At 50.0% G+C, this 262,235-nt stretch overlaps 8 protein-coding genes and 2 non-coding genes across 12 annotated transcripts; 3 read left to right on the top strand and 7 right to left on the bottom strand.

Annotated features, from left to right (window-relative positions):
* Positions 1-55,273: 55,273 nt before the first annotated feature.
* LOC119937323 lies at positions 55,274-55,411 on the bottom strand. The gene has a single exon (XR_005454000.1). It is a non-coding gene; the product is annotated as a small nucleolar RNA SNORA7 (small nucleolar RNA).
* Positions 55,412-70,096: 14,685 nt separating this feature from the next.
* SOX10 (SRY-box transcription factor 10) lies at positions 70,097-79,279 on the top strand. The gene is made up of 3 exons (XM_038756382.1): positions 70,097-70,580; positions 76,236-76,501; positions 77,287-79,279. The coding sequence occupies exons 1-3, from the start codon at positions 70,114-70,116 to the stop codon at positions 77,988-77,990; spliced, it is 1,437 nt and encodes a 478-aa protein (XP_038612310.1). The 5' UTR covers positions 70,097-70,113; the 3' UTR covers positions 77,991-79,279.
* A 2,275-nt stretch (positions 79,280-81,554) lies between these two features.
* On the bottom strand, positions 81,555-94,296 carry POLR2F (RNA polymerase II, I and III subunit F). Of its 3 annotated transcripts, XM_038756487.1 has the most exons (6): positions 94,190-94,296; positions 91,728-91,797; positions 89,647-89,777; positions 84,712-84,783; positions 84,158-84,265; positions 81,555-81,738 (listed from the first exon to the last, which is right to left on the bottom strand). In XM_038756487.1, the coding sequence occupies exons 1-6, from the start codon at positions 94,207-94,209 to the stop codon at positions 81,648-81,650; spliced, it is 492 nt and encodes a 163-aa protein (XP_038612415.1). In that variant the 5' UTR covers positions 94,210-94,296; the 3' UTR covers positions 81,555-81,647. The 3 variants fall into 3 exon arrangements, with proteins under 3 accessions (XP_038612415.1, XP_038612416.1, XP_038612417.1); XM_038756488.1 differs by lacking the exon at positions 84,158-84,265 and having other exon boundaries at positions 94,190-94,294; XM_038756489.1 differs by lacking the exons at positions 81,555-81,738; positions 84,158-84,265 and adding an exon at positions 82,112-82,727 and having other exon boundaries at positions 94,190-94,295.
* Positions 94,297-94,392: 96 nt separating this feature from the next.
* On the top strand, positions 94,393-116,085 carry C14H22orf23 (chromosome 14 C22orf23 homolog). Its single transcript, XM_038756869.1, has 7 exons — positions 94,393-94,467; positions 101,162-101,270; positions 103,452-103,514; positions 109,655-109,843; positions 112,729-112,860; positions 115,462-115,562; positions 115,783-116,085. The coding sequence occupies exons 2-7, from the start codon at positions 101,171-101,173 to the stop codon at positions 116,026-116,028; spliced, it is 831 nt and encodes a 276-aa protein (XP_038612797.1). The 5' UTR covers positions 94,393-94,467; positions 101,162-101,170; the 3' UTR covers positions 116,029-116,085.
* Positions 116,086-117,660: 1,575 nt separating this feature from the next.
* MICALL1 (MICAL like 1) lies at positions 117,661-161,136 on the bottom strand. Its single transcript, XM_038756783.1, has 16 exons — positions 160,976-161,136; positions 151,705-151,753; positions 149,797-149,938; positions 148,274-148,371; positions 147,511-147,659; positions 144,240-144,718; positions 141,367-141,433; positions 139,949-140,307; positions 135,336-135,754; positions 132,030-132,164; positions 126,273-126,399; positions 125,955-126,045; positions 124,755-124,828; positions 121,662-121,776; positions 119,957-120,003; positions 117,661-119,058 (listed from the first exon to the last, which is right to left on the bottom strand). Exons 1-16 carry the CDS (start codon positions 161,119-161,121, stop codon positions 118,937-118,939), a joined length of 2,619 nt encoding a protein of 872 aa, XP_038612711.1. The 5' UTR covers positions 161,122-161,136; the 3' UTR covers positions 117,661-118,936.
* Positions 161,137-175,768: 14,632 nt separating this feature from the next.
* EIF3L (eukaryotic translation initiation factor 3 subunit L) lies at positions 175,769-191,169 on the bottom strand. Its single transcript, XM_038756770.1, has 13 exons — positions 191,100-191,169; positions 186,414-186,462; positions 185,320-185,530; positions 184,466-184,545; positions 183,358-183,419; positions 182,788-182,857; positions 182,200-182,273; positions 181,388-181,559; positions 179,792-179,946; positions 178,269-178,439; positions 177,659-178,156; positions 176,861-176,941; positions 175,769-175,961 (listed from the first exon to the last, which is right to left on the bottom strand). The coding sequence occupies exons 1-13, from the start codon at positions 191,130-191,132 to the stop codon at positions 175,923-175,925; spliced, it is 1,695 nt and encodes a 564-aa protein (XP_038612698.1). The 5' UTR covers positions 191,133-191,169; the 3' UTR covers positions 175,769-175,922.
* On the bottom strand, positions 181,061-181,198 carry LOC119937404. The gene has a single exon (XR_005454073.1). It is a non-coding gene; the product is annotated as a small nucleolar RNA SNORA14 (small nucleolar RNA).
* Positions 191,170-191,174: 5 nt separating the features above from the next.
* Positions 191,175-225,406, top strand: ANKRD54 (ankyrin repeat domain 54). Its single transcript, XM_038756080.1, has 9 exons — positions 191,175-191,256; positions 196,587-197,201; positions 201,333-201,380; positions 217,261-217,359; positions 220,781-220,852; positions 221,354-221,401; positions 221,483-221,607; positions 221,978-222,085; positions 224,819-225,406. Exons 1-9 carry the CDS (start codon positions 191,175-191,177, stop codon positions 224,891-224,893), a joined length of 1,272 nt encoding a protein of 423 aa, XP_038612008.1. The 3' UTR covers positions 224,894-225,406.
* A 10,732-nt stretch (positions 225,407-236,138) lies between these two features.
* GCAT (glycine C-acetyltransferase) lies at positions 236,139-254,120 on the bottom strand. The gene is made up of 9 exons (XM_038756325.1): positions 253,791-254,120; positions 247,982-248,112; positions 243,580-243,681; positions 243,198-243,344; positions 242,456-242,610; positions 241,223-241,305; positions 238,286-238,457; positions 236,931-237,052; positions 236,139-236,476 (listed from the first exon to the last, which is right to left on the bottom strand). The coding sequence occupies exons 1-9, from the start codon at positions 253,993-253,995 to the stop codon at positions 236,325-236,327; spliced, it is 1,269 nt and encodes a 422-aa protein (XP_038612253.1). The 5' UTR covers positions 253,996-254,120; the 3' UTR covers positions 236,139-236,324.
* An 892-nt stretch (positions 254,121-255,012) lies between these two features.
* Positions 255,013-257,904, bottom strand: LOC119936620 (putative uncharacterized protein DDB_G0290521; the record flags this gene model as incomplete). Its single annotated transcript, XM_038756079.1, has 1 exon — positions 255,013-257,904. A coding segment is annotated over one exon (1,470 nt), but the record flags the coding sequence as incomplete, so codon positions are not given.
* Positions 257,905-262,235: the final 4,331 nt, after the last annotated feature.

Below are 262,235 nucleotides of genomic sequence, written 5' to 3'. Positions count from 1 at the left end.
GCCCCCTGCGCCGCCACCCAATCGGTGAAGCGCCCGCCGGCCGGGCCCCAGACGAGGAGGAGGGGTGCGCGGGGGGACGAGCCGATTGGACGGGGGAGGCTCCGCCCCCTCCTCCGCTGCCCAATCGGTGAAGCGCCCGCCGGCCGGGCCCCAGACGAGCCGATTGGACGGAAGAGGCTCCGCCCCCTCCCCCACCGCCCAATCGGTGAAGCGCCCGCCAGCAGGGCCCCAGACGAGCGGGCGGGGTGCCCGGGGGGAAAGCTGATTGGACGGGGAGGCCCCGCCCCCTCGCCGCCGTCCAATCGGTGAAGCGCCGCCCTCGGCTCGTCTTGTACATAGTTAATGATAGCATTTATCATCATTATCATCAATAATCATATTTATTGAGCGCTTACTGTGTGCAGAGCACTGTTCTAAGCGCTTGGGAAGTACAAGTTGGCAACATATAGAGACGGTCCCTACCCAACAGTGGGCTCACAGTCTAGAAGGGGAAGACAGAGAATCAATCAATCAATCAATCGTATTTATTGAGCGCTTACTATGTGCAGAGCACTGTACTAAGCGCTTGGGAAGTACAAATTGGCAACACATAGAGACAGTCCCTACCCAACCGTGGGCTCACAGTCTAAAAGGGGGAGACAGAGAACAGAACCAAACATACCAACAAAATAAAATAAATAGGATAGAAATGTACAAGTAAAAGAAATAGATAAATAAATAGAGTAATAAATATGTACAACCCTATATACATATATACAGGTGCTGTGGGGAAGGGAAGGAGGTAAGATGGGGGGGGATGGAGAGGGGGACGAGGGGGAGAGGAAGGAAGGGGCTCAGTGTGGGAAGGCCTCCTGGAGGAGGTGAGCTCTCAGCAGGGCCTTGAAGGGAGGAAGAGAGCTAGCTTGGCGGAGGGGCAGAGGGATTGGGGGCATTCCAGGCCCGGGGGATGACGTGGGCCGGGGAACAAAACCGGGGAACAGAGAACAAAACCAAACATACTAACAAAATAAAATAAATAGAATGGATATGTACAAGTAAAATAAATAAATAAATAGAGTAACAAATATGTACAAACATATATCCATATATACAGGTGCTGTAGGGAAGGGAAGGAGGTAAAGTGGAGGGGGTGGAGAGGGGGACGAGGGGGAGAGGAAGGAAGGGGCTCAGTCTGGGAAGGCCTCCTGGAGGAGGTGAGCTCTCAGGAGGGCCTTGAATAATAATAATAATGATGATGGTATTTGCTAAGCGCTTGCTACGTGCCAAGCACTGTTCTTAGCGCTGGAGTAGATACAAGGTGATCAGATTGTCCCACGTGGGGCTCACAGGCTTCATCCCCATTTTACAGATGAGGGAACTGAGGCCCAGAGAAGTCAAGTGACTTGCCTAAAGTCACACAGCCGATAAGTGGCAGAGCCGGGATTAGAACCCACGACCTCTGATTCCCAAGCCCGGGCTCTTTCCACTAAGCCACGCTGTTTATAATAATAATAATAATAATAATGATGGCATTTATTAAGCACGCTTACTATGTGCAAAGCACTGTTCTAAGCGCTGGGGAGGTTACAAGGTGATCAGGTTGTCCCACGGGGGGCTCATAGTCTTAATCCCCATTCTACAGGTGAGGCAACTGAGGCACAGAGAAGTGAAGTGACTTCATTCATTCATTCATTCATTCAATCGTATTTATTGAGCGCTTACTGTGTGCAGAGCACTGTGGCAACATATAGAGACGGTCCCTACCCAACACTGGGCTCACAGTCTAGAAGGGGGAGACAGAGAACAAAACCAAACATATTAACAAAATAAAATAAACAGAATAAATATGTACAAATACAATAAATAAATAGAGTAATAAATACGTACAAACATATATACATGTGCTGTGGGGACGGGAAGGAGGTAAGGCGGGACATGCCCAAAGTCATCCAGCTGACAAGTGGTGGAGCGGGGATTTGAACCCATGACCTCTGACTCCAAAGCCCGGGCTCTTTCCACTGAGCCACGCGATTTATTGAGCGCTCACTATGTGCAAAGCACTGTTCTTTTTCATTGTAGTTCTATTTCTTCTTAGTAATGATGTGCTTCTACCTACAATTCTTTTCATTTATAATAATAATAATAATGGTATTTTATTCATTCAATCGTATTTATTGAGCGCTTTCTGTGTGGAGAGCACGACTAAGTGCTTGGGAAGTCGGCAACATTATTTGTTAAGTGCTTACTATGTGCCAAGCGCTGGGGTTGATACAAGGTCATCAAGGTGTCCCATGGGGTCCTCACTTAATTATTCTTATTAAAGATGTGTCTCTATCCATAATTCTTTTTGTTTATAATAATAATAATAATGGTATTTGTTAAGAGCTTACTATGTGCCAAGCGCTGGGGGAGATACAAGGTCATCAGGGTGCCCACGGGGGGCTCACTTAATTATTCTTATTAAAGATGTGTCTCTATCCATAATTCTTTTTATTTATAATAATAATAATAATGGTATTTGTTAAGAGCTTACTATGTGCCAAGCGCTGGGGTAGATACAAGGTCATCAGGGTGCCCACGGGGGGCTCACTTAATTATTCTTATTAAAGATGTGTCTCTATCCATAATTCTTTTTATTTATAATAATAATAATAATGGTATTTGTTAAGAGCTTACTATGTGCCAAGCGCTGGGGTAGATACAAGGTCATCAGGGTGCCCACGGGGGGCTCACTTAATTATTCTTATTAAAGATGTGTCTCTATCCATAATTCTTTTTGTTTATAATAATAATAATAATGGTATTTGTTAAGAGCTTACTATGTGCCAAGCGCTGGGGGAGATACAAGGTCATCAGGGTGCCCACGGGGGGCTCACTTAATTATTCTTATTAAAGATGTGTCTCTATCCATAATTCTTTTTATTTATAATAATAATAATAATGGTATTTGTTAAGAGCTTACTATGTGCCAAGCGCTGGGGTAGATACAAGGTCATCAGGGTGTCCCACGGGGGGCTCACTTAATTATTCTTATTAAAGATGTGTCTCTATCCATAATTCTTTTTTATTTATAATAATAATAATAGTATTTGTTAAGCGCTTACTATGCGACAAACGCTGGGGGAGATACAAGGTCATCAGGTTGTTCCACGGGGGGCTCACGTAATTAATTATTCTTAATAAAGATGTGTCTCTATCTATAATTTTTTAATTTATAATAATAATAATAATGGTATTTGCTAAGCACTTACTATGTGCCAAGCACTGTTCTAAGCGCTGGGGTAATAATAATGTTGGTATTTGTTGCGCGCTTACTATGTGCCTACCACTGTTCTAAGCGCTGGGGGGATACAAGGTAATCAAGGTTGTCGCATGCAGGGCTCAGTCTTCATCCCCATTTAACAGATGAGGGAACTGAGACGCAGAGAAGTGAAGTGACTTGCCCAAAGTCACACAGCTGACAAGAGGCGGAGCCGGGATTAGAACCCATGACCTCTGACTCCCAAACCCGGGCTCTTTCCACTGAGCCACACTGCTTCTCATGAAGCAGTAGATAGGGTAGATACAAGGTGATCAGCTTGTCCCAGTGGGAGCTCGCTTAATTTATTCTTATTAATGATGTGTGTCTATCCATAATTCTTTTTATTTATAATAATAATAATAATGGTATTAAGCACTTACTATGTGCCAAGCACTGTGCTAAACGCTGGGGGAGATACAAGGTGATCAGGTTGTCCCACAGGGTGCTCACTTAATTAATTATTCTTATTAATGATGTGTCTCTATCCATAATTCTTTTTATTTATAATAATAATAATGGTATTTGTTAAGCACTTCCTATGTGCCCAGCACTGTGCTAAGCGCTGGGGGAGATACAAGGTGATCAAGTTGTCCCACAGGGGGCTCACTTAATTATTCTTACTAATGATGTGTCTCTATCCATAATTCCTTCTATTTATAATAATAATAATAATAATAATAATGGTATTTGTTAAGCGCTTACTATGTACCAAGCACTGTTCTAAGCGCTGGGGGGATACAAAGCAATTGGGTTGTCCCACATGGGGCTCACAGTCTTCATCCCCCTTTTACAGACAAGGGAACTGAGGCACAGAATCCCGGCTCCCCCATTTGTCAGCTGTGTGACCTTGGGCCAGTCACTTCACTTCTCTGGGCCTCAGTTCCCTCATCTGTAAAATGGGGATTGAGACTGTGAGCCCCACGTGGGATAACCTGATCACCCTGTAAGCTCCCCAGCGCTTAGAACAGTGCTTTGCACATAGTAAGCGCTTAATAAATGCCATTATCATTATTATCATTATTATTATTATCATTATTATTATTATTATTATTATTATTACTACTAATACGCTCTTTCTCCTTTCCATTGCTGGGGAGAAAGCGCCACCTGCTGGACCCCGAGAGGAACGTCTCTGTTACCCTCCATCACTGCTCATTCATTCAGTCCTATTTATTGAGCGCTTACTGCGTGCAAAGCACTGTACTAAGCGCTTGGGAGAGGACACTATAAACAACAAACAGACACTGGGGAAGCTGTCTCCGTCAGGGCTGGGTTTGGTGATGGCCGGGAGCTATTGAGGATGAGATGTCATGGGTTTGTACAGATTTATCACTCTATTTCTTTTACTTGTACATGTTTACTCTTCTATTTATTGTGTTAATGATGTGCATTTAGCCTTAATTCTATTTGTTCTGACGACTTGTCCTCATGTTTTGTTTTGTTGTCCGTCTCCCCCTTCTAGACTGTAGGCCCGTTGTTGGGTAGGGACCGTCTCTATATGTTGCCAACTTGTACTTCCCAAGCGCTTAGTACAGTGCTCTGCACACAGGAAGCGCTCAATAAATACGATTGAATAAATGAATGAATGTATGAATGATGGGCAACTACTGAGATTTTTGAGTAATGGGATATGTCAACTGCATGTTTTTTAGAAAAATGCTCCATAAAGCAGAGTGAATTCTGGACTGGAGTAAGGAGAGACTGGAGGCAGGGAGGTCAACGAGGCGGTTGATTCAATCGTATTCAATAAATACGATTGAATGAATGAATGAATGGGTTTTAATCCCATGTGGGACAGGGACTTTGTCCAATCCGATTCACTTGTATCCACCCCAGCGTTTAGTACAGTGCCTGGCACGTAGTTATGCGCTTAACAAATACTATTATTATTATTAATATTATTAATTCCGGCTCAGCCAGATGTCTGCTCTGAGAAGCAGCGTGGTTCAGTGGAAAAATACCGGGTTTAGGAGGCAGAGGTCGTGGGTTCTAATCCCAGCTCCGCCACTTGTCAGCTGTATGACTTTGGGCAAGGCATTTTACTCCTCTGGGCCTCGGTTCCCTCATCTGGAAAATGGGGATGAAGACTGTGAGCCCCACGTGGGACAACCTGATTACCGTCTTGGGAGTCAGAAGTCATGGGTTCTAATCTCTGCTTTGCCACTTATCAGCTGTGTGACTTTGGCCGGGCCACTTAACTCCTCTGTGCCTCAGTTCCCCCATCTGTAAAATGGGGATTAAGACTGTGAGCCCCATGTGGGATAACCTGATTACCTTGTTCCCCCCTCTATGTTGCCAACTTGTACAGTGCTCTGCATCATCATCATCATCAATCGTATTTATTGAGCGCTTACTGTGTGCAGGGCACTGTACTAAGCGCTTGGGAAGTACAAATTGGCAACATATAGAGACAGTCCCTACCCAACAGTGGGCTCACAGTCTAAAAGGGGGAGACAGAGAACAAAACCAAACATACTAACAAAATAAAATAAATACAATAGATATGTACAAGTAAAATAAATAAATAGAGTAATAAATCTGTACAAACATATATACATATATACAGGTGCTGTGGGGAAGGGAAGGAGGTAAGATGGGGGGATGGAGAGGGGGACGGGCACATAGTAAGCGCTCAATAAATACGATTGAATGAATGAATGAACAGTGCATTTAGCTTTAATTCTTTAATTCTATTTGTGCTGACGCCGTCACACCTGTCCACATGTTTTGTTGTGTTGTCTGTCTCCCCCTTCTAGACTGTGAGCCCGTTGTTGGGTAGGGACCGTCTCTATATGTTGCCAGCTTGTACTTCCCAACTTAGTACAGTGCTCTGCACACAGTAAGCGCTCAATAAACGCGATTGAATGAATGAATGAACAGTGCTTGGCACATAGTAAGAGTTTAACAAATACCGTCATTATTATTATTATTACTCCAGCGCTTAGAACAGTGCTTGGCACCTAGTAAGAGTTTAACAAATACCATCATTATTATTATTATTACCCCAGTGCTTAGAACAGTGCTTGGCACATAGTGTGAGCTTAACAAATACCATTATTAGTAGTAGTAGTAGTAACCCGGCAGAGGAGAGATTTGGATTTCTAGAGTAAAGATGTCTTGGGGGAGATGATAGTGGAAACCAATGACAAGTCTTGGGAGCGGCAGTTGGGGAGAGGGGAAGGGTCTTCTCCCTCTACCTTATTTGATCCCTGGAGTGACAGAGCAGACTTGACTGATGCCTAGTTTCCTTCCCCCTCCAAATTTCTGGTGTCTTTGGTCCTTATCCAGTGGCCGCCAGCTGGGTTCATTCATTCAGTCGTATTTATTGGGCGCTTACTGTGTGCAGAGCACTGTACTAAGTGCTTGGAAAGTACAAAGGACTCTGCAGACGTGACACTGTAAAGGAGGGGGACACATTCATTCATTCATTCAATCGTATTTATTGAGGCTTACTGTGTGCAGAGCACTGTACAAAGCGCTTGGGAAGTACAAGTTGGCAACATATAGAGACGGTCCCTACCCAACAACGGGCTCACAGTCTAGAAGCAGCGTGGCTCAGTGGAAAGAGCCCGGGCTTTGGAGTCAGAGGTCATGGGTTCAAATCCCAGCTCTACCAGTTGTCAGCTGGGTGACATTGGGCATGTCACTTCACTTCTCTGCGCCTCAGTTCCCTCATCTGTAAAATGGGGATGGACTGTGAGCCCCCTGTGAGGCAACCTGATCACCTTGTAACCTCCCCAGCGCTTAGAACAGTGCTTTGCACATAGTAAGGGCTTAATAAATGCCATTATTATTATTGTTATTATTAGAAGGGGGAGACAAACAGCAAAACAAAACAAGTAGACAGGTGTCAATATCATCCGAATAAATGGAATTATAGCTATATATACATCATTAGTAAAATAAATAGAATAGTAAATATGGACAAGTAAAATAGAGTAGTAAATCTGTACAAACATATATACAGGTGCTGTGGGGAGGGGAAGGAGGTAGGGCAGGGAGATGGGGATGAGGAGAGGAAAAAACATCGCTCCCTTCTGGGTTCTAGGGGGAAACTGAGGCACCAAATAGGGAGATGAATTTCTCAGAGAAAAGAGTCGAGCTTTTTTTAAAAAAAGAGGTGCCACTATCTTCCTGGGAATCTTGGGGCTCGTGAATTCTCCCAACTGCTCTTGGCCTTTTACTCCCTAATAACAATTAAAATAATGTCCTGCAATCAGTCATATTTATTGAGCGCTTACTGTGTGCATGACACTGGACTAAGCTCTTGGGAGACTACAACACAACAATATAACAGAAACAGTCTCAGCCGACAACAAGATTACAGTCTAGAGATGAGTTTACTGCAGACTGTAAGCATCTTGTGGGCAAGGATCATATCCACCAATTATATTGAATTGTACTTTCCCAAGCATTTAGTACAGTGCTCTGTGCACGGAAAGTGCTCAATAAATACCATTGATTTGTGTTTGTACAGTTCTTAATATATGCCAAGCTCTGTATTAAGTGCTGGGATAGATACAATATAAGCAGACCAGACAGTCTTTTTCCCACCTGAGGAAGAGGGAGAGCTGATATCAGAGGAAACTGAGTCACGGAGAAGTTAATTGATCTGCCAAAAGTTACACAGCAGACAATTGGAGGAGCTGGGATTAGAACCCAGATTCTGATTCCTTTATTTATTAATGGTATTCGTGCGTTCATTTGTTTTTATTTAGTGCTTACTGTGTGCAGAGCACTGTACGAAGCGCTTGGGAAGTACAAGTCAGCAACATATAGAAATGGTCCCTACCCAACAGCGGGCTTACAGTCTAGAAGGGGGTGACAGACAACAAAACAAAACATGTTAACAAAATAAAATAAATATAATAAATATGGACAAATAAAATAAATGAATAAATAGAGTAAATAGAATAATAAATACGTACAAACATATATACAGGACATATATAATATGATTCATATGATTCATATATTCATTCATTCAATCAATCGTATTTATTGAGCGCTTACTGTGTGTTAAGCACTTACATGTTCCAGGCACTGTACTAAGCGCTGGGGGAGATTCAAGCTAGCTAGTTTGGACACAGTCCATGTCCTCCATGGGGCTCACAGTCTTAATCCCCATTTTACAAGTGAGAGAATTGAGGCACAGAGAAGTTAAGTGATTTGGCAACATATAGAGACGGTCCCTACCCAACAACGGGCTCACAGTCTAGAAGCGGGAGACAGACAACAAAACAAAACATGTAGACGGGTGTCAAAATAGTCAGAACAAATAGAATTAAATCTATATGCACATCATTAACAAAATAAATAGAATAGTAACTATGTACAAGTAAAATAAATAGAGTAATAAATCTGTACAAATACACACAAGTGCTGTGGGGAGGGGAAGGAGGTAGGGTGGGGGGGATGAGGAGGAGGAGAGGAAAAGGGGGCTCAGGCTGGGAAGGCCTCCTGGAAGAGGTGAGCTCTCAGTAGGGTTTTGAAGGGAGGAATAATAATAATAATGATGATGGCATTTATTAAGCACTTACTATGTGCAAAGCACTGTTCTAAGTGCTGGGGAGGTTACAAGGTGATCAGGTTGTCCCATGGGGGGCTCACAGTCTTAATCCTCATTTTACAGATGAGGGAACTGAAGCACAGAGAAGTGAATTGACTTGCCCAAAGTCACACAGCTGACAGTTGGCGGAGCCGGGATTTGAACCCATGAACTCTGACTCTAAAGCCCGGGCTCCTTCCATTGAGCCATGCTGCTTCTCCAGCCAGGAAGAGAGCTGGCTTGACGAATATGTGGAGGGAGGGCATTCCAGGCCAGGGGAAGGACATGGGCTGAGGGTTGATGGCGGGACAGATGCCTAGCCCTGCTTGGCGGTGGAAAAGTCTTGCAAGGTGGGGTAGACCTGGGAGTAGGAATCTGCCCCTTGCCTGGCTTCGTGAAGGCCTCTCTCCCCGACTCCTCGGATAAAACCTTGTCCGGGGGCCCTTTTTCTCAGCCATCCCTGGAGTTCCCCTCCAGACCCAGGCTGGAATGTTGGAATCAGATCCATCTCCCCCATCTGAAATCCCAGCCCCGTCCCTGCCCAGCCTGCCCCTACCCCGCCTCTATTTCTGGCCGACTTTGGCATGTCTTTGGGCTGACCCCGTGACCCCTGCCCCCCCCCAGCCCTCCACCCCGAGGGTCAGTGATGAAAGAGGATGGAGGGGCTCCCAGCCCTGCTGGGTCTCTGGTGTGCAGCCCTGGGCCCGGGGGGAGCAGCCGGGCCCGGCGGGGGGACAGTGTTCAATTGTTCAGGGGCCGCGGGCTCCCCGCCATCCCCTCCCTTCCCTGCCCCGGCCCCTCCTGGCCTAGGCGGGCTGAGCGGAGGGAAAAGCGGGGATGATGATGATGATGGCATTTATTAAGCGCTTACTATGTGCAAAGCACTGTTCTAAGCGCTGATGAGGATGAAGCGGGGATGAGGAGAGAAGAAGGGGCAGCGTGGCTCAGTGGAAAGAGCCCGGGCTTTGGAGTCAGAGGTCATGGGTTCGAATCCCAGCTCCACCTTGGGCAAGTCACTTAACTTCTCTGAGCCTCAGTTACCTCATCTGTAAAATGAGGATTAAAACTGTGAGCCCCACGTGGGACAACCCGATCACCTTGTACCCCCCCCAATCAATCAATCAATCAATCAATCGTATTTATTGAGCGCTTACTATGTGCAGAGCACTGTACTAAGCGCTTGGGAAGTACAAATTGGCAACATATAGAGACAGTCCCTACCCAACAGTGGGCTCACAGTCTAAAAGGGGGAGACAGAGAACAGAACCAAACATACCAACAAAATAAAATAAATAGGATAGAAATGTACAAGTAAAATAAATAAATAAATAGAGTAATAAATATGTACAACCATAGCGCTTGGAACAGTGCTTGGCACATAGTAAGTGCTTAACAAATGCCATCATTATTATTATTATTAGACAGGTCCTCTTTCCTCCTACTCCTCTCCGGCCTGGTCAGGGCCTCAGGTGGATTGGGGGAGCTTGGAGGAAGCTCCCAGTCCCGGCCCAGTTTTGGGGAGCGGGCATGGGCAGCATGGAAGGACCCTACAGGGTGGGAACCCAGGGTGGGTACAAGCGGGCGGTGGGAGGGGTGCGGGTTAGCTGTCCCGTGCCAGGCCCGGGTTGGGCGCATCCGTGCCTCGGTCCCTCCCTCCCTCTGGGCTGCTCCTTCCTGCCCTTTGCAGCGTGGTTACAACTGGAGGTTTGCAGGGCCTCCTGCCTCCATTCTCTCTCTCTCCGGCCCTCCACCCCAAGTGGAGGAAGTGGATAAAAAGAGCCCGGGGTCAAGGGTTAATTATCCCATTGTGCATGGAGCTGAGGGATGGACAGGGACTGTCAGTGGGGCGGCTAATAGCAGCAGCAGCAGTCACGGCAGCCTCCCTGGGGCCGATGAGGGGGAAGGTGGCTACCGGGCATCATCGATCCCCTTTGCCTTTGGGGGAGTTGAGTGGGCACAGGAACCTTTGAGAGCTGCAGCTCTCAAAGACAACCCCTCTAGCCCCTGATGGGATCACGGTGGGTTTGAGCCATTGGGCCCCCACCACTGCGGGGAGGCCAACAGAACTGATGGACCAGTGGCCCCCTGCAATTAGTGCCCCGTCTACTTCTCCGAGAAGGCTTCAACAGTGATCCTGAGTCCCTGGGTAGCATGGTTCTCCTCAGGCAAGAGAAGGCCCCATATTCTTGTGGGTGTCCTTGAAGCCTGGCAAATACTCATGCCACCACACAGGGACGGGTGAAAGACTGGGATGGGGCCCAAGGAGTTGAGGGGCTTTCTAATAATAATAATAATAATGATGATGATGGCATTTATTAAGCGCTTACTATGTGCCAAGCACTGTTCTAAGAGCTGGGGGGATACAAGGTGATCAGGTTGTCTCACGAGGGGCTCACAGTCAATCCCCATTTTACAGGTCAGGTAACTGAGGCCCAGAGAAGTTAAGTGACTTGCCCAAAGTCACACAGCTGACAATTGGCAGAGCTGGGATTTGAACGCATGACCACTGACTCCTTGTATCTAGCCCAGTGCTTAGAACAGTGCTTGGCACATAGTAAGTGCTTAACAAATATTATTACTGTTATTGTTATTATTCTGGACCCGACCTCCTCTCCCTGGCTCTGCTCAAGTAATAATAGCAATAATAATTATGGTATTTGTTAAGAGCTCACTATGTGCCAAGCACTATTCTAAGTACTGGGGTAGATACAAGCTAATCAGGTTGGACACAGTCTCTGCCCCACGCGGGGCTCCCACTCTTAATCCCCTTTTTCCAGATGTAAGCGAGGCCCAGAGAATAATAATAATAATAATAATAATGATAACTGTGGAAACTGTGGAGCACTTACTATGTACCAAGCACTGTATTAAGCACTGAGGCAGATACAAGCTAATCGTGTTGGACACAGTCTCTGTCCCACATGGGGCTCACACTCTTAATCCCCTTTTTCCAGATGTAAGCGAGGCCCAGAGAATAATAATAATAATAATGATAACTGTGGAATCTGTTGAGCACTTACTATGTGCTGAGCACTGTATAAGCACTGAGGTAGATACAAGCTAATCATGTTGGACACAGTCTCTGTCCCACGTGGGGCTCATGCTCTTAATCCCCTTTTTCCAGATGTAAGCGAGGCCCAGAGAATAATAATAATAATAATGATAACTGTGGAATCTGTTGAGCACTTACTATGTGCCGAGCACTGTATTAAGCACTGAGGTAGATACAAGCTAACTGTGTTGTACACAGTCTCTGTCCCACATGGGGCTCATGCTCTTAATCCCCTTTTTCCAGATGTAAGCGAGGCCCAGAGAATAATAATAATAATAATGATAACTGTGGAATCTGTTGAGCATTTACTATGTGCCGAGTACTGTATTAAGCACTGAGGTAGATATAAACTAATCGCGTTGAACACAGTCCCTGTTCCACTTGGGGCTCACACACTAAATCCCCTTTTTACAGATGTAAGTGAGGCCCAGAGAATAATAATAATAATAATAATAATAATAATAATAATAATAATAATAATAATAGCTGTGGTATTTGTTGAGCACTTACTATGTGCCAAGCACTGTATTAAGCACTGAGGTAGATACAAGCTAATCGTGTTGGACACGGTCCCTGTTCCACAGGGGGCTCACAGTCTTAATCCTCATTTTACAGATGAGGGAACTGAGGCCCAGAGAAGTGAAGTGACTTGCCCAAGGTCACACTGCAGACATGTGGAGGAACTGGGATTTAGAACCCAGGTCCTTTTGACTTCTAGGTCTGTGCTCCGTCCACTGAGTACTGTTGGAGTGGTCACGCACTCCAACCCTTACCTCCCTACACAGTAGTCCCAGGGGGCTTAGTACAGTGTTTAGTACAGTGCTCTGCACACAGCAAGCACTCAATAAATATAATTGAATGAATTTCCCTGTCCACATGAGTTTACAGTCTATACCGAGACAGGGTATGGGACAGGAATAATAATAATGGCATTTATTAAGCACTCACTATGTGCAAAGCACTGTTCTAAGCGCTGGGGAGGTTACAAGGTGATCAGGTTGTCCCACGTGGGGCTCACAGTCTTAATCCCCATTTTACAGATGAGGTAACTGAGGCCTAGAGAAGTTAAGTGACTTGCCCAAAGTCACATGGCTGACAAGTGGTGGAGCCGGGATTTGAACCCATGACCTCTGACTCCAAAGCTCTTTCCACTGAGCCCCGCTGCTTCTCAGGAAGCCCAACCTTGAGTGGCAGACCTCCCCTTCAAGTAGACAAAATGGATTCCAGTCTCAAGTCCATCCCAGACCCCTGGGCCCCTCCCCATCCTCAGGAGGCCCAATCAATCAATTGTATTTATTGAGCGCTTACTGTGTGCAGAGTGCGGTGCTAAGCGCTTGAGAGAGTACCATAAAATAAAGTTGGTAGACACATTCTAGCCTGTGAGCCCGTTGTTGGGTAGGGACCGTCTCTAGATGTTGCCGACTTGTACTTCCCCAGTGCTTAGTACAGTGCTCTGCACACAGCAAGAGCTCAATAAATATAATTGAATGAATTCCCTGTCCACATGAGTTTACAGTCTATATCGAGACAGTTGTTCCCAGTGGGATTACCTGGATCTGGGGAAGCAGCGTGGCTCAGTGGAAAGAGCCCGGGCTTTGGAGTCAGAGGCCGTGGGTTCAAATCCCGCCTCTGCCACTTGTCAGCTGTGTGACTTTGGGCAAGTCACTTCACTTCTCTGGGCCTCAGTTCCCTCATCTGTGAAATGGGGATGAAGACTGTGAGCCCCTCGTGGGACAACCTGATTACCTTGTTTCTACCCCAGCGCTTAGAACAGTGCTTTGCACATAGTAAGCGCTTAACAAATACCAACATTATTATTATTATTATCTGCTCTCTCTCTTCACCCATTCCCTCACCCCACCCTTTTCCTCTCTTCTTTGCTCCTTCCTCACTGATTCTTATCCCTGCTCCCTCCCGCTCCCCTCCTCCCACCTCTGACTCTCCTGCTAGAACTGTTCCTTTCAATTCATTTATTAATTCAGTCATATTTATTGAGCACTTACTGTGTGCAGAACAGTGTAGTAAGCCCTTGGAAGAGTATGATACAACAATAAACAGTCGCATTCCCTGCCCACAATGAGCTTACAGTCTCTCCATCCCCCCCGCCTTACCTCCTTCCCTTCCCCACAGCACCTGTATATATGTATATATGTTTGTACATATTTATTACTCTATTTATTTTACTTGTACATATCTATTCTATTTATTTTATTTTGTTAATATGTTTGGTTTTGTTCTCTGTCTCCCCCTTCTAGACTGTGAGCCCGCTGTTGGGAAGGGACCGTCTCTATATGTTGCCAACTTGGACTTCCCAAGCGCTTAGTACAGTGCTCTGCATACAGTAAGCGCTCAATAAATATGATTGATTGATGGATTGGCGGGATGGAGACAGACATTAATACAATTAAATAAAATAACAGATATGTTCATCTGTGCTGTGGGACTGGGGGTAGGGGGGGAGAGAAAAGGGAGCAACTCAGGGGGACACAGAGGGAGTGGGAGATTAGAAAAAGTGGGATTTAGTCCGGGAAGGCCTCCTGGAGAAGATGTGCTTTCAATAAGGCTTTAAAGGGGGGAAGAGTACGCGTCTGTCAGATTTGAGAAGGGAGGACAGAGGCAGGATGTGGGCTCGGGGTTGGTGGTGAGACAGGTGAGACCGAGGCAGAGTGAGAAGGTTAGCACCAGAGGAGGGAACTGCATGGGCTGGACTGGAGAAGGAGAGATCCCTTACACACCTGCCATTCCTCCAGGCCCAGTCCTCTTTCCCCGTCCTTCCCTTTCCCTCCCTCCACTCCCCTCACTTCCTCCATCTTTGACATCCTAACACCTTTCCACCCCAGGTCCTTGAAGGGGAAGAGGGGGCTGTGTGGAGGGTCAGGGCCCGCCTGAAAAATCTGGAATGAACTAGCTCTGCCCAACTCCCCAGCCAGAGCGTGGGTGGGGAGAGAGGCCCGGTGACCCAGCGTTGGGGCCCGGGCCGAGAACCAGGGCACGTGGGCGTCGGGAAAGCAAAGGGATCTGGGAGGGGAGGAGCCGGGAAAGGAGGGAGAGGTCTCCTCCGGGCTAGCTGGAGTGGGAAGGAGCAGAAAGGGAGGGAGGGAGGGAGGGAAAGTAGAGAGGTAGGTGGGGGCGGACAGTCTGATAGGGAGAGAGAAGGGGGGAGGACAGCCCTGTCCTGGGGCAGAGGGGTCCAGGGTGGAGGGGTGGGAAGGTGGGGCCTGAGAGGAGGGTTCTGGGAATGGAAATCAGGAAGGAAAATGAGGAACTGGAAACTGACTCTGGAAGTGAAAGCGTTTTGGGAAAAGGAAAGGGTGAAAATGGGAGAAGAGGGGAAGAAAGGCAAAGAGAAGAGGATGGCGAGGAGAGGGGGCCGCTTGGGCCAGAGGATACTTCTTCACTCAAACATTTCCGCCCTTCCTCCGGTCCCTCGCTGGGGCACCCGGCCCCCTTCAGGGTCCCACATCCACTCTCCCAGCCTCCCTTCATTTTTCCCTGGGTCCCATCCTCTGCTCTCCCTCTATCTCCCTCCTGCCGGGCACTCCCATGCCCCAAATCCTCTCCTTCCCACCCTGCTCCGGGCACCTCTCCCTCCTCCCCGCCGGGCCCCCGAGTCAGTGGAGAACCATGAGATCACTGTTTTTTCGGTCTCCCTCCCTCAGTGGGAACATCATGGCAAGCAGCATGGAGCAATGGCCGGGGGGCATCGCAGTGACCATGACACCCCTCCATCCCCGCCCCACTCCTCTTCGCCCCCTCCCCTCTCCCCCCTCCAGCTCCATCCCGCCTCCTCCCCATTCGCATCAATGGAGGCCTTGTTATCTGAAAAGGGAACAAGAAGAGCAAAGGAGAAAGACGGAACATGTGATCTCACAGCTTTATTTAGCCGCTCTCTGGCTCTCTCTCCCCGTTGGCCAACTCAATGGGACTCAGCAGAAACGGGTCCAGTGGTGGGATCTGGGGTCCAGCCCACCGCCCAGGGAAGGAGATGCCACTGACCCTGGTCCCACCCTTCCCTTGTGGACAGGAGGCAGAGCCAAGTGACCTTTGGTGACCTTGTTTATGCTTCCACGGTAGGAGAGAGGGAAAAAGTAGCCCCTGGTCTGCCCTGTCATCATCGAATTCTTAGTGGAGGGATCCTCAGAAGATTGTGGTATGGGACCATTGAAAGCGTTCACTGAAGTTTTATCCCACACCTTCCCAGGGGACGGTGTCACCTGAGGCCTCTTGGGAATATCCCTCTGCCTGGGTTAGCCTGAGGGATTATCCCTGGCTGAGTTGGAAGGAACTTGGCTTGGCCGGGTCAAAGAAGAGGAAACTGTTCCTAGATTTCAGTTGGAGATCCCCTTCCTCGCTGAGCACCTAAGTTTGAGCCCGCGGACACCCAACCTCCTGTCTCGTGAGCCCAGGCTTGGATGTATTATCCCTCCCCTTGAGGAGAACTGAGGAATACTGTTGAAGGAATTGGAAGGATATGCCTCAATAATTCACCTCAGAGGCTCTGCTGGGGATGGGGTGCTCAGATGGTTGTTTGGGAGTGAGGTTGGGCTTTAATGACGTTCTGGGCAACACGCTGGGTGCCGGGGGAGGGGAGATTAAGGGGAAGTGGGGGAAATCCTGAAATGACAGTTTTTAAAAGCTTCAACTTATTTTTAACCAAAATGGTGCAGAATCACAATCAATCAATCACTTAACTGAGCGCTTTCTGGATGCAGAGCACTGTACTAAGTGCTTGGGAGTGTATCTATGAAGAGGGATGTAAATGAGGAGTTGAGGAAGGAGTATTGATGGCATTGACACCTCTCTACTTGTTTTGTTTTGTTGTCTGTCTCCCCCTTCTAGACTGTGAGCCTGTTGTTGTGTAGGGACCGTCTCGATGTGTTGCCGACTTGGATTTCCCAAGCGCTTAGTCCGGTGCTCTGCACACAGTAAGCGCTCAATAAATACGATTGAATGAATGAATGAATGAGTAGTTTGTAAATGGGGGTTCACCTGAGGCATCATGCGAGTCAGTCCCGGGGCAGGGGATGGAAAAAGATGTAGGGGCTCTTTCCTGAGGGAGGTAGTGGCCTGCTGGAGGCCTCTCACGGCCGAGGGAGTGAATGTGGTGGGAAGCGGAGGGATACCACTGGGAATTCATAGAGCGCTTTCTAAGGGACTCGTTGAGATTCCGTCCATGGTGAAAGCCAAGGGACACCTGCTGGGAATTCAGACAGACCTTTCCCAGAGATTCACTGAGATTCTCTCCGTGAAGAAGGTGGAGGGCCACCTGTAGGGAATCCAGAGGGACCTTTCTCAGGGACCTGCTGGGATCTGCTCTGTGGAAAAAGCGGAGGGATACGTCTGGGGGGACTGACGGAGGCGTGATGGCCACCAGGCATTGCCCAGAGACATTTCAGTCCAGAGCTGGAGTGAAAGTGAGCCCTTTCACTGGAGCACCTGCAGCTCCGGCCCCAGGCAGCTGAGAGCTTCCCACTCCAGAGGGAAGAAAGACGCTGTCTCTGGGTTTCCAACGTTGGAATCGCTGTCACCATTCTCCTCGGGATCTGGTCCCCGCTGGGCTCCTGCCAGAGGCCGGGTCCGGCCCCCAGCCCGGTGGCCACAGTGCCGCCTGTGTGTGTCACCGCCGGGGACCGGGTGGCAGAGCAGGGTGGCGGGAGGGAGGGGGTGACTCAACATGTCCGCCGGCGAGCCTGGGCCCTTGGCTCACCCTCTCCCCGCCCTCCCTGCCCCCACTACGGCGACAACCTTCCCTGCGGCCTCCATCCCGTCGGGGCCGGAGAGGGATGAGCCATGACCACGCCGTGGTCTATTCTCGCCAGTCCCCGGTCACTTGACAACCGAGGGGCAGTCGGGAGGAGGAGGGGGTGCTGGGAGGGCGGGAGTTGGGGTGGGAGGGAATTGAGGGGTGGATGGTTGGGGGTGGGGGGAGCAGAGAGAGCAAGGGAGAGACGCAGGGAAAGGAACAAAAGGTTTCTTTGTGGGATGGGGAGAGAAAAGGGAAAGCATTACCAAATGCCCAGAAGCCATGTTGGTAACAAGAGAACTATTCTCTTAGTCCCTTGGAAAACAACTCGAAGCAAAAAAAGGGACCCGGGTGAATTAACCCCATCGTGAGCGGGTGTTGGGACCGGAACTGGGCCCCGGGGAGGAGTTGGGGGTTGGATGTGCCCTCGATGGGAATCCCTCTTCCCAACTGGGATGGAATTGGTCATCCAAGATGGAGGCTGAATGCATGACAGGCCTTTCCCATTGGCTGTTTGGGTAGTGCCAGTCCAGGGTCTGCCATGGTCCGCGCACCTCTGGAGGCTCCAGAATGACCTGTGGTGTGGAACTGAGTTCCCTGCAGCTCTTGTTTCCCTCACCCCGAGTTCCTTGCCACAGGACTGCCCAGGCCCTTCCACTTGGTCCTGACCTCTGGGGGCTGTGCAGTTGAGAAGAAGGAGGCGTCTCTCACCTGGAGCTGCAAGGCAGAGGGGATGCCCAACTGCGGCCCGTGCTAGCTCTCGGGGTTGCGTTGGCCCCGGGGGTCCTGTGGAACCACCATTTCTGCCAGGATTCCCCACCTCTTCCCTCAGTCCTTCCCCAGCCTCGAGCTCTGGGTGGAGGAGTGTGCCGTGTGTCCGTCTCTGAGAGCCCAGCCTGGGGATCATCATCATCATCAATCGTATTTATTGAGCGCTTACTATGTGCAGAGCACTGTACTAAGCGCTTGGGAAGTACAAATTGGCAACATATGGAGACAGTCCCTACCCAACAGTGGGCTCACAGTCTAAAAGGGACATGAATCTTCCTGAAGTTAGTTTCAAGATATATTCTATATTCATTCAATTGTATTTATTGAGTGCTTACTGTGTGCAGAGCACTGTACTAAGCGCTTGGGAAGTACAAGTTGGCAAAATATATGCAACAATCATTGTCACAAGAACTAGATATATATAGTATATATAGTATATATAGTAGTATATATATAGTATATATATATATATATATATATATATATATACTAGATAGATAGATAGATAGATAGAACATATATAACTAGAACCTAACAAGGTGCTAATCTTGAATTTTTAGAGGCATATTTCTGAAACTCAAATCATTTAAATTACTAGAGATTTGAGCCATCGAGGGGAGAGAAAGATTGCTCTGGAAGCTAAATAAGACTGTAATCCCACACTGCACAAGCTCAGTGAAATTAAAGAGAGAGAGAGAGAGAGAGATCCTTGGCCATTTTGAAGGAATAGCTGAAGGTAACCAAGATTCCGGTTGGTTCCACACACTCCAGCGCTGGCCGCCACGCTTTCTAAACTGGTCCTGATCTAGAGCTTCAAAGGCTGACCGGAGGCCGGGATGGTCCCTGGAAGAGAGCACCCCGCTAACGGCGGGCCCCTTATGCAGCTCTGGGCCCAGGCCCAAGATTCATTCATTCATTCAATCGTATTTACTGAGCGCTTACTGTGTGCAGAGCACTGTACTAAGCGCTTGGGAAGTACAAGTTGGCAACATAGAGAGACGGTCCCTACCCAACAGCGGGCTCACAGTCTAGAAATGGCCTCACTAAGATGGCCTCACTAAGTAGACAGAGCTTAGAAGAGGATCCAGGGAGCTCTGAGTTCAAATTCCAGCTCCACTGCTGATTGGCTTAGGCCTGCTCACCTGCCCTCTCTGTGCCTCTGTTCGCTTCGATCTGGGTGGGTGGGAGAACAGAATTTCCAGCCCACAGACAAGTCCCTCTCAAACCATCACGCAATGGTATTTATTGAACGCTTACTAGGCACAGAGCGCCATAATACGCACTTGGGAGAGTACAGTCCAACAGAATCAGCGATCACGTTCCCTGCCCATAATGAGCTTCCAGTCTAGAGGGACAAGGGTAGTTTTCATCATTCCCAGAGGAGGGGGAAACTGAGGACCAGAGAGGGGAAGGGATTTCCCAGAGCCAACCAGTGGGCAGTTTGGAGCCAACTCCAGCCATGCTGGTAGCCATGGCCGAGCTCTGCCGGCTGCCCCGGCTGCTGATGCTTCGGGGTAGCCAAGGGCCCGCGATCCAGGCCCCGGCCCTCTCCTGACCAGAGTCTCCCGGGTTCTCACGGTGCCAACGCGGTGCCCGGCCGGGAGGCACGGGGGAGGGTACCGGCCCAGGGCAGGCTTCCCACAACCTCTTGCGCCGTTGCGTTCGTAAATGGGCAGTCACATGGGGCAGGCTACGTGTTCTCGAAGTTTTTCTTTTTTTTCCTCCCTTGGAAAACAAGCGAGGAAATCATGTGGAAACATAAATCCGCTGTCCCTCTCCTCTCCCCCTTCCTCCCTCCACCCACCCCCCTCGTCCACGACCTTCCTTAACTTCCCCCCTCCCGTCCCCCCCCCACCCCCGCCTTCCCCCAGCCCCGCGCTCCGGGTGTGTGTGACTCCAACCGCAAACGCCCAGGTTGGTGTTCCGCTGTCTCTCTGCCCCGGGCCCTGGGGCGTTTATGCTGGCACCCGGTCCCCCTGGCACCACCTTACCTGGGCCATTCGGGCTAGCTAGGCCGCTGGCAACTTCCCAGGGGCAGAGCCCAGGCACACCCGCCCCCTCGGCTCCAGCTTGGATCCCCAGGCCTGCGTCCACCCCCCACCGCAAGCCCCACAGTCTTTCTCTTATTGTCCGGGTCTCCACTGGCCCTCCCCAAGCCCCACATCCCACCCCACATCTCCAAAGCAGCATCCCCCCTTCCCTGCCCATTCCTAGCTGCCTGGGTGGGAGCTGCCATTGGAGACACCCCCTCCCGCCTTAACATTCCTGCCTCCCATCCCACTTTGTCCAGTGGCCACCAGGTTCCGTTTCCTCCACTCAGGTCCCGTGAATCGGCAGCCCCTTGGCCAGAATTGGGAGTCCTAGGAGCCCTAAGATTGTTCAGAACCTGCTTCTTGCTCTCTGTGCCTCAGTTCCCTCATCTGTAAAACGGGGATTAAGACTGTGAGCCCCTCGTGGGACAACCTGATAATAATGATGGCATTTATTAAGCACTTACTACGTGCAAAGCACTGTTCTAAGCACTGGGGAGGTTACAAGGTGATCAGGTTGTCCCACGGGGGGCTCGCAGTCTTCATCCCCATTTTCCAGATGAGGGAACTGAGGCACAGAGAAGTAAAGTGACTTGCCCAAAGTCACACGGCTTATAATTGGTGGAGCGGGGATTTGAACCCATGACCTCTGACTCCAAAGCCCGTGCTCTTATCCACTGAGCCATGCTGCTTCCCCAGCTGCTTCCACACTGCTGATCACCTTGTATCCTCCCCAGTGCTTAGAACAGTGCTTTGCACATAGTGAGCGCTCAACAAATAGTAAGCACTTAGTACAGTAAGTATAGTAAAGTAAGGTAAAGCGCTTAGTACAGTGCTCTGCACACAGTAAGCGCTCAATAAATACGATTGAATGAATGAATGAACAAATACCAACATTATTATTACTATTATTATTACCAGAGAAGATATTGTGAAGTGGATAGAACACGGGCCTGGAAGTCCGAAGGTCATGGGTTCTAATCCTGACTCCACCACATGTCTGCTGTGTGACCTTGGGCAAGTCACTTCACTTCTCTGTGCCTCAGTTACCTCACCTGTCACATGGGGATCGAGACTGTGAGCCCCACGTGGGATAGGGACCGTGTCCAACCCGATTTGCTCGCCTCTACCCCAGCAATTAGTACAGTGCCTGGCACATAGTAAGCGCTTAATAAATACCATCATTATTATTACGTTCTCACCTGTCCTGCCGTCGACCCCCAGCCCACGTCCTCCCCCTGTCCTGGAATGGCCTCCCTCTGCCCATCCGCCGAGCTAGCTCTCTTCCTCCCTTCAAGGCCCTACTGAGAGCTCACCTCCTCCGGGAGGCCTTCCCACACTGAGCCCCCTTTTTCCTCTCCTTCTCCCCATCCCCCCCCGCCCTACCTCCTTCCCCTCCCCACAGCACTTGCATATATTTGTACAAATTTATTACTCTATTTATTTTACTTGTACATAGTTACTATTCCATTTATTTTGGTAATGATGTGCATATAGCTATAATTCTAATTGTTCTGACGATTTTGACACCTGTCTACATGCTTCGTTTTGTTGTCCGTCTCCCCCTTCTAGACTGTGAGCCCGTTGTTGGGTGGGGACCATCTCTGTTGCCGACTTGCACTTCCCAAGCGCTTAGTACAGTACTCTGCACACCTTAAGCACTCAATAAATACGATTGAATGAGTGACTGAATGAATTATTATTATTCACAACTCTCTTTTCCTGATTCTTTTTCTTTTGCAGTTTTCATTCCCTTCCCTAAAGCACTTGCATATATGTTTGTACAGATTTGTTACTCTATTTATTTTGCTTGTACATATTTACTATTTTATTTATTTTGTTAATGATATGCATCTACCTTTATTTCTATTTATTCTGATGACTTGACACCTGTCCACATGTTTTGTTTTGTTGTCTGTCTCCCCCCCTTCTAGACTGTGAGCCTGTTGTTGGATAGGGACTGTCTCTATATGTTGCCAACTTGTACTTCCCAAGCGTTTAGTACAGTGCTCTGCACACAGTAAGCGCTCAATAAATATGATTGAATGAATGGATGAATTCAGCGAGTCATTGAGTCACTGGACTGGGCTCTCCCTGCTCAGGGCCACTGGGCTTCAGGAGTCCCAGCTTCTGCCTGCCCGAAGAAGCAGGGTGGTCTAGTAAATAGAGCAGGGCCCTGGGAGTCAGAAGGACCCCGGTTCTAATTCCGGCTCCACCACTTGTCTGCTGTGTGACCTCGGGGAAGTCATTTCACTTCCCTGTGCCTCAGTTACCTCATCTGTAAAATGGGGATTAAGATCGCAAGCCCTATTTGGGACGGGGATGGTGTCCAGCTACATTAGCTCGTATCTACCCTGGTGCTTAGAACAGTGCCTGACACATAGTAAGCGCTTAGCAAATACCACAGAAGCATGTCCGGCCCCCAGGGAGGTTGGAGGACTTGGAGCGGTGGAGGCCCTGGTAGATGGGGAGACTTCTAGACTGTGAGCCCGTTTCTAGACTGTGAGCCCATTGTTGGGTAGGGACCGTCTCTATATGTTGCCAACTTGGACTTCCCAAGCGCTTAGTAGAGTGCTCTGCACACAGTAGGTGCTCAATAAATACGATTGAATGAATGAATGAATGAATGAATGGGGAGAACTCCAGAAAGAGTCCACCTGCAGATGGAGATTCTTCCCTCTCCCACTCTCCAGTGTCCCAGGGCAAGAAGGGGCTGCTGACTTGGTACACACACACGCATGTGCGTACACATGCATACCCACCCATATTCACACACACTCATACTACACCCTATTCATTCATTCATTCAATCATATTTATTGAGCACTTACTGTGTGCAGAACACTGTACTAAGCGCTTGGGAAGTACAAGTGGGCAACATAATTTTGCAGCTTTCTACAATAGCCTTCTTCCCAGTTTCCCATCAGAGGGCTCTCTGACAGGAGGGGCTTGCCATAAGAAGCAGGGAGTCAGACAAGAGTAGCCAGGGATTCTGGAAAGGCTGGAGACGCTGGGAGGAGGGAGGGAGGGAGACTCGTTAGGGCTAGAGCAGGACAGAGGCTGGCTGGGGTGCTTGCATGGTGAGATCTAAGCCATCTGCTCAGCACATTCCCCCCATAAGAGACCAGGAGAAATTCCCCAACAGGCCTTTCAAGCCCCTGGCCATCTCAGTTTTCCCTCTTTCTCCATCCTTCCTTGGCTGTCTCTCACAGGCAACGGCTTCGACAAGTCCTTCAGACACTTCAGCTCAACTCTGGTGCACTGGGGGCTGGGCAGGTGGGAGAGAATGAGGCAGGCCAGGGCTGGTAGAGGGACCACCTAGTCCATTCCCCTGCCCCCGGCCAGGCTTACCCTCACAGCAACCCAGACGTTGACCCTTTTCTTAAAGATCTCTCCAGAGAGAGAAGCCACATTCTCTTTTTTAAAGTGGTATTTGTTAAGTGCTTACTGTAAGATTGTGGCATTTGTTAGGCACGTCTTATGAGCCGGACACTGTACTAAAAACTGGGGTTGATACAAGATAATCAGGTGGGAGGGAGCCAGGGGAAGGGAGCTCATCCTCTAGGCTGTAAGCTCATTGTGGGCAGGGAATATGTCTGTTACTGTTACACTGTACTCTCCCAAGTGCTTAGTACAGTGCTCTGGTAGCAGTTTGGATGGAGAGGAAAGGGCGGATTTTAGCGATGTTGTGAATGTGGGACTGACAGGATTTAGTGCTGGCTTGAATATATGGGTTGAATGAGAGAGAGGAGTCAAGGATAATGCCAAAGTTATGGAATTGGGAGACAGGAAGGATGGGGGTGCCATCTACAGTGATGGCAAAGTCAAGGGGAGGACAGGGTTTGTGTGGGAAGATAGGAACTCTGTTTCGGACATATTAAGTTTGAGTTGATGGGAGGACATCCAAGTAGGGATATCTTGAAGGTAGGAGGAGATGAGAGGCTGGAGAGAAGGAGAGAGATCAGGGTTGGAGATGTAGATTTGGGTATCATCCGCACAGAGATAGCAAATGAGTTCTCCGAGGGAGCGGGTGTAGATGGAGAACAGAAGGGGACCCAGAACTGAACCTTGAGGGACCCCCACAGTTAGGGGGTGGGAGGCAGAGGAGGAGCCATGAAGGAGACTGAGAATGAACGGTCAGAGAGGTAAGAGGAGAACCAGGAGAGGATGGAGCCAGTGAAGCCAAGGTTGATTAACATTACCAGGAGATGGTCCACAGTGTCGAAGGCAGCTGAGGGGTCGAGCCCACTGTTGGGTAGGGACTGTCTCTATATGTTGCCAACTTGTACTTCCCAAGCGCTTAGAACAGTGTTCTGCACACAGTAAGCGCTCAATAAATACGATTGATGAGGAGGAGGAGGAGGAAGAGGAGGTTTAGGATGGAGTAGGGGCCGTTGGATTTGGCGAGAAGGACGTCAGTGGTGATCTTGGAGAGGGTGGTTTCTGTGGAGTGAAGGGGATGGAAGCCAGATTGGTCGGGGTCAAGGAGAGAATTGGAAGAGAGGAATTGGAGAGAAAGGGTGTGGACAACTCACTCAAGGAATTTGGAGAGGAATGGTAGGAGGGAGATGGGGCGATAATGCCTGGCACATAGTAAGTGTTTATCAACACCGCAATTATTATCATTATCATTATTGTTGTTATTATTAAGGTACAAACAGAATAAGAATATACACATATATGCATGTATATATATATATATATATATATATATATATATATATATATATATATATATATAAGGATATATACATATGTGGGGGTGGCAGAAGGGGTGAATATCTAAGTTCTTAGGAGGCATGGACTCAAGGGCAAATTTCCCTGAATCCCACTGTGTGCTGCTTTATTCCCATACCCACCATACCCACCCACACTCCTGGGGGCTGGGGGAGTTTTCTCCCCAGCACATGATGATGATGATGATAATGGCATTTGTTAAATGCTTACTATGTGCAAAACACTGTTCTAAGCGCTGGGGGGATACAAGGTGATCAGATTGTCCCACGTGGGGCTCTCAGTCTTAATCCCCATTTTACAGATGAGGGAACTGAGGCTCAGAGAGGTTAAGTGACTTGCCCAATGTCACACAGCCGACATGTGGCAGAGCCGGGATTTGAACCCATGACCTCTGACTCCAAAGCCCGGGCTCTTTCCACTGAGCCACGCTGCTTCTCTAAAGCTAGAGCTCGCTCTAGAGCTCCACTAGAGCTCGCTGTGAGGGAATGCGTCTGTTTATTTTTATATCGTACTCTCATCATCATCATCATCATCAATCATATTTATTGAGTGCTTACTATGTGCAGAGCACTGTACTAAGCACTTGGGAAGTACAAATTGGCAACATATAGAGACAGTCCCTGCCCAACAGTGGGCTCACAGTCTAAATGGGGGAGACGGAGAACAAAACCAAACATACTAACAAAATAAAATAAATAGAATAGATATGTACAAATAAAATAAATAAATAAATAAATAGAGTAATAAATATGTACAAACATATATACATATGCAGAGCACTGTACTAAGCGCTTGGGAAGTACAAGTTTGCAACATATAGAGACAGTCCCTACCCAACAGTGGGCTCACAGTCTAAAAATATCGTACTCTCCCAAGTGCTTAGTACAGCGCTCTGCACGCAGTAAGCGCTCAATAAATACGATTGAATGAATGGCCCAACCAGGCCCATGAAACCAGACCCACTAACCTAGGGCTTGGAAGAAATCAGGCTGCAGGCAAGGAAGGATCATAATAAACCATGAAAATACCTGCCCTTCCTGCTCCTCCACTACCACCGTCCTGGCATTTCTTCAAGGTGTTGTTACCTGCCACTGGTCGCTTCACCATTCCGACATCAGGAAAGGAAGGGGAGCCGGAACTGTTCCTACTACTACTAATAAAAATGTGTGGTCTCTGTTTTAATGGTTGTATGGTTGTACATATTTATCACTCTATTTATTTATTTATTTATTTATTTATTTATTTATTTATTTATTTTACTTGTACATTTCTATCCTATTTATTTTATTTTGTTGGTATGTTTGGTTCTGTTCTCTGTCTCCCCCTTTTAGACTGTGAGCCCACTGTTGGGTAGGGACTGTCTCTATGTGTTGCCGATTCGTACTTCCCAAGCGCTTAGTACAGTGCTCTGCACATAGTAAGTGCTCAATAAATACGATTGATTGATTGATTAAACTCTCACTGTGTGCCCAGCACTGTGCTAAGCCCTGAGGTAGATACGAGACCATCAGGCCGGACACGGTCCCTGTTCCACTGGAGCTTACGGTTTAAGTAGAGAAGCAGCGTGGCTCAGGAGTCAGAGGTCATGGGTTCTAATCCCGACTCCGCCTCTTGTCAGCTGTGTGACTTTGGGAAAGTCACTTCACTTCTCTGGGCCTCAGTTACCTCATCTGGAAAATGGGGATTAAGACTGTGAGCCCCATATGGGACAACCTGATTACCTTGTATCTCCCCCAGCGCTTAGAACAGTGCTTGGCACATAGTAAGCGCTTAACAAGCCCCTCCCCATCCCGGGGAACCAACTCGGGGGGCAGGGAGGGGGCTTTCAGTGGTGAGGGGTGGAGAATGTGTCTGTTCATTGTTATATTGTCCTCTCCCAAGCACATAGTAAGCGCTCAATAAATACAGTTGAGTGAGTGAATTCATTCATTCAGCGTGGCTCAGTGGAAAGAGCCTGGGCTTTGGAGTCAGAGGTCATGGGTTCGAATCCCGGCTCCTCCACATGTCTGCTGTGTGACCTTGGGCAAGTCACTTCACTTCTCTGGGCCTCAGTGACCTCATCTGGAAAATGGGGATTAAAACTGTGAGCCCCCCCACCCCGGGACAACCTGATCACCTTGTAACCTCCCCAGCGCTTAGAACAGTGCTTTGCACATAGTAAGCGCTTAACAAATACCATTATTATTATTATTAACAAATACCAAAATTATTATTATTACTAAGTAAGAGGGAGAAGAGGTATTGTAATCCCCATTTAACAGAAGAAGAAAACTGAGGCCCAGAGAAGTGAAGTAGTGTGGCTGAGTGGATAGAACACAGGCCTGAGAGTCAAAAGGACCCGGGTTCAAATGCTGGTTATCTGCCTGCCGTGTGAACTTGGACAAGTCACTTCGCTTCTCTGTGCCTCAGTTCCCTCATCTGTAAAATGGCAATTACAGGCTGCGAGCCCCATGTGAGGCATAGATTGTGTCCAACCTGATTAGTTTCTATCTACCCCAGCACTTAAACCAATGTTTGACACCTAGTAAGTCCTTAACAAATACCGTAAAAAAAAGTGAAGTGACTTGTCCAAGGTCACATAGCAGGAAGTGGCAGAGCCGGGATTAGAACCCAGATACCCACGTGAATGTCCACAACCCACACATCCCCCCCACCAAGACCTACCCACCCCACGGAGGATCCTCAACCCCAGAGGGACATTCATAGAAAAGCAGTGCTGTCTGCCTGGGAGCCAACTCAGGGGGACGTAATAATGATGATGGCATTTATTAAGCGCTTACTATGTGCAAAGCACTGTTCTAAGCGCTAGGGAGGTTACAAGGTGATCAGGTTGTCCCACGGGGGGCTCACAGTCTTAATCCCCATTTTACAGATGAGGTAACTGAGGCTCAGAGAAGTGAAGTGATTTACCCACAGTCACACAGCTGAAAATTGGTGGAGTTGGGATTTGAACCCATGACCTCTGACTCCAATGCCCGGGCTCTTTCCACTGAGCCACGCTGCTTCACATCAGAAGGCATTGCCCTCCCTGGGTTTATAGCCGCCTTTACCCCCATTGACAGCTGACTGGGCTGTGACCTCCCAGCTCACTTATTCCATCTATCAAATCTCTCCTCTGCCACTTGTCAGTTCTGTGACTTTGGGCAAGCCACTTAACTTCTCTGGGCCTCAGTTACCTCATCTGTAAAATGGGGATGAAGACTGAGAGCCCCCTATGAGACAACCTGATCACCTTGTAACCTCCCCAGCGCTTAGAACAGTGCTTTGTACATAGTAAGCGCTTAATAAATGCCATCATTATTATTATTATTCGACGCTCACTCATTCATTCAATCGTATTTATTGAGCGCTTACTGTGTGCACAGCACTGTACTAAGCGTTTGGGAAGTACAAGTCAGTAACATATAGAGATGGTCCCGACCCAATAACGGGCTCACAGTCTAGAAGGGAGAGATGGACGGCAAAACAAAACAGACCTGGGCGCTTCTGAGTGGGGCTAAACAGATCCCAAATCAACCAATAGATAAATAGCATTTATTGAGCCCCTGCAAAAGTTCTGCTGTGGGACCTTGGGCAAGTCGCTGCACTTCTCTGGGCCTCAGTTACCTCATCTGTAAAATGGGGATTAAGATTATGAGCCCCAGAGGGGACAGGGATCGTGTCTAACTTGTTTATCTTGTTTCTACCCCAGCACTGTGCTAAGTGCTTAACAAATGCCATAAATAATAATATAAAAGAGGAGAAGATTAATAGGTGAGGGGCCTTCTGGAGGAGATGTGATTTCAGGAGGCCTTTGGAGATGGGAAGAGTTCTGATCTGAGGATGTGAAGCAGCAGATGGCTCAGTGGAAACGATGTGAAGCAGCGTGGCTCAGTGGAAAGAGCACGGGCTTTGGAGTCAGGGGACATGGGTTCGAATCCCGGATCTGCCAACTGTCAACTGTGCGACTTTGGGCAAGTCACTTCACTTCTCTGTGCCTCAGTTCCCTCATCTGTAAAATGGGGATTGAGATTGTGAGCCCCCTGTGGGACAACCTGATCTCCTTGTAACCTGAACAGTGCTTTGAACATAGTAAGTGCTTAATAAATGCCATTATTATTATTATTATTATTATGTGAAGCAGGAGAGAGTTCCAGGTACGGGGAGGGAAGCCGTGAGCAAGCAGACAACCTGATCTCCTTGTAACCTGAACAGTGCTTTGCACATAGTAAGTGCTTAATAAATGCCATTATTATTATTATTATTATTATTATTATTATTATTATTATTATTATCATGTGAAGCAGGAGAGAGTTCCAGGTATGGGGAGGGAAGCCGTGAGCAAGCAGTCGGCAACAGGATAGACAAGAACAAGGCATAGAGAGCCGGTGAATAGGCTACTGCGACCGTCCTGTGTTAGACTCCCTCAGAGTCTGCCCACCCTTCACTGCAGTAGAGGAGCGATGACCAGAATGATGATGATGATGATGATGGTATTTATTAAGCACTTACTATGTGCAAAGCACTGTTCTAAGCGCTGGGGGGATACAAGGTGATCAGATTGTCCCACATGGGGCTCACAGTCTTAATTCCCGTTTCACAGATGAGGGAACTGAGGCACAGAGAAGTTAAGTGACTTGCCCAAAGTCACACAGCTGACAATTGGTGGAGTCGGGATTTGAACCCCTGACCTCTGACTCCAAAGCCTGGGCTCTTTCCACTGAGCCACGCTGCTTCTCTAAGAAGCAGCGTTTACCTCCTGAGGCCATCAGCGCTGAATGACTGTGACCCAAGAACCACCTAGAGTGTCTGGAGTCGGGGACAGATCTAGCAGGAATCCTAAGGTAGGCGGGAAAGTCAGTCAGTCCGTCATATTTATTGAGCCCTTACTGTTTGCAGAGCACTATACTAAGCGTTTGGGAGAGTACGGTATAACAATATAACAGACATATTCCCTGCCCTCAGCGAACTTACAGTCTAGAGGGGGAGACAGGCATTAATATAAATAAATGCCTCCTTCCCCTCCCCACAACACCTTTATATATGTTTGTACAGATTTATTACTCTATTTATTTTACTTGTACATATTTACTATTCTATTTATTTTGTTAATGATGTGCCTCTAGCTTCACTTCTATTTATTCTGATGACTTGACACCTGTCCACATGTTTTGTTTTGTTGTCCATCTCCCCCTTCTAGGCTGTGAGCCCGTTGTTGGGTAGGGACCGTCTATATGTTGCCGACTTGTACTTCCCAAGTGTTTAGTACAGTGCTGTGCACACAGTAAGCGCTCAATAAATATGATTGAATGAATGAAACAGTACTCTGCACACAGTAAGTGCTCAATAAATATGATTGAATGAAAAGTGCTCTGCACACAGTAATAATAATAATAATAATAGTATTTCTTAAGCGCTTACTATGTGCAAAGCACTGTTCTAAGCGCTGGGGGATTCAAGGCGATCAGGTTGTCCCGTGTCGGGCTCACAGTCTTAATCCCCATTTTCCAGATGAGGTAACTGAGGCACAGAGAAGTTAAGTGACTTGCCCAAAGTCACACAGCTGACAATTGGTGGAGCCGGGATTTGAACCCATGACCTCTGACTCCAAAGCCCGGGCTCTTTCCACTGAGCCACGCTGCTTCTCTAAGCGCTCAATAAATACAATTGAATGAATGGATGAATAAATAAATTATAGATATGTACGTAAGTGCTGTGGATCTCGGAGGGGGATGAATAAAGGGAGTAAGTCAGGATGACGCAGAATCAATCATTCAATCAATCGTATTTATTGAGCGCTTACTGTGTGCAGAGCACTGTACTAAGCATTTGGGAAGTACAAGTTGGCAACATATAGAGACGGTCCCTACCCAACAGTTGGCTCACAGTCTAGAAGAAGCAGCGTGGATTAGCGGAAAGAGCACGGGCTTGGGAGTCAGAGGGGATGGGTTCTAATCCCGGCTCTGCCACTTGTCCGCTGCTTGACCTTGGGCAAGCCACTTAACTTCTCTGGGCCTCCGTTACCTCATCTGTAAAATGGGGATTAAGACTGTGAGCCCCACGTGGGACAACCTGATTACGTTGTATCCATCCCAAGGGTTAGAACAGTGCTTGGCAGATAGTAAGTGCTTAACAAATACCATTATTATTATTATTGTGATTGAATGATGAGAGGATGTAATAACAATAATAATAATAATTGTGGCATTTGTTAAGCACTTACTATGTACCAAGCACTGTACTAAGCGCTGGGGTAGATACAAGATAATCAGGTCCCATAAGGGGCTCACAGTCTGAGTAGGAGGGAGAATGGATACTGAATCCCCACTTTGCGGATGAGGAAACTGAGGCACAGAGAAGTAATAAGTGACCTGCCCAAGGTCACACAGCAAGTACGTGGTGGAATTGGGATTAGAACCCAGGTTCTCTGACTCTTAGGCCCACGCTCTTTCCGCTAGTTCAGGCTGCTTCTCCAAAATGTAAAAGCATAGAAATCAATCAATCAATCAGTGGTACTTATTGAGCACTTACTATGTGCACAGCACTGTACTAAGCGCTTGGGAGAATACACTAAAGCAATATAAAAGAGTTGGTAGACACATTCCCTGCCGACAGCAAGTTTAAATCAATCAATTGGTGGTATTTATCTAGCATCTACTGTGTATAGAGAATTAGTACTTGAGTAAAAACCCAGCCCCTGTCTTCCAGGAGATTAGCATTCATTCATGCGATCATATTTATTGAGCGCTTACTGTGTGCAGAGCACTGTACTAAGTGCTTAGGAGGGTATAACAATGAACAGATACATTCCCTGCCCACAGTGAGCTTACAGTCTGGGAAGGGGAGGGCGGGGGGCAAAACTGTACAGAAATTGTTGACGAGTAGCAGGAGTTGAAAGAAAAATAGAAACTTGTCCTAAAACCCTGCCCTCCTAGTCCCACCCTCAAAGCCCTCCCTCCCCCCAAATGCCCAGCCCCTTTTCCTCTCTCAAATTCAGAATGGAAAGGTGGCACCTAAAGTCATGGGGTCCAGCAGAACAGGAGTCAGGCAACCCGGGTTCCAGTCTGAGTTCAGACCCTGATGTCAGAGCACGTCCCAACCCCACTCAGTGCCTCAGTTTCCCCCGGAGGTACTCATTCCCTCCCTAACCAAGGGTTGTGGGGTGACTACGATGCAGTTTGTTCAGAACTGGGAGCTCCTGAACTGTTCTGACTAGCCTACCAACCAACCAACCAACCAACCAGGAAAATAGGAACATTAATTTTAAAAAACCCCAATCACTCCATTCCCCTTCCCTCACTGCCCAGGGTCTGGACTTCTCCAGGTCAAAGATGCCCCCGGCTTCGCGTGTTCCCCCTGGCAGTGAGTGTGTGTGCGTGGGAAGGATTGGGAGATTTTTGAATCAATGGGCAAAGTTGCCCTCATACCCTGACCCACACATGCTAATATCTGCTCATCGTGTGACTGACACGCCTTGACACATGACTGATGAATCCCACGTGGGATGGTTACACCCACTGGAGGTACCCCCATCCCTGCCTGAGACCTCTCCCCACCCCACTGCACCCCAAGAGATAACACCACCACCCCCAACCCTCTCCAAGATCCCACTCCTAACTGTAACGACGATCCCTCTCCCACCCGGCCTCATGCCCACTCTCACCCTTGTCTTGAAGGAACAACCAGAAAGCCCAGGGTGGAAGGGTTGGCGGGGGCCGACTGAGGTGGGGGGTGGGGGAGGTTGGGAGACAGAGCGGGGGCTCCAGGCCCCATCGCTTTCCCAGGCCTCCAGCGAGAGGAGCAGGGCAGCGCTGAGGAGTCCAGCGCCGTCCAGCTGCGGGCCCCTCTCCCCAGCGGGCCGGCCGGGCGGAGAATGCGCTCTTTGTTCCCGGCCTTTAAAGGGTAAGAGAAACACTTATGCATGGCAAATTAGCCCAAAAATGTATTTCTCTAAAACACCCAATTGTCTCCCCAGCCCTGCAGCTGCAGGGAAGTTCCAAGGGGAAAGGGGGAGGGGGTGGCTTTGGGGTGGTGGGGGTGGCAGTGGGGGGAGGCTGGGAAGGGGCTGTTTGAAGTGGGGACATCTTTCCGCCTCCATTCATCCTGGGAGAGGAGAGAGGGCCCGGGGGACTCACTGGGCCCTGGGGGTCTCGGTTCTTTCAGAAGGGGATGTGACGGGGGGCGGTCGGCAGAGCAGACGGGAGGGCGTCCCCCTCCCCTGCCCATCTCCCCATTAAAGAGGCAGGGTGAGGGGCTGGATGGGAGGTGGGCACCCATGGGCCCTTCTTAGAAGGGCAGATCTCCAGAGCAGGTGCTGGTGGTATTTGGGGGACAGGGCTGAGGATGGGGTCCCCAGGGGCCCAGTCGGATCGGCCCCCACTGAGCCCCCTCACAGAGCCCAAACGGCTCTGGAGGCTTAGGCGGGCCAGCTAGGGCTAGGGAGTGGGCCCAGCTGGGGTTTGGGGAGATCAGCTGGGCCCCAGCACCCCTAAGGAGGGGGACTTCAGGCAGTCCCTTCCGGTGGCACTAGAGTGGAAGGAAGCTTCTTTTGGAACTGACCCCCTCAAAAGAGCCACTGTGGGGGTGGTGACCCCTGGCTTAATCCATGGGCAAGGAGAGGATCCTTCCCTGACAAGTTCACCAGAGGCCCCAGAGTAGTGGATAGACAGCGGGCCTGGGACGCAGAAGGTCGTGGGTTCTAATTCCGGCTCCTCTACTTGTCTGCCGTGTGACCTTGGGGAAGTCGCTTCACTTCTCTGGGCCTCAATTACCTCATCTGTAAAATGGAGGTTGAGACTGTGAGCCCCACATGGGATAGGGACTGAGTTCTACTCAATTTGCTTGTATCCACCCCAATGCTTAGTACATAGTAAGCGCTTGAGAAATACCATCATTATTATTATTATTCATTCTCTTTCTCTTGGCTCCCCCAACCCAGTTCTGATTTACCAGTTGCCATGGGACCTGCCATTCACAGTGGTCTGTGCCATTGCCATATGCAACAGAGGGTCCCAGGGCCACTCTCATCCATGATCAGATGGATTTACGGCCACGACCGACGTCTCCTACATTACTGGGGCTCATTCCATAGTTCTCCCCAACATACTGTTCCATTTTATCTCATGACAACCATGGATGGATCCACTTATCCTGGGGCAAAGTAGGGGGAAATGATTTTTCTGCCCTATCCCCCACACCACACAGAATTAGACAACTGTAATAGTTTCCTTGGTGATGGGTTTTTTCAACTCCACTGTCTCCCAGGGAGGATTGTGGGGAAATGTTATACTTACCCAGGAGAGACTTGCCTAGTAGAGAGGGTCAAATATCACCCAAAATTCAAACTCAGTTCCACTGGCAGTAGCAGTACTGATAATTTACTGAGCGCCCACTAATGCAACACATTGTATGAAGTATTTGGGAAGGTACAACAGAAAGAAGAAGCACTTCCCCTGCCCATAAGGAGCTTACAGTTTATTTGGAAAGAGACAGACGTACAACTATTTACAAATTGAGTCAATAAAGTAAATGATTGGATGTGCAACTGAACAAACGCACAAATGAGGATGGGAACAAATAAGTAAATGACGGGAGAGATAATAAGATTGGGGATGCTGGGAATTAATCGGAGAAGGTTTTTTGGAGGAGGTGGGATTTGGAAACCAGGAAGGGAACACTACCTCAGACAGCACACCTAGGGGGGTGGCCCCAGGGGTGGGGACTTGCCCTGTGGGGAGGAGTGCTTCTGTAGCAGGCCGTGGGTGGGCTTCCAGAGGAAAGTTGGGCTTCTTCTTGCAATCTGAAGGAGAGGCTGGATTGTGAGGTGATTGAGGTGAGATGGAGTAGGAGGGTCTCCCTGAGGACTGCATTTTTTTATGGTATTTGTTAAGCACTTACTATGTGCCAGGCACTGAGAAGCAGCATGGCATAGTGGATAGAGCATGGGCCTAGGAGTTAGAAGGTCATAGGCTTAATCCCGGCTCCTCCACTTGTTCATTTTTTCCATCATATTTATTGAGCGCTTACTGTGTGCAGAGCACTGTACTAAGTACTTGGAAATTACAATTCAGCAATAAAGAGAGACAATCCCTGCCCACACTGGGTTTACAGTCTAGAAATGGAGACGGACATCAAAACAAGTAAACAGGCATCAATATAAATAAATAGAATTATAGAGCTATATATGTCAAAACAAGTAAACAGGGATTAATATAAATAAATAGAATTATAGATATGTACCTATTACACAAGTGCTGTGGCGGGGGAGACAGGGAACAAGTCAGGGCAATGTGGAGTGGGGGGAGCTGAGAAAAAGGGGGCTTAGTCTGGGAAGGCCTCTTGGAGGAGGTGAGCCTTCAGGAGGGCTTTGAAGGGGGAAGTGTGATTGTTTGTGGATTTGAGGAAGGAGGGCATTCCAGGCCAGAGGTAGGACGTGGGCCGGGGTCTGTTGTGTGATCTCGGGCAGGTCACTTAACTTCTCCATGCCTCAGTTACCTCATCTGTAAAATGGCGTTTGAGACTGGGAGCCCCGCATGGGACAGGGAGGGTGTCCAACCCGATTTGTTTGTATCTACCCCAGTGCTTAGTAGAGTGCCTGGTACATAAGTGCATAACAAATATTATTATTATTACTAAGCTGTGGGGTAGATACAAGATAATCAGGTTGGACACAGTCTCTGTCCTACACAGAACTCATGATATTAATCCCCATTTTACAGATGAGGGAACTGAAGCACAGAGAAGTTAAGAGACTTACCCAAGGTCACCCAGCAGAGAAATGGTGGGAGCCAAAATTAGAACTCAGGTTCTCTGACTCCCAGGACCAGGCTCTTCCCACTAGTCTATGCTGTTTCTCTAAACTGCTTGAGGGCAACCCTAACTCTACTGAACTCCCACAAGGAAGTTCGTTGTGGGCAGGGAATGTACCTCTTTATTGTTATATTGTACTCCTCCATGTGCTTAGTACAGTGCTTTGCTGACAGTAAGCACTCAATAAATAGGAAGGAAGGAAGGAGGGAGGGAGGAAGGAAGAAAGGAAGGAAGGAAGGAAGGAAGGAAGGAAGGAAGGAAGGAAGGAAGGAAGGAAGGAAGGAAGGAAGGAAGGAAGGAAGGGAGGAAGGGAGGAAAGAAGGAAGGAGGGAAGGTGGGAAGGAAGGAAGGTAGGAAAGAAGGAAGGAAGGAAGGAAGGAAGGAAGGAAGGAAGGAAGGAAGGAAGGAAGGAAGGAAGGAAGGAAGGAAGGAAGGGAGGAAGGTAGGAAAGAAGGAAGGAAGGAAGGTGGGAAGGAAGGAAGGTAGGAAAGAAGGAAGGAAGGAAGGAAGGAAGGAAGGAAGGAAGGAAGGAAGAAAGGAAGGAAGGAAGGAAGGAAGGAAGGAAGGAAGGAAGGAAGGAAGGAAGGAAGGAAGGAAGGAAGGAAGGAAAGAAGGGAGGGAGGGAGGGAGGGAGGGAGGAAGGAAGGAAGGAAGGAAGGAAGGAAGGAAGGAAGGGAGGGAGGGAGGGAGGGAGGGAGGGAGGGAGGAAGGAAGGGAGGGAGGGAGGGAGGGAGGGAGGGAGGGAGGGAGGGAGGAAGGAAGGAAGGAAGGAAGGAAGGAAGGAAGGAAGGAAGGAAGGAATAAAGGAAGAAAGAGCGCTCCTGTGTCATCGAGTCTTGTTCTGACCCCCAGCCCTTAAAGCCCCGATGGACAGCATCAGCTCTGCAAATTCACAAGGCCTGCAAAACCCGGGGTCGGGAGGCTGGGATCCATTCATATTAATGTCTGTCTTTGCTTCTAGACTGCAAGCTCATTATGGGCAGGGAACATATCTGCTAAATCTGTTGTATTGTACTCTCCCAAGCACTTAGTACAGTGCTGTGCACATAATAAATACTTAATAAATACTACTGATTGATGGATTGATTTATCTGGTTGCAGGAACCACTCTCAAACAGAAAAGCAGGAGGAGGAACCTGAAGTCTTGAGAGCTCATATTCTCCCAAGACCCCCGCCCCTCCCCATCAACTCCCCACCACCCCCCCAATCCCAGCCCAGCCAAGAGCCTCTTCCTGGGGAAATTCCCGTCCTCCGAGCAGGGGCCCAGAGGAGGATGGCAGGGCTGCACAGATGCATGAGGGTTGAGACTGTGAACCCCTTGTGGTACAGAGATGGTGTCCAACTGGATTTCCTTGAGTTCACCCCCGCGTTTAGTACAGTGCCTGGCACATAGTAAGTGCTTAACAAATACCACGATTATTATTATTGTTATTCCAGCATCTCCATTGCTGGAGGAGGTGGAAAACACCCAATGGGGGCTCCACAAACCACCAACAGAAAGGAGCAGGAGAGCCAACCCCTAGGCTAGGAAAAGATAAAGGGAAGGAGGGAGGGAGGCGGTTTTGACAGAGCCGCCCCGCCCCACCACCACCAAACAGCTGTTTTGGAGCCCCCAAGCTCCGGGCTCGGAACCAACGTTATTGAAGCATCTTACCCTCTCCCCGCTTCCCGCCCTCCCTCAACACACAAAGCCCTTCCCTCAGGCTGGGACCTAGAAGTTACCAGTTCCGGGACCTTTTTTTTGCTGCAAAAGGGCTCTTGGGATCATAATCCCTGCTCCTCCCTACCTCAGAGGGGATGTGGAAAGGGCACTGTGAGCCCTTCAGGAGTAAGCAGCTTCAGAAAGTCTCTTGAGAATCACCATTGCTGTGGCCATGAGCCAATGAACCCCTTCTTTGTGGACACCCTTAGGCCTTGTGGGATGGGGCCCCCAATGGCCTGTGGTTTCTCCCACCAGCGATGCGCCATGTTGTCTGCCTGAGCCAGAGTGGTCCCCATGGCCACTTAGCCTTTCTTGCCTGCCTCCACCGGTCCTGCCGGGAGAGGGTCTGGTTTTGGAGACCACCTCCCCAGCTAACGGGGTGACCGAGAGAAGATACCCGAGCTCCTCAGTCCTCCCCGGGCCTGCCGAGCTGCCTCAAACCCAACCTGGTCTCCTTCATCCTCCCCATCCCGCCTCTCTCTGCTCTCCAGGCTCCGGAGACAAGGCCCTCACCTCGATCCTTCCCCACCTAGACATTCTCACCAGACCAGATCGACTTTCACGGCCCAAATGGTGCGTTCTGAGCTCCACCTCCTCTCCCTGCCCCTGGCCACCGTCTGGCAAGGGAAGGGAGGAGGGAAGCCAAGGGGCTGGATAAGGGGCAGCCTAGATCATCAGCCTCTGAGTCACTCAGAGTTGGCTGGATTCTGACTCAGTGCCTACTGGGCACCATCGCGCAGAACACGGTGCCCCGCCCAGCTGGAGTCCCTGCCTCCTGGGTCCGGGAGGGCTGCCATGCGGACGGAGAGCCCGGACCCCGAAGGAACGGCCTCCTGGGGGCATCTCCGGCCACTCGACGGAGAAGACCCTCGAGTCACCTGGCACGGGACCCAAGGCCAACCCCAGCCTCAGCAGGAGGGTGTTTGGAGGGCAGCGGGAGGACGAGCAGGGCGGGAGGCCGACGGTCCCCGGGCGCCCGCAGCTGGGCCTCGGCTCCGGAGGCCCCGTCGTGAGGCCGGCCTGCGCTCTCCTGCTACGGCCCCGTCCAGGCTCGGCCCACCCAGCTGCGGACGCATCCGCTTCGGGCCCAGACGACAATCCTCCCCGAGTCCCCCGCGCATTTTCTCTTTCTCTTCTAATCCCCTTTTTCGAACATATCATTACAGTAGAAACAAAAAGGGACAGGACAATAAAGGCATTGATGATAGGTTGCCCCCCCACACACCCTTCGCCCTCCCGCCCCCCCGCCCCCATCCTCTGGCTCCCCCTCCCCCCTCGGTGCGTGCCAGCACTCTTTTCCACTCGCCCAGGGCTGGAACCGCTGCCAACCAACCTCTGCTAATAAACAAGAGGAACCAGATAAACCGGGAACACAATAGAGGGATTTGTTGCACTTAGAGATGGTGGGAACAATGTCAACGTCGCGCGCAGCTGCCTTCGACCCCCCTCCCACCAACTCAGTCCCCCCATTCCCAAATCCTGGCCAATGTCTCCCCTCTCCCAGAAAGTCCCCCCACCCTCCCCTCAACGCAGCCACTGTGATTTATGAAAGGTCAGAGGGCACCATGTTTTAAAGGGCCTCTTCCTTGCATCACTTATTAACCCATTGTGGACAATGGGCCCTTCTTTGGGAGGTGACAGGGGTGGGGGAGGGATTGGCCCATGCAGTGCTTCCTAGAGGATCATGGAATTGCCTTTTGGTGCGACCATGTGATTTGAGACCCCACACAGAGCATATTCTAAGGGGGAGCTTGGCCCCTTCACTCTCACCAAGAAGGTTCGCCCTAACGTAAGAAGTCGCTCCCACCGATCTCTGTGGGCATGAGCTAAGGGGCCCCAGCCAGAATCCATAGTGATGATGATCAACTAACAGCTGACCAGGTCCATGAGGCTGGTGGAGATGGTATTTGTTAAGCGCTTACCAAGTGCCAAGCACTGCTCTAAGCTCTGAGATAGATATAGGTTAATTAATCAGGTTGGACACAGTCCCCATCCCTTATGAGGCTCACACTCTTAATCAGAGGCTGGGCAGTGCCCATAGTGATGGCTGCAATGCCAAGCAGGGGCTAGACAGCGCCAGCTTTAGCTCTCCATCACCTCGTCCCCTCCTACCTCTCCTCCCTTCTCTCCTTCTCCAGCCCAGCCCGCCCCCTCCGCTTCTCTGCCTCAAAATGGAGCCTCAAAATGCCGCTAACCTTCTCTCCGTGCCTCGTTCTCATCTGTCCCACCGTCGACCCCCGGCCCACGTCCTTCCCCTGGCCTGGAATGCCCTCCCTCCACACATCTGCCAAGCTAGCTCTCTTCCTCTCTTCAAAGCTCTACTGAGAGCTTGCCTCCTCCAGGAGCCCTTCCCAAACTGAGCCCCCTTTTTCCTCTCCTCCTCCCCAAACCCCCCGCCCTACCTCCTTCGCCTCCCCACAGCACCTGTATATATCTGTACAGATTTATTACTCTGTTCATTTTACTTGCACATATTTACTATTCTACTTATTTTGTTAACAATGTGCATATAGCTGTAATTCTATTTGTTCTGACGATTTTGACACCCGTCTACATGTTTTGGTTTGTTGTCTGCCTCCCCCTTCTAGACTGTGAGCCCGTTGTTGGGTAGGGACCGTCTCTATATGTTGCCGACTTGTATTTCCCAAGCACTCAGTAAAATGCTCTGCACACAGTAAATGCTCAATAAATACGATTGAATGAATGAATGAGGAGGAGGAGAGACGAAGCCTCAGAAACCCCTTGGCACATGCAGCCGGTGGTGGCCCTAGCCTGGCAGATTAACCAGCCTGGCAAAGAGGCCAAGTGTTGCCAAACTTTCCTGCTAGCTCTGGGCCTCAACCAATATTCACTAATGATTCCACATTGACCGGCTGTCTTTGACCCTCATCCTGGATTCTCTCACACAGGGTCAAGGTCATGGAGCCTCAAAATGCTAACAGATGGGTTTGTTATGGCTTCTACCTCCTAGAAAACAGAGCAAATCGTGGAAAAGGCACAGAGGACCTGGGTTCTAATCCTGGCTCCACCACCTGCCTGCTGGGCGACCTAAGGCAAGTCACTTCACTTCCCTGGACCTCAGTTTCCTCCGAAGTAAAATGGGCGTTCAATACCTGTCCTCCCTCCCGCTTAGATGGTGAACCCCGTATGGGAAAGGGACTGAGTCTAACCTGGTATCCCTCCCAGGGCTTAATACAGTGCCTGGAATCTAGTAAGCGCTTAACAAACATCACTGTAGCAGTGTCTCTTTTGACAGGCAAGTATCCATAAAACCATTTGAACCCCTGGTCCCTTGGGCATTAGAATTGTGGATCATTTTAATGTTCCAGAGTGATCTCTCCCTGGTGATTTGAATGAGAAAATCTGGGGGCCTTAGGCCCCAATTCTGTCATCCTTAGGCTCTCCCTGTCCTGACCACTCCCAAGCCCCAGCCCCAGGCCCCTGATAATTTCTCAGTTTCCTTCAGGCTGACTTTATGGCAGCTAACCCTCCAGCCCCTTACTGGGCAGGGGAGCCCCAGGCAGCAGCATATACAGGAAGTCTAGGGGGAATGAACCAGATTCTTTCAAGGGCTCATGTGAGTTCTGAGCCCTGGGGTCTCTGAAGGATGGGGGAGGAGGAGTTTATGGGTCTAAAGAATAAAAAGAGCTCCATGAAGGATGGGGGAGGAGGAATTTATGGGTCTGAAGAATAACAACAGCCCCATCCTCATGTGAAGAAGAGGAGTGGGGTCTGCCTCACTAGACCTATTGATCTATCTAGCGATCTCTACTGGTATATACCTACCAAACCATCTACCTACCTACCTATCTATTTATCAATCAATTTATCTATCTGAATCTAAATACCTATCCATCCATCTATCAATCCATCATCAGTCCATCTATCTACTTAATTATCCATCCAAACATTTATTTATCCATCTTTCAATCTATCTCTTTTTCCCGTTATCTCTCTAGCTATATATCCACCCAACCATCCATCTATTCATCTACCCATCCATCCACCCTCCCATTCATCACCCCTTCCTCCCTCCCTCCCTCCACCCACTCCCCTGTCCATCCCTCCACCAATCATCCACCCATCCAACCCTCCATCCATCCACCCAGCCATGCATTCATCCATATAGCTATCCCTACTCATTACTCTATCTAGCCAGCCGTCTATCTGTTCTATTGTCTGATAGCCATTTCTATTTCTCTCTCAGTGCCCATTGGTCTATTTAGCCAGCTATCTGTCTAGTTAACTATCCTCTCTGCCTGACCATCTCAAAGTCTGCATCGTATATGCACTAGCATCTGTGACCTTTGGACATTTGATATTCACCGCACCCCCACTCCCATAGCCCTTATGTACATATCTTTAAATTATATATTATAAATTATTTATTCGTAATAATGCCCGTCTCCCCCTCTAGGTTGTAAGCTCGTTATGGGCAGGGAACACGTCTGCTAATTCTGTTGTATCATAGTCTCCCAAGCCCTTATAAAAGTGCTCTGCACATAGCTAAGTGCTCAAAAAATACCGATTGATGGATCTTTAATCTGGCTAGCTTGTTTGTGGTTAACTCTCCTCTCTTTCTGCCTGTTGCCTCTATGCCTAGGTAGCCACAGGTCTCTAGTGTATCTCAGCAGTATGATGTAGGAGCTGTTAGACTTCAAAAGCTAGAAGGGATGAACAGAGGTCATCTATTCCATCCTCCTGTTTCCAGGCAGGGTGGCATTTAACTCATTACAGATACTAATAATAATAATAACGGTATTTGTTCAGTCTTTACTATGTGCCAGGCATTATATTAAGCGCTGGGGTGGATACAAGGAAATCATACTGGAGAAAGTTCCTGTCCCGCCCAAGGCTCACAGTCTTGATCCCCATTTTACAGATGAGGTAACTGAGGCACAGAGAAGGGAAGTGACTTGCCCAAGGCTACACAGCAGACAAGTGCCCTCCCTCCACACATTCGCCAAGCTAGCTCTCTTCCTCCCTTCAAAGCCCTACTGAGAGCTCACCTCCTCCAAGAGGCCTTCCCAGACTGAGCCCCCTTTTTCCTCTCCTCCTCCCCATCCCCCCCATCTCCTTCCCCTCCCCACAGCACCTGTATATATGTTTGTACAGATTTATTACTCGATTTAACTTGTACATATTTACTATTCTGTTTATTTTGTTAATGATGCGCATTTAGCCTTAATTCTATTTGTTCTGATGATTTTGACACCCATCTACATGTTTTGTTTTATTGTCTGTCTCCCCCTTCTAGACTGTGAGCCCGTTGTTGGGTAGGGACCGTCTCTATATGTTGCCGACTTGTACTTCCCAAGCGCTTAGTACAGTGCTCTGCACACAGTAAGGCTCTCAATAAATAGTAATAATAATGGCATTTATGAAGCGCTTACTATGTGCAAAGCACTGTTCTAAGTGCTGGGGGTCACAAGGTGATCAGGTTGTCCCACGTGGGGCTCACAGTCTTAATCCCATTTTACAGATGAGGTACCTGAGGCACAGAGAAGTTAAGTGGCTTGCCCAAGGCCCCTCAGCTGACAAGTGGCGGAGGCGGGATTCGAATCCATGACCTCTGACTCCAAAGCCCGTGCTCTTTCCACTGAGCCGCGCTGCTTCAATAAATACAATACAATACAATACAATAAATACGATTGAATGAATGAACGAATGAAAGTGACAGTTCCCCCTCTCCTGATCTTAACTCCCCAGCCCCCAGCAGCCCAGGCGGGAATACAGGGAGCCCGGAAGGCCTCTTCCCCGGCTTCTCGTATTCCAGGGATCGGGTCAGCACGAGGACACCCCGAGGACCCAGGACAGGGGTCCGGCACCTCCCAAATATCTTTGCATCTGGGCACAGCCTGGAGACTGGAGGTTAGACATTCCTGGGCTCTTATCCAGCTCCAACCAGGCTCCACGTGGGAGGAGGAGCGGCAGCATGCTTATGCGGTGGTTGGAGGCCTGGCGATTCCCAGGCCGGGCCCCCGTTCCCCAGACCCTCCTCAACCTGGACCTTGATGGTGGGTGGAAGGAGTAATAGGTATTTAAGGGAACCAGGGAAGGGGAGAAACAGGCACATGATAATAATAATCATAATAATAATAATAGTAGTGGTATTTGTTAAGTGCTTACTATGTGCCAAGCACTGTTCTAAGCACAGGAGTAGATACAAGGTAATAATAATAATAATGGTATTTGTTAAGTGCTTACTATGTGCCAAGCACTGTTCTAAGCACAGGAGTAGATACAAGGTAATAATAATAATAATGAAATTTGTTAAGTGCTTACTATGTGCCGGACGCTGTACTAAGCGCTGGGATGGTTATAAGAAAATTGGGTTGGACCCAGTCCCTGTCCCACACGGGGCTCACAGTCTTCATCTTCAGGAGAAGCAGCGTGGCTCAGAGGAAAGAGCCCGGGCTTGGGAGACAGTGGTCATGGGTTCAAATCCCAGCTCCACCACTTGTCAGCTGTGGGACTTTGGGCCAGTCGCTTCACTTCTCTGGGCCTCAGTTACCTCATCTGTAAAATAGGGATGAAGGCTGTGAGCCCCACGGGGGACAATCTGATCACCTTGCATCATCTCCAGTGCTTAGAACAGTGCCTTGTACATAGTAAGCGCTTAACAAATGCCATCATTATTATTATTTTTATTATCCCCAATTTTTACGGATGAGAAGCAGCTTGGCTCAGTGGAAAGAGCACGGGCTTTGAACTCAGTGGTCAGGGGTTCAAATCCCAGCTCCACCAATTGTCAGCTGTGTGACTTCGGGCTAGTCACTTCACTTCTCTGGGCCTCGGGTCCCTCATCTGTAAAATGGGGATGAAGACTGTGAGCCCCACGTGGGACAACCTGATCACCTTGTAACCTCCCCAGCGCTTAGAACAGTGCTTTGCACATAGTAGGCACTTAATCAATGCCATTATTATTATTATTATTATTATTAGATGAGGTAACTGAGGCACAGAGAAGCGAACCGACTTGCCCAAGGTCACACAGTAGATTCGTAATGGAGCCGGGATTAGAACCATTGTCCTCCGATTCCCAGACGTGGGCTCTTTCCGCTGGGTCACGTTGCTTCCCCAAGCAGTGGGGTGTGACGCTTCTCCCCTTAATCTGAAGCCACTGCAGCCCCCAAGGAACCCAGGCGCTCCCCGCTCCTTCACTGGACAAGCCCAGTGGCTCCCCACTGCCCGAGATGCCAGAGGCAACTTCTTCTTCCCACAGAGTTTGGGGAGTTGGGCCCTCTCCGTCCCCCGGGAGGGCTGGGGGCTTCTAAGAATGGAAAGAAGAAGGAGGGTCCCATGGCCCCACCACCCCGGGGAAGAACTGTGGTGGCCAGAGAGACTCTCTCTGCCCCTGCTGTGGCATCTCAGCCTCAGGCCTCTCTCTGACATTCCTCCGGGAGCTGATCGGGGCTTGAATGACTCTTGGCTATTAATTCTTGCAGACAGAATGGGCTCCTTGTTCTCCTGCTCCTACTCTCCACCAGGGATGGCAGGGCCAAGGCAGTCGTCTGAAGAGCTCCCAACTTAACCCTTCCCCCGACTTCCCGGGAGCCTTGGCAGAGCCGGGATGAGGGTGGGAGGTGGGGTGGGGGTGGCGGAGAACCCCCCCCAGCCCGGGAGAGAGAGGAGTTGCCTCCATTTGGAAAAATCCAAGAACCGTGGGTGTTCCCCATTGCTCTTGACACCTTCTCCGGTTGTCCTTTCTGCTCTTGGTCGCCCCAGACTCAGCCCCCCATATTCCCTTCCCTCCAGTCTTTCGCCATGGCTGGCCAGACCTCCAGTATCCCAGAGTCCCACATTCATTCATTCATTCAATGGCATTTATTGAGCGCTTACTGTGTGCAGAGCACTGTACTAAGCACTTGGGAAGGACAACAGTCTGGACCCCTTCTTCTTCTTCCCACCACCCCCACCTCCCCGGATACTCAATGGGAGCAGCAGTCCTATGGGCTGGTCCTCCTCTGTCACCCTCTCTCCCAGGAGCGGGTTAAGCGGTGGGGAGAGAGGACGGCAGGATGTCAACTGTCAAGACGGGTAATGGTGAGGAGAGACACTGGGCTCGGTGGCCCCTTTGATCCTCCAACGCTCCAAAAATGAAGGAAAATTGCTCAGTTTAGTAAATCCCCCTCCTCCCTCGCCCCCGCCTCACGGATGGGGAAATCGCTACAACAATAGAGAGGTGGGAGGCCGATTCCCCCTCCCCACATTCTTCCCTAGGGGTCAAGCCTATCTATGCGCTGGGTAGAGTATGAGCCTGAAAGTCAGAGGGACCTAGGTTCAAATCCCGGCTCCCCCACTTGTCTGCTGCGTGACCATGGGTGAGTCCCTTAACGTCTCTGGGTCTCAGTACCCTCATCTGTAAAATGGGGATTAAGACTGCGAGCCCCACGTGGGACACGGACCGTGTCCAACCTGATTATCCTGTATCTACCCCAGAACTTAGTACAGTGCCTGGCACGTAGTAAGAGCTTAACAAATACCATGTGAAAAAAAAAAGCCTCTCGGGGGGCCTCAGCTCTCCGAGAACTCCCTCTCCTCATCCTTAGAAAAGAGAATGACCGTGAACTTCATGTGGCAAAGAAACTCTGACCTGATTATCTTGTATCTACCCCAGTGCTCTGCACACAATAAGTCCTCAGTAATGTCACAATTATTACTGGTGGGCTCAGCATGGTCGGGGGTCTCCCTGTCCCCAAGCTTGTCCCCTCCAGCGCAATTTTGAAGGACAGGGAGTTGGGGTGAGGGTTTTGCCAACCCATGAGCCCACTATTGGGTAGGAACTGTCTCTGTCTGTTGCCAACTTGTACTTCCCAAGCGCTTAGTACAGTGCTCTGCACACGGTAAGCGCTCAATAAATACGATTGATGATGATTCAGGTGTCAGGGGCTACCTCTTAAGCCCCCCTGAAACTGACCCTGCTCCAAAGAAGGAGAGCCAACCTCAAGGCATCCTCCCCTTTGACCCGGCTGACTGACCCCGGCTTGAGAAGTTGAGCGACCTAGTGGAAAGAACCCAGGGCCTAGGAATCAGAAGACCTGCGTTCTAATCCCGACTCCGTCGCTTGTCTGTTGTGTGACCTTGGGTAAATCACCTCACTTCTCTGTGCATCTGTTACAGATTAAATGAGGATTAAGACTGTGAACCCCAGGTGGGACATGATTATCTTATATCTACCCCGGAGTTTAGTACAGGGTCTGGCACATAGTAAGCACTTAACAAATAGCATTCAAAAACCCAAAACAAACAAAAAAACCACCTTCTTTGGGGAGCTGCCAGGCCCTGGAAAGCCCCTCTCTTGGGCTACAGGGAAACAGACCACCTCCTCCCTCCTCCCTCGCCCTTTCCTCCGAGACAGGATGGAGCCCCAATCTTCAGTGGACCTCCAGAACCTGTCTGAAGGGGCTTATGGGGATTTGTGTAAAAAGTAAAATGACATCGGCTTTTGAATTTGAATTTGTACGTTGTTTGCATAAACAATTGGTCCCTCCAGGGTGACATTTCTACATTTTTCTTTTCTACTTCTTGCCCATTAGTCCAGTAAATATTTCTCTTGGCTCTCGGCCCCCCAAGGGATATCCACAGAGGAAGGGAGAGGGGAGTCCAGGCGGGAAGGGAAGGGATCCCAAGCACAAGGTATCCCAGCTAGGAAGAGAGGTAAGAGCAGGGACGGCAAGCCTGAGGGAGTTGCTAGAGTAAGTAGACCGAAAATGGCTCCATGTGACAAGTGTAATAATAACAATGGCATTTGCTAAGCGCTCACTATATAATAATAATAATGGCATTTATTATGCACTTACTATTTGCAATGCACTGTTCTAAGCATTGGGGTGAATACAAGCAAATCAGGTTGGACACAGTCCCTGTCCCATGTGGGGCTCACAGTCTCAATCCCCATGTGAGACTCAATCCCCATGTACTCAATCTTGTACATATTTACTATTCTATTTATTTTATTTTGTTAATATGTTTTGTTTTGTTCTCTGTCTCCCCCTTATAGACTGTGAGCCCGCTGTTGGGTAGGGACCGTCTGTATATGTTGCCAATTTGTACTTCCCAAGCTCCTAGTCCAGTGCTCTGCACACAGTAAGCGCTCAATAAATACGATTGAATGAATGAATGAAAGGTTGTCCCACGGGGGGCTCACAGTCTTAATCCCCATTTTACAGATGAGGGAACTGAGGCGCAGAGAAGTGAAGTGACTTACCCAAAGTCACACAGCTGACAATTGGTGGAGCCGGGATTTGAACCCATGACCTCTGACTCCCAAGCCCGGGCTCTTTCCACTGCGCCACGCTGCTTCTGCTATGTGTCAAGCACTGCTCTAAGCGCCGGGGTAGATACAAAGTAATCAGGTTGTCTCACGTGGGGCTCACAGTCTTCATGCCCATTTTACAAATGAGGTAACTGAGGCACAGAGAAGTGGCTTGCCCAAGATCAAACAGCAGACAAGTGCTGGAGCGGGATTAGAACTCACGTCCTCTGACTTCCAGTCCCACAATCTTTCCATTTAGCCATGTTATTTCTCTTGGACTACGCGGAAACAGGTTCACGCTTCTATCCACTAATGACTCTCCATCCCAGAATGGCTCTGGGGTCTCTTAGAGGTGTGGCGGAGGTCTCTGCACCAGAGAGAAAAGCCCGCTGTTTCTCCCTGCTGTCTTTTGCCAACTTGTACTTCCCAAGCGCTTAGTACAGTGCTCTGCACACAGTAAGCGCTCAATAAGTATGATTGATTGATTGATTGATTGATTCTGCCCACTCTTACCCCCCGCCCCCTCCCACCTGGCAGTGATTTGGGTCCCTGAACTCAAGGATCATCATCCTCACCAGTGACATTCAAGCAGCATGGCTCAGTGGAAAGAGCCCGGGCTTTGGAGTCAGAGGTCATGGGTTCAAATTCCGCCTCCACCACTTGTCAGCTGTGTGACTTTGGGCAAGTCACTTCACTTTCCCCCCAGTGCTTAGAACAGTGCTTTTCACCTAATAATCGCTTAACAAATATCATTATTATTATTATTATTATTATTATTACTATTATTATTATTATTATTCTCTGGGCCTCAGTGACCTCATCTGTCAAATGGGGATTAAAACTGTAAGCCCTCCGTGGGACAACCTGATCACCTGGTAACCTCCCCAGCTCTTAGAACAGTGTTTTGCACATAGTAAGCGCTTAATAAATGCTATTATTATTATTATTATTATTATTATTATTATTATTATTATCTGGGCCTCAGTTACCTCATCTGAAAAATGGGGATTAAGACTGTGAGCCCCCCCGGGGGACAACCTGATCACCTTGGAACCTCTCCAGTGCTTAGAACAGTGCTTTGCACATAGCGCTTAATAAGTGCCATCATCACCAGTGGCATTCAAGCAGCATGGCTCAGTGGAAAGAGCCCGGGCTTTGGATTCAGAGGTCATGGGTTCAAATCCCGGCTCCACCACTTGTCAGCTGTGTGACTTTGGGCAAGTCACTTCACTCCTCTGTGCCCCAGTAACCTCATCTGTATAATGGGGGTGAAGACTGTGAGCCCCACATGGGACACCCTGATCACCTTCATTCATTCAATCGTATTTATTGAGCGCTTAGTGTGTGCAGAGCACTGTACTAAGTGCTTGGGAAGTACAAGTTGGCAACATATATGTTGCCATACATATATGGCATGTATATACATATACAAGGTAACACCTTGTAACTTCTCCAGTGCTTAGAACAGTGCTTCACACATAGTAAGTGCTTAATAAATGCCATTATTATTATTATTAAGTGCCTACTGTGAGCTGAGCACTGTACTAAGCGCTTGGGAGAATACACTACAACAGAGCTTAACACCGGAGCTTGTACCTACCCCAGCACTTCGTACAATGCCCGGAACCTAGTAAGCACTTAACAGAAACCATAAGAAACAAACAAACACGAAAAGAGTTGGTAGGCCCGATTCCGATCCACAACGACTTTACAGTCTAGAGGATGTGAAAGACAAGCTAACTGGGGCCATTTTTTTCAGAGCCAATGGGCCACGCCAGGAGGTTCCCTCAGCCTGAACCCCTGGAAGTCAGGACTCCCTGGGTCTCCAGCACACCTGGATGGGACAGTGACACAATGTTCAATGTCTCCCTCCTCCCCGTCTCTGTTAAGAAGAAGCCAACCCCTGGGGCTGCTATCTCTCAGGCAGCGGGAGGAGGCGGAGGGACGAGTCACTTCCTGCCTGCTGCTCCATCTCAGGGCTCAAGCCCGGCCCTGTCCTTCGCCCTCCCCCGCTCCCACCCCTCACCCCCTCTTGCGGGCCCTGTCCCCTGGCCACGATTCTCCAAAGCGTAGTCAGGTCTGCCAGCCTCCTCACCAAGGGGGAAACCTGAAGGAAGGCTGGGATGACTGGAGATTGAGATGGCCGCAGACGGCGTTCGGAATCACCGGACGCGGGGGCACTAGTGGCGCGGCTTAGACTATGTGCCCCATGTGGTGTCCCACATGGACTGAATCCAACCCGATTAATAATAATAATAATGATGGCATTTGTTAAGCACTTACTATGTGTAAAGCACTGTTCTAAGCACTGGAGAGGTTACAAGGTGTTACCTTGTATACATGCCATATATGTATGGCAACATATATGTTGCCAACTTGTACTTCCCAAGCACTTAGTACAGTGCTCTGCACACAGTAAGCGCTCAATAAAAAGCGCTAGGGAGGTTACAAGGTGACCAAGTTGTCCCACGTGGGGCTCACAGTCTTAATCCCCATTTTCCAGATGAGGGAACTGAGGCCCAGGGAAGTGAAGTGACTTGCCCAAAGTCACACAGCTGACAAGTGGCGGAGCCGGGATTTGAACCCATGACCTCTGACTCCAAAGCCTGGGCTCTTTCCACTGAGCCACGCTGCTTCTCCAAACTTCTATCTACCCCAGCAATCAGAACCCAAGACCGACGATGCTGGGAATGGGCCCTCCACGCCGGCCCAGGGCTAACAACGCTGGATATGGCCAGGCGAACGGGCCCAGGGCTACCAATTTGTGTCTGCTTATTGTTATATTGTACCCTCCCAAGCGCTTAGTACAGTGCTCTGCATACCGTAAGCGCTCAATAAGTACGATTGAGTGAATGAAAAAATGAATGAACATTGCTTGATATATAGTAAGTGCTTAATGAATACAATAGTAATAATTATAATAATGATGGTACTTGTTAAGCATTTACTATGTGCCAAGCACTGTTCTAAGCCCTGGGGTAGATACAAGATAATCAAGTTGGACACAGCCCCTGTTCCACATGGGGCTCCCACTCTTAATCCCCATTTTACAGATGAGATACTGGAAGCCCAGAGAAATTAAGTGACTCGTCCAAAGTCACAGAGGCAGACATGTGGCGGAGCCGGGATTAGAATCCAGGTCCCTCTGAATCCCAGGCCTATGCTCTATTCATTCATTCAATCATATTTATTGAGCGCTTACTGTGTGCAGAGCACTGTATTGAGCGCTTACTGTGTGCAGAGCACTGTACTAAGCACTTGTCGGCAACATATAGAGATGGTCCTACCCAACAACGGGCTCACGGTCTAGAAGGGGGAGACAGACAACAAAACAAAACATGTAGACAGGTGTCAAATTGTCAGAACAAATAGAATTAAGGCTCTATGCACATCATTAACAAAATAAATAGAATAGTAAATATGTACAAGTAAAATAAATAGAGTAATAAATCTGTACAAATATATACAAGTACTGTCGGGAGGGGAAGGAGATAGGGTCTGGGGGATGGGAAGGAGGAGAGGAAAAAGGGGGCTCAGTCTGGGAAGGCCTCCTGGAGGAGGTGAGCTTTCAGCAGGGCTTTGAAGGGAGGAAGAGAGCTAGCTTGGCAGATGTGTGGAGGGAGGGCATTTCAGGCCAGGGGAAGGATGTGGGCCGGGGGTCGACAGCGGGATAGGCGAGAACAAGGCACGGTGAGGAGATTAGCGGCAGAGGAGCGGAGGGTGCGGGCTGGGCTGGAAAAAGGAGAGAAGGAAGGTGAGGTAAGAGGGGGCGAGGGGATGGATGGACAGCCTTGAAGCTGAGAGTGAGGAGTTTTTGCTTGATTTGTAGGTTGACAGGCAGCCACTGGAGATTTTTGAGGAGGGAAGTACCATGCCCAGAGTGGTTCTGCACAAAGATAATCCAGGCAGCAGAGTGAAGTATAGACTGAAGTGGGGAGAGACAGGAGGATGGGAGATCAGAGAGGAGGCTGATGTGGTAATCCAGTCGGGATAGGATGAGAGATTGAACCAGCAAGGTAGCGGTTTGGATGGAGAGGAAAGGGCGGATCTTGGCGATCTTGCGGAGGTGAGACCGGCAGGTTTTGGTGACGGATTGGATGTGTGGGGTGAATGAGTCTTCTAGGCTGTGGGGTGGGGTGGCAGTCTTCTAGACTGTGAGCCCACTGTTGAGTAGGGACCGTCTCTATATGTTGCCAACTTGTACTTCCCAAGTGCTTAGTACAGTGCTCTGCACACAGTAAGTGCTCAATAAATGCGATTGAATGAATGAATGAATGAACGAGAGAGCGGAGTCAAGGATGACACCGAGGTTGCGCACTTGTGAGACGGGAAGGATGGTAGTGTCGCCTACAGTGATGGGAAAGTCAGGGAGAGGGTAGAGTTTGGGAGGGAAGATAAGGAGTTTGGTCTTGGACGTATTGAGTTTTAGATGGTGGGCTCTATCCACTAAGCCACACTGCGCATCATTTTGCAAAACTACGCCAAGGTTTACCCAAATCTAGAGTATTTCTCTGAGTGGGGGGATTCTCTGAGCACTCACCACTTGCTCCAAAGCCTTCGCATCCCCCTGCCAGGTACCTCTGACCATGGGCGCTGCTCCCAAGCCACAGACCTCAGAGGGAGGGGTCACAACAGAGGGAGGCTGGCCGTTTTAGAATGAAGATAGCAGCAATGAAGGTATCCGGACAGGGAATAGTGTGAAGCAGTGTGGCCTAAGGGATAGAGCACGGGCTTGGGAGTCAGAAGGACCTGGGTTCTAATCCGTGCTCCACCACTTGTCTGCTGTGAGATCTTGGGGGCTTGTCTCTATTTGTTGCCGAAATGTACTTTCCAAGTGCTCAGTCCAGTGCTCTGCACACAGTAAGTGCTCAATAAATACGATTGAATGAATGAATGAATCTTGGGCAAGTCAGTTAACTTCTCTGGGCCTCAGTTACCTCATTTATAAAATGAAGATTAAGACTGTGAGCCCCATGTGGGCTCACAGTATTACCCTCTCCCAAGTGCTTAATACGGTGATCTGCATGCAGTAAGGGCTCAATAAATATGATTGAATGAGTGAATGAACATGGACCGTGTCCAGTCTGATTAGCTTATACCTACTCTGGCACATAGTACAATGCCTGGCACCTAGTGAATGCTTAACAAATACCATCTTAAAAAAAAGACGGGGACAAGCCACCCGAAAACAAGACAACTGACCGTGACCAGTGACACCGGGCCCTCCCAGTGACAGCATGAGATGGGGATTGGCAGGAGTCTGTGGCTCAGATCCCAGCCCCAGACCCACTGCAGACTGTAACTCTGCTACTATCAAATGCGGAGTGGCTCAGACGGGGTTGAAACCTTCAGCTTTCCAATAGTAATAATAATAATGATTGTATTTGTTAAGCACTTACTATGTGCAAAGCACTGTTCTAAGCACTGGGGAGGTTCCAAGGTGATCAGGTTGTCCCACGTGGGGCTCACAATCTTAATCCCCATTTGACAGATGAGGTAACTGAGGCCCAGAGAAGTGAAGTGACTTGCCCAAAGTCACACAGCTGACAATTGGTGGAGCCGGGATTTGAACCCATGGCCTCTGACTCCAAAGCCCGGGCTCTTTCCACTGAGCCACGCTGCTTCCCTAGCTGCTGGGGGCAAATCCTCTGGGTGAATGGCAAGGGGAAAAGAATGCTGAAGGCGTCATCTTACTCCCTGGGTGGTGGTGGTGATAGTAGTGATGGTCATAATTAGTAGTAGTAGTGGTAGTAATATGCACAGAGTAATGGATAGGGCATGAGCCTGCGATTCAGAAGGACCTGGGTTCTAATTCCAGCTCCAGCACTCGTCTGCTGGGTGACCTTGGACAAGTCATTTAACTCTTCTGTGCCTCAGCTATCTCATCTGTAAATAATAATAATAATAATGATGGTATTTATTAAGCACTTACTATGTGCCAAACACTGTTCTAAGCACTGAGGTAGAGGGTAATCAGGTTGTCCCACTTGGGGCTCACAATTTTAATCCCCATTTTACAGATGAGGTAATTGAGGCACAGAGAAGTTAGATAGCTTGCCCAAAGTCACACAGTGGACAAGTAGCGGAGCCAGGATTAGAACCCATGACCTCTGACTCCCAAGCCCGGGCTCAATGGGGATTAAGAGTGTGAGCCCTGTGTGGGACTGTGGTGGTGTCCAACTGGATTAGCTCGGTGCTTAGTACATAGTAAGTGCTTAAAACGTACCACAATTATAATTATTATTAATTGTTCAATAAATACATTGATTGATTGGTAGTAGTCAAGCGTCCCCTCTCAGGATCGCACCTGAAGAGTTTCCAGTACTTGGATAAAGGAGGGAGAGTCAAGCAAACGCATACCCATTCCATTCTTAACTCAGGCAGTGGCTAGCGAGTGGAAGGCAATCTGCTACAACTCAAAACTCACCTGTGCTGGGCAGCAGCGCAGTGGGACAAAGTCGAGGGCAGAGACTCGTTCACTGCGTGGAAGGAGGCAATGGTAAACCACTTCTGTAGTTCTACCATGAAAATTCTACGGCTACACTACCAGAACGATTGCAGATGGAGGTGAGGTATTCCGGGATGGATGTGTCCGTAGAGTCACTGTGGGACGGAAATGACTCGACAGCATAAGAGAAAGACCAAATCAAGGGAGGATTTAAAGTAGGAGCTCCTTGTGGGCAGGGAATGTGTCTACCAACTCGGTTGCATTGTACTCTCCCAAGCACAGTAAGTGTTCAATAAATACCATTGACTGATAGGGAAGAGAATGAATATGCCAAAATGAAATAGAGGGCTAGATAATTGAATGTAAAATGAACATATAGGTGTGTGTGTGCATATATATATATATATATATAGATATAGATCTACCTATCTACCTATCTATCTATATCTATCTATATAGATAGATAAATATAGATAGATCTATACTATATATATGCACACACATATAGATATGGATGGATAGATAGATAGATAGAAACAATTTGATGGCGTAAAACGAGACAAGATATATATAGATATAGATATTTCCATATAGACAGATATAGATATAGATCTATATAGAGATAGATAGATAGGGATATCTATCTCTATATAGATCTATCTATCTATCTATATCTATATCTTTATCTTGTCTCATCTTACACCATCGAATTGTTTCCGACCTATAGGAATACCACGGAAGCATCTCTCCCAGAATGCCCCGTTCTCCATCTGCAATCGCTCTGTTAGCATATCCATAGAATTTTCTTGGGAAAAAAATGGAGGTGGTTTACCATTGCCGCCTTCCACGCAGTAAACTTGAGTCTCCACCCTTGACTCTCTCCCATGTTGCTGCTGCCCAGCACAGGTGATTTTTGACTTGTAGCAGATTGCCTTCCACTCACTAGCCACTGCCCAAGCTAGGAATGGAATGGACAGGCCTCTGCTTGACTCTCCCTCTCGGAGCCGAGACTGGTGGAGGACTGGAAACTCTCCAAGTGCGACCCTGAGAAGGGGCATACATATGTACATACATATATATATGTATATGTACCCCCCCACACACACACATGCATGCGCATGCATATAACCACATGCTGAGGCACAAGAACAAATATATAAGTCCTAGGGTTGGGTGTCAGAAGGAACTAGGTTCTAATTCCAGCTCTGCCACCTGTCTGCTGTGTGACCTTGGGCAAGTCACTTCACTTCTCTGTGCCTCAGTTACCTCATCTGTAAAATGGGGATTGAAGCTGTGAACCTCACGTGGGACATGGACTATTTATTTTACTTTGTTAATATGTCTTGTTTTGTTCTCTGTCTCCCCCTTTTAGACTGTGAGCCCACTGTTGGGTAGGGACCATCTTTATATGTTGCCAACTTGTACTTCCCAAGTGCTTAGTACAGTGCTCTGCACACAGTAAGCACTCAATAAATACGATTGAATGAATGAATGAATGAGCGTCTAACCTGATTAGGTTGTATTTACCCCAGCGCTTACTTCAGTTCCTGGCACACAGTCAAAGCTTAACAAATACCATAAAAAATTAGGTTGAGGGTAGAGATGATAGAACATGGTGAGTGGGGGAAATTCACCAGCTCCCAGGTTATCTGCCATCCTCCCCAAGGTGGATTTAGGTTCATTGAGCGAATTCAGATGACCGTCAATCAATCAATCGTATTTATTGAGCGCTTACTGTGTGCAGAGCACTGTACTAAGCGCTTACCGTCCACCTTTCCCACTCCAAGGACCACAGTGGTTCTCTCCAGCCTAGGTGAGGAATGAGGGGGTCGGATCAGGCCGACCAGGGGATTCCCTGGCCCAGCTCCAAGGCTTCCACACTTGGAGGAACCCTGGAAAACCGGCTGGGTTCTGAGACCGAATCAGGATGGATTCCCAGAGCTGGAGGCTCAGAGGCCCAGTTCAGTTCAGAGTAGTAATAATAGTATTTAAGAAGCGCTCGCTGGGTGCAAAGCGCTATGCTAAGCACTGGGAAAGAATACACGGATGAGAAGTAGACAGGGTCTCTAGGCCTACGTGATTTAAGAATCTGCCTTAAAGCCAATTAATCTTTGTGGGAGTCCTGGAGCTTTCTCCAGCTCCTTAGTTCCAACGCTTAGAACAGTGCTTTGCACATAGTAAGCGCTTAACAAATACCATCATTATTATTCTGCCCGCGCCATCAGCCCAACCCATATTCCAAGCGTGGCCTAGTGGCTAGAGCCCGGTCTGGGGGTCTAGACTGTGAGCCCGCTGTTGGGTAGGGACCGTCTCTATATGTTGCCAACTTGTACTTCCCAAGCGCTTAGTACAGTGCTCTGCACACAGTAAGCGCTCAATAAATTCATTCATTCATTCAATCATTCAATCGTATTTATTGAGCGCTTACTGTGTGCAGAGCACTGTACTAAGCGTTTGGGAAGTACAAGTTGGCAACATATAGAGACGGTCCCTACCCAACAGCAGGCTCACAGTCTAGAAGGGGGAGACAGAGAACAAAACAAAACATATTATCAAACTAAAATAATTAGAATAAATATGTACAAATAAAATAGAGTAATAAATCCATACAAACATATATACAATAAATACGATTGAATGAATGAATGAATGAGTCAGAAGCTCCTGGGTTCTAATCCCTGCTCTGCCATTTGTCTGCTGTGTGACCTTGGGCAGGTCACAACTTTTCTGTACCTCAATTACCTCATCTGTAAAATGGGGATTAAGACTGGGACATGGACTGAGTCCAACCTGATTAGCACGTATCTATCCCAGGGCTTAGAACAGTGCCTGGCACATAGTAAGTGCCTAACAAATAACCGCATAAAAAAACAACCTAGACAGCCTGAACCTTGAGCCTGGGCAGGACCCCTGGACTGATTAAGGCCGTTGTATTGTACTCACCCAAGCACTTTGGATAGTGCTCTGCAAACAGGAAGTGCTCAATAAATATCACTGATGGATTGATTGATTGATCTGCACCTTGAGGCTGGTCAGGACCCCCAGACAGCCCCCCCCAATTTGGGCAAGACCCCCAGACTGGCCTGCACCCCAAAATGGAGCCAGACCAGGGCAGGGCCTCACTGCTATCCTGTGACCCTGCCATCTCTATCCTGGGAGGGACTCACAATGAGACAGAGGAGCCTTTCTGAACCCTTCTCCATGCAAAACTCTGCTCTGCAACCCAGCCAGGGTTCAGTTCTCAGAGAATGTCGTTGTTTATGGCATTTGTTAAGCACTTACTATGTGCCAGGCACTGTACTAAGCACTGGGGTAGGTACAAGCTAACCAGGTTGGACACAGTCCATATCCCCCACGAGGTCCACAGTCTTAATCCCCGTTTTACAGACGAGGTAACTGAGGCACAGAGAAGCAAAGTGACTTGTCCTAGGTCACTGGAAGAGCCAGGATTAGAAGAGCCCAGGCCCATGCTGTATCCACTAGGTCACGCTGAGGACTGACTCCCCAAGAAAAGGGGCCAAGGACCCTTCTCCTCTTCCTGCCTTGGGCCACACTCTGAGACCTCCCAGTAATCAATCAATCGATCGTATTTATTGAGCGCTTCCTCAGTTCAGAGCACTATTCTAAGCACTTGGGAGAGTACAGTTCTAAGGAGTTGGAAATCATGATCCCCTCTATCAAGGAGCTCACAATTTAGCGGGGGTGGGGGGGGTGGGCCCCAAAATGAATTACAGGGAGGGGAAGCAATAGAGTTTAAAGAGATATACAAAAGTGCTTTCTGTCCCCTCAACTCATATAGCCATCTCTCTCATGTCCATATAAATCAATCAGTCAATAATACTAAGCACTTGGGAGAGTGCACCCTAACAGGTAGACGTATTCCCTGCCCACAAGGAGCTGTCAGTCTATTCACATTTATATAGTGAACATATATTGCCACGGAGAAGCAGCATGGCTCAGTGGAAAGAGCACGGGCTTGGGAGTCAGAGGTCATGGGTTCAAATCCCAGCTCCGCCAACTGTCAGCTGTGTGACTTTGGGCAAGCCACTTCACTTCTCTGGGCCTCAGTTACCTAATCTGTAAAATGGGGATTAAAACTGTTTAATAGAGTTAGAAGACACAATCCTTGCCCTTGAGGAGCATGTCTCAGATGCCACAATCAATTGCACAACCTAAGTTTTTCCTACTCCAATCCCTTCTATTACTTAAAACTGTAAGCGCTTAAAACTGTAAACCCGTGGGACAACTTGATCACCTTGTAACTTCCTCAGCTATTAGAACAGCCCTTTGCACATAGTAAGTGCTTAACAAATACCATTATTATTATTATTATTATATAGTTAATCTACACATACAGAGATTTGCTCTGCTGTTTTGCTCTGGCGTATTTGTGCTCTTTCCTACTTTACCCTTTTTTCCCCTCTGGTTTTTTTTTTTTAATGTATTTGTTACCTAGCACTCAGTATCCTGCTTGCCACATAATAAGCACTCAGTATAGACCATTGATGATAATAAGTGCTTAATAAATACCACGGTTTTATAAAATTATTATTATTACTACCCAGGCATTGAACTAAGCGCTTGGGAGAATAAAGATTCTAGAGTGTAAGCTCCTTGTAGGTTAAGTAACATGTCACTTTGTTATTCCATACTTCCCAAATGCTTAATACAGGACACTGCACCAAGTGAGTACTCAATAAATGCCGCTACAACTAGTATCAATCCATCAATCAATCAATCATATTTATCAGGTGCTTGGTGTTGGAGAAGGCTTTTATGAATACCACGTACTGCCTGAAAGACAAACAAGTGGATTTTGGAGCAAATTAAACCAAAGTGGTCTTTGAAAGGCCAAATGACTCGACTTAGATGAGCATATTTTGGACACATTATCAGGAGGACTAATTCTCTGGAGAAGACACTAATGCTAGGAAAAGTCCAGGGAAAACTTGGAAGAGGCAGACCAACAGCCAGATGGATAAAGACAGAACAAGGATAATGGAAGAACAATTAGAAAGGTTGCAAATTATGGCAGAGGACAGGACGTTCTGGAGAAAGTACATCCATGGAGTCACTATGATTTGGAAACGACTCGACGGCACTTAATAATGAATAATAATACCGTGTGCAGAGCATCGTACTGAACACCTGGGAGAGTACCCTATAACAGAGCTGGTAGACATGTTCCCTTCCCACAAAGAGCTTACAATCTGGAGAGGGAAACAGACATAATAAAAATAGCATTAATAAAGTAATATAAATAAATTAATAATAATAATTACTACCACCATGACTACTGCTGCTGCTGCTACTACTACCACCACTGCTACTATCAATCAATCCATCAAATTTATTGAGTGCTTACTCATTCATTCATTCATTCAGTTATTGAGCGCTTACTGTGTGCAGAGCACTGTACTAAACACTTGGGAGGTACAAGTTGGCAACATATAGAAACCGTCCCTACCCAAGAACGGGCTCACAGTCCAGAAATTACAGTCTAGAAATTACTTTGGGCAAGTCATTTGACTTCTCCATGCCTCAGTTCCCTCATCTGTAAAACAGGGATGAAGACTGTGAGCCCCATGTGGGACAACCTGATTACCTTATATCTACCCCTGCACTTAGGACAGTGCTTGGCACATAGTAAGCGCTTAAAAAATGCCATAATTAATTAATTAAATTGTGGAAGAGATTACTGAGTGCAGAGCACTGTACTAAGCACTTGGGAGAGGACAATATAGCAGCGTTGGTAGACAGATTCCCTGACCAAAGCCAGCTACTGCTATTGCAACTACTACTTCTACAAAGCAGCGTGGCTCAGTGGAAAGAGCCCAGGCTTTGGAGTCAGAGGTCCTGGGTTCAAATCCTGGCTCTGCCAATTGTCAGCTGTGTGACTTTAGGCAAGTCACTTAACTTCTCTGGGCCTCAGTTACCTCATCTGAAAAATGGGGATTAAGACTGTGAGCCCCCTGTGGGACAACCTGATTACCTTGTATCCCTCCAGTGCTTAGAATAGTGCTTTGAATATAGTAAACGCTTTATAAATACCATCATTATTATTATTATTACAAAGAACAGCTGCCCACTGTTGGCCTGTGGACAGTAAGTAATGGAAGGGATTGGAGTAGGAAAAACTTAGGTTGTGTGATTGATTGTGGCATCTGAGATATGCTCCTCAAGGGCAAGGATCGTGTCTTCTAATTCTATGGTACTCCTCTAAGGGCTTAGTACAGTAGATTGCGCACGATAGACACTCAGTACATGCCATTGATTGATTCCAAAGAGAAGCAGTGTGGCTTAGTGGAAAAATCCCGGGCTTGGGAGTCACAGGTCGTGGTTCTACTCCCGACTCCGCCACTTAGCAGCTGTGTGACTTTGGGCAAGTCACCTCACTTCTCCGTGCCTCAGTTCCCTCATCTGTAAAATGGGGATGAAGACTGTGAGCCCCAGGTGGGACAACCTCTTTACCTTGTATCTACCCCAGCGCTTAGGACAGTGCTAGGCACATAGTAAGTGCTTAAAAAATACCGTAATTAATTAATGAAGTTGTGGAAGAGATTAGACAGGGTGGATCTGCTTGTGATTGTTCACAGTCAGTTACTTCTAGACTGTGAGCCCACTGTTGGGTAGGGACTGTCTCTATATGTTGCCAACTTGTACTTCCCAAGCGCTTAGTACAGTGCTCTGCACACAGTAAGTGCTCAATAAATACTAATGAATGAATGAATGAATGGGCAGAGAGCAGTACTGCCTGGAGGCAGGGGATTGGACTAGATGACCTCTGCTTCTCTGATTCTATGATGAATTGTCTCCTTGACCCCTACCCTGGAACAGAACTGGTTCTAGGAAGTTCTTTTTATTACTCCCTAAGGAAAACTATAAAGTCTTTGCTGGACGATTCTTCTCTTCAATCAATCAATTGATCGTATTTATTGAACACTTACTGCGTATGGAGCACTGAGCTAAGTGCTTGGAAGAGTACAATACAATCGAGTTGGTAGACACAAACACTTCCTGAGGAACTCCCAATCTAGTCAGGGAGACAGAAACCAAAATAAATTACAGGTAGGGGAGGCCCCAGATTTGGGTACAAGTCCTAGTAGGGTCCATGTTTCCCCCCATCCTTCCCTTTCCCTGACCCCCACCTCCTGAAAATCTATCCCTCTGAGAATACTGGGACAGGGGTCATCAATCAATCAATTAATCAATCATATTTACTGAGCAGTTACTGTGTACCTGGGAAAGTACAGTGTAACAGAGTTGGTAGACACGTTTCCTGTCCATAATGAGCTTAAGCCTCACCAGTGTGGGTGGAGCGGGGGGGAGAATACAGACATTATCATAAATCAATCAATCAATAGTATTTATTGAGCACTTACTATGTGCAGAGCACTGTACTAAGCGCTTGGGAGAGTACAACAGCGTGGCTTAATGGAAAGAGCATGGGCTTGGGAGTCGGAGGTCATGGGTTCTAATCCCGGCTCCACTACTTGTCAGCTGTGTGACTTTGGGCAAGTCACTTCACTTCTCTGTGCATCAGTGACCTCACCTGTAAAATGGGGATGAAGACTGTGAGTCCCACATGGGACAACTTGTTAACCTTGTATCTACCCCAGCACTTAGAACAGTGCTTGGCATATAGCAAGCGCTTAACAAGTAATAATAAAAATAATAATAATGGCAATTATTAAGCACTTACTATGTGCAAAGCACTGTTCTAAGCACTGGGGAGGTTACAAGGTGATCAGGTTGTCCCTTGGGGGGCTCACAGTCTTAATCCCCATTTTACAGATGAGGTCACTGAGGCCCAGAGAAGTGAAGTGACTTGCCCAAAGTCACACAGCTGACAAGTGCTGGAGCAAGTGCACACAGTCAGCTGTGTGACTTTGGGCAAGTCACTTAACTTCTCTGTGCCTTAGTTCCCTCATCTGTCAAATGGGGATGAAGACTGTGAGCCTCCTGTGGGACAACCTGATCACTTTGTAACCTCCCCAGTGCTTAGAACAGTGCTTTGTACATAGTAAGCACTTAATAAATGCCATTAAAAAAATACGATTGAATGAATGAATGAATTTGAACCCATGACCTCTGACTCCAAAGCCCGTGCTCTTTCCACTGAGCCACGCTGCTTCTCCAAGTACCATCATTATTATTATTATTATTACAACACAACAGAATTAGTGGACACGTTCCCTGCCCATAACAAGCTCATAATTTGCGCGGGGGGGTACAGACATTAATATAAATAAATTATGGATATAGACATAAGTGCTGTGGGGCTGACAAAGGGGGTGAAAAAGGGACCAAATCCAACTGCAAGGATGAAGTAGTACAAGGGCCTTAGCAGTTACAACCTCCTGGTCTCTCCTTTCCATCGCAGTGCACATACCAGCCCACACAACCCCTATGTGGGGATAGTCTACATCCTTCCCACTAAACACACCCTCTCAGCACTTAGAGAGTTTTGCAGGAATACACATTCCTCTTGGACTACCCATCTGAGGTACACACATTCCAAGACACGCACGCACACACACCCGTTTTGCTTGGCGTGTTGGGCGATACCGATGACTCCCATCCCCCCAGAGGGTCTTGACGTGGCCCGGGGGCCCAGCTCTTTGGTAGTCCAGTAGTCCAGAGAGCTTCTTCTTCCCAGACACACCTAAGCCACATGCCCGCGTCCCCCTCAACCGGCCTCAGGCCTTTCAGACCCAGATGGATCCATTCTATTGCCTCACTCGCCTCCCGCCCCCACCCTGGGCACCCCAGGCTTCTCGAGAGAACTTGAATTCCCGCCTCCTCTTCCTGACCAGGAATCCCGGCCCATCACGCACAGAGGTTCCTGTGTAGGGAGAGAAGAGGCGGGAGGAGCCAGAAAGCTATTCCCTAGTTAGAGGGAGCAGAGAGGACTTCACCTCCCCTGTCCCCCTCATCCCTACGGAGCCTCTCTAGCCTGACTCCCCGCTAGCTCCCTAGGTCAGCAAAGACAAACCTTCAGAGGCTCATAGCACCCGCCGGGAAGGGCGTCACGGGGTACGGTTGTGGGGGAGGACGTCTCCCCTCCCTCAAGCCAGTCCGACTCCTCCACATGGTCCCCCATTCCGTCCAATCCACTGCCGGCATCCTCTTAGACGGGAGTAGAGGGAGCACCAGGTGGGCACCCCTCCACTCCAGCTCCACACCTAATTTATCCCTCTTTCCTTCCCCATCCCACCTCAGCGCGGGAGCCAGACTCAACAGGCCTCGTCGTCGGGTGACGGGGCCTGGGGTCAGGAGGAGTTGGGGCCTGGGACTCACCCGGGGGCCCGGGGAGGTGCCCGTCCCGCTGGCCACGGCGGAGTCCGTGGCGGCCGCCTCCGGCCCGGGCTCCTCGCTCAGCCGCTCTGGGGCCGGCCGGCCGCTCTTAAAAAGCTTTTTATGTGTGTGTGTTAATCACATGATTGCCGTTCACCTGTATTTCGAACAAAGACAGCTTACTGTTTCAAGGCCTCGAACAAGAGATCGGGCGCAGGGGGGAGGGTGGGGGTGGCGTCGAGGGAAACTGGGGGGATTGTCGGCGGAGAGTCAGAGAAAGAGAAAGCCCTTATCAAACTCCCAATTCACGGGGCTCCCGGGCCCCTAACACACTGGCCTGATTGTCTGTCGCTGTGCGTGTATGTGTGTGTGTGTGTGTGTGTGTGTGTCTGGGTGCGGGTGTGTGCTTTCCAATGTGCCCATCCCACCCCCCCAACACGCCTTCTTCTTATGAGAATATTTCATCCTGCAACCTCTTGGCCTTTCGGAAGAACTCTCAGCTCAACGCTCGGTCTGGGCCCCTCGACCCCAGGCGGGATCCCAGTGCAGGCCGCCTTAGTAATAATAATGGCATTTATTAAGCGCTTACTATGTGCAAAGCACTGTTCTAAACGCTGGAGAGGTTACATGGTGATCAGGTTGTCCCACAGGGGGCTCACAGTCTTAATCCCCGTTTTACAGATGAGGTAACTGAGGCCCAGGGAAGTTAAGTGACTTGCCCAAGGTCACACAGCTGACAATTTGCGGGGCCAGGATTTGAACCCATGACCTCTGACTCCAAAGCCCGGGCTCTTTCCACTGAGCCACACTACTGAGCCGCTGTGCTCTGGGAAACCAGGACTCAGGTATCCTGGCTCGCCCTCGTCATTCTGCCCTGGTCCCTGTTCTTCCCGAGGGCGCCTCCCACCTCCTCAGTCCTTCATTCATTCATTCATTCATTCATTCAATCATATTTATTGAGCGCTTATTGTGTGCAGAGCACTGTACTAAGCGCTTGGGAAGTACAAATTGGCAACATATAGAGACAGTCCCTACCCAACAGCGGGCTCACAGTCTAGAAGGGAACACACCCTCTCCCCTGGAGACCCACCCCCCACCTCCTCGCTCTCTTGAGATGGGAATGGCAGAGATAGGGGGTCTCCTCCCTGATGGATGTTGCCAACTTGTACTTCCCAAGTGCTTAGTACAGTGCTCCGCACACAGTAAGCGCTCAATAAATACGATTGAATGAATGAATGGATGAATGATCAATCAATCAATGATTGAGAGAATGATGGAGAGAGAGTGAAGCCCCTGAGAGTTTTGGAGAGACCAGGGACTTAGGGATCAGGGAGAGGATGAGGAGGCAGCCGAAGGAGAGGCAGGTCTGATGCCATTCCCAAGGGCATCCTTGAAGGATCGAGAGGGCGGGGAGAGCCCCACGGACCCAAGGAAGAGGAGAAAAGAAGTGAAATAAAAGGAGCATGAGGATACTTAAGGAACTCAAGGAATGTATGGAAAGAGCCATAGGAAAAGGACGAGGTAGGACCACAGGGAGAGGAAGGAAGAAGGAGGGGATCTGGGGAGTGATAGAAGAGGGAAGAAAACAAGGATGTGGGGAAAAGGAAGGGGGAAGAGAAAGGCTTGGGGTGGGGGAGAGATGAGATGGGGGAAGGTGATTTAGGGATGGTGAGGATGGTGTGGAGTGGGGGGACTGCTGATGCTGGGACTCAGGTGGGCGCGGACCCCCCTGACTCCACCACTCCCCTGAGGAGCTCAGCCGGCCCCTCACAGCCCGCATGAAACTCACTTGGAAGGGGCAGGGACTCCTGCGTCCAACGAACCTGCACTGGGGTCTTCCTACACCAAGAACAGCACCTGGATGCCCCCCGCCTCCCAACTCCACCATCTCCAGCTTGGCTCAGTGGAAAGAGCCCAGGCTTTGGAGTCAGAGGTCATGGGTTCAAATCCCGGCTCCGCCAACTGTCGGCTGTGTGACTTTGGGCAAGTCACTTCACTTCTCTCAGTTCCCTCATCTGTAAAGTGGGGATTAAAACTGTGAGCCTCCTGTGGGACAACCTGATCACCTTGTAACCTCCCCAGCGCTTAGAACAGTGCTTTGCACATAGTAAGCACTTAACAAATACCATTATTATTATTATTATTATTATCATCATCATCTCGCCCTCCCCACTGGGTCCCCTCCCCCACTGTATCCCGCTCATCCCTTCCCCCACTCCAGGTCGCATCTCAGCCTCAGACTGGGGAACAATCAGTCCGGTGTTCCCCAGCCGGGGTTACCTCCCCGCGGGGCCAGGAGACAACCCCTACACACGCCCTCTCCTCCACCCTCCCCACCGACCCCAGTCTCCTCCTCCACCTCCTCCTCCTCCTCCTCCTCAGAGAGGAGCCTTCATCTCAGGCCTCAGAGAGCAGAGTAAGAAATTTCAAAGGGGCTGGGGTGGGGGGAAGGAGGTAGAGAGTGCTGGGCAGAGCCCAGAGGTCCACCAGCGCTTAGAACAGTGCTTTGCACATAGTAAGCGCTTAACAAATGCCATCATTATTATTTCAGCTGCAGAGTCCACCTCAAGAGGAGTCCTGGCTACAAGGAGGGAGCAGGGGGCCGGACAGCTCGGCTAGAAGAGATGGGATTGCTAAAAGACCAGACTCTGAGTCGGAAACTTTTGCTGAACTCCTGGTTTCTCCCACTCTGAAGATTTTAGATATCAGATGGCATCTCGTCTGTCTGGGGGTGGGACAGTCCCACCTAGAGTCAGGGGGATGGGATCTCAACGTCCCTTCCAGGCCAAGAACTCTATTCCCATAGGACATGGCTGCCGGGCCCACTTCCTTGGGATCCTAAGAGTTGGGAGAGACACCAACTCTCAATCAAGAGAAGCAGCGTGGCTCAGTGGAAAGAGCCTGGGCTTTGGAGTCAGAGGTCATGGGTTCAAATCCTGGCTCCACCACTCTTCAGCTGTGTGACTTTGGGCAAGTCACTTAACTTCTCTGGGCCTCAGTTACCTCATCTGTAAAATGGGGATTAACACTGTGAGCCCCACGGGGGACAACCTGATCACCTTGTAAATTCCCCAGTGCTTAGAACAGTGCTCTGCACACAGTAAGCGCTTAATAAATGCCATTAAAAAAAAACAACAAAACACCAGTGGGGTGACCCAGCTGTGTCCCCGAGTCATTTGACTCCCGGGCTTGAGAGTCAGAGGTCATGGGTTCTAATCCAGGCTCCGCCGCTTGTCAGCTGTGTGACTTTGGGCAAGTCACTTCACTTCCCTGTGCCTTGGTTACCTCATCTGTAAAATGGGGATGAAGACTGTGAGCCCCCCGTGGGACAACCTGATCACTTTGTATCCTCCCCAGTGCTTGGAATAGCGCTTTGCACATAGTAAGTGCTTAACAAATGCCATCATCATCATCATTTGAATGTAGACCAAGATGGGCTCTTCTGGGAGAGTTTGACCTGTCTCGAATGTGTCCTCATTTTCCCTAGACCCAGCCCTTTAGTCCTCTGACCCCTCCTGCTTGAGGACCATGAGGGCTATGCCCACCCCCCTCCTCCGTCCCAGCCCCGAGGCTCCCTAGGCAGCCAGAAGACCAGGCTGCCCCCCTTAATAGTGATGGTATTTGTTAAGCACTAATAAGCTAAGTACTGGGGTGGATAAGAGCAAATCGAGTTGAATACAGTCCCTGTCCCGTGTAGGTGGGCTTATAGTCTCAATCCCCAATTTACAGACGAGGTAACTGAGGCACAAAGAAGTGACTTGCCCAAGGTCACACAGTAGACAAGTGGCGGAGCCAGGACTAAACCTCAGACTTTCTGGTTCCGAGGTCCGTGCTCCATCCACTATGCCATGCTGCTTCTCTTGACCTCTTCTTCCCCTGATTCATTCGTTCATTCATTCATTCAATCGTATTTACTGAGCGCTTACTGTGTGCAGAGCACTGTACTAAGCGCTTGGGAAGTACAAGCTGGCAACATACAGAGACACAGTCTAGAAGGGGGAGACGGACAACAAAACAAATCACATGGACAGGTGGCCAGTCATCAGAATAAATAGAGATAAAGCTAGGTGCACATCATTAACAAAATAAATAGAATAGTAAATATGTACAAGTAAAATCCGATCCCCTCATGCACTGCTCTCCCCATTCCATGGGCCACCAGAATCCAGCTCTGCAGCGGGGAAAAGGGCAGTCAGCCAACCCGTGACAGGCCCGTTGGCGCTTCTCCATCTAAGACTGGAGGAGGGGGTCTGTCGGGGCCCCAGAGCGGACCGTAAGCACTCTGTGGGCAAGGGAACGTGCCTACCGGCTCTGTTACATTTTACTCTCCCAAGTGCTTGGCCCGGTGTAGACACGGTAAGTGCTCAGTCATCATCATCATCATCAATCGTATTTATTGAGCACTTACTGTGTGCAGAGCACTGTACTAAGCGCTTGGGAAGTACAAGTTGGCAACATATAGAGACAGTCCCTACTCAACAGTGGGCTCACAGTCTAAAAGGAAGAGACAGAGAACAAAACCAAACATTCTAACAAAATAAAATAAATAGAATAGATATGTACAAGTAAAATAAATAAATAAATAAATAAATAAATATGTACAAACATATATACAGATATATCATATAAATATGATTGTTTGATTGATTGGTTTAGGGGAAAACAAGGGTCTCGCCCAAGGGTCTGCCAGACCCCAAGCAGCAAGCCCCTCCATTCTTCATAACAGTAACAATAATAATAACTGTGGTATTTGTTGAGCGCTTACTATGTGCCTGACATTGAAATAACATTCAATGAATGACATTGAAATAATAATAATATTAACTGTGGTATTTGTAACAACCGTGGTATTTGTTAAGCGCGTACTATGGGTCAAGCATTATAGGCAGATGGGACACAGCCATATGGGACTCACGGTCTCAATCCCCATTTTACAGGTGAGGTAACTGAGGCCAAGAGAAGTGAAGTTATTGGCCCAAGGTCACCGAGCAGACAAGTGGTGGATACAGGATTAGAAGCCACGATCTTCTGACTCTCAGGCCAGGGCTCTATCCACTATGCCATGCTGCTTCTCCCTACGCCATGCTTTTTCATCCTGGGCCCCCTAAGTCTGGTATGGGTACGAGGCCTGTCCTGGGACAGCCCTATCCCCTAAAGCCCACCCCCACCCAGACTCACTCCAGCCCCCTTACTACAGATTCCCGCTCCAACCTGTGTCCCCCAGAGCTTCTCCTGCCTGCACCATGGAGCGTCGCCCATTCCTAGCCCTCCTTCTCCCGGGCCCCGCTTCCCCCTAGACCTTCACTGGGTGGGGACTGAATCTTGGGATGGGTGGGAGGGCTAAGGTGGGCGCCTGGAGGGGGCTGGGAAGGGAGGGGTGCCAGCCCTCCTAGCCTGGGGAAAACCAACGTATCGAAGATATAAAAGAGCTGGAAGCTCCACCTTCTGCCCTTCCTTCTCTTCCCCCTCCCTCCCTTCCTCCCTCCCTCCTTCCCTCCTTCCCTCCCCCAGCCCTCGACAGCCAGTCAGTCCGTCAGAGAAGTCCGGCGGGGCTGTTGGGGAAGAGAGAGAGTCCCTCTAGTTATGGCAGTCGACTGAGACGGTCCCCCTGCTCAGAGCCAAAGCCTCCGCCAGACCAACCTCAGACTTTGGGATACAAATTGTCTGGGCCCCCAGGCCCCGGCCATCCCAGCTGACGTGAGTCCCCCATCTCTCTCTCTCTCTCTCTGTTTTTCTCTCTCTCCCTCTCGCTTGCTCGCTCTGTCCTTCCCCTTCCTCGTCCCCCGGGGCAGTGACCCGAAGGAGAAGACGGGACCCCCGAGATTACCCGCCCCGTCCCCCTCACCGGCTCCCAGAGTTAGGTTTGCTCATTCCCTGCTGTCGAGCCAGCCGGGATGGATGGGGAGAGGGGGAAAGGTGGGAGGCAGGGAAGGTGTGGAATCCCGAGGCAGGGATTAGAGGGGAATAAAGAATCCGTTTGGGCTTTTTTTTTTGGTTTTTTCTTTTTGCTTTCTTGAAGCAGCAGTTGTTTGAGACCAACTGCCTCCCGAAAAGAACCAGTCCGAGCACCCAAACCGGGCGTCTCTCCCAAACTGGTCCCTTTGAGTTCTCCAATCCCGCCAAAAGCGGGCCCTGAACCCAGGGACCCCCTCCCCTGGGCACCCGGGGCTCGGGGCTGCTCTCAGGCTCTCTGGTCCCCCATTCCCTAGGTCGTGGCGGGGGGGACACCCTCTTCTTCCACTGCCCTGGGGAGAGGAAGAAGGGACCCCTCTGACACTCTACCCCGTCTGTGCCAGGCGGGGGAGAAGAGACCGTCGAGGAGAGCAGTGGCAGCAGCCACAGGAGCCAGAGGAGGAGGAAGAAGAAGAGGAGGAGGAGGAGGAGGAGAAAGAGGAGGAAGAAAGGAGGAAGAGGAGGAGGAGAAGAAGGAGGAGGAGGAAGAGGGGGAGGTGGGACACCATGTCGGAGGAGCAGGATCTGTCGGAGGTGGAGATGAGCCCGGCGGGCTCCGAAGATCATCACCGCCTGTCCCCCGGGGGCGGTCCTTCTTCCCTGGGGTCAGACAAGCCGGGGCTCCACACTAGCCCCGGGGCCGGCGAGCTGGGCAAGCTAAAGAAGGAACAACAACCACAGCCCCAGCAGCAGCAGGCCCAGCAGTCCCAGCAGCAGCAGGCCGACTCCGAGCCGGACGACGACAAGTTCCCCGTGTGCATCCGGGAGGCGGTCAGCCAGGTGCTGAGCGGCTACGACTGGACCCTGGTGCCCATGCCCGTCAGGGTCAACGGGTCCAGCAAGAGCAAGCCGCACGTCAAGCGGCCCATGAACGCCTTCATGGTGTGGGCGCAGGCGGCGCGCAGGAAGCTGGCCGACCAATACCCCCACCTGCACAACGCCGAGCTCAGCAAGACGCTGGGCAAGCTCTGGAGGTGAGCGCCCGCGGCTCGGGATGGACGGACAGGGAGGGGGGTGGGGGGAAGGGAGGGATGGAGGGTCCGTGGTGGGCAGGAGATCACGCCCGAGATGCCCAGCCTCTCCCCGTCCACCGGAGGCCTTGGCTATGTGGGCACGAGGCCTAGTCAATCGATTAATCAAGCGCGGAAGCCCCTGACCCGACGGCAGTTCAGGGGAAAGCCCGTCCCCGGGATGGTCAGTTGTTGGTGGGGGTGGCCGGTCCTGGGACCCTCCGAACCGAGAAACCCGCCGAAGCACCCCCCCACCCCAGCCAGCTGCTCTCGCCATCTCCGGGGAGTTGGGGGGAGAGAGGCAAGGAAAGGATTGGAAAGAAGCACTTAGTACAGTGCTCTGCACATAGTAAGCGCTCAATAAATACGATTGATGATGAAGGAAAAGAAAGAGGAGGGAGAAGAGGGAATGGGGGCAGGCTTCCCCCATCCCCCCTGCCCTCCCAGACTTCTCATAGTATGCCATCATTATTATTATTATTATAGGAGTCGGGAAGAGACCCCCAACCCCCGTCACCCACTGGAGGAAAGGGATTCGAACCAGTCAGGAGGGATGGGATGGAGACCGGGGGGGAGAAAGAAGTTGTAGGGAGAAAAATGGTCATCTGTCCACCCCCCATTCCACTTCTCCAAGGCCCCAGCCCGCAGTACTCCCACTGCCCATCAGCCTTGCCATGAGCAATTGCTGACCCGCTCCCCCTTGTCATAGACTCCACCGCCCTCCTCCCTCCCCTCTCCCCTAGATCCCTCCTCCCTGGGTCCCCTTCTCCCCTCTCTTGCCCAGTTCGGCAGCCCCAGGGCCGGCCTGGCAGAGCAGCCCCCCAGGGCCCCTTGGTGGAGAGGAAGCAGGAAGAGGACGAAGGAGAGGAGGAGGAGAGGGTGGGAGAGAAGAGGGAAGGGGGGAGAGGAGGAAGAAGAGGGGGAAGGAAGAAGTGGGAGAGGCCCCAGGGAATCGTGGGGGTCAGTCTCGTCCCAGCCCCTGGGACCTGCGAGATGCGTCTCCCCTGCACTCCGGGCCCTCTGGGCACCACGGGCACACCGGAAACTGGGCCCTCTGGGCACTCCAGGTCACCCGGCGCCATCTTACCGCTTGGGGCCGCACCCAGACTCAGGGGCCGGAGCGGAGGGCAGGGGCCGCCTCCCCTGCTTAGGAGACACCTGGGCTAGGGTGACGGAGGCTACCTCACCCCAGGTCCTCCAGCTGAGGCTGTGTTCCCCTCTTGTGGGGTTGGTGTTTTCTCCAGAGCCCCCAGGCCACAAGGCCCCTCAGTCCCCCTGCTGAGGCCTGCCCTCTGCCCTGTGGGGTGGCAGCCATCACCAGCCCGTAGCCTCTCCCCTACCGGGATGAGGGCTTGCCTCCCTCCCCACACCTCCCGACCCCCAAGCCCAGACTCCAAAAGGATCTTCCAAGGGAGCAGAGTCAGCTCCCAGGACTGCGAACACTTGCAAAGGCCATGGGCCCTGGGGGAGCTTTGCCCCGGTCACCGGGGTCATGCCCAAGGGGCAGAGACTTTTTATACCGCTTGCCCAGCTGCCTCTGACTGCTTTCTTCAGTGCGGCGCCCATCTGGGTGGTGGTGGAGTCTGTGCTAGGGCAAGCGGAGGGGTAGGGGTGCACGCCCGTAGCATCCTCATCCCCCAACTCCCTCTCATAGCCCCTCTTCTGCCCCTAAAACTCAGTCCCCACCCTGGCCCAAGCCCAGAGACAGGACCACCCTAATGGCATCAGCAACTCCTGGTCGCACCTTCATCCTGGGCACAGCCTCAGTCCACATACACCCCTTCTCCGCCTACTGCCCTCTGAGATTCTGCCCCCTCCCCAACAGGGGAGAGGATGGGTGGTGCCGGGGATTCATTCATTCAATCGTATTTATTGAGTGCTTACTGTGTGCAGACCACTATACTAAGCGCTTGGGAAGTACAAGTCGGTAACATAGAGAGACGGCCCTAGGGATCCTATCTCTTTGGCCATATGGTCTCCGGTCCTTCCTCCAGCAAGGCCCTGCCACTGTCCCAGAGCTCTGTCAGGTCCTGGGGGGCTCTGGTTCCCGTGCCCCCCGCTGTGGGTGGGGATGGGGCTCCAGGCTCAGGTGGCACAGCCAGGGCTGCCCATGGGGAAAGCCACCTCTCCTTCTTCCGCCGGTTGCCCTGAGCTCGTTGCTGCCAATCAATCAGTCCATCAGTGGTTTTTATTGAGCGCTTCTCGGGCACCCAACACTAGACTAAGCTCTTGGGAGAACCTGATACAATAGACTGACTAGGAAGGTAAGATTTATACCTACAGGGGAGGTGGCGGAATAGAAGGATCTGTATATAAGTACTTAGCGGGTACGGACTAGAGCGTATCGGTGACGCAGAAGGGAGGAAGAACGTGTGGGACAATGAGGACTTGTAGCGCTTTCCTCCGGTCTGGCCTGGCCCTGGGGGGGAAGACCGTGATTGCCAGGAGCCTCCGAATGCTGGGGCTCTGCCCCTGCCCCCGCCCTGGCTTCTATCCCCGCCCCTGCCCCTCTGTTGCTGAGCCACTGCGGGTAGGAGGAAAGCTAAAGGCCTGGGGAAGAGAGGCGGAAACAGGGACAGGGGCCGGCATAGAGAGGCCCGGAGAGCTGGCCGGAACCCCCCCGGCAAGGAGGACTGGGACCGGCTGGCCCAAGGGGCAGGCTGGAGCCATAGGAGGGAGTAGTTTGCCCCCCATGCCAACCTAGGGTGGGCACACCCAGAGAAGGCATGGGTTTGGGGAACTGTGGAAAGAGGAGCCTGAAGGATCCCCAGCAGGCCAACCTAGCAGGGGTGTGGACACGGCGGGGCGGCGGAGGGACTGGCACCCGTGACTAATGTTGGCAAAAGCCACTTGTGCCCCACGAGAAGCTGGTTATGGCGGGGCCCTTTCCTGAGTGATGGGTGGTGAAACGGAAGGCACTGGTGGTCCTAGACCCTCCAGAGGGACAATGAGAGGTTTAGGAGTCAGAGTGGAACCGGATCTGGGGGGTTGGGGTAGAGGCTTCCTGGGTTCTTTCCTTGGGAGGGGCTGGGGCGGCCTGGGGCGGCTGAGAGCGGCAACTGTGGGGTCATCACTGCCGGCCAGCGCCTTCCACCCAGGGTGAGGGGAATGGGAGTTGGAGGGTGGAGAGTGTGGGGTGGAGGGAATCCAATTAAGACCCCCTTAAAGTTCTTGGATGAACTTGGCTTCCAGAGTCAGTCCCTTCCAGGTCCCCGTGGGATTCTGGCACCTTACACCCTGAGGAAAAGGGACACAGAGACCCCGGAAAGCTTAAATCTCCCAATCTCCTGGCCCCGGCTGCTTGCACTCGTTTCTCTCCGCTAAAGCGGATTTCAGGCCTTATCCCGGGGAGCGGCCAGGGTGCGGGGAAGCAGAGGGGTGGGCCAAGGGGCAGAGGGCTCCAGCAGAGCACCACCAGGGGCTGCTTCCCCCAGGTCCCTTCGCCTTCACGGACCCGAACCTCAGGTCACCTGGAAGTCGTCTGGTCTCAGGCGCCTCCCCTGGGGCTGGGATCCCGAGATCAGCCCCCTTTGCGGCAGCCCGAGGAGCCACGCTGCCGCTTCTGTCAACCGCTGGGCCCCTGGTGGAAAATGAACGCTTAGTCCAGCTGAACTGTGCCAGCCAAAGAGGACACACTGGTCCCAATTCCGGGGGCTCACTGGGATTCCCCCAGGGACCAGTGGGAGCCGGGGCCAGCAGGGGTCTCCAGGGCAAACAGTGGCCGAACTTTGGGGGACCACTGCGGTTGGGCCAGGAGCCTGCGACGAGGGGACTGAGATGGGGCAGGGGCCGTGGCAGGAGTCACGCCCTGCCCAAGCGCTTAGTACAGTGCTCTGCACACAGTAAGTGCTCAATAAATACGATTGAATGAATGAGTCGGGGGACCAGGGGCAGGGCAGGGGACGGCGGACCAGGCCTCCCCCTAGCTCCAGTGTTTTAATCTTGGGGATTAAGTCCCGGGTGGAATGCTGCCGTTAGGGTGGGCACGAGATCCCGGGAGCAACCCGGCATGACCTGTGGGCAGCTCCCTCAGCTGGGACTGGAAGAGGGCACCTGCTAGCCATGGAGGGGCAGAAGGGCAGGGAAGTCAAGGCTGTCCCAGTGACGCCCTCATCTCCCCCATCTTGGGAGTGCCAACAGGCTCAGCCCTCACGGGCCCTCAGCCCTCCGCCTCAGCCTGTCCTCGCGGAGCCCGGCCCCGATCCCTGGTGCCATCCCAGGTCTGGTCCAGGGGCTTCGGGGCAGCCCACCTTGACCCCTGGGCCCTGGTCCGTTCGTCAGCCTGTAGCCCCCTTCTTCCGCTAAGTGCGGCCTAGAGGGTAATTCCATAATAATGATGGCATTTATTCAGCGCTTACTATGTGCAAAACACAGTTCTAAGCGCTGGGGAGGTTACAAGGTGATCAGGTTGTCCCATGGAGGGCTCACAGTCTTAATCCCCATTTTCCAGATGAGGTAACTGAGGCCCGGAGAAGTGAAGTAACCTGCCCAAAGTCACACAGCTGACAAGTGGTGGCGCAGGGATTTGAACCCGTGACCTCTGACTCCAAACCCCGGGCTCTTTCCACTGAGCCATGCTGCTTCTCCATGTCTCCCAGACCAGCTGACCACTTTCCAGGGAGGGGGCTCAGGACGGAGCAGTCACTCGGTTCAAGTCAGCCCAGGCCTGCCCATCAGTACCCCCAACTCCTACCCTCTCCCCCCTTTACCCCTTCTCAACTTCTCTCCAATTCTCCATCCCTGTGCCGCTCCACCCTTCTTCCCCCTCCTCACCCCTCCCCATTCTTTACCACCCCTCTCCATCCCTCCATCCCTCCTAAGCCCTTCCCACACTTCCCCGACTCTCGCCCCCGACCCAGAGAGCCTGAAAAACAAAATCCGCTTTCTCGTCCACCTCCCCCGGCAGAAGCTGGGGAGGGACACACACGATTTTCCCTCCGGATCTCCCCTGGCTGGACTGGACTGTACCCCTGGAGGGGCCCGGGAACCCCGGCCCGCCGCTGCGGGCAGTATCATGGGGTTAGGTCACTCTGTGCCTCCTGAAAGCTAGTCTTCCAGCACTCCCTGCCTTGGGCAGAGGGATGGAGAATGTTCACTGCTCGTTGGAGGAGGGTCCTAGGGACTGCCGGGAAAGAGCCCAGGGGTTCCGCTGACAGTGCTTGGCACCTAGTAAGTGCTTAACAAATACCATCATCATCATTATTATTATGTCCCCAGGCCTCCGGCTGCGAGGTCAATCAATCAATCATATTTATTGAGCTCTTACTGTGAGCAGAGCACTGTACTAAGCACTTGGGAAGTACAAGTTGGCAACATATAGAGACAGTCCCTACCCAACAGTGGGCTCACAGTCTAAAAGAAAGGTCCATTCTGGGCCTCTCTTCTGTTGGCTCTATCCCGTCCCCGGGCTAGGGGGGGAATCTTCTGCTCCCTAACCCCCCACATCCCAGGTGACTTCAACAGGGCAGAGGGGAAGGGCTTGGGGAGATAGGTAAGGCAGGGGGGCGAACAGGGGGCCTATGGGCCTACGTGCGATGTGGGACGCTGCGGTGAGGTACGCGAGGCTACACGCGAGGCTGTGTGGGCCTTCCCCCGATGAAGCCTGCCTCTCCCGCCCAGGTTGCTGAACGAGAGCGACAAGCGGCCGTTCATCGAGGAGGCCGAGCGGCTGAGGATGCAGCATAAGAAGGACCACCCGGACTACAAGTATCAGCCCCGGCGCCGGAAAAATGGGAAGGCCGCTCAGGGCGAGGGGGAGGGGCCGGGCGAGGGGGAGCCGGGCGGGGCCGCCGCCATCCAGGCCCACTACAAGAGCGCCCACCTGGACCACCGACACCCCGGCGAGGGCTCCCCCATGTCCGACGGGAACCCCGAGCATCCGTCGGGTGAGTGGAGGGGACCATGGGGAGGGCGTCAAGTGGCCAGGGGGTGGGCCTGCCACGGAGGACTCGGACGGCTGCCGTTTCAGCCTCGCCCGTGGCTCGCCCCGCCACGACGCTTCCGTGAGGGGGGTCGGCTTCCGGGAGAACCAGTCGAGTGGGACCCGGGGCCTTCGGGGCTCCCGAGGGCGTCGTTGGCGAAACCGGGGAGGGGCGGGGGGGAAGGACGAAGCCCCGGAGGCCCAGCCGCGGCCCAGGAGGAGGGACCGGGATGGCCAGAACCGGGGTCCCGTGGGGGCTCAGAGAGCCGACCTGGGCCGCTCCCTCTCCACCCCCGACTTCCTGCCGGGGCTCAGTTTCATCTCCGGCAAGTGACCTCATCGCTTCCCGAGCCCAAGCCTCACTGCCCCGAGGGTCATCCGCCACCAATGCCGTACCCACTTGGAATCTCTCAAAGTGCTTACTCTGTGCCGAGCACTGTATTAAGCACTGGGACAGATGCGAGGTAATCGGGTCAGATGCGAGGCACCAACCGAGGAGGGAGAACAGGCCCTGAATCCCCATTTAATAGATGAGGAAACGGAGGCCCAGAGAAGCCAAGCGACTTGCCCAGGGTCACAGTCACGCAGCAGGCGGGTGGCGGAGCTGGGATGAGAACCCAGATTCTCCAACTCCCAGGCCCGGGCTCTTTCCTCTCAGCGAGGCTGCTTCTCGTCCCCTCTGATCTGGCATCTCTCTGCCTCTCCCTCTCCTCTCCTCACCGTCCCCCGGACCCTCCCCGACCCGCACAGGTCAGAGCCACGGCCCCCCGACCCCGCCGACCACCCCGAAGACGGAGCTGCAGTCGGGGAAGGCCGAGTCCAAGCGGGACGGGCGGTCCCTGGGGGAGGGAGGGAAGCCTCACATCGACTTCGGCAACGTGGACATCGGCGAGATCAGCCACGAGGTCATGTCCAACATGGAGACTTTTGACGTCAACGAGTTCGATCAGTACCTGCCCCCCAACGGACACGCCGGCCACCCGGGCCACGTCGGGGGCTACGCGGCGGCCGGCTACGGGCTGGGCGGCGCCTTGGCCGTGGCCAGCGGACACTCGGCCTGGATCTCTAAGCAGCACGGGGTCTCCCTGCCCTCCGCCTCCCCCGGAGCGGACCCCAAGGCCCAGGTGAAGACGGAGGGCTCCGGCCAGGCCCCCCACTACCCCGAGCAGCCGTCCACCTCACAGATCGCCTACACCTCCCTGAGCCTGCCTCACTACGGCTCCGCTTTCCCCTCCATCTCCCGCCCCCAGTTCGACTACTCAGACCACCAGCCCTCGGGACCCTACTACGGCCACTCGGGCCAGTCCTCTAGCCTCTACTCGGCCTTCTCCTACATGGGGCCCTCGCAGAGGCCCCTGTACACTGCCATCTCCGACCCCAGCCCCTCGGGGCCCCAGGCCCACAGCCCCACACACTGGGAGCAGCCCGTGTACACAACCCTGTCCCGCCCCTAGACGGGCTCCTCTCCCACCTCCAGTCGCCCCCCGGGCCGGTCCCCACCGGATCTCCCGCCCGGCGGGGAGGCCCTCTGGCCCCCACCGCCCCCGCTCCAGCCTTGGCCTGCCCTGCGCCCCTCCATCTTCTCCACTGCTCCAGCCAAGCACCCAGCTGCGGGGCTCGGCCAGGGGCAGAGCAACCCCTCTGGACCCAAAGGCGAGGGAAAAGCCCCCGGCCTCCCCCTCAACCCCGGGGCCGCTGAGCCCGGGCAACACCGACGCTGGGGGCGACCGGGCAGCAGACCCAGACTCCTCCCGGGACCCCTCCGGTGCCTTCACGGACCGGCCCGCGCCTCGTTGGGGTGGGTGGGCGCCGTCCCCGTCTTCCGGCATTCCGCTTCCATCTCCTGGCCCCCTGCATCCCTCCCTCCTGCTCGCGGTTAGTCCACTCCGAGAGGCAGACAAGAGAAACTGACTTTCCTGGAGCCAGTCCTTGGAGGTGTCCTCCCCGTCGGCAGGAAACTTGGGGATATGCAATGGGGGAGGGAAGCTTGCTTGGGGTTTCTCCTCCCTATGTGCCACACACCTCCCTTTCTGGGGCACCCAGAGACCCTAGGGAGCCTGGCTGGGCTGACCTTTACCCCCGCCTCCTGCCAAGGCCACGTTAGGGAGACCCCCGGCGCGCCACTCTCAGCAGGGATGAAGGGACGGACACAGGCCGGAGCCCGGAGGCCTCGTTCAGGGGTGGGCCCGAAGACGATTCCCAAGCCGGGCCCTAATCTGTCTCTGCTGACGGACTCGCTCCCCGCTGGCGGCTCCTCTTTCCTCCCCACCCGAGTTCCCTTCCTTGAGTTCACTTGGCATCATTTGGGACCCCCGGGGCCCTACCCGTCCTCCCTGCAGACGGGTGACCTGAGGCCTCCCTCCCCAAGGGCACCACAGCCTCGGGGCTGCCGGACTTTCGGATGGACAGCCCTCAGGCGTTCCCTGTCCTGAAAGGCCCGAGGCCGGGCACGTCTGGGACTAATCGTTACAGCCCATCCTGGGGAAATAGCAAGGTCCTGACATTTATGTCCCATTTCTGCCCTCCCTCCAACCCCAACACCCTTTGACCTTTATCCTGACCACACCCCACCCCAGGTGTTTGAATAAAGTATGTAGTGCATCTGCCCCATCCTCCTCCCTCCTCCCCCCATGTAACGCATTACTGCCCCCTCCCCTTATTTATCTGAGTAGCCCCCACCCCCACCGCCCACCCTTCCTCCTGCTCTCCCCTACTGCCCAGCCCAATTAACTCTGCCTTCAGCGTACGGAATAATAAAATTAAAGGTTTCAGTTACTCATTTCACGGTCTATCTGTTGAGGACGGCAGTGGGGTGGTGGTCGGGGCATCAACAGCTGAAACCATCGGCCCCCCACGCCTCCCCATGGAGGTGATGTTGGGGAGGGTGGGGATGAGTAGTGACCAGTTGCTACCAGGATCCCCAGGCTCTCGGAATCAGGATGAAATTAGGAATCCTGGTCCTGAACCCAGGCCACAACCGCCCTGCTCCGAGATTCCCAAGGCTCCCGGACTGCACCATGGGACTCGATTCTTCCCTTCCATCGAGCTGCTCCCTGCAACAGGACTCTTCTAGCAACACAGCTCTTCTCCCCACCCCAAGCAAGATCTAACTTCTGCAGATAACGTTCCCAGTCTCTGGTCCTGTGGATACTCCCAGGGACCAAAATCTCCCCCTGGGTTGTGGGAGGAAAGGACAGGAGGACCAGGCTTTGAGAATTCCCACAAAACCTCAGGGTCCGGTTCACGCTTGTCTAGGGAGTGGGAGGGCCTGGGGAAAGGACCGCTCCACAAGCTCTTCAGAGCCTCCTCTCTCGGGACGCACTCCAGGATGGGCGTCCTAGACGTTACAGCATCTTGGGATGGAGAGTGCCAGCTGTGGAATCGGGAGCTCCAGAGGTGGGCATCGGTCCCCTCCGCCGACCCTAGGCCAGAAGGGTACCTCATTGGTGCGCTGTTCCAGTTACGTTAGCCAGCCTCCCCTATGGAGAGACCGAGAGGGTGGGGCCAGAGAAGCAGATATCACAGAAGGACCGTGGACCACGGCCTGGGAAAATGTGGGCCCGGAATGGGGTGGGAAGCGGGTGACCAGGTGCAAAACCTCTATCTTTTGATCTCGCCCCCGTCACGCGGGCCAGGAGAGGAGGAGAGGAGCCAGGCCGGCTGAGAAGCCAGGGCCTCATAAAGGGGTGCTGCCACTGTCGTCTTCCCCTCCCTCCCCTCCGGGGTCCCAGCTGGCCCCCCGGGGGTTAAACGCCCCCCTCCCCTCCATCTCCCAGCCCCCTCCCCACCCTCCTTTAATCGCATCTGATACCGAGCGGGCCCAGTGGGGAACAAAGAGGCCATTTAAAGAATCGGGGCCAAGAAAGTGACCCCCGCACTCTGGGGCGGCGGGCGCGAAGTGCGCACAAAGGGAGTGTTTCAGGGCTGAAATTTCACCGCCCCAACGTGATTAAAGGATTCCACGGGAGCTGCAGAGGGGGAGCGGGTACAGGCCACTGCTTCCCCGCATTAACCCTTCCCGGACGCCCGGCCAGGGGGTGTGCCCACCCACCGTGGGAGGGGCCTGGCAACTCCCAGTTCCTTCTCCCTTCCAACAGGGCCCGGAAGCAGGGGCACAGGTCTTGATGGGCAGAGAGATGCGTGGATGGACAGGAGTTGCGGGGGGACAGGGGAGGTCATTTCCCTTTGTCCATCTGTGACGAACTGGCAGGACTAAGCTGGCAGGATCCGAGATGAGGCAGGGTCTCCCTGTTTCACCAACCAGGAAACTGAGGCACAGGCCTCCTCCCCTCTGTCCGGAGGGATTAGATCTCGCCTCGTGCGCACGTCGCAAGGCTCCCTAACTGCCAAAGAGGATGAAGGATGCGCGGCGGAGCTGGGAACAAAATCCCGGAGTCCCAGTTCCAGCTGCCGGGTTCTCCCCCTCCGTCTGGCCTACAGAGGGATGTGGGCCAGGCCAGAGGGAGAAGAGGTCGGGCCAGCCTGGCAAGGTGGGCATCCTCGGGCCGTCCGTCGTGCCCGCACGGCGACGGGGGGGCGGCAGGCGTGGCCGTGGCAGAGCCGAGTGGGCAGCATCGGGCGGTGGTCCGAGTGGCTCTACAGAGGGAAGGTGGGTCACTCCCACCTTGGGCCGGGCCCCCGCGCTTCCTGCCGGGGTGCTGCTCCTGAAAGGGGATCTCGCCGGGCGATAAGAGGGAGGCGCGGGGCAGGTCCCAGGAAACAATGACTGGTTTGATGAGACCTGCTCTGTGATACTCCTGAGAAGCCCCCGCAGCCAGTCCCCATCGGAGAGGAAATTGGGGGTTTCCACGGTAACCGGGTCCGGGGGCACAAAGGCCGGTCTGTGCGCCGGGAGGCAGCTGAGGTGTCTCTCCCCGGCGTCGGCCCTGCCTCGCGTGAACGGGGTGGGAGGGGAGAGAGGACGGAGGACGGGCGAGCGATGCGGCTCTCGTCCGCTCCGGGGTCTCGCCCAACGACCCCCTCGGCGCGAGGATCCCGAGCCGGCCCGGAGAGAGGCCTGCCAGGCAGGGTGAAGGGGCTTTATTATGTACACGTTAAAAAAGGGAGAGTAAAAAGCCAAAGGAGCAGCTGAGGGGAGAGGGCGGCCCGGCTCAATCGGTGATGATCAGTTCGTCCACCCCCCAGTCCTCATAGCTGCCGTCGGGCAGGTAACGCCGGATGATGATGGGAATCTTGCGGGCCCTGCGGACGGACGAAGCGTCGGATGTTAACAGTGGGGGTGACCGTGACGGGCACCGTGGTGGCCCAAGAGGATCCAGGGATGACCATCCCGTGCCCGGGTGTGGCATGAGGGCCAGAGAGGGGTCCGTGGTGGGAGGGGAGAGGAGGGAGGAGGGGGAGGAAGGGCGGTAGGTGGGTAGGATTCGAATACCTCCGGGACGGGGTCTGCTGTGTGACCCTGGACAAGTCACTTCATTTCTCTATGGCTCAGTTACCTCATCTGTAAAACGGGGACTGACACTGTGAGTCCCACATGGGACAGGGACTGTGTCCAACCCAATTTGCTTGTATCCACCCCAGAGCTTAGTACAGTGCCTGGCACAAAGTAAGCACTCAACGAATACCACAATTATTAAGAGCTCGTTTCATCTCCTGAATCGGGGCCGGCGGCACTGAATGAACTCGGTCTGAGCTTGCCCCGGGCCTGGCCAGGGAAAGGGATGCCCGGGGCCTGCCCGGAGAAGGCCCTGCCAACCCCCTCCAGCAGAGGTACGATAAGGGGCGGGAAGGGAGGGAAGGAGGAACCACTACTAGAGAGCTTCCGACCCCGGGGGGGCTTCTCCCTCCACGATCAAACTCAGTTATAAGAGACCTAACGAGCTCTCCACACCAGGCACTACGCAAGTGTCCGACACAATGAGGCAAACTTCAGGCATGCGATAAAAGAAACAGAAGGGCTGATGCCTTTTTTTTAAACCTCAACCCCAAGCGTCACAGGAAAGTTATGCTAGATCCCTTGAGAGATATGTATACCACGTCTACTGTAGATTGAATGGCGCTGTGACTCGCCGAGGGGAACACAGCACCATGCGTGCAAAACGGCGGCCTCGGTCGCTGCGTGTCCCGAGTAGAGAATACGCTGAATTTCTTTCTGCAGCAGGGGATCCTCCAGTGGATATCCACCCACCCCGTATGACTGTGAGCACGGTTAATTGCCAGGCAGAGCGTTTCTTGAGGAGGGAGGATAGAGAAACACAAGTCTCAGAGTACTCAGCCTGCAACTGTGGCCGTGATGAAACAAAAACAATAATTGAGGCATCTGCTAAGTGCTTACTATGTGTCAAGCACAGTAGTACATGCTGGGATACACCCAAGATAACCAGGTCCCACAGGGGCTCACAGTCTAAGAGGCAGAACAGGGAGGGAATCCCCATTTTGCAGATGAGGGAACTGAGGCCCAGGGAAGAAGTGAAATGACTTGCCCAAGGCCACACAGCAGGTTAAGTGGTGGAGAACTCAGGTCCTTTTTTTTTTTAAACGGTATTTGTTAAGTGCTTACTACTACTAATAATAATGTTGGCATTTGTTAAGCGCTTACTATGTGCAAAGCACTGTTCTAAGCTACATGCCAGGCACTGTATTAAGAGCTGGGGCAGACACAAGATCCACATCAATCGTCTTTATTGCGCACGTACTACGTGCAAAGCACTGTACTAAGCATTTGGGAGAGTGTGATACAACAGAACTAGCTAATCAAGTCGGACCAAGTCCATGTCCCTCACGGGGCTCACAGTTTTAAATCGTGTTTTATGGATGAGATAACTGAGGCTCAGAGAAGCTAAGTGACTTGCCCAAGGTCACGCGGCAGACGAGTGGCAATGTCAGGAGCGGAACCCGGGTCCTCGGACCCCCAAGCCCACGCTCCCTAAAGGGCAGACTGATGGGCCCATTCGGCTGCAGGGAGGTAGGAGAGGAGGAAATTGGGAAGTAATTTGTACTTCCCAAGCGCTTAGTACAGTGCTCTGCACACAGTAAGCGCTCAATAAATACGATTGATGATGGTGGGAAGGGGAAAGCCAGGAGTCACAGCATCGGGCCAGAACCCTGCCACTCCAAGACTCCCTTTGACCACCACAAAGCCTGTAGACTGTGAGCTCGTTGGGGGCTGGGATGTGTCTGTTATTACAGTGTACTCTCCCGAACGCTCGGTATAGTGCTTTGCGTTCAATGAATGACTGAATGAATGAATGAACTACTTGTATAACGCCTTGGTAATTCTCTACTTGATGAACACCACCATATAATATGGAGATGACACAATCATTCTGGATGATAAATCAGCAGCAGCGTGGCCTTGTGGATAGAGTCCGGCCCGGAGTCCGAAGGACCTGGGTTCTAATCTGGCTCCGCCACTTGTCTGCTAGGAGAGTTTAGGTGAGTCACTTCACTTCCCTGAGCCTCAGTTACCTCGCTTGTAAAATGGGTATTAAGACTGTGAGCCCGATATGGGTGGGATGGGGACCGTGTCCAACCTGATTCGCTTGTATCTACCTCGGCACTTAGCTTAATGCCTTGCATGTAGTAAGAACTTAAATACCATAAAAAAATGCTGAAATAAAATTTATAAATGAAAAACGACCCAACCATCACCCGCACCGACCGTTCAACCAAAATGGCTGAGGGGTTGCATCCTCCATCCTGAATGGCACCGTTTCTACATCCATTCTCCAACCTGGGCTCCCAAAACAGCTTCCTCTTTGTCCCCTTCCTTTCACCATGAAAGCAAAGTGAAGGAAATTCCACCAGGCTCCAAGGAGGGAAGACCCCGAAGGGTTGACTCCACCCCACTCTGGGGCCAAAGACACCCCAAGGATCTCCAGGCCAGCTTAAGCACAACTTCTAATTCTGGGATCCTCTCCCTTGCCCTAACTCTGTACATGACTCCAAACAAGGAGCTGCTTGGCTCATTCCCCTTTCCTTCTAACCCCTCACGTGTCCCTCACCGCCACAAAGGCCAATCTGAAGCATCGCGGTGGTCCCAAATCCCCGCAGTGTGCCAGAGGGTGTCTGTTTTGTGAGAACTCAGGGGCTTTGAAAGTTCATCCACATCTGGAAAGGTTAAGGGGGTGGAGGGGGAGGAGAGGAGCGGCAAAAAGACTTCTCCAGGGAGGACTCTCCAAATGATGACGCTCTGGGCTTTTGCTGGCAACTTACTTGAGCTCCTTCATGGCGATGAGGAGGGGGTCTGTCTCTCCTTCCAGCTCCACCATCACGGGTGCACACATCCTGCAGCACGGGGCAAGGAGACGTGAGGATTCCTTCAGGGCAGGGAATGTACCTACCAACTCTGCTACGTTCTCTCCCAAGTGCTTAGGACAATGCTCTGCACACACTAAGTGCTCAATAAATACCACCGGTTGACTGACTGAGAGCATGCACAGGGCCCGGGGTGGTAGGAGGAGGCAGAAGGGCAGCTCATAAAGCTGCTTGGCATTTGACTCCCCAAGGGGGATCAGCCTTTCAAGGAAGAGCTGGGGTCATTGTGGGAGGGTGCGGGGGAGATGGGGGGAGCCTCCAGACTGAAGGTCTGACGTGTGGGAAGGCCCAATCCTGCTCAGGTTCCTTTCCCAAAAGAGGAAACAATGAAGGAACTGGAGAGGGGGACTTGATTATTATTACCACTATTATACTGATAATAATAATGGCAGCGTTTTGAAGCGCTCGCACTGCAAGGCACTCTACTAAGTGCTGGAGTAGACACAAGCTAATCAGGTTGGACGCAGTCCACGTTCCACATGGGACTCTCAGGCTAAGACGGCGGAAGAACAGTTACGGAATCCCCCATTTCACAGATGAGGAAAACGGAGGCACAGAAGTGTCTCGTCCGAGGTCACCCAGGAGGCAAGTGGCAGAGCCGGGACTAGAACTCAGGTTCCCCCAACTCCCAAGCTCAGGCCTTCTCCTTTAGCTCTCACGGGATCCCCATTTTGGGAGGGAATTTGGAGGAATTGCACTTGGATTTGTGACCTTCAGGCATTTGGTATTTTCCTCACTCTCAGCCCCACAACGGTTATGTATCTACCTATAAATTATGTACTATAAATTACTTACTTAGATTATGTACTATATAATGCAATACTAGTATATAGTACACTGCATATAGTACTGTATATTATAATGGTGTTGCATTATATAGTACATAACAGCGTGGCTCAGTGGGAAGACGGGCTTGGGAGTCAGAGGTCATGGGCTCTAATCCCGCCTCCGCCCCTTGTCAGGTGGGTGACTCTGGGCAAGTCACTTCACTTCTCTGCGCCTCAGTTCCCTCATCTGTAAAATGGGGATGAAGACTGTGAGCCCCGTGTGGGACAACCTGAGTACCTTGTATCCCCCGCCCCAGCGCTTAGAACAGTGCTTCACACATAGTAAGCACTTAACAAATACCATCATTATTATCTATGTATGTGATTTATAACACAATTTACATATTACATACGATATATATAAATCATTCGTATGAATTAGGAAATATAAAACATACATATATATTAATGCCTGCCTTCCCCTTTAGACTGTAAGTTCACTGTGGACAAGGAACGTGTCTACCAACTCCACTGTACTGCACTCTCCCAAGCACTTAGCACGGTGCTCTGCCCACAGTAAGCGCTCAATAAATAATAATTATAATAATAATGATGGCATTTGTTAAGCGCTTACTATAATAATAATAATAATAATGATGACATTTATTAAGCACTTACTATGTGCAAAGCACTGTTCTAAGCACTGGGGAGGTTACAAGGTGATCAGGTTGTCCCATGGGGGGCTCACAATCTTAATCCCCATTTTACAGATGAGGTAACTGAGGCCCAGAGAAGTGAAGTAACTCTCCCAGAGTCACACAGCTGACAACTGGCAGAGCCGGGATTCGAACCCATGACCTCTGACTCCAAAGCCCATGCTCCTTCCACTGAGCCACGCTACTATGTGCAAAGCACTGTTCTAAGCGCTGGGGGGGGATACAAGGTGATCAGGTTGCCCCACGTGGGGCTCACAGTCTTCATCCCCATTTCTCAGATGAGGGAACTGAGGCTCCGAGAATAATGGCATTTATTAAGCACTTACTATGTGCAAAGCACTGTTCTAAGCGCTGGGGAGGTTACAAGGTGATCAGGTTGTCCCACGGGGGGCTCACAGTCTTCATCCTCGGTTTACAGATGAGGGAACTGAGGCCCAGAGAAGTGAAGTGGCTTGCCCAAGGTGACACAGCAGACAGGTAGCGGGGCCGGGATTAGAACCCAGGACCTCTGACTCCCAAATACCACTGACTGATTCACTCATTCATTCATTCAATTGTATTTATTGAGCACTTACTGTGTGCAGAGCACTGTACTAAGTTCAAATTGGCAACATATAGAGACGGTCCCTACCCAACAGCGGGCTCACTAGAAGGGGGAGACAGACAACAAAACATATTAACAAAATAAAATAAATATGTACAAGTAAAATAAATAGAGTAACAAATATGTACATACATATATACAGGTGCAGTGGGGAGATTGATAGACCGTGAGCCCACTGTTGGGTAGGGACCGTCTCTATACGTTGACAATTTGTACTTCCCAAGCGCTTAGTCCAGTGCTCTGCACACAGTAAGTGCTCAATAAATACGACTGATTAATTGATTGATTGATTGATTGATAGATTGGACTTGGAGAGAACAGTGCTCTCTGGGAAGAGCGGAGGCCCTGGGTGTTGTGCCGGGCCGTGTCCACTGGGTGGCGCTGCTGGCCCAAGCCTCAGCTCCACCGCCCGCACGTGGGGATCAATCATTCATTCAAGCACTCATTCATTCATTCATTCAATCGTATTTATTGAGCGCTTACTGTGTGCACAGCGCTGGACTAAGTGCTTGGGAAGTCCAAATCGGCAACAGATAGAGACCGTCCCTACCCAACAACGGGCTCACAGTCTAGGAGGGGGAGACAGACAAGAAAACTGGTAGGCGGGTGTCGATACCATCAGAATAAATAGAATTACAGAATAATATAGACTAGAATTATACTTATAAACACATCATTAATAAAACAGAGTAATGAATATGTACAAATAGAGTAGTAAATATGTACAACTATATACACGTTTTGTTTTGTGGTCTGTCTCCCCCTTCAAGACTGCGAGCCCATTGTTGGGTAGGGACTGTCTCTATATGTTGCCAATTTGTACTTCCCAAGCGCTTAGTACAGTGCTCTGCACATAGTAAGCGCTCAATAAATACGATTGATGATGATGATGATGACTGTCTCTATATGTTGCCGACTTGTACTTCCCAAGTGCGTAGTACAGTGCACACAGTAAGCGCTCAATAAACACGATTGAATGAGTGAATATAAAATCAGTGGTATTTAATAATAATAATGATGGCATTTATTAAGCACTTATTATGTGCAAAGCCCTATTCTAAGCATTGGGGAGGTTAGAAGGTGATCAGGTTGTCCCACAGGGGGCTCACAGTCTTAATCCCCATTTTCCAGATGAGGTAACTGAGGCACAGAGAAGTGACTTTCCCCAAGTCACACAGCTGACAACTGGCGGAGCCGGAATTTGAACCCATGACCTCTGACTCCAAAGCCCAGGCTCTTTCCACTGAGCCACGCTGCTTCTCAGTAAGTACTAAGTACTTATTGAGTACTTACTATGTGCAGGGCATTGTACTAAGCGCAGATCTACTACAGACTCCAGCCTTGATGATATGCTGGCCCTTGGGACGTTGGTGGGCGAGAGTTCTTCCATAGCTGGCAATGTCTTTGTCCCCTCTAGACCGTAAGCTTGTTGTGGGCAGGGAACGTGTCTACCGACTCTATGTTGTACTCTCCCAAGCGTTTAGTACAATATACATGACAAGTGCTCAATAAATACGACTGATATTGACTGACTCTCCCTGGACTAGCAGCAAGCCCTCATGCCCCTCCTGTCCGTCCCCTCAGACCTTGGAGACCCAAGCTAAGTCAGGGTGGGGTATTTCTGTAATTTCAGTGGAGAAACAGCGTGGCTCAGTGGAAAGAGCCCGGGCTTTGGAGTCACGGGTCACGGGTTCAAATCCCAGCTCCGCCACATGTCAGCTGTGTGACTTTGGGCAAGTCACTTCACTTCTCTGGGCCTCAGTTACCTCATCTGTAAAATGGGGATGAAGACTGTGAGCCCACCGTAGGACAACCTGATCACCTTGTAACCTTCCCAGCGCTTAGAACAGTGCTTTGCATATAGTATGCGCTTAATAAATGCCATTAAAAAAATTTTTTTATTGTTGACTTTCTCCCCCTCTAGGCTATAAACTCGTTGCAGGAGGGAATGTGTCTGCTGAGAAGCAGCATGGCATAATGGCTAGAGCACAGGCCTGAGAGCCAGAGGGTCACGGGTTCTAATCCCGGCTCCCCCACTTACATTCATTCATTCAATCGTATTTACTGAGCGCTTACTGTACTAAGCGCTTGGGAAGTCCAAGTTGGCAACATATAGAGACAGTCCCTACCCAACACGGGGCTCACAGGCTAGAAGGGGCTGTGTGACCTTGGTCACATCAAAGATAGGGAAGAGGAAGGAGGTCACAGCTACCCCAGAAGAGGTAGCTTTCCCCCTTCTAGACTGTGAGCCCACTGCTGGGTAGGGACCGTCTCTATATGTTGCCAACTTGGACTTCCCAAGCGCTTAGTACAGTGCTCTGCACACAGTAAGCGCTCAATAAATACAATTGAATGAATGAATGAATTCACTTCTTCGTACCTCATGCGACCTCCTCTGTAAAATGGGGATTGAGACCCTGAGCCCCAAGTGGGACAGGGACTGTGCCCAACCCGATTCTCTCGTATTCACCCCAGCGCTTAGGACAGTGCCCGGCACAAAGTCAGCGCTTAGCAAATACCATTTTTATTGCCGGGTCGTTGTATGTATTCTCCCAAGCACTCAGCACGGTGCTCTGCACACGAAAAGCGGTCGATAAATCGACCGGGGCCACGGAGATGGCACCCGTCCCATCCAGATGGGGACAGAGGGGAGACATCGTCCTTTCCCCGGGCCTGAGGCAGCGAAGGAGGAGAGGAGCAGGGTGGGGAAGGGGGAGAAGAAAGGGAGGGAGAGAAGGAGACTCACGCAATCTGCAGGGCCCGGGTGCCGAGGACTCGGGCTCGCTCGTATTTGGTCATGTAGGGCGTGGTGATCCGCTTCTGGTTCGCCTGCTGCCGCTCCCCGGACGGGAGGATCTCCACGTTCTCCTGCCCCTCCTAGAAACAGAGGCCAAGGGGGAGCCGCTGGGGAGGGGACAGGGACAAGGGAAAGAGCGGACGCTTCCGCCGGCCGTCCATCCCACGTGGCCTCACGGGAGCAGCCTGGGCCGGGAAACAATCGGGAGACCCGAGTTCCGATCCCCGCCGCTCCACCACTTACCCGATGCGTGACCTACTGAGAGCTCACCTCCTCCAGGAGGCCTTCCCAGACTGAGCCACTGAGCCCCTTCCTTCCTCTCCCTCTCGTCCCCCCTCCATCCCCCCCATCTTACCTCCTTCCCTTCCCCACAGCACCTGTATATATGTATATATGTTTGTACAGATTTATTACTCTATTTACTTATTTATTTTACTCATACATATCTATTCTATTTACTTTATTTTGTTAGTATGTTAGGTTTTGTTCTCTGTCTCCCCCTGTTAGACTGTGAGCCCACTGTTGGGTAGGGACTGTCTCTATATGTTGCCACCTTGTACTCCCCAAGCGCTCAGTACAGTGCTCTGCACAGAGTAAGCGCTCAATAAATACGATTGATTGATTGATTGACCTCGGGCGAGTCATTCAACTTTGCAGGGCCTCAGTTCCTCCCTCTGGACTGGAAGCTCGTTACGGGCAGGGAACGTCCCCACAGAGTCTGTTGCATTGTCCTCTCCCAAGTGCTTAGTACAGCGCTCGGCATATAATAAGCACTCAATAAATACCACTGATGGACTGGTTACAGTTCTCTAGCCTGTAAACTCGTTCTGGGCAGGGAATGTGTCTAGAGTTTATTGTTACACCGTACTCTTCCAGGTGCTTAGTAATAATAATAACAATAATAATGATTGCATTTGTTAAGCGCTTACTATGTGCAAAGCACTGTTCTAAGCGCTGGGGAGGTGACAAGGTGATCCGGTTGTCCCACGGGGGGCTCACAGTCTTCATCCCCATTTTACAGATGAGGGAACTGAGGCCCAGAGAAGTGACTTGCCCAAAGTCACCCAGCTGACAATTGGCGGAGCCGGGATTTGAACCCATGACCTCTGACTCCAAAGCCCGGGCTCTTTCCACTGAGCCAAGCTGCTTCTGTTGTAGTAGTCTAGTAGTACAGGGCTCTGCACCCAGTAAGCGCTCAATAAATGTGACTGACAATGTTCTGGCTAAATCGCCTTGTGAAAATACCTGTTATGACAGAACTGGGTGTGGTAGGTGAACCTGCTGAGCAAGTCCACATCTGGGCCCCTTTGAAGGCAAAACACATCCAACACGGCTCAGTGGAAGGAGTCCGGGCTTGGAAGTCAGAGGTCGTGGGTTCTAATCCCGGCTCCGCCACTTGTCAGCTGTGTGACTTTGGGCCAGTCACTTAACTTCTCCGTGCCTTGGCTACCTCATCTCTAAAATGGGGATTAAGACCGTGAGCCCCAAGTGGGACAACCTGATTTCTTTGTATCTACCCAAGCACATAGAACAGTGCTCAGCACATAGTAAGAGCTTAACAAATACCATCATTACTATTATCATTCTCCCCTGGAACTCATGGTGTTAGAAACTGAAGGGCGGCTTGAGGAAGAGGGGAGAGGGCCAACCATCTACGGGGAAGGATGGGCTACAAGCAGCGTGGCTCAGTGGAAAGAGCCCGGGCTTTGGAGTCAGGGGTCATGGGTTCGAATCCCGGCTCTGCCAATGGTCAGCTGTGTGGCTTTGGGCAAGTCACTTCACTTCTCTGGGCCTCAGTTCCCTCATCTGTAAAATGGGGATTAAGACTGTGAGCCCCCCGTGGGACAACCTGATCTCCTTGTAATCTCCCCAGCGCTTAGTACAGTGCTTTGCACATAGTAAGTGCTTAATACATGCTATTATTATTATTATTATTGTTACAACCAAAAATACCGAAGGGGGTGGAGGGGATAGGGAAGGGTGAGCGCTCAATAAATAGGACTGAATGAACGACGAGGCTGACAACTTACCTCCTCGGCATTCTCCAAGTCATCTAGCCCTTCATCCTCCTCCACGTCATCAAAGTCATCACCATCGAAGCTGCGGGGAGACGACACCAAATCAATCAATCAATCAATCGCATTTATTGAGCGCTTACTGTGTGCAGAGCACTGTACTAAGCGCTTGGGAAGTACAAATTGGCTACAAATAGAGACAGTCCCTGCCCAACAGTGGGCTCACAGTCTAAAAGGGGGAGACAGAGAACAAAACCAAACATACTAACAAAATAAAATAAATAGAATAGATATGTACAAGATAGAGTAATAAATATATACAAACATATATACATATATACAGGTGCTGTGGGGAAGGGAAGGAGGTAAGATGGGGGGGATGGAGAGGGGGACGAGGGGGAGAGGAAGGAAGGGGCTCAGTCTAGGAAGGCCTCCTGGAGGAGGGGAGCTCTCAGTAGGGCCTTGAGTAGTAGTAGCCCCAGCGCTTAGAACAGTGCTTTGCACATAGTAAGCGCTGAATTAATGCCATTATTATTATATTAGAAGCCTCCCAAATGGAGGCTCTGGGGAACCACCGCCGCCAGGCCCGCCCCCCGCCACAACGTGTGTGTGTGTGTGTGTGTGTGTGTGTGTGTGTGTGTGTGTCTGTGTGTGTGTGTGTGTGTTTCCATCCCTCTGCCCGCCCCCCCAGCTGCTCCACCTCGGCTCTGACTTTGGCTTGACTTTGGCTCTTTCCACTAAGCCACGTTGCTTCTGCATAATTAATAATGGTGGGATTTGTTAAGCGCTTACTATGTGCCAAGCACTGTTCTAAGCCTTGGGGTAGATACAAGGTAAACAGGTTGTCCCACATGGGGCTCCCAGTCTTCATCCCCACTTTACAGATGAGGTAACTGAGGCACAGAGAAGTTGAGTGACTTGCCCAAAGTCACTCAGCTGATAAGTGGTGGAGTCGGGATTGGAACCCACGACTTCTGACTCCCAAGCCCATGCTGTTTCCACTAAGCCACGCTGCTTCATTTGTCTGCTGTGTGACCTTGGGCAAGTCACTTCATTCATTCATTCAATCGTATTTACTGAGTGCTTACTGTGTGCAGAGCACTGTACTAAGCGCTTAACACTTCTCTGAACTTCAGTTCCCTCATCTGTCAAATGGGGATGAAGACTGTGAGCCCCACGTGGGACAACACACTCACCTTATATCCCCCCAGCACCTAGAACAGGGCTTCGCACATAGTAAGTGCTTAATAAATGCCATCATTATTATTATTATTTTATTCTCTGGGCCTCAGTGACCTCATCTGGAAAATGGGGATGAAGACTGTGAGCCCCACGTGAGACAACCTGATCACCTAGTATAATAATAATGATGAAATTTATTAAGCGCTTACTATGTGCAAAGCACTGTTCTAAGAGCTGGGGAGGTTACAAGGGGATCAGGTTGTCCCACGAGGGGCTCACAGTCTTCTTCCCCATTTTCCAGATGAGGGAACTGAGGCCCAGAGAAGTGAAGTGACTTGCCCAAAGTCACACAGCTGACAATTAGCAGAGCCGGGATTTGAACCCAAGACCTCTGACACCCAAGCCCGGGCTCTTTCCACTGAGCCACACTGCTTCACTCGTCTGCTGTGTGACTTCGGGCAAGTCACTTCACTTCTCTGGGCCTCAGTTCCTTCATTTATAAAATGGGGATTAAGCCTGCGGGCCCCCCGTGGGACAAACCTGCTCACCTTGTATCCCCCAAGCGCTTAGAACAGTGCTTCGCACATAGTACGCGCTTAACAAATGCCCTCATTGTTATTATTATTTTATTCTCTGTGCCTCAGTTCCCTCATCTGGAAAATGGGGATGAAGACTGTGAGCCCCATGTGGGACAACCTGATCACCCTGTATAATAATAGTAATAATGATGACATTTATTAAGCGCTTACTATGTGCCAGGCACTGTTCTAAGCGCTGGAGAGATTACAAGGTGATCAAGTTGTCCCACGTGGGGCTCACAGTCTTCATCCCCATTTTCCAGATGAGGGAACTGAGGCCCAGAGAAGTGAAGTGACTTGCCCAAAGTCACCCAGCTGACAAGTGGCGGGGTCGGGATTTGAACCCATGACCTCTGACTCCAAAGCCCGGGCTCTTTCCTCCACTGAGCCACGCTGCTTCTCTTGTATCCCCCCCAGCGCTTAGAACAGTGCTTCACACATATTAAGCGCTTAATCAATCAATCAATCGTATTTACTGAGCGCTTACTGTGTGCAGAGCACTGGACTAAGCGCTTGGGAAGTCCAAGTTGGCAACATATAGACACAGTCCCTACCCAACAGTGGGCTCACAGTCTAAAAGTCTTAACAAAGGCCATCATTGTTGTTATGTGGCAGAGTCGGGATTAGAACCCACCACCTTCTCAACCCCCACACTGTGCTAAGCGCTGAGGAGAGAAGGGGGCGGAGGGCAGCCCCTGTTTACCCGCCGGGACTCACTTGTCCTCGTTGTCGGACATGTCGAAGGCCGGGCCGCAGCACGCTCCCCCTCCGCCCACGCTACTGCGCCTGCGCGGTGGCCCGGGAGGGGATTTACTTCCGGGGCACCCCAGAGGATGGCGCGCCGTTGTCATGGTGACTGGGAGACGCGCCCGTTGTCATGGGTACCGGGCGTGCCGACGGACGTGGGGGGGGGGGCGTGCCCGTTGTCATGGTGACCGGGGCCGCTCCCGGAGGGCAGAGGCAGGACCGGCCGCTTCACCCTCTACTGTCGCGCTGTAATCAGCATTGGGGCATTTGATAAGCGCTTATTACGGGCCAGGCACTGTAATAATGATAACAATAATAATGATGATGATGGTATTTGTTAAGCGCTTATTATATAATAAAGCCAAGCGCTTAGTACAGTGCTCTGCACATAGTAAGCGCTCAATAAATACGATTGATTGATAATAAATAATAGTATTTGTTAAGCGCTTATTATGGGCCAGGCACTGTAATAATAATAACAATAATAATAATGATGATGATGATGATGGTATTTGTTAAGCGCTTATTACGGGCCAGGCACTGTAAAAATAATAACAATAATAATTATGATGATGGTATTTGTTAAGCGCTTATTACGGGCCAGGCACTGTAATAATGATAATAATAATGATGATGCTGGTATTTGTTAAGCGCTTATTACGGGCCAGGCACTGTAATAATGATAACAATGATAATGATGATGATGGTATTTGTTAAGCGCTTATTACGGGCCAGGCACTGTAATAATGATAACAATAATAATGATGATGATGATGATGGTATTTGTTAAGCGCTTATTACGGGCCAGGCACTGTAATGACAATAATAATAATAATGATAGTATCTGTTATTACGTGCCAGGCACTGTAATAATAGTAATAAATAATAGTATTTGTTAAGCGCTTATTACGGGCCAGGCACTGTAATAATAATGACAATAATAATAATGATGATGATGATGATGGTATTTGTTAAGCGCTTATTACGGGCCAGGCACTGTAAAAATAATAACAATAATAATTATGATGATGGTATTTGTTAAGCGCTTATTACGGGCCAGGCACTGTAATAATGATAACAATAATAATGATGATGATGGTATTTGTTAAGCGCTTATTACAGGCCAGGCACTGTAATAATGATAACAATAATAATGATGATGATGATGCTGGTATTTGTTAAGCGCTTATTACGGGCCAGGCACTGTAATGACAATAATAATAATAATAATAATGATAGTATCTGTTATTACGTGCCAGGCACTGTAATAATAATAATAAATAATAGTATTTGTTAAGCGCTTATTATGGGCCAGGCACTGTAATAATAATGACAATAATAATAATGATGATGATGATGATGGTATTTGTTAAGCGCTTATTGCGGGCCAGGCACTGTAATGACAATAATAATAATAATAATAATGAGAGTATTTGTTATTACGTGCCAGGCACTGTAATAATAATAATAAATAATAGTATTTGTTAAGCGCTTATTACGGGCCAGGCACTGTAATGATAATAACAATAATAATAATGATGACGATGATGATGATGATGATGGTATTTGTTAAGCGCTTATTACGGGCCAGGCACTGTAATAATGATAACAATAATAATGATGATGATGGTATTTGTTAAGCGCTTATTACGTGCCAGGCACTGTAATGATAATAATAATAATAGTATTTGTTAAGTGCTCATTACGGGCCAGGCACTGTAATAATAATAACAATAATAATAATGATGATGATGGTGGTATTTGTTAAGCGCTTATTACGGGCCAGGCACTGTAATAATGATAACAATAATAATGATGATGATGGTATTTGTTAAGCGCTTATTACGTGCCAGGCACTGTAATGATAATAATAAATAATAGTATTTGTTAAGCGCTTATTACGGGCCAGGCACTGTAATGATAATAACAATAATAATAATGATCATGGTATTTGTTAAGCGCTTGTTACGGGCCAGGCACTGTAACAATAATAACAATAATAATAATGATGATGATGATGGTATTTGTTAAACGCTTATTACGTGCCAGGCACTGTAATAATAATAATAATAATAACAATAATAATAATAATAATATTTGTTAAGTGCTTATCACGTGCCAGACACTGTAATAATAATAACAATAATAATAATATTTGTTAAGTGATTATCACGTGCCAGACACTAATAATAATTACAATGATAATAATGATGATGATGATGGTATTTGTTAAGCGCTTATTACGGGCCAGGCACTGTAATAATAATAACAATAATAATGATGATGATGATGATGGTATTTGTTAAGCGCTTATTACGGACCAGGCACTGTAATAATGATAACAATAATAATAATGATGATGATGGTATTTGTTAAGCGCTTATTACGTGCCAGGCACTGTAATAATAATAATAATAATAATAATAATAATTGTTAAGTGCTTATCACGTGCCAGACACTGTAATAATAATAACAATAATCATGATAATGATGATGATGGTATTTGTTAAGCGCTTATTACGGGCCAGGCACTGTAATAATAATAACAATAATAATAATGATGATGATGGTATTTGTTAAGCGCTTATTACGTGCCAGGCACTGTAATGATAATAATAATAATAATTAATAATAATAATTGTTAAGTGCTTATTACGTTCCAGGCACTGTAATAATAATGACAATAATAATAATGATGATGATGATGATGATGGTATTTGCTAAGCGCTTATTACGGGCCAGGCACTGTAATAATAATAACAATAATAATGATGATGATGATGATGGCATTTGTTAAGCGCTTATTACGTGCCAGGAACTGTAATGATAATAATAATAATAATAATTAATAATAATAATAATTGTTAAGTGCTTATTACGTGCAGGGCACTGTAATAATAATAACAATAATAATAATGATGATGATGATGGTGGTATTTGTTAAGCGATTATAACGGGCCTGGCACTGTAATAATAATAACAATAATAATAATAATAATAATGATGATGATGATGGTATTTGTTAAGCTCTTATTACGTGCCAGGCACAGTAATGATAATAATAATAATAATAACAATATTTGTTAAGTGCTTATTACGTGCCAGGCACTGTAAAAATAATAACAATAATAATAATAATGATGATGATGATGATGGTATTTGTTAAGCGCTTATTACGGGCCTGGCACTGTAATGATAATAACAATAATAATAACAATGATGATGATTATGATGGTATTAAGCGCTTAGTACGGGCCAGGCACTGTAATAATAATAACAATAATAATGATGATGATGATGATGATGATGATGGCATTTGTTAAGCACTTATTACGTGCCAGGCACTGTAATGATAATAATAATAATAATAATTATAGCATTTGTTAAGTGCTTATTACGTGCCAGGCACTGTAATAATAATAACAATAATAATAATGATGATGATGATGGTGATGATGGTATTTGTTAAGCGCTTATTACGGGCCAGACACAGTAATAATAATAACAATAATAATAATGATGATGATGATGGTATTTGTTAAGCGCTTATTACGGGCCAGGCACTGTAATGATAATAATAATGATAATAATAATAGTATTTGTTAAGTGATTATTACGTGCCAGGCACTGTAATAATAATAATAAATAATAGTATTTGTTAAGCGCTTATTACGGGCCAGACACTGTAATAATAATAACAATAATAATAATGATGATGGTGATGGTATTTGTTAAGCATTTATTACGTGCCAGGCACTGTAATAATAATAATAAATAATAGTATTTGTTAAACGCTTATGTGCCAGGCACTGTAATGATAATAATAATAATAATAGTATTTGTTAAGCGCTTATTACATGCCAGGCACTGTAATAATAATAATAATAAATAATGGTATTTGTTAAGCGCTTATTACGTGCCAGGCACTGCAATAAAAATAATAAATAATAGTATTTGTTAAGCTCTTATTACGTGCCAGGCACTGTAATAATAATGATAATAGTATTTGTGAAGCGCTTATTACACGTCAGGCACTGTAATAATAATAATAATAATGATGATGATGGTATTTGCTAAGCGCTTACTACGTGCCAAGCACTGTTCTTAGCGCTGGAGTAGATACAAGGTGATCAGCTTGTCTCATGTGGGGCTCACAGGCTTCATCCCCATTTTACAGATGAGGGAACTGAGGCCCAGAGAAGTCAAGTGACTTGCCTAAAGTCACACAGCCGATAAGTGGCAGAGTCGGGATTAGAACCCACGGCCTCTGATTCCCAAGCCCGGGCTCTTTCCACTAAGCCACTCTGCGCTGGGGTGGGTACAAGCAAATCGGGTTGGACGCGGTCCCCACCCCACGTGGTGCTCACAGTCTCCATCCCCATTTTACAGATGAGGAAACTGAGGCACAGAGAAGCGAAGGGACTCGCCCAAGGCCACCCAGCAGACAAGTGGCGGAGCTGGGATTAGAACCCAGGCCCAGGCTCTATCCATTTTGCCACACCGCGTCCCCTATAATAATAGTTATTATCATTGATATTGCTGTAGTTATACTGTTAATGATAATTATTGTATTTAAGTGCTTAAACCCTCTTTTCCATTTCTTCAGCTCCCTTCTGTGTCACCTTGACTGACTCCCTTTATTTATTCCTCCCACTTCCCAGCCTCACAAAACTTAACGTACATATCATCATCAATCGTATTTATTGAGCGCTTACTATGTGCAGAGCATTGTACTAAGCGCTTGGGAAGTACAAATTGGCTACATATAGAGACAGCCCCTACCCAGCAGTGGGCTCACAGTCTAAAAGGGGATATATCTAAAAGGGGATATATAAATAACATATCTGTTATTTATTTATATTAACGTCTGCCTCCCCCCTAGACTGTAAGCTCATTGTGAGCAGAGAATGTGTCTGTTATATTGTACCGTCCCAAGTGCTTAGTACAGTGCTCTGCTCACAGTAAGTGCTCAGTAAATATAATTAACTGTGGGTGGGTAATCAAGAATCTCCCTCAGGAAGTTGGAGTACGACCTGGATCAATCAATCAATCAATCAATCAATGTATTTATTGAGCGCTTACTGTGTGCAGAGCAGTGTGGCTCAGTGGGAAGAGCCCGGGCTTTGGAGTCAGAGGCCGTGGGTTCGAATTCCGACTCCACCACAACTCTGCTGTGTGACCTTGGGCAAGTCACTTAACTTCTCTGAGCCTCAGTTACCCCATCTGTAAAAATGGGGATTAAGACTGTGAGCCCTACGTGGACAACTTGATCACATGGTATCCCCCCCAGCGCTTAGAACAGTGCTTTGCACGTAGTAAGCGCTTAACAAATGCCATGATCATCATCCTCATCAGAGCACTGTACTAAGCGCTTGGGAAGTCCAAGTTGGCAACATATAGAGATGGTCCCTACCCAACAGCGGGCTCACAGTCTAGAGGGGGGAGACAGAGAACAAAACATATTAACAAAATAAAATAAATAGAATAGATATGTACAGGTAAAATAAATAAATAAATAGAGGGTGGAGGTGGGGGAAAGAGGTAGCGTTTTAGAAAGGCCCTCAGGTTTGGGGGGCTGTCCCAAGTGCTTAGTACAGTGCTCTGCACACAGTAAGTGCTCAGTAAATATAATTGACTAACTGTGGGTGGGTAATCAAGAATCTCCCTCAGGAAGTTGGAGTACGACCTGGTTGGAGAGGGGGGAAAAAGGTAGCGTTTTAGAAGGGTCCTCAGGTTTTGGGGACTGGCCCAAGTGCTTAGTACAGTGCTCTGCACACAGTAAGTGCTCAGTAAATATAATTGACTAACTGTGGTTGGGTAATCAAGAATCTCCCTCAGGAAGTTGGAGTACGACCTGGATGGAAAGGGGGGAAAGAGGTAGCATTTTAGAAGGGCCCTCAGGTTTGGGGGACTGTCCCAAGTGCTTAGTACAGTGCTCTGCACACAGTAAATGCTCAGTAAATATAATTGACTGACTAACTGTGGGTGGGTAATCAAGAATCTCCCTCAGGAAGTTGGAGTACGACCTGGATGGAGAGGGGGGGAAAAGGTAGCGTTTTAAAAGGGCCCTCAGGTTTTGGGGACTGTCCCAAGTGCTTAGTACAGTGTTCTGCACACAGTAAGTGCTCAGTAAATATAATTGACTGACTAACTGTGGGTGGGTAATCAAGAATCTCCCTCAGGAAGTTGGAGTACAATCTGGATGAAGAGGGGGGAAAGAGGTAGCATTTTAGAAGGGCCCTCAGGTTTTGGGGACTGTCCCAAGTGCTTAGTACAGTGCTCTGCACATACTAAGTGCTCAGTAAATATAATTGACTAACTGTGGGTGGGTAATCAAGAATCTCCCTCAGGAAGTTGGAGTACGACCTGGATGGAGGTGGGGGAAAGAGGTAGTGTTTTAGAAGGGCCCTCAGGTTTTGGAGACTGTCCCAAGTGCTTAGTACAGTGCTCTGCACACAGTAAGTGCTCAGTAAATATAATTGACTAACTGTGGGTGGGTAATCAAGAATCTCGCTCAGGAAGTTGGAGTACAATCTGGATGAAGAGGGGGGAAAGAGGTGGCGTTTTAGAAGAGCCTCAGGTTTTGGGGACTCTCCCCAAGGTAGACATTGCGGAGATAAGCAGCGTGTCTCAGTGGAAAGAGCCCGGGCTTTGGAGTCAGAGGTCATGGGTTCAAATCCCAGCTCCACCAATCGTTAGCTGTGTGACTTTGGTCAAATCACTTCACTTCTCTGGGCCTCAGTTACCTCATCTGTAAAATGGGGGTGACAACTGTGAGCCCCCCGTGGGACAACCCGATCACCTTGTAACCTCCCGAGCGCTTAGAACGGTGCTTTGCACATAGTAAGCGCTTAGTAAATGCCATTATTATTGTTATTGGGGCCCTGGTCCAGGTGGGAAGCGGAGAAAGAAGGATGATGGGTGTTTTTTTTCCTTTCCCAGGTCTCCACCATGGCATCCCAGGAGAGGAGAGGGGCTGTGGCTAGAGGAAGTGGCTTCTGGCATTGCCCCCAGACAGCTTACAGTCCACAAACACGGGAGTTGCTCAGAGGTCAGTGGTGAAGAACGCCGTTGCCCAACCAATCAATCAGTCACATTTATTGAGCACTTACTATAATAATAATAATAATAATAATGATGGTATTTGTATATATGTATATATGTTTGTACATATTTATTACTCTATTTATTTATTTATTTTACTTGTACATTTCTATTCTATTTTATTTTGTTAGTATGTTTGGTTTTCTTCTCTGTCTCCCCCTTTTAGACTGTGAGCCCACTGTGGGGTAGGGACTGTCTCTATATGTTGCCAACTTGTACTTCCCAAGCGCTTAGTCCAGTGCTCTGCACACAGTAAGCGCTCAATAAATATGATTAATTGATTGATTAAGCGCTTACTATGTGCAAAGCACTGTTCTAAGCACTGGGGGGATACGAGGTGATCAGGTTGTCCCACGTGGGGCTCACAATCTTAATCCCCATTTGCCAGATGAGGGAACTGAGGCCCAGAGAAGTGAAGTGACTTGCCCAAAGTCGCACAGCTGACAATTGGCAGAGCCAGGATTTGAACCCATGACCTCTGACTCCAAAGCCCAGGCTCTTTCCACTGAGCCACGCTGCTTCTCTAGCACTGTATTCAGTGCTTGGGAGAGTATAATATCCTAGAATTCATTATCTATAATGGCATTTGTTAAGCACTTACTATGTGCCAGGCACTGTACTAAGCGCTGGGGTGGATGCAAGCAAATGTGCAAAGCACTGTTCTAAGCGCTGGGGAGGTTACGAGGTGATCAGGTTGTCCCGCGGGGGGCTCGCAGTCTTCATCCCCATTTTACAGATGAGGGAACTTGAGGCACAGAGAAGTGAAGTGACTTGCCCCAAGCCACACAGCTGACAATTGGCGGACTCGGGATTTGAACCCATGACCTCTGACTCCAAAGCCTGTGCTCTTTCCACTGAGCCACGCTGCTTCTCTGTGATAATAATAGTATTTGTTAAGCACTTATTACGTGCCAGGCACTGTAATAATAATGCTTACAGTGTAGAAGGGGAGACAGACATTAATATAAATAAATAAATTCCAGATTTCATTCATTCATTCGATCATATTTCTTGAGCGCTTACTGTGTGCAGAGCACTGTACTAAGCGCTTGGAAAGTACAATTTGGCAATAAATAGAGACAATCCCTAACCAACAATGGGCTCACAATCTAGAAGAGGGGAGACAGACATCAAAACAGAACAAGTAGACAGGCATCAATATATATCAATAACAGAGAAGCAGCGTGGCTCAGTGGAAAGAGCCCGGGCTTCAGAATCAGAGGTTATGGGTTCAAATCCCGGCTCCGCCAATTGTCAGCTGTGTGACTTTGGGCAAGTCACTTAACTTCTCTGTGCCTCAGTTACCTCATCTGAAAAATGGGGATTAAGACTGTGAGCCCCCTGTGGGACAACCTGATCACCTTGGAACCTCCCCAGCGCTTAGAACAGTGCTTTGCATATAGCAAGCACTTAATAAAGTGCCATCATTATTATGATTATCAATATATATCAGTATCAGAGAAGCAGTGTGACTCAGTGGGAAGAGCCCGGGCTTTGGAGCCAGAGGTTATGGGTTCAAATCCCGGCTCCGCCAATTGTCAGCTGTGTGACTTTGGGCAAGTCACTTAACTTCTCTGTGGCTCAGTTACCTCATCTGTCAAATGGGGATTAAGACTGTGGGCCCCCCCGTGGGACAACCTGATCACCTTGTAACCTCCCCAGCGCTTAGAACAGTGCTTTGCATATAGTAAGCACTTAATAAAGTGCTATTATTATTATTATTATTATCAATATATATCAATATCAGAGAAGCAGTGTGGCTCAGTGGAAAGAGCCCAGGCTTCGGAGTCAGAGATTATGGGTTCAAATCCCGGCTCCACCAGTTGTCAGCTGTGTGACTTTGGGCAAGCCTCAGTTACCTCATCTGTAAAATGGGGATTAAAGACTGTGAGCCCCCCGTGGGACAACCTGATCACCTTTTAACCTCCCCAGCGCTTAGAACAGTGCTTTGCGCATAGTAAGCGCTTAATAAATGCCATTATTATTATTATAATTCTTATTATTATTATTATATATACATAAGCATTGTGGGGCTGAGCAGGGTGAATAAAGGGTGCAAATCAAAGACCTAAGGTGGTGCCAGCCTCCACCCTCTTGCATAGTCACAGAGTGACTTTTTCTCTTGCAGTGATGATGCAGGAATCCAAACTCAACAACTTCCAGCAGCAGCAGATCAGGGACTTCATGAAAAGTGAGTCAAGAAAATCACCAGGCCAGACACCGACCCCACTGCAGCCGACCGAACCGTTCTGAGAACTGATTGTCTGGAGAAAAGAGGATGGCCCTAGGGACCTCTAAAGGGCCCCGTTTCGGTCAATCAATTCATTAATCAATCAATCAATGGTATTTATAGGGTGTTTGCTGTGTGCAGGACACTGAAGAACTTGGGAGGGTATAACAGAATTGGTAGATATGATCCCTACCCTCAGTGGGACAGAGGCAAATGTTGCTTTGCACATAGTAAGTGCTTAATAAATGCCACCATCCTTATTATTGACCCATTATTGAATCATTGAATAATTTGAATCATTGTTGATTCAGTGATCAATTATTATTGATCAACATTAATATTGAATAATAATTATTTTAATATTATAACTATTAATACTAAAACTATTATTATTGTATTGTATGTGTCATATAATATAATATATGATAATGCCATATGATATAATGTGATAATATTTATTGCATAATATATTGTGATGTTACTATTAATATCGAATGATGATTATTATTGATTATCCATTATTGATTCAATAATTTGAATTATTGAATAATTGAATCATTATTATTATTAACATAATTTGTGTTAAAATAAATTATGGATGGGGGAACGGGTGGGGTGAATTCATTCATTCATTCAATCGTATTTATTGAGCGCTTACTGTGTGCAGAGCACTGCACTAAGCACTTGGATAGCAAAGTGCTTAGGGGATCAAACCCAAGTGCAACATAGGAGGGAGGGAGAATACAGTGAGGAGAAGAGCAGCGTGGCTTAGTGGAAAGAGCCCGGGCTTTGGAGTCAGAGATCATGGGTTCAAATCCCGGCTCTGCCAACTGTCAGCTGTGTGACTTTGGGCAAGTCCCTTCACTTCTCTGTGCCACAGTTACCTCATCCGTAAAATGGGGATGAAGACTGTGAGCCCCCCGTGGGACCACCTGATCACCTTGTAACCTCCCCAGTGCTTAGAACAGTGCTTTGCACATAGTAAGCGCTTAACAAATACCACCATTATTATTAGTAAGAGATGTTAGTCAGGGAAGGCTTATTGGAGGAGATATGATTTTAATTTGGATTTGAAGATGGGAAGAGTGGCGGTTGGTCATTTTTGGAGGGGGAAGGAATTCCAGGCCAAAGGGAAGAGGTGGACAAGGGGTCAATAGCAAGAGAGAGTAGTGTGGGTGAGGAGGTTGGCATAAGAGACTTCTAGACTGTGAGCCCGCTGTCGGGTAGGGACCATCTCTCTATGTTGCCAACTTGGACTTCCCAAGCACTTAGTACAGTGCTCTGCACACAGTAAGTGCTCAATAAATACGATTGAATGAATTAGAAGAGCTTAGTGGGTGGGCTGAGTTGTCAGGGAAGGGGAACCTCCAGCCCTACCTCCTTCCCCTCCCCACAGTACCTGTATATATGTTTGTACAGATTCAGCACTCTATTTATTTTACTTGTACACATTTACTATTCTATTTATTTTATTTTGTTAATATGTTTTGTTTTGTCGTCCTCCCCCTTCTAGACTGTGAGCCCGTTGTTGGGTAGGGACCATCTCTCTATGTTGCCAACTTGTACTTCCCAAGCGCTTAGTACAGTGCTCTGCACACAGTAAGCGCTCAATAAATACGATTGAATGAATTAGAAGAGCTTAGTGGGTGGGCTGAGTTGTCAGGGGAGGGGAACCTCCAGCCCTACCTCCATCCCCTCCCCACAGTACCTGTATATATGTTTGTACAGATTCAGCACTCTATTTATTTTACTTGTACACATTTACTATTCTATTTATTTTATTTTGTTAATATGTTTTGTTTTGTTGTCCGTCTCCCCCTTCTAGACCGTGAGCCCGTTGTTGGGTAGGCACCGTCTCTATATGTTGCCGACTTGTACTTCCCAAGCGCTTAGTAACAGTGCTCTGCACACAGTAAGCACTCAATAAATACGATTGAATGAATTAGAGGAGTTTAGTGGGTGGGCTGAGTTGTCTGGGGAGGGGACCCCCCCCAGCCCTACCTCCTTCCCCTCCCCACAGCACCTGTATATATGTTTGTACAGATTTATCACTCTATTTTACTTGTACACATTTCCTATTCTATTTATTTTATTTTGTTAATATGTTTTGTTTTGTTGTCCATCTCCCCCTTCTAGACCGTGAGCCCACTGCTGGGTAGGGACCATCTCTCTATGTTGCCAACTTGTACTTCCCAAGCGCTTAGTACAGTGCTCTGCACACAGTAAGCGTTCAATAAATACGATTGAATGAATTAGAGGAGTTTAGTGGTTGGGCTGAGTTGTCGGGGAGGGGAGCCCCCCACCCGGCCCTTCCTCCTTCCCCTCCCCACAGCACCTGTATATATGTTTGTACAGATTTATTACTCTATTTATTTTACTTGTACATATTTACTATTCTATTTGTTTTATTTTGCTAATATGTTTTGTTTTGTTGTCCGTCTCCCCCTTCTAGACCGTGAGCCCATTGTTGGGTAGGGACTGTCTCTATATGTTGCCGACTTATACTTCCCAAGCGCTTAGTACAGTGCTCTGCACACAGTAAGCGCTCAATAAATATGATTGACTGAATGAATGAATGAGGGAGGTTAAGTAGGAAGGGACAGCTGATTGAGTGCCTTAAAGCTAACCAATGGTGAGGAGTTTCAGTCCTCTGAGAAGTGGCCTCACGGAAAGAGCACAGATCTGCGAGTTAGAGGACCTGGGTTCTAATTCCACCTTTGCCACTTGCCCGCTATGTGATCTTGGGCGATTCACTTAGCTTCTCTGAGACTCAGCTCCTTTATCTGTAAAATGGGGGTTCGACACCTGCTAATAATAAAACTGTGGTATTTGTTAAGCACTTATTATGTGCCAGGCAGTTCTCCTTCCTACTTACAGTGTGAGCCCCAGGTGGGACCTGATCAGAGAAGCAGCATGGCTCAGTGGAAAGAGCCCGGGCTTTGGAGTCGGAGGTCATGGGTTCGAATTGCCACTCTGCCAATTAGCTGTGTGACTTTGGGCAAGTCACTTCACGTCTCTGGGCCTCAGTTACCTCATCCGTAAAATGGAGATGAAGACTGTGAGCCCCACGTGGGACAACCCGATCACCTTGTAACCTCCCCAGTGCTTAGAACAGTGCTTTGCACATAGTAAGCACTTAATAAATGCCATTATTTATTTTATTTTATTTATCTCGAATTTACCCAGAGCTTAGTACAGTGCGCTTGGCGCAAAGTAAGCACTTATCAATTGCTTCAATTATTATGCAGTCCATACCCGGGGCCTCTCCCTTACGTACCCACCCCAGGTTCTTCTTCCCAACTCATCCCCCACCCATTTACCTCTCCCTTGCATCTCCCCTTCTCCATAATAATAATAATAATAATATCATTTATTAAGCACCTACTATGTGCAAAGCACTGTTCTAAGCGCTAGGGAGGTTACAAGGTGATCAGGTTGTCCCATGGGGGGCTCACAGTCTTCATCCCCATTTTCCAGATGAGGTAACTGAGGCCCAGAGAAGTGAAGTGACTTGCCCAAAGTCACACAGCTGACCGTTGGTGGAGCTGGGATTTGAACCCATGACCTCTGACTTCAAAGCCCAGGCTCTTTCCACTGAGCCACGCTGCTTCTCCATCTTTCCTACTTACTTTTCTCTTCCTCCCAGAATCACCCTTTTCCACCTCCAGCCCATTCCAGCCATTCAGATGTCAAGGAGGACCTGTGGCAATAATTGTGGTATTTGTTACGTGCTTACTATGTGCGAGGCACTGTACTATGCAATGGGGTAGATACAAGCAAATCAGGTTGGACCCAGTCCCTGTCCCATATGGGGCTCGCAGTCTTAATCCCCATTTTATAGATGAGGTAACTGAGGCACAGATAAGTAATTAATAATAACAATAATAAATGTGGTATTTGTTAAGCTCTTACTATGTGTGAGGCCCTGTACTATGCAATGGGGTAGATACAAACAAATCAGGTTGGACACAGTCGCTGTCCCATATGGGGCTCACAGTCTTAATCCCCATTTTGCAGATGAGGTAACTGAGGCACAGATAAGTTATTATTATTTATTAATAATAACAATAATAACTGTGGTATTTGTTAAGCTCTTACTATATGTGAGGCACTGTATAAGCGCTGGAGTAAATACAAGCAAATGGGTTGGACCCGGTCCCTGTCCCATGTGGGGCTCACAGTCTCAATCCCCATTTTACAGATGAGGTAACTGAGGCACAGAGAATAATAATAATAATAATGGCATTTATTAAGCGCTTACTATGTGCAAAGCACTGTTCTAAGCGCTGGGGAGGTTACAAGGTGATCAGGTTGTCCCACGGGGGGCTCACAGTCTTCATCCCCATTTTACAGATGAGGTAACTGAGGCACAGAGAAGTGAAGTGACTTGCCCAAAGTCACACAGCTAAGTGGCGGAGCAGGGATTTGAACCCATGACCTCTGACTCTCAAGCCCGTGCTCTTTCCACTGTGCTACGCTGCTTCTCTAATAATAATAATAATAATAATGATGATGACATTTGTTAAGCACTTACTATGTGCAAATCGCTTTTCTAAGCACTGGGGGAGTACAGGGTAATCAGGATGTCCCATGGAGGGCTCACACTCTTAATCCCCATTTTACAGATGAGGGAACTGAGGCCCAGAGAAGTGAAGCCTTCTAGACTGTGAGCCCACTGTTGCGTAGGGACCGTCTCTATATGTTGCCAACTTGTACTTCCCAAGCGCTTAGTACAGTGCTCTGCATACAGTAAGCACTCAATAAGTACGATTGAATGAGTGATTGAATGAAGTGACTCGCCCACAAGTCACCCAGTTGACAATTGGCGGATCTGGGATTTGAACCCATGACCTCTGACTCTCAAGCCCATGCTCTTTCCACTGTGCTATGCTGCTTCTCTAATAATAATAATAATAATAATGATGATGATGATGGCATTTGTTAAGTGCTTACTATGTGCAAAGCACTTTTCTAAGCGCTGGGGGAGTACAGGGTAATCAGGATGTCCCATGGAGGGCTCACACTCTTAATCCCCATTTTACAGATGAGGGAACTGAGGCCCAGAGAAGTGAAGCCTTCTAGACTGTGAGCCCACTGTTGCGTAGGGACCGTCTCTATATGTTGCCAACCTGTACTTCCCAAGTGCTTAGTACAGTGCTCTTCACACAGTAAGCACTCAATAAATACAATTGAATGAATGATTGAATGAAGTGACTTGCCCAAAGTCACCCAGCTGACAATTGGCAGAGCCAGGATTTGAACCCATGACCTCTGACTCCAAAGCCCGGGCTCTTTCCACTGAGCCCCGCTGCTTCTCTAATCAATCAATCGTATTTATTGAGCGCTTACTGTGTGCAGAGCACTGTACTAAGCGCTTGGGAAGTCCAAGTTGGCAACATATAGAGACAGTCCCTACCCAACAGTGGGCTCACAGTCTAAAAGGGGGAGATGGAGAACAAAACCAAACATACTAACAAAATAAAATAAATAGAATAGATATGTACAAGTAAAATAAATGGAGTAATAAATATGTACAAACATATATACATATATACAGGTGCTGTGGGGAAGGGAAGGAGGTAAGATGGGGGGACTGGAGAGGGGGACGAGGGGGAGAGGAAGGAAGGGGCTCAGTGAGGGAAGGCCTCCTGGAGGCGGTGAGCTCTCAGTAGGGCCTTGAAGGGAGGAAGAGAGCTAGCTTGGTGGGTGGGCAGAGGGAGGGTATTCCAGGCCCGGGGGAGGACGTGGGCCCGGGGTTGATGGCGGGACAGGCGAGAACGAGGCCTAACGGTGAGGAGAGTAGCGGCAGAGGAGCGGAGGGTGCGGGCTGGGCTGGACAAGAAGAGAAGGGAGGTGAGGTAGGAGGGGGCCAGGTGATGGAGACCCTACCCAGCAGTGGGTTCACAGTCTAGAAATCTCTAAGTGAAGTGAGTTGCCCTTGGTGACACAGCGGACAAGTGGCAGAGACAGGATTAGAACCCACGTCCTCTACATCCCAAGCCCACGCTCTTGGTACTAGGCCATGAGTTCCTTTCACCCTGAGCTCCGTCCTTACCTCAAGGCTCCCGCGTCCTGAGCCAACCCCGGTGTTCCTTCCCCAGGAGGCGATGCCCTGCCGGTCGAGGGCCACCCCACTTCCAGCCAGAAACCATCGCCGCCCAAGCCGACCACCCGTCCCCCCGGCCTCCGCCTCCCTCCCATCTTATCGGCCAGACCCCACCTCCGGCCGGCAAACATCTGCCGGGCCAACGACGCCTACACCCGGGAGCAATACAGGCCTCAGCCCACCAGTAAGTTTCCCAATGCGGGGACAAGGGAAATTTCTCTTCTCGGGGATGGAAGGCAAGCAGGCAAGGCAAGGTGGGTAGGTACAATAATTGAGTTTCTTCCTCAACCGTCCTGAATCTCATTGTGCAGGAGAAGGAGTAAGAGAAGTAAGTAAGAGTAAGAGTAAGAGAAGCAGCGTGGCTCAGTGGAAAGAGCCCGGGCTTTGGAGTCAGAGGTTATGGGTTCAAATCCTGGCTCCACCAGTTGTCAGCTGGGTGACTTTGGGCAGGTCACTTCATTCATTCATTCATTCATTCATTCATTCAATCGTATTTATTGAGCGCTTACTGTGTGCCAAGCACTGGACTAAGCACTTGGGAAGTACAAGTTGGCAACATAAACAGACGGTCCCTACCCAACAGTGGGCTCACAGTCTAGAAGGGGGAAATCTTCTCTGGGCCTCAGTTACCTCATCTGTAAAATGGGGATTATGACTGTGAGCTCCCAGTGGGACAATAATGTCATTATTATCATCATTACAGTTACGCAGCAACACACACTGGATCTTATTCCTGTCTGAAATCGCCGGGGCGTTCCTAGAAAAATACCAGGGCGATGCTTCAGAAACTGACCTGAGCAAGCTCCCACGTCACTCCTGACTCACTGAACTCATTTGGATCCTTCCCCACTCTGTGGTTCTCCTAATAATAATAATAATTATAATGGCATTTATTAAGCACTTACTATGCACAAAGCACTGTTCTAAGCGCTGGGGAGGTTACAAGGTGATCAGGTTGTTCCATGGGGGGCTCACAGTCTTAATCCCCATTTTACAGATGAGGTAACTGAGGCACGGAGAAGTTATGACTTGCCCAAAGTCACCTAGCTGACAATTGGTGGAGCTGGGATTTGAACCCACGACCTCTGACTCCAAAGCCCGGGCTCTTTTCCACTGAGCCACGCTGTTTCTAATGATCTCTATTCACTTAGCATAGAACATTTCAGGGCCACCTCATTATCCCTCTCATTCATTCATTCATTCAGTCGTATTTATTGAGCGCTTACTGTGTGCAGAGCACTGGACTAAGCGCTTGGGAAGTCCAAGTCGGCAACGTATAGAGACGGCCCCTACCCAACAACGGGCTCACAGTCTAGAAGGGGGAGACCGATAACAAAGCAAAACTCTCGTTTTGCAGATGAGGATAACCTCAGTCCAGAGAAGGACTGTCTCCTGGCTAGGGTCACCCAGCCAGCCTGGGGGAAAACCCAGATTCCTGAGTGCAGCTTGGGGTCCCGGATAGCTTTTTTGGTACCAATCCCTGTCATTCAGTCGTATTTATTGAGTGCTTACCGTGTGCAGAGCACTGGACTAAGCGCTTGGGAAGTACAAGTCGGCAACATATAGAGACGGCCCCTACCCAACAACGGGCTCACAGTCTAGAAGGGGGAGACCGATAACAAAACAAAACTCTCATTTTGCAGAGTTTACGCACCCTGCTCCCTTCCCCTTGGATTCCTCCAGCCTAAGACCTCCCACCTTTCTTCCCGGGGGCATCTTCCTGCTGGCCGGGGCCGCCGTCGAAATCACTCTGGAAAACCGCTGCTTCACCAGAGGATTCCGTACTCTAGTCATGGCTGAGCCCCTGACTTGGGAGCCAGGAGGCTTGAAGTCTCCTCCCACAGCGTGGCTCAGTGGAAAGAGCCCGGGCTTTGGAGTCAGAGGTCATGGGTTCAAATCCCGGCTCCGCCAGTTGTCAGCTGGGTGACTTTGGGCCAGTCACTTCACTTCTCTGGGCCTCAGTTACCTCATCTGGAAAATGGGGATGAAGACTGTGAGCCCCCCGTGGGACAACCCGATCACCTTGTATCCTCCCCAGCGCTAAGAACAGTGCTTTGCACATAGTAAGCGCTTATTATTAGAGAAGCAGCGTGGCTCAGTGGAAAGAGCCCAGGCTTTGGAGTCAGAGGTCATGGGTTCGAATTCCGGCTCCTCCACTTGTCAGCTGTGTGACTTTGGGCAAGTCACTTCACTTCTCTGGGCCTCAGTTCCCTCATCTGGAAAATGGGGATTAAGTCTGTGAGCCCCACGTGGGACAACTTGATTACCTTGTATCTACCCCAGCGCTTAGAACAGTGCTTTGCACATAGTAAGCGCTTAATAAATGCCATCATCATTATTATTATTATTACCTCAACTGCAGGGGTCTTAGGTCACCGTGGGCAAAATCCTTTCTGTCTGTGTTTTGGGCTTTATTTCCATCTGTCAAAATGATTAAAAGAGCAAGCTTCTTCTCCTCCTTGTTCATTGGATGGAGAATGGAGAAACGCTCGGCGCTTCCCAGATGTAAGATATATGGTACTTGTTAAGCGCTTACTATGTGCCAGGCACTGTACTAAAGCACTTGGGGATAACACAAGCAAATTAGGTTGGACGCGGTCCCTGTCCCACATGGGGCTCGCAGTCTTAATCCCCATTTATTCTATTTATTTTATTTTGTTAATATGTTTTGTTTTGTTCTCTGTCTCCCCATTTTAGACTGTGAGCCCACTGTTGGGTAGGGACCGTCTCTCTATGTTGCCAACTTGTACTTCCCAAGCGCTTAGTACAGTGCTCTGCACACAGTAAGTGCTCAATAAATATGATTGATTGATTGATTGATGAGGAACCCAAAGCCCAGAGAAGTGAAGTGACTTGCCCAGGGTCACACAGCAGACAAGTGGTCGAGCCGGGATTCGAACCCATGGCCTTCTGAATCCCAGGCCCGTGCACTATCCAGTAAGCTTCTGTATAAGGGAGCCGAGGGTATACCTCCCGCGTTTCCTCATGATGTCTCCCTCCTCAGATGCGTCCCGGTGCGTGTGTAGAGAAGACTCATCCTCTAACACTTCGTCTCCTTGGTCCCTGCAGGAGATCTGGAAAAGGAGAAGGAAAGACTCCAAAACATCTTTGCCACCGGGAAGGATGTAGAGGAGCGGAAAAGAAAGCAGAAACCTGCCCCGCAAGAGGAATCGGCCCCCGAGCCTGACCGGTTTGAGGAATGTAAGGGGCCAATTCGTTCATTCAGTCGTATTTATGGAGCGCTTACTGCGTGCAGGGCACTGTACTAAGCGCTTGGGAAGTACAAGTTGGCAACAGAGAGAGACGGTCCCTACCCAACAGCGGGCTCAGGGTCTGTGTGTAAAGCGGCCAGGAGTTGGGGGCTGCTGGGTTCGGGATGGGAGCTTGGGTCGTCCCCAGTGGGGTCCAGCGGAGAAAGCTGAGCACGGAGACCCCCACGTCATGTGGACACCCGGCCAGCATCTCCTGGAAGGACTATTTTGGTTGCCATGTTGCCTTTACCGTTATTGTTATTGATAATAACAACAATAATAATGGCATTTGTTAAGCACTTACTATGTGCCAAGCACTGTCCTAAGCACTAGGAGGGATACAAAGTAATAATAATAATAATAATGGCATTTATTAAGCGCTTACTCTGTACAAAGCACTGTTCTAAGTGCTGGGGAGGTTAAAAGGTGATCAGGTTGTCCCACGGGGGGCTCACAGTCAATCCCCGTTTTACAGATGAGGTAACTGAGGCGCAGAGAAGTGAAGTGACTTGCCCAAAGTCACACAGCTGACAATTGGTGGAGCCGGGATTTGAACGCATGACCACCGACTCCAAAGCCTGTGCTCTTTCCACTGAGCCAAGAAGCTAAGTGACTTACCCAAAGTCACACAGCTGACAGTTGGTGGAGCTGGGATTTGAACCCATGACCACCGACTCCAAAGCCCGGGCTCTTTCCACTGAGCCAAGAAGCTAAGCGACTTGCCCAAAGTCACACAGCTGACAATTGGTGGAGCCGTGATTTGAACCCATGACCATTGACTCCAAAGCCCGGGCTCTTTCCACTGAGCCAAGAAGCTAAGTGACTTGTCCAAAGTCACATAGCTGACAAGTGGCGGAGTGGAATATTATATCACTATCATAATAATAGTGATATTATTAATAATAGTAGTACCACTAATAATTCATTGATTCAATCGTATTTATTGAGCGCTTACTGTGTGCAGAGCACTGTACTAAGTGCTTGGGAAGTACAGATCGGCAACATATAGAGACGGTCCCTACCCAACAACGGGCTCACATAATAACAGTGGTATTTGCCAAGCACTTACAATGTGTCAAACACTGTACTAAGTGTTGGGGCAGACACAATATAATCAGGTCTGACACAGTCCATGTCCCACAAGGGGCTTGCAGTCTAAGTAGGAGGGAGAACAGGTACTGAATCCCCATTCTGCAGATGAGGAACCTAAAGCCCAGAGAAGCAAAGAGATGTGCCCAGGGTCACACAACAGGTACTAGGTGGAGCCAGGGCAAATAATAATAATAATGGCATTTGTTAAGCACTTACTATGTGCAAAGCACTGTTCTAAGCGCTGGGGGGGATACAAGGTGATCAGGTTGTCCCATGGGCGGGGCTCACAGTCAATCCCCATTTTACAGATGAGGTAACTGAGGCACAGAGAAGTGAAGTGACTTGCCCAAAGTCACACAGCTGACAATTGGCGGAGTCAGGATCACCTAGCCGGCACCCACCGGGCCTACTTCTTGGCCCATTCCAGCCGCCCGGGCATCACCATATCTTAACTATATCATGGGTTCGAATCCCGGCTCTGCCACATGTCTGCTGTGTGACCTTGGGCAAGTCACTTCACTTCTCTGAGCCTCAGTTACCTCATCTGTAAAATGGGGATTAAGACTGTGAGCCCCATGTGGGACAACTTGATCACCCTGTATCCACCCCCAGCGCTTAGAACAGTGCTCTGCACATAGTAAGCGCTTAACAAATGCCATCATTATTATTATTATTATTAACTGAAGAGCATGTCAGGCTTTGCCACTCCTTCAAGCGCACCCACTTGAGTGGCTAGGCACCTCAGGGAACACTCCAGAGATGGAGGAAGCCGGAAAGAGGGAGGAGGTAAATCAGTTCATCACCGGTATTTATTGAGCACTTACTGGGTGCAGAGCACTGTACTGAGCACTTGGGAAAGTACAGTAAAACAGTCGGTAGACACGATCCCTGCCCACAGGGAGCTTACAGTCTACAGAGGCAAAGAGACATAAAATAAATTACAGAGAGGGGAGATGGCAGAGTGTAAAGATATGTACATAAGTGCATGGGATTGGGAGGATCAAAGTGCTTAAGGGATACACAGCCAAGTACATAGGCGACGCGGTGGAATGGGTGTGGGGAGGGGAGATGAGGGCTTAGTCGGGGAAAGAAGTGTAGCCCTCCATCATAGCCCAGCAAGCGAAAAAGGAGGCCGATCCTGTGCCCTTCCGGGCAACCCGGAAGCACGCACGAGAAAAAGCAAAATTGCAACACCTCCCCAGTTGCCTTCCCTTCACAAGCCCAAATGGACAGCAAACCGAGCCCCGTCGCAGTGAGCGGCCTCAATTGCCCCACTAGCGTCCTGGGCTGAAAACTCAGTCCGCTAAGTGTGCAGGTGTTTGTTCTGGCTCAGGGAAAACAGTTGGCGTGACATTGACCGGATCAACGTGAACGGGTATGGGGGCTCTCTGGGGACCCTTTCACGAGGCGCTCGCCGGCTTTCCTTTCCCGGCACTGACCCTCCGCCTCTGCCGTTCAGTGGTGAACGAAGTCCGGGAGAGGCGGGAGTTCCTGTTACAGATGGAAGCCCTGGGCCGGGGCAAACAGTATCGAGGGATCATCCTCACTGAGATCTCCCAGGTAAGATTGAGGTCCCCTCCCTCCGAGGCCTGCTTCCCAGCGGGCCTTGGTCAGGGGAGCCCGTTGGCGTGAGCGATCCCCTGGCAAAGCTTTGTCCGAATGTTAGGCGTGGAAGGAAGAGTCCGCAGGGGCCGGGAGACCCGGGGGACCAGCTGCGGCCCCGGAATCGATTCTGGATTCTTTAAACTCCCAAACTCTCTCCTCCTGCTGCCCTGTGCAGAAACTGCGAGAGATGGAGGACCTCGATAAAAAGAGAAGCCGCAAACTTAAAGAAGCGGTGGCCAGAGCCTCTTCTGAGGAACCCAACACAACCGCAAGGCTCCCGGCTCCACCCGGCTCCAGGGACGGGTCTGTATCCAGAGCTGGGGGCTTGCCCGCAGCAGACCAGCCTGGCTCACCCGCAAGTCCGAACTCCCCTCGCCCCGGGACGCCCAGGCATGGCCACCTGCCACCCACACAGACCTAGTTGGGGGCAGACCTGGAAGCCCCCAGGAGTCCAAGAAGCCTTGCTGTTCTCTGAGAAGAGCTGCCTAGCAGTGGGCAGTCAGCAGCAGGGTGGACAATGGGTGGGACCAGATTCCCTCCTTTTAGGAAAATTGGGCAAAGAGGACACCTTCTCCTGGCCACCCAAGTGAACCGCCCTCCTACCACCATCCCAAACAAATCCGCCCCACCCCTCAACCCTGAATCCTTCCCAAATCCCCTTTCTGCGCTGCATATTCAGTTTCTTTTCGAGACTCAGAACACAGGCAGCCTTAGTCACTTCTTCCCAGCATTGTGTCGATTTCTCCAGCACAGACATGGAGCTCCATAAAGGCCGGGGGGAAAAAATCCCAATCAACGCACGGTCTTCTTGGCTGAATCCTACATAAACCTGAGTTTTGCTTTTAAAGGGGCCAGTTTGATTTGTTCTCTGAGTTAGAAAGACGACGAAAACTCCCTTCCAAGCCATGCTGGACTAACTAGCCACCGCCCATCGCTCCCTACGGACCGGATGAGAAACACTCAGGGAGGGAAGACCTATCGCCCGGCCCTGTGCGCCAGCTGACAGTTTGGTGAACAGAAAGGGCATCCCAGATTGAGGTCAGGATAGCTTGGATACCTTGCGGCCCCTTGAACTTTGGATTATCAGCCATCAAGGTGCAACTCCAGTTTCAGAGGGGCAAAAAATCCTCCATCCAGACAAGCAGCAGAGCCTAGCAGTCGGGGCCCGGGCCTGGGATCAGGGACCTGGGTTCTCATCCCGGCTCCACCACTCGCCTGCTGTACGACCTTGGACAAGTCACTCCACTTCTCTTGGCCCTAGTTTCCTCATCTGTAAAATGGGGATTCAGTGCCTATTCTCCCTCCCTTCTGGACTGTAAGTCCCACGCGGGACAGGGACTGAGTCCAGTCTGAATGAACTGTATCTACCAGGACGCGCCGAACAAATACCACAATCAATTATTACTCGAGCTTTTGGGATCCGTTTTCCTTCAGGTCCTTTCAGGCTTATCCCGAGGACAAGCTGCTTTTGTTCCCAATGAACCAAGAGCCAAACGTGGGAGGAGAGAAGTGGACCTGTGACGACTCAGTGGTTTGTAGCCCATTTCATTCCTCTAAGGTCCTCTACGATCCTCTAGCCTGTAAGCTCATTGTGGACAGAGAATTGTACTCCCTCAAGCGCTTAGCACGGTGAGCTCTGCACACAGCAAGCGCTCATTAAATATGAATGAATGAATGAAATCGTATTTATTGAGCGCTTACTGCGTGAGAAGCACCGTACTAAGTGCTCGGAGAAGACCTAAGTCCGAAACTAGCAGCCAAACGTGTTGGGGTCCGGAGTGGCCTGGAGAGGCGGGGTGGGTTCAGGCCGGGGTAGGGGGCTCTTCTCCCCCACTCCCATTCTGAAGCTCCACCCTCTTCCCGGGCATCACTTTCTTATGGAAGCTTCTCACCCAACCAGCAATCGCTAACATTTACTGAGCGCCTCCTGGGTGCGGGAGCACCGGGCCGACCACCCTCTGGACTAAACAGAAATGACCGCCCACCAGACAGTGAGGTAGGAGTTGGACAGAGATGTTGGGAAAACACGAGTTGGCTGGTGGAGGGCTGAAAATGCGGTCATTTTCCATTTATTGTTGCGCAGACAGAGCTCCCCGGGGAGTTCGGACGGTTTGGTCCTCACTCAACAGATAGGCAGAAGGAAGCACAGCCCAAAAGCTGTTGTTCATAGAACCTTTGGCAACTGACCTCCGAGGAAGTCTTCCGGACCAGAGACGGCCTGGAAAAGGAGCGGTCACCACCCCGGCCACATCGGGCCCACCCTTTCCCTAGCCGGCCTCAGTTGGTACTGAGTTGGCTGGACTGTGGGGGGACAGGCCCAGAGAGGTCAGTGAGAGGGGACAGATCGGTGTCCTTTCCATTGGTGCTCTGAGGGGGAACAAGGGAGGAAAGAAGGCACTCGGCCCCCGTGCCAGGTTTACTCTGGCCCAGGGGGCTCTGCAGCTCCCCGTCACCGGAAATCCAAACGCAGCCACCGCGGCTGGAATTCGGCCTCTAACTCAGACTGGTCAAACAGCTTAATAAATATCTCCAAGGCAAGGAGGAAGAAAGGTGTGTGTTTTTAGGGGGGGAAGGTCAGAGGGAGAAAGTGCCTCCTGCGGCCAATCCTGAGGCCGAAGCAAGAGTCTGGAGGAGAGGAGACCGACCCCCTGTGCTCAGAGAGAAAGCCAAGGAAGCTGAGCACTGCTCCTTGACCCCCTCATCATCGCCACGGGCCCGGAGCGATGGAGCCGTGAAGGGAGGAGAGCTGAGGAGGGATTACAGTTGAACCTGTGGCAGTGAAAGCTACAAATTGCGAGCTGTTTCTTGGACGTGGGTGGGAGGGGAGGGCGGAGGTGGAGTGGGTGGGGAGGGAAGAGGCAGCCTTGGCAGTCAGTTTGGCAGGGATGGGGTCAGGGGTCGGTAGTGCAAGATTCCCGCCGCCATCTCGATCCTCTACCGCTCAGCTAGTCGGGAATAAAAACCTTGTTCACTCTAGAAATCCAACCAGATCAGATCTCCTTGGCAGCTGCCCCTGCTGCCCACAGCAAAGAGAGAGGGAGGCACAGGGAACTCTTTGGGGGGCTCAACCCGAAGATCTTGAGCAAGGGGAAGGCCACGGTCCAGGAGAGCCCCGCTTCCTCCTCCTTCCTCTTCTGGGTGGATCCTGAAATCCTCCTCAGGGGAGAGAATAGGGTGCCCCGTCTCAGCTAGAACCTGTGCCGGTGGGCAGGGTGGGAGGCAGGGGGCTAACCAACAGGGCCTCTGGCTCCCAGGGTCGGGGACGGAGGCTCTGTCGGGAGGCCGGGTCTCCCGCCTGGCCGGATCTCCCGATTGGCTGGGCCCAGCTCTTAGCTTTTGTCCTTAGGTGACTTGCTTTTGGAGTCATGCTTGTTCCCCAGAAGTTTTAGCACCTTGATGGGCTTGAATTTTCCTTTCTTCTTCCCCTCGGGTTCGGCCTCCTTGTGGAAATCTGCAGAAGGGAGGGCGAGAGGAGGCTGGTCGGATTGGGAGATCGGGATGGGGTGATCGGGGCCGGGGCAGCGGAGAGATACTTCCCTCCCTGAGGCTGCCCACCCAGGCCAAGGCTGAGGACCCGCCTACGAGTCACAGCTACAGCGCATCCTTGCTGGACTCCCGATGCCCCTGCAGCCCTGACAGAGCACGTTTCCACGTTTACTATGTGCAAAGCACTGTTCTAAGCACTGGGGTAGATACAAGTTAGTCAAGTTGGAACAGTCCCTGTCCCACATGAGGCTCACAGTTTTAATCCGCATTTTACGGATGAGGTAACTGAGGCACAGCGAAGTGACTTGCCTAAGGTCACACAGCAGACTTGTAGCAGAGCTGGCGTGAGAAGCCAGGACCTTCTGATTCCCAGGCTTGTACTCTAACCACTAAGCCACACTGCTTCTCATATGAACACATATACACATACACACCACACGTCATGTCTAAATTATATACCAATCCCTAGTTTATATAAACCCCTGTAGGCTGAAAGCTCGTTGTGGGCAGGGGACGTGGCTACCAACTCTGTTGTACTGCACTCTCCCAAGCGCTTAGTACAGTGCTCTGCACAGTAAGCGCTCAATAAATATGATTGAATGAATGAATGCTCTGCACACAGTAAGCTCTCACTAAATACCACTGATTGATACCAAACTCTATATGTTAATCCCTTCTTTATATACCAAACCCTGGTTTACATAGTAATCCCTAATTTATGTACCAATCCCTAGTTTATAAAACAAACCCTATCAGACCCAGTCCACAAGTGAAGTCTAAACATTTGGCTCACCCCAGGGGAGAAGGAATCAGGCTTTTCAGGGACCCCAGGATAAGGGATTGACCCCTACTTCCTCACTTACCTTTCTTTTTGATCATGGCTTCCAACATCTTGTCTTCCTCTTTCTCCCTGAAGCGAGAAGTGAGAAAAATGCAGAGAAGCAGTAAATGTAAATCAGGAAATCAGTAAATGTAAAGCAGTAAATCAGTTTCCAATCACGTGGGGAAACGGGGAACCAGCAGAGCTTAGAATAAGCGAGAGTCGACAGTATCGTCACCCAATCTGTTAGAAAAGCCCCATCCTCCTCCTATGCCTCACCAAGACTTCCACCTCAATAATAATAACGATGGCATTTGTTAAGCGCTTACTATGTGCAAAGCACTGTTCTAAGCGCTGGGGGGGATACAAGCAGGTTGTCCCACATGGGGCTCACAATCTTAATCCCCATTTTACAGATGAGGTAACAGGCTCAGAGAAGTGAAGTGACTTGCCCAAGGTCACACAGCAGACATGTGGCAGAGTCGGCATTTGAACCCATGACCTCTGATTCCCAAGCGCAGGCTCTTTCCACTGAGCCACGCTGCTTCTCTGACCTCAAGACGCCACGAGCTGGGAGAGTTATACCCGAGGAACAAAATCGGTGGGCGGATGGGCGCGGCCATCCAAACTGCCCTGTCTGCTCAACTCAACAAGAAGCAGCGTGGCTACACCAAGCAACGTGACTTAATAATAATGATAATAATAACAATAAAACAGATGATAAATAAATAATGATAAAAGCAGATCAGGAAAGTGGTGACAGATAACAATTACAAACCAAAAAGGGGTAAACTCCACCTCATACAAAGTATGTTTCTGAAACCTAAGTTTTATCCAGACACTTCAATTTCCCTTAGAAGTGCAAATTCGATTAATTTACATTTAACAGTGGGGTGGGAGAGAAAGAGGGAGAACGATTGTCCTTGCTTTTAATACCATCAGAGAAATGCACTGGGGTTTGTCCGAGGATCCTTTTGATTCCTGTATCTATAGGTCAACCACACGCCCAATAATAACGATGGCATTTATTAAGCGCTTACTATGTGCAAAGCACTGTTCTAAGCGCTGGGGAGGTTACAAGGTGATCAGGTTGTCCCACGGGGGGCTCACAGTCTTAATCCCCATTTTACAGATGAGGTCACTGAGGTCCAGAGAAGTTAAGTGACTTGCCCAGAGTCACACAGCTGACAATGGGCGGAGCCGGAATTTGAACCCATGACCTCTGACTCCAAAGCCCAGGCTCTTTCCACTGAGCCAGGCTGCTTCACAAAGCTCTAGCTTAGTGGCTACAGCACGGGCCCGGGAGACAGAAGGACTTGGGTTCTAATCCCGGCTCCGCCACACGTCTGCTTTGTCACCTGTATATATGTATATGTGTTTGTATGTATTTATTACTCTATTTATTTGTGCATATTTATTCTATTTATTTTGTTACTATGTTCTGTTTTGTTGTCTGTCTCCCCCTTCTAGACTGTGAGCCCGCTGTTGGGTAGGCACCGTCTCTATGTGTTGCCAACTTGTACTTCCCAAGCGCTTAGTACAGTGCTCTGCACACAGTAAGCGCTCAATAAATACGATTGAATGATGAACTTGTATCACCTCCAGAGCTTAGAACAGGGCTTGGCACACAGTAAGCGCTTAACAAGTACCGTAATTACTATTATTAACTCCTTTTCTCAATGGCCCTCAGGGCAGGTAACTAAGGTTCCCTCTCCCGGGGGCAGATCCCGTTTCCGCTGGCGGGTTACCTCTGCCGGTCCTCATCTAGGCAGTTGACGATGGCGTTGCGTTGCTCTATGATGGTCACCAGCTCCCGCATCAGCATCTGCTCCCTGGCCCGATCCTCTTCCGTCCAGTCTTTGTCTGCCCAAGGCCAGAGGTCAGAGTCAGGGGGGTGGAGGGGGCAACCCTAGCAGGCGACCTTAGTAGCTAAACCCAGCTGCAATCACTCCCTCCACCTTAAGATCGCTTTCAACTGCGGGCATGAATGCCGACGATTATGGGGCCTCGGGGTGCCGGCTTTTCATTTTGAACATGGGCGCAAACTTAGAGTTGGAGCTTTAAGACGGTGGGGTACCTGTCGGGGGGGAGAAGGGAGGGAGAAATGGAAGAGAAGGAAGTGGAGAAGGGAAGGATGAAGAAGTAAATGGCTCACAAGCGGCGGTGGCTCCTTTCCGCCCTACTCCGAAAGATCCGCTCGCTTGCCTCACCCCCAATCCGGTCGCACGCTCCCACAAGGTGGCTGTTTGGTAGCCAAATTCTATTTATTTTCTTCATGATGTGCATCTAGCTTTATTTGTATTTATTCTGATGACTTGACACCCGACCACATGTTTTGTTGTCTGTCTCCCCCTTCTAGACTGTGAGCCCGTTGTTGGGTAGGGACCGTCTCTATATGTTGCCAACTTGGACTTCCCAAGAGCTTAGTACAGTGCTCTGCACACAATAAGCGCTCAATAAATACGACTGAATGAATGAACAAGGACCCACAACAATTCCCCGGACATTCCCCGGCCCGGAATGCCCTCCCTCCTCACATCCGCCAAGCTAGCTCTCCTCCTCCCTTCAAAGCCCTACTGAGAGCTCACCTCCTCCAGGACGCCTTCCCACACTGAGCCCTCTTTTTCCTCTCCTCCTCCCCTTCCCCCCCGCCCTACCTCCTTCCCCTCCCCACAGCACTTGTATATATTTGTACAGATTTATTACTCTATTTTACTTGTACATATTTACTATTCTACTTATTTTGTTAATGATGTGCATTATAGCTATAATTCTATTTGTTCTGATGATTCTGACACCTGTCTACATGTTTTGTATTGGTGTCTGTCTCCGCCTTCTAGACTGTGAGCCCGTTGTTGGGTAAGAACCATCTCTATATGTTGCTGATTGTACTCCCCAAACGCTTAGTACAGTGGTCTGCACACAGTAAGTGCTCAATAAATACGATTGAATGAATGAATGAACTCTGTGCGGTGTCAGGCCAGGGAACAGTAAGCTCATTCATTCATTCATTCAATTGTATTTATCGAATGCCTACTATGGGCAGACTGCTGTACTAAGAGCTTAGGAAAGTACGATACAACAATAAACGGTGACATTCCCTGCCCTCAACGAGCTGACAGTCTAGAGGGATGAGCTGGTTGTGGGCAGGAAATGTGTCTGTTTATTATTGTACTGTAATAATAATAATAATAATAATAATAATAATAATGGCATTTTTAAGCTCTTACTATGTGCACAGCACTGTTCTAAGCACTGGGGGGGATACAAGGTGATCAAGTTGCCCCACGTGGGGCTCACAATCTTAACCCCCATTTTACAGATGAGGTAACTGAGGCTCAGAGAAGTTAAGTGACTTGCCCAAGGTCACACAGCAGTCATGTGGTGGAGTCGGGATTCAAACCCGTGACCTCTGACTCCGAAGCCCGTGCTCTTTCCACTGCATGGGACAATCTGATTACCTTGCATCTCCACAGTACTCAAAACAGTGCTTGGCACACAGTAAGAGCTTAACAAATACCAATTATTATTATTATTAAATGACTTGCCCAAGATAACACAGCAGACATGTAGCAGGGCCAAGATTAGAACCCACACCCTTGCTCTATCCGCCAAGCCATGCTGCTGTTTAAGCGAAGCTGGGGATTCTAGATCAAAGAGTCTCCCCTCTACCTAATAAATAAGTAGAATTTATAATTCAGTTGAGATTCAGTGAGCCCTTAGAAAAACACCCAAGCGCTTAGGACAGTGCTCTGCACACAGTAAGCGCTCGACAAATACAACTGAATGATGAATGAATGAAGGGAAATCTACCCGTGGTGCCCTACCTGGGCTCGGTAAACTGAGTAAGGGACACTCAACCCCGCCTTAGGGATTCCCACCATGTGGTGTCTATTTCTATGTCCCACAAATGCTGCCCATGGGGCTCTTTTGGGGGGTGTCCCGGCTCTTAGAAAAAGGTCAGGTGGGTCACCGGTTCCCCTCCAGCCCCAAGGAGGTGCCTCCCACCTAAGTCTCCTCCTTCCGAGGCCACCCGACCACCCCGAGCGGCCGGCCCGCGCCGAGCCCCTTCCTTCCTCTTCCCCTCGTCCCCCTCTCCATCCCCCCCATCTTACCTCCTTCCCTTCCCCACAGCACCTGTATATATGTATGTACATATTTATTACTCTATTTATTTATTTATTTTACTTGTACATATCTAATCTATTTATTTTATTTTGTTAGTATGTTTGGTTTTGTTCTCTGTCTCCCCCTTCTACACTGTAAGCCCACTGTTGGGTAGGGACTGTCTCTATATGTTGCCAATTTGTACTTCCCAAGCGCTTAGTACAGTGCTCTGCACATAGTAAGCGCTCAATAAATACGATTGATGATGATGATGATGATGTTGGGTAGGGCCTGTCTCTATATGTTGCCAACCTGTACTTCCCAAGCGCTTAGTACAGTGCTCTGCACCCAGTAAGCGCTCAATAAATACGATTGATGATGATGATGGGCCACGTGGCCGGCCACAAGCCCCGACCTTTCCAAGTGACTCAGCAGGGCAGCACGGGGAGCCAAGGACAGTAAACCGCAGCTCTCCACCTCCCCATTTCCTATTTGCTAAAATGCTTCGTGGTCGCCCCATCCCGTCTGGGTTAATGGAAGAAGGACTGAAGTGCTCTGCACATAGTAAGCGCTCAATAAATACGACTGATTGATTGATTGACTGACTGAAGGGGAACTGGCCAAAGCCACCGGAGGAAGTCGGGAGAAGACGGGGGCTCTTTCGAATAGAGGCCTGAGCGCCTCGATTTCTCGGGGGTGGGGTGGCAAGGAAAGGTGGGGAGCCGGGGGCTCACCGGGCTTGTTGAGAAGGCACCTCAGCTCGTATTCCACGTCCGCCTGACGCTGTTCCAAGTTCTGCTGCTTTAAGCTGCGGGACAGAGGGAAAGAGGGACGGCATTACTAGCCTGTGGGGTCCCGGACCCCTGGAGGAGGGTTAAGGGGAGCTTTCCTCCTGCCCGCAAGGACCCTCCCTCCGAGGGACAGGCCTGAAACGCCGGCAGCCAGTGCGTGTCTCGAGAGGGGAAGATGACCCAATTAGGGGAAGACTCAGGCCGCTGCAATCATTCCCGCTGCTTCCACGCTGAGAAGCAGCGTGGCTCAGTGGAAAGATCCCGGGCTTTGGGGTCAGAAGTCACGGGTTCAAATCCCAGCTCCGCCAACTGTCAGCTGCGTGACTTTGGGCAAGTCGCTTCACTTCTCTGGGCCTCAGTGACCTCATCTGGAAAATGGGGATTAAGACTGTGAGCCCCCCGTGGGACAACCTGATCACCTTGTAACAGTGCTTTTCAGAGTAAGCGCTTAATATATGCCCTCGTCATCATTCCCCTGCCTCAGCCGGGTTTGCTCCCAAGCTCCCTGCTTTCAAGGCCCTGCTGAAACTCCATCTCCTCCAGGAGGACTTCCCTGATTACTCTCTCATCTAATAATGACAATGGCATTTATTAAACTCTTCCTATGTGCAAAGCACTGTTCTAAGCTTTGGGGAGGTTACAAGGTGATCAGGTTGTCCCACGGGAGGCTCCCAAGAAGTGACGCAGCGTGGCTCAGTGGAAAGAGCACGGCTTTGGAGTCAAAGGTCATGGGTTCAAATCCCGGCTCCGTCAGTTGTCAGCTGTGTGACTCTGGGCAAGTCACTTCACTTCTCTGTGCCTCAGTTCCCTCATCTATAAAATGGGGATTAAAACTGTGAGCCCCCGTGGGACAACCTGATCACCTTGTATCCCTCCCCAGCGCTTAGAACAGTGCTTTGCACATAGTAAGCGCTGAACAAATACCATCATTATTATTATTATTAAGTGAAGTGACTTGCCCAAGGTCACCCAATGGGCAAGCGGCACAGCCAGAATTAGAACCCAAGTCTCCTGACTCCCGGGCTCCTCCCACCAGGCCACGCTGCCGCTCATTCTATCGATCGGCTGATGGATTAAGCGGGGGAGGACCCCGGTGGCTCCCGGGGGGCGGATTTTTCGGTTCCCCGGCCACTCCCAACTCACACGTAGACCAGCTCGGACTCCCGGCGCACGAGCAGGTGCTTCTCGTGGATGAGTTTGAACCAGTCCACCAGCAGGTCATCCTCGCGGCTGTCTGCGAACCGAAAAGCCCCCCGCTTCGGGTGAGCGAGGCCGCCGCCGCCAGACAGAACCACCCGCCTCCGTCCGGGAAACCCCGTCGCTCTTTGGGGGACACACGTCTCGCCGCTACCCCGCGCCTCTCCCCAAGACGGGGCCGCGGTAACGGAGCCGGCGGGAATTGAACTCCTCTCCCTCGGAGCGGAGAGCCCGGGCCGCCATGGCTCCCAGACTGGCGTGTACCGTTCTCCCCACTGCGCAGTTTCTCCTCCAGTAACACCCCCCGCCGCTCCAGCTCGTCCAGCTGCCGCTCGATGGTCTCCATCTCCCCGTGGATGTCCTCCTCCGGGATGTACTGGTCAGACTGGACCTGCCCAACCGAGCCACAGAACGTCACCGGGGAGAACGGCCGGACCCCTTCCCTTTCAATCGTATTTATTGAGCGCTTACTATGTGCAGAGCACTGTACTAAGCGCTTGGGAAGTACAAATTGGCAACATATAGAGACAGTCCCTACCCAACAGTGGGCTCACAGTCTAAAAGGGGGAGACAGAGAACAAAACCAAACATACTAACAAAATAAAATAAATAGAATAGACATGTACAAATAAATAAATAAATAAATAAATAGAGTAAAAAAATATGTACAAACATATATACAATATATATATACATATATATACATATACCTATATACACACACATATATATACATATACACATATATACATATATACATATACATATATATACACATATATAGATATATATACATATATACATATATACATATATACACACATATACACACACATATATATATACACATATACACATATATACATATATACACACATATACACATATATATACACATATACACATATATACATATATATACATATATATACATATATTCATATATACAATATATATATATATATTCCTTCTCTCCCCTTGGGGAGACGCCTCGTACAGCGGTTACGTCGCTCCTGGCCCCCGTAGAAGGGAGAGGGGGCCGTCCAGCCCACTCCCTCCCCCAGTTTCCATTCCCCCAGCTGGGTCCCCTCCCTCAGGATCCTCCGCCTCAGTCCCAGGGACTCCCCTCCTTGCTCCCCTCCACACAAAGGCCTAGGACTCAGAGGGTCCGGGAGCCCCTTCCGCCCACCGGGCCTCGTCCCACTGGTCCGCGGCGCTCCGTGGCTTGGGGCCTGGGAGTCGAAGGACCTGGGTTCTAATCCCAGCTCCGTCACTTCTCTGCTGTGTGCAAGTCACTTCACTTCTCTGGGCCTCCGTTACCTCATCTGGAAAATGGGGATGAAGACTGTGAGCCCCCCCATGGGACAACCTGACCACCTTGTAACCTCCCCAGCGCTTAGAACAGTGCTTTGCCCACAGTAAGTGCTTAACAAATACCATCATCATTCTTATTGTTGTACAATGGGGATTAAGATTGTGAGCCCCACATGGGACAACCTGATCACCTTGTATCCTTGGAGAATACAACGCTGCTTCACCTTGGAGAAGCAGCGTGGCTCAATGGAAAGAGCTCGGGCTTGGGAGTCAGAGGTCATGGGTTCAAATCCCGGGTCCACCAACTGTCATCTTTGTGACCTTGGGCAAGTCACTTCACTTCTCTGAGCCTCAGTGACCTCATGTGGAAAATGGGGATGAAGACCATGAGCCCCCCAGGGGACAACCTGATCACCTTGTAACCTCCCCAGCGCTTAAAACAGTGCTTTGCACACAGTATTAGCTTAACAAATACCATCATTATCATTATTATTATTCTCTGGGCCTTAGTGACCTCATCTGGAAAATGGGGATGAAGGCTGTGAGCCCCACGTGGGACGACCTGATGACGGTGCTTAGTGCTTAGAACAGTGCTTTGCACATAGTAAGCGCTTAACAAATACCATCATTATTATTATTATTATTATTATTATTATTATTATTATTCGCTCGACCTCAGTTACCTCATCTGCAAAACGGCGATTAAGACTGTGAGCCCCAAGTGGGACACGGACTGTGTCCAACCTGATTAGCTTGTATCTACTCCAGCACTTAGTACAGTGCCTGGCACATAGTAAGCGCTTGCTGGGTGACTTTCGGCAGGTCGCTTAACTTCTCTGTGCCTCAGTTTCCTCACCTGTACAATGGGGATTAAGACTGAGCCCCATGTATATATATATACCTGTATATATGTTTGTATGTATTTATTACTCTATTTATTTTATTTGTACATATGTATTCTATTTATTTTATTTTGTTAGTATGTTTGGTTTTGTTCTCTGTCTCCCCCTTTTAGACTGTGAGCCCACTGTTGGGTAGGGACTGTCTCTAGATGTTGCCAACTTGTACTTCCCAAGCGCTTAGTACAGTGCTCTGCACACAGTAAGCGCTCAATAAATACGATTGAAAGAATGAATGAATGTGGGACAACCTTGATTACTTTGTATCCTCCACAGTGCTTGGCACATAGTAAGCGCTTAACAAATACCAACATTATTCATTCATTCAGTCATATTTACTGAGCGCTTACTGTGTGCAGAGCACTGTACTAAGCGCTTCAGAAGTACAAGTTGGCAACACATAGAGATGGTCCCTACCCAACAGTGGGCTCACAGTCTAGAAGGGGGAGACAGACAAGAAAACAAAACATATTAACAAAATGAAATAAATAGAATAAATATGTACAAATAAAATAGAGTAATAAATATGTACAAACATATATACATATATACATCATTATTATTATTAACAAATACCATTTAAAAAAAGGCAGGAACCCCAGTTTCAGCCACACTGTGGACACATTCACTCATTCATTCATTCAATCGTATTTATTGAGCGCTTACTGTGTGCAGAGCACTGGACTAAGCGCTTGGCAAGTCCAAGTTGGCAACATATAGAGACGGTCCCTACCCAACAGCGGGCTCACAGTCTAGAAGGGGGAGACAGAGAACAAAACAAAACATATCAACAAAATAGAGTAATAAATATGTACATACATATATACATCATTATTATTATTATTATTAACAAATGCCATTAAAAAAAAAGGCAGGAACCCCAGTTTCAGCCACACTGTGGACACATTCCTTCACTCATTCATTCAATCGTATTTATTGAGCGCTTACTGTGTGCAGAGCACTGGACTAAGCGCTTGGCAAGTCCAAGTTGGTAACATATAGAGACGGTCCCTACCCAACAGCGGGCTCACAGTCTAGAAGGGGGAGACAGAGAACAAAACAAAACATATCAACAAAATAAAATAGAGTAATAAATATGTACATACATATATACATCATTATTATTATTATTATTAACAAATACCATTAAAAAAAAAGGCAGGAACCCCAGTTTCAGCCACACTTTGGACACATTCCTTCACTCATTCATTCAATCGTATTTATTGAGCGCTTACTGTGTGCACAGCACTGGACTAAGCGCTTGGGAAGTACAAGTTGGCAACATCTAGAGACGGTCCCTACCCAGAAAGGCTGATTCTGACTGAGTTGTTGTCATGTTTGCTACTTGTGTTTTGCTCTGGCACTCTTGTGGCATTCTCCCTACAGACCTTCTGCTCCAACGGAGTGGCTCCTTTCCCGACGGCAGAGAGCCTCGTTGGTCTCTCTATAGGAACTGGCTGCCACGACAGGAAGCAGAATTGTCTGACGTTTGGTTTTTTCGTGTCCTCGGATGGTTTCCTCGGGCCTCACTGCTTTCTGTTTCCTATTTTCAGTTTGTTATACGGCAGCTACTTGGGTAACCCGCTATCATCGTGCTAACAGCCGCCTACAGTGCTACTCTCAAAGCTTTCCCAGGCTGGAGATCCCCCAGCTCCCTCTACGGTGCTTCCCTTATTTGTCGTCGAGACTTTTTTCCTTTTTTTCTGGTGTTTGGTAAGGGCTTACTATGTGGCAAACGCTGTTCTAAGCGCTGGGGCACGTACTAGTTAAGTAGGTCCGATACAATCCCGTCCCACATGGGGCTTACAGTCTAATCAATCAATCAATCATATTTATTGAGCGCTTACTATGTGCAGAGCACTGTACTAAGCGCTTGGGAAGTACAAATTGGCAACATCTAGAGACAGTCCCTACCCAACATTGGGCTCACAGTCTAAAAGGGGGAGACAGAGAACAAAACCAAACATACTAACAAAATAAAATAAATAGAATAGATATGCACAAGTAAAATAAATAAATACAGTAATAAATATGTACAAACATAGATACATATATACAGGTCTAAGTAGGAAGGAGGACAGGTATTTAATCCTCATTTTACATTGGAGAAAACAGGCACAGAGAATAGAGTAAATAGAGTAATAAATATGTACAAACATATATATATTATTATTATTATTAACAAATACCATTTAAAAAAAGGCAGGAACCCCAGTTTCAGCCACACTGTGGACACATTCATTCATTCATTCATTCAATCGTATTTATTGAGTGCTTACTGTGTGCAGAGCACTGTACTAAGCTCACTGAGCCCAAACTCACACAGCAGAGCTAGGATTAGAACAGACTCCTCTGTTCCTCTGACTTCCAGCCCATGTTCTTTCCACTAGCCATGCTGCTGCTCCGCAAGAGCCAAGGAAGCCCATTTCCTCTCCGGAGACGGAGGACTCTGCTCCGTCTCCTCTCTGAAATCATCTTTCCGTTTTATGTAGAAGCTTTCCAAATTCCCCCTCCTTTCCACCCAGCTCCTTTACCATTTCTTCGAACGGTGCCCTTCCTTCCAGCACTATCTGTCCTCCTGGCAGTGGAAATCCCTTATTATTACTACGACCAATAATTGTGGTATTTGTTAAGCACTTACTATATGCCAGGCACTGTACTAAGCACCGGGGTAACAATACGAATAAGAATAATGACATTTGTTAAGCACTTGCTATGTGCAAAGCACTGTTCTAAGCACTGGGGAGGATACCTCCTTCCCTTCCCCACTGCACCTGTATATATGTTTGTACATATTTGTTACTCTACTTATTTATTTTACTTGTACATATCTATTCTATTTATTTTATTTTGTTAGTATGTTTGGTTTTGTTCTCTGTCTCCCCCCCTTTTAGACTGTGAGCCCACTGTTGGGTAGGGACTGTCTCTAGATGTTGCCAACTTGTACTTCCCAAGCCCTTAGTACAGTGCTCTGCACACAGTAAGCGCTCAATAAATACGATTGATGAGGAGGAGGAGGAGGATACAAGGTGATCAGGTTGTCCCACGTGGGGCTCCCAGTCTTAATCCCCATTTTACAGGTGAGGGAACTGAGGCACAGAGAAGTGAAGTGACTTGCCCCAAGTCACACAGCTGACAAGTGGCCGAGCCGGGATTAGAACCCATGACCTCTGACTCCCAAGCCCGCCCTCTTTCCACTGAGCCACGAGATCATCCCAGATCAGGCATAGTCCTGATCCCACAAGGGGCTCACAGTCAAAGAAGGAGGGAGAACAAGTGTGGAATCCCCATTTTCCAGATGAGGTAACGGAGGCACAGAGAAGCTAAATGGTCACAGAACAGGTGAGTTTACTGTTACGCTGTACCCTCCCCCAAGCACTTAGTACAGTGCTCTGCACACGATAAGCGCTCACTAAGTACAAGTGAATGAAAGGCAAATGGCGGAGCTGGGATTACAAGCCATGTCCCCTGATTTCTCGGCCCATCATCATCATCATCATCATCAATTGTATTTATTGAGCGCTTACTATGTGCAGAGCACTGTACTAAGCGCTTGGGAAGTACAAATTGGCAACATATAGAGACAGTCATCATCATCATCATCAATCGTATTTATTGAGCGCTTACTATGTGCAGAGCACTGTACTAAGCGCTTGGGAAGTACAAATTGGCAACATATAGAGACAGTCCCTACCCAACAGTGGGCTCACAGTCTAAAAATGTAGCCATGCTCTTCCCACTCGGCTACGCTCCTTTCTCCTGCAAAGCGGCCCCTGCCCCCACCCCGCCACCCCACCACCGGCGGTACCTTACGCTTGATGAGCGGAAAGCCGTGTCCAGGGGCCGGGGGTCGCGCCGGCTTGGACCCCTTGGGAGGTTTCTTCGCCGAGGGCGAGGCCATCGGGGAAGGCTTCCGGTTAAAGGGGTTCTCCTTGCAGGAAGACTAGGGAATCAGACACAGAAGAAGATGATTCAGAGAGGAGGGCCGGAGAACGGGGTCCCAGGAAGGCGGGGATCCTAGCAGGACTGGAGGTAGGGGTGGGAGCTGGAGTGGACCACAATAGGCCAGCTGATAATAATAATAACAATAATAATAATGATGATATTTGTTCAGTCATTCATTCATTCAATCGTATTCATTGAGCGCTTACTGTGTGCAGAGCACTGGACTTAGCGCTTGGGAAGTACAAGCTGGCAACATTTAGAGACGGTCCCTACCCAACAGTGGGCTCACAGTCTAGAAGGGGGAGACAGAGGACAAAACATATTAACAGAATAAAATAAATAGAATAAATATGTACAAGTAAAATAAATAATAATAATAATAATAATAATGGCATTTATTAAGCGCTTACTATATGTGCAAAGCACTGTTAGAGTTCTGTCTCCCCCTTCTAGACTGGGAGCCCACTGTTGGGTAGGAAATGTCTCTATATGTTACCAACTTGTACTTCCCAAGCGCTTAGTACAGTGCTCTGCACACAGTAAGCGCTCAATAAATACCATTGATTGATTGATTGGAGTAATAAATACGTACAAACATATATGCAGGTGCTGTGGGGAAGGGAAGTGCTTGTTAAGCACTTACTATGCACTGTACTAAGCGCTGAGGTGGATACAAGCAAATCGGGTTGGACACAGTCCCTAACCCCTGTGGGGCTCACAGCTTCAATCCCCATTCCACAGATGAGGCAACTGAGTCACAGAGAAGTGAAGTGACTTCCCCAACGTCACACAGCAGACAAGTGGCAGAGCGAGGAGTAGAATCCATGACCTTCTGACTCGAACCACTATGCCAAGGTGCTTCTCCGGGCTCCAATCCATCAATCGATCGATGGTATTTACTGAGTGCTTACTGTGTGCACAGCAATCAATCAATCAATGGCACTGTTGGAGTGCTTACTATGTGCAGAGCACTGAATTAAGCACTGGGGAGAGAAGCAGCGTGGCTCAGTGGCAAGAGCCCGGGCTTTGGAGGCAGAGGTCATGGGTTCAAATCCCGGCTCCGCCACTCGTCAGCTGGGTGACTCTGGGCAAGTCACTTCACTTCTCTGAGCCTCAGCTACCTCAGCTGTAAAATGGAGATGAAGACTGTGAGCCCCCCGTGGGCCAACCTGATCACCTTGTAACCTCCTCAGCGCTTAGAACAGTGCTTTGCACGCAGTAAGCGCTTAATAAATACCATCATTATTATAATACAATCGAGTTCGTAGACCAATCCCTGTCCTCAAGAAGTTTACAGTCTAGTGGGGGAGACCAACATGACAATCAATTAGAGATAGGGCTCCTCTCTGAGGCAACAAGGCCATGGCCTGGTGACAAGAACAAGGGTTTGGGCACCTGAGGTCATGTGTTCTAATCCCAGCCATCACTTGTCTGCTGGGTGACCTTGGGCAAGTCACTTAACTTCTCTGGGCCTCAGTTACCTCGTCTGTAAAATGGGGATTAAGACTGTGAGCCCCATGTGGGACAGGGACTGCGTCCAACCTGATTACCTCATATCTATGTCAGAACCTAGAACAGTGCTTGGCACCTAGTAAGAGCTTAACATATATCAACATTATTATTATTATTATTATTAATATTTTTACTAAGAGGACAGAGGCTAAAGCTGGGTTTGGAGGGGAGAGGTGGTCACTAGTCGGGACCCAGTATGAGGCTTAAGTGACACTTTCCTTGACCTGAGGAAGGCCAAGCCTTCTAGACTGTGAGCCTGCTGTTGGGTAGGGACCGTCTCTATATGTTGCCAACTTCCCAAGTGCTTAGTACAGTGCTCTGCACACAGTAAGCGCTCAATAAATACAACTGAATGAATGAATATGTTTTCAAAGGGAAACCCCAGCCCCGGGTGCCCGTCTCTGCTTCCCCAGACCGCCGCCAGACAGCTCTCCATCTCTGGGATTCATTCATTCATTCAATCGTATTTCTTGAGCGCTTCCTCTGTGCAGAGCACTGTACTAAGCGCTTGGGAAGTACAAGTTGGCAACAAATAGAAACGGCCCCTACCCAACAACGGGATCAGAGTCTAGAAGAACCCAGAAGCCCTGGCACGCCGCCCAGAATTCCGGGCAGGAGGGAGCTGTTGTGTGGAGAATGGATTAGCCGCCGCTGTCAAACAGAGCTCTGTCAATACTTCCCCACCGCATTACAAATCTGCTCTTTAACTCAGAACTAACAGAACGCAAAGCCGACAGTGAGGTTCCCTCCACCCCACCCAGCCCCTCCATGGGAGCCTGTCTGAGAAGGCCCCTGTGGCTTTCCCTGGGGTCTCCTCCTGGAAACGCCCATCCCACTCCACACCCGGGGTCAGATCTCCTGCCCCTCCCGTGAGAGAGCAATTTGACGGCACATCTCCTCCAAGGGGCCTTCCCAGACTAAGCCCCACTTTTCCTCATCTCCCACTCTCTTCTACCTCACCCTGACTCGCTCCCTTTATTCATCCCCGCCTCCCAGCCCCAAAGCACTTATGGACATATCTGTAATTTTATTTATTTGTATTGATGTGTGTCTCCCATCTTCTAACTGTGAGCTCGTTGTGGGCAGGGAATGTCACTGTTTCCCAAGTGCTTAGTACACTGCTCTGCACCCTATAAGCGCTCAATGAGCACGACTGAATGAATGAATAAGGTTAAGTCCTTGGCTGGTCTGTCTCCCCCTTTTAGACTGTGAGCCCACTGTTGGGTAGGGACTGTCTCTATATGTTGCCAATTTGTACTTCCCAAGCGCTTAGTACAGTGCTCTGCACACAGTAAGCGCTCAATAAATACGATTGATGATGATGATGTGGGCAGGAAACGTGTCTACTCACTCTCCCAAGCGCATAATATAGTGCTCTGCACACAAAGCGCTCAGTAAATACAAATGATTGATTCTGTAATTCCCCAGGGAGACTCTTTGGAAGAAGCCGGTGGGAGAAAATGAGGGCCGGGGTCAGGGAGAATGGGGCGGCTGAGAGCCCCCCTGGGATGGGCAGAGCTGAGGCCAGGAATCCTGGCTCCCGGGCCCACGATTTTCCCGTGGGAGCGGGGAGGGGGCTGCCGGAGGAGGCCCCGGGTTTGGAGGGGAGGGGGTTGGCTTCTTCAGCCATGGGGAGAGGCAGGAGGTCAGGCCTTACCTTCACGTGCAGCTGTGGGGAATTCCCAGGACTCCTCTCTGGGGTCGGCGGCAGGGGAGCGGGGACGGTCCCGCTGCAGGGCTTGCTGGGCCGAAGGCTGGGGCTGCTCCTGGCACTTTGGGAGGGCGAACCGAGGCCGGGCCGGGGGCTCTCCGCTGGTCCGGGCCGGACGAGCTCCCCGGAGGAGGAGCAGGTGGAGGAGGAGGAGGAGGAGAGGGAGGAGTTGTGGGCGAGGGCGGCGGGGGCGTGCACGGCCGGCTCAGAGGAGCTCTTGGGCACGGGCGCGGCGTCCGATTCCCCCGGGGCCTTGGCGGAGGTCTCGGAGGACAGGCTCTCCACGCTGAGGGCCGGCGACGGGGTGGAGGAGGGCGGCTCTGAGTGAGAGAGGCGGGAGGCCGGGAGGCGGGCGGCGTGGGGGGCTGTGAGGGGAGAGACCGGGGGACGGGGTCAGGGCAGGGACCCCAGTTCCTGGGAGACAGCCCACCCCTGCCCAGACACTGCCAGCCCCGGGGGAGGAAGAAAGCTGAAGGCAGGGCAGCCGGCCTTCCCGGGCCCACCCTGCCAGCCCCCAGATACCAGGAGAAGCAGCGGGGCTAAGTGGAAAGAGCCCGGGCTTTGGAATCAGAGGTCATGGCTTCAAATCCCGGCTCTGCCAATTGTCAGCTGTGTGACTTTGGGCAAGTCATTTCACTTCTCCGTGCCTCGGTTACCTCATCTGGAAAGTGGGGACTAAGACTGTGAGCCCCCCGTGGGACAACCTGATCACCTACCTTGTAACCTCCCCAGCGCTTAGAACAGTGTTTTGCACACAGTAAGCGCTTAATACCATCATTATGATTATTATTATTATTATTATTAGATTGTAAGTGCCTTGAGGGGTTCGTTTTTAGATCTACACCAGTGCCCGCCACATTGCTTCGGACATAGTAAGTGCTTAATGAAGGGTGATGAGAATTATAGTATTTGTTCAGGGCTAGCTCTGATTGAGTAAACTGTTCTAAGTGCAGGGGTGGATACAGGTAAATCAGACTAGCCTGGGCCCTGCCCCAGCCAGGGTTCACAGTCTAAGGGAGAGAGAGATCAGGTATTTAATTATTACTACTATTAATACTATTATTATTATTATTTACTTTAAGTGCTTAATTATTTTCTATACCTATATAATACCACTGATTAATTACTATATAATAATAATGGTGTTTGATCAGCCCTTACTATGTGCCAAACACTGTTCTAAGGACAGTGCTTCGCACATAGTAAGCACTTAACAAATACCACCATTACTATTATTATTATTCTAAGCAGTAGGGTAGACACAAGGTGTCCCAAGTAGGGCTCCCAGTCTTAATCCCCATTTCACAGATGAGGTAACTGAGGCTCAGATAATAATAATAATAATAATAATAATAATAGTGACATTTGTTAAGCACTTACTATGTGCAAAGCATCGTTCTAAGCACTGGGGAGGATACAAGGTGATCAGGTTGTCCCACGGTGGGGTTCACAGTCTTAATCCCCAAGTGAAGTGACTTGCACAAAGTCACGCAGCTGATAAGTGGCTGAGCCAGGATTAGAACCCTTGACCTCTGAATCCCAAGCCCGGGCTCTTTCCACTGAGCCACGCTGCTTCTCCATCAGGCACTGTTCTAAGTACTGGGGTAGATACAGTTTAATCAGTTTGCACACAGTCGCTGTCCCATAGTCAATAATAATAATAATTACAGTATTTGTTAAGCGCTTACTATGTGCCAGCCATTATACTAAGCGCTGGGGTGGATACAAGCAAATTGGGTTGGACACAGTCCCTGTCCCACGGGGCACTCACAGTCTCAATCCCCACTTTACAGATGAGGTAACTTCGGCACAGAGAAGTGAAGTGACTTGCCCAAGGTCACACAGCAGACGAGTGGCAGAGCCACAGTTAGAATTCATGAACTTCTGATCCCCAGGCCCGTACTCTATCCACTGTGCCACCGGGAGTCACGGTCTAAGTATAGATGAGGAAACTGAGGCCCAGAAGTGAAGTGACTTTCCCAAGGTCACACGGCAGGAAAATGGCAAAGTCAGGATTAGGACCCAGGTCCCGATTCCCAGAATTGTGCTCTTTCCACTAGGCCACGTTGCTTCTCTACCACAACTGATCATAATAATAATAATAATAATGATGGTATTTGTTAAGCGCTTACTATGTGCAAAGCACTGTTCTAAGCACTGGGGAAGTTACAAGGTGATCAGGTTGTCCGGGGGGGTGGGGAGCTCACAGTTTTAATCCCCATTTTACAGATGAGGTAACTGAGGCACAGAGAACTGAAGTGACTTGCCCAAAGTCACACAGCTGACAGTTGGCAGAGCCGGGATTTGAACCCATGACCTCTGATTCCAAAGCCCGGGCTCTTTCTACTGAGCCACGCTGTATTTGTTAAGCGCTTACTATGTGCAAAGCACTGTTCTAAGCGCTGGGGAGGTTAAAATGGCAAAGTCAGGATTAGGACCCACGTCCCGATTCCCACAGTTGTTATCGTCCCATATCCCTCCTACCATTCCTTTCCAAACTCCTTGAACGAGTTGTCTACACGCGCTGCCTAGAATTCCTCAACAACAACTCTCTCCTCGACCCCCTCCAGTCTGGCTTCCGTCCCCTTCATTCCACGGAAACTGCCCTCTCAAAGGTCACCAATGACCTCCTGCTTGCCAAATCCAACGGCTCCTACTCTGTCCTAATCCTCCTCGACCTCTCAGCTGCCTTTGACACTGTGGACCACCCCCTTCTCCTCAACACGCTATCTGACCTTGGCTTCACAGACTCCGTCTTCTCCTGGTTCTCCTCTTATCTCTCCGGTCGTTCTTTCTCAGTCTCTTTTGCAGGCTCCTCCTCCCCCTCCCATCCTCTTACTGTGGGGGTTCCCCAAGGTTCAGTGCTTGGTCCCCTTCTGTTCTCAATCTACACGCACTCCCTTGGTGACCTCATTCGCTCCCACGGCTTCAACTATCATCTCTACGCTGATGACACCCAGATCTACATCTCTGCCCCTGCTCTCTCCCCCTCCCTCCAGGCTCGCATCTCCTCCTGCCTTCAGGACATCTCCATCTGGATGTCCGCCCGCCACCTAAAGCTCAACATGTCGAAGACTGAGCTCCTTGTCTTCCCTCCCAAACCTTGTCCTCTCCCTGACTTTCCCATCTCTGTTGACGGCACTGCCATCCTTCCCGTCTCACAAGCCCGCAACCTTGGTGTCATCCTCGACTCCGCTCTCTCATTCACCCCTCACATCCGAGCCGTCACCAAAACCTGCCGGTCTCAGCTCCGCAACATTGCCAAGATCCGCCCTTTCCTCTCCATCCAAACTGCTACCCTGCTCATTCAAGCTCTCATCCTATCCCGTCTGGACTACTGCACCAGCCTTCTCTCTGATCTCCCATCCTCGTGTCTCTCTCCACTTCAATCCATACTTCATGCTGCTGCCCGGATTATCTTTGTCCAGAAACGCTCTGGGCATATTACTCCCCTCCTCAAAAATCTCCAGTGGCTACCAATCAATCTGCGCATCAGGCAGAAACTCCTCACCCTGGGCTTCCAGGCTGTCCATCCCCTCGCCCCCTCCTACCTCACCTCCCTCCTCTCCTTCTACTGCCCAGCCCGCAACCTCCGCTCCTCCACCACTAATCTCCTCACTGTACCTCGTTCTCGCCTGTCCCGCCGTCGACCCCCGGCCCACGTCATCCCCCCGGGCCTGGAATGCCCTCCCTCTGCCCCTCCGCCAAGCTAGCTCTCTTCCTCCCTTCAAGGCCCTGCTGAGAGCTCACCTCCTCCAGGAGGCCTTCCCAGACTGAGCCCCTTCCTTCCTCTCCCCCTCGTCCCCCTCTCCATCCCCCCATCTTACCTCCTTCCCTTCCCCACAGCACCTGTATATATGTGTATATGGTTGTACATATTTATTACTCTATTTATTTATTTATTTATTTATCTTGCTTGTACATTTCTATCCTATTTATTTTATTTTGTTGGTATGTTTGGTTCTGTTCTCTGTCTCCCCCTTTTAGACTGTGAGCCCACTGTTGGGTAGGGACTGTCTCTATGTGTTGCCAATTTGTACTTCCCAAGCGCTTAGTACAGTGCTCTGCACATAGTAAGCGCTCAATAAATACGATTGATTGATTGATTGATTGAAGTGACTCGCCCAAAGTCACACAGCTGACAGTTGGCAGAGCCGGGATTTGAACCCATGACCTCTGACTCCAAAGCCCAGGCTCTTTCTCCTGAACCACGCTGTATTTGTTAAGCGCTTACTATGTGCAAAGCACTGTTCTAAGCGCTGGGGAGGTTACAGGGTGATCAGGTTGTCCCATGGGGGGCTCACAGTTTTAATCCCCATTTTCCAGATGAGGTAACTGAGGCACAGAGAACTGAAGTGACTCGCTCCAAGTCACACAGCTGACAGTTGGCAGAGCCGGAATTCGAACCCATGACCTCTGACTCCAAAACCCGGGCTCTTTCCACCGAGCCACGCTGCTTCTCCATCATCTCTACTCCAATCAGAGGGCGGAGGGAGAAGGGAGGGGAGAGAGGATGCTGGGAAAGAGGGCGGAAGGGGACGCGGGGGAGAGACACTCACGGAGCGGAGAGGCTTGGGGCGCCCTGGGGGCCGGCCGCTTCTTGGTCTTGGGACTGCTGGTGGGAGTGATGCCGTACCAGGGGTGCAGGGGTTTGGGGTTCAGCTCGCTGCGCTCGGGAGCAGCGGGAGGTCCGGCGGGTGGGGCTTCCTCCTCGTCTTCTTCGAAGGGGTTGTACGGTTTGGGGTCCCCCCCACCAACTGGCTGGTCCTCCTGGGCCTGAGCCTGGCCCTCCTCTTCCTCAGCCTGGGCGGGGGGCTCCCTGTTGCTGCCAGGGGGTCGGGGGGCTGGTTTCTTTCTGGGCTCCGCCTGGACCAGGGCCATCCAGGGAGGGTCTTTCTGCTTCTTGGGGGCAGCCCCTCTGTTAGGAAGGGGAGAGGGAGAAGAAGGGAAGGAACGGCAAAGGACGGCTCATTCTCCAGGGAGAAGGCGAATGCCTAGGGGTCTCCCTGCCCATCCCTATCGCAAAGGATCCTGGGGGGAACTTGGAGGAGGCCAGGGTGGTTGCCCAGGGAGAGCGAAGGGTGGGGAGCAGGGATGGGCCCAGAGCAAGGCTTCCTCTGGCTCACGGCACCAGAGCGCTCCTTCCCCACTTCTTCTGGACTCAGCTCCTTCCCTGGCACAGCAGTGGAAGCACAGGGGCAAGGCAGGGAGGAGGATTTCAGGCCCTGAGACCATTTTTTGGACTCAGGGACCGTACCTGGAGTGCTAGCCCAGCTCTGGGGACTGCCCCGCCGAAAGCAGAATCAGGCACAGAGCCGGTGAATCGTATTTATTGTGGGCACAGCGCATACTGTGTTCCCCCTTCTAGACTGTGAGCCCGCTGTTGGGTAGGGACCGTCCCTATATGTTGCCAACTTGTACTTCCCAAGCGCTTTGTTCAGTGCTCTGCACACAGTAAGCGCTCAATAAATACGATTGAATGAATGAATGAATGAATGAATACCAGCCAGGGAGCTTGGCCCAGGCTGGGGGCCGGGCCACACGGGCCGCGTGTCACCCTAGAGAGCCCACCGGCCCAGAGATCTGTCCTCCTGGCCCCCCATCTCTCTCTTCCTCTCCTCCCCCCGACCTCTGAGGTATTACCAGAGAAAGAGTGGAACCGTCCTGGGCCAGACCCGGCTCCCCTCCTCACCGCCCAAGCCCCACCTCCCTACCCCCAACCTCACCTCACCCTTGTCTATAGCATCCAGGCCACCCTGCCTCCCCGAATCTGCCGCAGAGAGGGAATTCCGGTTCCCCCAAAAGGCCCTCTCCCAAGAAACAGTCCTCCGCGGATCCTGACATGGGACTCTGGGCCCCTCAGGGTGGATCAGTGGAAAGGCCGGGCAGGAAAGGCACTGAGTTTCCAGTTGCAGGGACCTTCCCCACAGGGCCAGGCGGAGGAACGGGGCAGGGCTCTCCGGGACAGGGGACTTACTGCTCAGGAGGGGGCTTGGGCGTCCCTCTTGGTTTGGGGACCGGGGGGCTGGTCTCATGCAACCTTCCTGGATGAGGAACAAAACAGAGACACAGAAAGACGTCACAGGAGACAGTGCGTACACCTCCACCCTAGCCCCGGGACTTGAAACTCCCACAAGAAGCGGCCTTCTCCCCTTTGAGAAACTGAGGTTTTTGGCGTCCTTTTTAGGGTATTTGTTAAGTGCTTACTATATGCTAGGCACCGTGTACTAAGCACTGGGGCAGATACAGGTTAATCAGGTTGGACACAGTCCATGTCCCATGTGGGATGTCCCATCCTCCCCGCCTTACCTCCTTCCCCTCCCCACAGCACCTATATATATGTAATAATAATAATGATAGCATTTATTAAGCGCTTACTATGTGCAAAGCACTGTTCTAAGCGCTGGGGAACTTACAAGGTGATGAGGTTGTCCCATGGGGGGCTCACAGTCTTAATCCCCATTTTCCAGATGAGGGAACTGAGGCCCAGAGAAGTGAAGTGACTTGCCCAAAGTCACATAGCTGACAGGTGGCGGAGCCGGGATTCAAACCCATGACCTCTGACTCCAAAGCCCGGGCTCTTTCCACTGAGCCACTCTGCTTCCGTATATGTATACGCATGTATAATGTATGTATATGTTTGTACGTATTTATTACTCTATTTTATTTGTACATATTTATTCTATTTATTTTATTTTGTTAATATGCTTTGTTTTGTTCTCTGTCTCCCCCTTCTAGACTGTGAGCCCGCTGTTGGGTAGTGACCGTCTCTATATGTTGCCAACTTGTACTTCCCAAGCGCTTAGTCCAGTGCTCTGCACACAGTAAGCGCTCAATAAATACGACTGAATGAATGAATGCATGAACGTGGGGCTCACAGTCTCAATTCCCATTTTATGGATGAGGTAACTGAGGCCCAGAGAAGTGAAGTGACTTGCCCAGGGTCACACAGCAGACAAGTGGCAGAACCAGGATCAGAACCCAGGTTCTTCTGACTTCCAAGCCTGTGCTCTGCCCACTAGGCTGTTTTGTGAGCAGCGTGTTTGAGAACTCAAAAAGGCAGGACGAAGGTCTCTGAGGATTAGGAAAGGGAAAAGAAGCCCATCTTGAGAAGGGGAGAAAGGAAGTCTCCAGTAAGATATTGGGAGAAAAGATCCATCCATCAGCTTCCTACCGCTTGCGAAACAACCACCTTGGCTTTCTTTAGACCAAATGGCCGGACAGAATTAATCCTCAGGAATCAATCAATCAATCAATCATATTTATGATTGATATATATATATATATTTATGTATATATATTTATGGTTGTACATATTTATTACTCTATTTATTTATTTATTTATTTTACTTGTGCATTTCTATCCTATTTATTTTATTTTGTTGGTATGTTTGGTTTTGTTCTCTGTCTCCCCCTTTTAGACTGTGAGCCCACTGTTGGGTAGGGACTGTCTCTATGTGTTGCCAATTTGTACTTCCCAAGCGCTTAGTACAGTGCTCTGCACATAGTAAGCGCTCAATAAATACGACTGATTGATTGATTGATTGATTGAGCGCTTACTATGTGCAGAGCACTGTACTAAGTGCTTGGGAAGTACAAATTGGCAACATATAGAGGCAGTCCCTACCCAACATTGGGCTCACAGTCTAAAAGGGGGAGACAGAGAAAAAAAACCAAACATACTAACAAAATAAATAGAATAGATATGTACAAGTAAAATAAGTAAATAAATAAATAGAGTAATAAATATGTACAAACATATATACATATATACAGGTGCTGTGGGGAAGGGAAGGAGGTAAGATGGGGGGATGGAGAGGGGGACGAGGGGGAGAGGAAGGAAGGGGCTCAGTCTGGGAAGGCCTCCTGGAGGAGGTGAGCTCTCAGCAGGGCCTCGAAGGGAGGAAGAGAGCTAGCTTGGCGGATGGGGCAGAGGGAGGGCATTCCAGGCCCGGGGGATGAGGAATGGGGGGAAGGCCTCAAAAGGGCAGGGAGGGAATCGGTGAGCCGACTGGGGCTTGGCCTCGCCGTTTCCCCCGGCCGCCCAGCCTCCCTTCAACGGTGACACCGGTGGGAAAGGGGCCATCTGGCCAAAGCCAGCCCACCGTCCCTGCCCCCACACAATCCTGAAACCAATCATTCAATCGTATTTATCGAGCGCTTACTATATTCAGAGCACTGTACTAAGCGCTTGGGAGAATACAATACAAAAGAATTAGCAGACACGTTCCCTGCCCATAAGGAGCTTAGAGAGACATTAATATGAATGTTGGGTAGGGACCATCTCTATATGTTGCCAGCTTGTACTTCCCAAGCACCTAGTACAGTGCTCTGCACACAGTAAGTGCTCAATAAATACGACTGATTGATTGATTTGGAGCCCTGCTTTCTCTCCCCTTCCCCCAGAGACCACCCTCGTAACGCTCGGCGACGCAGCGTGGCTCAGTGGAAAGAGCCCGGGCTTGGGAATCAGAGGTCGTGGGTTCTGATCCCGCTTCTGCCACTTGTCAGCTACGTGACTTTGGGCAGGTCACTTCACTTCTCTGGGCCTCAGTTCCCTCACCTGTAAAATGAGGATGAGGTACGTGAGCCCTCCGTGGGGCACCCTGATGACCTTGTATCTCCCCTAGCGCTTAGAACAGTGCTTTGCGCATAGTAAGCGCTTAACGAATGCCGTTATTATTATTATTATTATTATACCCTTTTCAGACTGTGAGCCCACTGTTGGGTAGGGACTGTCTCTATATGTTGCCAATTTGTACTTCCCAAGCGCTTAGTACAGTGCTCTGCACATAGTAAGCGCTCAATAAATACGATTGAGGATGATGATGATGATGATTATTAACTCACCATTCACCAGGCTGGTCCCGAGCTCTCCGGAGCTCTCCCCCAGTGCATGGATCCGGGGCCGGGGGACCGGCTGGCCTCCAGGGCTGGTTGCGTCCACGCTCCTCCTCGGGGCGGGGGTTGGGCGGCCGGCGGGGGTGCTGGGCAGATCTGGGGGTCTGGTGGGGACGGGGGGCTTGGGCGGGGTCTGGGGCCGGGAGACGGGGCTGGGCTGTAGTCTCTCCCCCGGGCCCCCGGCGACCGGGCGGATCCGCTCGGGGACGCCGGGGCCGGCGTCCCGGCCCGAGGCGGGGGCATCCTCTCCCAAGCCGGCGGCGCCAGCTTCACCGCTCCGCCGGGGGCCGGGGGGGGTCCCGGCGGGCCCGCCCTCGGGCCGGCCCCTCCTGCCCAGCCGGCCCCGGTGTTGGGTACATACGAAGGTCCCCGCTTCTGGCCCGCTTTTGTAGGCTCCGGGCAGCAGGGTGCTGGAGCACTCCTTACACCTGCGGAACAGACGGAGGGCTGTGTGGTGAGTCCGGCTGGGAGGACCGCAAGCTGGTTGTACGCAGGGAATGTGCCTGTTTTATTGTTACAGCGTACTCTCCCAAGTGCGAAGCGGCGTGGCTCAGTGGAAAGAGCCCGGGCTTTGGAGTCAGAGGCCATGGGTTCGAATCCCGACTCCACCACATGTCTGCTGTGTGATCTTGGGCAAGTCACTTAACTTCTCTGGGCCTCAGTTCCCTCATCTGTAAAATGGGGGTGAAGACCGTGAGCCCCCCATGGGACAACCGTATCCTCCCCAGCGCTTAGAACAGTGCTTTGCACATAGTAAGCGCTTAAAACAAATGCCAATTATTATTATTGTTATTATTATTACTGCACAAGAGAAGCAGTGTGGCTCAATGGAAAGAGCCCGGGCTTTGGAGTCAGAGGTCACGGGTTCAAATCCCAGCTCTGCCAGTTGTCAGCTGTGTGACTTTGGGCAAATCACTTCACTTCTCTGTGCCTCAGTTACCTCGTCTGGAAAATGGGGATTAAGACTGTGAGCCCCACGTGGGACAACCTGATCACCTTGTAATCTCCCCAGCGCTTAAAACAGTGCTTTGCACATAGTAAGCGCTTAACAAATGCCATCATTATTATTATTATTACTGCACACAGTAAGTGCTCAATAAATAGGACTGTTTGAATGAATGAAGGAAGGACTGTAAGCTCATCCTCTAATAATAATGGTACTTGTTAAGCGCTTACTATGTGCAAAGTACTGTTCTAAGCACTGGGAGGTTACAAGGTGATCAGGTTGTCCCACCGGGGGCTCACAGTCTTAATCCCCATTTTACAGATGAGGGAACTGAGGCACAGAGAAGTTAAGTGACTTGCCCAAAGTCACATAGCTGACAATTGGTGGAGGCAGGATTTGAACCCGTGACCTCAGACTCCAAAGTCCGTGCTCTTCTCACTGAGCCACACTGCTTCTCTAGCCACGCTGCTTGGTTTTTGTTAAGCGCTATGTGCAAAGCACTGTTCTAAGCACTGGGGAGGATACAAGGTGATCAGGTTGTCCCATATCCATCTTAATTCCCATTTTACAGATGAGGTAACTGATGCACAGAGAAGTTAAGTGACTTGCCCCAAGTCACACAGCTGACAAGCGGCAGAGCCGGCATTTGAACCCATGACCTCTGACTCTCAAGCCCGTGCTCTTTCCAGTGAGCCACGCTGCTTTTCTAATAATAATGATGGTATTTGTTAAGCGCTTACTATGTGCCAAGCACTGTTCTAAGCGGTAATAACTATGGCATTTGTTAAGTGCTTACTATGTGCCAGGCACTGTACTAAGCATTGACTGTAAACTCTTTGTGGGCAGGGAATGTATCTGTTATATGGCCCAACTTGTACTTCCCAAGCGCTTAGTACAGTGCTCTGCAAACAGTAAGCCGCTCAATAAATACGATTGAATGAATGAATGGCACTCTCCCAAGCGCTTAGTACAGTGCCCTGCACAGGGTAAACCAGATTCAAGTTTAGAAAGAGATGTTGGCTCCAAATTGAAGTTGAGCCGCTGGGGCAGCGGATGCCAAATAATAATAATAATAATAATGATGATGATGGCATTTGTTAAGCACTTACTATGGGCGAAGCACCATTCTAAGTGCTGGAGGGGATACAAGGTGATCAGGTTGTCCCACGTGGGACTCACAGTCTTAATCCCCATTTTCCAGATGAGGGAACTGAGGCACAGAGAAGTGAAGTGACTTGCCCGAAGTCACACAGCCGACAAGTGGCGGAGTCGGGACTAGAGCCCATGACCTCTGGCTCCCAAGCCCGGGCTCTTTCCGCTGAGCCCCGCTGCTTCTCCAGATCCCCGACCCCAAGAACTGGGCACCCACCCCTGAAGTTGAGCCTCTGGGGCAGTGGGTGCCAAATAATAATAATAATAATGGCATTTGTTAAGCGCTTACTATGGGCGAAGCACTGTTCTAAGTGCTGGGGGGGTATACAAGGTGATCAGGTTGTCCCACGTGGGACTCACAGTCTTAATCCCCATTTTCCAGATGAGGGAACTGAGGCCCAGAGAAGTGAAGCGACTTGCCCAAAGTCACACGGCTGACAAGTGGCAGAGTCGGGACTAGAGTCCATGACCTCTGGCTCCCAAGCCCGGGCTCTTCCCGCTGAGCCACGCTGCTTCTCGACTGTGAGCCCGCTGTTGGGCAGGGACTGTCTCTATGTGTTGCCGACTTGTACTTCCCAAGCGCTTAGTACAGTGCTCCGCACACAGTAAGCGCTCGATAAATACAATTGATTGATTGATTGATTCTCCAGATCCCTGACCCCAAGAACTGGGCACCCACCCCCTCCACCCCTTAACCCTGGTCCAGAGCCCCCTGCCTCTGCCCCCTACGCCTGGGCACCCCCAACCCCAAATCAGGACCTCCACCCACCCCCATCCATCCCCGCGCTCCCAGACCAAGGCCGCCCAACCCCTGAGCTCAGAGGGGGGTCATCATCATCGATCATATTTATTGAGCGCTTACTGTGTGCAGAGCACTGGACTAAGCGCTTGGGAAGTCCAAGTTGGCAACATCTAGAGACGGTCCCTACCCAACAGTGGGCTCACAGTCTAAAAGGGGGAGACGGAGAACAAAACCAAACATCCTAACAAAATAAAATAAATAGAATAGATACGTACAAGTAAAATAAATAAATAAATTAATAGAGTAATAAATATGTACAAGCATATATACATATATACAGGTGCTGTGGGGTCCCCCGGGGTAGGGCCCCGCCGTCTGACCTGAAGCACTGGCGGTGGTACAGGTTGCCCTCGGCCAAGTAGCGCTGCACTAGGTGAACGTGCTGGTGGCAGATGGCACAGGAGCTGCTGGGGGCCTCCCCGGGGGTGTCACGGGGGGCCCGCTCAGCCGCCGCCTCCTCCTCCTCCTCCTGGGGAGAGACGGCAATCAATCAATCAATCAATCGTATTTATTGAGCGCTTACTGTGTGCAGAGCACCGGACTAAGCGCTTGGGAAGTACAAGCTGACAACATCTAGAGACAGTCCCTACCCAACAGTGGGCTCACGGTCTAGAAGGGGGAGACAGAGAACAAAACCAACCATACTAACAAAATATAACAAATAGAATAGATAGGTACGAGTAAAATAAAGAACTAGAGTAATAAATACGTACAAACATATATACAGGTGCTGTGGGGAAGGGAAGGAGGTAAGATGCGGGGGATGGAGAGGGGGACGAGGAGGAAGGAAGGGGCTCAGTCTGGGAAGGCCTCCTGGAGGAGGTGAGCTCTCAGTAGGGCCTTGAAGGCAGTTAGCCTCCGCCACGCCAAGAAACGCCCCCCCATCCTTGCACATCAGAGCGAAGCCACCCCTGACCCCCCCCCCCCCCCAAGAACCCCCTCCCCTAAAGGGGAGCACGGCCCAGCCCCGCCCCCATCTCCACTGCCTGCCGTGCCACCCCGGGAAAGCGAGTCCCCTCCACCCACGGGCCTCGAATCTCTCTGCCAGAGCCGGGAGGGGCAGGGGCTGCTGGACCCTCCTACCTGCACCGGGGTTTCAGGCTCTGCGTCGGCCTTCGCGGGAGCGGGAGGCGAGGAAGACGCGGGGGCTGCCGGCCGCTTCGGGGGTGAAGGAGATTCGGCTGGGGAGAGATGGGAGGGGAAGAGCGGGAAACGGGAGGAACGGGTGAGCTGCCCAAGCGGGAGAAGGCCCGAGGGGCACGGTGCCCGAGAGGCGTGGGACTCGGCCGGAATTCAGTCCGGAAAGCAAGGGCTGGGAGTTCCGGGAATTGGGTCGGGGGGATCTCCTAGGAGCTAGGAGGGGCAGGAGGGTGGATTGGAAAGAGAAAGGCTGGGGACGGAGCTGGGCATTCTGGGGACAGAATGGACAGAGCACGGGTTTAGGAGTCAGAAGGACCTGGGTTCTAATCCCGGCTCTGCCACATAATAATAATAACAATAATGACGGCATTTGTTAAGCGCTTACTACGTGCAAAGCACTGTTCTAAGCGCCGGGGGGGATACAATGTGATCAAGTTGTCCCACGTGGGGCTCACAGTCTTAATCCCCATTTTTACAGATGAGGTAACTGAGGCTCAGAAGTTAAGTGACTTGTCCAAGGTCACACAGCAGACTTGTGGTGGAGCCGGGATTCAAACCCATGACCTCTGACTCCAAAGCCCATGCTCTTTCCACTGAGCCACGCTGCTTCTCTACATGTCTGCTGTGTGACCTTGAGCAGATCACTTCACTTCTTTGGCCCTCAGTTCCCTCATCTGTAAAATGGGGGTGAATAATAATAATGTTGGTATTTGTTAAGCACTTACCAGGTGCCAAGCACTGTTCTAAGCGCTGGGGTAGATACAAGGTAATCAGATTGTCCCGTGTGGGGCGCACAGTCTTCATCCCCATTTTACAGATGAGGGAACTGAGGCCCAGAGAAGTGGAGTGACTTGCCTAAAGTCACACAGCTGATAAGTGGCGGAGTCGTGATTCGAACCCATGACCTCCGACTCCTAAGCCCAGGCTCTTGCCGCTAAACCATGCTGCTTCCCTAATCTCAACTACTCGGTGTTCTCAGAACGTCCTCCGTTTTAGGCACACGAAATACGAGGGGGACATGCTGAGCCTCACGTGGGACAACCTGATTACTTTGTATCCCCCCCAGCGCTTAGAACAGTGCTTGGCACATAGTAAGGACTTAACAAAAACCATTATTATTATTATTATTATAAGCTCGCTGTGGGCAGGGAATGTGTCTGTTCACCATTATGCTGCATTGTTCCAAACGCTTAGTACAATGCTCTGCACACGGTAAGCGCCCAATAAATACGATCGACTGACTGGCCCATCTTCATTCCAACAAGGGAGGTCGAGGGAAGGATGTGGGGACCGGCAGGGCGGGAATGCGGGGCGCAGACAGGAAGAGGCGGATCCTCTTCCAGGAAGAAGGAAACAGGTTCCGCCGACACCGCACGGCTGGGCGTCCGTCCCGTTGCCCTCGTCGGCCTCCCAAGCGGAGGCCCTCGCTGTCGTCGCAGCTGGGAGGGGCGGCGTGGAGCTCTCACCTCGGTTGGGGCCGGCAAAGTGGTTGTAGTACTGAGACACATAGGTCATGATGCTGAGGCAGTCGGGGATGCTCGTGGAGACCATGTCGTTGGGGTCCAGGAGGGCGGGGATCCCCAGCTCCCGCTCCGCCACCTCGAATGCCTGCGGAGGGCCGGGACGCAGCGGGCGAGGGGGGCTCAGCGACCAGCTGAGGTGATCAAGCTCGCTCTCTTCCTCCCTTCAAGGCCCTTCTGAGAGCTCACCTCCTCCAGGAGGCCTTCCCAGACTGAGCCCCTTCCTTCCTCTCCCCCTCGTCCCCCTCTCCACGCCCCCATCTTACCTCCCTCCCTTCCCCACAGCACCTGTATATATGTATATACATATTTTTTTACTCTATTTATTTACTTAATTTATTTGTACATATCTATTCTATTTATTTTATTTTGTTAGTATGTTTGGTTTCGTTCTCTGTCTCCCCCTTTTAGACTGTGAGCCCACTGTTGGGTAGGGACTGTCTCTAGACGTTGCCAATTTGTACTTCCCAAGCGCTTAGTACAGTGCTCTGCACATAGTAAGCGCTCAATAAATACGATTGATGATGATGATGATGATGACCTCAGTCACACAAGACCCACTGCGGGCAGGGGGAGGGAGGAGAGGCCCATCCCGGGGACGCTTCCCGGCTCGCCTGGACGGGCAAGCCGGGTTCTGCCGAACTGGCCCGGGCTGGCTCCCGGCCCTGCTCACCCCAGCCCCTCCCAACTTCCCACCCTGGCCGGGCCGGATCACCGTTTGCCTTCCCTGAGCGGCCACAGCGGGTTTCCAGGCACATTCCAGCGCTACCTATTAGGCTGCGGGCGGAATGCGGGGGCCTGCTCTCCCTGGCACCAGACGAGCCCCACGAGACTGGGGGATGGGAACTCGGGGGGGAAGAGGGAGGGACGAAGCGGCAGGAGCCGCGCTGGCAATCAATCAATCAATCGTATTTATTGAGCGCTTACTGTGTGCAGAGCACTGTACTAAGCGCTTGGGAAGTACAAGTTGGCAACATAGAGAGACAGTCCCTACCCTGGGTCCCAGTTTACCTCATCTATAAAATGGGGATGAAGACCGGGAGCCCCCCGGGGGCCAACCTGATCCCCTGCTAACCTCCCCGGCGCTTAGAACGGTGCTTGGCACATAGTAAGCGCTTAATAAATGCCCATCATTATCCCTTGCGCACAAGGAGCTCGCAGTCTCGACTTGTTGCGGACCCGGATTGTCTGTCTATCGTCACGGCGCCCAATCCCCGGCACTTAGTACGGCACCCCGCACGGGCCGAGTGCTCAACGGAAACCATCGAACGAACAGACGCATCTCCTTCCCATCGCCCACCGGCGGGAGGGACCGACACGGGGCCGTCAGCGGGTCGGCACACATCTGTTTATTGTCGCGCCGCCCTCTCCCCGGCGCTCAGTACAGCTCCCCGCCCGCGGTGAGCGCTCGGCGGACACCGAGGGGAGGCTGGCACCACAGGGGAGACCATCCGCCGTCCCCAAGAGGCCCTGTTGCCAACCTCGAAGGAGGCCTGAACTTCCGACAAGGGCCCCCCCACGACCTGTCTCCCTAGACATCCCCAGCTCCCCGCAGAGTCCTGCATGGACCAAAATTGGGGGGCGGCCCCGGCCCAACTCAACGGAGGTTTTCTTTTGGAAGGAAGAAAGAGCAGCCCTTGCTTCACACGTGCCCTGGTCTGCGCTGCACGATGGGCACTCGGGCTTTCCGCCCCGGTGGGCACAACCGCCCTCCCTCCAAGGAGGCCCAACGGAAGAGGGGTCACCTTATCCCGGCCTGAGCCTGGGTGGGTCTCCTTGCTCAAATCCAGCCTTTCCCAGGCTCTGAGCTCCACCCGGCACGCCCCTCCCCAAGGCCTCTGGGAGCTCACTCACCAGGCGGTTGTTCTCATACACATTGTCCTTGGAGAGGGAATCGAAATCTCTGGAAGAGACAAGGGTAGGAGAGGAGGGGAGGGAGGGGAACCCCACCGGCAATCCGGGGTCCGGGGGAGGGAGGGGGGAAAGAGGGAAAGGGGGAGAGGGATCATCAGGGTGGAATTCTCTCAACCTTCCATCTCGGCTCTTTGACTCACGGGGACGTCAGAGTGCTCCACAGACATGAGCTCATTCATCCCCCGCCCCATTCCGGGAAAAGGAGTCAGAGGCGAGGGATTAGTCTGTCCACTGAGCAGATGGGGAAACCGAGGCCTGGAGAGAAGTTGGGAAACACCCAAAGTCAGACCACAAAACCAGAGACTGACATTAGAGCCCAGGTGACCTGACTCTCGCTCCTTCCCTCTCTTAGAAGGCCTCCCAGCATCCTTTCAGGCAAATGTAATGACGACAGGTGATGAGGGAAGTGACCCCAATTCACTCTCTCTCCTCTCTCTTCTTCCCCGCAACAACCCTCGGGACAACCCAGACTCTTGCTGGGCGGGTTCCGTCTCTGTGTAATCCCCCTGTGGGATTATACAGCACAGTCAGGGGGAACTTGACTCCTGCCTGACAAGATCTTTAGAGACTTTCAAAATCCTCGATAACCTGGGTGATAAAAAGCCTCAATATCCAGACCCTGATAATAACAATAATAATTGTGGTATTTGTTAAGCGCTTACCGTGTACCAAGCACTGTACTAAACGCTGGGGTGGATACAAGCAAATTAGGTTGGACGTAGTCTCTGTCCCATGTGGGGCTCAGTCTCAATCCCCATTTTACAGATGAGGTAACTGAGGCCCACTCCCCTTAGCCTCGCCCTAATTTGCTCCTTTTGCTCTCCCGCCGGCCTCCCAGCCCCACAGCATTTATGTATAGATCTGTAATTTTATTTATTTATTTGTATTGACGCCTGTCTCCGCCCCCCAGACTGTGGGCTCACTGTGGGCAGGGATTGTTTATTGTTGTATTTTTCTTTTCCAAGCACTTAGGACAGTGCTCGGCACACAGTAAAGCACTTAATAAATATGAATGAATGAATGAATGAATAAAGTGACTTACCCAAGGTCACAGAGCACACATAAGGCAGAGCTGGGATACAAGGTCTTAGGCCCGTGGTCTATCCACTAGGCCAAGCTGCTTCTCACTGTGTCCAACTCAATTTGCTTGTATAATAATAATTATAATAATGATGATGGCATTTGCTAAGCGCTTACTATGTGCAAAGCACTGTTCTAAGCGCTGGGGTGGGATACAAGGTGATCAGGTTGTCCCAAGTGGGGCTCACAGTCTTAATCCCCATTTTACAGAGGAGGGAACTGAGGCTCAGAGAAGTTAAGTGACTTGTCCAAGGTCACACAGCAGACATGTGGCAGAGCTGGGATTAGAACCCATGACCTCTGATTCCTAATCCCATGCTTGTTCCACTGAGCCACGCTGCTTCATATCCACCACGGGTTCAAATCCCTGCTCCGCCGCTTGTCAGCTGTGTGACTCTGGACAAGTCGCTTCACTTCTCTGGGCCTCAGTTACCTCATCTGTAAAATGGGGATTAAGACTGTGAGCCCCCCGTGGGACAATCTGATCACCTCGTAACCTCCCCAGCACTTAGGACAGTGCTTTGCACATAGTAAGCGCTTAATAAATGCCATTATTATTATTATTATTTGTACATAGTAAGCGCTTAACAAATCAATCAATCGTATTTATTGAGCGCTTACTGTGTGCAGAGCACTGTACTAAGCGCTTGGGAAGTACAAGTCGGCAACATATAGAGACAGTCTCTACCCAACAGTGGGCTCACGGTCTAAAAGAAAATATAAGCGCTGGGGAGGTTACAAGGTTATCAGGTTGTCCCACATGGGGCTCACACTATTCATCCCCATTTTATAGTTGAGGTAACAGGCCCAGAGAAGTGAAGTGACTTGTCCAAGGTCACACAGCTGACGGAGGAGGTGGGATTTGAACCCATGACCTCTGACTCCAAAGCCTGGGCTCTTTCCACTGAGCCACGCTGCTTCTCTGTAGCCATTATTATTATTATTATCCACCCGGCTGCTTGTATCCACACCAGCGCTTAGTACAGTGCATGGCCCATAGTAAGCACGTAATACCCTAATTATTTTCCAGTGCTTAGAACAGCGCTCCAGAGCTTAGAACAGTGCTTGGCACATAGTAAGCGCTTAATAAATATCCTATTATTATCTTCTCCTCCTCGCCTGATCTTCCCTGAGCACTTCTGGGATGGCTACAGTTCCTGAGCAGGTTTATCCTCCTCTCCCTCCTCCCATTCCTCACTCCTCCCTCACACAACCACCATGCTCCAGTGGCAGGAACAGTCTGAGGTGGCAAGCTCTGCCCTCCCCTCCCGGGCCCCAGGCTAGCAGCCCTTCCCTAGACAGCGCTTAGAACAGTGCTTTGCACATAGTAAGTGCTTAACAAATGCCATTATTATTATTATTATTATTATTATTATTGTAAGGCTCCACGCTGCTACTGCTTTCTAACATGGAGGATGAGGTCTGGAAAAGGAGATCGTTTTCCTGGGCCTAGAAGTGGGAGATTCTTATTATTATTATTATTATTATTATTATTATTATTATTATTATTATTATTATTATTATTATTATTGTAAGGCTCCACGCTGCTACTGCTTTCTAACATGGAGGATGAGGTCTGGAAAAGAGGATCGTTTTCCTGGGCCTGGAAGTGGGAGCCCACGTTCTGTGCCTGGGACTATGGTGGGGAGGGAGTGCAGCACAGCGTAGCAGAAAGAGCACGCCTGGGAGTCGGGCATGGGTTCAAATCTCGGCTCTGCCACTTGCCTGCTCTGTGACCTTGGGCGAGTCACAAGCTAATCAAGGGGGACACAGTCCCGGTTCAGCACGGGGTTCACAGTCTTGATCCCCATTTTATAAATGAAGGCACAGAGAAGTTGACTGTGAGCCCACTGTTGGGTAGGGACCATCTCTATATGGACTTCCCAAGCGCTTAGTTCAGTGCTCTGCACACAGTAAGCGCTCAATAAATATGATTGAATGAATGAATGAATGAGTGACTTAATAATAGTAATAATAATGATGGCATTTATTAAGCGCTTACTATGTGCAAAGCACTGTTCTAAGCGCTGGGGAGGTTACAAGGTGATCAGGTCATCCCATGGAGGGGCTCACGGTCTTAATTCCCATTCTACAGATGAGGGAACTGAGGCCCAGAGAAGCGAAGTGACTTGCCCAAAGTCACCCAGCTGACAATGGGTGGAGCCAGAATTTGAACCCATGACCTCTGACTCCAAAGCCCGGGCTCTTTCCACTGAGCCAAGCTGCTTCTCAGAATTGCCCAGAATCATACAGCAGACAAACGGGGGAGTTGGGATTAGCCCCTTGTGGGCAAGGAATGTGTCTGTTTATTGTTCTTTGAACTCTCTCAAGCACTTAGTACGGTGCTCTGCCCACAGTAAGTGCTCAATAAACATGATTGATTGAATGAATGAATGAATTAGGATTTACTCACTGTCTTAATCCCCATTTTACAGCTAAGGTAACTGAGGCTCAGAGAAGTTAAGTGACTTCCCCAAGGTCACACAGCAGACACGTGGCGGAGCTGGGATTCGAACCCATGACCTCTGACTCCAAAGCCCGTGCTCTTTCCATTGAGCCACACTGCAGAGCATGGGCCGGGAGCCCCATGTGGGACAACCTGATCACTTTGTATCCCCCCAAGCGCTTAGAACAGTGCTTTGCACATAGTAAGCGCTTAACAAATGCCAACATTATTATTATTATTATTATATAGGGTTCACAGTCTTAATCCTCCTTTTACAGAGGAGGTAACTGAGGCTCAGAGAAGTGAAGTGACTTGCTCAAGGTCACACAGCAGACATGTGGTGGGGCTGGGATTCGAACCCAGGTCCTTCTGACGCCCAGGGTCGGGCTCTATCCATTAGGCCATGCTGCTTCTCTAGGCTAGGCTAAAGGACCCTGGTGACCTTCTCCCTACCTCTGGACTCTAATAATAGTAGCGCTACTAAAAATAGGGTTGGTTAACTGCCTTATGTTTGCCAAGTACTGTACTAAGTGCTGAAGTAGAGAGAAGATAATCAAATTGGACACAGTTTTGTGTAGGAAGAAAAATAGGTTGTTAATAATAATGTTGGCATTCGTTAAGCGCTTACTATGTGCAAAGCACTGTTCTAAGCGCTTAATCCCCATTTTAGAGATGAGGAAACTGTGATGCGACTCCTAGGCTGGTGCTCTTTCTTCTAGGCCACCCTATTTCCATTATAAACTGGGTCCCTTGTCTTTTTTCTTTTCTTTTTTTTTTTAATTTTTTAAATCATCATCATCAATCGTATTTATTGAGCGCTTACTATGTGCAGAGCACTGTACTAAGCGCTTGGGAAGTACAAATTGGCAACATATAGAGACAGTCCCTACCCAACAGTGGGCTCACAGTCTAAAAGTGATGGTATCTGTGAAGCGCTTACTATGTGCAAAGCACTGTTAATGATGGCATTTTTATTAAGTGCTTACTATGTGCAAAGCACTGTTCTAAGCGCCGGGGTAGAAGGTACAAGGTAATCAAGTTGTCCCACTTGGGGCTCACAGACTTCATCCCCATTTTCCAGATGAGGGAACTGAGGCCCAGAGAAGTGAAGTGACCTGCCCAAAGTCACACAGTGACAGTGCTCTGCACACAGTAAGCGCTCAATAAATACGACTGAATGAATGAATGAATTCACCCTTTACCGGTGTGTGATAACCAGATTTGGTGGTTACACTCTAGGCTGTAAGTTCTCTACAGGCAGGGAAAGTACCTGCTAACTCTGTCGTGTTGTACTCTTCCAAGCGCTTAGTACAGTGCTCTGCACACAGTAAGCGCTCAATAAATACAACTGAATGAATTCATCCTTTACCAGGATGTGATAACCAGATTTGGTGGTTACACTCTAGGCTGTAAGTTCTCTACAGGCAGAGAAAGTACCTGCTAACTCTGTCGTGTTGTACTCTTCCAAGCGCTTAGCACAGTGCTCTGCACACAGTAAGCGCTCAATAAATACGACTGAATGAATGAATGAATGAATTCACCCTTTACCAGTGTGTGATAACCAGATTTGGTGGTTAGACTCTTGTGCGATAACCAGATTTGGTGGTTACACTCTAGGCTGTAAGTTCTCTACAGGCAGGGAAAGTATCATCATCTGTTAACTCTGTCGTGTTTCTTACACTCTTCCAAGTGCTTAGTACAGTGCTCTGCACACAGTAAGCGCTCAATAAATACGATTGAATGAATGAATTCACCCTTTACCAGCGTGTGATAAACAGCCTAAAGTGTAACCACCAAATCTGGTTAAGTTCTCTATGGGCAGGGAAAGTATCTGTCAACTCTGTCGTGCTGTACTCTTCCAAGCGCTTAGTACAGTGCTCTGCACATAGTAAGTGCTCAATAAATACCATTGACTGATTAAATAAATGGGCATCTCCACCCCACACAAAGACCCACTGAGGGTGATAACCAGATTTGGTGGTTACACTTTAGGCTGTAAGTTCCCTACGGGCAGGGAAAGTACCTGCTAACTCTGTCGTGTTGTACTCTTCCAAGCGCTTAGTACAGTGCTCTGCACACAGTAAGCGCTCAATAAATACCATCGATTGATTAAATAAATGGGCATCTCCACCCCACTCCATGACCCGCTGAGGGTGATAACCAGATTTGGTGGTTACACTCTAGGCTGTAAGTTCCCTACGGGCAGGGAAAGTATCTGCTAACTCTGTCATGCTGTACTCTTCCAAGCGCTTAGTACAGTACTCTGCACACAGTAAGTGCTCAATAAAAACGACTGAATGAATGAATGAATGAATTCACCCTTTACCAGTGTGTGATAAACAGCCTAGAGTGTAACCACCAAATCTGGTTAAGTTCTCTATGGGCAGGGAAAATATCTGCCAACTCTGTCATGTTGTACTCTTCCAAGCGCTTAGTACAGTACTCTGCACATAGTAAGTGCTCAATAAATACCATTGACTGATTGAATAAATGGGCATCTCCACCCCACTCAACGACCCGCTGAGGGTGATAACCAGATTTGGTGGTTACACTCTAGGCTGTAAGTTCCCTACGGGCAGGGAAAGTATCTGCTAACTCTGTCGTGCTGCACTCTTCCAAGCGCTTAGTACAGTGCTCTGCACACAGTAAGTGCTCAATAAATACGACTGAATGAATGAATGAATGAATTCACCCTTTACCAGTGTGTGATAAACAGCCTAGAGTGTAACCACCAAATCTGGTTAAGTTCTCTAGGGGCAGGGAAAGTATCTGCCAACCCTGTCGTGTTGTACTCTTCAAAGCGCTTAGTACAGTGCTCTGCACATAGTAAGTGCTCAATAAATACCATCGATTGATTAAATAAATGGGCATCTCCACCCCACTTAATGACCTGCTGAGGTTGATAACCAGATTTGGTGGTTACACTCTAGGCTGTAAGTTCCCTACGGGCAGGGAAAGTATCTGCTAACTCTGTCGTGCTGCACTCTTCCAAGCGCTTAGTACAGTGCTCTGCACACAGTAAGTGCTCAATAAATACGACTGAATGAATGAATGAATGAATTCACCCTTTACCAGTGTGTGATAAACAGCCTAGAGTGTAACCACCAAATCTGGTTAAGTTCTCTAGGGGCAGGGAAAGTATCTGCCAACCCTGTCGTGTTGTACTCTTCAAAGCGCTTAGTACAGTGCTCTGCACATAGTAAGTGCTCACTAAATACCATCGATTGATTAAATAAATGGGCATCTCCACCCCACTTAATGACCTGCTGAGGTTGATAACCAGATTTGGTGGTTACACTCTAGGCTGTAAGTTCCCTATGGGCAGGGAAAGTATCTGCTAACTCTATCGCGCTGTACTCTTCCAAGCGCTTAGTACAGTGCTCTGCACATAGTAAGTGCTCAATAAATACCATCGATTGATCAAATAAATGGGCATCTCCACCCCACTCAACAACCCGCTGAGGGTGATAACCAGATTTGGTGGTTACACTCTAGGCTGTAAGTTCCCTACGGGCAGGGAAAGTATCTGCTAACTCTGTCGTGCTGTACTCTTCCAAGCGCTTAGTACAGTGCTCTGCACACAGTAAGCGCTCAATAAATACGACTGACTGAATGAATGAATGAGTTCACCCTTTACCAGTGTGTGATAAACAGCCTAGAGTGTAACCACCAAATCTGGTTAAGTTCTCTACGGGCAGGGAAAATATCTGCCAACTCTGTCGTGTTGTACTCTTCCAAGCGCTTAGTACAGTGCTCTGCACATAGTAAGTGCTCAATAAATACGACTGACTGACTGACTGACTGAATGAATGAATGAATGAATGAATGAATTCACCCTTTACCAGTGTGTGATAAACAGCCTAGAGTGTAACCACCAAATCTGGTTAAATTCTCTATGGGCAGGGAAAGTATCTGCCAACTCTGTCGTGTTGTACTCTTCAAAGCGCTTAGTACAGTGCTCGGTACATAGTGAGCGCTCAATAAATACCATCGATTGATTAAATAAATGGGCATCTCCACCCCACTCAACGACCCGCTGAGGTTGATAACCAGATTTGGTGGTTACACTCAAGGCTGTTAGTTCCCTACGGGCAGGGAAAGTATCTGCTAACTCTGTCGCGCTGTACTCTTCCAAGCGCTTAGTACAGTGCTCTGCACATGGTAAGCGCTCAATAAATACCGTCGATTGATTAAATAAATGGTTATCTCCACCCCACTCAACGACCGCTGAGGGTGACAGTTGTCCTTGTCATATTGTAGAGGAGGATGGGTTAGGGTTAAGGGGGAGAGGGGTGTTAAGAGGGGTGAGGGAAATAGAGCAGCCCGGGCCCGGGAGTCAGAAGGTCATGGGTTCTAATCCATGCTCCGCCGCTTCTCTGCTGTGTGACGTTGGGCAATCCGCTTCACGTCTCTGGGCCTCAGTTACCTCAACTGGAAAATGAGGGTGGGGACTCTGAGCCGCACACGGGACAGGGGCTGTGTCCAACTCGATTTGCTTGCCTCCACCCCAGCGCTTAGCACATAGTAAGCGCTTAGCAAATGCCATCATTATAGGAAAGCAGCGTGGCTCAGCGGAAAGAGCCCGGGCTTGGGAGTCAGAGATCATGGGTTCTAATCCCGGCTCCGCCGCTTGTCAGCTGGGTGACCTTGGGAAAATCACTTCACTTCTCTGGGCCTCAGTTCCCTCATCCGTGAAATGGGGATGAAGACTGTGAGCCCCACGTGGGACAGCCCGATCACCTTGTATCCTTCCCAACGCTTAGAACGGTGCTTTGCACGTAGTAAGCGCTTAACAAATGCCATCATTATAGGGAAGCAGCGTGGCTCAGTGGAAAGAGCCCGGGTTTGGGAGTCAGAGGTCATGGGTTCTAATCCCGGCTCTGCCGCTTGTCAGATGGATCAATCAATCAATCGTATTTATCGAGCGCTTACTGTGTGCAGAGCACTGTACTAAGCGCTTGGAAGAGTACAACACGACAGAGTGATAACCATCATCATCATCAATTGTATTTATTGAGCGCTTACTGTGTGCGGAGCACTGTGCTAAGCGCTTGGGAAGTACAAGTTGGCAACGTATAGGGTCGGTCCCTACCCACCAGTGGGCTCACAGTCTAGCCGGATGACCTTGGGCAAATCACTTCACTTCTCTGGGCCTCAGTTCCCTCATCTGTAAAACGGGGATGAAGACTGTGAGCCCCACGTGGGCCAACCCGATGACCCTGTGTCCTCCCCGGCGCTTAAAACAGTGCTTGGCACATAGTAAGCGCTTGACAAATGCCGTCGTTACGATTATATTAACACTATTCCCGAATCCCTGTGACTTTGAGGAGGGGATGGGGTCCTTAGCACCCTGGGGGGGGGTGGGTGACCCTTGACCCTCCGGGAGGCCCATTGTCCCTGTGACGTTCGGGGGGGTCACTCATTCATTCATTCATTCACCGCTGTGTGCAGAGCACTGTACTAAGCGCTTGGGAAGTCCAAGTTGGCAACGTATAGCGCCGGTCCCTGCCCAACGGTGGGCTGAGCGGGGGTCCGGGGGTCGGCGGGGGTGGGCTGTCGCTCTGGGCCGGGCCGTCCGGCCGTCCGTCCGTCCGTCTGTCCGTGGGTGGGTCCCGCTCCGGCCCCCGTGCCCCCTCCTCCCTGGGCCCACCCCCCCCTCCCCCCTCCTCGGGCCCCGGGTCTCACAGCAAGTCCGGGCGGTGCCGGTGCAGGAGGGCGCAGAAGGCCAGGCCGTCCCGGAAGGAGCCGCTGAGGTCCCGGATCTCCACGCCGCGGTAGCCCCGGCACTGGCGGCGGCACCAGGCCTGCAGGGCCGCCCGGGGGCCCGACATGGCGCCCTCGCCCACCGGCTCCGGAGGCGGCCGGCCCGGGACAAGCCCCGGGGGACAAGCCCCGGGACCCGAGCCCCGGAGCTCCAGACCTCCTTCCTTCCCTCCCTCCGTCCCTCCCTCCCTTCCTCCGCCGCCGCCGCTGCCTCCCTCCGCCTGCAGAGGGCGTGGCTCCGGCTTCGGCTCCGGGCGGCTCCTGACGGACACCCCTCCTTCTCCTCCTCCTCCCCTCCTCCTCCTCCTCCTCCTCCCCTTCCCCTCCTGTCCCCCTCCTCCTCCTCCCCCCTCCTCCTCCCCCCCCGCCTCCCCTTCCCCTCCTCCTCCCCCTTCCCTCCTCCTCCCACCTTCCCTCCTCCCCTCCTCCTCCTCCTCTCTTCTCTTCTCCTCCTCCCCCCCCCTCCTCCCCCCCCTCCTCCCCCCTCCTCCTCCCCTTCCCCTCCTCCTCCCCCTTCCCTCCTCCTCCCCCCTTCCCTCCTCCCCTCCTCCTCTCTTCTCTTCTCCTCCTCCTCTCTTCTCTTCTCCTCCTCCTCTCCTCCTCCCCGCTTTCTTTCCCCTCCTCTTCTCCTCCTCCTCCTCTCTTCTCTTCTCCTCCTCCTCCCCCCTCCTCCCCCCTCCTCCTTCCCCCTCCCTCCCTCCCTCCTCCTCCCCCCTCCCTCCCTCCTCCTCCCCCCCTCCCTCCCTCCTCCTCCCCCCTCCCTCCCTCCTCTTCCCTCCTCCCCTCCTCCTCCTCTCCTCCTCCTCCCCTCTTTCGTTCCCCTCCTCTTCTCCTCCTCCTCCTCTCTTCTCCTCCTTCTTCCTCCTCCTCCCCTTCGTCCTCCTCCTCCTCCCCTCTCCTCTCCTCCTCCCCCCTCCCTCTTCTCCTCCCCCCCCTCTTCTCCCCCCTCCCTCTTCTCCCTCCTCCCCCCCTCCCTCTTCTCCCTCCTCCCCCCCTCCCTCTTCTCCCTCCTCCCCCCTCCCTCTTCTCCCTCCTCCCCCCTCCCTCTCCTCCCTCCTCCCGCCCCTCCCGCGGTCTGCTCAGACCTGCCCGGCCCAACCCGGCCCGGCCCTGCCCTGCCCGGCGGGGGCGGCCCCGCTTACTCACCCAATCCTATTTATTCACTCATTCATATTCACTGAGCGCATACTGTGTGCGGGGCGCTGTACTAAGCGCCTCACTGTACTCCCCTCTTGCTCCCTTCATTAGGTGGGCCCAGGGCCCGGAGTCTGCCCTCTCCCCTCTCCCACCTCCCCGATGATGATGATGATGACATTTGTCAAGCGCTTACTATGCGCCAAGCACTGTTCTAAGCCCTGGGAGAGATACAAGGTCATCACGTTGTCCCAGGTGGGGCTCACAGTCTTCATCCCCATTTCACAGATGAGGGAACTGAGGCCCAGAGAAGTGAAGTGACTTGCCCAAGGAAACACAGTTGACAAGTGATAGAGCTGGGATTAGAACCCACGACCTCTGACTCCCAAACCCGGCCTCTATCCACCGAACCACGCTTTGACACTCCAGCCCTACAATATTTATGTAAATATTCCAATGCTCCACTATTTTCCCTACCCTATTTATCTTAATATTTGTCCTCTCCCGCTAGACTGTAAGCTCCTCGTGGCCAGGGAGTCTAACAATCAATCAGTGATATTTATTAATCACTTACCGTGTGCAGAGCACTGTCCTAAGCGCTTGGGAGAGTACGATAATGTGCCTGTTATATTGTACACTCCCAGTCTTAATCCCATACTGTAAACGCTCTCCAAACTATAAACTCATTACGGGCAGGGACTGTCTGCTGATTCTGTTGTATTTACTCTCCCAAGTGCTTAATACAGTGCTCCGCAATAGTAAGCACTCAATAAATAGCATTGATTGATTGATTTTATAGATGAGGTTAACTGAGGCCGAGAGAAGTTAAGTGATTTGCTCAAGGTCACACAGCATTCAAGTGGCAGACCTGGGATTACAACCCATTTTAATTTTAATTAGAACCCATTTTAATCTCCATTTTACAGATGAGGTAACTAAGGCAAAGAGAAGCGGCGTGGCTCAGTGGAAAGAGCCCGGGCTTTGGAGTCAGAGGTCATGGGTTCAAATCCTGACTCCGCCAATTGCCAGCTGTGTGACTTTGGGCAAGTCACTTCACTTCTCTGCACCTCAGTTCCCTCATCTGTAAAATAGGGATTAAGACTGTGAGCCCCCTGTGGGATAACCTGATCGCCTTGTAACCTCCCCAGGGCCTAGAACAGTGCTTTGCACACAGTAAGCGCTTAATAAATGCCATCATTATTATTATTATTATTACTTCACTTCTCTGTGCCTCAGTTCCCTCATCTGAAAAAAAGGGATTAAGACTGTGAGCCCCCTGTGGGACAACCTGATCGCCTTGTAACCTCCCCAGCGCTTAGAACAGTGCTTTGCACATAGTAAGCGCTTAATAAATGTCATCATTATTATTATTATTAAAGAGAAGTGAAGTAACTTCCCCAAGGCTTCACAGCAGACAAGTAGAAATGTTACCTCATCGGATCCCTACCCAGGGAATGTGTTTACCAACTCTGTTATATTGTACTCTCCCAAGCGCTTAGTACAGTGCTCTGCACACAGTAAGCGCTCAATAAATGATTGATGCTTATCCTTTCTCCTCTCCCACAACACCCCAGCCTGCTCACTTCACCCATTTATCTCCAATCTACTCTCTGGCCACTGACCCCCTCCTCCGTCCCTCCCTCTTCAAATCGGACAGACCATCAGAAGCACGGCTAGAGCACGGGCCCCCATCGTCAGAGGGTTACAGGTTCTAATCCCGTCTCTGCCACTTGTCTGCTGTGTGACCTTGGGCAAGCCACATCGTTTCCCTGGGCCTCAGTTCCCTCATCTGTAAAATGGGGGTTGAGACTGTGAGCCCCACGTGGAGCAGGGACTGTGTCCAACCTGATTTGCTTGTGATAATAATGATAGCATTTAGTAAGCGCTTACTGTGTGCAAAGCACTGTTCTCAGCGCTGGGGAGGTTACAAGGTGATCAGGTTGTCCCACGGGGGACTCACAGTCTTAATCCCTATTATGTAGATGAGATAACTGAGGTGCAGAAAAGTTTAGTGACTTGCCCAAAGTCACACAGCTAAGTGGGGGAGCCGGGATCTGAATCCATGACCTCTGACTCCAAAGCCCGGGCTCTTTCCACTGAGCCACGCTGCTTCTCCAACCTACCCGAGCACTCAGTAAAGTACCTGGCACATAGTACACGCTTAACAGATGCCATAATAATAATTATTATTATTACCACCACTCTCCCCATCTTCAAAGCCCTACTAAAATCAGTTCTCCTCCAGGAAGTCTTCCCTGACCAAGCTCTCCTTTCCCTATTTTCCCTCCCTTCTGCAGCACTTAGATAACTCATCCCTCCCTCCCCATCTCAGCCTTTATGTGCACATCCTTATCTCTGTTCCTTCCAGTACTTTATTTTAGTGTCTATCTCCCCTGCTAGACTGTAAATTCCTTGAGGGCAAGGATGGTGTCCATTAATCTATTTTTCCCTCCCGAGCGCTAAGTACAGTGCTCTGCACCGAGTAAGCACTCAGTAAATCCCACTGATTGATTGATCTGATTGAGCAGAGAGGCCTCATTCACCCTTTCTTTCATAGAGTTTTAGCGGGTAGCAAAATTGTCTTTCATTCATCCAATTGTATTTACTGACTGTGTACAGAACACTGTATTAAGCACTTGGAAAGTACAATTCGGCAATAAAGAGACAATCCCTGCGCATGCAGGGCTTACAGTCTAATGATAATAATAATAATAATAATGGCATTAGTTAAGTGCTTACTATGTGCAAAGCACTGTTCTAAGCGCTGGGGGGATGCAATGGGATCAAGTTGTCTTTTAGACTGTGAGCCCACTGTTGGGTAGGGACTGTCTCTATATGTTGCCAACTTGTACTTCCCAAGCGCTTAGTATAGTGCTCTGCACACAGTAAGCACGCAATAAATACGATTGATGATGAAGTTGTCCCACGTGGGGCTCACAGTCTTAATCCTCATTTTACAGATGAGGTAACTGAGGCTCAGAGAAGTCAAGTGACTTGCCCAAGGTCACACAGCAGACATGTGGCGGAGCCGGGATTCAAACCCATGAACTCTGACTTCGAAGCCCGTGCCCTTTCCACTGAGCCATGCTGCTCCTCTAGAGTCTAGAGTAGGGAAGACGGACATCATCAATCGTCATCATCAATCGTATTTATTGAGCGCTTACTGTGTGCAGAGCACTGTACTAAGCGCTTGGGAAGTACAAATTGGCAACATATAGAGCCAGTCCCTACCCAACAGTGGGCTCACAGTCTAAAAGGGGGAGACAGAGAACAAAACCAAACGTACTAACAAAATAAAATAAATAGAATAGATATGTACAAGTAAAAAATAAATAAATAAATAAATAAAACAAGTAAACAGGCATCCATATAAATAAATAGAATTACAGATATATACACATCAAAACAGCTAAACAGGCAATAATATAAATAAATAGAACTACAGATATGTACATATATACATAAGTGTCATGGGGCGGGGAGAGGGGGGTAAAGGAAAGGGAGTGAGTTGAGGTGATGTGGAAGGGAGGGGGAGCTGAGGAAAGGGAGGGCTTTATTGAGCGCTTAATGTGTGCCAAGCACTGTACTAAGCGCTTAGCACTATACAGTCTTTCTGATTTCTCTGATATCCAACCCAGTCAGCCCTGGAAAAACCTATGCTTGGCTTCCTCTTCCCATCCCCCTTATCCGGAAACAGACACAGAACAAGGATGTGTTTTTCACGTTGCTGTGCCCAGTGAGAAATGAGTCCAAGAGCCTGGTCTCTTGTTCAGGTCATTTACCTCCACTGCCTTCGCTTCTTCCTCAATACTTCCCCCGGGACTGCAAGATGATCTTCCGCCCGAAGCATTGAGTGCCTTGTGGATCATCATCATCATCAATCGTATTTATTGAGCACTTACTATGTGCAGAGCACTGTACTAAGCGCTTGGGAAGTACAAATTGGCAATATATAGAGACAGTCCCTACCCAACAGTGGGCTCACAGTCTAAAAGGGGGAGACAGAGAACAAAACCAAACATACTAGCAAAATAAAATAAATAGAATAGATATGTACACATAAAATAAATAAATAGAGTAATAAATATGTACAAACATATATACATATATACAGGTGCTGTGGGGAAGGGAAGGAGGTAAGATGGGGGGGATGGAGAGGGGGACGAGGGGGAGAGGAAGGAAGGGGCTCAGTCTGGGAAGGCCTCCTGGAGGAGGTGAGCTCTCAGCAGGGCCTTGAAGGGAGGAAGAGAGCTAGCTTGGCGGATGGGCAGAGGGAGGGATGCAGCGCACTGTACTAAGCACTTGGGAAGACAGAGGAGCAGCTTGGCTTCTTCAATAGTTAAGAACTCTGATTCAAGAAGTTTATAATCTAGCAGGTGAGGCCGAGGCTAAAATTGATTTTCAAAAAAGAGGAAGTTATAGACCCAAAAAAATGTATATTAGGGCTAAGAGAGGGTGTGAATAGCACTTACGTGGCAGGGAAGTTCTGAAGTGGCAGTTGAGGGGATATAAATAATGAATAATGACAACTGTGGTATTTGTTAAGCACTTATCTGCCAAAATCTGGGGTAGAGTTAGCACAATTAGATGAGCCACAGTCCCTGGCTTATTATTCTTATATATAATATATATAATTATTATATTTATTTAAAATTTATTTATTTATTTAAAATATTATATAATAATAATTGTATTTCTTGAGAGTTTACTGTATGCAAAGCACTGTACTAAGCGCTTGGGAGAGTACAATATAACACCAGACACATTCCCTGCCCACAATGAGCTCACAGTCTAGACAGCCTACACGAGACTCACAGTCTAGCGGGGAGAGACAACAGCTTATTGAATCCCCATTTTACAGATGAGGAAATCGAGGCCCAGAGAAGTTCAATGACTCGTTCAAAGTCACACAACCGGCAAGTTGACAGAGGAGGGATTAGGATCCAGGGCTTCTGACTCCTGGTCCTGTGCGATGCTGGGAGGTTACAGATAACAATAGTAATAATGATAATAATGGCATTTATTAAGCGCTTACTATGTGCAAAGCACTGTTCTAAGCGCTGGGGAGGTTACAAGGTGATCAGGTTTTCCCACGGGGGGCTCACAGTCCCCATTTTACTGATGAGGTAACTGAGGCACAGAGAAGTGAGGTGACTTGACCAAGGGCTTCTTGGAGGGAAGACGTGATTGAATATCATAAGAGTAATCGTATTTATTAATGAGAAGCAGCGTGGCTTAATGGAAAAAGCACGGGCTTGGGAGTCTGAGGACATGGAATCTAATCCCGGCTCCTCCACTTGTCTGCTGTGTAACCTTGGGCAAGTCAGTTAACTTATCTGTGCTTCAGCTCATCTGTAAAATGGGGATTAGGACTGTGAGCCCCACGTGGGACAACCTAATGACCCTGTACCTACTCCAGCACTTAGAACAGTGCTTGGCACATAGTAAGTGCTTAACAAGAACCATCATTATCATCAAGTGCTTACTTCATTCACAGCCCTGAACTAAGAGGTGAGTGTCTGTATGGACTAAGTGCTTAGGGAATAGCCCTCATTTTCCCCTACTCATTTTTGCTTCTGTGACACCTATACATTTGGATCTGTACTCTTTAAGCAGCTGATATTCATCCCCACAGCACTTCTGTACACATCTGAATTGCATTTTAATGTCTGTCTTCCCCTCTATTCTGCATGTGAGCAGGGGTCACCTCTACCAACTCTATTGCACTTTCCTACACGCTTAGTACAGTGCTCTGCACACATTAAGCACTCAATAATGATAGTCGAAAAAAGACTGTCATTCAACCACCCTTGCCTTGGAGGCCAACACCTTGTCACTCGCCGCTCAAAGCCCTCTTGGCCAGGGACTGCCCCATCTGAGAGTTCAGAGGTGCCCTGATGGCATTGGGGCTGGACCCCCAAAACAGAGTAGCCGGTGGGTTGGGTGAGTAGTAAAGGGAGGTGGATAATAATAATAATTAATAATGACGGTATTTGTTATTCATTCATTCATTCAACCATATTTATTGAGCACTTGCTGTGTGCAGAGCACTGTACTAAGTGCTTGGGAAGTACAAGTCGGCAACATCTAGAGACGGTCCCTACCCAACACAGGCTCACAGTCTAGAAGGGGGAGACAGACAACAAAACAAAACCCTTACTATGTTATTTGCACATAATAAGAGCTTAATAAATGCCATCAGTATTTACTTGTTATGCCCTTACTAGGAGCCAAGTGCTGTTCTAAGCGCGGGGGTAGGTACAAGCTAATCAGGTTGGATACAGTCCCTGTCCCACATGGGGCTCAATGAACGAATGAATATGGTGGTTTGTAGAGATGACTCCTGTCCCCTCAGAGTTTACAATCTAGCTGGGGAGACCGTCGCTAAAATAAATTACAGGAAGGAAGAACACAAAGATCTGTACATCAGGACAACTGGAGTGGGAGGTGAGAACTCAAATGCTTAGCTGACATAGAATAGAAAGATGCAAGATTAATAATAAAAATAATAATAACGGTATTTAAGCACTTACTCTTTGCCAAGCACTGTTCTAAATGCTGATTAATCAGAAAAGACCTCCCGAATTGCTCTCCCCAACTTCAAAGCCTTTTAGAAGGCACATGTCCTCCTACTTTTCAGATAACTGAGGCACAGAGAAATTAAGTGACTCGTCCAAGGTCACACAGCGGACAAGTGGCGGAGACTGGATTAGAACCCGGGTCCTTCCGTCTCCTAGGCCCTGGGCTCTATCTACTAGGCCACCCTGCCTCTGGTTGAAGATCCCAGGCTGTTACCGTGCCCCTGAGTGAGTCAGAGACCTGGCAGGGCCCGCTGGCACCAAGAACCTCCCTCCAGGGGCGGCTGGAGTGCCAGCCCAGCAGGCCCCGGCTCAGGCCCGAACAATGAGGCTCTTGTGGGGATGGCGGCGGATGGCGGCGGGCGGGCGGGCGGATGGGGGTGGCCGTGGGAGGCTCGGGAGGTGTGGAATGGCACGCCGCTCCACTTCCTCCCAGGCCCCGGACCCCATCCTCCATCCGCTCCCGGTGGCTCCCATGAGAGGAAGGAGTGCTCTGAGTATGCAGGGTCGCCAGCCTTGGGGGGCAGCTCGGGGCCCGGACGCTGGTGGTATTCCATGCTGCAGATTCCCGCCCACCCCCCCGGGAATGCAGACTATGCCCAAGTTGGCGGGGAGAACCAGACCACTGGAGCCGCCATCCGGGTCTTGTCCAAACAGCCAGGCACCCTACTTGCCCCCAACCCACCCCGCCACCAGACTGGCCCCACTGGTCTGCCCATGGGGAACACAGAGGGGTTGGGTGCCTGGATTTTTTTTTTCTAAAAAAAAAATCAACCCGCACATCTCCCCACTCTTCAGAAATTTCCAACGGTCGCCCACCCACCTCCGCATCAAACAGAAACACCTCACTGTCGCTTTTTTTTTAATTATTATTATGTGACCATGGGCAAGTCACTTCTCTGTGACTCAGTTATCTCATCCGTAAAATGGGGATTGAGACCGTGAGCCCCACAAGAGACACTCTGTCCAACGTGACTTGCTTGTATCCACCCCAGTGCTTAGTGCCGTGCCTGACTTGTAGCAGGTGCTTTACAAATACCATCTTTATTATTAATAATAATAGGGGCATCAGATCACCCCCTCCTACCTTACCTTGCTGGTCTTTTAAGACAACTCAACCCACACTCTGTAGTCCTCTAACACCAACCTATGTGCTCTACCACCATTTCACCAGTCTCACTGCCAACTCCTGGCTCGCTTCCTCCCTCTGGCCTGAAACACCTTCCCCCTTCTTCTAGACTGTGAGCCCACTGTTGGGTAGGGACCATCTCTATGTGTTGCCAACTTGTACTTCCCAAGCGCTTAGTACAGTGCTATGCACACAGTAAGCGCTCAATAAATACTATTGATTGATTGATTGATTCAATTCTGTTAGGCTACCACTCTCCCCACTTTTGAAGCCCAACTAAAACCACACCTCCTTCAAGAAGCCTGCCCTGACTAACCTCCCATTTCCCCATGCTATTCGCCCTCCTTTCTGGGTCACTTATGCACTCGGGTCTGTACTCTTTGCGCACTTTAATAGTCACTCCATCCCCACGGCATTTATTTACACGGAAATGTCTGTGATATCAATAGTACTTTTTGATTGCTTACCATATGCAGAGCACTGTATTAAGTAGTTGGGAAGGCACTTATATATATATAATTATATTTACTTATATTGATGCCTGTTCACTTGTTCTGATGTCTGTCTCTCCCCCTATAGACTGGAAGCCCGGTGTGGGCAGGGATTGTCTCTCTTTATTGCTGAATTGTACTTTCCAAGTGCTTAGTACAGTGCTCTGCACACAGTAAGGGCTCAATAAACACGATTGAATGAATGAATGAATATGGTGGTTTGTAGAGATGATTCCTGTCCCCTCAGAGTTTACAATCTAGCTGGGGAGACCGTCGCTAAAATAAATTACAGGAAGGAAGAACACAAAGATCTGTACATCAGAACAACTGGAGTGGGAGGTGAGAACCCAAATGCTTAGCTGACATGGAATAGAAAGATGCAAGATTAATAATAAAAATAATAATAATGGTATTTAAGCACTTACTCTTTGCCAAGCACTAAGTGCTGATTAATCAGAAAAGACCTCCCGAATTGCTCTCCCCAACTTCAAAGCCTTATTGAAGGCACATCTCCTCCAAGAAGCCTTCCCTGACTAAGCCCTCCTCCCCTTCCCTTCATTCTTCCCTGACTCCAGTCCCAAGACACTTATGTAATTTAGTGCTGAGAGTACAATATAACTTCTAGACTGTGAGCCCGTTGTTGGGTAGGGACTGTCTCTATATGTTGCCAATTTGTACTTCCCAAGCCCTTAGTACAGTGCTCTGCACATAGTAAGCGCTCAATAAATATGATTGATTGATTGATTGATTGATTCATTCATTTATAATAATGTCTTTCTCCCCCTCTAGACTGTGAGCTCACTGTGGGCAGGGAATGGTTCTGTTTATTGTTCATTCAATCGTATTTATTAATTTACTTCATTCATTCGTATTTATTGAGCGCTTACAGCGTGCAGAGCACTATACTAAGCGCTTGGGAAGTACAAGTCGGCAACATACAGAGACGGTCCCTACCCAACAACGGGCTCACAGTCTAGAAGTTATATTGTACTCTCCCAAGCACTCAGTACAGTGCTAAATGCGAGGGAATGAATGTATGAATGAATCCTGGAGGGATTTCAGTAGGGTTTTGAAGATGTGGAGATCAGGGGTCATCTGCCAAACGTGAAGGGGTAGGATTTCCAGGCAGAAGGAAGGATGTGTGCAAGAGGTTGGTGGCTTGATGAGAATGAGGCAATTGGATTAAAACTCCATGGATACACTACCAGAACAACTGCAGACGGAGAACGGGGCGTTCTGGTGTCCGCGGTGTCGCTACGGTTCGGAAATGACTCGACGGCATAAGACAAGACTTGGAGTAAAGACTGTGAGTTGGGAGGGTAGTGGGAAAGGAGAAGTAGGGGAAAGAGCTGATCAAATGCCTTAAAGCTAATGCTCTGGAGTTTCTCCCTGATTCATAATGTTTAATAAGAATTTTGGTACTCCCTAAGCACTCACTATGTGTCAAGCATTGTTCTGAGCACTGGGGATGACAAGAAAATAATAATAATGGCATTTATTCAGTGCTTACTATGTGCAAAGCACTGTTCTAAGGACTGGGGAGGTTACAAGGTGATCAGGTTGTCCCTCGTGGGGCTCACAGTCAATCAATCAATCAATCAATCAATCGTATTTATTGAGCGCTTACTATGTGCAGAGCACTGTACTAAGCGCTTGGGAAGCACAAATTGGCATCACATAGAGACAGTCCCTACCCAACAGTGGGCTCACAGTCTAAAAGGGGGAGACAGAGAACAGAACCAAACATACCAACAAAATAAAATAAGTAGGATAGAAATGTACAAGTAAAATAAATAAATAAATAGATAAACAGAGTAATAAATATGTACAACCATATATACATATATACAGGTGCTGTGGGGAAGGGAAGGAGGTAAGACGGGAGGATGGAGAGGGGGACGAGGGGGAGAGGAAAGAAGGGGCTCAGTCTGGGAAGGCCTCCTGGAGGAGGTGAGCTCTCAGCAGGGCCTGAGCTCTCAGCAGGGCCAGTCTTAATCCCCATTTTACAGAGGAAGTAACTGAGGCCCAGAGAAGTGAAGTTGTTGCCACCTTTTACTTCCCAAGCGCTTAGTACAGTGCTCTGCACAGTAAGTGCTCAATAAATACAATTGAATGAATGAAGTGACTTGCCCAAAGTCACCCAGCTGACAATTGGTGGAGCCGGGATTTGAACCCATGACCTCCGACTCCAAAGCCCGGGCTCTTTCCACTGAGCCACGCTGGTTCGACACAGCCCGTCCCACGTGGGGCTCCCGCTCTTCATCCCCATTTTACAGATGACGTAACTGAGGCCCAGAGAAGTGAAGTGACTTACCTGAGATCACACAACAGACGTGTGGCGGCAGCGGGATTAGAGCCCGTGACCTTCTGACTCCCAGACTCGTGCTCTAGCCACTAAGCCAGGATGATTCAGACGCGAATGGGGAACTGGTGGAGGTCTTCGAGATCCAGGGTATCTTATAAAAATGATCTGAGCAGCGGAGCAGAGCACAGTATGGGCTGGAGAGGGGAAGAGACTGGGAACACCTGTAAATTATTCATTTCACATTAATATCTGTCTCCTCCCACTCTAGACTGTAAGCTCCTTGTGGTCAGGGAATGTGTTTATTGTTGTATTGTACTCTCCCAAGCACTTAGTACAGTCCTCTGCACACCGTAAGCGCTCAGTAAGTACAATTGAATGAGCAGGGAGACCAGCGAGGAGGCTGACGCAGTAGTCGAATCTGGATAGGATTGGAGAAGCAGCGTGACTCAGTGGAAAGAGCCCAGGCTTTGGGTTCAAATCCTGCTCCGCCAATTATCAGCTGTGTGACTTTGGGCAAGTCACTTCTCTGGGCCTCAGTTCCCTCATCTGTAAAACGGGGATTAAGACTGTGAGCCCCACATGGGACAACCTGATTACCTTGTAACCTTCCCAGCACTTAGAACAGTGTTTTTCACATAGTAAGCGATTAAAAATGCCATTATTATTATTATTATAGATGTGCCAGGGGCAGTTTGGAGTGGAAGGCGTGGATGGTGAGATTCAACTCCATCCTGTTATTCATTCAATCGTATTTATTGAGCGCTTACTGTGTGCAGAGCGCTGTACTAAGCGCTTGGGAAGTCCAAGTCAACATACAGGGACGGTCCCTACCCAACAACAGGCTCACAGTCTAGAAGGGGGAGACAGACAACGAAACAAAACATGTTGACAGGTGTCAAAACCGTCAGAACAAAAGTTCAGCAGGAGTGTGCAAGTCACAGGTTTCACTATTGCTTTCCAGAAGGCTTTCTTTTTTCACTTCCTTCTCTCCCAGAGGCAGAGGAAAGGAGGACATTGTTCTAAGAGCAAAAGTTTTGGCTAATCCCTCCTTATTTCCCCCCTCCCAGGCCCAGGGGCACCTAGTAGGCAAGGAAGCAGGTTGGTGGGTGGCAGAGCGGGCGCTTTTCCCAGGCTTGCTCCGGTCGGACTCTGCTGAGCCTTCCCTCTCCTCCTGTCCGGGCCGGCCTTGCCGACGCCACCTCAGCGTAGGCTGGCATTACTCATCTTTTGACTAATGGAGAAGTTGAAGCCCTGACTAGCTAATTGTCTCTGTTGTGTAGCAGGAGCAAAGCCATTCTTCACTTTTTTTTTTTAATGGTATTTGCTAAGCACTTGCTATGTGCCAGGCACTGCTCTAAGCGGTGGGGTAGATACAAATTAATCAGGTTGGATGCAGTCCCTGTCCCGCATGGGGCTCACTGTTTTGATCCCCCAACTGAGGTCCCAGGGAAATAAAGTGACTTGCCCAAGGTCACGCAGCACCCAAGCAGCATTAAAACCCAGTTCCTTCTGGCTCCGTGGCCAAGGCTCTAGACATTATTCATGCAACGGTTTTTATTGAGTGCTATGTGCAGAGCGCTGTACTAAACGCTTGGAAAGTACATTTTGACTGTCCACTCTCTTTTCATTCCTCCTCTCATTCACTCTCTCCCCCTTCTAGACTGTGAGCCCACTGTTGGGTAGGGACCGTCTCTGTTGCCAACTTGTACTTCCCAAGCGCTTAGTACTGTGCTCTGCACACAGTGAGCGCTCAATAAATACGATTGAATGAATGAATGAACGAAATTCCTTCTCTCAGCCGCCCAGCCAGTCCCTCCTTTCCCACACCTTCCAGGCACCCTGCTCAGCTTGTAGGGCACCAGAGGCAGGGGCACGCTGACCGCCCACTTTTCCCTCAGTCCTCCTCCCGTAGTGCTTTGTTCTTAGCTGTATGAGGTGAAGGGGGAAGGGACCCTGGTGGGGAGGTGGAGGAGATATTGATCATTTCTAACTAAACCCGGACATGGGAGTTTAGGAACGTTTAGGGAGGAAATGATGGGTGCTCTGGCACCAGCTTCATCCGCCAACCTGATGCCAGGATCCAACTGGCCCGTTCCCTTTCTCTCGGCAGGAGCCCCAAATACTACAGCCCGATTCCCCCCTTCCCAACCGGATCCTTCTAGCCTTCCCCTCCCTTTCCACAGTGTGGGAAGACTATAAATCTGCTACCTCCGTTCGACACCACCTGGAAAGAGATGCCAAGTCAGCCCTGGTCGCCGCTTGGCCCACACTCTTTCGGCAATGCCAGGGAGAGGTGAGCCTAGTCTGCCTGCCAGCCCAGATGCCAAAGCTGCAGTAGTGCTCGCTTCTCTGAGTGGGCAGCTACTCTTTTACTGGCCCTTTTTAGCCAGTGAGCCCCAGGCCAGCCACACAGAAACACATGAGCCTGAGTAATCAGACTCACCAGATCTTTGAACTCCAACCTGGTCATTCCCACTTTCTAAGGACAGACCCCAGCTACATAGGTACTCTGGAGGTGAGAGGGGCAGGAACAGGGTCAAGTTCTTTAGGTTGCCAATCCTGCAGGGAAAGATAAACCCCCAAGTCCCGGGAGGAGCAATACCTTCCCTGGCAGCCCCCTGATCCACTCTGCCCCTGGTCAGCAGCTCCGGTCAAAGAGTCAATAAGGTGAGAGGCTGAAATCACCAGCCAAAATCAACGTCCCCTGGCTAGACAACGGAGGAGATGAGAGAAATCCACTCGTCCTCTCAGTGCGGGCCATCGGGCGCTGCTTGAAAGGGAGGTTGGTATTTCAAAGGGAAAAGAACGAGAGCTGGCTGGGATCTAGGAAAGGAGGCTGAGGGTGGAGGGGAGAAAGAGATATTGCCACGGCTAAGCTCTTATTTCTGGTGAAGGTGGTCAGGAAAAGGAACATAGGAACGTCAGAGCCGAAAAGGGAGTGCAGAGATTTTTGTACAACTGGACACCTGCCGGGAAGCTTTGGAAACCAACTAATGCAATGTGGTCAGCACAACTCGGGGGAAAATGAGCAGGTTCCCTCACCTCCCCGTCCACCCAGATCCAATTCCAAACAGAGGATTCTCACAATTGGGATTTATTAGAATATCTAAGTCCTTGTCTCAACCAGAGCCCAGTTTGGTGGCCCCGCGACTGTCCAGGGCTGGAATTCCAGAGCACACGGTGGGCGTCCACTAAACTTGGGCGGGGCTCGAAGACACGGCTGGTGGCCCACTCAGGGCCTCTGGCCCATCTTCTTCAGTGTCCGATTCAGCTGGAGGGCAGAGGGGAGGAAAGAAGATGGTTAGAGAGGGAAGAGAGGCTGTTGGGCTGACCTGATTCAGGGGCAGGAAAGGATCACAGTGGGGTGCTGACCCATACTAGACACCCAGTAGTGCTTCCCAAAATACCAGTTGGGACCCTGACTTCATTCTGCCCCTGCTCGGTGCCGGAGGGAATCCGGAGCTTCCACAACAGCTTCCTGTAGAGCTCGAGAACAGCTTTCTGTCTTCCGTGCCGGGAAGAGCCCTGATCCTCATGGGAACTGGCCAGCTAGGTTCTAGTGGAGAATGGCTGCCAGTCGGAAGTGTGGAAGGAGGGAAGGAGAAGCAGCGTGGCCCAGTGAAAGACCATGAGCCTGGGAGTTGGGAGGAATTGGGTTTTAATCCCAGTTCTGCCGCCTGTCTGTGTGACAGGCAAATCACTTCACTTCTCTGGGCCTCAGTTACCCCATCTGCAAACTGAGGATGAAGACTGTGAGCTCCATGTGGGACATGGACTGTGTCCAACCTGATTGGCTTGCATCTATCTCAGGATAGTGCCTGGCACATAGTAAGCACTTAAATGCCATTAAAAAAAATAAAGGAGAGCCAACTTTGGGAAGAGCTATGAAAGTGAGATGATATCCCATGGGAGGCCATCAGCAGAGAATCTTAGAGCTGTAATGTTCCCAAAGCCACCCCCACTCCATCTCCTGCAGGCAGGCAGGCAGCCAGGCTGGTACAGGGATTCATTTATTCAATCGTATTTATTGAGTGCTTACTGTGTGCACAGCACTGTACTAAGCGCTTGGGAAGCACAAGTTGGCAACATATAGAGGCGGTCCCTACCCAACAGTGGGCTATAGGGATTTGTCCTCCTCTCCCGATCGATCCCCCCCTCAGGACCCCTTACCTCCTCAAACTTATGGATCTGGCGAATGAAGAAGTCCCCGTACCGCCGGGCAACTTTGGTGTCGGCGATGTGGATCATATCCTGCCAGAGAGAGGAGCCGGTGAGGAAAGAAGTCCAGGTCAGACAGGCCGGAGCAGGAGAAGACAAGGGAAGTCTGCCAGCCACCCCTTGAAGAACGTGCCATTCTAGCTTAGAACTTGGATCCTGCTTCTTGACTTGGCTAGCCCCCTCCCCTCGATCTCTCTACCATCCTGCCCCGGCTGCCCTGGGACTGGATAGGAGGGGGCAAGGAATCTGTCAGATTCAAGCAAAGGAAAAAAAAATCTGCGTCAGAGTACTCAAAGGCCTGGGTTTGGAGAGCGGACTCTGGAAGACCAAACTGGGAAGTTCCCCTCTTCCAGGGCCCGGGGCTAACCCGACTCGGCCAACAGAGGACCTGAAAGCGAAACCTCAAGACTGTAAGCTTGTTGTGGGCAGAAAATGTGTCTGTCACATTGTTGTATTCTACTCTCCCAAGTGTTTAGAACAGTGCTCTAGACTCAGTAAGCGCTCAGTAAATGCGATTAACTGATTGAAGCCAGGCTGGGTCCCCAAGATGTGAGCACTCTCTGTCACGGCTACTAAATTCCGGGCTTCCACTAAATTCCCGGAAGGCACTCAGTAATAATAATAATAATGGTATTTGTTAAGCGCTTACTACGTGCCAAGCAGTGCTCTAAGCACTGGGCACTGCGCTGCCAACGCTGAGGACCGACCTGACGCGAGAGGTGGGAAGCCCGCCTCCCGCTTCACACGCACCTTGTCGATGTAGAAGTCAACCTCGGAGGCCGACTGGAACTCGCCGTCCAGGGCCGAGATCCCGCTGGTCCACACCAGGTTCTTCATCTTGTGCTTGAAGACCAGCAGCTGGATGCGGAACTCCTGCTCCGTCAGGTCCAGGAAGCCGGCCAGCTTGGCCACGGGCATGGTGGTGTACAGCTTCAGGAAGCTGCGGATGGTGGACAGCTGGGCCTGCTGCTGCACCTCGTCCGCGAACACCTTCAGCTGCTGCAGGAAGGGCTCCTTGTGGTAGTTGGGGTGGACGTTGTCGTAGTTGGGAACCACCGGCGACAGGAACTTGGGGCAGGAGTAGCTGAAGAGCTCCTCGTACACCTGGGGGTCGCCCTTCTGCATGCGCAGCATCTTGTCGCCGTACTTCTCCCGCAGCTGCAGGTGGATGCTCTCGTCGATGCGCATGGGGTACATGGTCAGCGCGATGGCCAGCAGCGCGTGCATCTGCTCGTTCTGCTTATTGATCTGCCAAGGGGGGAGGGGGGAGAGACGCAAGCAGGGGAGGAGGGCGGTCAGGGCGGCCCCCGGGGAAGCACTAGGAGGGGAGCGGGCAGTACGGCCCCGAGCTGCCCCTTACCATCTCGTACTTGTACGTTGTCCTCTGGAACATGCTCTTGGTCCTCTGGATGTAGAGGAGGATGTTGGCGAACACCCGGATGGCATCCTGGTACCGGCGCATCATCAGGTAGGCGAAACCCACGTAATAGTAGGTGGTGACTTGACATTCAGGCACTCGGGAGTACATGCTCTGAGGAGGGAGGGAGGGAGGGAGAGAGAGAACCCACCAGGAAAAGTGAGCTTGGGAGCCCTGGTACCAAAGTAACAGGGCTCGGGCGAGGTTGAATCCTTTGGACTCCCTCAGGAGACAGAGCTTCACTCTCCCTTTCTCTGGTCAAGTCACCAAACCCCTCTCCCTAACCACAAACCCACGAAAAGACCATAAAAATACCCTGTCCCCTCCGTGAGGAAAAGAATATCAAACAAATAATTTTTTCCTCCTCACCAAGCTCCAAAAAAAGCCATCATCCATGCCGGTTCCCTTAAAGAACATAAAGATACCCTGTCCCCTCCGTGAGGAAAAGAATATCAAATAATTTTTTTCCTCCTCTCCACGCTCCAAGAAAAGCCAACATCCATGCCGGTTCTCTTAAAGAACATAAAACTACCCTGTCCCCTCTGTGAGGAAAAAATATCAAATAATTTTTTTCCTCCTCTCCAAGCTCCAAAAAAAGCCATCATCCATGCCAGTTCCCTTAAAGAACATAAAAATACCCTGTCCCCTCCGTGAGGAAAAGAATAACAAACAAATAATTTTTTTCCTCTTCTCCAAGCTCCAAGAAAAGCCATCATCCATGCCGGTTCTCTTAAAGAACATAAAAATACCCTGTCCCCTCCGTGAGGAAAAGAATATCAAACAATTTTTTCCCTCCTCTCCCAGCTCCAAAAAAAGCCATCATCCAAGCCGGTTCTCTTAAAGAACACAAAAATACCCTGTCCCCTCCGTGAGGAAAAGAATATCAAACAAATAATTTTTTTCCCTCCTCTCCAAGCTCCAAGAAAAGCCATCATCCATGCCGGTTCTCTTAAAGAACATAAAAATACCCTGTCCCCTCCGTGAGGAAAAGAATATCAAACAAATAATTTTTTTCCTCCTCTCCCAGCTCCAAAAAAAGCCATCATCCAAGCCGGTTCTCTTAAATAACACAAAAATACCCTGTTCCCTCCGTGAGGAAAAGAATATCAAACAAATAATTTTTTTCCTCCTCTCCAAGCTCCAAGAAAAGCCATCATCCATGCCGGTTCTCTTTCCCCTCAACCTTTTTTGATTACGAACTCCTGAAGGACGGGGATCCCCTTTCGATCTGGCTCTCCATAATGCCCAGTGCAACGCCACAGGAGGAAACTTAAAATAGGCGGTTGCCAAACGGGGATAATTCCAATCCACTTCCCAGGGAGGAATTACTGATGGAACGCCTGCTAAACATGGATCCAAGGGCTCCAGAAAATCCACGGACCAGCTGACTCCCTCATAGGGTCCTTGTGTCTACGCAACTCCGACCCTTGACCGCGACTCAGGGAAGGAGGAAAACGGTGTTTTACCTTCTTGTTGAGCTCAATGTTCTCCAGCACTTTGATGGCCTGGTAATAATCTCCCAGCAGGGAATGGAGCCTCAGCAGGCCGACCAGGCTGAAGTAGCCAAGCATCTTGTACAGGGAGTGTCTACCATACTCCCCGGCCACACTCTCGGGATCGCCTGCACAGAGAGAAGCAGAAATGCAGGGGGGTTTTCTGCAGGGGGCATAGGCGGATGAGGGGACAAAGCCGGAACCCGTCCTACCCATCAATCAATCAATCACAATTATTGAGTTCTGTGTGCGGAGCACTGTTCTAAGCGCCTGGAAGAATACCAAACAACAGAATTGGTAGACATTCCCTGCCCACAGCGAGCTTACGGTGGCTCAGTGGAAAGAGTGTGGGCTTGGGAGTCAGAGGTCATGGGTTCGAATCCCAGCTCAGCCACTAAGCACTGTACTAAGCGCTTGGGAAGTACAAGTCGGCAACATATAGAGATGGTCCCTACCCAACAGTGGGCTCACAGTCTAGGAGGGGTACTTGCCCAGGGTCACACAGCAGACAAGTGGTAGAGCTGGGATTAGAACCCATGACCTTACTTTTCTTCCTCCTACCACTGTCATGGCTCAGTGGAAAGAGCCCGGGCTTTGGAGTCAGAGGTCATGGGTTCAAATCCCAGCTCCGCCAACTGTCAGCTGTGTGACCTTGGGCAAGTCACGTAACTTCTCTGGGCCTCAGCTACCTCACCTGTAAAATGGGGATGAAGACTGTGAGCCCCCCATGGGACAAGCTGATCACGCTGTATCCCCCTCCAGCACTTAGAACAGTGCTTTGCACATAGTAAGCGCTTAACAAATACCACCATTATTATTATCATTACGATCTAGAGGGTGAGACAGACAGGGGAAATTGTCTTCAATCATCGTGCTATTTCTCAAGTGTTTGCTAAGTGCCAAACACTGTACTGAGGGCCTGGGTAGACCCAAGAGAAACAGGTTGGACAAAACCCCTGTCCCTTGTGGAACTCATAGTCTATGTGGGAGGGAGGACAGGTATTGAATCCCCATTTCACAGATGAGGAAACTGAGGCACACGGAATCTCTCAGTGACTGGCCCAAGGTGACAAGGCAGGCAAGTGGCAGAACCAGGATTAAAACCCAGGGCTCTTGACTTCCGTGCTCGGGCTCTCTTCACTAGGCTATGCCCCTCCTCTTTGCTGCTGCAACCGCCGCAGCCTCCGCATTCTCACAACCGGGTCGGCTCACGCTACCCGCAGTGGCCATCGTCTCGGACCAAGCTGTTTCAGATTAGAAAAGAATGCCGGGCCACAGGAGACAAAGCCCGGCACTCTGGATTGATCTGCAGTTTCCTGTCGCATTCACTCATATCTTGGAAGCTTCCAGGAACGCTACCAAGAGGGTTTAAGAATGCAGGTGCCTGATTAACTACGACAAACCTCACCGGGATGCAAAGGTGGCCCGCCTCATCCTCCGGAACCTGCCCCCTGGGCGACCCCGGAAAACCGCCGTCGCGATAGCGCTCACCGGCCAGGAGTCCTTTCTGTCCAACTGGACCCTCCCCGACATGCAGCTGTCAGCCCCCATTCCCCGGCCCGGCCTCACCTCCGCTGGTATAGACTTCCAGCTGCCGGTTGATGTTGGATTTATCCACCAGAGAATGCAGCACGTTGAGGACGCTGTGGACGTTCCAGATCTTGGGGTTGGAACGCAGGAAGTCAATCTCCTCTTCGGACTTCTTGGCCGTCTTGCAGCGGTACTGACTGAAGGACTGAAACTAGACAGAGGGAGCAGAGAAGGGAATTAATAAAGGCAGAGAACGTTAGGAGCCAGAAATAGCCACAGTGAGGTGGTCCGAGGGTCACCTATGGGCCCAGTGGCCACAGCCCAGGACATGACCATAACCTCTTGACTGTAACTGCCTCCGTACTCAGGAAGGTTATTCACAAGAGGTTTACAACTGCTATTAGCTACTTTCTGGGCTTATATTGCTAATCACTGGCCTTCCTATTGAAGCCAGCTGATCCTGAACAGAAAATAACAGGCCAGCACCAAATACGTTGTTTAACCACATAAGTTACCGTTGGAAAATGAGTTTTGACTAACGGTGCTAATAGGTGTAATGAGCAGTGCAAGCAGAGGGCCCCTTCTTCTAACCCAAGTGAAGCCAGAACCACTTTTGTGGGCTAGGGTCACCCCTTGGAAGTGCCAGGAGAGATGCCCAGCCCAGTTCTGCAGAGCGTGCATATGCCCCTACCCATGCTCTGCTCCCTATGACCTTCCCTGTCCCCCGGCACCTCAGAAGAAAATCATTAAGCTAAACCTTGGCGACTACCACCAGCCTAAAGTGATTAAGGGATCTCCTGGGCCTTGGCTGAACCACCTGGGCTCCTCGAGAGTGGCAAGAAGGAGGATACCTGGTAGATGAACTCATCGATGATATCCCACAGCCACTGGTTGGGCAGTTCTAAGGGAGCAGGGCCATCGGCATCTGTTCAGAAGAGACCAGGTCAAGCACACAGAGAAAAAAAAAAAGCCAGGGATAAAAATAATAATAATGTTATCTGTTAAACGCAATAACAATAATGTTGGTATTTGTTAAGCACTTATGTACAAAGCACTGTTCTAACCACTGGGGAGGATATAAGGTGATCAGGTTGTCCCACACGGGGCTCACAGTCTTAATCCCCATTTTACAGATGAGGTAACGGAGGCACAGAGGAGTTAAGTGGCTTGCCCAAGGTCACACAGCTGACAAGTAGCTGAGCGGGGATTCGAACACATGACCTCTGACTCCGAAGCCTGCACTCTTTACACTGAGCCACGCTGCTTCTCACTTTATCCCCCCTCGGCACCCAGAGCCTCCGGCGTGGGGGATGCTAGGAAAGAGGTACTGGAGGTCCCCAAATCACAGCAACTCCTGGCTATTCTTAAGCTCATCACTTTTGGATTAATGCCCTGGAAAGGGTCAGTGCCCCGTCCCCATCTTTCCTTCCCAGACTTACTGAGGATGTAGTTGAAGAGATTGCAGTAGTTGTAATACGATTCAAACCTCTGCTCTAAAGACGGCCCACCCTGTCAAGAGAACAAGAAGGCGGGGGTTAGAACAGAAGTTACGCATGTCCATTGACTTCCCAGGGCAGAAATATCTTTGCCGCTGGCCTTCCAGAACCAAGTTTACTTAGGGACCTCAAGAAACCTGCATGGCCTAGTGGCTAAAGCAAGGGTTTGGGAGTTGGAGGACCTGGGTTCCAATTCCGGCTCCGCCACCGGCCTGCTGTGTGACTTTGGGTAAGTCGCTTCACTTCTCTGTGCCTCAGTTACCGGTAAAATGGGGATTAAGACTGTGAGTCCCAAGTGAGACATGGACTGCGTCCAGCCTGATTATCTTGCTATCTACCTCAATGCTCAGTACAGTGCCTGGCATGTAGTAAGGGCTTAAAAAATACCATTTTAAAAAAAGTCAACTAGGCCAAAGTTCACCATGAGCCTGGATTCCCCAGTCATCCCCACAATAAACACTACAAAGAGAACAGAAGGGCAGAGAAGCGGCTACTAGCAAGGCAAATACTCACGCTGACTTTGGCGTATATGTGCCTATAATACAGCTCCTTATACAGAATCAGGAAGACGGCATCTGAAAAGGAGGGCAGACCAGAACCTTAGTGACTCACGTGGCTTTGAGGGAGTTCTACTGGGGAACGCTCACTACCTACTTCAAAGTGAGCCACTGGGGCTTCTACTACATCAAAGCTCAAAAGCTAACCGGGGACCAAAACCTCAGTCCTCTTAAAAAACAAAAACAAGAAGTTTAGTTTGGATGAACAATAACAACAAAAAATAAATGGGGAGTGGGAATGGTCGGTCTTTTTAAGAGGGCCTCATCCTTGCCAACTCCTCCAGGAAATCCTCCTGAGCCTAAGCAATGGGGACAGTTGCCTATGCAGGACTCAAGGGCCCAAAGTGACCTCCAAAACCTAAACTAGCTCTTTGGTACAAAAACAAGGGACAATCAATCAATCAATCGTATTTATTGAGCGCTTACTGTGTGCAGAGCACTGTACTAAGCGCTAAGGGACAACCAGAACATGGGCAAACCCAACTAACAAATGTCTGGGAAGGGATTACTCCTCTCTGAAATCCACTGCCTGGATACATACACCTGGGCTCTTGGCAAACTCAAACAAAACCGGCATTCCCAATACTTGGTTTTGAGGGGGAGGGGTGAGGACGGTGGGGAGGGAGGCGGGGCAGGTTCAAGAATAGGACCACTTTCTGCTCCTGAAACCCGCTGACCCCAGACCAATCAATCAATCAGTTGTATCTGTTGAGCGCTTACTGCGTGCAAAACATTGTACTAGGCACCAAGCTTAGGGTGGTGTGTGACTCTGGAACTGACTCTTCCCAGGCTCCCAGATTGGTGGGGAATTGCAAGCAAAACCACCACAATTGGAGGGAAACACCTCATTCCTCTCCGGGCCCCCAGAAAACTTGTCTGCCTGGGGTATTCAGCAGCAGCTGGGGTACTAAGATCAACCTCCAAATACCCTGTTTCATTGCAGGTGCAGGAAACAAAGATTCTCGTGGGCATAGATCATTCGGGTCTATCAACTCTATTGTTCCAGCTTCTCCCAAGCACTTAGTACAGTGCTCCTGATCAATACCAATTGATCTACAACTCACCATTGCCAACTTGCGGGGCGATGGCTTCGGCCTCAGGCCACGGGGTGTTCTTGAAGAATCTTTCTGTTAGCTTGGTCCAGCTAAAAACAAGATGGGATGTGGACAAAAGTCACGGTTAGCATAACAATATACGAAGTTTTGCGGGGAGATTAGAGGGGATAAGAAATACAGGGTTCACAGCTTCTCACTGTAAGCTCTTTGAGAGCAGGGATCTTGTCTACCAGCCCTTATACTAAACTCTCCCAAACGCTTAGCACACTGACTGCTCTGTACAAAGTAACTCTTGATAAATACCGAGAGTCTCATTCGAATCCAGACTTAGATGAGATGGTGTCACCTGGCCAAGACTCCTGCTTCCAGGACTGTGAGTAGCTGAACCACCACAGTCTACTTTTGTTTCCTAGAGATCTCTGGCAAAGGAAACTTATTGAAAAGAAGCCCTTCCTAAATACAACCAAAATCCCCCCTGACTGAATTTAAGCCCACTTCTTTTTATTTAGTTGTCTGTGAAAAACATCCCAATTCCTTTAACCATTCTTCAAAGGACCTCTTTTCCATTCCTTCTGGTAGTGGTGGTACTGACATTTACTAAACGCTATGTGCATAGGAGTGGATTAAGCAGCAGGTAAGAATACATAGGTGGGAATCAATGGTTCCTGGCCCTCTCCAGTGAGCCCAATTCTTTTTTGAGGGATGCTGCCGTTGCCTTTCCTATGGGGATAACTGAGGAGATTGGGAGCTGGTTGCAGTCCTACTGGCCCATCAACCTTAGGATCACGGCAAATCCAGTCAAGAGGCAACAATGTCCACCAGTGACCCCTGGAAAGGCTGTGGGCTCCGTCCGGGGTCCGCACCTGTTCTCGTAGATGTCCTGGATTTCGTACACCTTCTGGTCAATGACATCACTGGACACCCGGCTTGCCTGCAGCTCGTAAACTTTTTGATCGATCAGATCGGAGACGGTCTTGTGGAAATACTGGATGAAGTTCTTGATCACTTCTGGGATCACCTGGTAGGTCTGTTGCTCATACTGGCGTTCATAAGCCAGGTCCTGCTTCGGGTCTCCTAGAGATGGGTGAGACAGGGAGGGTGAGGGCTACCCAGACTACAGGAAGGCAAGTCGACCTAGTCTAGAACACAAAAAGATACACTCTACCACCAATGGGTTACTTTATTAAAATTCCCCAAATCACGTAGGAGCAACACTTCCTATACAGAGTTTATATAGCACTTATTACGTGCTAGGCACTGGGATAGACACATGCTAGTCAGGTTGGAACTAGAGGGATTTAGGGCTTACTAGCTGTTAAGGATCTTCTTTCTAATTCTTGCCCTTCAAGCTGTTTTACACATTCATTCATTCAATCATATTTATTGAGCGCTGTGTGCAGGGCACTGTACTAAGCGCTTGGGAAGTACAAGTCAGCAACATATAGAGACGGTCTCTACCCAACAACGGGCTCACAGCCCAACTCGGGAATGGCACGCCTTCCCTTCTAAGCCCCTTGGCCCCAGTTTTTGGAGGATAATAGTAATAGTAGCGATCGTATTTGTTAAGCGCTTCCTGTGTCTCAAGCACCGTTCTAAGCACTGGGATAGATACAAGGTTATCAAGTTGTCCCACTTGGGGCTCACAGTCTTAATCCCCATTTGACAGACGAGGTAACTGAGGTACAGAGAAGCGAAACGACTTGCCCAAAGTTACATAGCTGACAAGTACCAGAGTCAGGATTAGAACCCACAACCTCTGACTCCCAAGCCCGTGCTCTTTCCACTAAGGCAAGCTGCTTCTCTAGGATGTAAGGTGTCACTCACTTGGGGTGGGATTTCATTCATTCATTCACTCAATCGTATTTATTGAGCGCTTACTGTGCGCAGAGCACTGTACTAAGCGCTTGGGAAGTACAAGTTGGCAACATATAGAGATTTGGGGACAGAGGTGGCTCACCTGTGTGCATATCATAGTCGCCGGGGTAAGTGTACGGATCGTAGGCAGCCTGGAACAAGAGACATCAACCAGGTGAGTCGCTGATTTAAAAGACTTAGGGTAGGTTGCAACCCCCGGAAAATCGGCTAGAACCCAAACTCCTTAATAACACTAATTGTGATATCTTTAGAGTGCTCACTATGTGCCAAGCGCTGCGGTACATATTCATTCATTCTTTCAATCGTATTTATTGAGTGCTCACTGTGTGCAAAGCACTGTACAAAGAGCATGGAAAGTACAATACAGCAATAGACACAATCCCTGCCCACAAGCTCACAGTCTAGAGAGGAAAAGAGGTATTGGAGCCCCATTCTGCAAATGAGAGAACTGAAGCTCAGATTATAATAATACTAATAATGGGATTTGTTAAGCACTTACTATGTGCCAGGCACTGTTCTAAGCACTAGGGTAGATACAAAGTAGTCAGGTTGTCCCATATGGGGCTTAGTCTTAATCCCCATTTTTCAGATAATAATAATAATGACATTTATTAAGCGCTTACTATGTGCAAAGCACTGTTCTAAGCGCTGGGGAGGTTACAAGGTGATCAGGTTGTCCCACAGGGGGCTCATAGTCTTCATCTCCATTTTACAGATGAGGTAACTGAGGCACAGAGAAATTAAGTGACTTGCCCAAGGTCACCCAGCTGACAATTGGCGGAGCCGGCATTTGAACCCATGACCTCTGACTCCAAAGCCCAGGCTCTTTCCACTGGGCCACGCTGCTTCTCTTAAGTAAAGATAAAGTAACTGAGGTCCAGAGAAGTAAAGTGACTTGCCCAAGGTCACACAGCAGACAAGTGGCAGAGCCAGCATTAGAACCCATGACCTTCTCACTCCCAGGCCCTTACTCTATCCACTACGCCATGAGATTAGTTAAGCGACCCGTCCCAAGTCACCAAGCAGGTACATGACAGCCCCAGAACTAGAACCCAGGTCCTCTGACCCCCAGGCTCTTCCCACTAGGCCATGCTGCTTCTCCTTGAACCGGGCTCCTGTCTAATAACAATAACAATTATATTTGTTAAGCGTTTACTATGGGCCAAGCACTGTTCTAAGCATTGGGGTAGACACAGGGTAATCAGGTTATCCCACATGCGGCTCACACTTTTAATCCCCATTTTCCACATGAGGTAATTGAGGCGCAGAGAAGTGAAGTGACTTGCCCAAGGTCACACTGCTAAGTGGCGGAATTAGAACCCACGTCCTCTGACTCCCAAGCCTGCGCTCTATCCACTAAGCCACTCTGCTTCTCTTTAATAATAATGGTATTTGTTGAACACTTACTATGTGCCAAGCACTGTTCTAAGCACTGGGGAGAATGCAAGGTAATCAGGTTGTCCCCCGTGGGGCTCACAGTCTTAATCCCCATTTTCCAGATGAGGTTACTAAGGCATAGAGAAGTTTTTTATAATGGCATTTATTAAGTGCTTACTATGTGCAAAGCACTGTTCTAAGCGCTGGGGAGGTTACAAGGTGATCAGGTTGTTCGACGGGAGGCTCACAGTCTTAATCCCCATTTTACAGATGAGGGAACTGAGGCCCAGAGAAGTTAAGAACCGGGCTTGGGAGTCAGAGATCTTGGGTTCTAATCCCAACTCCGCCACTTGTCAGCTGTGTGACTTTGGGAAAGTCACTTAGCTTCTCTGTGCCTCAGTCACCTCATTTGGAAAATGGGGATTAAGATTGTAAGCCCCACGTGGGGCAACCTGATCACCTTGTATTCCCCCAGCGCTTAAAACAGTGTTTTGCACATAGTAAGCACTTAAATACCATCATTATTACCATTATTATTAAATGTCCTGTCTAAAGTCACACAGCTGACAAGTGTCGGAGCTGGGATTAGAACCCAGGACCTCTGACTCCAAAACCCGTGCTCTTGCCACTGAGCCACTCTGCTCTAAATTTTTTTCTCTGCCAAGCGTTTAGCACAGTTCTCTGCGTTCCTCTAGGGCTTCGGGCTGCTGCCATGGCCTCCTCAGGAGGATTCGTTTATTCCATCGTATTTATCGAGCGCTTCCTGTGTGCACAGCACTGTGCTAAACGTTAGGAAAGTACCATTCGGCACCAGATAGAGACAGTCCCTATCCAACAATGGGCTCACACACTAGAAGCAGCGTGGCTCGGTGGAAACATCCCGGGTTTGGGAGTCAGAGGTCATGGGTTCTAATCCCGGCTCCCCCGCGTCTGCTGTGTTACCCTGGGCAAGTCACTTAACTTAGAAAAGCAGCGTGGCTCAGTGGAAAGAGCACGGGCTTGGGAGTCAGAGGTCATGGGTTCAAATCCCAATTCCACCAATTGTCAGCTGTGTGACTTTGGGCAAGTCACTTAACTTCTCTGGGCCTCAGTTCCCTCATCTGTAAAACGGGATTAAGAATGTGGGCCCCACGTGGGACAGCCTGATCACCTTGTATCCCCCCAGCGTTTAGAACAGTGCTTTGCCTATAGTAAGCGCTTAACAAATACCATCATTATTATTAACTTCTCTGAGCCTGTTCCCTCATCTGTAAAATGGAGATTAAGACTCTGAGCCCCACGTGGGACAACCTGATCACCTTGCACTCCCCCCCCCCCCCCCCCCCCCCAGCACTTAGAACAGTGCTTTGTACATAGAAAGCGCTTAACTCATGGGTACAAATCCCGGCCCCACCAATTGTCAGCTGTGTGACTCTGGGCAAGTCACTTAACTTCTCTGGGTCTCAGTTACCTCATCTGTAAAATGGGGATTAAGACTGCGAGTCCCCCGTGGGACAACCTGATCACCTTGTAACCTCCCCAGCGCTTAAAACAGTGCTTTGCCTATAGTGAGCACTTAAAAGATACCCTCATTATTATTAACTTCTCTGAGCCTGTTACCTCATCTGTAAAATCGGATTAAGACTCTAAGCCCCACGTGGGACAACCTGATCACCTTGCATTCATTCATTCAATCATATTTACTGCACGCTTACTGTGTGCAGAGCACTGTACTAATCAATCGTACTTATTGAGCGCTTACTGTGTGCAGAGCACTGTACTAAGCGCTTAGGAAGTACAAGATGGCAACATATAGAGACGGTCCCTACCCAACAGCGGGCTCACAGTCTAAACGGGGGGACAGGCAACAAAACAAAACGTATTAACAAAATAAAATAAAATTTGTACAAATAAAATAAAGAGTAATAAATACGTACAAACATATATACATGTGCTGTGGGGAGGGGGAGAGGAAGGAGAGGGCTCAGTCTGGGAAGGCCTCCTGGAAGAGGTGAGCTCTCAGTAGGGCTTGCATCCCCCCCCCCCCCCCCCAGCACTTAGAACAGTGCTTTGTACATAGAAAGCGCTTAACAAATGCCATCATTATTATTATTATTATTAGAGAAGCAGTGTGGCTCAGTGGAAAAGAGCCCGGGCTTTGGAGTCAGAGGTCACGGGTTCAAACCCCGGCTCCACCAATTGCCAACGGTGTGACTTTGGGCAAGTCACTTCACTTCTCTGGGCCTCAGTTACCTCATATGCAAAATGGGGATTAAGACTGTGAGCCCCACGTGGGACACCTGATCACCCTGTAACCTCCCCGGTGCTTAGAACAGTGCTTTGCACATAGTAAGCGCTTAATAAATGCCATCATTATTATTAGAAGGATGCGGGTGGCCAGTCGGTCCCAGCGCCCCCGGGAAGCCTCTGCTCTCCCAAGCCCTGAGGGACCTGTAAGCGCTCAATAAGTACGATTGATTGATTCATTGACCTGTAGTAAGCGCTTAATAAATGCCATTATTATTATTATTATAAGGATGCGGGTGGCCAGTCGGTCCCAGGGCCCCCGTGAAGCCTCTGCTCTCCCAAGCCCTGAGGGACCTGTAAGCGCTCAATAAGTACGATTGATTGACCTGTAGTAAGCGCTTAATAAATGCCATTATTATTATTATTATTATTATTAGAAGGATGCTGGTGGCCACTCGGTCCCAGGGCCCCCGTGAAGCCTCTGCTCCCCCAAGCCCTGAGGGACCTGTAAGCGCTCAATAAATACGATTGATTGATTGACCTGTAGCAAGCGCTTAATAAATGCAATAAGTACGATTGATTAACCTGTAGTAAGCGCTTAATAAATGCCATTATTATTATTATTAGAAGGATGCGGGTGGCCAGTCGGTCCCAGGGCCCCCGTGAAGCCTCTGCTCTCCCAAGCCCTGAGGGACCTGTAAGCGCTCAATAAATACGATTGACTGATTGACTGACCTGTAGTAAGCGCTTAATAAATGCCACTATTATTATTATTAGGATTGACCTGTAGTAAGCGGTTAATAAATGCCATTATTATTATTATTAGAAGGATGCGGGTGGCCAGTCGGTCCCAGGGCCCCCGTGAAGCCTCTGCTCTCCCAAGCCCTGAGGGACCTGTAAGCGCTCAATAAGTACGATTGATTGACTGACCTGTAGTAAGCGCTTAATGCCTTGATTGATTGACCTGTAGTAAGCACTTAATAAATGTCATTATTATTATTATTGTTAGAAGGATGCGGGTAGCCAGTCGGTCCCAGGGCCCCCTTGAAGCCTCTGCTCTCCCAAGCCCTGAGGGACCTGTAAGCGATCAATAAGTACGATTGATTGATGGATTGACCTGGGAGGGTCGCCCCGTACCCCCTCACCCCCCCAGGAGCCGCATTACCTCCGTGTCATACTCCTCAGACGGGTAAGACATGGCGGGGACAGGCCGGCACCTCAGGGAAAAAGGGCGGCCCACATGCACCGCCCCGGCCTGCCCCTCCACACTACTTCCGGAAAGAACCGGAAGCCCTCCCACCTATCCCCCGCCGCCATGATGGGTGTGGACCCCCCAAATCAGAAAAAAAAATCCCGCTCCCTTTAACTTTAATAACCACCACGATGTAGAAAAAATAAATAAAATGTGTAATTCCGGCACTTGGGAACGACTGTGAGTTTGGAAGAGGGGATGGCCGCCCGGATAGAGCCACATACAAAATGGCGGGCCCGTCCCCCTCATCCCCCTTCAGGTCCTGAGGGACCCGGATGAAGGGAGGGGGTCGGAATTTTTTTTTAAATGGCATTTATTAGGCGCTTACTATGTGCAAAGCACTGTTTTAAGCGCTGTGTAGTCAGGTTGTCTCACGGGGGGGGGCTCGCAGTTTTCATCCCCATTTTCCAGATAAGGTAACTGAGGCCCAGGGGAGTGAAGTGATTTGCCCAAAGTCACACAGCTGACAAGTGGCGGGGCTGGGATTTGAACAAAATGGCGGGCCCGTCCCCCTCATCCCCCTTCAGGTCCTGAGGGACCCGGATGAAGGGAGGGGGTCGGAATTTTTTTTTTAAATGGCATTTCTTAGGCGCTTACTATGTGCAAAGCACTGTTCTAAGCGCTGTGTGACCAGGTTGTCCCACGGGGGGGGGGGGGGGGGCTCACAGTTTACATCCCCATTTTCCAGATGAGGTAACTGAGGCCCAGAGGAGTGAAGTGATTTGCCCAAAGTCACACAGCTAAGTGGTGGAGCTGGGATTTGAACAAAATGGAGGGCCCGTCCCCCTCATCCCCCTTCAGGTCCTGAGGGACCCGGATGAAGGGGGTCGGAATTCTTTTTTTAAATGGAATTTATTAGGCGCTTACTATGTGCAAAGCACTGTTTTAAGCACTGTGTGATCAGGTTGTCCCACGGGGAGGCTCACAATTTTAATCCCCATTTTCCAGATGAGGTAACTGAGGCCCAGAGAAGTGAAGTGATTTGCCCAAAGTCACACAGCTGACAAGTGGCGGAGCCAGAATTTGAACCCAGGACCTCTGACTCCAAAGCCCGGGCTGTGAGCCCACTGTTGGGTAGGGACTGTCTCTGTATGTTGCCAACTTGTACTTCCCAAGCACTTAGTACAATGCTCTGCACACAGTAAGCGCTCAATAAATACGATTGATTGATTGATGGATTTCTACTGCACCATGCTGCTTCCCTCAAGTTTAGGGGGCAGGACTGCACCTGAATCAACTCAAAATGCAACGAACCCACAAAATCAATCAATCAATCGTATTTATTGAGCACTTACTATGTGCAGAGCACTGTACTAAGTGCTTGGGAAGTACAAGTGGGCAACACATAGAGACAGTCCCTACCCAACAGCGGGCTCACAGTCTAGAAGGGGGAGACAGAGAACAAAACCAAACATACTAACAAAATAAATAGAATAGATATGTACAAGTAAGATAAATAAATAAATAAACAGAGTAATAAATATGTACAAACATCTATACATACAGGGGGAGGTTACAAAGTGATCAGGTTGTCCCACGGGGGGGCTCACAGTCTTCATCCCCATTTTACAGATGAGGTAACTGAGGCACAGAGAAGTTAAGTGACTGGCCCAAAGTCACACAGCTGACAAGTGGCGGAGCTAGGATTTTAACCCATGACCGCTGACTCCAAAGCCCGGGCTTTTTCCACTGAGCCACGCTGCTTCTCTAACAATATTTCTAGACTGTGAGCCCGCTGTTGGGTAGGGACTGTATATGTTGCCAACTTGTACTTCCCAAGCGCTTAGTACAGTGCTCTGCACACAGTAAGCACTCAATAAATACGACTGACTGACTGAATGAATAAATACGATTGAATGAATGAATGGACACCCATCCAACTTTGTTTAAAAATCAAACACTGGGGCGGTTGAGGCAGTTTTAACAGAGTGGCTGGAATTCGAACTGGGAGAACCTGAGTAGTTGAGCATTTAACTATTATTTTTTTGAATCGTTTGAATTTAGCCTGTCATTTTTTTATGTCTGTCCATCCTACTCCATGTGAGCAAAGGGATGGTTCAGGATGAATGCCCGCAAATTCTTCCCAGCTCATGGTGTTTGCTTCCCACATTGTGAGTGCTTAATAATTGTGTGGACACACAATCAGCATCGGCAGCATTTACTACCTATTGTGTGGAGAGCACTCCTCTAGTGCTCTGGGAAAAATGATAATGAAGGAGCCTTCCATCGTAGTAGGAACAGTTACTGAGGGGCAATGTGCCGTACTAAGTACTGAAGAAAGTACAACACGAGACATTTTCTGCCCCAACGGTACTTCCATTTAGCAGGAGAGATAGACAATAAAATATTTACAGGTAGGGCAATTGGAATTCATCAGCTGACCGTACAATCAGCCCTATATGTATCATAAACAACGGGTGAGCTTCGGCCCAGGCATGAAGACTTGGATTTCCGAGAAAGCGGTTGTCTTAGGGACAACCTGTGACTGGGTTCCTGTTGGGGCACGGAAAGCCTCTTGTGAAAAGGTGGGCAGGACTGCAGCATAATTTTTTATGGTATTTGTTAAGTGCTTACTATGTGCCAGGCACTGTACTAAGCACCAGGGTAGATTCAAATTAATCAGGTTGGACCCAGTCCGGGTCCCACAGTACGGCTCACGTTTCCCAACTCTATTTTATTATACTTTCCCAAGTGCTTAGTACAGTGTTCTGCACACAGTAAAGACTCAATAAATACCATTGATTTATTGATTTTAACCAGCTATTTACAGAATTCTTGCAAGGTCTCTCCAAAACATGAGCTTTCCCAAGGGGCTTCTCTGGCCTGAGATCTTAACCCAAGCAGGCATTCCCTACTTCCCATGGTGAGGTGTGGGTCAGGCTTAGGGAGACTTGGAAACATAAAACAGAAGTAAAATGTGTGGTCAATCAATTAATCAATCATATTAACTGAGCACTTATTATGGGTGAAGCACTGTATTAAGAGCTTGGGAGAGTATACTATAACAATTGGTAGATACATTCCCCGCCCTCAACCAGCTTACAGAGGAGCTTATAACCATAAGGAGGGAGACAAGCCTATACAAATATTAAATAAGTAAATAGAAATAGGTAAATTCATTTCTACTAAAACACAGAACTTAAATTGGGTGGACTTAATGCCCTGAACCATTTTTCTTCACATAAGACCAATGCTTTAGATTTCAAAAGCACCTTTCCCATTAGTCAGTCAGTAGTATTTTTTGAGCACCTACTCTGTATAAAGCACTGTACGAGCACAATAGAGTTAGTAGACACGATGCCTGCCCTCGAGGAGCTTAATCTAGGGGGAAGACATACATTAAAATAAAGATGGGGAAAAAGAGCAGCAGAGTTTAAAAGTTTGACCATAGGAACTGCAAAGGAATGGGGGGATGCAGAAGTGCTGAAGTGAGGGTAGTGGGGAAGTAGTAGTAGTACTATTAATAATGATGATGATAATAATGATAATAATAATTATTATTATACATAAGTGCTTACTATGTGCCAACTACTGTTCTAAGCCCTGGGGTAGATACAAGTTAATCAGATTGGACACTGACCCTAACTCTAGACTGTAAGCCCACTGTGGGCAGGGATTGTCTCTATTGATGAATTGTACTTTCCAAGCGCTTAGTACAGTGCTCTGCACACAGTAAGTGCTCAATAAATACGATTGAACGAATGAATGCTTAGATTGAGGGGCAGGGATGGTGTCCGACCTGATCATCCTGTATCTGGCCCAGTACTTAGAACAATGTTTGGCACATAGTAAGTGCTTAACATTATTATGTGGTGAAAATGGGCACTCTTTGGAGGTTTTGGAGGCGGGTGGGGAGATGTGCACGTAAAACATGTTTTTCTAAACACTTTTACAATCATTACCTCATTTTTTCTTCACAGGAGCGTGGGGACCATCAGAAACTACCTCAGTCTTCAGTTGGGAAAACTGAGGCCCAGATGGGTTGTGTTCTTGCCACGAGGCAAGGGGACAGATGAGAACCATGTTAAGGAGAGAGGGAGGAGGGGAAGAAAAATACTATGGTTTTTTTGTGGTGCCAGAGAGGCCTGCTCCGTTGGATGATGAGGTTGGCATTTGTTAAGCGCTTACTATGTGCCAAGCACTGTTCTAAGCGCTGGGGGAGATACAAGGTAATTAGGTTGTCCCACATGGGGCTCACAGTCTTAATCCCCCTTTTACAGATGAGGTCCAGAGAATAATAATAATGATGATGGTATTTGTTAAGCACTTACTATGTGCAAAGCACTGTTCTAAGCGCTGGGAGGAGACAAGGTGATCAGGTTGTCCCACGTGGGGCTCAGCATCTTCATTCCCATTTTACAGATGAGGGTACTGAGGCTCAGAGAAGCTAAGTGACTTGCCCAGGGTCACACAGCTGACAATTGGGGGAGGCGGGATTAGAACCCATGACCTCTGATTCCCAAGACTGGGCTCTTTCCACTCAACCACGCTACTTCTAATCCCGCCTCTTTTACTTGTCAGCTGTGTGACTTTGGGCAGGTCACTTCACTTCTCCGGGCCTCAGTTCCCCCATCTGGGAAATGGGGATTAAAACTGTGAGCCTCATGTGGGACAACCCGATGGCCTTGTAACCCCCTTCCCCCAGTGCTTAAAACAGTGCTTGGCACATAGTAAGCACTTAACAAATATTATTACTATTATTATTATTATTCTCTAGGCCTCAGTTTCCTCATCTGGAAAATGGGGATGAAGACTGTGAGCCCCATGTGGAACAACCTAATTACCTTGTATCTCCTTGTACCTTGTATGTGCTTTGCACATAGTAAGTGCCTAACAAATACCATCATCATTATTATTATTATCATTATTATTAGAACCCACGACCTCTGACTCCCAAACCCGGGCTCTTTCAACTGAGCTACGCTGCTTCTGTGGATGAGGGCGTGGCTCAGTGGAAAGAGCACGGGTTTTGGAGTCAGAGGTCATGGGTTCGAATCCCGACTCCGCCACATGTCTGCTGTGTGACCTTGGGCAAGTCGCTTAACTTCTCTGAGCCTCAGTTACTCATCTGTAAAATGGGGACTGACTGTGAACCCCACATGGGACAACCTGATCGCTTTGTATCCCCCCCAGCGCTTAGAACAGTGCTTTGCACATACTAAGCGCTTAACAAATGCCAACATTATTATTATTATTATTATGAGGGCGAAGGGGGACCCCGTCACCCCCGGCTACAGCCATTTTTTGGTCAGGGCGGCTAAGGCCTATCGTTCGGGTTCTCGTTGGGTAAGGGCTGAAGCGCCGTCCTTTCTCCTCTCCTGCGATTGGGTGATTGGCAGGACGCCGACCTCCGGTTGGCTGAGACGGCTGTCTGTCTGGGTGCTTTCTCCCGCCCCCAAGGGGGCGGGGCCAACGTCCCCAAACGCGCTCTCCGATTGGCCGCGGCGGCCAGGGGGCGGGGTCTCCCCCGCCGTCAGTCACTCCGGCGTCGTCTCCTCCGGCCCGCCCCTCTCCCCGGCGCCGCGCGATTGGCTGAGGCGCCCGGGAGGACGCATTGCGATTGGTGGAAGGGGCTGCCCGTCCCGGTTGTTGCCGTGGTGCCCGGCCCCGCCCCCTGTCAGGGTCGCGCGCGGGAGGGAAGGGCGCGGGAGCGAGGCCTGGACCAGAACGGCGGCGGCGGCGAGGGAGAGAACGGCGGCGGCGGCGGCGTTGTCATGGCAACCCCGGATGCAGGGCCGGCGGGCTCCGGGCGGTCCAGCCCGGAGGGGCAGTGCCCGGTGGCCCCCGAGCCGCCCGGCGCCTTCTCCTTGGCGGGGTTCGGGGCGGCGCTGGACGACCCCGCTCCCGCTCCCATCCCTATCCCTATCCCCATCCCTATTCCCATCCCCATCCCGCTCCGCTCCCTGCACGTCCTGTGGCAGCGGGACGAGCTGCGCGGCAAGATGCCCCCGGGGCGGCTGAAGCGGGCGGCCCGGCCGCACCGCACCATGGGGCCCATGGGCAAGGACGTCCACGGTGAGGACTGGGGGAAACTGAGGCACTGGGGAGAGGTTGGGGGAAACGGGCACTGAAGAGATGTTGGGGGAAACGGGCACTGGGGAGATGTTAGGGGAAACGGAGGCACAGGGATGTTGGGGGAAACTGAGGCACTGGGGAGAGGTTGGGGGAAACAGGCACTGGGAGATGTAGGGGGAAACTGAGGCAGTGGAGAGATGTTGGGGAAAACGGAGGGACTGGAGAGATGTTGGGGGAAACGGAGGCACTGGAGAGATGTTGGGGGAATCAGGCACTGGGGAGATGTTGGGGGAGACTGAGGCACTGGAAAGATTTTGGGGAAACGGAGGGACTGGGGAGATGGGGGAAACGGAGGGACTGGAGAGATGTTGGGGGAAACTGAGGCACTGGGGAGATGTTGGGGGAAACTGAGGCACTGGGGAGATGTTGGGGAAACGGAGGGACTGGGAAGATGGGGGAAACGGAGGGACTGGAGAGATGTTGGGGGAAACGGAGGCACTGGAGAGATGTTGGGGGAATCAGGCACTGGGGAGATGTTGGGGGAAACTGAGGCACTGGAAAGATGTTGGGGAAACGGAGGGACTGGGGAGATGTTGAGGGAAACTGAGGCACGGGGCGATGGGAGAAACTGAGGCACTGGAGAGATGTTGGGGGAAACAGGCACTGGGGAGATGTTGGGGGAAACTGAGGCACTGGGGAGATGTTGGGGAAACGGAGGGACTGGGAAGATGTTGGGGAAAACAGGCACCGGGGACAGCTCGGGTAAACTGAGGTACGGGGGACAGCCCGGGGATACTGAGGCGCCGGGAAGGTCCCTGGAAAACAGGCACCGGGGAGATGTTGGGGGAAACAGGCACCGGGGAGATCCAGGGGCAACAGGCACCGGGGACAGCCCGAGGATACTGAGGCACCGGGGAGATCTTGGGGGAAACTGAGGCGCCAGGGACAGCCCGGGCAAACAGAGGCACCGGGGAGGTCCCGGGGAAACTGAGGCACAGAGAAGTGAAGTGGCTTGCCCAAGGTCACCCAGCAGACAAGTGACGGAGCCAGGATTAGAACCCATGTCCTTTGACCCCCCCCCCCCCCAAGCCTGTGGTCCTGCCACTAAGCCACGCTGCTTCTCTATTATTTTTATTTATTCTCTATTTATTGTTACATTGTACTCTCCCGAGCTGTTAGTGCAGTGCTCTGCACACAGTAAGTGCTCAGTAAATACAATTAAGTGAATGAAAGAGCACGGGCTTGGGAGGCAGAAGGACCTGGGTTCTAATCCCGGCTCCTCCAGCTGTCTGCTGTGTGACCCTGGGCAAATCACTTCACTTCTCTGGCCCTCAGTTCTCTCATCCGTACAATGGGGATGAAGACCGTGAGCCCCATGTGGGACAGGGACGGTGTCGAACTGATTAACTCGTATCTACCCCAGCGCTTAGTACAGTGCCTGGCACATAGGAAGTGCTTAACAAATACCATTTTAAAAAGGGGGGAGTGAAGCACTGAAAGCTGTCCTGGGAGGATCCGCGGGATCATAGGAATCCTGAGGAGAAATCCGGTAAGAGATCCCTGCGGGTCTCGGATTAAATGGAATCACAGACTATGTCTGAGAAAACTGAGACCCAGGAGATCTGCTGGGGAAGGGCCCTGCGGAAAAAGAAGCATAGAGAAGCAGCGTGGCTCAGTGGAAAGAGCCCGGGCTTTGGAGTCAGAGGTCACGGGTTCGAATCCCAGCCCCGCCACTTGTCAGCTGGGTGACTTTGGGCAAGTCACTTCACTTCTCTGGGCCTCAGTTACCTCATCTGGAAAATGGGGATTAAGACTGTGAGCCCCATGTGGGACAACCTCATCACCTTGTAACCAGCGCTTAGAACGGTGCTTTGAACATAGTAAGCGCTTAATAAATGCCATCATTATTATTATTATAGGGGAATTCGAGAACATCTTTGGAAAATCATGTGTTGGGGGTCCGGACTGTTAAAGCCCCTTGGAAATGGCCCCCTACCCAAATCGATCCTGCAGCGGGACTTCTTACTCCGGGCGGACCAACTTCCGCAAACCAACTTTTTGGCTTCCCTTCCAGTGTGTATTTTTCCCCAGTTCCCTTCAGGGGCCCGAGATGAACCTTTTTTTATTTATTTTATCTATTTATTTATTTTTTTATGGCATTTATTAAGTGCTTACTATGTGCAAAGCACTGTTGTAAGCGCTGTGGAGGTTACAAGGTGATCAGGTTGTCCCTCGGTGGGGGGGCTCACAGTCTTAATCCCCATTTTACAGACGAGGTAGCTGAGGCCCAGAGAAGCTAAGTGACTTGCCCAAAGTCACACAGCTGACCTTAAGGTTGGATCGGATTGTTTGATTCATTCATTCAATCATATTTATTGAGCGCTTACTGTGTGCAGAGCACTGTACTGATTGCCCTCAGGCATCTAGCTATAATTCTATTTATCTGTTTTGATGGTATTGATGCCTACTTGTTTTGTGGTCTGTCTCCCCCTTCTAGCCCGTGAGCCCATTGTTGGGTAGGGACTGTCTCAGTTGCCGAATTGTACTTTCCAAGCGCTTAGTACAGTGCTCTGCACACAGGAAGCGCTCAGTAAATACGATTGAATGAAAGAATCTGCCTCTGGACGTGATCTCTGAGCTTCCAGGAACTTACTTGGGTAGTTTTTTGGATCAGACAGAAGGGGCAGAGGGTGAGAGTTTGGTGAAGGAAATATTTCAAGTTTTTCTCCAAGTCTCCAGGGAAAATCTGTCATTCTCCCTGATGGTTCTCCTGGGGTGATGTTCATTCATGCATTCAGTCGTATTTATTGAGCGCTTACTGTGTGCAGGGCACTGTGCTAAGCGCTTGGGAAGTACAATTCAGCAACATATAGGTCCCAACAACGGGTTCACAGTCTAGAAGGGGGAGGCAGACAACAAAACAAAACAGGTAGACAGGTGTCTAAACCGTTAGAATAAATAGAATTATAATTATTTGCACATCATTAATAAAATAAGTAGAGAAGCAGCATGGCTTAGCGGAAAGAGCCCGGGCTTTGGAGTCAGGGGTCGTGGGTTCCAATCCCGGCTCCGCCAATTGTCAGCTGTGTGACTTTGGACAAGTCACTTCACTTCTCTGTGGGACAACCTGATCACCTTGTATCCCCCCAGTGCTTAGAACAGTGCTTTGCACATAGTAAGCGCTTAACAAATACCAGCATTATTATTATTATGGGTTCAAATCCCGGTTCTGCCAATTGTCAGCTGTGTGACTTTGGGAAAGTCACTTCACTTCTCTGTGCCTCAGTTACCTTATCTGTAAAATGGAGATGAAGACTGTGAGCCCCCCGTGGGACAACCTGATCACCTTGTAACCTCCCCGGCGCTTAGAACAGTGCTTTGCACATAGTAAGCGCTTAACAAATACCGTCATTATTATTATTATTATTATGGGTTCAAATCCCGGCTCCGCCAATTGTCAGCTGTGTGACTTTGGGCAAGTCTCTTTACTTAATAAATGCCATCATTATTATTATTATAGGGGAATTCGAGAACATCTTTGGAAAATCATGTGTTGGGGGTCCGGACTGTTAAAGCCCCTTGGAAATGGCCCCCTACCCAAATCGGTCCTGCAGCGGGACTTCTTACTCCGGGCGGACCAACTTCCGCAAACCAACTTTTTGGCTTCCCTTCCTCTTTACTTAAGTGCTTAGTACAGTGCTCTGCACACAGTAAGTGCTCAGTAAATACGATTGATTGATTCTCTGTGCCTGTTACCTCATCTGTAAAATGGGGATGAAGGCTGTGACCGTGGGACAACCTGATCACCTTGTAACCTCCCCGGCACTTAGAACAGTGCTTTGCACATAGTAAGCGCTTAATAAATGCCATCATTATCATTATTATTATTAAGTAGAGTAGTAAATAAGTACAAGTCAAATAAATAGAGTAATAAATCTGTACAAATATACAAGTGCTGTGGGGAGGGGAAGGAGATAGGGTGAGGGGGCGATGGGGAGGAGGAGAGGAACAAGGGGGCTCTTCGGGTTCTCATGAGACTGGGGAGAAGGTCAAATAAGAGACCAACTGTCTTTCTTTATACCTTCTCTCTGAGCCGTTTCTGTAACACTTGCACTCTTTCTCTATCTACAGCTCTGAAAAGATTGAGAGAGGCTGCCAATGCAAATGACTTAGAAACAGGTAAGATTTCCCAGTGGCGACATGGAAAAGCAACTGAATAGTCTTCTAGACTGTGAGCCTACTGTTGGGCAGGGACCGTCTCTATATGTAGCCAACTTGTACTTCCCAAGCGCTTAGTGCAGTGCTCTGCACACAGTAAGTGCTCAATAAATATCATTGAATCATCATCATCAATCGTATTTATTGAGCGCTTACTATGTGCAGAGCACTGTACTAAGCGCTTGGGAAGTACAAATTGGCAACATATAGAGACAGTCCCTACCCAACAGTGGGCTCACAGTCTAAAAGGGGGAGACAGAGAACAAAACCAAACATAGTAACAAAATAAAATAAATAGGATAGATATGTACAAGTAAAATAAATAAATAAATAAATAGAGTAATAAATATGTACAAACATATGTACATATATACAGGTGCTGTGGGGAAGCGAAGGAGGTAAGATGGGGGGGATGGAGAGGGGGACGAGGGGGAGAGGAAGGAAGGGGCTCAGTCTGGGAAGGCCTCCTATGAATGAATGAATAGGAGGCTTTCTTAGGGAGGTCCCTATGTTACCATTGAAGGTCCCTATGTTACAACCTTCTAGACTGTGAGCCCACTGTTGGGTAGGGACCGTCTCTATATGTTGCCTACTTGGACTTCCCAAGCGCTTAGTGCAGTGCTCTGCACACAGTAAGCGCTCAATAAATACGATTGAATGAATGAATGAACCACTGCTTTTTAATAAATGGTATTATGGCTCTAAGCACTGGGGTACATACAAGCTGATCAGTTTGGACACAGTCCATGTCCCACATGGGGCTCACAGCCTTAATCCCCATTTTAGAGATGAGCAGCTGAGGCACAGAGAAGTGAAGTGACTTGCCCAAGGTCACAAAGCAGGCAAATTCATTCATTCAATTGTATTTATTGAGCGCTTACTGTGTGCAGAGCACTGTACTAAGCGCTTGGGAAGTACAAGGTGGCAACATATAGAGACAGTCCCTACCCAACAGTGGGCTCACAGTCTAGAAGGGGGAGACAGAGAAAGAACAAAACATATTAACAGAATAAAATAAATATGTACAAGTAAAATAAATAAATAGAGTAATAAATACGTACAAACATATATACATATATATAGGTGCTGTGGGGAAGGGAAGGAGGTAAGGCGGGGGGGATGGAGAGGGGGAGGAGGGGAGCCAGAATTAGAATTAGGAATTAGAAAAGCGCTTACTATGTGCGAAGCACTGTTCTAAGCGCCGGGGGGCATATAAGGTGATCAGGTTGTCCGACGTGGGGCTCACAGTCTCAATCCCCATTTTACAGATGAGGTCACTGAGGCTCAGAGAAGTGAAGTGACTTGCCCAAGGTCACACAGCAGATGTGAGAAGCAGCATGGCTCAGTGGAAAGCGCACGGGCTTTGGAGTCAGAGGTCATGGGTTCAAATCCCGCCTCCGCCAATTGTCAGCTGTGGGACTTTTGGCAAGTCACTTCACTTCTCTGGGCCTCAGTTCCCTCATCTGTACAATGGGGATTGACTGGGAGCCCCATGTGGGACAACCTGATCACCTTGTAACCTCCCCAGCGCTTAGAACAGTGCTTTGCACATAGTAAGCGCTTAATAAATGCCATTATTATTATTATTATTATGTGGCGAAGCCGGGATTAGAACCCATGACCTCTGACTCCCAGGCTTGGGCTCTCTCCACTGTAAATCAGCCCTGCAAATAGTTACTCTCCTAACGAAAGTGATAGAACAGTTATACCTAGAGATGTAATAATTTATATTAGGGTAAGAGAGACGAATGCCAGTTATATTCATCCGTTTGCTACTTCCAGGAGCGAAAGGCAGATTTTGTGGATTTCTAATTTGGATTTATGTGCTGGGCAGCTAGGAAACAACTCACATTTTCTCTATTTGTCTCTTCACCTATTTCTGCGTTGGAAACATGACCAAAGCAGTCCCCAGCAGCTTCAACTGTTTTTCGGTGTATCGATTAAGCGCAAATTATCAAAATTCTGGATTGTCCAGGGGCCTTGGAGGCTGGGGCCGTGGAAACGGTTGGTTCAAGAGAGAATTTTAGTTTGAGCTTGAAATTTTTTTCTCTTCTGTAGGCGTGCGTGGCAAAGGTTATTGATACAGGAGTGATTATATTTACCTAGCACCTTAATTGAAACACAAAGAGTTATAGGCACGTTATCTGATGCCAGAATAATCATCCCTTTTCTGAGGAGCTGGGACTTTCCAGAGCTTAAGATGTAGTTTCTTGGGGGAGAAGAAGGGAAGAGGGCCAAGCATTGTCGTCTGTCCTTGGCAGAGATGAAAGTGACCCATCAGCTTCTGCCTTGGTTGAAGGCAATGCCATAATAATAATAATAGCATTTATTAAGCGCTTACTATGTGCAAAGCACTGTTCTAAGTGCTGGGGAGGTTACAATAATAATAATAATAATAATAATGGCATTTATTAAGCACTTACTATGTGCAAAGCACTGTTCTGAGCGCTGGGGAGGTTACAAGGTGATCAGGTTGTCCCACAGGGGGCTCACAGTCTTCATCCCCATTTTACAGATGAGGCCACTGAGGCACAGAGAAGTTGAGTGATTGCCCAAAGTCACACAGCTGACGATTTGTGGAGTCAGGATTTGAACCCATGACCTCTGACTCCAAAGCCCGTGCTCTTTCCACTGAGCCACGCTGCTTCTCACCTTCTCACAAGGTGGTCTTAATCCCCATTTTACCGATGAGATACCTGAGGCACAGAGAAGTGAAGTGACTTGCCCAAAGTCACACAGCTGACAGTTGGCAGAGCCGGGATTTAAACCCACGATGTCTGACTCCAAAGTCTGTGCCCTTTCAACTGAGCCACAAGACTTTGAACTCACTATGGAAAAATTATTCTGCCAGACACCAGAAAGTATCAAAGTTCTGCATAAGGGGATACAAGACAGGCACTCTGGGTAGTTATTATTACTAATAATAATAATATTATAATAATAATATAATAATAATAATAAATAGTATTTATTGAGTGCTTATTGTATGCTAAGCATTATTGTGCTAAAGCTGTATGTTTCAAGCACTGGGTAGGGACTGTCTCTATATGTTGCCAATTTGTACTTCCCAAGCGCTTAGTACAGTGCTCTGCACATAGTAAGCGCTCAATAAATACGATTGATGATGAGTAGATGCAAGATCATCAGTTGAACACAGTCCCTTTCCCACATGGGGCTCACAGCCTAAAGGGGAGGGGAAAATCCCCACTTTAGAGATGAGGAAACTTGAGGCACAGTGAAGTGAAGTGACTTGCCCAAGGTCACACAGCAGGCAACGGGCAGAACTGGAATTAGAACCCAGGTTTTTGCTACTTACCTCTCAGATGTATGTAGGCATTTATGGTTGGCTTTTCGGTGGTAATAAGTCCGGTGCCTCAATTCATTCATTCAGTCGTATTTATTGAGCACTTACTGTGTGCAGAGCACTGTACTAAGCGCTTGGGAAGTACAAGTTGGCAACGTTTAGAGACGGTCCCCACCCAACAACGGGCTCACAGTCTAAAAGTCTAGTCAATCTACCATCACCTGCTGACTTCTTTACCAGCTTTTTAGATATCAGCATTCTCAGCAGCTTAAAGGCCACCTTAATGATTTACAGGATGACGGACAGGATATTGGAATGATTAAGATAAATGTTTGGTTACAACCGAAGGAGTCGTAGAAGTAGAAAAAGATTTAGCATTTCAGCATCCGGTGGGAGTAAATCACTGTACTAAGCTCTTGGGAAATACACAACAGCAAATGACCACATTCTCTACCAAAAATAATTTATCCTGTAACGGGGGGGTGCAGATGTGAAAATATTTACAAGTATAGTTAACAGAGGAAATAATCGAATGTTTAGTTGAATAGTGTATATACAAGAGTGTCCAAGGTGGGTACATAAGTACGTAACTATAACTACTGGAGATTTTTAGTAGGTTTGTGCAACTTGGAGTGCTGGGAACTAATCAGGGGGGGAAAAAAAGATGGTATTTGTTAAGTGCTTTACTATGTGTCAAGTACTGTTCTAAGCGCTGGGGCAGATACAGGGTATCAAGTTAGACACAGTCCCTGTCCCACATGGGGCTCACACACTTAATCCCCATGTTTTACAGATGAGGTAACCGAGGCACAGAGAAGTTAAGTGACTTGCCCAAGGTCACACAGCAGACAAGTGGTGGAGCTGGGATTAGAACACAGGTCTTTCCGACTCCCTGTCCCACGCTCTATCCACGATTGCTGAGATGTGTCAGACTGGTTTAGAATAAATGAAGTGGAATTCATCTGTCTACCCTAATTACCCTAATTAAATGACGTTAAAATGACTTCCCTTCCCCACAGCACCTGTATATATGTATATATGTTTGTACATATTTATTATTCTATTTATTTATTTTACTTGTACATATCTATTCTATTTATTTTATTTTGTTAGTATGTTTGGTTCTGTTCTCTGTCTCCCCCTTTTAGACTGTGAGCCCACTGTTGGGTAGGGACCGTCTCTCTATGTTGCCAACTTGTACTTCCCAAGCGCTTAGTACAGTGCTCTGCACACAGTAAGCGCTCAATAAATACGATTGATTGATTTAAGACTTTTGGCAAATAATTTCTGGCATTTACCTTAGCTGGTTACAGGACCGAAATTGCAGCCAACTCTCACGGGCCTGGTACTCAGAAGTTCATGAGTTCTAATCCCGGCTCAACCACTTGTCTGCTGTGTGACCCTGGGCAAGTCGCTTCACTTCTCTGTGCTTCAGTTACCTCGCCTGTAAAATGGGGAATGAAACCGTGAGCCCCAAGAGGGACATGGCCCGTGTCCAACCCGATTTGGTCGTATCCATCCCAGCGCCTGGTACGTGGTAAGCACTCAACAAATGCCATTATTATTATTCATAATTTTCTATAGAGATGGGGGCTAGGGAAATCACAGGTAATAAGAATCTACCTGGATTTTAGAGATGCAACCTTGGGAAAACCCAAGTGAATGCCAAGCAGCTCAACGGAAAGAGCATAGTCCTGGGAGACTGGAGACCCCAGTTTGAGTCCTAGCTTCGCCACTTGCCTGCTGTGTGACCTTGGACAAGTGACTTAACTTCCCTGGGCCTCAGTTTCCTCATCTGTTCAACGAGTATAAAATTCTCTCTCCCACTTCAGTAGTATGCCTTGTGCGTGACAGGCCCTAGGTCTGATCTAATTGTCTTCTAGCTACCCTATTGCTCAGCGTAGTGCTTGGTATTATTACTATTTTTAGTATTACTACAGGGATGCAAAAATCCCACTTTAGCCGACTGTTCCAACTTCATACACTGCCAAAACTATGTCCAGAGCTGGTCACATGGATCCAGTTGGGAAGGTTTAGGTTTTATTTCCTCACTGGTGAAAGAGATAAATGAGCATTGAGATATCTGAGCCCAATAGGAGGATGGAAGAAAGGAAGCAAGAGGCATGAATAATCCACGCACTGAATACTCGGCCTCTGAATCATTCATTCATTCATTCAATCGTGTTTATTGAGCGCTTACTGTGTGCAGAGCACTGTACTAAGCGCTTGGGAAGTGCAAGCTGGCAACATACAGAGACAGTCCCTACCCAACAGCGGGCTCACAGTTTAGAAGACTTGATTGAGAGTTGTCTGTTTCCCTAGTGGCTTCTCCCAGCGCCATTTCGGAAACTGAGTCGCGTGCTTCCTGCCAGAAATAATTTGGTTAAAAAAAAAAGGGCTTTGAAGTCTCGTAGATTCAGGAAGCAGCAGAGTCGGTGAGTTTGGGGGTGGGGGTTTTTTTGGCAACAGAAATTTTTCCCCCACCATTGTGATCACCAGTATGAAGGTGTTGAACGCTTTCAAAATATAGCTCAGGACTGGGCAGTGTAGAAGTTGAATTCTTGAATTCTTCTAGACTGTTGTTGGGTAGGGACTGTCTCTATATGTTGCCAAGGTGCTTCCCAAGTGCCTAGTACAGTGCTCTGCACTCAGTAAGCACTCAATAAATACGATTGAATGAATGAATGAATTCAGTGGGGCTGGCCCAGGCCTTCTAAGAATTTAGAATTTAAGACTGGTAACTCAGACTACATGGAAAGGTGAGAAGTGGAAAAAGCAGACTTCAACCCATTGGAACTCAAAACCTGTCTAATAACAATAATAGTAATAATAATAATAATAGTGATAATTGTTAAGCTCTTGACGTGTAGAGAAGCAGCGTAGCCTAGTGGATAGAGCGTGGGCCTGGGTTCTAATCCCAGCTCCGCCACTTGTCTGCTCTGTGACCTTGGGCAAGCTACTGTGTCTCAATTCCCTCATCTGTAAAATGGGGATTAAGACTGAGAGCCTCATGTGAGACGGCTGTATCCAGCCCTATTTGCTTATATCCTCCCCAGCGCTTAGTAAAGTGCCTGGCACATAGTAAGCACTTAACAAATATCCTGATTATTTATTTATTATAAACTCACTTCAGCAACTCTTAGGTTTGGCAAATGAAACAACACTGCCTTAGGGGAAAGAACATGGGCCTGGGAATCAGGGGCCCTGGGTTCTAATCCCGGCTCTGCTTCTTGCCTGCTCAGTGACCTTGGGCAAGTCACTCCACTTCTCTGAGCCTCTGTTTCCTCCTTTGTAAAGTGGGGATTCAACACCTGTTCTCCCTCCTACTTTTACTGTGAGCCCCATTTGGGACATGGACTGTATATCACAATGGCATTTATTAAGCGCTTACTATGTGCAAAGCACTGTTCTAAGCACTGGGGAGCTTACAAGGTGATCAGGTTGTCCCACGGGGGGCTCCCAGTCTTAATCCTCATTTTCCAGATGAGGTAACTGGGGCACAGAGAAGTTAAGTGACTTGCCCAAAGTCACACAGCTGACAAGTGGCAGAGCTGGGATTTGAACCCACGGTTAACTTGTAACTACTCCAGCGCTTAGAACAGTGCTAGACACGTAATAAGAGCTTAACAAATACCATAATTAGTATAATTATTGGCAAGTAGGTTTTGGATTACGTCAGGCACGATTTCCAAGGGCCAAAAGTAGAGGAAGGCTGCTGGAAGTTTGGAGAACTCACAGAAGGACAGAAATAGGGAAGCAGCCTGGCCTAGTGGATAGAACACAGGCCTGGAGTAAAATGGGTCTAATCCCGACTCTGCCACTTGTCTGCTGTGTGGCCCTGGGCAAGTCACTTCGCTTCTCTGAGCCTTAGTTACCTCATCTGTAAAATGGGGCTGAAGACTGCGAGGCCCATGTGGGACAGGAACTGTGTCTAACCTGATTAACTTGTATCTACCCCAGCCCTTAGAACAGTGTTTGGCACACAGCAAGTCCTTAACAACTACTATAATAATAATTATTATTATTATATGAAATGTGTCCAACCCAATTAGTTGTATCTATCGCAGTGCATAGTGCAATGCTTGGTAAACGGTAAGTGCTTAAGAAAAAAGAAAAGACTTTAGAAAAAAAGAAAAATGCTTTAAAAAAGAAAAGACCCTGAGGATCGGACATTGGCAAATATAGTTTCCGTCTCTTAAAAGGGGAAAATCGTGCCTCTGGCTATTAATAGTAATAATAATGTTAGTATTTGTTAAGCGCTTACTATGTGCCAAACACTGTTCTAAGCACTGGGGTAGATACAGAGTAATCAGGTTGTCCGACATGGGGCTTACAGTCTTAATCCCCATTTTACGGATGAGGTAACTGAGGCACAGAGAAGTTAAATGGCTTGCCCAAGGCCACACAGCAGACAAGTGGCGGAGCCAGGATTAGAACCCACGTCCTCTGACTCCCAAGGCTGTGCTCTGTCCACTAAGCCACGCTGCTTCTCTGAGCCAGGGACCCAGCGGCTCAACCTCAGTAACGTGGGAGAAACTAGAAGGGCCTGGGGTCTGATCCCGGTTCTGCCAGATGTCTATTGTGTGGCCTTGGGCAAGTCACTTCCCTCCTCTGAGCCTCAGTTACCTCATCTGTCAAATGGGGACAGGGACTGTGTCCAACCCGATTATCCCGAACCTGCCTCGGCGCTTAGCAGGGTGCCTGGTACATAGTAAATCCTTCAGAAATGGCATAGAAAAACAAAAAAAAACAGGAGACGATTAAACATTTGCCACCGGGTGGAAGACCGTAGTTACCTGGACCTAAGCCACAAGGTTTTGTGGGGAGGAAATTTGCCAGACAAATTTCATTTCCTTTTCTGATAGAACGGCAGACCACCGAGTCAGGAGATGCGGAAGATGCCGATTGTCCTGGCTGCTTTTGATTTGTAATAATAATAATAATAGTGGCATTTATTAAGCGCTTACTATGTGCAAAGCACTGTTCTAAGCGCTGGGGAGGTTACAAGGTGATCAGGTTGTCCCACGGGGGGCTCACAATCCCCATTTTCCAGATGAGGGAACTGAGGCCCAGAGAAGTGAAGTGACTTGCCCAAAGTCACACAGCTGACAATTGGCAGAGCCGGAATTCGAACCCATGACCTCCGACTCCAAAGCACGGGTGAGCTGCATTGGCGAGCAGGCAAAGGAGTGGTGTTGTCCCCACGGCTCCCTTTGGGCAGGGAGCCACCGGCTCATAAGACACGCCCGAAGTCGGGGCCGTGGGTTCAAATCCCGGCTCTTCCACTTGGGTGACCTTGGGCGAGTCACTTAACTTCTCTAGGCCTCCATTCCCTCTTCTGTTAAATGGGGATGAAGACTGTGAGCCCCACGTGGGTTAACCTGATTTCCTTGTATCTACCCCAGCGCTTAAAACAGTGCTTGGCACATAGCGCTTAACAAATACCAACATTATTATTCATTCATTCATTCAATCGTATTTATTGAGCGCTTACTGTGTGCAGAGCACTGTACTAAGCGCTTGGGAAGTGCAAGTCGGCAACATAGACGGTCCCTATCCGGCAGCGTGGGCTCACAGTCTAGAAGGGGGAGACAGACAACAAAACAAGTTAACAAAATAAAATAAATAGAATAAATATGTACAAGTAAAATAAATAGAGTAATAAATACGCACGATTCATTCATTCATTCAATTCATTCAATCATATTTATTGAGCGCTTACTGTGTGCAGAGCACTGGACTAAGCGCTTGGGAAGTACAAGTTGGCAACATAGAGAGACGGTCCCTACCCAACAGCAGGCTCACAGTCTAGAAGGGGGAGACAGACAACAAAACAAAACAAAACATATTAAAATAAAATCAGTTGAATACATATGTACAAGTAAAATAAATAAATAGATTATCCCTCAGGGCTGCAGTGTGGCCCAGCAGATAGAGCACAGGCCTGGGAATCAGAAGGACCTGAGTTCTTATCCTGGTTCCGCCACTTGTCTGCTGTGTGACCTCGGGCAAGTCACTTCACTTCCCTGTGCCTCAGTTCCCTCCTCTGAAAAATGGGGATTAAGACTGTGAGCCCCATGTGGAACAGGGACTGTGTCCAACTAGATTTGCTTGTATCTACCCCAGCGCTTAGTACAGTGCCTGGCACATAGTAAGTGCTTAACAAATACTATTATTATTATTATTATTATTACACCTACAAACTCCACCAAGCATTTGCAAGAGCATTTGCAGCATTTTGCCCATGGGTGACAATCAATACTATTTTTTAAATATTTGCCACTTATATTTTTGATATTTTTATATATCAAAATATATTAAAATATAAAGTATAATATATTAATATTATATATTTTAATAATATGGTGCCAGGCATTATACTAAGTGTAGATAAAAGCTAATCGGGATGGACACAGTCCATGTCCCACATGAGGCTTGCAGTCAATCCCCATTTTATAGATGAGGCAACCGAGGCCCAGAGAAGTGATGTGACTTGTCTAAGGTCACACAGCAGACCAGCGGCGGAGCTGGGATTAAAACCTGGGATTAGAGAAGCGGCATGGTTTAGTGGATAGAGCACACGCCTGGGCAAGTCACTTAACTTCTCTGAGCCTCACTTACCTCATCTGTAAAATGAGGATTAAGACTGTGAGCCCCCCCCATGGGACAACCTGATCACCTTGTATCCCCCCCCCAGCGCTTTGAACAGTGCTTTGCACATAGTAAGCGCTTAACAAATGCCATCATTATTATTATTATTATTCTCAGTTGTTCTCCCTGCCCCAGAGCCGTCCAGTCCATTGACTGCCTCCTTCAATAGAGTCTACTGACAGTCAGTCAACAGTATTTATTGAGCACCTGCTCTACTGCCGAGCACTGTACTAAGCGCTCGGGGGAGGGCAGTAGGAGTCAGTTGGTCATTATTTAGCGCATACTGGGTGCTAAGCTCTTGGGAGAGTACAACAGAACAGAGTTGGTGGACGTGTTCCCTGCCCACAGTGAGCTTCCAGTCTAGAGTCCATCTTTTAGACTGTGAGCCCACTGTTGGGTAGGGACTGTCTCTACATGTTGCCAATTTGTACTTCCCAAGCGCTTAGTACAGTGCTCTGCACATAGTAAGCGCTCAATAAATACGATTGATGATGTTGATGTTGGGGCTCTTTCAGTGCCCTCTCAAGGGTGGGGAGAGCTCACCTCCTCCAGGAGGCCTTCCCAGACTGAGCCCCCTTTTTCCTCTCCTCCTCCCCGTCCCCCTGCCCTACCTCCTTCCCCTCCCCACAGCACCTGTATATATATATATATTTGTACAGATTTATTACTCTATTTATTTTACTTATACATATTTAGTACTCTACTCATTTGATTAATGATGTGCATGTAGCTATGATTCTAATTGTTCTATTTCGACACCTGTCTACCTATTTTGTTTTGTTGTCTGTCTCCGTCTTCTAGACTGTGAGCCCGTTGTTGGGTAGGGACCATCTCTCTATGTTGCCGACTTGTACTTCCCAAGCGCTTAGTCCAGTGCTCTGCACACAGTAAGCGCTCAATAAATATGATTGAATAAATGAATGAATGATTGAGGGACAGGGACTGTGTCCAACCTATCATTCAATCATATTAGGGGCTTTCTGTGTGCAGAGCGCTGTACTAAGTGCTTGGAGGAGTACAATATAACAGCAATGGTAAACCTCTTGTCTGCTCTGTGACCTTGGGCAAGTCACTTCACTTCTCTGTGCCTCAGTTACCATATCTGTAAAATGGGGATGGAGACTGTGAGCCCCACATGGAACAGCCTGATTACCTTGTATCCACCCCAGCGCTTAGAACAGTGCCTCGTACATAGTAAGTGCTTAACAAACACCGTCATCATCATCATCGGGCCCAGGCCTGGGAATCAGAAAGACGTGGGCTCTACTCCTCGCTCTACCACGTGTCTTCTGTGACTTTGGGCAAGTCACTTCAGCTCTCTGGGCCTCAGTTACCTCATCTGTAAAATGGGGATGAAGACCGTGAGCTCCATTTGGAACATGGACTGTGACCAACCTGGTTAGCTTGTATCTTAGAGAAGCAGCGTGGCTCAGTGGAAAGAGCCTGGGCTTTGGAGTCAGAGGTCATGGGTTCAAATCCCTCCTCCGCCACATGTCTGCTGTGTGACCTTGGGCAAGTCACTTAACTTCTCTGAACCTCAGTTCCCTCATCTGTAAAATGGGGATTAAGACTATGAGGCCCCACGTGGGACAACTTGATCACCTTGTATCCCCCCCAGCACTTAGAACAGTGCTTTGCACATAGTAAGCACTTAACAAATGCCATCATTATTATTATTATTATCTACCCCAGCGTTTAGTACAGTGTCTGGCACATAGTTAGCACTTTAAAAAATACCAGAAAAAGAGAGAGAGAGAATGTTATGACTCTATTTATTTTTTACTTGTACATATTCTATTTATTTTATTTTGTTAATATGTTTTGTTTTGTTTTCTCTGTCCCCCCCTTCTAGACTGTGAGCCCACTGTTGGGTAGGGACCCTCTCTATATGTTGCCAACTTGTACTTCCCAAGTGCTTAGTACAGTGCTCTGCACACAGTAAGCACTCAATAAATACGATTGAATGAATGAATGAATGAATGAATGAATGAGCAGTTTGGGTTGAAGGTTGGATGGAGGGGAGGTTGAAACTGGTGGTCACTACTGGAACGATATATGGAGTCCCACCATCCAGGCCATCCCATCCCTCACTGGCACGGATAATCAGGAACTGGATGAAAAGCTTCCCAGAGTGGGTCATTCCGTGCCCGGGACTCAAGCTCCTTGGCCAGCGGAGGTGTCTGAACCAGAAAAACATTTTGGGATGATGATGATGATGGCATTTATTAAGCACTTACTATGTGCAAAGCACTGTTCTAAGCACTGGGGAGGTTACAAGGTGATCAGGTTGTCCCATGAGGGGCTCACAGTCTTAATCCCCATTTTACAGATGAGGTAACTGAGGCACAGAGAAGTTAAGTGACTTGCCCAAAGTCACACAGCTGGTAAGTGGTGGAGCCGGGATTCGAACCCACGGCCTCTGACCCCCAAGCCCGGGCTCTTTCCACTGAGCCAGGCTGCTTTTGAGCAAAAGTCAGACTGGAGGTCGGGAGTGGGGAAATGGGGAGCGGGTAGACTTGGGTGGTTTGACGTTTAAGTGAAGGGGCCAAATAAGGTGTAAGTTATTTTAGTATCTCAACAGCATTGGCTCAGACTGGCTGCGGAGGAAGTGGTAAATCAATCCCCAAACCTGTATGTCTCAGAGTAAGAGGCGAACTTTCAAACCTGAGAATTTTCTTCCTCTCGCCACCGGTCGATGGGTTCGGTTCAGGTTGCGGCGGCTATAGCGAGACCGGCTGACTGATCTCCCCTTCCCCTATCAGGAGAAACCACTTGGGCGGGCAGCTCTGGCCTCCAGCCTACATGTAATAAATAATAAATAATTATGGTATTCGTTAAGAACTTACTCTGTGGCTGGCACTGTATTAACTGCTGAGGTGGATACAAGCAAGTAGGGTTGGATGCAGTCGCTGTCTCACGTGGAGCTTGCCATCTTAGTCCCCATTTTAATAATAATAATAATAATAATAATGGCATTTATTAAGCGCTTTCTATGTGCAAAGCACTGTTCTAAGCGCTGGGGAGGTTACAAGGTGATCAGGTTGTCCCACGGGGGGGCTCACAGTCTCAATCCCCATTTTACAGATGAGGGAACTGAGGCCCAGAGAGTGAAGTGACTTGCCCAAAGTCACCCAGCTGACAATTGGCAGATCCAGGATTTGAACCCATGACCTCTGACTCCAAAGCCCATGCTCTTTCCATTTAGCCCCACTGCTTCTCATTTAACAGATGAGATAACTGAGGCCCAGAGAAGTGAGGTGACTTGCCCAAGGTCACACAGCCGACAAGCGGCGGTGCCAGCGGACGTTGTCGTTTGTTTGTCGAGGAGCAGCGTGGCCTAGTAGTAGCTAGATCATGAATCCGGGAGTCAAAGGGACCTGGGTTCTAATGCCGGCTCCGCTACTTGTCTGCTGTGTGACCTTGGGCAAGTCACATCACTTCTCTGGGCCTCAGTTCCTTCATCTTTAAAATAGGGATTAAGACTGCGAGAGTCCCATGTGGTACCGGGACTGCATCCAGCCCAATTTGCTCGTATCCATCCTAGCCCTTAGTACAGTGCCTAGCACATAGTAAGCGCTTAACAATTCAGTCAGCAAATAGCATTTATTGAACACTTACTGCGTGCAGAGCACTGTACCAAGCACTTGGGAGAGTATGATATAACCATGTAACAGACACATTCCCTGCCCACAACAAGCTTACAGTCTAGTTATTATTATTGTCTCCTCTTTCATTCATTCAATAGTATTTATTGAGCGCTTACTTTGCGCAGAGCACTGCACTAAGCGCTTGGGAAGTACAAATCGGCAACATATAGAAACGGTGCCTACCCAACAACGGGCTCACAGTCTAGAAGGGGGAGACAGACAACAAAGCAAAACATGTGGACAGGTGTCAAGTCGGCAGAATAAATAGAAATAAAGCTAGATGCACATCATTAAGAAAATAAATAGAATAGTATATCTTCTCCTGAGCTAGCCCCCAAAGCCATTGCCCGAGAAGCCCGTTTTGACTGGCTCTGACTTTGACTTGACGACTCCAGCTAATGGAGCCAAACCCAAATTCTGCTCAATCCTCCGGATTTAGAGAGGGCCCAGATTCATTCATTCATTCAGTCATATTTATTGAGCGCTTACTGTGTGCAGAGCACTGTACTAAACACTTGGGAAGTCCAAGTTGGCAACATATAGAGACGGTCCCTATCCAACAGTGGGCTCACACTCTAGAAGGGGGGAGACAGAGAACAAAACAGAACATATTAACAAAATAAAATAAATAGAAGAAATATGTACAAGTAAAATAAATAACTAGAGTAATAAATATGTACAAACATATATACAGGTGCTGCAGGGAAGGGAAGGAGGTAAGGTTTAACTCACTAATCTGTCATCCTTTAGAAACTGGCTTGGATCCATAGGCCAGATACCCCCTGCCCCCCCAGCCTCCGTACACAATCAATCAATCGTATTTATTGAGCGCTTACTGTGTGCAGAGCACTGTACTAAGCGCTTGGGAAGTACAAGTTTGCAACATATAGAGACAGTCCCTACCCAACAGTGGGTTCACAGTCTAAAAGGGGGAGACAAAGAACAAAACCAAACATACTAACAAAATAAAATAAATAGAATAGATATGTACAAGTAAAATAAATAGAGTAATAAATATGTACAAACATATATACATATATACAGGTACACTAGATAAGTCAAGGACAGTGACTCTCCTGATTGACGACAATAATAATAATAATAATGATGATGATAATGATGGTGTTTGTCAAGTGCTTACTATGTGGCAAGCACTGTTCTAAACACTGGGGTAGATACAAGGTTAAATCCCCCGTGGAGCTCGCAATTTAAGTAGAAGGAAGAACTGTAAGCCTGTCTCTAGACTGTTAGCTCGTTGTGGGCAGGAAACGTGTCGGTTTATTGTTATTGTGCAAGTGTGTAGTTCAGTGCTCTAGACACAATAAGCACTCAATAGATGTGATTAAATAATCCCCATTTTCCGGATAAGGGAACTGAGGCACAGAGAACTGAAATGACTTACCCAAGGTCCCACAGCGGACAGCCGGCGGAGCCGGGATTAGAACCCAGGTCTTCTAACTCCCAAGCCCGTGCTCTTTCCACTAGGCCACCCTGCTTCTCAAGGGACAAGCCGAGGGAAAGGATCTGAGCTTTCTCTGGGAGAGAAAAGAAGGGGAAAGGGAGGGCAGTCCCGTGGTCGGGGATTGTCATTGTTTTTTTGTCGTATCGTACCTTCCCAGGCGCTTAGTACAGTGCTGTGCATACAGTAAGTGCTTAATAAATACACTGGAATGAACGAATGAATCCTGTTTTGGGCAGGTAAGGCTGGTTATCCCACAGAGGAAGAAGTACATTTTTCCCCCGCCTCTGGCTGGCATTGCAGGGAGAGGAAGGGGTGAGCAGACGCCCCTTACGACTGTAAGCTCAATGTGGACAGGAAATGTACCTGTTTATTGTGCTATTGTACTCTCCCAAGCATTTATTACAGTGCTCTGCACATAGTAAGTGCCCAGTAAATATGATTGACTGATTAACTGGTGCTTCTCACTTGCAGATCTTAGATGGATTTGCTCTGTAGCCCTTGGGCCAGGACTGTCCAGGTTGCGGCTCCCTGGGGCTTTGCCCAAGGCAGGGCCCAGGCTCCAGGGATCCCTGCTGCCCACACCTACACACCCCTTGGCCTGAATTTGGGGTGAATGTTTCAGTCCGAAGTGAAGCCACCTTTTTCCTGCCAGTTTCTTCCCCGGACGTTCCCTCTCCTCCCCCTTCCCCGCTCCTTTCATCCCCTCCGCCTTCCCGGGGCCGGTGGACACCCACTGCCAGCTAACCCTCCCGTCTCCTCTCCCGCCGGTGGTGCCAGTGCAGCAGGTCTTGGAGGATGGGGCGGACCCCTGCGCGGCTGACGATAAAGGCCGCACGGCCCTTCACTTTGCCTCCTGCAATGGCAATGACCAAATCGGTGAGTGGCGGAATGGGGGACGAGGGGGAGGGGACATCTTGCCGGCCGGCCACGTGGCTGACAAAAGCATTCCTGTCCGGGGCTCGGCCATTCCTGGAGGCCACAGTCACAGGCAGAGCACTGGGGAATCCAGGGCCTGTTCCTGAGGGCCCTGAGAAGGGCCACGTCCCCTCTTTGCCCCCACTTATCCAGCAGTTTATTGGGAATGCTCAAACTGTTTCTTTTCTCCCTTCCTCCTTCCATCTCTCCTCACTCCTCTGCTTCTTCTTTCCCACCCATCCTCTCTCCCCTCAGCTAATTTCTCTCTCCCTGTCTCCCCTTCACTGCTTCCTCTATTCCCTCTGTTGCTTCCTCTCTCCCCTTTGCTGTTTCCACTCTTCCTCCTTTTCCCTCTCCTCCCCACTGCTTCCTTTCTCCCTTCCTTCCCCTCTCCCCTCCATTCCTTCTACTTTACCTCTCTACTCACCTCTGCTTCCTCTCTCCCTCTCTTCTGCTTTCTCTCTCCCTCTCTTCTCTCCTGTGCTTCCTCTCTCCCTTTCTTCTCTCTGCTGCTTCGTCTCTCCCTCTTCTTTCTCCCTCTCTTCTCTGCTTCCTCTCTCCCTCGTCTCTCTCTCTCCCTCTCTTCCCTGCTTCCTCTCTCCCTCTCTTCTCTGCTCTCTCTCCCTCTCTTCTCTCCTCTGCTTCCTCTTTCCCTCTCTTCTCTGCTTTCTCTTTCCCCTTTTTCTCTGCTTTCTCTCTCCCTCTCTTCTCTCCTCTGCTTCCTCTCTCCCTCTCTTCTCTGCTTTCTCTCTCCCTCTCTGCTCTCCCTCTCCGTCTTCTCTGCTCTCTCCCTCTCTTCTCTGCTTTCTCTCTCCCTCTTCTCTGCTCTTTCTCGCTCCCTCTCTTCTCTCTTCTGCTTCCTCTCCCTTCTCTCCTTCACTGCTTCTTCTATCCCTCTCTTCTGCTTCCCCTTCCCTTCCGCTCTCCCCTCTGCTGCTTCCTCTCCCCATCTCCCCTCTGCTGCTTCCTGTCTCCCTCCGTCCCCCTCCCACTAGTTCCTCTCTCTCTCATCTCATCTCCCTCTCCTTTTCCCTCTCGCCTTGCTTCCGTCCCAGATGAGTTAAGAGACTGAGAGAATGCCTGTAGAGCACTTCCAGTTTTCAACGAAAAACAGTGTGAGGGTGAGAGCACCTCTTCTGACTAGGAACAGCTTTTCCCCAAGTCCTCTCCCCGGCCCTGCCCCCAACAAGCTCGTAAAGGACACAACGTGGCTACCGGCTCTAATGGCTTTGTGGTCACTTGGCAATGGGCCCACCATCCAACCACCGTCGCAGTCCTCTAATTGACCCTGGAGATCAAACCTTAGTCAACAAATCAACTGGTCTCCCTTCCACCCTCCACAAAGGGTACAACATCGGTGACAATGTCAGAGGAGGAGCTTATAGTCTAAGAGGGGAATGAAGAGCGACTCAGTCAAATCAACATGGAGATCTTTAGGCTGAGTGAACGATCCCTTATCTCGCTACCACATTTCCTCCTAAATGAGATTTCTTTATAAGCTAAATACTTTTAGCTTTCTTTGGCCCTGCCTCTTCGTTCCTTCACAGGAAACGCCTAGTTTTCCCATCACTTGGTCTGCCCTCCCAAACTCTTGCTGGATTGATCTTCCTACAATAGCCTTCAGTCACCTCTCTCCATGTCCAATCGATCAATTGTATTTATTGAGGGCTTACAGTGTGCAGAGCACTGAACTACGCGGTTGAGAGAGTACAGTATAACAGATTGCCCACAACGAGTTTACAGTCTCGGGGGGAGACATTAATATGAATAAATTATGGCAATGTATGGCTCCGTGGAAAGAGCGCGGGCTTTGGAGTCAGAGGTTGTGGGTTCAAATCCCTGCCCTGCCAATTGTCAGCGGTGTGACTTTGGGCAAGTCACTTAACTTCTCTGTGCCTCAGTTACCTCATCTGTAAAATGGGGATTAAGACTGTGAGCCCCCTGTGGGACAGCCTGATCACTTTGTAACCTCCCCAGCTCTTAGAACCGTGCTGTGCGCACAGTAAGCACTTAATAAATGCCATCATTATTATTATTACAAGTGCGGTGAGGCTGAGGGTGGGGTGAATGAAGAGAGCAAATACAAGTGCAAGGGCGATGCAGAAGGGAGTGGAATAAGAGGAAATGAGGGTCTCGTCAGGAGATGTGCCTTCAATAAGGCTGTGAAGGTGGATAGAATGATCATCTGTCAGATATGAAGAGGGAGAGCGTTCCAGGCCAGAGGCAGGATGTGGGCGAAAGATCATTGGCGAGACCTGGAGAAGCAGTGTGGCTCAGTGGAAAGAGCCCGGGCTTTGGAGTCAGAGGTCATGGGTTCAAATCCCGGCTCCGCCATTTGTCAGCTGTGTGACTTTGGGCAAGTCACTTCACTTCTCTGCGCCTCAGTTACCACATCTGTAAAATGGGGACGAAGGCCATGAGCCCCCCGTGGAACAACCTGATCACCTTGTAACCTCCCCAGGGCTTAGAACAGTGCTTTGCACATAGTAAGTGCTTAATAAATGCTATCATTATTAGATAGACAAGATCGAGGTACAGTGAGTAGTTTGGCATTAGAGGAGCGAAGTGGGTTGGAGTTGGAAATGGGAGGAAAGTAGCAAGCGGCACGTCCATTTTACCAGCGTTCCCTAAAAGGGAGATTGAAGAGAGCTCCCCAATAAAATACAGACTTTTCCAAAGGCAAACCAAGCTCTTGGGGTACACAACTGTACCATCGCCCCGTCCCACGACAACCCCCACAATCCCCCTGGGGGCGGGGGGGGGTCGGGAAAGGCACCCTAACTCCAGAGGACAGCATTCACTTTGAGAACAGGCTCAGAGTAGAGGGTGGGGGAAACAGAAGTCAAGAAGTAATAATAATAATCATAATGTTGGTATTTGTTAAGCACTTTCTATGTGCAAAGCACCGTTCTAAGCGCTGAGTGGGATACAAGGTGATCAGGTTGTCCCACATGGGGCTCACAGTCTTAATCCCCATTTTACAGGTGAGGTAACTGAGGCACAGAGAAGTTAAATGACTTGTCCAAAATCACACAGCTGACAAGTGGCAGACTCGGCATTAGAACCCATGGCCTGTGACTCCCAAGCCCGTGCTCTTTCCACTGAGCCACGCTGCTTCTCTAGGAAGCTAAAGACTCCTTGTCTCTTTCCAAGGGCCCTATTTTTCTTCAAAGATATCCCACAATATACTGCCGCCGGTCAGCCGTCTCCCTGGCCGCAGTCTCTCTGGGAACCTCAAACTGAGCTCATACCAACCCCACTTTCTCAAGGGCCCCGAGGACTGGCTTTCCCCAGCCTCTTCCCTGCCCGGCCGGGTACGAGAGGCCTCCTGACTGACTGAGAGAGGGCCACAACAGTTTCCGATGGGATTTCTCATTTCTAGTGCAGCTGCTTCTGGATCACGGGGCCGACCCAAACCAGAGAGATGGGCTGGGGAACACGCCGTTACACTTGGGTAAGTGCCCGGAGGCGGGGCAGGGGAGACCATCGCCTTCTGGTTGTTGTCCCAGGACTCCTGTCTTCAGCCCCTTCCCCTTAAACTCTGCCCCAGCCCCCAGGAATGGAACAGGGGGTCAACCCTGTGGAGTGGGAGGACGGGCTGTCCCGAGGCCCGGGCCACATCCGCAGGATGAAAGGGTCAGGAGTTGACCCCGAGGGAGGTTCTTTAACTGTGGCCCTCACCCTGGCTGACAGGCTGGCCCTACCCTGCCAACCATCTGGTATATATCAAGTGCTAGCCTGGGCATGGCACTGTGCCAGATGTTCCCCGGGGTGCATCAGAAGACACCTTTCCTTTTCACTGCACGACTTGCATCCGGGAATGAACCGGTGGGGGGACCAAGGAGACAGCCAAGGACGTCCGGCGGGTCCCAGGGAGAACGCGGGTCTTCCCTCCTATGGGGGTGATATTTTTTTTTTTCTGAAATTAAATGGTCCTGCCTTCTTCCCTCTCCAGCTGCCTGCACCAACCACGTTCCGGTCATCACCACTCTGCTGAGAGGAGGTAACACCGTCCCCTTTCCCGGGACCCTGCCGCTTCCCCCGGGCCCCTCCCCAACCGGCCCCTGTCTCCCTGCCTGCCCAGGCTCCCGCGTGGATGCGCTGGATCGGGCCGGCAGGACCCCTCTGCATCTGGCCAAGTCCAAGCTGAACATCCTCCAGGAGGGACACTCGCAGTGCCTTGAGGCCGTGCGGCTGGAAGTGAAGCAGGTCAGTGAGACCCTTCTCTCCCGCCCGGTCTCCAGCTCCCCCAGCTCCGGGGAGGGGGGAACAGTTTGCCCTGGATCAGCATCCAGTGGGAAATCTTGGACCACCCCAATACGGCACTGGCCTGCCCAAGCAGCGGCTTTGGAGGGACGGCCCCCTCGGCCGGCATCGGACGCTCTTCCAACCTCAAGGGTGCCAGCCTGGACTCTGCTTCCAGGAGCCGGGATTTTTCCATGCCCTGGTTTCTCCCGTCTTGGAGCCGGCCTCGCCAATGCCATCCTCAGCCGCCCTCCTCCCCATCCCTGGGCCCTCTGCAGGCTTCCCGGGGCCCCTCCCGCTGTCCCAGGCCCTCAGCCCTGCCTCCTGTTTCCAGATTATCCAGATGTTGCGGGAATATCTGGAACGCCTGGGGCGTCATGAGCAACGGGAGAGGCTAGATGACCTGTGCACCCGCCTCCAGATGACCAGCACCAAAGAGCAGGTGTGTGTGTGTGTTTGTGTGTTGTAGAATGGACAACACCCCCGGTGCATTCTGGAAATGGGGACAACCACTCTAAAGACCCGGTCGGATGCTTCGGTCCCTGTTCTAATTCAGATTTCACCATGTCCAACCTGTTTTTCTCGTCTCCTCCCCAGCGCTTAGTAATAATAATAATAATTCTAGACTGTGAGCCCACTGTTGGGTAGGGACCGTCTCTATATGTTGCCAACGTGTACTTCCCAAGTGCTTAGTACAGTGCTCTGCACACAGTAAGCGCTCAATAAATACGATTGAATGAATGAATGAATAATTAATAATAATAATAATGGCATTTATTAAGCACTTACTATGTGCAAAGCACTGTTCTAAGCGCTGGGGAGGCTACAAGATGATCAGGTTGTTCCACGGTGGGGGCTCACAATCTTAATCCCCATTTTACAGATGAGGTTACTGAGGTACAGAGAAGTTAAGTGACTTGCCCAAAGTCACACAGCTGACAGAGCTGGGATTAGTACAGTTCTTGGCACACAGTAAGCGCTTAACAAGTACCACAATTATTATTATTGCGATGGAGCCGGGGGCGGGTGCCTGGTTGATCGGACCAGTTGAGAACTTTGAGCTGGGTCCTGGGTGGTCCCGGCCAAACCCCATCCCTGGGAGCATTATTGGGGTCTCTCCCCCTCGCCCCCTCTCCATCCCCCCGATCTTACCTCCTTCCCTTCCCCACAGCACCTGTATGTATGTATATATGTTTGTACATATTTTTTACTCTATTTATTTATTTATTTTATTTGTACATATCTATTCTATTTATTTTATTTTGTTAGTATGTTTGGTTTTGTTCTCTGTCTCCCCCTTTTAGACTGATAGCCCACTGTTGGGTAGGGACTGTCTCTATATGTTGCCAATTTGTACTTCCCAAGCGCTTAGTACAGTGCTCTGCACATAGTAAGCGCTCAATAAATACGATTGATGATGATGATGATGAATTCAGTCCCCTATGGAAAGCCAAGAGTTGGGCGGGATCCTCAGTCAGGGCCAAGCAAGGCACCTAGAATAACACACCACTCCCTCTGCTCTTCCGAGTCGCCAAACGGAGGTGAGCTGGCAATAATGAGGGCCCCGTGGGCAGGGAGAGGGCACAGAATGCTCAATTTATGCCAATGCTGGTGCGAAGCAGCGTGGCCCATGAAAGGGGCACATACCTGGGCCTTAGGTTCAGATCCTGACCGCCACTTACTTGCTGCTTGACCCTGAGCAAGCCACTTGGTGTCTTTGTGCCTCTGTTTCCTCACCTGTAAAATGGGCATTAAATAAATACCTGTTCTCCTTAATAATAATAATAATAATAATGATGGCATTTATTAAGCGCTTACTATGTTGCAAAGCACTGTTCTAAGCGCTGGGGTAGATACAAGGTAATCAAGTTGTCCCACGTGGGGCTCACAGACTCAATCCCCATTTTCCAGCTGAGGGAATTGAGGCCCAGAGAAGTGAAGTGACTTGCCCAAAGGCACACAGCTGACAAGTGGCGGAGCTGGGATTTGAACCCATGACCTCTGACTCCAAAGCCCGAGCTCTTTCCACTGAGCCACGCTGCTTCTTCACTTTAATTCTCTGGGTCTCAGTTTCCTCATCTATAAAATGGGGTGTCAACATCTTTTCTCCCTCCTACTTATACTGTGAGCCCCAGTGTGAGATACGGACTGTGTCTGGTCTACGGATAGTGAAATAATAATAATAATGGTATATTTTAAACGTTTACTATGTGCCAGGCACTGTACAAATCTGTCCCAGCACTCAGTACAGCACTTGGTACATAATAATATTTTAAGACCGTAGACTGTAGACTCCCCCTAAGGCTGTAAGCTTGTTGTGGACAGGGAACATTAGTACCAACCCTGGTATATTTTACCCTCCCAAGTGCTTAGTACAGTGCCTTGCATACGGTAAGCGCTCAGCAAATATGATTAATTGATTGATCCCAACAAATAAGCAGCATGGCTCAGTGGAAAGAGCACGGGCTTGGGAGTCAGAGGTCATGGGTTCAAATCTCGGCTCCGCCAATTGTCAGCTGTGTGACTTTGGGTGAGTCACTTAACTTCTCTGGACCTCAGTTCCCTCATCTGTAAAATGGGAATTAAGACTGTGAGCCCCCCGTGGGACAGCCTGATCACCTTGTATCCTCCCCAGCGCTTAGAACAGTGCTTCTTTGCACATAGTAAGTTCTTAACAAATGCCATTATTATTATTAAATAACACAATTATTATTGTTATTACAGTGCTTGGCACATAATGTTTAACAAATCATCATCATCAATCGTATTTATTGAGCGCTTACTATGTGCAGAGCACTGTACTAAGCGCTTGGGAAGTACAAATTGGCAACATATAGAGACAGTCCCTACCCAACAGTGGGCTCACAGTCTAAAAGGGGGAGACAGAGAACAAAACCAAACATACTAACAAAATAAAATAAATAGGATAGATATGTACAAGTAAAATAAATAAATAAATAGAGTAATGCCACTGTTATTATTATTAGGATGAAGACTGTGAGCCCCCCATGGAACAACTTGATCACCTTGTAACCTCCCCAGCGCTTAGAACAGTGCTTTGCACATAGTAAGCGCTTAATAAATGCCATTATTATTATTATTATTATTATCAGCTAGCCCTCCCTGGACTCTGTCGTGGCTCCGAGGGCTTCAACTCTGGTTGTCTTTGTGACAGGTGGATGAAGTGACAGACCTCCTGGCCAGCTTCACCTCGCTCAGCCTGCAGATGCAGAAGATGGAGAAGAGGTAGCCGAAGTCCGAGAGGTCCCTCATCCGTCTCCCCTGACCTGCCACAGAATCCCCCTCGCCTCCCCCGCCCCGTTGGACCTCCTCCCCTCCGGAGGAGCGAGGAGCGAGGTCTGCCTAAGCTCGAGCCCCTGTTGGGGCTACCGAGGGCTCCTCTCCTTCCCCCCGCCTGAGGGATTTGGTCTGTGGAGGGTCTTCCCTTTGATCTCGGCCTCTGCCCCACCTCCCCACCAGACCGGTTTGGGATGGCTGGAACTCTGCCTGGATTCTTTGGGGCGTCAGTGCTCCCCAGAGGACACGCTGATTCTGCTGGCCTTGTGCCTGAGGACGTCCCCAGCAAACTAACAGCAGGACCAGTGTTCTCTGACATCAAAGACTCTGGTAGACTCCTCGCTCCCCCATTTCCCCATCCTCCCCCAAGCAGCAGGATGCGGGACCAGGGGGCTCCAGGTCAGCTCATTGCTCCTCCACTCCCTCCTTTCAGACTTCACAGGACAGTGGCAGGCGGAGGTTGAGTAGGGCCAGTAAGTCCCTTCTGTCTCCGGCCGCTGCCAGGGCTTGAGGAGTCGTCCTTTCACCGGCCCTTGGCTTTCAAAGGGGTGGCGAACAGGTGGCTAGCGGGAAAGCCCACAGCAGGAGAGATGGCATTAGAGCAGGTCCCATTGTTCCAAACCTTTGCTTTCCCAGGCCAGCTGAGGGGGGTTGCTTGGGGAACTGGTGACACCTAGGAAGGGGCAAGGATTCCATGACCTTTTCCTTCAGGGACAGCTCCTAGTAAACTGTCGGGCAGTTGCCGTTGTTGCCCCCTTCTACTGGGGAGCACCTCACCAGAGGAATCTACAGTCTTTGCTTGCTGTGTGATGCGGAGGCGCCTCAGTGGCCCTCAGGAGGGGTATGTCTTTTCTTGCCTCTGTGGGCATCACCCCAACTTCACTTACGAGGAAGACCCCAGGCAAGAAAGCAGGGCCGGGCACCCGTTTCTCCTTCCCTTCGTAAAGCAGATTTGACTGCAAACGACAACAGACTGCTTTTTCAGGTGATCAGTCCGTAGCCCATCCAGCCCCTTCCTCTCCCGTGCTCTCTCCCCACAGCTCCAAACTGGAATTTCTCTCGTTCTTTCTCTGGGGACGTAGCCTTCCGAGCCCCGGGTAGACGCAGGCGTGGCCGGGCAGCGCCCAGGAGCCCAGCCGTCCCGCCTGCCCCTCCGGCCTGGCAGGCGTGTGTCAGGACCGTGGAGCTGGGCCTGACGGGAAAAACAGTCTGTCTGTGGCACCCGCGAAGTCGGGGAGAAGTTGGAGCCCGGTTTGGAGAGAGGGTGGAGGAAAGGGAGCAGGGGTGGAGGGGAGCAATAAAGTGTTTACACAGAACCCAGGCTGCTGTGTGTTGAGGACGGGTGTTGGGTGAGAGCGGATGGGGAGTATGGGGGGGCTGCACGGGAGAACAGGGTGGCCCCAGAGCATCTCCCTCCTGGTCCCGCCCCCACCTGCTGCGCTTTCCAAAGATCCCCAGCCCTTGCTTGGGACAACCAGAACACAAGCACTTAGTACGGTGCTGTGCACTCAGTAAGCGTTTAATTAGAGAAGCAGCGTGGCTCAGTGGCAAGGCTTTGGAGTCAGAGGTCATGCTCCACCAATTGTCAGCTGTGTGACTTTGGGCAAGTCATTTCACTTCTCTGGGCCTCAGTTACCTCGTCTGTAAAATGGGGATGAAGACTGGGAGCCCCACGTGGGACAACCTGACCACCTGTATCTCCCCCAGCGCTTAGAACAGTGCTTGGCACATAGTAAGCGCTTAACAAATACCAAAATTGTTATTATATTAGGGAAGCAGAGTTGCTCAATGGAAAGAGCTCGGGCTTTGGAGTCAGAGGTCATGGATTCAAACCCCGGCTCTGCCAATTGTCAGCTGTGTGACTTTGGGCAAGTCACTTAACTTCTCTGGGCTTCAGTTCCCTCATCTGTAAAATGGGGACTAAGACTGTGAGCCCCCCATGGGACAACCTCATCACCTTGTAACCTCCCCAGCGCTTAGAACAGTGCTTTGCACATAGTAAGCGCTTAACAAATGCCATTATTATTATTATCAACCCATGCCCCACCCAGCTTCCCAGATTACTGCCCACTTCTTCCCATGAGGATAGGGCGGAGAGACTTTAAGCATTCAGATCCCCTGGGAATCATGCGAACTTAGGACTTGCCCCCTCCCCGCCCTGGTACTAGAACCAGTGGGTGGCCACCTGTACCCCCGATCCCATCGATGGATTCCGAGAGGAGACTAGTTGGGTCATAGCTCCCCCAGAGCCACTGGACGAGCATGCTATTAGGAAACCTGGGCTGGTTCATTAATATTTATTTCTTCAAGTACAAGACATTGAGATGATAGATGCTGATTTCCTTCCCAAGCTGAAGGTAGGGGAGGGGTGAGGCTGGGTGGGATTGTCTCTCCTCGGAAAGGGAGTGGGAGTGGTCCTTACTGTCATTTCCTTAGCCTGGTCCGGGGTTCTGCTCATGTTGGACTCTGAATAACTGACCGTGGGCTGAGGGCCTAGGGTCCAGGAGGCCTGGGGTAGGGCTGGACTGAACCACCTCTGCCCCTGACAACACTCTTCTCACCCATTTGACTGCCCCTCCCCTTCCCATTTGATCAGAACAAGGCAACTGGGCACAATAGCGGTTGGGGGGCTGAGGTGGGGAAGGGGTGGCCCGAACTGAGGAGCTGGAACTGGGCTGGGGGGGGGTGTTCCACACTGTCTCTCCTCCACCACCCCTTCCCTCCCTCCAGAAGCCACCCAGACTCTTCTGGGACCACCCCACCACAGGTCAAGTATCACTGAAGGATTCTTGATCTTCAGTGATCTTCCCAGGTGGCCCAAGATAAAGAGGCCCCATCACAAAGAAATACATTTTCTACTCACAGGAAGATGGCCGATGACATTCATGGAAAAAGGTAAGTTGAGATGGCGCGGTTAAGCTCTTAGGGGGCATTCGGAGGGCCGTGAGTGCCCGGCTGCAGGTGTGCTTCATTATGCCGCTGGCAATTAACAAATGAAAAATCTCAGGGCCCTCTTTACTTTGGCCCCTTCGTATGTTGAGGCAGAAAGCTTTCTGATGGGCTCATTTCCACAGGGCCCCCCTAATGGAGCCAGGGCTAGGCAAGGTGCTTGCGGGGAAGAGATTGCCATTAGCCACAGAGCACGGAGAGGGGCCAGAGACCAGGCAGAGTGGGCCTGGGGAATGGCACCCTTCCTTTTCTCTTCCCTGCCTCCTTGCCCACTTTGGTCCATCCAAACCACGTTTTGGGCAAGCCCCTTCCCCTCCCAGCCCCCTACTTTGTGTCACATCTCCTCCCTCACTTCCTCTTTCCATCTGGAGTGATCAGAACTCTAAGGTGCTCACCTTTGCTGGGATAATTGAGCCCCACCTGCTCCTCAGAGTCTTTCATTAACCATCAAGGAGGCCCTGGAGCTGGGGCTGGTGATTGCAGGTTATTAATTCCCCTTCTCCATGTCCTGTCAGTAACCTGGCCGAAGTCGATTGCAAAGTTAATTTCCCACAGGCAGGCAACTGAGCCGGCTTTCCCTCACACCATCTCCCCCACCTGACTTCCCCTCCCTCCTTGATCAGCTGGAAGTGACTCTAGAGGTGGGGGTAGTGCTGGGGCGACACAAACCAAGCAGAGGGGCTTCCCCCAGGGAACAGAATCAGAGGGGGCTCCCCTGCCTGCCTGAGTCACTTGGAGAAGTGGCTGTGGAGAAGGGAGACGCAGTCCTCAGCACACAGTCAGTGCTTAATAAATACCATAAAAAAGCTGTGATAATTAATGATGATGGCATTTGTTAAGCGCTTATGTGCAAAGCATTCAATCGTATTTATTGAGTACTTACTGTGTGCAGAGCACTGTACTGGGATACAGATGAGGCCGATGGCGGCCAGAGTATCCTGCGAGGTGCACACATCCCAGGATTTCAGGGGGTAGCGGACAGCCAGGGACCTGGGGGGAAGGGGAGAGGCCAGAGGAGGGACACAGGAAAAACTGGGTGCCACGTCTCTGCTGGCTCAGACTCTCGTTCCGCCAATCAGTTCATCCATCAATCAATCAATCATATCTATTGAGTGCTTACTGTGTGCAGAGCACTGTACTAAGCGCTTGGGAAGTACAAGCTGGCAACATATAGAGACAGTCCCTACCCAAGAGTGGGCTCACAGTCTAGAAGGGGGAGACAGAGAACAAAGCCAAAGAAACTACCAAAATAAAATAGAATAGATAGGTACAAGTAAAATAAATAAATAAATAAATAGAGTAACAAATATGTACAAACATATATACATATATACAGGTGCCGTGGGGAAGGGAAGGAGGTAAGATGCGGGGGATGGAGAGGGGGATGAGGGGGAGAGGAAGGAAGGGGCTCAGTCTGGGAAGGCCTCCTGGAGGAGGTGAGCTCTCAGTAGGGCCTTGAAGGGAGGAAGAGAGCTAGCTTGGCAGATGGGCAGAGGGAGGGCATCCCAGGACCGGGTGAGGACGTGGGCCGGGGGTCGATGGCGGGACAGGAAGGCTGAGTAGGTGCGAATGAGGTTGTCGTTAATGTAACTTGGTGATAACAAAGTGGGATCTACTGAATGCTCCTTGCACAGACGAGGAAACTGAGGTCTAGAGAAATGAAGGCTGGCTGGGTGGCCTTGCAGCCCTCCATGACCACCTCTTCTCCCCCAAGAGACCAGAGGGCAACCCTCTGTCATCTCAGCTGATCTAGGTTGTGGAACTAGCCACTTAGAGAAGTCATTTAACTTCTCTGTGCCTCAGTTATCTCATCTGTAAAATGAGGATGAAGACCGTGAGCCCCCCGTGGGACAACCTGATCACCTTGTAACCTCCTCAGCGCTTAGAACAGTGCTTTGCACATAGTAAGTGCTTAATAAATGCCATCATCAACTAGGGGAAAGGAATCTGGCGAGCTGCCTCCGGGCTGGCTGATAAACCGGGAGGGGAGAGGCCAGGTGGAATCCCAGTTAAGGAGGGAGCGAGGGACAGAGACAGAGCCAGACGGACAGAGAGAGAGAGGGAGACAGAAACAGAGGCAGAGGGGAGCTGCTCACCAAGGAGGAAGCCCCTGAATTCACCCACAGCCTCCCCCCATAATAATAAGAATAATGATGGCATTTGTTAAGCACTTACTATTTGTAGAGCACTGTTCTAAGCGCTGGGGGGGTACAAGGTGATCAAGTTGTCCCACGTGTCTTCATCCCCATTTTCCAGATGAGGTCACTGAGGCTCAGAGAAGTTAAGTTACTTGCCCAAGGTCACACAGCAGACATGTGGCCGGGGTTCGAACCCCTGACCCCTGACTCCAAAGCCCGGGCTCTTTCCAGAGCCATGCTGCTTCCCCATCTGCCACTGCTGCCACCCCTGTCGCCCCAAGCCACCCTGCCCGCCGAGGGGACCCGGCTGGGCCCTCAGACCCCTCCCTCAGAGCCCTCGACTGCCACCGCCCCCCATCCCAACATGGTCCTGATCCAAAGCCAGGTCTTGGGCCCCCACAGCCTGTCACTAAACCCGGGAGACTATCTCCAGATCTCCAAGCCCAGGCACGTGCAGCTGGCCCGGTGCTCAAAATGCTTGGCGCCACTGAATGCTTCATTCAATCGTATTTATTGAGCGCTTACTGTGTGCAGAGCACTGAACTAAGCGCTTGGGAAGTACAAGTTGGCAACATATAGAGACGGTCCCTACCCAACAACGGGCTCACAATCTAGAAGGGGGAGACAGACAACAAAGCAAAACATGTGGACAGGTGTCAAGTCATCAGAATAAATAGAGATAAAGCTAGATGCCCATCATTAACAACAAACTAAATAGAAAAGCAAATATGTACGAGTAAAATAAATACAGTAATAAATCTGTACAAACATATATTATGAAACGAAAGCCCTTAACAGAATTGACGGAGCATTTCTTATGCATTCGATGCACTCTTCCAATCTCGGCCCTGCCACTTGTCGCTTTGTTTCTTTGGGCCTCAGTTACCTAATCTGTAAAATGCGGATTGAGACTGTGAGCCTCATGGGGGACATGGACTGAGTCTAACCTGCTGAGCTTGTATCTACCCCAGTGCTTAGTACAGTGCTTGACACACAGTAAACGCTTAACAAACATCCTGAAGCAGCGTGGCTCAGTGGAAAGAGCATGGGCTTTGGAGTTAGAGGTCATGGGTTCAAATCCTGGCTCCGCCAACTGTCAGCTGTGTGACTCTGGGCAAGTCACTTAACTTCTCTGTGCCTCAGTTACCTCATCTGTAAAATGGGGATGAAAACTGTGAGCCCCCCGTGGGACAAGCTGATCACCTTGTAATGGGCCCAGCCAGGCAGGGGCAGCCCCAGGAGGCTGAGCAAAGGCAGCAGGGGCCCGCCTCACTCTCGGCTACTGCTTCCCTCTCCCCAGCTTCGTGAATCTGGTCACAACATCTCCAGGGATCCAAGATCCGGCCCACCAAAACCTCTAGAGCCCCGGGATCTGGACCAAGATCCCCAGGACCCGATCTCCAGAGATCCAGGATGCAGACTGCCAAATCAACAGTGTTCTGGGATCCTGGATGCAATATCTCCAATAATCTGATATTCAGCCTGCTAAGATAATAATAATAATTAGAATCACGATGGCATTTATTAAGCGCTTACTATGTGCAAAGCACCTTTCTAAGCGCTGGGGAGGTTACAAGATGATCAGGTTGTCCCACAGGGGGCTCACAGTCTTCATCCCCATTTTACAGATGAGGTCACTGAGGCCCAGAGAAGTGAAATGACTTGCCCAAAGTCACCCAAATGACAAGTGGCAGGGCCAGGATTTGAACCTATGGCTCTGACTCCAAAGCCCGTGCCCTTTCCACTGAGCTACGCTGCTTCTCGATCTCCAGTGTTCCCGGATCCAGACCTAAGACTCCACAGTCCCAGTTCCAGAATCGCCGCCACTCAATCAATCAATCAATCAGTCAATCGTATTTATTGAGTGCTTACTATGTGCAGAGCACTGTACTAAGCGCTTGGGAAGTACAAATTGGCAACACATAGAGACAGTCCCTACCCAACAGTGGTCTCACAGTCTAAAAGGGGAAGACAGAGAACAGAACCAAACATACCAACAAAATAAAATAAATAGGATACTCTCGGGTCCTGGCTGGGCAGAAAGGACTGTCCAGGTTAAGGATCCATTTTGTGTGTGTTTATGCACGCGCCTGCTTCTCTTTACTTACTCCCTGTTGCCCATGGACCGGACCAGTGTCCGGACGGCACAACCCGCTCCTCCCCTCCGCCCTCCCACCCTCACCAGCTGAGAGTGGTGGCAACAGGGCCAGAGGGAAGGGTCGGGGAGAGCGGGAGGTGAAAGAAGAGGGAGGGAAGGATGAGGAGGGTGGGCAGAAAGTCCTTGCGAGTGTCAGACTGTTCCCTCAGTTTATCAGCTCGCTCCGGCCTCGGGGAGAGCATGGGTGGCTCCCACTCTCCCATCCCAAAGCCAGGCTGGGACCGTCCTGCCCGCATTCCTAAAGGGCCCCGGAGCTGCCGAGAGCGGAAGGCCTGCTAGAGGAATTAATTACTTACCCCCAACTCACCCAGGGCTCCAAGGTGGCTACAGGTCCAGGCTGGGCCTTTGGGCAAGGTGGCCGGGAAGGAAGCAGTTAGGCGGGGGAAAGACGGGAGACGGGGAAGGGCAGACTGGGTGGGTTGGGAGGAGTGTTCAAGGAAGCAATGGGAAAGCACTTAGGCGCTAATTCCCCCAGCCCTGAACATCATCATCAATCGTATTTATTGAGCGCTTACTGTGAGCAGAGCACTGGACTAAGCGCTTGGGAAGTACAAATTGGCAACATATAGAGACAGTCCCTACCCAACAGTGGGCTCACAGTCCAAAATAACTTTATACTCGGTTGCTTCTCCCCCGCTAGATTATAAGCTACTTGAGGGCAGCAATTGTGTCTACTCTTCAATTCTCCCACGCGCTTAGTCCAGTACTCTCCACCCAGGAAGTGCTCGATATATAGCACTGATTGAAAGATTGAAGACCGGATTTCTGGCATAAGGGTAAAGCCGCCTCAGACCTTTTCATCTCCAGGCACTGACTTTTCAGCAGTGTGTTAGCAGCCCTGTCTGCACACCCAGGGCTGAGACCCCATAGAGGACCCCATTTCTGAGATGCCCCGGCAGAGGGGGTGGGGGCTGGGGGGTTGGGGGAGTCATGCCGCGTGAGAAGCAGTGTGGTTTAGTGGAAAGAGCACAAGCTTGGGAGTCAGAGGTCATGGGTTCTAATCCCAGCTCCGCCACTTATCGGCTGTGTGACTTGGGGCAAGCCACTTAACTTCTCTGTGCCTCAGCTCCCTCATCTCTAAAATGTGAGCCCCACGTGGGACAACCTGATTTCCTTATAAAATAATGATGGCATTTATTAAGCACTTACTATGTGCAAAGCACTGTTCTAAGCGCTGGGGAGATTACAGTAATAATAATGATGATGGCATTTGTTAAGCGCTTACTATGTGCAAAGCACTGTTCTAAGCGCTGGGGGGGGATACAAGGTGATCAGGTTGTCCCTCGTGGGGCTCACAGTCATCCTCCCCATTTTACAGATGAGGTAACTGAGGCTCCGAGAAGTTAAGTGACCTGCCCAACGTCACACAGCAGACATGTGGCGGAGCCGGGATCCGAACCCATGACCTCTGACTCCAAAGCCCGGGCTCTTTCCACTGAGCCACGCTGCTTCTCTTACAAGGTGATCAGGTTGTCCCTCAGGGGCTCGCATCATTCATACCCATTTCTGCAGATGAGGGAACTGAGGCACAGAGAAGTTAAGTGACTTGCCCAAGGTCACACAGCTGACAATTGGCGGAGCCAGGATCCGAACCCATGACCTCCGACTCCAAAGCCCGTGCTCTTTCCACTGAGCCACGCTGCTTCTCTTACAAGGTGATCAGGTTGTCCCACAGGGGCTCGCATCATTCATACCCATTTCTGCAGATGAGGGAACTGAGGCACAGAGAAGTTAAGTGACTTGTCCAAGGTCACACAGCTGCCAATTGGCGGAGCCGGGATTTGAACCCATGACCTCTGACTCCAAAGCCTGTGCTCTTTCCACTGAGCCACGCTGCTTCTCGGTGTTTAGATCTCCCCCAGTGCTTAGAACAGTGCTTGGCACATAGTAAGCGCTTAACAAATACCATTATTATTATTATTATTATTATTATTATGCCTGAGCCTGGGCGGGGAGGGGACGGGGGGGGGGGGGGGGGGGGGGGGAGACTGAATCTACAGCGCCCTCTGCTGCCCATTCGGGGCACCTACAACCTCACCACCTCCATCCCAGTGAAGCTCCCTGTAGCCCTATTAATTGTCACTATAATCTTTAACAATATTTGTTGAGCGCTTACTATGTGTCAAGCACTGTTCTAGGCAAGCAGCGTGGTTTAGTGGAAAGAGCACGGGCTTGGGAGTCAGAGGACGTGAGTTCTAATGCCGGCTCCGTCACAGCGTGGCTCAGTGGAAAGAGCCCGGGCTTTGGAGTCAGAGGTCACGGGTTCAAATCCCAGCTCTGCCAGTTGTCAGCTGTGTGACTTTGGCAAGTACCTTGACTTCTCTGTGCCTCAGTTCCCTCATCTGTAAAATGGGGATTAAGACTGTGAGCCCCCCGTGGGACAACCTGATCACCTTGTATCCCCCCCCAGCGCTTAGAACAGTGCTTTGCACATAGTAAGCGCTTAATAAATGCCATCATCATCATTACTTACCTCATCTGTACTTACCTCATCTGCAAAATGGGGATGAAGACTGTGAGATTCACGTGGGACACCTGATTACTTTTTATCTACCCCAACGCTTAGAACAGTGCTTGGCACAAAGTCAGTGTTTAACAAATACCATCATTATTATTATTATTCTAAGCCCTGGGGTAGACAGAAGATCATCAGGTCCCACATGGAGCTCACCATCAAAGTAGGAGAACCAGAATTTATTTATAATGGCATTTATTAAGCGCTTACTTAATGGGAATTGAATCCCCATTTTGCTCACTGTGAGCAGGGGATATGTCCGGTTATTGTTACATTGTACTCTCCCAAGTGCTTAGAAAAGTGTTTTGCACAGAGTAAGCGCTCAATAAATACGACCAAATGAATGAGGGAACTGAGGCCCCAAGAGATTAAGATACCTGCTCTTCCTCCTCAGACTGGGAGTTGCCTCATCAGCCAAATGGAGATTCAATCCCTGTTCATCCTCCTACTTAGACTGTGAGCCCCATGTGCGACCTGATTATCTTTTATCTACCCCAGGACTTAGTACAGTGCTTGACACATAGTAAGCACTTAAATATTATTATTACTGTTAATAATAATAATAAAGCAGATGACAAGCTTGGAGGCCCCAGATTTTAGCCTCATGACAAGAGGGTCACCGTGAGGAAAAATGAGGAAATCAGAGCTAAAAGACACACAAACACACACACCTCACCCCCCAAAAGCCCCATGAGGTGGAGACGTAGCAAGCCCAGAGAGCGGCAGGCACTGTCCCCCCTCAATGCCCTCCCCAGCTCTTACGTCAGTGCGGGTCAGTGCGGGGAGAGTGGTGGGGCAAGTTTGTACACACTGAGTTTTTCTGAGAGCGAAGGTGTGGTCCCCTTGGGCTGAAAGATAAGACTGACCAGTCCAGGGTGTCCTGGGGGGCCCCAAGGGGGTGGCGGGAGGAGGGGGATGCTTATGGTCGATAAGAAAACATGGGGATTGGACATGGGGGTGGGGGGGATCACTACCAGAAGCCCAGAGAACACTGGATGTCAACAACCCTTGTTGACGTAGACCCTTTTCTCAGAAGGCCCAGGCCCAAGGTGCTCTCCTGATGAAGCCTGGAGTCCTGCACGTTCCGTCCTTCCTCTTCCTTAGCTGTATCGAGTTCAGAACGAACAGTGCGTCCCCACATAGCCCTTCCGATCGCCCTCCCTGGCCAGGCTTTCCCCCCAGAGAGACCTCCCAGCCGGGGCTCAGCTGTTGCAGGGAGACGTCAACGTGGCTCTCTCCCTTCCTAAGCTGAGGCGGGACAGAGATCGCCCGCCCCGCCCAGAGCTAGCCGACCGGACGTGATCCTCACCAGAAGCCTCAGTCGGGCCTCTTGGCCAGGAGGAGGCCGGGCAGGGCAGTGGTTTCTCCCCTGCTCCCTGACCTAAACTGGAGGCTCCAGTCCTCCGCCCGAGCTGGACAAAGACCTCCGGAGCCCAGCTCAATTGGTTCCTGCTTTATTGGAATTGGAAAGGAGGGTTTCCCAGCACCTCCTCTCCGACGCCCTCGGGCTGCTGCCTCGGGGTGGATGTGTGTCCGCTTCCCTTCGCCCGCCCCCGGATCCAGGCAGTTCAGCGGGAGCGCGGAGCGGGGGACCCCCCTCGGGGATGGGACGGGTGTCGGGGGTTCAGGGCAGGGCCCCGTGCTTGCGCCCCACCTCCACGAAGGCCTGCACGCAACGGTCAATGTCCTCTTCGCTGTGCACGGCTGAGATCTGCACGCGGATCCGGGCCTTCCCTTTGGGCACCACGGGGTAGCTGAAGCCAATGACGTAGATGCCTGGGAGGGCGAGAGGGGCAGGCCCAGGGTGAGGCAGGCCCGGGGCGGATCCCACCACATGAGGTGGAAATTCCGGTTAGCTCGGCCCGTGGGGAAGCCGAGGGAGCCACAGGGAGGTGCGGCTTCTCCCCATCCCTGGACCTTCAGCTGCTCAGAGAGCCCTGAGTTTGGGAAAACTGAGGCACAGGGGAGCCGACTCCAAACCCCTCGATGGGGCAGGTGGGGAAACTGAGGCAAGGAAGGGCTGACCCCAATCCCTTGCTGGGGCAGGCACTGAAACCAGGGCACGGAGAGGCTGTCTCCTAGCCCCTCGTTGAAGCAGGTGGGCACACAGAAGCTCAGTGGGGCTGTCTCCTGACCCCTCTGTGGGGCAGGGGGTCTCAGCCTGGTCTGCTGCCCAGGGATGCTACTGGTTCTGCCCAGCCCCTCCAAGCCCACCACCGGTGCCAGTCACCTTTGTTCAGCATTTCATCCGCCATGACCGACGCCAATCTGGCATCGCCCAGCATGACTGGGCAGATGGGATGCTCGCCGCCCGAGATGGTGAAGCCAGCCGCCTCCATCTTACTGCGGAACCTGCTCACAGAGGGAGGGGAATCGGGCCCTGTTATCCCATTCCCCCCACCCCTGCCGCCACAGCCCAGAGAGCAAGACCCTTCGAACGTGGCAGTGGGGACTGGTGGAGTGAGCATTGGTATTGGGAGCTGGTCTGGTACAGGACCTTGGCCGAGGCACTTGGCCTCCCTGGGCCTCAGCTTCTGCCTCTGTAAAATGGGCAGAATGTCTCCGGGCCTCTCCCTGCCTCACAGGGACAAAATGAGGTAATTGAATAATGCGAAAACGCTTTGGAAAAATGAAAGGGCAATGCAAAAAACACATTATTAGCAGGGAAGAAGGAAGGCAGGTAGGGTTGCCTGCCCCCACCATGGCTCCTCAGCTGGGTTCAGTAGTGGGGTGTTTGGGGGTGCTGCTACTGCTCTCCTCAGCTCCCTACTCCTGATGAGAGGAGTTAGGGGCTGGAGGAGGAAAGATGGGGGCTCAGTGAGGGTGGGAGGGAGGTAAAGTGAGGCCAAAGGACAAATAGAGAGGGAATGTGCGTGGAGTTCAGGAGACAGGCAGGGCGACATGGGGGTGTGGGTTTGTATATGGAGCTCAGGAGCGACAGGCAGACAGAGAGGGAGTGTGGGTGGAGTTTAGGAAGACAGAGGGAGTGTACGTGGAGTTTAGAAGAGATGGACAGAGAGACGAAGAGGTGTACGAAGTGCTACACGTACACGAAGGTGGGGGGGTTGTGTGTACGTGTGTGTTTTTTTCCAGGAGAAACGGAGTGGGAGTGTTCCACAATGCTTAGAGAGAACCCCACTCTGGCTTCCACAAGAGCTCACCTCCTCCAAGAGGCCTTCTCAGACTGAGCCCCCTTTATCCTCTTCCCCTCCCCACAGCACCTGTATATATGTTTGTACAGATTTATTACTCTATTTACTATTCTATTTATTTTGTTAACGATGTGCACTTAGCTTTAATTCTATTTGTTCTGACGACTTGACACCTGTCCACATGTTTTGTTGTCTGTCTCCCCCTTCTAGACTGTGAGCCCGTTGTTGGGTAGGGACCATCTCTATGTGTTGCTGACTTGTACTTACCAAGCGCTTAGTACAGTGCTCTGCACACGGTAAGCGCTCAGTAAATACGATTGAATGAATGAAATGACTGGGAGAAGCTCACAGTGCCTCTCACTGGCCAAGCTCCAGGGAGAGGGCTAGCGGTCACTCGTCCCCCCCCTCCCAAGCCCGCCGCCCCTGGACTGACCGTCGGGTCTTGGCCGCCATGGACTGCGCGATGGCATTGCTTTCCAAAAGCAGGTCCAGAGCCTTGGAGGCACAACCCACCACGGCGGGCGGCAGGCTGTTGGAGAAGAGGTAGGGCCGGGCCCGCTGGCGGAGCAGGGACACCAGGGCTCGGGGGCCAGTGGTGTAGCCGCCTATGGAGAGGAACCGGGGTCAAAGGTCAGGCCTGGACCCCTCTCCCACCCCACCCACTCCCTCCACCCCAACCCCGGTCTCCCCAACCCACGCATCACCTCACTCTCCCCCAATTCCGGCTAGGCCAAACCGTATCTCAGTGTCCCTTACCGTCCTATAGCGGCTCTCCCGGCAGATGCCTCCCGTGATGAATCCCATCTTCCCTCACTGTACCTCGTTCTCGCCCGTCCCACCGTCGACCCCCGGCCCACATCCTCCCCCTGGCCTGGAATGCCCTCCCTCCGCACATCCGCCAAGCTAGCTCTCTTCCTCCCTTCAAAGCCCTACTGAGAGCTCACCTCCTCCAGGAGGCCTTCCCACACTGAGCCCCCATTTTCCTCTCCTCCTCCCCACCCCCCTGCCCTACCTCCTTCCCCTCCCCACAGCACCTGCATATATGTATATTACTCTATTTATTTATTTATTTTACTTGTACATATCTATTCTATTTATTTTATTTTGTTAATATGTTTGCTTTTGTTCTCTGTCTCCCCCTTCTAGACTGTGAGCCCACTGTTGGGTAGGGACCGCCTCTATATGTTGCCAACTTGTACTTCCCAAGCGCTTAGTACAGTGCTCTGCACACAGTAAGCGCTCAATAAATATGATTGATTGATGTATATATGCTTGTACATATTTATTACTCTATTTATTTTATTTGTACATATTTATTCTATTTATTTTATTTTGTTAATATGTTTTGTTTTGTTGTTTGTCTCCCCCTTCTAGACTGTGAGCCCACTGTTGGGTAGGGAGCGTCTCTATATGTTGCCAACTTGTACTTCCCAAGCACTTAGTACAGTGCTCTGCACACAGTAAGCGCTCAATAAATACGATTGAATGAATGAATGAATATTTGTACAGATTTATTACTCTATTTATTTTACTTGTACCTATTTACTATTCTGTTTATTTTGTTAATGATGTGCATCTAGCTTCATTTCTATTTATTCTGATGACATCTGTCCACATGCTTCGTTTTGTTGTCTGTCTCCCCCTTCTAGACTGTGAGCCCGTTGTTGGGTAGGGACCGTCTCTATATGTTGCCGACTTGTACTTCCCAAGTGCTTAGTACAGTGCTCTGCACACAGTAAGCGCTCAATAAATACGATTGACTGACTGACTTCTAGACTCTGAGCCCACTGTTGGGTAGGGACCATCTCTAAATGTTGCTGACTTGTACTTCCCAAGCGCTTAGTCCAGTGCTCTGCACACAGTAAGCGCTCAATAAATACGATTGACTGAATGAATGAATCTTCTCCAGCAGGCCGACCCTTACTCACCTCAGTGCACACACCGTATTTACTCATTGACTGGGGCTGTTATTTAGGTCTACTATCTCCCTCTACTCAATGGTTTATCCTCAATTTATGTTTACTGTCTCCCCCATCAACCTCCTCCAAAGTCGGCACTGCATCTCTAACTTCTTTAGAATATTTCCCAGGTGACTAGAACAGTGCTCTGGCCCGTAGTAGTCATTTGGTATCAAGGGGGCATTTAATACAGAGCCCAGCCCACAGCGAGCCCTCAATGCAGAGTGGCCTAGTGAGAGTCCTATTCCTCGCTCTGCCACTTATCTGCTCCGTGACCTCGGGCAAGTCGCTTAACTTCTCTGGGCCTCAGTTACCTCATCTGTAAAATGGGGATTGAGGCAGTGAGCCCCACCTGGGACACGGACTGTATCCAACTTGATTAGCTTGTATCTACTTCAGCACATAGTAAGTGCTTAACATATACCATACAAAAATTAAAAAAAAAAACTAAAAAATTTTTTAAAAAATACTGCCGATAGGATACTGACAGTGACCCCATCATCATCATCAATCGTATTTATTGAGCGCTTACTGTGTGCAGAGCACTGTACTAAGCGCTTGGGAAGTACAAGTTTGCAACATATAGAGACAGTCCCTACCCAACAGTGGGCTCACAGTCTAAAAGACCCCATCTCCTCCCACCCCAAGAGACGGGATCTCTGAGAGGCTCTTCCCACTCCCAAATGTAGTATCTGCCTCATTCTCATTAGAGAAGCAGCCTGGCTCAGTGGAAAGAGCCCGGGCTTTGGAATCAGAGGTCATGGGTTCAAATCCTGGCTCCGCCAACTGTCAGCTGTGTGACTTTGGGCAAGTCACTTAACTTCTCTGTGTGCCTTGGTTACCTCATCTGTAAAATGGGGATTAAGACCGTGAGCCCCCCGTGGGACAGCCTGATCACCTTGTAACCTCCCCAGTGCTTAAAACAGTGCTTTGCACATAGTAAGTGCTTAATAAATGCCATCATTATTATTATTAGTAGTAGTATTCTGCACCTGGGGGTCCGCTCAGCGTCCTGAGCCACCCCAAAGTGAGGCATCCAAACTGAAGCCTGAATAAAATATTCATAACTGAATAAAATATTTATTTTATTTTGTTACTATGTTTGGTTTTGTTCTCTGTTTCCTCCTTTTAGACTGTGAGCCCACTGTTGGGTAGGGACTGTCTCTATATGTTGCCAACTTGTACTTCCCAAGCGCTTAGGACAGTGCTCTGCACACAGTAAGCGCTCAATAAATATGATTGATTGATTGATTGAAGCCCAAGTGGTGGTCCGCCAAGCCTCTCCTTAGGGGCCCAAGCGCAGAGACCCAGGGTAGGAGGGCAAGAGAGAGGGAGGGTGGTCCTGGCTGCCCCTGGAGCTGAGCTGGAGGGAAGGACTGTGGAATGAGGATTGGGGTCACGACCCCCGGTACCTGCCGCTCCCCCCAGGGCCTTCCCCAGGGTGGAGTTGATGATGGTGACCTGGTCCATCACTCCCAGCAGTTCATCGGTGCCCCTGCGAGGAAACGTGGCTAACCTCAGGGCCCATCTCACGGTCCACCTCAATCCCACCCTGACCCGGCAGGACCGGGAGCTTCCCAAGCCAACGTTCCCAACTCCCCTCCCAGCCGGGCCTACTTGGCGCGAGAAGCAGCGTGACTTAACGGAAAGAGAACGGGCTTGGGGTCATGGGTTCTAATCCTGACTCTGCCACTTGTCTGCTGCGTGACCTTGGGGCAAGTAACTTAACTTCCCTGGCTCTCAGTTCGCTCATCTGTAAAATGGGGATTAAGACTGTGAGCCCCACATGGGACAACCTGATTACCTTATATCTACCCCCAGCGCTTAGAACAGCACTTGGCACGTAGTAAGCGCTTAACAGCTACCATCATTATTGTTACAATTATTAGAGGGCAGATGGAAGTGCTCAGGGCTTGTGTGGTCAGAAGAAAGAAAGAATTCCAAATTGGGAAGTGGGATTCCTGAGGTCTAAGCCCCATCCCCAGCCACTTTCCACTTGAAGCAACATAGCATAGTGGATAGAGCACGGGTCTGGGAGCCAGGAGGTCATGAGTTCTAATCCTGGCTCCACCACTCGCCTGCTGTGTGACCTTGGGCAAGTCACCTCACTTCTCGGTGCCTCAGGTTACCTCATCTGTAAAATGGGGATTGAGACTGTGAGCTCAACGTGGGACAGGGACTGTGTCCACCCTGATTTGCTTGTATCCACCTCAGCGCTTAGAACAGTGCCTGGCACATAGTAAGTGCTTAAATACCATAATTTAGAGAAGCAGCGTGGCTCAGTGGAAAGAGCCCGGGCTTTGGAGCCAGAGGTCGTGGGTTCAAATCCCGGCTCTGCCAATTGTCAGCTGTGTGACTTTGGGCAAGTCACTTCACTTCTCAGGGCCTCACTTTCCTCATCTGGAAAATGGGGATTGAGACTGTGTGCCCCACGTGGGACAACCTGATCACCTTGTATCCCCCCAGCGCTTAGAACAGTGCTTTGCACATAGTAAGCACTTAACAAATACCAGCATCATCATAATTATTATTCTTTCCCCTGCACCGTGCCTCAGTTTCCCCCTCTGGCAGGCCCCGGCCCCAGTGGTGCAGGCCCCCGTGGCTAAGCAGGGAGAGGCAGGACGGTGGCCGGCCCGCAGTCTCACCGGCCGTTGGGACCCAGAAAGCCGGTGGCGTGGCACTCGTCGACAAACACGAGGGCCTGATACTTGCGGGCCAGGGCACAGATCTCCCGCAGCGGAGCGATGTCGCCGTCCATGGAGAAGGCCCCGTCCGTGGCCACCAGCCGCAGCCGGTGCTTCTGCGGGGGAGTAGGACGGGGTTAGAGGCCAGAGGGCTGAAGGACGGGGGAGACCGACGGGGACAAGGGGCAGGGAGAGGGTCTCCTGCTTAATCCAGGGGGTGGCTCCTCTACCATGTTCCCCGTCCCCCTCCTCCTAACCAAGGGGCTGGCAGAGAGCATAGTGGGAGAGCCCCCAAATCCCCCGGCCCCAAAGTCTGGACAATCATCCTAGACCTTAGCACAAACTGGTGGGGAGTAGTGGGATGTCCATCCTGGTGGAGTGGCCATCTCCTCCCTACTGCGAGAAGCAGTATGGCCTAGTGAAAACAGCCCGGGCTCGGGAGTCGGGAGTCCGGTGTTCTAATCCTGCCTCCGCCCCTTGTCCGCTGGCTGACCTTAGGCAAGTCGCTTCATCTCCATAGGCCTCCGTTTCCACATCTGTGAAATGAGGACCAGATAGCCGTTCTCCCTCCCACTTAGACTCTGAGCCCCACATGGACGACGGAATGGGTCGGATCTGCATACGCGGGGTTTCCCCCAGCACTTAGCACAGTGCTTGGCACATGGTAAGACCTCAGTGACACGAAAGTCGTTCTTATGATTACTTGGGCTTCCTGTAGCTTGGCCTCCAGGTCAGCCATGTCCAGGTGGCGGTAGCGGAACTTGTTGGCTTTGCAGAGGCGGATGCCATCGATGATGGAGGCGTGGTTCAGCTCGTCCGACAGCACGGCGTCCTCCGGGGTCAGCAGGGCCTGTCGGGGGGCCAGAAGGGACGGCGGGGCTTCACTCCGCCAGCCCAGGTGGCCACCTCGCCCGGCTCCTTCCCAAGGGGCCCCTGTGGAGAAGCTCCCAGGCTCTTAAAGTCTGGGCCCGGGGGTCCCACAGGACCCCGCTCCTCCTTCTCCGGACCCCGGAGACTCCTCCCACAACCCTCCCCAGGAAGCCCGGGTCCCCACCGAGGACCCCCTCAAGGCAAACCGCATTCACCTCAAAGAGGCCGGCATTGGCGTCAAAACAGCTGGGATAGAGGATGGCATCTTCCCTCTGGTGGAAGCGGGAGATCTTCTCCTCCAGGCTCTTGTGGATGTTCTGCCAGGGGTAAGAGGGCAGAAGGGAGGGAGGGGCAGAGGCCCAAAGGGCTGAGTTCCAGGCGGGCGATGCACCTCCCGGGGATCACCAGCTCCCAGGTCCCGCCTACCCAAGGCCAAATCATTTTGGCAAGGTCAATTTCCAGGTCAGCAGCATGGCCTAGTGGAAAGAGCTCAGGCCTGAGTTCTAATCCTAGCTCCAACACTTTCCTGCTGGCTGGCCTTGGTCAAGTCACCTAACTTCTCCGCGCCTCAGTTTCCTCATCTGTAATATGGAGATTCAACACCTGATTTCCCTCCTACTTAGACTTGTGAACCCCACGTAGGACAGAGACTGTGTCCAATCTGATTATCTGGAATCTACCCCAGAGCTTGGGACAGTGCCTGACACACAGTAAGCACCTAACACATACTACGATTATTATTATTATCAATCAATCAATCGTATTTATTGAGCGCTTACTGTGTGTACTAAGCGCTTGGGAAGTACAAGTCAGCAATACACAGAGACGGTCCCTACCCAACAGTGGGCTCACAGTCTAGAAGGGGGAGACAGAGAACCAAACAAAACATAGTAACACAATAAAATAAATAGAATATGTACATTTATTATTCAGTAGAAAACTACCCTTCTTGCCAGGATTTGGGATGGGACAAGCCCAGTGAGCCCAATCAATCAATGATATTTATCGAGCGCTTACTGTGTGCACAGCACTGTACTAAGCGCTTGGGAGAGTACAATACAATAGAGTTGGTAGATATATTCCCTGTACACAGGGAGCTTATAGTCTAGAGGGTGTCCGGCCAAGCAGGGCCACGAAGGCCTTAACCAGAGGACAACCCCAGGCTCGTATTTCCTTGTGGATCACTGGGCCCAGTACTCCCAACAGGCACACAGGGATTTCCATGTGTGTGCAATCCTTTGCACACGCGAGACAATTCCACAACCACCACACTCATCCAACTGGTAACCTCGGTCTCGTTCAGCCTCTGGAAGTCCAGAATGGAGGTAGGGAGAACTGGCTGATCTAAGGCCTAGAGCACAGGTTTGGCAGTCAGAAGGTCAGGGGTTCACTCATTCATTCATTCAATCGTATTTATTGAGCGCTTACTGTGTGCAGAGCACTGGACTAAGCGCTTGGGAAGTCCAAGTTGGCAACATATGGAGACGGTCCCTACCCACCAACGGGCTCACAGTCTAGAAGGGGGAGACAGACAACAGAACAAAACATGTGGACAGGTGTCAAGTCATCAGAATAAATAGAGATAAAGCTAGATGCCCATCGTTAACAAAATAAATAGAATAGCAAATATGTACAAGTAAAATAAATACAGTAATAAATCTGTACAAACATATATTATGAAATGAAAGCCCTTAACAGAATTGACGGAGCATTTCTTATGCATTCGATGCACTCTTCTAATCTCGGCCCTGCCACTTGTGGCTTCGTTTCTTTGGGCCTCAGTTACCTAATCTGTAAAATGCGGATTGAGACTGTGAGCCTCATGGGGGACGTGGACTGTGTCTAACCTGGTGAGCTTGTGTCTACCCCAGTGCTTAGTACAGTGCTTGACACACAGTAAACTCTTAACAAACATCCTGAAGCAGCGTGGGCTCAGTGGAAAGAGCATGGGCTTTGGAGTTAGAGGTCATGGGTTCAAATCCCGGCTCCGCCAACTGTCAGCTGTGTGACTTTGGGCAAGTCACTTCACTGTGCCTCAGTTACCTCATCTGTAAAATGGGGATGAAAACTGGGAGCCCCCCGTGGGACAAGCTGATCACCTTGTAACCTCCCCAGCGCTTAGAACAGTGCTTTGCACAGAGTAAGTGCTTAACAAATACCATCATCATCATCCTGATTGAGGGAGAGCAGCCCCCACTCTTGTTTCACGAGGGTTCATGGCAGTCCCCAAGCCCAGGGAGGTAGACAGTCGGTGATAGGGAAAGGGACAGCAATGCCATTTCCCTGGGCATGAGCCGTCCGTCACGTGGGTTCCTCGGTCAATCCGGAGGCCCTACAAGGAAACCCGCCCCTCGAACCCACTGCCCCGGCTCCATGAGCCAAACCTATTGAACTGAGCAAAAATCGGTGGAGAGGCTCTTGATACTAAACACTTTTTGGTCTGTTTGCCTACGTGCATATCGATAAGAGGCAGCTGGGATTTCACCCTCCCTTTCCCACTCCCGCTGCACTTATGTACACATCTTAAACCTTGGTATTTCTCCCTACCTGTAATTGATTTTGATGTCTGTCCCCCGTGGTGGACTGTCAGCTCCTTGAGGGCAGGGATCATCATAATAATAATAATGATGGCATTTGTTAATAATAATGATGGCATTTATTAAGCGCTTACTATGTGCAAAGCACTGTTCTAAGCGCTGGGGAGGCTACAAGGTGGTCAGGTTGTCCCACGAGGGGTTCACAATTTTAATCCCCATTTTACAGATGAGGGAACTGAGGCACAGAGAAGTGAAGTGACTTGCCCAAAGTCACACAGCTGACAGTTGGCAGAGGTGGGATTTGAACCCATGACCTCTGACTCCAAAGCCCAGGCCCTTTCCACTGAGCCACAGCAGCTTCTCCTGTTAAGTGCTTACTATGTGCGAAGCACTGTTCTAAGCGCTGAGGGGGATACAAGGTGATCAGGTTGTCCCACGTGGGGCTCACAATCTTAATCCCCATTTTACAGATGAGGTAACCGAGGCTCAGAGAAGTTAAGTGACTTGCCCAAGGTCACACAGCAGACATGCGGCAGAGCAGGAATTCGAAATCATGACCTAATAATAATAATAATGATGGCATTTATTAAGCGCTTACTATGTGCAAAGCACTGCTCTAAGCACTGGGGAGGTTACAAGGAGATCAGGTTGTCCCACGGGGGGCTCACAGTCTTCATCCCCATTTTACAGATGAGGGAACTGAGGCATAGACTGCGCCCACAGTCTTCTAGACTGTGAGCCCACTGTTGGTAGGGACCATCTCTATTTGTTGCCAACTTGTACTGCGCAAGCGCTTAGTACAGTGCTCTGCACACAGTAAGCGCTCAATAAAGACGATTGATTGATTGATAGAGAAGTTAAGTGACTTGCCCAAAGTCACACAGCTGACAATTGGCTGTGTGATTGATTGATTGATTGCTTTAGCTCGGAGGAGGTCTGAGCTCATGGGCTCCTACTCCTGAGCGGCAGCGGGGCTTAGTGGAAAGAGAAAGGACTTGCGAGTCGGAGGTCATGGGTTCTAATTCCGACTCTGCCACTTGGCAGCTCTGTGGCTTTGGGCAAGTCACTTGACTTCTCTGTGCCTCAGTTAGCTCACCTGTAAAATGGGGATGGAGACTGTGAGCCCCACGTGGGACAACCTGATGACCTTGTATCAATTAATCAATCGTATTTATTGAGCACTTACTGTGTGCAGAGCACTGTACTAAGCGCTTGGGAAGTCCAAGTTGGCAACATATAGAGACGGTCCCTACCCAACAGTGGGCTCACAGTCTAGAAAGGGGAGACAGACAACACTAAAAAACATGTGGACAGGTGTCAAGTCGTCAGAACAAATAGAATTAGAACAGCTTCTTAGAAGAGAAGCAGCGTGGCTCAGTGGAAAGAACATGGGCTTGGGAGTCAGAGGTCATGGGTTCAAATCCCGGCTCTGCCACTTGTCAGCCGTGTGACCTTGGGCAAGCCACTCAACTTCTCTGTGCCTCAGTTCCCTCATCTGGAAAATGGGGATTAAGACTGTGAGCCCCATGTGGGACAACCTGATCACCTTGTATTTCCCCCCCCCCAGCGTTTAGAACAGTGCTTTGCACATAGTAAGCGCTTAACAAATACCATCATCATAATAAGCACTTAATATCATTATTATTATTATTATTATCCGGCCTCCTTCTGAGATTGCTCCACCCATTGTCCCAGAGGCTTATCGTATTTTAGCCCCTGGCCAGCCTCCCAGGAGATCATATAATAATAATAATAATAATGGCATTTATTAAGCGCTTACTATGTGCAAAGCACTGTTCTAAGTGCTGGGGAGGTTACAAAGTGATCAGGTTGTCCCACGGGGGACTCACAGTCTTAACCTCCATTTTACAGATGAGGTAACTGAGGCCCAGAGAAGTTAAGCGACTTGCCCAAAGTCACACAGCTGACAAGTGGGGAGCCGGGATTTGAACCCATGACCTCTGACTCCAAAGCCCGGGCTCTTTCCACCGAGCCACGCTGCTTCATATCAGTGAATCTTTCTCCCCCTTCCTCCCTCAGGCAGGTGCCCTCTGCCACCTACGTCCTACCTGTGTCCTACCTGCGTCCCACAGATGAAACGGACGGAGCTGAGACCCGCTCCAAACTCCTCCAGCGCCTTGAGGCCTGCCCGGATCACTTCGGGATGGCTGGAGAGGCCCAGGTAGTTATTGGCGCAGAAGTTCAGGATCCCTGCAATGGGGCACGGGGAATAATAATAATAATAGTGATAATAATAGTAATAATAATAATAATGGTGTTAAGCGCGAAAGCACTGTTCTAAGCGCTGGGATAGATACAAGGTTATCAGGTTGTCCCCCGTGGGGCTCGCAGTCTTAATCCCCATTTTACAGATGAGTGATATTTGTTAATCAATCAATCAATCGTATTTATTGAGTGTTTACTGTGTGCAGAGCACCGTACTAAGCGCTTGGGAAGTCCAAGTTGGCAACATGGAGAGACAGTCCCTACCCAGCAGTGGGCTCACAGTCTAAAAGGGGGAGATGGAGAACAAAACCAAACACACTAACAAAATAAAATAGAATAGATATGTACAAGATAAATAGAGTAATAAATATGTACAAACATATATACATATATACAGGTGCTGTGGGGAAGGGAAGGAGGTAAGATCATCATCATCATCAATCGTATTTATTGAGCGCTTACTGTGTGCAGAGCACTGGACTAAGCGCTTGGGAAGTCCAAGTTGGCAACATATAGAGACAGTCCCTACCCAACAGTGGGCTCACAGTCTAAAAGGGGGAGACGGAGAACAAAACCAAACATACTAACAAAATAAAATAAATAGAATAGATATGTACAAGACAAATAAATAGAGTAATAAATATGTACAAACATATATACATATATACAGGTGCTGTGGGGAAGGGAAGGAGGTAAGATGGGGGGGATGGAGAGTGCTTACTATGTCCTAAATGCTGGGGTAGATAAAAGCAAATTGAGTTGGACACAGTCCGCGTCCTATGCGGGGCTCGCAATCTTAATTCCCATTTTACAGATGAGGGAACTGAGGCACAGAGAAGGAAACTTGCCTACGGTCACAGGGGAGACAAGCAGCAGAGTGGAGATGAGAACCCAGATCCTTCTAACTCCCAAGCCATTAGGCCATGCTGCTTCTCTTCTCTTGGGGGCCCGGGGGAGACCCCCCCATCCCAGGCTTCTCTAGAGAAGCAGCGTGGCTCAGTGGAAAGAGCACGGGCTTTGGAGCCTGAGGTCATGGGTTTGAATCCCGGCTCCGCCACACATCTGCTGTGTGACCTTGGGCATGTCACTTAACTTCTCTGAGCCTCAGTTCCCCTCTTCTGTAAAACGGGGATTAAGACTGTGAGCCCCACATGGGACAACCTGATCACCTTGTATTCCCCCCCAGCGCTTAGAACAGTGCTTTGCACATAGTAAGCGCTTAACAAATGCCATCATTATCATTATTATTCTCTCTCCTTCCAAGCCTAACAAACTCCCCTCCCCCTGGGTGTGGCGAGGAGTGGTGGGGCTGGAGTTTTTTTTTTTTAAACTCTATTTATTTAATTAATTTATTTGTACATATCTATTCTATTTATTTTATTTTGTTAGTATGTTTGGTTTTGTTCTCTGTCTCCCCCTTTTAGACTGTGAGCCCACTGTTGGGTAGGGACTGTCTCTATATGTTGCCGATTTGTACTTCCCAAGCGCTTAGTACAGTGCTCTGCACATAGTAAGCGCTCAATAAATACGATTGATGATGATGATGGAGGTGGCCTAGTTTGTATTCCAGCTTTCCCTGGGCCTCCAGGGGTCACAGGGTCAGGGGGCAGGAGAGCGGGGAGGGGGTCTGCCTGCAGGCCCGGCCTGAAGCGCTCTGCTGGTAGGCTAACAGGTGGGAGGGGACGGAAGGTGGGGGAGGAGAAAGGGGGAAGGTGAGGGACAGCCAAAAACAACACAGGCTTTCTACCTCGGAAAGAACAGCAGCAAGAGCAACAGAGGGAAGGCCTCTGCTTACTGATTTGGGCAAGCACCCACCATTTTCTGGCGCTGCAGCCATTCCACATGGATTCCTCTAGCCTTCCCTCAAGCAGCTCAAAGCACTCCCCTCTAAATTTCAGGGGGAAAGGCGAAGGATGACAGTGGGAGTAGACCCCAGGCCCCCTCCTCTCAGGCCCTACTGAGAGCTCACCTCCTCCAGGAGGCCTTCCCAGACTGAGCCCCCTCCTTCCTCCCCATCTCCATCCCCCCCGCCTTACCTCCTTCCCTTCCCCACAGCACCTGTATATATGTATATGTTTGTACGGATTTATTACATACATTACATACGTACATATTTATTACTCTATTTACTCTATTACTACTTATTATTACTATATTACTATATATTATTATTACTATTATTATTACTCTATTTATTTAATTTTGTTAGTATGTTTTGTTTTGTTCTCTGCTTTTAGACTGTGAGCCCACTGCTGGGTAGGGACTGTCTCTATATGTTGCCAACTTGGACTTCCCAAGCGCTTAGTACAGTGCTCTGCACACAGTAAGCGCTCAATAAATACAATTGATGATGATACATTATTACATATTATTACATACATATTTATTACTCTATTTACTCTATTACTACTTATTATTACTACATTATTATATATTATTATTACTATTATTATTACTCTATTTTATTTTGTTAGTATGTTTTGTTTTGTTCTCTGTTAGACTGTGAGCCCACTGTTGGGTAGGGACTGTCTCTATATGTTGCCAACTTGGACTTCCCAAGCGCTTAGTACAGTGCTCTGCACACAGTAAGCGCTCAATAAATACGATTGATGATGATACATTATTACATATTACATACATACATATTTATTACTCTATTTACTCTACTACTACTTATTACTATATTATTATTACTATTATTATTACTCTAATTATTTATTTATTTTATTTTGTTAGTATGTTTTGTTCTGTTCTCCGTCTCCCCCTTTTAGACTGTGAGCCCACTGTTGGGTAGGGACTGTCTCTACATGTTGCCAACTTGTACTTCCCAAGTGCTTAGTACAGTGCTCTGCACACAGTAAGGACTCAATAAATACGATTGATGATGATACATTATTACATATTATTACATACATACATATTTATTACTCTATTTACTCGATTACTACTTATTATTACTATATTATTATATATTATCATTACTCTATTTATTTATTTATTTTATTTTGTTAGTATGTTTTGTTTTGTTCTCCATCTCCCCCTTTTAGACTGTGAGCCCACTGTTGGGTAGGGACTGTCTCTATATGTTGCCAACTTGTACTTCCCAAGCGCTTAGTACAGTGCTCTGCATACAGTAAGCACTCAATAAATACGATTGATTGATTGATTGATTTGTTTTACTTGAACATATCTATTCTATTGATTTTATTTTGCTAGTATGTTTGGTTTTGTTCTCCATCTCCCCGTTTTAGACTGTGAGCCCACTGGTGGGTAGGGACTTGTCTCTATATGTTGCCAACTTATACTTCCCAAGCGCTTAGTACAGTGCTCTGCACACAGTAAGCGCTCAATAAATATGATTGATTGATTGATTCACTGCTGTGGAAAACAAGGCCTAGCAAAGAGAGCAAACTCACCTACCAAAACCCACCCGGGAATGACAAACCTGGGGTCTTGGCCCTTGACTTAACTCTGTTTGGGACTCAAATAGGGGTGGGCCTCGGGGGTCTAGCTTTTTTTCCACCCCCTCCCCACCCTGAAGGGGCTCCTCTTTTTACATTCATTCAATCGTATTTATTGAGCTCTTACTGCGTGCAGGGCACCGTATTCATTCAATCATATTTATTGATTCATTCAATCATATTTCTTACTCTATTTATTTATTTATTTATTTTATTTGTACGTATCTATTCTATTTATTTTATTTTGTTAGTATGTTTGGTTTTGTTCTCTGTCTCCCCCTTTTAGACTGTGAGCCCACTGTTGGGTAGGGACTGTCTCTATATGTTGCCAATTTGTACTTCCCAAGCACTTAGTACAGTGCCCTGCACATAGTAAGCGCTCAATAAATACGATTGATGATGATGATTGAGCGCTTTCTGTGTGCAGAGCACTGTACTAAGCGCTTACTGCAGAGAAGCAGCATGGCCTAGAGGCAAGAGCCCGGGCTTGGGAGTCTGAGGTCATGGATTCTAATCCTGACTCCGACACTTGTCTGCTGTGTGACTTTGGATGAGTCACTTCACTTCTCTGGGCCTCAGTTCCCTCATCTGGAAAAGGGGGATTAAGACTGTGAGCCCCATGTGGGACAACCTGATTACCCTGTATATACCCCAGGGCTGAGAGCAGTGCTTGGCATCCCCCCTGCCCTCCCTCCGTCCCATCCCCACAGCACTTGCATATGTTTGTACGGATTTATTAATCTATTTATTTTACTTGTCCATATTTACTATTCTATTTATTTTGTTAATAATGTGCATATAGCTATAATTCTATTTGTTCTGACGATTTTGACACCCGTCTACATGTTTTGTTGTCTTTCTCCCCCTTCTAGACTGTGAGCCGATTGCTGGGTAGGGACCATCTCCGTATTTTGCCAATTGTACTTCCCAAGCGCTTAGTACAGTGCTGTGCACACAGTAAGCACTCAATAAATTCTAATGAATGAATGAACGAATGTCATCATTATTATTATCATAATTAGTTCCGGGGGCTTGGGAGAACACAATATGATAATAATAATGATGGCATTTGTTAAGCACTTACTATGTGCAAAGCACTGTTCTAAGCGCTGGGGAGGATATAAGGTGATCAGGTTGTCCCACGTAGGGCTCACAGTCTTAATCCCCATTTTACAGATGAGGGAACTGAGGTGCAGAGACGTGAAGTGACTTGCCCAAAGTCGCACAGCTGACAATTGGTGGAGTCGGGATTCGAACCCATGACCTCGGACTCCCAAGCCCGGGCTCTTTCCACTGAGCCACACTGCTTCTCTAACAACATTTCCAGACGGTGAGCCTGCTGTTGGGACCATCTCTCTATGTTGCCAACTAGTACTTCCCAAGCGCTTAGCACAGTGCTCTGCACGATTGAATAGAGAAGCAGCGTGGCTCAGTGGAAAGAGCCCAGGCTTTGGAGTCAGAGGTCATGGGTTCAAATCCCGGCTCCGCCAATTGTCAGCTGTGTGACTTTGGGCAAGTCACTTCACGTCTCTGCACCTCAGTTCCCTCATCTGTAAAATGGGGATTAAGACTGTGAGCCCCACGTGGGACAACCTGATTGCCTTGTATCCCTCCCAGTGCTTAGAACGGTGCTTTGCACATAGTAAGTGCTTAACAAATACCATCATTATTATTATTATGAATAACAAAACTTCTAGACTGTGAGCCCACTGTTGGGTAGGGACCGTCTCTATATGTTGCCAACTTGTACTTCCCAAGTGCTTAGTCCAGTGCTCTGCACACAGTAAGCACTCAATAAATACGATTGAATGAATGAATAAAAATAAAAATAATAATAATAATAATAATGGCATTTATTAAGCGCTTACTATGTGCACTTGCTCTAAGAGGGAACCCAAGGGATGGGTTAGGGATGGGTTGGGGTTCGAGAAGCAGCGTGGTTCCGTGGAAAGAGCCCGGGCTTTGGAGTCAGAGGTCATGAGTTCGAATTCCGCCTCCGCCACATGTCTGCTGTGTGACCTTCGGCAACTCACTTAACTTCTCTGAGCCTCAGTTCCCTCATCTGTAGAATGGGGATTAAGACGGTGAGCCCCACGTGGGACAACCTGATCACCTCGTATCCCCCCGGCGCTTAGAACAGTGCTGTGCACATAGTAAGCGCTTAACAAATGCCATCATCATCGTTATTCTTAGGGAATTTACCTCCCTGGCTGCCTTCCACGTGGATGTGGGGCCCTTGCTTTGACGTGATGATCCTCTCGTCTTTCCAGGTCCCGGCCCCTCGGATCCCCTCGAGTTCCCCTTCCAGGATGTGGGTGAGCTGGGCGAGGGCCGAGCGGTCCCTCCTTGGCCCGGCCCAGGGTGCCCGGGCCAGCGGGCACAGCAGGAGCCTCGGGTGGCACCACATTTCGGCTGGCACAGCTGCTCGGGCCCCAGCAACGGGGGCGTTTGGGGGAGGGCCCCCCTCTGACCAACGGGAGGCCCGCGTGGGGCAACAGGGCGGGACCGACCTGTCGCCAACCTTGGCGACTTAAAGGGGCCAGGGATGGGCGGGCCTCAACCCGCGCAACCCGTTGAACCCAGGACCGGCGCGGGCGGGGCCTAAAACGGGAGTCCCGCCCCGTTTACCCGGAAGGGACCGGGCGGGGAGGGGGCTTGGGATGGGGGCAGCGTCTACACAGCGCTTGGCACATAGTAAGCCGCTCGTTGAGGGCAGGGATTGTCTCTCTTTAGTGCTCTACTATAGTCAGTCGTTCGATCGTATTTATGGAGCGCTTACTTCGTAGCCTAGTACAGGGCTCTGCACATAATAAGCGCTCCATAAATACGATCATTCATTCATTCGTATTTATGGAGCGCTTACTGTGCGCGGAGCACTGTACTAAGCGCTTGGGAAGTCCAAGTTGGCAACATATAGAGACGGTCCCTATCCAACAGTGGGCTCACAGTCTAGAAGGGGGAGACAGAGAAAACAAAACATTGATAAAATAAATATGTACATGATTTAATGAACAAGCCCTTTACAAGTACCATAATCATCATCATCACGGTATGTGTCGGCGAGCGCTCGCTCGGTGCGGAGCACTGTACTAAGCGCTCGGGAGCAGCCCTGGAGGAAAGAGCAGTATGGGAAAATGAGGGGTTCTTCCCTCCCCACCCCTCAGGTTTTTTTCCAGATCATCCAAGAGCGGATCTTTCCCGATCCTCCACCCCCAAGCTGATCCTTGGCGTCCGGGGAGGAAGGGAAGAGGCCCAGGCCGCCCGGGGGTCTCCCGGGCATCGTTGTCTCCCCGGTTTCCAGCTGCCCCTTCCCCATTTTTCCCCCCTTTTCCCATCTTTCCTCCCCTTTCCTCCCAACTCCAGACCCTCGGCAGGTGCGGGCCGAAGGAGCAGATTTCACGGTCAAAGGACACCCTGGCACTCGTTCGAGGGTTTTCTCTCCATTTTATTTCAAACTCTCCAATTACAAAGACGGCAAATCCTTTCCGGCGCGAATCACACTTACCAAAAAATAAAATTAAAAAAAGAAAAAGAAGGAACAAGCGGGTATCATTCCTACCAGATTTTCCTTAATTTTTAAAACAGCAAATAAACTCTTTTTTTTTCCCCTTTCCTTGGGGTATTCAAACTTAAGCCGTAAGAGTACACGGGTCCAGCTCCGTAAAGCGATTTTAACGAATTCGTCGTTGGTGGCCCGGTGTCTCCTCCCCCTCCCCCTCCTCATTTACCTAGAAAAGCGTCAGAAGTAAAGGGACCGAGCGGTTACCGCAGGGTGGGTCTCCAGCACGAAAACGGGGGCGTAGAAAGCAGTCGAGTCCCGTGGGAGAAGGGGGCGAGGGGAGCCACGAGGTGCTAACCACCAACCTGCAGGGGTGGGCGGGGGGAGTGGATGGGGAACTCACTCCTCTTCGGAAAGATTAAAAAACAAAGCAATCGCCGATCTTGTCGGGAAGAAAACGGAAAAAAAAAAATCAAAACAACCTACCCATCATATCGTTGTGGACCTGCACGGATCTTACAGGGTAAATTCAGGCACTTTGCAGGCTCTTCCCACCCCGCCCACTCCCCAGTTTCTACTCCACTTTTAAGACTCTCCCGGTTACTAGACACTATTTCTCCCACCCACTAAAGAGAAAAAAAAATGGACAGGCTGCCGGTTTCAGACCTTAATGTGACACCTCTTGCTCTGTTTGGTAAGAGGATCGGGACGAGGATGGTCGCGTCACCAGATGGGAGGAAAAGGAACTGTTCATTTTGACTCCCAACATACACCCGGCGTGGCCAAAGCCTTCCCAAGATGAGAATCCCTCCTCTCCGGCCCCTTCCTGTTTCTGCCAGGGCCTTTGTTCCCATCACAAGGATCCCCCGCGCTGGGGAGTTTGAGGGAAATAACCTCACCAGCGCAACGATCCAGTGCTCGGCGCAGAGTAGGCGCTCAACAAATACCATCATTATTATCCATCCAGCGGCCAGGAACGGGCCGAGGGGCTCAGATCCCTTTCGTCCGACCAGACGCTTCCCTCTCCCCGCAAAACCAGAACAAAACAACAACCCCAAAGGTCACATCAGAGAGATTTTTAAAACAAGCATAGAAGAGGGGGAAAAAAAATCCTATAAAAAGACTTTAAAGATGCTCTCATCGTTACGGAGGTGGGACTTTTTTTGTTGTTGGTGGTCGAGGTTCGTGAAGAATAACTGAACGATTCCCAGGGAATAAAAGTTCTGTCTCTTAGAAAGTCGTAATAGAAAGGGGTAGAAGGCTGGGGGTGGGAAAAGAAAGGCGCATCTATTTACAGAAACGGAGGTGAAGGGAAGGAGTGTCCAAGGAATAAGGACTTGAACGTTTTCACTTCTTCTTGGCAGGCTTCTTGGCGCTGGACTTGGCTTTGGGTTTCGACGGCTTGGCCTTCTTGGGCTTCGACGCCTTTACCGGCTTGGCCTTGACAGTTTTTGGTTTCTTGGTTTTCCTGGGAGCGGCGGCCGGCTTCTTCTTGGCCTTCTTGGCCACGGCCTTGGGCTTCTTGGCTGGGGACTTGGCGGCGGCCTTCTTGGGCTTGGTGGCCTTCCTCGGGGTTGCCACCTTCTTGACTTCCTTCTTGGCCTTCTTGACGGCGGGCTTTTTGGGCTCGTCGCCCTTGGCCAACCGGAAGGAGCCCGAGGCCCCCACGCCTTTGGTCTGCTTCAGCACCCCGGTGGTCACCAGCCTCTTGATGGCCAGCTTGATCTGTGAGTCGGCGTTCTCGCCCACCTTGTAGTGGCTCTTGACGAACTTCTGGATGGACTGGCGGGAAGAGCCGGCGCGGTTCTTCTCGGCCTGGATGGCGGCCACGATCATGTCCGAGTACTTCGGGTGGTCCGTGGCCTTCTTGGCGGCCTTGGCCCGCTTGGGCTTGGCGGCCGGGGTGGAGGCCGAGTTCTCGGTCATCGTCCCGGGACGGCCCTCGCCTGCGGCCGGACGGGAGAGGCCCGCGCCTCCTGGACCGGACCGCCCGGGGCTCCTCACGGGGGAGGCGGGAAAGGGGCGGTAGGGTGGGCCTTGGCTGGCGGCCCTGTCCCCTTCTCTGGGCGGAATGGAGTCTCTCGCTTCCTTCGCCGCCGGTCCCTCGAGGTGGCTGAGGCGACTGAGGCGACTGGGACGACTGAGGCGGCTGAGGCGACGGACGACTGAGGTGGCTGAGGCGACTGGGACGGCTGGGGCGGCTGAGGCGACTGGGACGGCTGAGGCGACTGTGACGGCTGAGGCGACTGTGACGGCTGAGGCGACTGGGACGACTGAGGCGGCTGAGGCGACGGACGACTGAGGTGGCTGAGGCGACTGGGACGGCTGGGGCGGCTGAGGCGACTGGGACGGCTGAGGCGACTGGGACGGCTGAGGCGACTGTGACGGCTGAGGCGACTGGGACGACTGAGGCGGCTGAGGCGACTGGGACGGCTGAGGTGGCTGAGGCGACTGGGACGACTGGGGTGGCTGAGGCGACTGGGACGACTGAGGTGGCTGAGGCGACGAGGACGGCTGAGGCGACTGGGTAGACTGAGGTGGCTGAGACGACGGGTGGCTGAGGCGACTGGGACGACTGAGGTGGCTGAGGCGACTGGGACGGCTGGGACGGCTGAGGCGACTGGGACGGCTGAGGCGACTGGGACAACTGAGGTGGCTGAGGTGACTGGGACGGCTGGGGTGGCTGAGGCGACTGGGACGACTGAGGTGGCTGAGGCGACTGGGACGGCTGAGGTGGCTGAGGCGACTGGGACGGCTGAGGTGGCTGAGGTGGCTGAGGCGACTGAGGCCTTCACCCGTGCTGTAGGCCCGTGGCCCCGTGGGTCAAGCTGGGCCTCCCCGGTGGCGTCCGCCCGCCCGTCGGGGTGTCGCCGCCTGCGGTGGTGGTGGTCGCCGGGGTGTCCGTCCCCCTGCCCGTGGCCGTCCGTCCGTCCGTGCGGCTGAGGAGAGCAGGAGCAGACGAGGAGGAGGCGGCGGCGGGCGGCGCATCCGGGTATTTAGCGCGGCGGCGCGGACCGCGGTGAGGACAGGGCCCTGGGCCGGCGGGCCGGGGCCCGGAATGGCGGCGCTGCGGCGCCATGTGTGTTTGTTCCGGGGTTCGGAGCGGGCCTTTCCCGGCCCCCGGGTGGGCCCCGCGGCCCGCCTGGGCCCCCCGCGGCCGGCCGGGGCCCCGGCCCCCGCGCCCAGCCCGCCGCCGGCGCCCCCGGCCGGGCCCCGGGGCCGCCCCAACGCCCCAACGCCGGCCGCTCCTGGCGGGGCCCGGCCCCATTTCGCCCTTTCGGGCCCCGTTTCGGTTGGGCTCGGGGGCCCGGGGCGGGGGGCGACCGCCGGGGGCGGGGCCCGGGCCCGGGCCGGCGGGGGGCGCGGAGGGGCGGCCGCTGGGGAGCCCCCGGGCCGCCCGGGGCCGCCGGGAAGGCGCCCCAACTAACACAGGGAGCCCCGAGCCGGGCGCCGCCCACGCCGACCGGCCCGGGGGCCGGGGGCCCACACGGGGCGCGCCCCCAGGACCCCCCCCCACCCCCAGGACTTTCCCAGTTTGGGGATAGAACGGAACATTCCCCTGAGCCTCCTTCCCCTCCCCCCCCACCAAACCCGGCTCCCTCCCTGGCAAGACCAGCCTTTGGATGGGGGGAGGGGGGTCCCCCATTCATTCAATCGTATTTATTGAGCATTAACTGTGTGCAGGGCAATCAATCAGTCGTATTTATTGAGCGCTTACTGTGCGCAGAGCACTGGACTAAGCGCTTGGGAAGTCCAAGTTGGCAACATCTAGAGACAGCCCCTATCCATCCATCAATCAATCAATTGTATTGAGCGCTTAGTGCAGAGCACTGGACTAAGCGCTTGGGAAGTCCAAGTTGGCAACATATAGAGACAGTCCCTATCAATCCATCCATCAATCAATTGTATTGAACACTTACTGAGTGCAGAGCACTGGACTAAGCGCTTGGGAAGTACAAGTTGGCAACATATAGAGACAGTCCCTATCAATCAATCGTATTTATTGAGCGCTTACTGCATGCAGAGCACTGGACTAAGCCCTTGGGAAGTACAAGTTGGCAACATATAGAGACAGTCCCTATCCATCAATCAATCAATCAAATTGAGCGCTTACTGTGTGCAGAGCACTGGACTAAGCGCTTGGGAAGTACAGGCTGGCAACGTATAGAGACAGTCCCTATCAATCAATCAGTCAATCGAATTGAGCGCTTACTGTGTGCAGAGCATTGGACTAAGCACTTGGGAAGTACAAGCTGGCAACATATAGAGACAGTCCCTATCAATCAATCAGTCGTATTTATTGAGCGCTTACTGTATGCAGAGCACTGGACTAAGCGCTTGGGAAGTACAAGTTGGCAACATATAGAGACAGTCCCTATCAATCAATCAATCAATCGTATTTATTGAGCGCTTACTGTGTGCAGAGCACTGGACTAAGCGCTTGGGAAGTACAAGTTGGCAACATAGAGGCTGTCCCTACCCAACAGTGGGCTCACAGTCTTAAAGGGGAAGACAGAGTACAAAACCAAACATACTAACAAAATAAAATAAATGGAATAGATATGTACAAGTAAAATAAATAGATAGAGTAATAAATATGTACAAACATATACATATATACAGGTGCTGTGGGGAAGGGAAGGAGGTAAGATGAGCTTGAGAAGTATAATAATAATAATGGCATTTGTTAAGCGCTTACTATGTGCTGGTCTAAGCGCTGGGGGGGATACAAGGTGATCAGGTTGTCCCACGTGGGGCTCACAGTCTTAATCCCCATTTTAACAATAATAATAATAATAGTATTTGTTAAGCACTTGCTATGTGCAAAGCACTGTTCTAAGCGCTGGGGGGATACAAGGTGATCAGGTTGTCACACGTGGTGCTCACAGTCTTAATCCCCATTTTAACAATAATAATAATAATAGTATTTGTTAAGCGCTTACTATGTGCAAAGCACTGTTCTAAGAGCTGGGGTGGTTACAAGGTGATCAGGTTGTCCCATGGGGGGCCCACAGCTTTAATCCCCATTTTACAGGTTCGGTAACTGAGGCACAGAGAAGTGAAGTGACTTGCCCAAAGTCACACAGCTGACCATTGGTGGAGCAGGGATGCGAACCCATGACCTCTGACTCCAAAGCCCGGGCTCTTTCCACTGAGCCACGCTGCTTCTCCAAAATAAAGGGCCCCTTGTGTTGGCCGGGAACAAACGCGGGTCAACTGCTTGGAAGGCAGCTATGCTAACCACTATACCACCAACGTGTCGACAGATAAGGTAACTGAGGCTCAGGGAAGTTAAATGACTTGCCCAAGGTCACACAGCAGACATATGGTGGAGCAGGGATTCGAACCCATCACCTCTGCCTCCAAAGCCCGTGCTCTTTCCACTGAGCCACAATGCTCCTCTAAAGTTGGCAACAGATAGAGACGTTCCCTACCCAACAACGGGCTCACCAATGCTATTCATTCATTCGTTCATATTTATTGAGCGCTTACTGTGTGCAGAGCACTGGACTAAATGCTTGGGAAGCACAAGTCGGCAACATAGAGAGACGGTCCCTACCCAACAACGGGCTCACAGTCTAGTAGGGGGAGACTGAGCGCTTACTGCGTGCACAGCACTGTGCTAAGCGCTTGGGAACTACAAGTTGGCAACATATAGAGATGGTCCCTACCCAACGACGGGCTCACAGAAGAGGAAGGCAGGCAACAAAACAAAACGTAGACAGGTGTCACAGTCGTCAGAACAAATAGAATTAAATCATAATGATAATAGTGATAGCATTTATTAAGCGCTTACTATGTGCAAAGCACTGTTTAAGCGCAGGGGAGGTTACAAGGTGATGAGGTTGTCCCACAGGGGGCTCACAGTCTTCATCCCCATTTGACAGATGAGGGAACTGAGGCCCAGAGAAGTGAAGTGACTTGCCCAAAGTCACACAGCTGACAGGTGGCAGAGCGGGGATTTGAACCCACTCCCAAGCCCGTGCTCTTTCCACTGAGCCACGGTTAAAGCCCAACTGGGGATCCCCATCCCACCCCCGCCTGGAGCCCCAGGGCATGGAGAGGTGACCCCCCCCACCCGGCTTCCCGAGCTCCCCACTCACCCCTCAGGAATCTCACCCGTTAAAATAATAATAACTTTGGTATTTGTTAAGCGCTTACTATGTGCAGAGCACTGTTCTAAGCGCTGGGGAGGATACAAGGTGATCATGTGGGGCTCACGATCTTAATCCCCATTTTACAGAAGAGGTAACTGAGGCCCAGGGAAGTGAAGTGACTTGCCCAAAGTCACACAGCTGGCAGTTGGCAGAGCAGGAATTTGAACCCGTGACCTCTGACTCCCAAACCCGTGCTCTTTCCACTGAGCAACGCTGCTTTTCCAATAAACAAATAACACCCACAAAACCCAAGTGGCTTGGCCAGGGAGGGAGGGGGCATCGCCCACCCCCAACCCGGGGGTCAAGACCCTCTGGGCAGGCAGGGGGGACCCCTCCTCAGGCCGTGGGAACCTCTATCCTGGTAGGGGGTGGGGGGCTAGACCCCCCCCCCCCCCCAGCCCAGCCCAACGCTCAGGGTTGCAGAGGGGCTTCTGGGGTTATCGTTTTCCCCCCGATGAAGCAGGGTGGCTCAGTGGAAAGAGCCCGGGCTTTGGAGTCAGAGGTCATGGGTTCAAATCCCGGTTCTGCCAATTGTCAGCTGTGTGACTTTGGGCAAGTCACTTCACTTCCCTGTGCCTCGGTTACCTCATCTGTAAAATGGGGATGAAGACTGTGAGCGCCCCCGTGGGACAACCTGATCACCTTGGAACCTCCCCAGCGCTTAGAACAGCGCTTTGCACATAGTAAGCGCTTAATAAATGCCATCATTATTATTGTTATTCTCTGCACCTCAGTTACCTCATCTGTAAAATGGGGATTAAGACTGTGAGCCCCCCCGTGGGACAACCTGATCACCTTGGAACCTCCCCAGCGCTTAGAACAGTGCTTTGCACATAGTAAGCGCTTAATAAATGCCATCATTATTATTGTTATTCTCTGCACCTCAGTTACCTCATCTGTAAAATGGGGATTAAGACTGTGAGCCCCCCCCGTTGGACAACCTGATCACCTTGGAACCTCCCCAGCGCTTAGAACAGCGCTTTGCACAGA

This window comes from Tachyglossus aculeatus, chromosome 14 (genome assembly GCF_015852505.1).
Source record: "Tachyglossus aculeatus isolate mTacAcu1 chromosome 14, mTacAcu1.pri, whole genome shotgun sequence".
Taxonomy (NCBI): Eukaryota; Metazoa; Chordata; class Mammalia; order Monotremata; family Tachyglossidae; genus Tachyglossus; species Tachyglossus aculeatus.
The sequence above is the reverse complement of the archived record's forward strand: the minus strand, read 5'-3'. Positions and strand labels throughout refer to the sequence as shown.

What these genes read in the sequence shown, in the direction of transcription:
- SOX10 (XM_038756382.1), top strand. Translation starts at nt 70,114, where the DNA reads ATGTCGGAGGAGCAGGATCTGTCGGAGGTGGAGATGAGCCCGGCGGGC. An exon ending in ACGCTGGGCAAGCTCTGGAG is followed by an intron (nt 70,581 to 76,235) that starts GTGAGCGCCCGC and finishes TCTCCCGCCCAG; the next exon opens with GTTGCTGAACGAGAGCGACA. An exon ending in GAACCCCGAGCATCCGTCGG is followed by an intron (nt 76,502 to 77,286) that starts GTGAGTGGAGGG and finishes CGACCCGCACAG; the next exon opens with GTCAGAGCCACGGCCCCCCG.
- MICALL1 (XM_038756783.1), bottom strand. Translation starts at nt 161,121, where the DNA reads ATGTCGGGCCCCCGGGCGGCCCTGCAGGCCTGGTGCCGCCGCCAGTGC. An exon ending in TGTATGAGAACAACCGCCTG is followed by an intron (nt 149,939 to 151,704) that starts GTGAGTGAGCTC and finishes GGCCCTCCGCAG; the next exon opens with GCATTCGAGGTGGCGGAGCG. An exon ending in CCCAAGCCCCCTCCTGAGCA is followed by an intron (nt 140,308 to 141,366) that starts GTAAGTCCCCTG and finishes CCTTCCTAACAG; the next exon opens with AGGGGCTGCCCCCAAGAAGC.
- C14H22orf23 (XM_038756869.1), top strand. Translation starts at nt 101,171, where the DNA reads ATGGCATCCCAGGAGAGGAGAGGGGCTGTGGCTAGAGGAAGTGGCTTC. An exon ending in AACACGGGAGTTGCTCAGAG is followed by an intron (nt 101,271 to 103,451) that starts GTCAGTGGTGAA and finishes TTTCTCTTGCAG; the next exon opens with TGATGATGCAGGAATCCAAA. An exon ending in GATCAGGGACTTCATGAAAA is followed by an intron (nt 103,515 to 109,654) that starts GTGAGTCAAGAA and finishes TTCCTTCCCCAG; the next exon opens with GAGGCGATGCCCTGCCGGTC.
- POLR2F (XM_038756487.1), bottom strand. Translation starts at nt 94,209, where the DNA reads ATGTCCGACAACGAGGACAA. An exon ending in ACCCGGGCCCTGCAGATTGC is followed by an intron (nt 84,784 to 89,646) that starts GTGAGTCTCCTT and finishes CCCGTGCTGCAG; the next exon opens with GATGTGTGCACCCGTGATGG. An exon ending in ATCGCCATGAAGGAGCTCAA is followed by an intron (nt 84,266 to 84,711) that starts GTAAGTTGCCAG and finishes TCATGGTGAAAG; the next exon opens with GAAGGGGACAAAGAGGAAGC.
- GCAT (XM_038756325.1), bottom strand. Translation starts at nt 253,995, where the DNA reads ATGTGGTGCCACCCGAGGCTCCTGCTGTGCCCGCTGGCCCGGGCACCC. An exon ending in CCAAGCTACAGGAAGCCCAA is followed by an intron (nt 242,611 to 243,197) that starts GTAATCATAAGA and finishes ACTCCCCCGCAG; the next exon opens with AAGCACCGGCTGCGGCTGGT. An exon ending in TTTCTGGGTCCCAACGGCCG is followed by an intron (nt 241,306 to 242,455) that starts GTGAGACTGCGG and finishes GTTTCCTCGCAG; the next exon opens with GGGCACCGATGAACTGCTGG.
- EIF3L (XM_038756770.1), bottom strand. Translation starts at nt 191,132, where the DNA reads ATGTCTTACCCGTCTGAGGAGTATGACACGGAG. An exon ending in CGACTATGATATGCACACAG is followed by an intron (nt 185,531 to 186,413) that starts GTGAGCCACCTC and finishes ACCCATCTCTAG; the next exon opens with GAGACCCGAAGCAGGACCTG. An exon ending in AGATCCATAAGTTTGAGGAG is followed by an intron (nt 175,962 to 176,860) that starts GTAAGGGGTCCT and finishes TCTGCCCTCCAG; the next exon opens with CTGAATCGGACACTGAAGAA.
- ANKRD54 (XM_038756080.1), top strand. Translation starts at nt 191,175, where the DNA reads ATGCACCGCCCCGGCCTGCCCCTCCACACTACTTCCGGAAAGAACCGG. An exon ending in CACCACTCTGCTGAGAGGAG is followed by an intron (nt 221,402 to 221,482) that starts GTAACACCGTCC and finishes CTGCCTGCCCAG; the next exon opens with GCTCCCGCGTGGATGCGCTG. An exon ending in TGCGGCTGGAAGTGAAGCAG is followed by an intron (nt 221,608 to 221,977) that starts GTCAGTGAGACC and finishes TCCTGTTTCCAG; the next exon opens with ATTATCCAGATGTTGCGGGA.